Source organism: Copidosoma floridanum, unplaced genomic scaffold (genome assembly GCF_036245765.1).
Source record: "Copidosoma floridanum isolate Cflo_tuat_1 unplaced genomic scaffold, Cflo_Japanese_pri ptg000014l, whole genome shotgun sequence".
NCBI classification, from domain to species: domain Eukaryota; kingdom Metazoa; phylum Arthropoda; class Insecta; order Hymenoptera; family Encyrtidae; genus Copidosoma; species Copidosoma floridanum.
In genome coordinates this window covers 7,965,200-8,222,593 of record NW_028321891.1, presented here as the reverse complement: position 1 = coordinate 8,222,593, position 257,394 = coordinate 7,965,200, and the positions used below count along the sequence as shown (strand labels likewise).

The window sequence follows — 257,394 nt, the reverse complement described above, 5'->3', positions numbered from 1 at the left end:
ACAATAAAGTCACTTTTGGCTCATCTAACGTTGAATTGTCGTTTAAAAAATTGTGGGATTTTAACGTCTACGAAAATCCGGCACAGTGCTTATAAGTACATCATTTTATTAATTTTTTTTTTTTTCAAAAGGAGAACTATGTGTGTCAATTTTCGTAAAGCACAGAACATCAATGTACGTGCTTTTTGTTTTATATTCAAAGATGGTCATAAACAAGCACCACGAGATTTGGTAAGGTGGACAAAAATTTTTATTGTTAGTCCTCCCGAATCGATAACAAAAAATAAGTGAAAGAGGAAAAATAATAAAATGACAAGCGCTGCAAAATTGCAGCAAAGGTACGTGAAATAATTTTTTATATCCCTTGTTTAATTTTAATTGTGAGATTTTTATATCACGTATCAAAGGTACAGGTGCTCAATGAAGTGCCCTTTATCGCTAAAAAAAATATATCCATCCATCCCCAAGGCTATATATGTAGCACTGTACGTGTAGGTGCATGCATACACGTGCATATATTACATACCTATAAATATTCAAGTGATTCGGAATGAGTTTTCATTGCGATTATTCGAAACGACAAAAAATTCCAACAAAAAAAGCTCACACTCGATTCTACAAAGCCGATTCTCCCTCTCGTCTTTTTTTTTTGCACACGTAAAGCTTCTCGGTTGTAATCTTGTTAAAATACATTTGCAGTAACGCGCACTTTTTTTTCTCTAATTATCATACGTAACGAGAGTAATGCAATTATACAGCAGAGACTGATATTTTTTCGACGAATGTGATGACGCGATTTCTTTTTTTTTTTTTTTTTTTTTTTTTTTTTGTTCCGTATTCCCTTCAAGAGCACAAACTGTCGCCAACATTGTATCGTAGTATAAGGTTGTTTGCTGGCACAAGTATACGCAAGAGTCTTTCGTCGGATATAAAGCTGCTGCTGGGGTATGTATTATATATTTCAATGCGTCATCAGCAGGAGGCGTAAGTAGACGAAGTTTGTTTTTATCGAAAAAAATTAAAATGGCAGTGGCACTGGAGCATCAAAAAAATCGCAAAGTTGGATTTTACGCGTATATATACGTATATGTTGGTGCATATACAGTATATAGGTATACGAACACACGCACACACAAAAACGTTAAAGCGCAACTCGTGTGCTATTTTCAAGCTCGATGTATATACGGGGTGGGTAAGCCTCGTTGACCTTCTTTCGCGATGGAATCTGCACTCGGAAAACTTTCGTAATCAGACCTTCGTCATCGCGCCCTCTATCTCCGTGAACAAATACGTGGATGTACCGTGTATACTGATGCACGTCATTTTCTTCTACGATTAAAAAAAAAAGAAAAAAAAAAGAATGTGTTATGACATACGTGGGTATACTATCTTTAACAATAGGCCTGACAATGTAACGTAATCCTTAACGAGACTAGCTATATGGAAGCACACTGTATACATTGGACGTCCTGCGACGAATTGATGAAATGGGATTGTGATGTGTGTGTGTATGTCTTTGGGGAAGTTCGATTTACGACTAACGTGGCACATCAATCTGAGATATTGTATGTACAGTCGAACAATGGATAAATTAATTGTTCAATGTAACGACAAGGGTCCAAGCCTATACTCGCGCCAACTCTGCACGCCGTTCAATATCTACGTACACATATTAGTTAACACGGGCGTGTATGAACATGGGCTTTTTGGACCTTTGCCCAATAAAACTTTGTACGTGTTGTTTTCCTTGGTCATCGAAACAGAAAGAAATTACGGAACATCCCTCGTCCGACACAAAATCTTTTCCATTAGTCCATCATTAAAGTACTTTTTTTGGATGATAGTTTGGTATATAACTGATTTAAAAAGCAGCATTGACGTCTTGAGTGATATTCGATCATAATTACGTGTGTTTTAATTATTTATCTAAGTGAGGAGAATTTTCTCACGTAAAAAATAATACCGATTTCAACGACGGCCGTAATCCAACAAAAGCCTCAAAAAAGTAAAAATACCCTGTATACTTTGGTCGATTAATATAAGTATGAGTCCACCCTTGAAACCAGCAAAATCAGGAGCCTATATTATGTATATTTATACGTATACAAGGACGAGCAGGAGCTCACGCACGCCGAGGCGGAAACGCGGACTCCTTCCGGGCTCACTCGCGCTCACTGTACATTATGGCGTTTCCCATCCAATCCAACATCCGGAGGAAGGAGAAAAAAAGACGAAGCTATGACATTAATTCGTCTCGCGCGCTTACTCAACGCGCCTCGTTTTGCCAACAAGTCGCACTTCCACCCTATATACATACATCCTTTGGGAGTCTATCGTTTTTTTTTTTTTTTTTTTTTTTTTGTTGTAAAATATTGATTTACCATTCGGTGTTGGTTTCGAGAAAACATTTGCCTTGTAAAAGAGTTACGACGATCCTCGTTTATTTTACAGTGTACAACGCGATCGATCACATCCCATAATTACACACGAATCCTGTTTCTTTTTTTCTTTTTTTTTTTTTTTTTAGCTGTTCGATGTAGCATACGTATAAGCGAACATCGTTTTTTCAAACATCAGACATATGAGACATATGGAATAAGATATATGTTATCTGTTAATTTGTACACGTCTGTGACACTTTTCTCATGACGAATCACATTGTTTTTTTGTTCAATTCAAACGGGTGCGACTAACAATTAATTTAGCCACAATTCATCAATTCACGTTAAACTTCATGCTTATACTTTTGCTCCCTTATTCTAACCGATACACATGCACACACACCAGCCACGTACTATTATCAACATATTTATGATGAGGCCCTAGCGAGTCTCGAGCGATGTGTGCTCCCATGCCTTTATCGCACGCGTAGCTGATAAACGTGATGTTTGTATTCCGGAAACAGGGACACGGAGCTCGAGTACCGCGAAGTGATATGAACAAAACAAACGATCCACTTGGCCGTTATGGCTGATGGTCGTCGCGTGAGATTATTGCTGCAGGTGTTTCAAGTCAACGGACGTCCCGCGTACCTATATAGGGACGACAAAGGTGACGGAAGCGGGGTACCCCCAAAAGGGTTACTCGCGAAATTGCGACCGGGACGACTTCGTGCCACCGTACAAACTGACGGCACGCACGGCTTAATTTACTCAATTAAGAACGGCCGTCGCTATGTGTTGTTATTTTTTTGCTATACACCTCACTTTTTTTAAACATTTTCTTTACGATATAGCGTGTGCGTGCCTCCGAGTATTAACACATGCTACAGCTTCCTTTGATAATATAGTACCCCTGAAATTTAATGAAGTCTGTCATGTGATAAGGAGGTTTTTTACCCAAATGTAATCTATTCTCGTCAAAATAAATCAATCACGTCCGTGTATCGAATAAACATTTATTGGAAGCGTATTTACATATTGATAGCTTTGGTTTAGTCAATGTTGACTGGTGTTTTTCGATTATGTTTGTTCATTATTTTTATCAAACATTAATTTTGATTCGATAATTGTAATGAAATACATTAGCTTATTTAAATGCAAAAAATAAATAAACTGCGTAAATTATGTGAAAAAATATATCTAAATTTTAATACTTCTAGGAAAAACGTATCCTCATTTTCAGTAATTATTTAACTCAATAAACCGATGTTTGAAAATTTGTAAGCATTTACTATCTATTAATTAATTATAAATTTCAAGTTTTTTTATTTTTTATCATAATAATTTAGATTAAATTATTAAATTTTATATAAACTTTTCTTAGAAATGTTGTTGAATTTCAGGATTTTTTCGTGAGTGTATACAATTATACAACAACTCGGAGAATCCATTTAGGCATTTTTGCACAAGTCCGAGCATCAGGTTTAATTTGAAATTTTCGATAACCAAGATAACATGCACCACCTATCGGTTACCCTAGTTCGGAATATTACTTAACTCGATTTAAGCTCGGCTCCAGAACTGCTGCGATGCCGTAGTGGATGTACCAACGATCTGAGCTGTATGAACTTGACTTTGTTTAGGTTTGTTTAATTATTTTCAAAATCTGAATTTTTTTTTTTTTCATACACATTTTATAAAATTTTTTTGGTCAAGCTTATGAAAACCCGAAATTCACAACCCCCGCAGCGTAAAGGGAAGTAAAGGGAACAATGTCACACATAGCATTTGTACTATGGCAAAAATGCCACCCGAGCATTCTTTACTTTTCCACTCGTGGTACGATTCTACACGTACCACAAAATTTGCGTATATCAAGCAGATTTCTCTCTGCAGACTAGCATGTAAAATTGAGATTTTTGTCGAGATAATAATAATACTAATGTAATAAATATGTTTCAATTAATATACGCATCCATCAAAAATTATAATGAATTGCTTGGCACGTCCAGGCGAAAAGATACACCTAACGTGTACCTAATGGGAAAAACCACGAGATTTTTTCTAAATAATCACTTGAAAAAATGTTCAGTTTTCCCACAAAAAGTAAATAAAAGAAACCACTACATCATCTCAAGAATACATCATTTCGTGTTTATTCTACGAACACCAGATGCCCCACTCGAGAACGATAAGATCAACACATATATACCACACTTTTAGGAAGTACAACTAGTATGTATCATCAAGCACGACCTATTAGAATGTTTCTCTAAATAAGTAAATACAGGGACATAAGTACATCCACGAAATCTTTCTGCTATCTATTCATTAAAATTATCAGGTTGTTCTATTTTTTTTTTTTTTTTTTGAACTATTTACACACACGCGTACATTAATTGACTTGCGGCTGGTGTATCCATAACTGAGTCATCCTTTAGTCTTTCTCTCTTTTGTTTCCTCTAATATACGTACATCACTCTCCAACTCCATTAAGTATGCCCATTTTACGGCTCACCACGGAAACGACGACGAGTTGTTGACTTGTTGCGTGAAACGTTAATTTTTCAAAGCGATAAGCGTACCACTTGTACGTATACATAACACACATGTCGCATGTATAAACGTTACGTATGCATTAAACGGCGCGCCTGATAAATTTGTCAGAGGAGAAACTGTGACGCGATTTTAATGGGAAGTTGCCCTCTCTGTATCACTTATCTCTCCCACTCTCTCTCTCTCTCTTTTTTTTTATCCATGAAAAAGCAATTTTTTATTCGCATCTCCATGTAAAACTTGTAGCATTTCCCGGTACTTAATTAAGGTACATGTGTCACGAAAGGGTAGGCAATTAAAATCAAACGGGGATAATTGGTCGTATGAATGGCGAGGAGATTGGTCAAAGTTTGACTGATAATGTTCTTTAGTGTTTTCCGATATGCGTGATAAATTGAAAATTTCACGTGCGTAAATATGAAGCTTAAAGGGTGACCATACCACGTTATGTGGCTGGATTTTTTTTATTAAGACCAAATATTTGAATTCTTATAATATACTTAGTGCTTTTTGTAGTTTATTAGGATTCAGCTATTTTATAGTACAGCCCAAATTTTTAAAAAATTAAGTAAAATTTTGTTACTAATGGCAAAAAATAAAAATGCGAAAAATGGTTTTGTCCATAACCATAGAAAGTAAATGTTCTACGACGAAAAATTTGCTACAATACAAAAAAAATGTAGGAAAATTAGAAAAATACAATTATTTTTCATTTGCTACGTTGAGTAAAAAAATCATTTTTATACTATCAAAGTTTTTTTGAATAAAAGCTTAGGCCATTTTATTTAAACGAATCTTGCGAACCTCCAAAAAATAAAACTGTTTAATGTAGTGCACTCCATATGGTGTGCAATTTACAATCACTATACTGTTTTCATGACCAAAATAGCAGTTGTGAGTTTCAGCGTTCCAATTCCACTCTCCTTTATCAACATTTCCTTTAATTTTACACAGCAGAAAAACACTTGATGATAATAATAATGAAAATTTTAAAAAGAGTTTAAGAAAAAAATGTAGATTCCCATTATCCAACCACGTTACTCCTCGAGCGCCGTCATCAAGAAGAGGAAAAGGACTAATCTGGGAATCCATAGCTTATTCTGCGTCTTTTCGCGCCGTTGCGAGCCCGATCGAGCAGAGCGAACCGAAATGGCAAATTAAAATAGAATAGGTACCAAAGTGGTAATACGAGAATCACCTCCTTCCTTCCCTTCGTTTCGATTGTCTCTTCTGTTCGCGGTCGAGCGCTCTTTTGCATCAACTCGTGGCAGTGGGCGTGTATTGATTGACAAAACGAGAGAGGGAAAGGTTATTCGTACGTTGGAGCGGCTGTCGACTGTACAACGGGGGAGGCGACAGAGTGTGTACATTGAGAAAAAATTTAATTTTCGCTGGAAAGAGTGAACAGAGGGAGGGGGTGGGTGACTCGGAACGAGTTTCGACGATTGCAGGGGGAGCGACGCCCGAGAGTGAATAACTCGTCGACGCGACGAGCATTTTGATTCGTATATGGTGTAAGGTGGGCACGGGGGAGTGTATGACCCTTTGGTGTTTATTATTTTTTTTTTTTTTCTTTTCATCAAGAGATTCGTTTTCAGTGTCGAATGTCGCGGTAGAAATTTCGCCTCCATAGCTGCCCTTGCGAAATTTCGGGGTAGAAAGTCACGGGGTTGTTCATCCGTGCCACGTTTTTTTTTTCCCCACCGCACGTATAGGCACGCAAAGCAATAGATCACGCAACGCACGTAAGTAATTAAATTTGTGTGTAGTTTTGTTAAAAAAAGAAAAATAAGCACCACCGTTTACGATGTCCCAGTTATGTACCTCAATTTAGATGATTATCACAAACATCATCAAAAACTACGGTTACAAGACAACGTAATGCACCTTTATTAGTTGAGCGTGTCTAATAACACCTAATAGGCACACCTATACAAGAAACATACACAACTTGTAAACGCGAAGATAAAATCAGCACTTGCACGAGTACATTTAGTAATATTTCACACAACTTCCATGACAAAATGTTGCAATGGAGAAAAAAAAATTTTTTTGTTTACACAACAACTGAAATATTGCGGCAAACGGAGCGAAAGCCTTTCACGCTAAATGAAAAAAAATTATATAGGTACTGGTTTCGGCGAGGGTGCTTATGGTGTGACCATATGTATGTAACACAGTAAGTATCGAACCCCGGAAATGTACTCGCGCGAAACAATGAGCAAGTGGTGTTTGCACCAATGTCGATCGCCGTGGTTGTCCTCCCAAACGATCCGACGATTTTCCCCTTCGTCGCGATGCAGAGAAAGAAGCATCAGCGACAACCGAGCGATGATCGATGCTTCCTGTTGCATTCGGTGGCAGTGCGTTTTTCTTTTTTCTTTTTTTTTTTTTTTTTTCTTCTTCTCCACTCTTCTTCTCTCATTGCTCGCTGACACGCGATGGCTTATTTATATATACTATTTAAACGCCGTCTCTCCGGCAATTACCGATGTGTCCACCTGATGCGGGTTAAAAGGTAATATTATCTACTCTGTTTTTTTCCAGTTTCGTTAAAGATTGACGATGACAGTGAAGCTTAAAGAAAAAAAAAAAAAAGCTTTTGTATATACAGCGTAGGGACTTTTTTCTCCCCCGTCCACCCGAGAGTATACAGCGGAGGGACAGTGATGAATTGGTGCTTGTACATGTTACGTCCGACAGGATATTGGGTGTATCTAATATTATTATGGGTATAGGTGTTTTATTGATTCGAAGGTCGTTTATATATAAAAAAAAAAAAAAAAAAAAACAAGTAATCAATTAGTTACACCGTAGTTTCTTTACTCCGAGATGGAAAAACAACCGCCAAAAAGAAAGAAAAAACAACGTCCATTCGTTTGTATAAATACATAAATATATATATATATATGTATATTACAATCTCGTTCATTAATTCCTCGTAGGATTCCTCGCTTGGAACTAATTCAAAGTATAACTTTTTTTTCCCTTCCCGAACTAATTACAGAGAGAGAGAGAGAGAGAGCAATTTAAAAACTCGCTCGGCTCTACGGTACATGATGTACATGTATCTACATATAAATCGGCATGGAGGCCTAATTTGTCTATCTACACGTACACAGCCACGACAGGTAAATACATGCCGTTTCAAACGATTTGTCTCTCGGTGTATTAATTTTGTTGGCAAACAACGACGCGAAAATTAATAGCTCTCCGTGGAGAAGCGATAACCCGACTTGAGGAGCGTTTTTTCAACGTGCAAGGAGAGGGGAAACAAAAAAAAAAAACAAGCGGTGAGATTTTTGATATATATAGTCTACGGTAAATCAACACGTTTTGCCGCAGAGCGCATAAAAAAGGGCGCTAATCGAGGGGCACTCTTTCAATTCAAAGTCTTTTTTGATGACTTTTTCAAATCTTCGAAAGACTTGAAATGACTTTAAGAGTGCCCGACCCCTCGGTATGTATTGTATACACCGAGAGAAAAACATAATAAAAATTACTGTGCTATAGAATGGTAATCTGGTAGTGTTCGGTCGTCTAGAGACTTTTTACCATTCGAACGATAATTTTTATTGTTTGGAAGAGTAATTTTTGTCATAAGTACAGTGGTTTTTACTGTTTGTACAACAGAAATTACTGTCCAGCAATGAAATAATAAATATTAGGTTGGCCAAAGTAAAAAAAGTCCCTAGATGGCGGAATATGACACCAGATTACCATTTTAAGAGTGATTTTTATTATATTTTTGTCTCAGTGTACTTATGGATCCATGATGGAAAACTCGATGTCTCGGGCACATTAAAAGAGCACGTATATAGGTACGGACTCGAGAAAAAGCCGAACAATTTTTTTACTCCTAACTACACAGTGTATGCGCAATATAGAACTTGTTATGTCGGAAGTGATTTTTATCAAAATCTGGCGCTTTACATCGGTCGGTCCGATGTTTTCGGCTTTGAAAACCATCAGTGTATACGCCTCGGTCTCGCGTAACCAACAACAACAACAACAACAACAAAAACCACGCCAACCACTGGTCTATAATATACTCACGAAGTGCTGGGCATACTCGCGGCTATTTAAACTCTCTTGACCTTGCATAATCGGGTGTAAAAAGAAAAAAGTATGGCTCGCTCGCCTTCAAAGTTCGTTCTTTCCCGTGCTCGACTCTCCTCGTCGTGTATTCATAAGTGTATATATATACGAGTAAACTGACGGCAAAAGCAATGAAACTTTTCTTCTTTTTTTTTCTCCCACCAAATTATTCATACTTCAATCCGTGTTTGATGAAGAAAACATTGTCACGATGAAAATTGAACAAACCCAAGTCTGGATAATTAAAAAAAAAAAAAAAAAAAAAAATTCACAAACCATATATGACACCTCGTTCACGCATCCATAGTTACTTACTCCTCTATATACGGATATGTGTGTGCATGTAAGTTTGATTGATCGTTCGTTGAGTAGAATCGGCACGCCGAAGGCGTTCGCACATCAAAACGTCGCTCAAAGTATATAGCGAGGGGAGGCCCTGACTCTCGTATACACATATTATGCACCTATATGCAACAGAGCTCGCTATCAATTAGCCAATTGTCGATTGGATTTTCATCGAAAGGACGCGTTATATATGTTTGCCGATTTTATTGTGTATATTATCGTTTTTAGTGAAAAAAAAAAAGAAAAAAAAAAACAATAAATTTTTTTTTTTCACGGATTAAAAGTATTTTAATAAATTACATACGCGCGCGTTGATTAATTCCGCTTCATTAAAATCGGAGCGAAGCTGTATATATATAACACACCCTCATTGAAATTTAAATTTTATTGTTCCGTGCCAACGAACGCGCTTATCGAAGGAACAAACAAAAGTGTCACGTTGTTATTTCGGGCACACGCAGCCGTATATACACATATATGTACACACAGGTACCTTTTTTTTGTTTGTTTTTTTAACCATAAACGCATATAATGGAAAAAGACTAGCTTCGTACGAATCAACTTGATTATGTTGCGTTTCATGCATATGCATGTTTAAAAAGTTGATTGTAACGCAAAGAGGCTCCGTCGATGTATTTCAGATGAAACATGGGACGAATCGCGTGGAAGTAAAAAAAGCGGGGAATCCCAAGGTTTTTCACCTTAAATTACATCACGTGCACTGCACGATACACACAGCTCGTTGAAACCATCGAAGCGATCCACTTTTTTCCCTTCTGCTTCTGTCAATTGTGAAATCGGTTTTTTTTCCCGCCGCTCCATTCCAGCCATTAAGAAGAATTCCTCGGTAAAATATATTATAATGTCGAAACTTTTCAATGCGCGCGAAGGATATACGCCGAACGCACAAATTCCAGCCTTCCATCGTCACTACTTAGGTGCTCTCCCTCTATCGTCATCGCTGAAAAAACACGCAGTTCATCATCTCTGTACAAATGTAAGGTATGACAAATAGAACATGTATATATATATATCCCACTTTGGATGTACATCTATAAATAGCCGGTAGCTGCTGCGGGAGAGGAAGAAAAGGAGCGGTGCTTTAAAATAATGAGCGCGAGACAAGGGAAAAACGCGTCGAGATGCAGTAATGACCGAGAGATGATGATTCAACCGAGTCTCCTCCCGATTTTTCCCTTTTTTTTTATTTTTTCCCTCTCTTTGCTTTTAAAAGACGCATACAAGTATATACTTACGCCTGTCTGCGCGCTCGCTTCCTCCGATGCCCGTGCGTGCGCCTAATGGCCGCGTGCGTTTTACCTCCGCTGCACGCAAATGGCTCTTTTTTTCTCAATTATTTTTCATTCGAGAGAAATTCCTGAGGTGTGCGTGCTTAAATTCGACCAATTAGCTCCGACACAATGGGCGATTCGTTGCACGCCATATATACGATTTTTCGGTTCCTGTGTACACCCGGCAAGCGACGAGCGCCTTTCATCGGCATCCATATACTTACTTACGAGGACGAAGCTCGTTATTCTTTTTTTTTTTTAATTGGAGTACCCTTTCCTCCGGCGAAAAGTTCGCAACAATGAAGGCGATGGATCTGTATCAAACACGTCGACGTGGAGGCTTCGTGGCCCTCACCCTGCTTGTGCGCATATCTATTTTTGATCGAGGAAGCGGAAGACCAAGCCAAGTTTATCGATAAAGCCGGGGAGCCCCCTCTCTCGAATCGTATAATATATACGGTCTGATGTGGTCGAAACTATTTTTGGCTCTGTTTTTTTCCAAAGCGTATACGCAACATTTGGCACAATTGTTTTTTCAACCATATACGGTCATGCATTGTTTTCGCCAGAGTAATGTGGAATAATTTGTTTTACATATTTTCGTACGACATGCATCAAATATATCATTATACTCGGCAAGTCTGCACGCGTATTTCTCAGAAAAGTAAAAAATTGGCCAATAAAAGGGGAGGTCGTTTTAATTTGTAGCGACAAAGAGGTTTCAATTCCATTAAACGTATGTTCCGATACGCACGAGAACATTTTGATTTCCTGGAAATACGATCTATCAGTGGTATACGCGTGGTATGGCAAAGTAATGGCGAGCGATTAAATTGTTTAAGCGCCAAACAAAGGAATTAATTTGTGCCCAACGGTCGATACGCACCCGCGTGTGGACAATCACAGTTCACACTGTATGTGATATACGCGAGTCGGGCGTAATGACGAAAAAGAGAGACACGTTACCACCGACGAGATTAAATCTGAAGCTAACTCCCGGGAGACTCGGCTTTTACTTTACCGCGCTTTTTCTTCTTATTACTTTCGGCCTTGTTTTCGCGATGATGATTATCCCTCTAGTCTTATCGTATTAACACATCTCTCCTTTTGATTTGGTTAATAACCTGCGACTTTGCGAATGCGAGGTTTTTCTTTTTTTTCTTTTAATTACAATTGTTTTTTATCAAGACTATAGAGAGATTTTGATGGGTTAAGAGGAGAAAAAAAAAAGATAGAAAATATTGGGTACACACGCGATAACGTATTGTGTTATCTCTGAAACGCAATAATGATTTGTTGAATAATAAAAAGTAAACATTACATGCGACAGGAGCCATCGCGTAATTTTATTGTACCAACTTCTCGCACTGCGCTCTTTTACGATTGTTTATTCGTGTGTACACGCGCGCGGGGGCCATTTGTATTGGTACAACAATCCGGGTTGTTACATAAATATATATGTGTGCATTATACATCAGGCACTCGGTTACACGCGCCCACCAAAGCATATATATTATACAGCGACCGTCGTCGTTGTGTGATTTTTCGTGAACAAAATCACTTTCACTTTTCGGTCCCGAAAAATCTGCATTTACAGGCTGTGTGCTATAATAGGTATGTAGGTATATACCTACTCGTTTATGGTATTTTCATGAATTTTCGGTGCATAATATTTCCTGACATCGAGACCAAGTTTTATTCCTCGTGTATCGGAGGCAGACCAGAAAATCCCCCGATCTCTGTGAGTTAAAAAAAAAAAAAAACCTAATTAGCAAAACGAACACATACACATATACAGGTGGAGTAAAGAAGGAGCAAAAGGGAGGAAAGAGCGCTTATCGCGGGCCACATAAATTGTATAGGTGCACGCGCGCGAGTGTCGCGAAAAAGGAACTGAAACTCATCCCAGGAATGCGATATATATACACGAAGAGAGGGGTCAAGCCCATCGTATCCATGAATATATATATATACACCTATAAGCCGGGTTACACCGGTGCGCATGTAACATTCTAATTCCGGCGCGAGACGCGCTCTCTAATGTACCCAAACTCGGTGGCTGGCGTACATGCCGCGCTGAACAATTGTGTCGTAGGTATACGCCTTTTATTTCCTGCACCTCCGACCCTCCATATTGCCGTCCTCCTCCCATTTACGTGTACGCATATGTATATATATATAAAGACGACAATAAGCAGTAATTGGACATTTGCACGGCGAAGAAGGAAATGTGCTTGCGCGCGAGAATAACGCGAGCAGACCTCTGTGGCCTACATTCGAAAATACCTGAATCGGACGGATGTGTTACCCACTCGTCCTGACTAATCAAAATTCTCACAAGTACTTACTCTCTTTACTTTTTAAACTTTTTTTTTTTTTTTTTTTTTTTTTTCAAAGCTTCCGTTGTTAATATAGTTTTGCGCTGATGTGGAGAAAAAATAAATGTATACACATACCGAGCTGAATCGATCACGGCGTACGCTGTGAATTATAGATGTTGTTTCAAGTTTCGTGCTCGACAGGAAAATTTTTTTTTTCTTCTTTTTTTTTTCATGACATTGGAAATATCCCGCGTTTTGGGCGTCAGACGTTAATTTGATTAGTCCACCGGCAAAGCTAACGATGCGATTATTGCAACGTTGACGTGTACCAGCAGTTCAATCAGCACAAATTGAATTACGACAGCTTAAATGATCACGTACACACAAACAGGTTGCATTTTTCATGCCGGGTGATGTAGAGTAAATGTAGCTTCATTTTCACATTGGGTCCCCAATGTTTTCAATGGTAAAACATCGATCCAAACCTGAATGACATCGTCGTCAAACAAACCCCCCCCCCCCGCGTTCGATTCGATCGATGAATTAGAAGCAACGGAAAGCTCCCTCGACGTGTAATTAAATGAAAAGCCAGCCGACGTATTCACGATGTGCCAGGCCATCACGCCTACGCTCAGCAGACAAAATAATATCTCTAAAATTCATAGAGAAAAAGAAAAAAAATCGTCGTTCGAGCCCACAATGGCGTATACATGCCCGTAGCGATAAAAGTAGAGACGAGTAAAGATAGTGGAGAGAGGCCTGCGTGTATTATTTGTACAGATGAAGGTTGCATTACATAAAAAAAAAAAAAAATCATTTGTAAATTTACCGTGTACCAGATGTATACGCGGCGCGCGCGTGTGTGTATATAAAATTACTCGACTCACATAGTCACGACAGAAGAGTCCGTAATTGCGTCTGATAAGTGAAACCACTGCTTCTATATATATATGTATTCGCGTCTGTGTTCCAACGTGACCTGATTACGAAGAAGAAGAGGAAAAAAAGGGAATCCTTTACTGTTTTGTTACAGCTTGGTGGCTTTTATCGATCCTTGACGAAGGTTTAAATATTCACGTGTCTTTTACGGCGTCCGAAAATCCCGAAAAGTCCGGAACTAAAGTATAGTTCGCTAATGATTACGATGTTTACTTGGGCTTACAGGCCTACACGGATGAAGGTATAGTCTCAAGGGGATATAATGCACGAATTGTACGATAGAAGTCTATAATTTTTCCTACCCCTTAAAGAGTTTTTTTTTTTTTTATTTTGGATGTTTGTTACGCACTCAGTATTCGGTACTGGTGGGTATCAATGAGTTCTAAATACCTTCTTAAAGATACATATATTGTAGAAATTTGTGGGGATGGTATTTAGAATACCCACGTACAGCAACCAAGTATCAATAAATATACCCCTTTGAATCATATCGTTGTTGTTTAAGTGAATTTTTATAATATGCAAACAAAGAGGCATCTAAATATTATATCAAACAGTCATCCAAAAAGTCGTTGGTGTGAAAAAAAACGTTTCCATCGTAACGTTTGATATCCAATTGTAAATTAATTCGCCAAAAGGGATACCAACATTGTATTATCACGAGCTTTTATTTGCCATCACTTAGAGCACGCTTTCCTTTTAAATTTTAACGTCATCGATTCGCCGATTTAGTTTTATGTTTCCGTGTGCAATAGTACACGTTATATCAAAGTGCTAATAAATGACCTATACAACGCGTCAATGTAGATATAAAATATTCCGCCGGGGGTAGTTTGGTATAGCTGCATATCCGATTTCGTCTTTTATCGCGCGACTTTGTCCTTGCAAAGTATCGCTGACCAAGTAAATGTACAGCTCGATGGTTAAATGTCATTCACTTCTTCCGTCCTACACTTATACATGTATAGGTATATAATACGTTGTTGTTGAATGTCCATAGGCATCAGTGCCTATATACGTCAATACGAAAGCTATATATTTACTATATTATTGACGTATTTTCATTTCAATTTTATAAAATACTGCAATCCAATATACTTTTGCATTTTGTCGATTATTATTTAAATTTAAAAAGCCATACAAGTATTGTATATTGTGCGTGTATAATATGTACGCCAAGCATGTGCATGAGCCAGCAATGGCAACGTGCATATATAAGTACATACACCAGTACAATAGCTTATATATGTTATACCTACGTTGCGCGAAAGTAAACTAGTTAGCCCAAAGTTGGCAGTGTTGGCAGCGTGGCGCGAGCAAGCATCGGCTGCCCCGAGAGATATTTTGGCCAACTATAGGTAATTAAATGTTGTTACAATGAACGTACTATAATATACATGCATATAAGCGAGAGAGAGTGACCAAAATTTCGCGCTCTCGTTACCATTATTTTACGAATAATCGGCAAACTATGGGCATATATGTTATACACGATGGGCTCTGTGAGCTATTGTTGCACTCCTCCGTTATGGGTACACCTATTATGGGTATTTTTCGCGCTCGTTCAGCATACCACTCCTCACGATCATGACTCTCTTTTCATTTTCATTTCCTTCCTTTTTTGTTAAGTTTTTACGGTGTGTACTTGCCATGATTTTTTGCGTTAAATTCACGACTTTTTTTTGTTTTGTTCCTTTTTAGAAAGTCCAACCACATAGGTATTGTGGCTGTTGCTCGAGAGTGCGAAAACATTGTTCCAACCTGTAGCACGGTGGTGGTGGTGGAAAGATTGTTGTTCATGTACGAGGAAACGTGTGTTTCCTTTTTGCTGTTCCTTTTCTCTAAGGTTCGAAATCTTAGCTGGTGCACATAGACATCGAAGCGGATAAAGAACGAGAGACTGGATTGTGAAGGTTTTTCGTATAGTCGCCGCGTGTATGTACACAATGGTACATTGGGGTCCATACGAGCGTTGTTGCCACGGTGTACGTGCTATAGACACTTTTACTCCATCTGGTGTGACGAGTTGGTTTTTTCTTTGTTGACTTTTCGTTGAATGTTGAGCGCTGGATCGGGGAATTTTTGGATTAAGCCACGGGTGTGACGTGAGAAATCGTTATACACTCGTATACCGGTATTGATAGACCGGGTGAAAGTACCATCGAAATTGGGGATGGTTTTAGTTTTTCGTTGAACATCGACTCGTTGGGTTGGTAATTGAAATTTCAAACAAAGCTTTGTTTTACGGGACGTACAAAGGAACATCTGCTTCAAGCACACTCGATCGGCTCAAACTTGAAAACTCGCAGTGAAAAAATCCGCGTGGCTGACGGTGCAACAAACGCAAATACACGAGAGTTAAACGACCCGAGGAGCGAATCACCCAAGACTCTTGTTAGCATATATATATAGATATATGTCCATTTAACGATGAGTCGGATTCTCAGTATGAATGTTTTTTTTTTAAAGCGATACTGCGATGCAAAATCGAATACAAACAGTGTGGTTCAACAAAGTATTTGTCGAAAGATTACAAGAGCCCGCAAAGACATCCACACCCAAGCAATATACCCATCACCAGCCATCCGAAGATGATCCGCGATACGAATCCATATTATCATCGGAAATCTTATCGAATCAACCGAATGGCCGTAGTGGCGTTGAAATCTTATCTCCGTGTACACGTGAGTTTATCACAAGTATCTCTACGTGCTGTGTCGCAAGTGGAATTCGCATACATGCTTACGAGGGGAGGGAAATACAATTTTTTTTTACCCTCCCATGGGCTCTCTTATCTTTATTGAAGGCAACCCTCCATTAGCTCCACACGAGACGCTCGTGGCGTATCAGCCGATCAATGAAAGGTACATCGAGGGAAGATTGTTTCTTTTTTGGCTGTTCGGGAGTATCAAAGAATCTATACTCGGAAAAAGATTGCGTATAGGTGCATAGAAACGTGCAATGTACGGTCAGGATAATATAGTTTCCAAGCGATTTGTTGAAGATCAACATAAACCTTTAAAATGAATCGCTTGACAATATTATTACATTCGCACCATCAGGTGTGATAAAACGTCACGTTGGTTCTGACGAATCGTTTTTCCAATAGGCTTAGGCATATACGTGGGAGGTAAAAGCCTCATTTTTCGTGTACATGAAAAAAATTAACCTACGGAATGAGGCGAAAAGTGGATCCTTGTTTTTAGCGACTAATACGTGTGACCCTGAAAACCTTCTTTTTTTTTATTTTTTATCTTGTTGTTCTATATAGGTACAGGTACTGACTCATCAATCAAAAGTGAAATGAACACCACCTGCAGGCAATTACAGTTGTAAATAAAATATTACGTAACAAAAAAAAAAGTTTGATATGAAATGAAGATCCAGAATCGTGGTCATCTATAAAATTTCGTTGACACGTGCGGTGATGTAATCGTTTGCGTTTCATATCGCTTTTACGATGACAAAGATAGCAAAGATATACTTATTGGATGTTTGAACAAAACGGTAATTTCGTACCACGTCGGTGTCGGGGCAGATAAGCCGCGGAGTGCCGTCGAATCGGCGACGCGCCAAAGTATCGCTGTATTACAGTTGATTGTTGTACTTTTTTCAAAAATACAGAAATCCACCGCGACAGCTTGTTTGTGACAAAAAAAAAAAAAAAAAAAAAAAAAAAAAAAAAAAAAAAAAATCAACGAAAGTCAAAAACCAATGAGCTCCTTTGGCCAATCGACATATACATCTTTCGGTGACACGCCAGCCACGTAATCTCCAAACAGCTAGTTTTTTTCTTCATTCCTCGCGAGTAATTTTGAAAGGTATGTTCGCGCGCTTGAGAGTCGTGGAAGCCTCGGGAGCAGCTCGCCCACGTAGAAAAAACATGTGTACATGCATCCAAAAATGTCACTCTTGTAACAACTAACTCTAATTGCAACTACTTGCGGGGAGGGGGTCAACTTAAGAAACACCCAAGCTCCTTTTCCGAGTGAGCGCGGAATGAAAATAGAGACACGGAAAAGCAGCTTATATACTTTTCTGGTCTCCACCCTGACCTAGACTCGTTTCTCCCTCCGTATATAAATATAGCTCGTCTCTTACCGCAAATTCTAGCCTGCTACGCTTTTTCTCGCGCAACACGCGTAGGTGTTTAACACGTACCCTATGCGTGAACATATATTTTTACCTTTTAATTTTCCTCCAACCTTACGAGAGACTCTTTGTCAGCGTCCACCGATATCTCATCAACCCTCCACCATCATTACCTGCCCTGTCATCACCAGCAAGGACGAGGGGAGGAAAAAGAAGAAAAAAAAGAAAAGTCTTTTAGCTCTCCCCAACACACCCCCGTAGCGGAGCAAAGGAGTATTTTCTCACCCCTACACGCGTGTCGTGTAGCACCCTCCCTTTTATTTCTTCGGCTCGATCTCATCGCTCGACTCGTGTCCAAACATATATATATATATACACACGAAACAAAGCAAATGGGGAAGAGTGTCATCAACGTGTCGGGCAGTATATACGAGACAATCGATGGATTACCCTTTAAAATATCCAATTAGTCCAACATACACACACGTATTTTATACCAATAATGGGCTTACATTGTTGAGTTGTGTTGTTTGTGTTACGTGACGTAAGTTAATATTATATCTATTAGGTGTAAGTACGTACGTATCATATGTGAGTAACCAATCAATTCTTATATGTTACAGAAGAAATTACTTTAGTTTCCCTTTGACAAATAATTTTTTACATGTAGTAACACGCCTGAATCGGATGCCTGGGAATTTTTTTAATTTATAGCTTCATGTTTGGATCGTGTATTTTGTTAAATTTCGATTCGTCCGGGAATTGTGATCGCTTCGACTCCGGCTTAATCTGAAGTTTTAAAATGCCGGGCTTTTACAGTTACTCCAAAAGAAAAAAAAAAAAAAAAAAAAAAAAAAAAAAGACCAATTTCCAAACACACGCATGTATGCATATATAATATTTTCCACGTAAAACTGCGCGTTTACGTAAATTACACATTCACCGGTATAAGCCGAATGAGCAGCATTGCCTCTCTTTCACCTTCAAATTAAGGGCTGCGTGCAGTACGTGTATAACTGTTTAAGCGCTAGGGCTACTGTACCCCGGCTATACGTGCGCGCGTAGCCATAGTGACGCGGCTCTATTTGCGTGCCCTCTTCCTCGGGTGTGCATGAATGTATATTATATATACATACGAAAAGGGGTAGCAGAGGAGGAGGAGGTGGTTTGGCGATGTGCCGCGAGCGAACTCTCCGCTCTTCGGGAAGTTTGTGCTCCATGTACTGTTAATTTCTTCATTTGACGAGTTCTGTTGGCTCGAGCTGGGGCTTCGCCCCACGTGGACTTGGGGGGCTGTGCCCCATCTGGTCTACATGCAACCCCCTGAATAGACAGGAGGAGATTGGCTCCGTGAGCATGAATGAGCCGCGTTACGTGAGAGCGTGGACTATGTGTGTCTGTATTAATGTATATAAGTGGGACTGGGCGCCTTTTCACTTTGGCAGGGGCTGCGAGGTCTCTGATGTGCGCGCATTTAGGATTATACAGGTACCATCACTGGAGAGAAACTAAGTTTTTCCTTCTTGCTGATGATCAGGCCCATCGTTTCGAAGTACTTTCGAGGATAGCTGGTTTTCTTTTTTAGAACTCATCGAGTGGAAAACAAAAATTTACATCGTAATTAAGAAATGTACGAGTAAACGAGAGACAAGGAGGTAGGTTATTTATGAAAAAAATAAATTAAGTTGCAAGGATCACATATTTTAGGTTGTCGAGAAGGTTTACACTTGCAAGTACTACAAGTTATAGGTATATCGGTGCGACGAAAATAAGAGGAGGAAATAATATTATATTGTGACGCTGTTGCATCTCATCCCTCTTTAAACTACAGAGTTCGATGTGTAAGTGATACATTTGATGGGGTAGCATTCGAGAGATTTTTCAGCGCTACAGGTTTGGGGAAAAAACCTTTTCTTTTTTAAAACCCGACACTCGACGTTAATTAATAATTTTTTTTTTCCATCGTAAAATAAATATGTTTGGGGAAATGTTTCTCTAGAGAGAGAGACATGGATTTTGTATAATAGCTTGTCACTCGTTGAAGAAACTAAGTACTGCTTCGGAATTTTCGAGCAGTGATTTTACTTGGATGTTTTTCCCCGATTGACATTTCCAAGCATTTTCACACTAATTTTCAAAACGTCCCCAAACCCAGTAACCCGAGACGTATAACTAACTTACACCGAGCCACACAAACTCCTCCCAAGTTCAAAGCCTCAAAGGCCAAAGCGTAACGCGACCGCACACACTCATTGCAGCTCATCCGCACATTTGAACGGTATACAGCGAGAAGGAAACGAAGGAGATAGTAGGTATAGGTACATAAATGTATACGCACTACAGTTGATGAGCCATTTAAAATCGCCTTCCCTCCCCTCCACATACGTCCAATTGCCCTACACATGATACAGTGATAATAGTAAAACTAAAAGCTTGTCCCCTGCACACAATGGGACCAACCGTACAATACTACACGTGTGTACGGAGCTCTGTACGTGCGGGCTGTTTGAACCATTGCGCTTTCAGGTGCAGTTCCCTCTGACCAGCCTAAAAGCTCTCTCCCCTCAACGCCCCAACAACGGAGCGATTAGCTTTCCGCGTGACGGGATTATTTTTCTCCGTATATTGTTTCATCGGTGTATACCTACTTGTATAACATACCGATGCGATACGGAGCAGTTTACAAAAGCTGTTTAATTTCAAGCATCCAACCCTGGTGGGCTTACGGCGAAAAAGAGCTTTTCTTCCTCCGACCCGCCTTGGAAGTCTATTATATACTCGAGTCACTTGATTCATCGTTTTTTTTTCTTCCTTTCGTCGCAGATTTTCCTTACCGTGATTTCCTCTCCTCCCATAAAATGAAAGGGGAAGACTGGGAGTTGATCTCTTTGCATGTGGTTGTTTTTCCGCGCCCCGAGGAGCAATTTAAACGTCGAAAAGAGAGAAACGCCGCTCGTCGAAGGACGCGCTGTGTACTTATACTTACTATTCGCTTACAACTTTCAAGGGTAAAATCGTCGTTAAGACCGAAGCCTGTATAATACACCTACCGCGCGCGCGTGCTTGCATATCTCTGTATGTACTTTTAGCGTTAAATAGACAGCCCATCTATATGCTTCATATATTGTCTTATACTATAAGATGTTGAAAAAAAAAAGAAAAAGAAAAAAAGATTCCACTGAGCCTATAAGAGAGAGACAAGACTGAACATTATATCGTGTATAAATCACGAGGTGTATAGCAATGCGCGACGACGACGGTAACCAGCAGCAGTAGAGGAGGAGCCAAGTTGTAAGTAAGCATTGGCGCCTCTACTTATAAGGTCGCTTAATAGACATCACTGCAGTCTAGTGTGTATATATATGTATACCATATAGGTATGTAGAGGTATAGACCTATAGATTGTTCAGCGACGACGTGGATGAGAGGAAGAAGAAGGGAAAAAAGGGGATATATATCACTACTCGCGTCTTGAATTTGTAATGCGATTAAGCATAAGCTGTCTTTTTCTACTTGTGTTGGTTTTTTTTTTTTTTCTTTCTTTTTTTTCCTTCAGGGACGTCGTTACACATACATCGCATCTGCTCCCTTCCTCCTCCTCCTCACCCGTGCACTCCTTGACATTGCACCTCGCGGATTCACCTCTGGCGACTGTGAGACGGATCACGTATCTTTTTTTTTTTTTTTTAAAGTCTATATCTGTGTTAGTATATATACGTATACTGTACGTATAATATGGTGTAGCAGCGTATAAAACGATAGAGCGAAAATTAAGAGACATATAACATATCATATGGCGTGTGTAGATATATAGTTACGCGCACGAGTGGGTGTCCTTTGTATACGTTGCCAAACATCCGATACACGTGGGACATCTCTCTCTCTCTCTCTGCAATTTGTTATTTCGCACCAACTCTGTCACGCGACATTTTCATCCCATAAACATCCTCATACACTCGCCTTCCACACAATACGCACTCACCAGCCTTTCTCTCGCCACTACAAACTGATCATCCTGCCTTCTCCAGCCATCACAATTAAACTTGCATTGCCCTCCATTCGAATCATTCCATCGCGCTAAAGACTTTCTTTCGTTCTTCTCATCAGCCTCATTACCTTCCTAAGCTATCAAAATCATTCACCTAGCCTTACCTATTCGCATTATGTAAATTAGCTTCAGTGTTACCATTAGTATTTAATTTTAAGTGAACATTTGCTGTGAACCTTAGTCTTTAAGTTTTAGGTTATAATTTGCTTTACCTTTGTAATTCAATTTGGCCAGATGGGGATCTTCCCCTAGGCGTAATAAACTTCTAAACACTCTAAACACTCTCTGCGCTTTTCTCCCGGCTCAGATTTTATTCTTCCTTTTTTTTGTACCCTATGTACCTGTATAGGTTTGCGCCTTGTCAATACGGGTTGTTTGGCTGTAGTTGAAAAAAAAAGCTTGTATTTTACTTTCGTCCTTTGATCGGAGTGGTTGGATCATAAATTTTTTTGTGTGAGAAAGTTTTTTTCAACAAATGTCACGGTGTGATTTTAGGGAATTTGAAGGAATTTCGCAAAACGGCGCATTATTTTTTTCAACAATCCATTGGGTTTTATTTTTGTGCACCGCGCGGTTTACTGAATAAGTTACCCACTTACTTTACATACAGGGGGGGGGGGGAATATTTTTGTCAAACGGATGTGGTGCAAAAATTGGTGGAACATTTTTTCACATTTTGCTTTTTAATTTTAATTAATATGGAATTTCAAGCCAAATATAAACGTATAAACATTTTTTGTGCAAACGCGCCTAAAAATCAAGCTGTATTTATTTTATTTCGCCATTGTTGAATTTTAATATTAAAACAACTAAAATTTTTACCGCTGCTCGATCTTTCGAGCTTAAAATCATTTCATTGCGCGAGTACGAACATAAGTAAACAAATAAAGCCGATTATTTGACAATTTTCCAACCACAAGAAGGAAAACACAATCAAAGCTTTTTTTTATGAAACATCGGGAAAAGTTTACGACGTTCATAAACAATTTTGCTCGTAGAGCGAACACGTATACATGCATATTTTATTTATGAGTGGGTACTGTTTCATTGACGTTCGTTTGGTCGCTGGTGCAACTAATTTTCGTTCATTAACTTGTATTTTTGCGCTGAGCAATCAACTTTCTGCTGCGCGATGATAATAAAATTTTACACTGATTAAAAATCCGAGTAATGAAGGTACTTTTTCATCATTACGTTTTACTTTTGTGTGTTGCTTGCATACGAGCACTTTAACCATCGCAGTAATTTATTAGCCCCGTGATCTATAATTTAAAAGAATTAGCAATTCTTTTATTCATCGTTGTTTTTTATCGCCAAATAAAATAACAAAATGTAAAAATTTATTTTTCAAAAGAAATTACATAATCTTAGTGGTGGTAATAATAATGGCTCTATCGTAATATGAATGTATCGGATGTTAAAAATTAATAACTATACGTACAATGTACACACAACACCATGGATTTCACGTCCAAAGTGAAATTTCAGTAGCGCCGAGGTTGAAATTCTGTTATCCTTTCACGTATGCGTACAGTGGTGGTATAGAGATACGAAGCCACAAGATCCATCATAAAATACACGAAAGAGATGCTTGAAATTTTTCATTTGCATAATACACACGTGCCAATCCTGTCATAAAAACACAATTTTTTTTTTTGAATGTCCAGTCTACAGCATCCTGCAGCCTCATTATTCAAAGAACGTTTATTTACGAAAATTTGTAGTACGTCTTTTTTTTCAATTAATAAAATAAATATACTGTGCGAAAACGTTGAAAGGCCAAGATGTGCAATTGAAAGGGTATTAGAAGAAATGCATGTTTCTCTTGTATTACGCTATTGCTGCTAACGATTATCAAAGTTACCGCAGCAAAAGTAACGCGTAACTATACATGTACCATTGGGAAACTCACCGAAAAACCCTGTACAAACATCTGGCTTACTCGAGTTTCAACATTTGCAGAGAAAAAAAAACTCGTGCCGTGAAACGCGTCAAAGGCAAACTTACCCTGTTAATTATGAAGGTTTTTTATTTTTTTATTTTTTTTAACCGCAAAGAAAGAGAACAATAATACCGACTTTGTATTTTTCTTACGTACACGTAGCCTTTAATCTTCGCTTGGCTAATAGTTTTGTATTTGCACTATAACGCGCTAATATAAAAAAAAAGAGGTACGACGCTTTTTGCAGTATCACATACGTGTTAAAAGATGCGCTTGAGTCTAAAATAATTCCTCGCGCTCAACAAATTTACATTGAAAAATAAAAATATTCAGACATCCCTATTTGCGACAACAAGAAAAAAAATGAGAAAGTATCCATCAGAGAGAGAGAGAGAGAGTTTCGTTCCAAAAAAATAAACTCGCATTGCACGGCTCCTTGCACAATTTGCCTCCTCCTCGCCTCGCTCCTCGCCTTTGGCGTACCCGAAAAAAAAAAAAAAAAAAAAAAAAAACTTTGCCTGCCAACAGAGTTTAGTCCAGCCACGAGCCGTATACCCCAGCCAACAACAACGTCATAGCGTCGAAAGCGATAATAATAGAAATAGCTGCAATGGCTGTAGGCGCCTTGTAATTCCAGAGTCCCTCTCATTCTCTTTTTTCCCTGCGTATATCATCTCTCCTCTCCAGCCAACAGCAGCTCGCGTGTAGCGCCTCATAATTCTTATATACGGGTATACGTGTATATGCACGCACTGCAACGAGAGGATGGAAAAAAAGAAAAATATAAAAAAAAAAAAAAGAAAAAGGAGGAGGAGACGAGCTCGTGGAATCTCACCCGTCGTCGTCGTCATTATCATCATCACCATCATCCCATCGGAACGTGGGGCAAAAATGCGAGAAGAAGCGTATATATTATATATTTACGCGCCGCGAAGAGGAAAACTCGCACTATATATTATTATATCCGCTGCCTGGTTCTTCTCTTCTTTCATACATACATAGGTATATCTCGTGACGTGCGTGAGATGCTCGCATATGGTGATCACAGGTCGGGTGGATGCTCCTTCTCACTCCGCACTGCATGCCTATACTATCATACAGCCGGCTCGTTTCGTTCGAGAGCTGCTGTACACATGGGAATCCGGATTTTCGAGATTGCCTCGTTTGCGCTCGTGTAAGTGCTTCTATATTTATGTGTGTGTTGCGAGGTTTTTTTTTTTTTTTTTCTTTTTTCTTGATAAAGGTTTTTCATCTTTTTTTTAAGCTCAAGTGAATTTCATCAATAATTTTATTATGATGCGATCAATATTGATGTTAGATTGTACGTATTCATATTATACACAATATATCCCACAATACATATATATGCACTTTGCCTATCGAGCTTATTTATATATATTATAAATACAGGATTGAAATCAAGAAGCGCGTTTGGTTTGTACATCAAAACTACCAAGTGATCATGTATTATTATTATATACGTGTATCAGGTATCGATTGCTCGTGATTCGTGATGATTAATAAAACAGTAGTCAAGTTCATGAAGTTGATGATGTCAGTTTTTTTTTGTTTTTTTTTTTTAAGTGTATCGAGTTGAGCATCATGTTGTAAGGAAATAGATTCAACGTAAGCATGAAACGTTTACAACTTGTGCTTTCACAGTGGTGTTTAGGCGAGTGTGATAAGAAACCATGTGTGCGATTTTTTTTACTACAAGGTATAAAAGAGCATATCGAATTTCCTTCCACATCCATACATACAATGTGGGGGTGTATTTTGTACGTGTCGAGTGTTTAGTTCCTTTGTAAATATATATATGTATTTTTTTTTCTTTTTTTTTTTTCGATCACACGCCCTCCACGTTTATACCTATACCCGGATATTTTTTACGTCAGGTGAGCGCAAAATAGAGTGTTCCGGTGTTTTTTTTATTTTCTAGATCGTAGATAGCATGTGGAATCCTGGAATGCACGTGTACCAGGGAAAGAGCATTTTTTCCCTCCTGTACTCGTTTTAATATTTCAATGGGAGGAAAATACGAGCTTTTTTCATTTTCAGAGCAAATTTTATCTCGCGTCCCTCGTTTTGCCATCTATTGTTTTAAAATTTCGGGGATGAAAAACAACAATTTATTCAACCTTTTCGAAACAGCGTGCTGTTGGTACATTTTTTATTGTAAAACGAAGGGGGACGGAAAATAGTCGTGGAAAAAATAAAAACTTTGAAAAAAAAGGAAAAAGAAAAATAACGCGCTTTATTAAAAAAAAAAAAAAAAAAAAAAAACACACCACGGTAGCATCTTTGCAGTGATAAAGACAACGCGAGCGCACAAACAACTTTGTACAATCTTGGCGCGTCTCGAAAAGCCTTGTGAAAAAAAAAAAAAAAAAAAAAAGTGGAACCAGGAAGAGAAAGAGCGAGAGTGCACAATGTGCGTGATGGGATAAGGATTCTCGTGGTAATAATCGCCGCTCTTACAACGTGGAGTTAAATCCTTTCGATAAATCAAGTACGCTCAGCCCGAAAAACATGTGCATGGTTTATGGTGCCACGTAAAATATTTTACTCGGAAAAAAAATATCCTCCCGAAATACTACGACCACAAAAAAAAGGGAGATAGAGAGGCGGTGTGAAGCCATGCATGTATGCAGTAGAACCGTACCTACACAGCGCGCATCGCGTCTCGCCATCGTCTGTCATGTGGATGGTATACCGTCTAGACTATGTGGATGTAAAACATATACATGTATATATATATATATGCACATCGTACGCCCCATACATTGGCTTAGAAAGCTCAGACATGCCTTCTCTTTTCCTCCCGCGAGAGCTCCCATATAAACTCACTTCGTTGGCAATTAGAGCCAACTTGGTGCGGGATTGGCTAACATGAACTAATTTCTCCGACGCTTTTTGTTTTTCTTGGTCTCTACGTATTTTCAACAGGATTTTATTCGATTGATTATAAATTTACAAGAGAAAAAACTTAACGAAACTTGTCGTCGCCCAATGACTAAGTTTTGGAGGTATCCAATATTATTGTTTCTTTTGTGCAGATGATACGGTACGTGAAACAAAAAATTCTCGTTGTTATCTCTGGTGCGACTGGCACGCAAATAACGACGCGAGGGAGACAAAAAAAAAGAGAGAGGGCATGAATTCCGGGACATATGGAATCTCTCGTAATCTTACCGTACAATACACATGCAAAGATGACTAATGCACGACAACGACGAAGGGAAAGCTTTTGGCCGACGGGACCGTAGTACATACGTGTGTGGTCGTGTGAGAGAGAGAGAGAGAGAGAGAGTGAGCGGGAGTGCCTGTAATGTATTAGGGTAGGTGGGTTGTAAAAATACAGATTTCTCCTGTACAGGGTCAGGATGCGCTTACCATGTACTTATATACGTTTCGTTTGTCCCGTGATTTTTTCATTTTTCTTGCTCAGCAGCAGCACCGTTTTTTTAAAAATCGTTCAAGCTTTTTAAAGACAACCAAAAAAAAAAAATGAAGATTTTTACCAATTAATTTTTGAACAAACTGTTTATTGCTTGAACGACTGAGCCGTCAACCGTAAAAGAACAATAATACGTGTGTATTTCAAATACGGGAGAAAAAAATGAGATTAAAAATGAGAACGTGTGTGTATTAATTATTGCATTCACATGACGTATAGTTAGGTGTTATGGATAAGCCTTTAGTGCGGGTATGAGTGTGCGATATCCCAAGCACGGCTGACGGTGCTTAGGGTTTTTAAATATTTTATTCGGACGAGGAGCGTTAATCGAGCGTATGAAAATTAGTATTATCTTGGTCGCGGAGAGCCGATTACTGAGGTTTAATTAAAAGAATCGCAAAGAAGAAGAACAAATGTCTCTTGATGTGTGTACTTGCGATGAGAAGTTGAATGGAAAACAATGGAGAAAAAAAAAAAAAAAAAAAAAAAAAAGATTCAAGGAGACAGCTGTTCACGATTTCCCAGCGCGATTATTAGCGATAAAATATCGTTAGCCGTTTCTTCATCGTGATTACTTTATTTTCTGCAAGAAAAATTATAATGATAGTAACTGCAACGTATCTTGCTGTGTACAACATTGTGTTTTTTTCTTTTAGATCAAAACATGTGTCATTATGTGTAAAATACATTTGGACATCTAGTTGTCTTGTAAAAACTTTTCGTTTTAGCAAAAAAGAAAGTTGAAGTGCTCGGCACACGGTACATGTAGGCGAGTTTAAGAATACGTAAGTATGCCATTATACAAGTTCTGCGCCAAGTTTAACGCATCATAATTTTAACTAGAACGTCTTTTGAACGTCATTTCATGAAAAGTTATGGATGGGACGCGTGAAAGGACACAAGCTGTCGGCAGCAGAACCTTACACTCGCTTGGCTGGCGTGCATTTAGTGAAGAGGCCCCCCGAGTGAACTTGTAATCGGTATTTTTTTTTTTTTTTACATTGTCAGTGGCTTCGCAACAAAATTTTATTTGTAATATTTCATCACTATTTGTAGGTACTGTCAATTCGAGACCGTAAAAAATTAGAGGCAACTGACCGCACTTTAGTTTGTCAAATATATGAAGAAAAAAAAAAAAGCAGCTTTCGACGAGCGACGACCCTTTCTTCTCCCCAATACACTCGCGTATCAGGGCTTCGGTATCTCTTCCCCTAGTGACGCGAACGTCGAGAGATAATACACCGGGTCCTTCCGGGGCGGGCTTTTCCCGGTTTCGTGGTTCATACGAGGTCGGGTACGGCCAAACGTACACGTAACGGCCAGTTGGAATTGACCACCAGTGAAACGATAAAAACCGATAAGGGAATCCGCGCGAAACTTGAATGGAACACCCGCTTGGCCCGTGATGCAACAATACAATTTATATCGTGTTCGAGGCATAAAGTTGGTTTTTTTTCCCCACATCCGCAACAAAAAAAAAAATAAAGCTAATAACGTGCTTGTCAGAGTGACTGTATGTACGTTTGTTTCGTCGGATTGTATTAAACGAGGATCGGACGTTTAATAATAGAAAATGGATCGCTAATGTTATCCCGTTTCGTATTTCCCTAATTGGCTGCATCCACGTCAAGCAGCATCATCGGCTTGTATGTTATATACTGATCGACACGTCGGGTATACACGTACTTATATAGTTCATACCAGCCATGTTTGTTGTTTCGTCCGAATATAGCCGAACGATCATTGTCATTAATTTTAGTAGGCGCATAGATAAAAGCCTGTGTTGCGGTGATCAATTTTGATTGTTTTTTGGATTACTATTCGGTAAAATTTATCGCTCGTGCGTTGAAAATCTTTCGTAATTTCCGTACACACGTGTTGGAGCGTAACACATTTATATCCCTATATCATAATACACATTGATGGTCCCGCATCGACTCTCGCGGGGCTATGATAATAAAACATTTAATATTTGCGACTGGGAAATAATAATAAAAGAGATTTTTTTTTTTTTTTGCATAATTGCTCCGCTGTGCCGTAGATGCTCTGTGAGTTTGCGTGACTAAATAGAAAAGGCGCTCTCGAGGGCTTTTTTATCTCTAGAGTAATCTTTGAGGGGGGGAGGGGGCGCACTTGATCACACTACACGGCAGCGGAGAGAGAAACCAAGCTTCTTCTTTTGAGAGGAGGGGAAAAAAAAGAGGTGCCTTTTGAAGGGTCGCACGGAGATGTATTTTTTTTCTTTTCAACTAAATACACTGAGAAATTTCTTTGGCTCTTTGTACACGCCCGGGAATAAGTAACGTATACGTTTTTGGGACAGTGGTGTGGTTGTTACATGTTAAATTCCTCTACACGAATCGGATGATCAACTGTTTCAACGAGACGCAAAATAGTCGAGTGAACGTTGCGCAACTCGTGATTTTTGTTCATCAGTTGAAGATAAAGGTATCGAAATTTCCAAGCACGTTTTGCAGATGCGCCAAAGCAGGTGTCCGTCAAAAGTTTTGACGGGGCAACAATAATAATAATAATAATAATAATAACACCACAAAAAGCCAATTGCTATGTACGTTCGAGATGTAATCAACGCGCGTAAAGGTTCGAAAGCAAAGAGAGAATCGCCGCGAGATCTTGAAACGATTTTCGAGGACGGAATATTAACGAGACGCGCGCGAGGACTCATGTGCGTAAGTATATACATATAAGTAGGTGTATGAATTCCGTGAGAAAGTTCCGTTTTTTATTTCGTGTTTAAAAACACGTGGACGTACATTTCGCGCGACAAATTTCCACTTTCGTGTGACCTCCCCTCCCAATTTTTTTTTGACAAAAGTTGTAGGATGATTTCAGTAAACTGTCACTTTAAAATCGCACATGCAGTTTCTAAGATATCTTTTTGTACGAGTAGAATTATTTAGTGGATGCTATACATTGAAAAAAAAAATTGTTTTCTCGACTCTAACGAAACAAAAACTCACGGAATAGTGTATTGGATGAAACACGCAAGTGTAAAAACGTTTCGATTAACCTACCCCAAAAAGGCATCAGCTCACGTACTCAAATGCGATAAATTTTTCTCTTGCACCAAATCGGGATAAACTGTGTGTGAATAAACTTTGACCTCGCGCGCTTTTACTATATAATACGACAGTCTTTATTGTTGAAACGCAATCGCAGTGTAGGCTGTTGGCTGATTCACCGTTGAAACGCGCAAAAATAAAAACAATCGCGCTATCCGAAAGAAGGGAGAAAACAATATGCGTTTCAAATCGCTCTTTTTCTGCATAGCACCAGAATGTTCTCCTTCGTCAACTACTCTGGTATATATTTGCACACACCGCGTTGGCGAAAAACTTGGCTAACATCAAGGTACACCGCGCATTTGCATCATTTTCGTTGATCAATTGAAAAATCTGTGCCAGCTCGGAGTCAAAGAAGGTAATACTTGTATGTACGCATTGAAAAAAAAAAATGAAAGTAGAACACATGCAGGCGACTCGTTAACTTTTCGGGGCAGACGTGCTTTGCACTCTTCACAATACAAACTCGGGCGGAGCAGTTTTTGCAAAAATTTCACGGCAGAGCGAGCCTACAATATATATATTATACAGCACCTTTTTACAGCGGGCACGCACATATACATATAGCGCACACATTTTCATCCCACATTTGGAGCGCGACTCCCTCTCTCCCTCAAGGTGAATAGAGCACCGACCAGCCAGCCAACCATATAATGCACATACGTATACCCCCGTGCACATTTTTCCTCATATCATACCGGGCGGGTAACAGACCGTACCACATGTTTAGCTTTGCTGAATCATTAAACGAGCGTGTGACATGCTCCTGTTTTTTTTTTTTTTTTTTCCACCCCCTCACAAACAACACCGTGCGAATTGATCTTTACTCTTTTAAAAATAAAAATACAATTTATTCTGACCCATAGTATTTATATTATGCACACCTGTCGATGGATTAGGAAAAACAAAAAAGTGAGTCCTGCCAGGGAGCCACCGAATCGGAGCGAACAACCAAGATTGAAAACCACGCGAACCTTTCAAAGTACATGCACCAGAGCAAACTTCGGAGAGGAGGAGAAAGAGAGCGCGAATCGTACAATATACATACATACCTACCTCGGATTCGGATCGATCTGTTGCAGCAACAGCAGCATCAGCTCGTGGACACTAGAGGAGCGAGCTGCTGCTGTGTGTATTATAGATACAGCTCGGCGAGCAGCTTCTTCATCCGGCTCCTTTCTCTCTTTGATCGCCGATGTACTCTCTCTCTCTCTCTCTTTCCTTCCGACTATGTCGTGGGTGTGTGTGTTACATTAAACACGTAGCACCGCGAGAGTCATCCAACCCGCGTCCAAGGCCGGCAAAATATCGAAAATGGGAAGGAAGAAAGAAAAAAATAAATAAAAGGAGGGACCGAAATTCAGTGCCAGAGTAACATCCTCTCTCTGCAATGTGTTATAATGTGTATATATATATATATATATATATTCTTCTTTCCCCGAAAATTGACGCGCGCACGCTCGTGGGTATATCTATACACGCACACAAGGTCAGTAGCAGGAGCAGCGGCAGATTCCTCTTTGCGAAAGAAGAGGAGGAGGAGGAGGAAGATGCCAGAGAGAGAGAGAGAAAGAGAAGAGCGGCACCGTTGTCCCGTTAACTACTGCTCCTCTTCGTCCTCGTCGATACGACCGAGCTGCTACCGCTGTAACCTGGTGATGCACAGCTTCCCCGGCGAGTGCCCCTCCAGCAGCACTTGAGCCACGGCATCGGCAGCTCCAGCATCCTTTGGACTCGGAAGAATGCGCTTACATAAATATATATATATATTTATATATGTATGCACATACGCGGACACGCACACTTTTATCTCACTCTCTCTCTCCCTCCTCGCTGCTGGGTGTCCACATGTATTTATAATATACTGGTGCAGCTGCTACTGCTGGTGGTGTGGTGCAGACACCTCGCGCACAACCCCGCTAGCTGCACTTGCCGGGATGTACTATAAACTTGCCCGTGAGATGCACTGGACTTTTATTTTTTTTATTTATTTTTTTTTTTTTTCATACACTCAACGTCGTCGTACGCTTTTCCCACCCTCCTTTGGCTTATTTTTTTTGTTTGTCAAGTGTATGTTTACATGTATTTGTTTACGCGCAACGAAACATGCAACGAAGCACGTGCGGCGGCGACGACGACATTCGGGGGTGGGAGGATGCGTGTGTCCACCCTTGTTAGCGTTGACGCGGAAGCGGCACGTGCATCGTGCGACGAATAAAAAATCGGAGCACGCGAATTAAACAACACAGCGGGACATTGTTCGTCGACTTGGGGAAATAACATTTATACCCAATGGTGTACAATTATTTGTGATTGTTCCGTGCAACCGGGGATAAAAGTGACGAGTGCTTGTTCGACGGAGTCGATCTGTGCGGTCGCGCTCGACACAACGGCGAGAACACTACTGACTTCTCCTCCGCCAGTGTGTACCAGTGTACGTGTATATACGTCGAGTCTGACGCGCCGCGCGTATTACGTATATACATACATACATACATATAAATCGCTAGGGGAGGTTATTCAGGTTGTGCTGCTCCGTTTCTCTCTCCTCCGTTCCATCCATGCATTTCCATTCTGTACCCAACCTCTCTGCTTTCTACGTGTGTATGAGAAAATCTACAAAAAAAAACATCACGTTTTTCAATAAAACTATTTTTTTTTGTGAATTACACCCTTGAAACCGGGCTCATTTTACTCTTAATGTCCTTTACTGTGAGAATGAATTTTGATCACGGGCTTTTAGTGAGGGTGACACCCTTGTTCTGCGATTTACGTGTTAAAATTGTATCTATACACATCATCTGCGTCACCCTCACCGAAACCATAGTGTCCAAAATTGTTTTCTCACTACATTACGAGTAAAATGAACCTGGTTTCAAGGGCGTGTCTCCTAAGAACATTCTTTTTATTAACACGGGGGACAAAATCGGGGTATTTTTTGTGTATTTTCCCACGTATGTATGCCATGCTGCTGGTCGTCTTGTCTTTTTCTTTCTCCCTCGTTCGCGGCGACTCCAATTCGATTCTGCTTCGCGCTCACTCGCTATTTTGCTATACGTATACCGTATCGGATATATACTGAAGGAGTAAAATTATATCTGAATACAATATACATGCGTTTCAAATAAAAGTGGAAAAGAGCGACACGGCAGAGACGACCTGCTGTTCCGCAGCCTCCAGCTGATGATGGTGTTTCGTGTTGTCTCCTCCTGCTGTTCTCCCGTTTGCGATACAATATGATGTGCAGCATACGCGTGGGTCGAAAATACACAATATCTATAAGTGGCACTTCTCGAAAACAACAAGTAGAATCTCTCTGCAGGACACCTAGTAAGTATACATATAGGAAAAAGAAGAAGAATTTAGGAGGAAATCATGTCTGACGAGTCTTGGCTGTATCTACTGATGTTTTATTGCTACATCAGGTAATACGTTGTTGCATGCATCCCCCAATATTGGTTCTCAAACCGGCTGCGTACAGCTGGAGGGGGTGCGTGTATACACACAAAGTGAGGTGGAACTACGCAGGCACATGCATCTTTTAAGTTTCGGATTCCCAAATCTTTTTAACGGAAAAACTTACACCGATCTGCATGTATGATGAGCCGATCGATTCGGTTGTATTAACCAATATATAGGTATAATAATCCAAGTGTGTATTTGTTGTGCAGCTGTCAGCTCATGTTTTGCAGTAAGAAACCGGAGTTTGTAAAAACTCAAGTGCAAAAGTATTATGTGTAGATGCGTGGAATCCACGCAACGTCGCAAGAATTTGGGAAATTCACGAGATGCACTTCGCAGAAAGGATTTTCCACGTGCAGGGACATTGATGTATATACTTACAAGTGCGCGCATACCATCCTATAATTGTTTTGTAAATCAGTTTATAATATATATGGCCCGCGAATACCCGTGTACTTATTTATTTTTTCTTGTTCTCTAATTTGAACAACATCCCGTCAATCGGATACACATAAACCACTGTCTACATATGTCACATAAAAACATTCGTGTGAATAAAAATTAAACGACCGATCGATAAAAAAATAGCTCGTGATTATCCAGCTATCGCGGCCGTATCTGTATATTTACAAAAAGAAACCAAACATGTTAAAGTAAATATGTGTGCATGTATCTAGGATTTGGATTGAGTTGTTTAAAAGGAGCTTCGAATGACTTACAAACAAAAAGCTGTTTTTTTATTAATTGCTGACTCGCGCGCTCAGTGAGTATATACGAGACGTGATCATGACATTAAACGGGTGACGAACGCAATGGGGAAACGTTTAATTTTTTACTCGGTGCACGTAACTCACGGTCTTGGGAGAGCGTTTGTAACAATTGTTACATTCGAGAGGAAGAAAAACTTCAAATTTTCCTCATAGTGATTATACCAATTAAATCATCCCCGCAAGAGATAGATTACAATATTATCAACGCTTGATAAGGAAGTAGTTGAAAGATATACGCAATTCAAGTCGTACTTTTTTTTTTTGGTTTTTATATCATTTTTTAAAATCATAAGTACGACTATGATAGTTTGGAAACCAAAAAAAAAAGGCTAAAAGAGAAATGAGGCTGATTTTCAAGACTAACGAATGGAAGATGTATACTTGCAATGATTTACAATTTCTTTATTTGATCGATTCAATGAGTTCTACAGTGATACTGGCTTTATTGGTTATTTTCATTATGTTATAACTGAATAAACTTTTTTTCATTATGACATATGTGTTCAAAGAAAACATCTTTAAATCATTTTAAAAAACTGCTTTTAAAAACAACCTATGTTAATATATCAACTGTATGTCAAATGCTACTCAACTGAAATATGTTTTCATGATACTTTAGCTTACACATTCTTATGACTCTCGCGTGCTATGATACACGATTAAAGAATAATGATAATGTTGCAAACTTGTGTAAGTGCTCATTAACAAAACTTAACATCAATATTTACATAAAAAAAAGAAAGTTTTACTCTTGTCAAAATCAATGATGTATTTAAAGAAAATAACTTGGAAAAATAAAAAAAAGGCATCTACCGAGGTGTGAATTCAATTCCAGCACTTCGGTCAGACGTACCTAAGATGCGAGGACATCCAAATGGATCTTTTCCAATGACCTTTGCAGGCATAGGGAGGGATGGTGGTGTGATCTCTGGAAGCTGTACGGATTCCACGGGCCGTTGCAGCCGAATGGCCTGCTGTGATTGTTGCTGACCTGGCGGTGCTGATTGTCCCGAGCGAGGATCCCTCTGATGTTGCTGGACCGTGTAGTTAAGATGGTTGGCGAAATGTAGATTGTACTCGTGGCCGGTTAAGCCTTTAGCATCGTGCCTCGTGGGGCACTTGGGACAAGCAAAGTAATTACCAATTCCAGCGTTTTTCATCTTATTAAACGTTTATTGTCCTTAAGATTGACAGACTGCACTTAAACCTTGGGTTTAATGTCGATGCAGTTGCTTGGCAAGACAATGACTTAACTCGACAATATGCTTGTACGTATTTATCTGAAAAAAAACGAAAACAAGAAAATTCTAAGAAGCAAGTGTAAGTGTACATACATCGCGTGTGCTGTTGCTTCATGCCAAGTTCCAAAAGACAAATGTTAACGAAAAGTAGAAAACAAAAAGAAAAACAAAGCAAATGATAGAGGCGTTTTGGCTCACTTCAAGTTTAAAAACTTAAGAATTCGTGACTTTGGGTACCCAAGTAGTTGAGCATACATTCAGTATGTACATATAAAATGAGGTTATCTAAAAGTTCTCTGAGAATCGTGAAGAATAATTTACCTGCACGTATGAGTAGCTGTATTAACCCTACACTGCATTTGTGAACTCTCTGAGAAACTGTGAATGAGGTTATACTTAACAGATTTTCTGTCCGGTCGTCCGGTCCGGCCGCTCGTTTCATTCGTTTTCGGCTCTCGCGCACTGCGCAAGTGCGCAGTGCAAAAATCTCTCATGTGAATGTGACATGAGTCATGTCACATGTGTGCGGGTGGGAGTGGGAGAGCGGAGAGAGATGATGACTCTGGGCTCCGGGGTGGCTCCGGATCCGGGGTAGTCCAGGGGACCAGGGTACTTTTTAGTTCATAAGTTCAAAATCAGTCACGCTAGATGACGTTGATGCAATAAGTACAGAGCCAGAGAGAGAGAGAGAGAGTAGAATTAGCAGAAAGCTTTGGCAAAGGAGTCTGTGTTGGGGAATTCAATGGCCGCCGCGACCAGCCGCGACAGAGAACTTACTCCAGCTGGGTTCGGCTGTGGTGAGCTGACGTGTCTGTAAAGAAACGGATTATTTATCAAAATTTTACCGTAATTGTGCTAAAATGAACGCGTTTAAGCGCGACAAAAAGGAAGATGAAGACGGTAAGTAGGTTTCTTTAACAAACGAAAAAAATCCAAAGTTACGTCCGATTTACCAAAGATTAGTACCGATGCTAGGTTATTGTTGTCATTGCTTGTTTGATATTTTTTGTTGACGTGCAGTTGCACATATACTTAACAACAAGTCTCATCAAATTGGCCCAGAACCACAATTGTTCAGTGAATAACACTAGTCCTGTTGTTTATTTTATAATTAATTCTTCCCCCAGGAGGCAATCCATTTCTGAATTTGGAGAAGACAACTGTCCTGCAGGAAGCCCGCACGTTCAACGATACTCCCGTCAATCCGCGAAAATGCGCCCATATCCTGACAAAGATTCTCTATCTGCTGAACCAGGGCGAACAGCTAGGTACGACCGAGGCCACGGAGGCCTTTTTCGCCATGACCAAGCTGTTCCAGTCAAAGGATGCAGTGCTGCGCCGCCTCGTCTACCTGGGCATAAAGGAGCTGAGCTCTATTGCCGAGCACGTCATCATGGTCAACTCGAGTCTCACCAAAGACATGACTGGCAAGGAGGACCAGTACAGAGCTGCTGCCATTCGAGCTCTCTGCACCATCACCGATGCAGCTATGCTGGCTACCATAGAGAGATACATGAAACAGGCCATTGTGGATCGTTCGCCTGCTGTGTCTAGTGCTGCGCTTGTGTCATCCGTGCATCTTACCAGTGTGTCCAGTGACGTTGCCAAGAGGTGGGCCAATGAGGCACAGGAGGCTCTCAATTCCGACAATGTTATGGTGCAGTACCACGCCCTGGGTCTGTTGTATCAAGCGAGAAAGTCGGATAAGCACGCTGTCATCAAGCTGGTGAAAAAGCTCATGAGGTCCAGCCCTAAGAGTCCGTATGCTTGTTGTTTGCTGATAAGGATGGCCTGTAAACTGATCGAGGAAGTTGATGAGAAATCCGAATTTTTGGAGTTCATCGAGTGCTGCATTCGCCACAAGTCAGAGATGGTTGTTTATGAAGCTGCTCATGCTCTTGTGAATCTTGGCAAGAGTGGCACCAGAGAAATTGCGTCTGCCATCAGTGTGCTACAGCTGTTTTGTAGCTCTCCCAAGCCAGCTCTTAGATTCGCTGCTGTTCGCACCCTCAACAAGGTCGCCATGTCTCACCCTGCCGCTGTCACCGCTTGTAATTTGGATCTAGAAAATTTGATCACTGATTCCAATAGATCAATTGCCACCTTGGCCATTACTACTTTGCTGAAAACTGGGGCTGAAAGTTCTGTTGATCGTCTGATGAAACAGATCGCAACGTTTGTGTCGGAAATTTCTGACGAGTTCAAAGTCGTCGTCGTGCAAGCTATCAGGTGAGCGTTTTAATACTGTTTTGAAGTTAGTTGTGAGGTTTGTGCATCTTGGTAATTTTTTTTTGTTGTTTTTTTTTTTTTTTTTCTTTTCATACTTTCACTACAAAATACTTTTTTCATACTTTACAGAGCCCTTTGCCAGAAATTCCCTCGCAAGCACGCCACACTGATGAACTTTCTGTCGGCAATGTTGCGTGACGAGGGTGGTCTGGAGTACAAGGCCGCGATCGTCGACACGATAATCGTGGTGATGGAGAGTAACGCCGATGCCAAAGAGACCGGGCTCGGTCATCTCTGCGAATTCATAGAGGATTGCGAGCACGTCTCCCTGGCTGTTCGTATCCTCCATCTGCTCGGCCAGGAAGGCCCGACCTCGAAGCAGCCCTCGCGCTACATCCGTTTCATCTACAATCGCGTGATCCTTGAGAGCCCCTGCGTTCGCGCCGCTGCTGTTACCGCGCTGGCTCACTTTGCCGCGGCTTGTCCAGATCTGTTGCCCAATATTCTCGTGCTGCTTTCTCGATGTCAGCTCGACTCGGATGACGAGGTACGCGACCGGGCGACCTACTACTGCACGATTCTGCAGCAGAAGTCGGATCCTTCCATCCTACCGCTTGTGCAGCCTCCTCAGCTGTCTCTGCCGAGTTTGGAAAGGGCACTACGCAATTACGTGCACTCACCCATGGACGAGGACTTTGACATATCTCAGGTAACTTTTTTCTTTTAGATCCTATCGTTGAATTTTTGTACATGTGTTACAAGGTAAAACTGATGGATCTATGTTCTATGATTATAGATTCCACCAGCCGTGGTTGTTGAAGAAACGGCACAAGAAGTACTTGCAACGGTCAGGCCGACACAGCCGCGACTAACGAGGGAAGAAAGCTACATGGAAAAGCTTACCCAGGTACCACAGCTTGCAGCTATCATTCGCGACTCGACCCTGTTCAAGTCATCACCGACGATCGAGCTCACAGAGTCGGAGACGGAATACAACGTCAAATGCATTAAACATTTCTTTTCGGATTTTATTATTTTGCAATTCGATTGTTTGAATACTCTCAACGATCAAAAACTGCAGGACGTTTGCGTCACGGTGGACGGTCAAGATGTGTACGTGTCTCTCGAATATTTGCATACCATCATAAATTTATGCACTAATTAATTATTTTTTTATCATGATCCAACAGATATGACGTCGTGTGCGAAGTACCGTGTCCACATCTGCCTTACAACGAGCCAGGTTCGACTTATACAGTATTGAATTTCCCAGAAGACGTTCAGTCGACGATCATTACGCTCCCCACGACGTTGCGGTTCATGGCTTACGATTGCGATCCTGCAACTGGGATCCCAGATACCGATCAAGGCTACCAAGACGAATACATTGTAAGTACCTTTAATTCGATTCTTTTGTCGGTGTATTAAATAACTTATCCCACTTAGTGGTGTTAATAATTGCAATAACCAACTTTTCAGCTGGAAAATTTAGAAATAACATTGCGAGACCAAGTGCGAAACAGCAATACGCGCAACGTCGACTTTTCGAGCTTGTGGGAGTCCGCTGAAGCGCGCAATTACTTCACGAACGAGCAGATCTTCGCCCTGGGCGAAAACATCACGAGTATCGAGGCTGCGATACAGAGTTTGGTGATGTTACTGGGACTCGAGCCTGTCGAGCGATCGGATCGCGTAAAATCAGGCGCCACGCAACACACCCTTCTTTTGTCCGGAGTATTCCGTGGCGGCAAAGAAGTATTGGCAAGGGCAAAGTTCGCGCTTACTGAACTGGTCACTATGCAGTTCACCGTACGCTCGTCGGATCCCGACATCACTGAGCTCATTACCTCCTCGGTTGGTTAAACAAAGTTTGACGAGAGAAAACAAGTGCGCCTGTGTAATGTATAAAGTGGATAATGTAATATTTTTTATCAAGAGTAACGAGTACTGCAATCTAAGTATAGGATCCTCATCATGCGTAGATCTTATTGAATTTTTAATTATATTGTATTTGCTAAATATGAATGCGTTCAACTAAGTTGTAAGGTGAATTGCTTTCAATTGTTTTACATGTATGTTGATTTTTAAATATTAGTTATGAATAAATTCTTATCTAAACAATTAATTTGTTCTTTTAATGTGTGAACCTTAAATTTTTGTATTTATAGCTGCTGATTTTTATAAAAAAAGTGACAAAAGTTACATAATGGTGGCTGTCAGCAAATACCAAGATTTTTAACAAGAACGTCCTCTGTGTCACCATATAGAAGTGTAAAACAAAAGTTTTTGAAAACTACATGAGTATTGACAGTAAAGTACATATTTGGGATATTATTCTTATACGTTTTTCGTAAAATGGTGATTCTTCAAGAAATGAAGCTTAATTTACGCCAAAAAAAGTAAGTTTTTATTATTTAAACCCTTTTAATTATCGAATAGTGGTTGAATTGGCAAGTACTTCACTAGATAACGTAATGGAGAAGATAGGGTTCAGATTACAGGTCAATCAGATGAAAAAAAAATGTACTTAAAGTTTCAAAACGCTATGTACTTCTATTTTTGATATGAATTAAAAAATATCAATTAAGTTTCATACTATTACTGAGATTTTGAAGATTTCTGGAACAGAAATTTTGCTATGTACATATTATATAAGTTAACTTATTATTGGAACTGTAAAGTTAAAGGGCTATGCTTCCATGAGTTAAAGGTAAAAGGTCAAAAGTATTGTAATTTTGTAAATATGGTCGATTTTATAAGCCATATAAGATTAGCAGAATATTTAAACTTTTGGAGATCAATTTTCGGGTGAAATATAAATTGTAAGCTTGCCGCAAATAGTAAAGACATAATTAATTTTTTATTTTATATCTGTAAAATTAGTTGCGGCTGGTTTATAATTGATTTAATAGATCTGTTATGAGTAGTAATAATTATTTGGATCAGCGCCATCTAGCGGTCGAAATTTTTTTGGCCAAAAATTGCTTCTGAAATTCTGAAGGAGAGCTTTAGGCAATTTAGCCTTAGAGCCATTTAACCACTTATAAACCAGCCGCAACTTTTCAAATAGATACAAAATAAATAATTAACGATGGTTGTGCTACTTGCGGCATGTTTACAATTTATCTATTACCCGAAAGTATAAATATATAGGAGGTCAATATTCGTGTAAAACATACACTGCAAACTTGCCGCAAGTAGCACAAACATCGTTAACTATTTATTTTGTATCTATTTCAAAAGTTGCGGCTGGTTTATAAGTGAGTAAATAGCTCTAGGGCTAAACTGCCTAAAGCTCTCCTTCAGAATTTCAGAAGCAATTTTTGGCCAAAAAAATCACGACCGCTAGATGGCGCTGATCCAAATGACTATTACTGCTTATAGTAGAGCCATTTAATTAATTATAAACCAGCCGCAACTAATTTTATAAATACAAAATGAAAAGTTAACGTTATTTGCACTGTTGGCGGCAAGTTAAAAATTTATTTTTCACCCAAAAGTATAAATAAATAGGAGGTCAATATTCGTGTAAAACATACACTGCAAACTTGCCGCAAGTAGCACAAACATCGTTAACTATTTATTTTGTATCTACCAAATTAGTTGCGGCTGGTTTATAATTCATTAAATGGCTCTACTATAAGGATGACCTACGCAACTTAACTGCTGGCAGCATTTGCATGCGGAATACAGCCTTTCTGGGGGTGATCCCCCACTATCGGCCATGATCAGCGCCATCTGGCGTGGCTGATTTTGAACTAAAAAGTACCCCCTGTGTTTAGGTGGTACAGGTTCCGTTTACGGTCGTATTAACAACCGTCGATAAAAAGAACCTGGATTATCGACATTCTACAATAGGTAAGTACGATACCTACTTTGTCGACTGCAGTACACGCGCGCGCCTTACAAAGCCCTACAAAGAGCTTTCAACCAAGAGCCATTTAATCAATTATAAACTAGCCGCAACTTTTCAAATAGATACAAAATAAATAATTAACGATGGTTGTGCTACTTGCGGCATGTTTACAATTTATATATTACCCGAAAGTATAAATATATAGGAGGTCAATATTCGTGTAAAAAACACACTGCAAACTTGCCGCAAGTAGCACAACCATCGTTAGTTTTTTATTTTGTATCTAGTTGAAAAGTTGCGGCTGGTTTATAAGTGGTTAAATGGCTCTAGGGCTAAATTGCCTAAAGCTCTCCTTCAGAATTTCAGAAGCAATTTTTGGCCAAAAAAATTTCGACCGCTAGATGGCGCTGATTTAAATAATTATTACAACTTATTGTAGAGCCATATAACTAGTTATAAACCAGCCGCAACTAATTTTGTAAATATGAAATAAAAATTTAACATGGTTTGTTTAATTGGCGGCAAGTTAACAATCTATCTTTTACCCGAATATTAACCTCTCACATATTTATACTTTCGGGTAAAAGACAAATTGTAAACTTGCCGCCAATCAAACAAACAACGTTCACTTTTTATTTTGTATTTATAAAACTAATTGCGGCTGGTTTATAAATGATTAAATAGTAATACTATAAGTAGTGATAATTATTTGGATCAGCGCCATCTAGCGGTCGAAATTTTTTTGGCCAAAAATTGCTTTTGAAATTCTGAAGGAGAGCTTTAGGCAGTTTAGCCCTAGAGCCATTTAATCAATTATAAACCAGCCGCAACTAATTTGATAGATACGAAATAAAAAGTTAACTATGTTTGTGCCGTTTGCGGCAAGCTTGCAATTTATCTTCTACCCGAATATTGACTTTCTATATATTTATACTTTCGGATAAAAGATAAATTGCAAACTTGCCGCAAATAGCAAAGACATCGTTAACTTTTTATTTTGTATCTATTTGATAAGTTGCGGCTGGTTTATAATTAACTAAATGGCTCTAGGGCTAAACTGCCTAAAGGTCTCCTTCAGAATTTTAGAAGCAATTTTTGGCCAAAAAAATTACGACCGCTAGATGGCGCTGATCCAAATAATTATTACTACTCATAACAGATCTATTAAATCAATTATAAACCAGCCGCAACTAATTTTACAGATATAAAATAAAAAATTAATTATGTCTTTACTATTTGCGGCAAGCTTACAATTTATATTTCACCCGAAAATTGATCTCCAAAAGTTTAAATATTCTGCTAATCTTATATGGCTTATAAAATCGACCATATTTACAAAATTACAATACTTTTGACCTTTTACCTTTACTTGCTCTCTTTACCAGAATCCAAAATGATAAAATTATAAAAATAAATCAGAAAATGGAAAATCTTATGCCCTTCCACTACTCTGGAGTCATGGAGTGTCTGGTAGTCTGGTGGATATAATTTTCCGAGAGTTTTATAGTTTTAGCCGTTTGAGGAGTAAATACTATTTAGTTGAAAATCAGCCGCGTGAGATGGCGCTATTGCAAAATTATCGTAGAAAAAAAAAACCCTGCCGAACCAACGGCTGACACTGACTCGCTCCTTAGGGGATAGTCAGGAGTCAGGAGAATTCTTCGATTTCGATAAGTGCGAAAGGTAAATTTTAGCATCTTTTATTGTTAATTACGGTATTGTTTATACTTTGCGAAAGAGTTATCTCTGATTACATATAAATATAACAGTCGAACATGGCGGCGGTGCACGACGAAGTGGGCAAGTCTGCGGAGAAGCTCGTGGACGAGGAGAAAGACGACGATATTGTCGACGAGGGTGTGGAGGCTGGAGCCGAGGCATCCACCAAGAAGAAGAAGAAAAAGAAGAAGAAGAAGGCTGGTTAGTGTTCAGCTTTTTTTTTTTCTTTTTTCATGGTTCTATCAACTTTGACCACTTTTGGAGCTCTGCTTGATTATTTCACGATTATTTCACCGATATATTTTTGTTTTTTATCATTCTTTTTTTTTTTTTTTTGGACTATTTACTTGATTGATAAGCAGTTTCAATAAGAGTTTTTTTACCCTAGCTTTCGTTGATGTAAGGTTGATTCATTAGTGAAGTGGTTAGGATTTCAAGTGTTGTACACGTGCTCGTTGTATTCTTTTGGCTATCGATATTGTTTTTTAATTGGGTGGTGATTTTGGTGGTAATGTTGTAGGTGCCGGAGAAGCCAGTGCTGATGTTCCAGAGGGGGATGAAGAAAAAGCCAAGGAGAACATTGTCCCTGGCAAAGGTTCGTTAAGTTTTAAGTTTATTTTAATGTAATTGTCAGTACATTTTTGATTTGTTTTGATATTATTTTGCTTTATTTTTTAAAATTATTTCATTGTTGATATTGTCACTGTATCAATGACAAATTTATTTGCTCAAGATTAGACATAATACATTTGAAATGACCAATCACACCGTGTATACCATCAATTTTGTATTTTATATTTTGTACATTTTAAATTTCTTGTAACTTACATTGCTCTCGTTTATTCGTACCATGTGAAAAGATGAGGATGAAAACGGAGAGGACGGTGGAGAAGATGGTGGGGAAGCTGATGAAAAGAAAAAGAAAAAAAAGCGTAAAAACCGAGGTAAAGGCGGGAACAAGGATCCCATAGCGTTTCCCGTCACCTCCTACTACCTAGATGGTAATTACCCGGTTGGTGAGATTATGGACTATCCTCCAGCTACTGGCATAGATGAGCAAAAGGCAAAGGAACGTTTCACCAGCGAGGAAGCTCGTTATCTCGACCGCTTGCAAAATGACATTTACAATGAAGCTCGTCTGGCAGCTGAAGCCCACAGGCGCACGAGGAAACACATGCAACAGTGGATAAAGCCTGGCATGACAATGATCGAAATTTGCAATGAGCTCGAGGAGACAGCCAGGAGACTTATCAACGAGAACGGCCTCAAAGCTGGTTTAGCTTTTCCCACTGGCTGTTCAAGAAATCATTGTGCTGCTCATTACACACCAAATGCCGGTGATCCCACTGTTCTCCAGTATGATGATGTTACCAAAATTGACTTTGGTACTCATATCAATGGTCGTATCATCGATTGTGCATTTACGTTATCTTTTAATCCAAAGTATGATAAGCTCATAGAGGCTGTCAGGGATGCTACAAATACTGGTATCAAGGCAGCTGGTATCGACGTGCAGCTTTGCGATGTTGGTGCTGCTATTCAGGAAGTCATGGAGTCTTATGAAGTTGAATTGGATGGAAAGACTTACAAGGTATTTTTTCAAACGAAATATTTACAATCTAAGGCGATATGTTTACTTGTTTGTCAAATTTTATGTAAGTATAACTTTTAACAGGTAAAGTCCATTAGGAACTTGAATGGTCATTCCATAGCGCCTTATAGAATCCATGCTGGTAAAACCGTGCCAATAGTCAAGGGTGGTGAATGCACCAGGATGGAGGAGAATGAATTTTACGCGATCGAGACCTTTGGATCTACCGGACGCGGAGTAGTCCATGATGATTTCGATTGCTCTCATTACATGAAGCCTTTTGAATCTGGTTTTGTACCTCTAAGGTTACAGAGCAGCAAGTCGCTTCTCAACACGATAAACAAAAATTTTGGTAAGTGCTATCAGAGTTTTTAATTTTTTGACACTTACGAAATCAGGTGCAAAATATTGTTTTTTTTTTTTTTTTTTTTTTTTTCAGGTACGCTAGCATTCTGTAAACGCTGGTTGGATCGTCTTGGCTGTACCAAGTACCAAATGGCTCTCAAGGATCTGTGTGATAAAGGTGCGGTCGAGGCTTACCCGCCGCTGGTCGATGTTAAGGGATCCTATACCGCCCAATTTGAGCACACAATAGTGCTACGGCCCACGTGCAAGGAAGTCATTTCACGTGGCGACGATTATTAAGAGGAAAAATGTATAATTTTTGTATTATAAATTACCAACTTGATTGCCTAACGACACTCAAAAATGTAATTTAAATGTCGATAAGAGTTTTGAATAAAAAAAAAAAAGTTGATTGCAACATTAATACGGCTGGTGGTTTAAATTCAACATATCCACATTTTATGATTGTATTTTAAAGATCTTGGAGGCAGAGGTTGTAGGAAATGACAACAAGCCCAATAAAATAATTTGAATATTTATTTGAATACTTTTCGACAGTAATCTTTCTTCTTGTTTGTTTGTTTTGTTTTCTTTAATATCTAAATAACACAATTACAGTCGTCAAACGTAAAATCATCGTTTCAGCATACAATGTCGTAAAAAATAAAACGGTATACTGTTTGCTATGATTCGGCTTATAGTAATTTGAGTAAACTTTGAATCTTCTCACGTTACACGTATCTCTACGATTAAACTGGTAAGGTGTCAACCCGGCCTACGAGTAGTTACAGCTATTTATTATAATCATATATATAATATTCATTTATTTCTGCTTCAATATCATTTAATTAAATACACTCTCTAATTCAATATAGTACAGTTAAGGCCTTAAGTCGGAGAAGACTTGAGATATATAGAGATTATTCCACGCACATGTCCGTTGTCCGCCAAGTTGTTGCTCCTCATCGTCTCAATCAACGTGCAGAGAGAGCTGGTCCCACAAATGATCGTCTCGCAGCCTTTGTTGCCTCGTTCGCTCCCTTCCAATCAACGACTCGTTAATTGAACATTTTTTTCGCCAAACCACGCGCTCTCGCATCAACTTGACTCTTTTTCAGTATATTACTCAATCGATTGCTACATTTAACGTGCAAGTTCGAGGGTATACATTTATTATACGACGAGTCAAAAGGACAAAGGGTTTTCACAACGTACATAAATATCGTTTGATTACTCGTTTGATTTTCTTTCCTTCCTTCCTTCATTTTTTCTCACCTCAACGTTTCGAGTTATTTACACATTTAGTTATATTATTATATAATTATTCGCTCTCATCGACGCGCTAAACGAACGCTACATTACACAATTATGTCATCCGATGAGTGACGTATATATTGCTCGTATTTGTTTATTTTGTTTTTTTTGTTTTTGTTTTTTATCTCACGTGTCAAACACAAAAAACTAAAAGAAACATTTTAGGATTTTACTACTTTTTTTCCATGCTTTCTTTTATCTCTGTAAACCCAATGAATCCAATAATGTATGCAGGGTCTAATACTCATTCATAGCGCGTGCGTGCACATTGGGGTGTTTAGGTGATAAAACGCATAAAGTTCAGATGTTCCAGTACATATATTGTGTAGGTACTATAGGTTTTCGCCTCACTGGGACTCTGTGCGCGATCGTAATTTCGCCCTCGCGGTCACCAAGGGATTAGGCGGCTCCGTTTGCTGGGGCTGTTGCTGAAAGCATATACATCAACATGTCAATATATTTTTAGCGTACCTGTAGACGCAGGTGATCGATCGATCGGTTGGCATATTGGTCTTGTGCGTAACGCGTGTGCGAAGAGGTATACGCGTAAAATGTGTTGTGGGAACAAAAGGGGGTCAACTACTACTGGTGAGTGGATGTTTGTCGATCGTATCGGCGTCATCGGTGATGGCTTTTGTGAATTTCATGATGAATAATCAATGATAATAATTAAAAATTATACTGATAAAATCTTTTGTTTTTTACTTGAAAAAAAAAGAAAAAAAAAAAAAAAATCATTCCATTTTTTTTAAAGAGTAAATTGAGTAAATAACATGCTACAAAAAAATTAACTTTCAAAGAGATCGGTAATATTTCTTTTCCATCAGGACTTTGTTGAAAAAGTGCTTGTAATGTTTTTTTCTATTTCATGTACGTATATAATATATACGTGCATGCACGAGGAAGGATCGGTGAGAAAAGTAAAAATCGCTGGCTTACCGATTGCTGTATGTGCTTCGCTCTCTGTTCGATGGCCCGTTGTAGGGCCGTTCGTGGATCGTTTTTGCAAGACTCCTCCTGTACGCGCTCGGCCTCTTTGCGCGAGGCCATTTCCCTGTGTCTCTCCAGCGCTCGTTGCAGCTCGCTCTTTTGGTTGAGAACGTTTTTGCCGCTGCAAAACATTGTTGTTTTTTCCGTCAAATTAATTTTTACACCCTTTTCCACCATACAAGTATGAGGGCTCGTTCACCACCCCTGGATGACTTTGTTTTTTTATTTTTTTATTTTAAAACAAAATTAAGTCACTGTCTTGTGAAATGTTTAGTCTATTTTTCATTATTTCTCAGTGATGTAATCTTGTTTCAGTTCACGAATTTTTTAATTATTTTTTATTCATCTTATCATTGAAAATGTAAATTGAATATGTTTATGAAAACTATAAAAGTGTATACGAAGCGAATAAAAGAGATTAAACTATACGCGAGAGAAAAAAAAACGCTTGTGGCGTAAAAACTCGAGTATAGGTATTTAGTTCACGGAAATTGAATTTGTACGATTGAGGTGAACTCGCATAGCTGACCTACACACACCTTATAATATAATTTAAAAAATGTTTGTGCGACCCATATAGGCAATATGTGTATGTATATGTACTAACATTTTTTGGTTGAACAAAAGTTCCCTGTGCAGTTCTTTGTGGCTGGTCGAGATCACGCACGGATTGTACGGCTTTCGAGGCAGAATCAGGCCATCTGGACCCATGTGCGGCGCAGGTGGTGGCGGCGGTGGGATACCCAGAACTGGTGCCATTATATCCTTTCCTGGTGACAAAAAAGTTTAGATTTGATTTTAGAATGTTTACTTTGATTTATCGACCTGATGATTATGCTTTTGACATTTTTGTATGTATTTACTGTGAGCAAATTAAGGGGCACAGTTGGTTGACAATGTATTGTCTAAATTAATGAGATTTCATGAGAAATACATGCGTGCTGATGTAATTTTTTTTTTATCCTTAACCCTCTCTGCAACGATTTGTTATTTTAAGAACTATCTGTTCGTACGCACCAACGGTTCTCTCTCGTAAACTTTGAATTTGAAAATTTGCCAAAAAAGCACGATCGTTTTCAAAAGTCCTCTGTCGATCTAAACTAAGATCCACAAATCAATTATTATATAGTAACAATCACAATATGGTCACTACGATAGTCCGTAAGAGCCACTGGAACATTCTTTGTCTCCTCGACTTTCCAGTGCAACGGCGTTCGGTAAACATACCCATTATATCGAATCGGTTCGAAAAAGGAAAACCTCAATCAGTTTGACGAATCACAACAACAATCCACAACCATATAAACAACTGCACGTTTCAACAAAATCATATTGCAATCTCAAGCTGCGAATCTCAAAGGTTGCGTACAAGCAAGTAACTCACGCACTGTACCTATACCGATCCAAACCCTCCGGGTAAACAATCATCCATCACGCGAGTCTTTTCAATCACCGGAAAACGCACGAAACAAGTAAAAAAAAAAAAAGAAAAAAAAAAAAGAAAAAAAGAGTCGAAAAACAAAAGAGATGGACCTTCGAGCAGGGCGATCTTTGCGCGCACCGTAGCCGCGCTCTCTTCGTCCCCATGATCCTCCTCTTCCTCCGAGCAGGACATGATTACCGATCACGGTGTCCCCGCACTTGTAACGTGCTCTGTCGCCACAATGGCACTACTCCATCCAACTACCAAGTGCGTCTTGCAATACAAGAAAATGACGAAAAATAGACACTCTTTCTTTCTTTCTTCTCCGATGGAAAAGCAAAAGGGAGCAAACAACACGGTAAAAAAAAGAAAAAAAAAGAAAAACAAGAGCGACCCAACAAAGTAAGTATCGAAAGCGAGTGCGCGCCTCTCGCGCGTATACACGTACTCGCACATTGTACGGCTTCTTCGCTGCTACCCCCCTTTTCGTTTCCCGCGCGCCTGCTCTTCGACTAATCGGATGTATAATACACATGTATATTATAATGCGAAAGAATCGCCGCGTCCAGTGGGTGTATCTATACCCCATTGTACGTGTGCACAATTATTTTATACACACGCATCGCGTAATACACATATTATGTGCGCCAAGGTGATACGAATGAGGTAGTATATCTTCGGTTACTGTTACCAGCTCTACTAATAACTGATAGATAACCGATACCTGCAACGCGATGGATTAAGTTTTTGTTGTTGAAAAATTGTACGATTGATGTAGTTGGATTTACGATGAAGCAATCGACTTATCTGCGGGGAAAAATCGGCACATATTATTTTATGGTATAAATGCTATTATTATAATTTTTTTTTTTTGTGTTAACAGAGTACAGATGTCACGCGTATGAATTTGCTTCGGTCGACTCGACGTTAAAAATTACAGTCATTTGACAAAACAGTGATTTTTCAATTGTGCGCTACGCCTTGCTTCCATGCGATTTTCTTGCGTCTACGATGAGTATTTACTCGAGCGATCGATATACGAACCACAGCCGTCATGCGCGTGCAAAATGTTTTCATTGAGAAAAAACGGCGAAAGTACAAACTCGCCGTTACGGTTTATGAGTTCGCTGTAACATGTGTGATGCTCGTCGTCGTTATGTAAGTTCGAAAAGTTTAAAATTGATTGAATCCCAACAAAACGAGCGATCGAGAAAATGGAAAGTGCTATCTCTAATGAACACCTGCTGCTATTAATGTATAGCAAAACTGCCTGAAACAGCTATCGCAAAAGTGTACAGATCAAAGCGTTTTATCTTAAAAACACTTTATTTCCATGTGTCATAATATTATGATCTAAAAAATTTTTTTTCTTGATAAGGAATCTCATTTACAAAACTATTTTTTTTTTTCGAGATAAGCACATACATGAGCTGGTTAAAATACTAAATAAACTCTATTGAATGGATTCTCGAATTCGATCGGTATATCTCTTTTCACTCCTGCGATCTTCCACGCGTGTACATACACACTCATTCGTTGACACTTGTATAAATTACCAACTCCACCAATTTCATTACATATACACTAACATGTAACATGGCGTATATACCTAAATCCCTCATATACGTGTATACTTGTTGCACCAACCCGTTCCGTCTTAGCGGTTTTGCGTATCCGAGCGTAACGGGCCGTAACGATCGCAGGAGTGAAAGAGGTAGGGAGAGATGGATAGAAATATTAGAGGATGTGCCCGTGTGGAGGAAGCGATCGGTATGTCGGAGTGATGTGCAGCGTACGAAGAGTCAAATGCAGCTGCGTAATAAGTAAATCTGCGGCATTTACTGTGCGTCTCCGTTGAAATGTTGAACAAATCGGTAATTGGGATGATTCTTTGGACCACACGAATTTCCATTAGTTACGTTAAGTTGATTGTTAAAACCAAGGATTTTGAAAAGGTGAGATTAATTTCATTTCGGATGCAATAGTAAACGATATTTTGATGGATAGTGTTGTTAAACATTCACCGTCAGAAGTAGTCGATTTTTCACTCGTCCGCGTCAATGCAAAAAAAAAAAGAAAAAATCTTTCTGGTGAAAATTTGCGAAACTTTTGCAAAATCACTTCCTCATTCACGTGAGTTGACACCTAATCTCGACACTGTCGGCGAATTTTCATTTCCGCTCTTGCGCAAAGTATACAAGGCGTGGTGTTATGAAAGTCGTGTCCCAAGCGTCGTACAAATAATTTATTCATATTCACACCAACAAAGTCTTTTTCAATATATACACTCGTGTCGCCCGACGACTTTTTGTCATACGTCATCGGGAGTTGAATAATCGTTTCCGCCTCTACAGGTTATACTATGCTCGTAAACACCTCCTGGATATTGATATAATAGGTAAATTTGAAATTTACAGTTTTTATAGAAAATTCTTAGCTCTTGATCGGCAAGTCTTGGACCTTTTTTTTATACTTTGTTGCGTCTTGAGGGATGTACACAATGAAATGCACGTTTCAACTACACGTGGACGTCAAAAAACAGCGAGTCGTAAATTGCGAGTCGAGTAAAGATACTATTCGTTTAAAAATATTTTTAAAAAGCCACGTTGCTTAGGGAGGAATGAAACGGGAATCTCGAATCCCCGAGCCAAGACAAGATTTACGATTCGCGATTCGCGATCAAGCGGGTTTTATCGCCCAAATGACCATAAAAGTGCTTCCAGAGAAACTATGACACCTCGTAAAGTGTTTTTATGATTTTGCCAGCCGTCCGTCAAACTGCACGCTGTTTCGATTTTAGGCATGGAAATCGGTTCGGGTGCGCCTATGTGTGTTCTTTGCACAGACAAAGGATCATCGGTTTGTTGTAATGGCACTTTTTTTAAAAATTTTTCTTCTTTATATACATTAAAGTTTTCACAACGACCGGGACCTCGAGAAAGTTTGTGCAAAAAATACAACGGAGCAGTAAAAGTACATCAAATGGAATCATAAACTTCGTTTACGTTTCAAACGCTCTATTTGTTTTGATTATTGCATTTTCATGTACCACTCGTTTCTAGCTGTTGTTTAAAATTTGAATTACTAATACGTGAAGCTGGAACCGAAGAAGAATGACCGTTACAATATCCATTATCGGATGAGCCCGACGAAACAAAAAAAAAAAAAAAAAAAAAAAATACGCTGAATTTGCCAATACGAATGTACCCGGTACGCTGGAACAATTTTATTTATTAAAATTTAAAAACTTGATAGTTTCAATGGAAGTCACTACCAAAACTAATTTCGATACATGTTATACGTATAGTATACAATGATATGTTACACCATTAAATTGATATGGGACAAAAAGAGAATATTCCACGTTTTCGAGTGGTTCCGTTTATTTTCAAGTATTGTCGAATAAGATAATTACAACACACATGTATCAGAGTGATTAAGTTGCAGAATGGGTACCTTTTCTATTTTCTCAATATACTGATTGAAGATGTCAAACGATGTGAGCGGTTTTGCTCCAAACGACCGAATGATCGCTGTCTGACCAGTATGTTTGATGTTTGAAACGACATCCTCTAAAAGCCATTAGCATTTCGTGATGGAAAAAAAACAAAAAAAAAAAAAACGTGCAATCAACCAAACGCGGAAACCCCATGCACGAACACACGAGTCCCAGCAGCTTTCACCCACACAACACTACATGGATGGATCATAGTCGGCGGTTGTGCAATGGGACGTGCATACGTTTATGTTGTACGTCCGCATCTATATTCCTGCATTTTTTTTTTCTCTTTCCGTCTTGTTCTTCCGTGCGAAAACACGACGGTGGAGCAACGAGTGTATGTATATGTACAGGTATCCGTGTGTATAGGATATAATGATGGCTTTTGAACGGAGAGCACACCGCCTCTTCTCGGGGGTAATGGCAGATTGATATCCGAGGGAAAAGGGGAGGAACGAATCTTGGCAGAGGTGCTCGGGGCGCCGGCTCTCTTGCGTCGTGGGTACTTTTGTACAGTGAGGGATCTTTTTTTTTTTTTTTTTTTTTTTTTTTTTTTTTTTTTTTTTTTTTTTTTTTTTAGTGGTACAGATCGAGCCTGAGATACTTTTCTGGGTGGGGGCAAAAGGGGTTGATGCTCGTTCGATGCCGGGGTGGTGGGAGTGGTTTGGAATGAAAAAAGTGTGCGGTTATGATGATTATTTGACGCAGAGAGGTTTGCTTGCGAATAAGGACGATTGGGTTAGGCGTTTGAGTTATCTGGTGATTGCAGGGACAATAGAGCAGGTCGTGAACGAAGCTCTTCCGCACGAATCGAAGAGTAACTTTGCCGGTGAATCCGTTTGGTTGTACTTGTAGTTACCATTTGTTTTTTCAAGCTGATTTTGAATCGAGATTTTTCATTTCGATTCAGATTTAGCCTTTTTTTTTTTATTGGTTCAATCATTTTATTTCATTTTATTTTTATCGATGCATTACTATCGACTGCTCTATTGTTAATTCTATTTATCGTAAATCCAACTGATGCTTAATCTGATTAATCAAAAGAAATAACCTTTATCGATGCTCACTACGAAAGAAATTGGGCTTTGTATCAAAATTCGTCGGACATGTTTGTCAAATTTTGTTTTCTGCAGTTTTATCTTTAGGTGGTGAATTTTCAACCAATCATTTATCTCTGACTGGAAAATCTACCGTTTTGATTCATACTTGAATTGTTTTTTTAACACAGATACGCTTTTTTTATAGAGTGAATATAATTGTAAATAAAAAAAAAAAAATGTTGATGAGATTTCAAAGGGTTCATGATTCGTTCAGATAATGTTGTAAGTCGATGCAAAAATACCCCAACAGTGAGAAAACATTAACAATCGTATTTACCTATTCCGTATAAATTTATAAAGTAAAATAAACTCCATATTCTATTTTATCAACAGACAAATTGAAAAAAAAAAGTATAAGCCCTCTGCCCTTGCTCGCATTCGATTAAGAAAAAAAAAAAAAAAAAAAATTCCACCCACGCCCCCGGTTTCCTTCCCGGCCCCCGAAACATCACAGCCACAGGCATAAGCTCAACGCCGAGCTCCATCACACCCTATACACGCATAAGCGGAAACTCGCACCATATTCGATTTGATTTTCTCCAGGACCGCATCTCGGCTGCATGATACACACGTACGTGCATTCCCATACATATGATATATATACGTATATATTGATGCTCCCGAGTGCGTGGGATTGCTCAATTACGCGCGTCGATCAAAACGTTTAGCCCACATATACCTGTATATAAATCCCATCACTTTGCCCTTGGGCGAAAAGGTTTGCGGGGAAAAAACCACCAGACCCTTGCGCCCGGCTTACACGCCAACAGTATATGTACTAAAATCGCATTCCCTGCATGGCCGAGTCGTGTGGCGGATATGTAGGGGCCCTCGGGGGATCGGTAGTGGGGACGCGAGAATTTCGACAGTCGGTAAATGTATATCTTTCCTTGTACTTTTTGCTTAAATTTACGAGCGTACAAATATTACACCCTGTGTACTTACACGCGCAAATATTATAAATAAGTGATTACGCGTGAAAATTTTTGGAAGAAAATAAAAATCTAGGGACACATACCTGCGCAGGTTTTTTACCGATAATCTGGAAAATCGGAGGATAAAGACTCTTTGTCTCACTTTGGGCAGAACATATCTTTATGATAATTTTTCCTCAAGCTCTATGCATTTCGATTGAAATTTTTGTTTTTTTTTGTTTTTCATTTCAATTCAAAGATATAATAACTCTTGGCCGTAGTTTTTTGCAGAGCCGATCGTATACCCCCCCCCCCCCCCGTAAAAGCAACTCGAAACACAGCGCATATAGACGCAAGGTAAAAAAGGAGCATTTCTGCTGCGGGGCGGTGAACCGCATATATATTAGGGCTCGCGCGTATCCCTCGCCCTGTACGAGGGTTAACGACCGGATACATTCGCCGCGCGAGAGATGCTGAGCCACCTGCTTGTACCGTGCGCGTAACGTGGTCTTGTATTTTTCGTTGCACTTTTCGATGTTTGCCTTAGCTGCTGCTACTGTTAAGATACGCGATAACGTCAGAGCGTTACTTTAGGCAGCTGTTACACGCGTTGCGTCCTCCGCGAGTGCTGATATACAGGGTTGGTGAGGCATTTTTCGTGCCGAGCGTTTATTTTTGCTCGTCTTTTTTTTTGTTTTCGGCCAAAAGGTTTCGATGTTTCGGGGCGACGAACGTTTACGAGTCAATCAGTACTTACACATAGGGAAACTGTACAGATTTTTTACCGATTATTCATGACATACGCCGAAACTGTTTATTATCGTATTAAATTACCGTAACGACTGAAATTCTTGCGGTCGATTGAACGGGTTACAAACGGGGGGTTGGAGAAATGTATGGGCAATGTGTATAGAACAAAAAGTACGGTCTGTACATTTCATACGATATACGATTTTACGCCGATTTCTACGAGAATCAATATTATTGTAGTCCATACCGTGATTCATTTTATATTTTTTTTTTGCCACGATTTTTGTCTTTGGCTACCAGTGGCAGTAATGTTTGGTCATTTACTTTGCTATTTTTGGTTCAATACGAACGACTACGCAATTTTCGATATAACAAATAAGTTTTACCACCCGAAAGGAAAATAAACAGTTATTCATTGAATATGAATCACATGTGGTCTTTGTTTCGAGATAAATTCACACAGAAGAGACTGATAAGATTTATTTTTTTCTTTAGAAACAGAATTTTGTTAAATATTCTCTTGTTCGTCTCGAGCAGAAATCGTCTCTGGTAAATCTTTCCTCAAATGTAGTGGTTCCCGTACAAAAAATATGCAAATTTTCATCATTAACCGCAAACATTTGGAACACAGCGAAACCTTTCCTGGGTATACCTACAAAACTTATGTATTCATGAATTTTCCATTATTCAACGAAAACCAACGTGTCACGGCAGCTTCACCTCCAAATATTTACAAAGAAACTCCCTCCCCTTTGAAACGCTGTGTTTCAAACATCCATCGGTTGATCGCGAAAAAAGAAAGAAGTATAAAACAAAACAAACCGCGCTAATCCTCTGTACCCACGCGCAAAGTATTAAAACTCGGAAAAACAATCACCACCCATCGATAATCTCCAATCCGATCCACCAAAAAGGAAAAAAAAGGGGAAAAAAATCGACGTATACCGATGTATACAGCACCTCTGCAAAATTTCCCAGCAATTTCCCGCGTAAAATCCAACAGAAGCAGAGAGATAGGGACGGAGATCAACGACCGGCTGATTTCAATCACAGCCGACGCCCCTCCGCCAACCATCCCGTATATATAGGTACATCCACCTCGATCATCGCTGATGAGCAGTAGTGCACACCTAATCGGCCGAAGGCCGCTCTTCCGCTGCGCTTCTCTATACGTGTATGTACGCCAACATTGAAAAGTTGTACCGCCGCAGCTTCAAGTTCGTTAGGCTTAATTGGTAATAAGGAACAGGGCGACGCGGTTGTTAAAAAAAAAAAAAAACAACAACAACAATTTGTATTGTATATTTACATGTTATGCGAGACTTTCCATCGCTTTATTCATGCACGCCGAACGCGATCTCGAGAGGATGGGTATGTACGTATAAGTGCGTGTATATGTGTAGACACCTGTTTAGTTCAGACGCGCATCTATCGTGTAAGCGCGCGGCTTTTCACGAGTTAAAAGTGAAATTTTTGCTCGTTGGAGAAAGAGAGTTATGTGTTGCACGATATTGTTGAATGCACGTCTCGTTTTTTTTTCCATCATCGTGTGTTAACATATATGTGACTTGGCAATTGTGCATTTTACGGAAGACGAGAGATACTTTCGGACAGGTAAGGAGATAGAGATCGGTATGGGGTTCACGGCCACTGAGGCTCGAGTATTCCGAGCTTATGGGACTGCGTGTTGGACGATGTTTTGGCTCGGATGATGTGGTTTTTATACAACTGATAATTATGTTCAAGAGTTGTATCAAGTTGCAAGGGAGAGGAAGATGTGCCTTTATTTCGATTCAAAGTAAATTTTTCGTTGTGTTTCTTTGTTTGCCGGTCGATTTTTTAACAATTCTAATATTTTTATGTTTTATGAAACAACTTTGTGGGCAATGGAGACTTATCATGTATTTTTTAAGGAATTGGGATGAAAAAGTGCATCATTCTTTTGGATTTGTATATCAAACAATTTTTTTCCGATGTATAGGGTTATTGGGTTATTGGTTATTTTTCGTTCGAATGATTGAGAATATTTGAAGTGATTCAAATTTTGGGAACCATATAACTTAAAAGCTACCGGTAAACTATATTTCAAATATTTCACCAGAGTCTTGAATGAAAACATAATTTTTATCAATAACAAACCCTTTTTTTGCTATTACAAGAGTACATGTAATTAAAATAATTAATAAAAAAAAATCTACACACATATCCTTACAACGCAAACGCTACCGTAAGTGCAAAGTCCATAACTTATGGTCGTCGAGCTTTTGCTTCGATGTCTTTGAGGTAAAAGGGTGCATGGAAACAGCCAAGTAGAATTTACAGGTGCAATCGATAAAAGCCTCGTGTATCATAACAAAAGGTCGTCGTATCGCACTCGCGCGATCCCTCGTATACACTTCTCGAAAAGAAACTCCCAACGATCCACGAACGCGTTGTTAATCGCATCATTAATTTACGGTATCGGCAAAAACGGGCACCACATCCACACAAACATACCGATGGTCTCCTATACCCCGAAAATATTGATTGTTCGCGGGAAGCACGCACATACGCGATTATTATTTTTTCGCGCACGCTTTCCCTCCACGGACCGCCGCATGCTCGCCACGCGCCACGATTGACAAGTTAACGACGGTACCCGGGAAACCGCCGATGCGCGATCGTTGCTTATTATTTTTAACGCGGCGCGCTCTTGCGCGTCTCGCTTATACACCGGGCCGAGGGACGAAACGCGCGACGGAGAAAACGGGAAACATACGAATAAATCGTTGCGAAGAAAGCGCCCATCATTTTACAAGTGCATAAACTTTAAGAGTCCGGAACGCCAATTTAATGGCTTTATTTGCAAAATATTGTCTCGAGTGCATGTACATATACACACATACGCGTTCCCATTACGTTTTCCATGTTTTCACGAGGTGGGAGTTCTCGGTTTACCGAGCACGCCCTGAAATTCACCTACGCGCGGACGCATCTCTAGGAGATGCTTGTGAGTTTCGTTGGTTATCGATGAAAGAAAGCGCGATCTCGCGAAAAAAAGGGACAGTAGGCATGATATATTGCCAGAGCTTTGTCTAGTTCGTAAAAAAAAAAACCCCTTGGAAATTCGGTCAGTCGCAAAAGTAGGTCTACAACAATAATCTCTCTCTCTCTCTCTCTCTCTCTCTCTCGGCAAACGGAAAAGCGCACGCAAATGGAAAAAACGGGGATTACACGCGATCCACCCTCCCCAACCCATTTAAAAGGAGCCCCGCACGCAATGTATCCAACAATAGCGTATCGGCTTGAAAAATCTGCATGAATCGAGTACCCTACACACACGCACATATACATGTTCGGGCTGATCTCCGATTTTCACTTCAGTTACCGAATTATACTTCCCCCCCCTTTGGCAAGCGTTCGGATTTCAGTGGGGACGGAGCACCTTATCGCTCGGATGGACCGGAGGAAAAAAAAAAAAAAGAAATGTGCGCGTAACGCGGAGTTCGTGAGAAAAATCTCCCCTTTGACGTTGGGGGGGGCCATTGTAGCCGTTTTGGACCTCCCCTCGAAACAGATCAATCGACGACGGTCAAGCCGTGCTACCCTGCATCTGATGTCTCGCAAAACCGGTTTTTTATACATACAGAGATGAGCGAACAAGGCACATCACGATTACGATCACGAAACACATGTACTATACACCGCCTGCACTGCTGTTACGTTGTTGTCTTTTCAGTTGCGTTCGGCGCACACTTCACTCGATTCTTATGCACCATCAGCAGTAATTCGTGTTTTGCCTTGGCATTCATGCTAGTTGAGTTTTTTTTTTTTTTCATTGCTCGGTTGCGTTACATAACTCGTAGAAAATGGGGACTCTTCCATCAAGATAATCCACTTTTTCAGAGCCAACTTCCCCCACCGTTTGATGAAAATGTTTGATACTCGTTAAATTTTTTTTTTTTTTTTTTTTTTTTTTATCAACACCTTGAAATTCAAATTATTTTTTCATAGTTATACGCAAACTTGTGTGCTTTTTAATTCTCCCTACAATGAAAAATCCACGTGATCTCCCTGGACCAATCAAATCTCTTACAAACATACACATAGGCTTCATCCGCGTGACCCATCAATCTTTTAAGTGGACTACTTATTCGGTAACGCGATGAAGCCTCTTTACTTATATTATATGTAAATTGAGTGTCGATAAACGATTAGAGGAAATATGATTCTAGATACCTACCAGAGCAAAAATAGTGATCAAGTAAAATGAATGTGATTGGCGTGCTCTTTTTCTTTGAAAATAAAATTTGATTGTGGCCTTGAAAAAAAAAAAAAAAAAAAAAAAAAAAAAAGAATACGATGAGTGTCGATAAATGTTTGTACATATCGTGAAGGAAAGAGTTTTAAAGTGCCGCTGGTGACTCACCGTTCGTCGGACCGTCGCACTCGTCGTTGTCGCTGCAGCCTCTGGTCGCGCCGTTCGTAATCACCTAAAAGAGAACAAACAGAAAAAAAAACCCCAAGAATATCAGTCTCGCGCTCTTTACGTATACGTACTTTGTGACTGAGTGTCTTTCAATATCAAGTATATCATAACATGTAGCAATCGTGCCTGCACATGAAAGCTAATAATTTTCAGTTTTATTCTCCATCGGCGTGTAGAGGGGCCATGTAGGCACATTGTATTATTGTTACAGAGGGTGTTAAAGTGGTGATGTCAGGGGCCCGCATTGAGCGATGGACTTGTTTTTCGGCAACTTATATTATACCGGACGCCATGTTCAATTAGGTGTGGAGTGTAATTGGAAAATATTGTGCCTAATAATCCTAAGATGCTCACTTGGCACTTTCAGGCAGACCCTCTTGTTGAGAGAAATTTCGAAAATATTTATGCATTTGGACGATGAAAAAATAAAATAAAATAAAAAATAACTGCGTATTTTTTACACTTTTACAGGTATGCTTTTTTTATCAAGGATATTTTCTGTCCATAAAAGTAAAGTATTTGTCCCTCTTTGGTTCATAATAAACTTTCTTACTCGTTTGTCCACCTGATACTGATACCAATTCATTTACACGTGTCTTTTTTTGCTGTACCTATTGTATGGGAATTTTGATGACACTCAAAGATAATAAATATTTCTATCATTGTAACGCGTGTCGATTGGAAGGTAGTACTAACATGTATGATGGCGCCTATTGTATTCCCGCTGCTCATTTTCACATTAATGGCACAAGTAAACAGTTTCAGAAGTTGCACCAATCGATAATGATTTGTTGTAAAAAGCTAATTACTCTTTGTTAAATCTATCACTCTTGCACAGATTTATTATTTGGTTAAATCGATAAAATTATCTGTAAACTTATCAGGATTAAAAGAAAAAAAGATTGTGATTGAATTTACGAGGTGTAATACTATCTTTGTTTGTTATGTGACATCAATCGAACGTATACGCTACCATATAACTTATAAATGGCACCGCAGGAGAGACTAAGAAGAGACATTCGTGTCGTTGAAAGATGAGATTCCGATCATCGGTAAAAATAAAATTTATAAGTTAGTTGGCTACGTTGATGTAACTACCAAACCTACGGCTATGAAAAATCTAATTTTATCTAACACACCCCACGCATTTAATAAACCATCAGTAAGGAAAAAGCTCGCCACTTTCTATATCATTCGACACTTCCGGAGAAAACGATCCCCCTTGAGCTGTCAACGCCCATGAAAACACATTTTCAATTCGGCTCTGGTGACAAAAAAAAAAAACACCGTCTCGTGACTCACCGACTAGTGCAAATAAGACACACCTTTTCTCCGCTGTCCCGGAGTAAGTATTACGTTTGCGCTAAAAATAGAAATAAAAAAACCATCACCAGTAATGATTTCACCACCGACTATCACTTTCACGTCACTTTTCGGAGCTTTGGCTTACCATATTGTTTTTTCTCTGCGGCTTTTGCGTGAACCAACGAAGAAGAGTACATTACTTTTACGAGGCTGTGTCTTCGAACAGAAGCTCGCGGTGCTCTAATACTATTTATCGTACGTGCGGTCTTTACGATTTTTACGAAGGAAAGTCTCGATCTTCTCTTTTTCGTCGAATCGCTTTGCCGATCGATGATGGGTACTTTTATTTGTATCGTATCTCATGGACTCGTCGAACGACCATTAAAAGTATGTCGAGATGTTTCCGATTTATATCAAGCGTCATACTTGTTAAGTGACAAAAGCAGAAATAACAACGCAGATAACGCCGTGTACCCGATTTTTTGTATCGCCTTACCGATCTTTTGGGTCCCAGGGCTGTGCGCGTATTTGTCCCGAACAGCCGACCGTACAATATCTCGTAATCTTTGGACAAGACTTGCTGGAAAATATGAAAATAAAGAATTTTTTCGATTGCAAAACGTAATTTTAATACGAAACGCACACACCGTTTGTACGCATAATCACAGTCGTGCTGCAGCTTAATCCAAACGTACTATGTGTTACCGTATACAAAGAATCAAAAACCGAAAGAAAGAAACGGTATACGCTTTGCTCTCCTCGTGTTGACGATTCGGCGGCATAAAGAGCCAGGCTTTCCCACGCGATAAATCACCAAACACCTCCGACAATTTCGAGCTCACGTTCCTCCCGTTACGTCCATTAGTATAGTACTTATAGCGGTAGAGTATCGTCTCGCATATATGTACGCGCTGCCCACGATCGCAGCACAAGCAAACACATACCGATCCCTTTGAAAAATCATATCCTCGACCGTGTAATCTTGTTGCAGCTTAAACAAGCCAACCACTGTTTCTGTGTGTATGTGTGTGTGTGTGTGTGTGTTTGACACGTCCTTGTGTGTTTGTGTATTTACAATCGTGACTTTCGGTGAGACACACACCTACGCGCGTAATCGAGGAGAGGGGAATCGTTGTAGTATCGCTCGGAAGGAAGTAGTCACACGTGGCTGGAGGGTCTTTTTTTTTCTCCACGTAAAATTATTGGTGTGCACGAGTTTATGGGGTTTTTCTTTAGTTGGCGTGCAATATCGTCGCGCTTCGCGGAGCTTTTTTGGTCGGCACTTTTGAGGGTACACGAATGCGCTTATTGCTGTACGAAGCTTGAGTCAAATTTTTCGGGAACTTTCATTTTATTCATGAATATAACATACATTTGCTTATTTTATGGTTACAAATGTATGGTATTTCGGACTCTGGAAATTTCAACATCAATTGTAGACTGGTGGTTGTTTCGTCAAGGAAAGTGAGAAAAAAAAAGTCACTGTTAGAATGGTAATTTGGTGTCATATTTTGCCATCTAGGGACTTTTTTTACTTTGGCCAACCCAATTCCTCGTGGACGGGAATTTTGATTGTACAAACAGTAAAAATAACTATACTTACAACAAAAATTACTCTTCCAAACATTAAAAATTATCGTTCGAATTTTAAAATGTCTCTAGACGACCGAACAGTAATTTTTACTACTGTTTTTTTTGTCAGTGTATAATATCGCACAGCTGAAGTCAGTCGAGTGAAATACCTATATTGCGAAATCGGTTACTCTAATCGTCTTGGAAACAAAGTTTCATAATTGGGTTTAAAAATTTCGGCCTAGCCTCGTTTTCAATCAGATAGCCAAAGTATCAATCTGCTGAAAAAACTCACGCGCGTTATTTGGTGCTCCGAGTGCAAACAGAATAGACAATGAGAAAAAGAAAAAGAAAAATCTCTTAAACCAAATAATGAAGTTGCATACGTACCTACCTATACGTACAGATTTGTTTGAACTACAATTAAGATAATTCCATACCCACAAACGCGAGCAAACGTACGGATAATCGTATACCTTTTCCATTGTATGCATCACAATTACAATAATTTCAAGAACAGCCAAATCACGCTCCTGCATACATACATACATACAATACGTGCATACGATATGTTATACACGCGTGCGTGTGTATACACGTGTACAATTATTATTTCCACTTTCCTCGTCTTGGGGCTTTTTTTCGTTCGACCGGCCAACCTTGTGCCTATACGCGCTCGGTATACTTATGGTTAATGCCCACCCACCTACCTACCTACTTACTGCTTTCTTTACTGAGAATCAGCCGTAATCGCGTACAGTAGGTGCATTACACGTGTAATACGCGTGTGCTTGTGCGTAAAAAAAAAAAAAAAATAAAAAAAAATAGAGATGCCGTTTGTCACTTTCCTTTGTACGATCCGATCCCCGATTACCGCATGTGCACACCTATACCTACACCCAAACACACTTGCGACACGGTGCGTGTTTTCTCAGCTTTGGGGTGGCTATAATAAGTATATTAGGCGCATGTATCTGTGGGGGGAAACGTCGCCGACAGAGAGAAGCCGTAGGACGTAAAAGTTATAACCCCGACTCTTCTCCCAAAGACACGAGATCGTGACCGTGAAATCGTACCTACGTCGTATATGTATATGTGCACATAAACACATAACGCGTATGTATATACATAAGGTACACGCGAGTGAAAACAAAAAACGCTCACGCGACGACGGAACTGTTTTCTTACGTAAACGCCGTCACGAGCGTGAAATCCCAACTTTCGCGATTTTTTTTTCTTCGCCACTATATAGAGTCGGGGGGGGGGGGACACGAGTGAGCTATGGAATTTTTCGATCAAGTGCCGGCACATGTACCATCGACCTCCCGACCAGGCGAATCCTATACGTTAACGAGTGCCTTGGAAGTTATTTCGGTGGATAGGGTTTGATTTGGTAAAAAAAAAAAAAAAAAAAAAATGAATCTAGATTGAACTTTTCGTAAGCACGTACACTTGTGGTCTTCCAATAGCTCGGGCACGCTTTTTTCGTTCTAATTTTGCAAGCCAACGATTCGCCATACGCCGTTGTCTTTGGTTAACGGAGGTACATGAGGTTTATTATCTCTTGTTTTTTTTTTTTGCTTCGGCTCGTTTGCCTCTCGGGTACGCGCTGGTATTTGAATGAACGCTGAATTTATTATTTTTTCCAAAGGCACGCTTACCGAGGCACACAAAGAAAGTCCGCATTTGTCGAGGAGTTGTGTTTTTTTTTTTTAATCTTTGGGACTTTCTAACGGTCCATGATTTAATTTTGTTCGATTCGAAAGAGCGAAACGGATGGAAACGGCAGATTTTTTTGTTCGAATGACTTGAAATCGCAATGAGATGTACGGGAGATCTCTAAACTTTTGAGCTGTGCAAAAGAGTCGGATGATATGATATTTGATGCTGCTTCGTCCATAGAAACCTTGTGTAATTGCATTGTGTAGGCGTAGGGCCATGAAAACTACTCCATATCCTCTTTTTAACAGTTAAATTTATACTCTGTATCGTTAAAGTAGTGTAAATACGTTTACTGTACTCCTAGTTGTTAATTTACAATTTTGAAACATCGATTTTTGAACAAAGACGCTATTAAGGCATTCAGATCCAGTTATATATTATGTGGTACGTTATAGAGACACATCGAACAAGAGCTAATTTTTAAAGGGCGGTGCAATAAAAGTTGACTTCAAAATTCAATTATATGGCCGCCAAGCAAGGAAGATTTATCATTTTTATATTTTGAGTAATAATTTATAAGTACATGTACGAGCTACAGATCATGAAACTTGAACTTTACAAACAAACTAAAAAATGGCCACCTAAACTAACTGTTTCCACATGCTACACTTTTTTTTTTTTTAACTCTCGTAAACACGTTTAAAAGACGTTAAAAGAGATGCGTCACAACTGATATCTACGTGCCTATACTGCGATAGAGTGTCGTTACTCGCTTGTTACGTCAATTAGATTCGTGCAATACAATTAACAGCAGCTGATAAAACAACGATTTGCCATTATCGCACCTAATGACATTCATATAGTAAGCCAACACAACTATGTAACCTCTGTAACAAAGACCATCGATATACATTCAAACGGTTGCCGTGAAAGTAAAGTATAGGTACTGTACAAACAAGGCGCTACAACCAGTTTGGTTTGGCGAATTTTTCCTTTGCAACGTCCACCTTTTAATCTACACTGTATCTTATTAGCGAGTCCGTGAGAGTTGCCGTTTTTTTTTTTCTTTCGATAAAATTGATGCATGGTTTATTTTATACGACGCTTGTGTTGAGAGAAAAAAAAAAAGAGAGAGAAATCGCTAATCTGTATGAAGCCGATCTTTTCTACTTGTTACCTTGAGCATTCCACGCCCGTGGTCTCCAAAATATGGTATCACTCGAAATCACCCACGTAAACACTCGCACCTTTGTTCAAACGTACAAAATCGAAGCTTTTCCTTAACTGCACCTATAGTCGTTTCAAAGGCGTCACGTTTCACAGTTGTAACAACGATCATCCCACATTGCTTGTTATTGCACAAGAAAGCCAGAGACTTTGAAACGAGACGAGTCACGGCCCTCGCATCAATAGATCAATAGACTGCGGGCACTTATTTTGATGTCAATAACTAAAACATCCAGCGAAAGCACCCTCCCAAAGCTCCACCCGCGAAACTTCGAAATCTCTGTTTGGCTATGATTGTTCCCTCAAACGCTAGACCGCTCGGCAGCACGAGAATCGGCCGACTGACTGAACTATGTGAGGATATACTTAATAAGTAGGTATAACCAACGGAAAAGAGCAGCGCGCACAGCGTGTGTTGCTCGGCTATATCTGTGTAGGTATTATATTATAACACGTAAGCGCGCCGATATATTATCGCGTGTGCGTTTGTTGGATATACGTCCGTAGCAGGAGGGAAAAACCAAGCGTGTGTGAGTGAATACAATAATATATGTATATATATATACATACCATACTGTACATTTTATACCTCGTTGTTTTACACGCGACGCGTACAGGGAGTTTTATGTAGGTGTGGAGGAAAAGTGCATTACGAATGGACGTGGTTGGGTGTAAGTGTGGCTTGACCCTACGTCGAATAATATACCCTCCCCTGCTCGTGGCCCCCTTTTCTCGAGTACACACGTATATGCATACAAACGAGGTGGACTGGCCGCCTTTTTATTTTTTTTGTTTCGATTGATCCCCTGCGTCATACATTACATGTGCACAATGCTCGGCTTTGCATCTACTTAGGTACACGGTATTTGTAAGTACGCAGGAGGTGCTTTTTTCTTTTTCAAAGCTCTTTTTGTACAATTTTTATGCTAAACTAATTAAACGTGTGCGCACGTGAACTCGTAATTAATATTATCTAGCTGGTTTTCGGACTTTTTTTTATTCAATAAAATTGCCGACCAAAGTCCCAACTATGATAAAATCGGGTGGCTTGTGTATAGAATATTTTTTTTTTTTTTTTTTTTTCCTTCAATACATAAATAAGTATAGGTATTCCTGCACGGTTGATTCGCTCGCGAGTTATCTATTCTCGGAATGAAAAGTCTCTTTGTTCCGTTGGTTCGACGAGGCTTTTTTTCGCGTCTAAACCTCGTGGGAGTACTTGATATACATTTTACATGCAAACTACAAATGACGATTTATAAATATTTGATATGTGCACACGAAAAAATGGGTGAAAATTAATCGTTTCTTTTCACACCTGTACAAAAAAAGCGTGCGGGTGAAACAAAAACTAAAGTAATTCAAAAAACATTGACAATCATCGTGAAAAATTGAAATAAATTCGATTCTTCACAACGGTAACCGTCTGCGTGTATTGTAGGCTTGTAAAAATCATTGTCCAGCACACAGGTATTATCAACACGTAGGTATTTCGCACGATACCGTCTTATCGGAAGCAAAACACTCGAAGAAAGGAAATTACACCACTGCCGAATGTGTTCCAAGCATGTAAACTCGTGTAAACCACTAACTGGGCGTTCATCGAAATCGTTGGAACGTTTCTAGTTTCTGAATAAGTATCGCGGTAATTCATTGTACATACGTTACTTTTGTTCTCCATCAAGTACTATCTTATCGTGGAATTAACTGCGCGTGCACAATAGTTGGTACGCAAACACGCCTACACATATTCGTGAATTTGAAAGTCGGGTCGGGTGGAAAAGAAGTTGCCGATCTTTCTAGAACAGCCGTCGATCGCGATGTAGATAAGTAACAAAAAAATGGTAGCGCTATGCACCAATCTAATCGGCAAAAAGACAAAAACCTGATTATATCCCAGATTACGTTTGCCGTCACGTGTTACGTTTGTTTGGGTATTTCATCACGAACGAGTGTGCGTATAAAATGCCATTTTTTTATTGATTTTTTTATTTTATATCATTGAACGAAAAACGCGACATTGACTGTGGATTCCGAAAAAATCACGTACGAAATCATTGAATCGTGTACATATGGTAATGGACACTTACTGCGACGCTGAGAAATCGTCAAGTGAGCGAGCGTCGCGTGTCTTGGTTATTATGCACCAGTGTCGCGTCCTCCCGTCTGTTTTTCCGGGTGTTTTTCCTCCGTTGCTGCTTCGCGTGCGCAAATGAGTGTGTATAAAACGTTTCGAGAAATTCTTCGAAAACGCGTGCCTCTTTTTTTTCCTTATTTTACTCTTTTTGCAGTTTACGTGCGGATGATGTACTGGGAAAATACCGTATGGCTGACAGATCCTCGACTGCAGTCTGCCAGTGTATGTACCCATTCGGTTGATCTTTAAAGTTGCAGGGGTGGCAGTAAGTACTACCATTTCCCTATTCCAAAAGTTTAAGAGCCACATGTACTTCGTGACTATTAAATACGCTCTTTGGAAGATGCAAAAAAAAATCAACAATTCAGGAGACACATTCATAGTTAAATAAATTTTGTTCCTCCCCACGTGGAAAATTAGATGATAAATTATTTATCTGAATCAGCTATTTTTTTTTTTTTTACCTACAACCATCGACATCTAATCAATGAAAAATAAGTAATCCCCCCCCCCCAAAAAAAAACCTTTTAGAATTGGTGAAACGTGACCGAGGCGTATATTAGTTTCTTATTAGAAAATTCCGGGTCTTTTGGTTTTCCATATCCGTGAATGGTAAAAGTCCAGCAGGGGGTGGAAGGCGAGCCTCGTAAATCAGCGCTCACACGCGTGTATATAAAAGCCTCTTTCGACGGAAAGATGAGAGCCTGGCCCGGTGCACACGTAAGCGTGGGTGGTATGGGAAGAGCCGAGACTGGTTCGCTTGTCATCGGCCGGGGATACTCGAAAGCCGAGAAGAGCAAGAGATAATCGACGCGTCGCACTTTTCGTTTCTTTCTTGTGCCTTTTTTTTTTTTTTTTTTTTTTTTTTTCGACGTGGACAGGTAAGAGGAGAACATCGGGTGTATACTGTACAGTGCCATCTGAAGGAGACGAGCTATTTTTTAATGTTTTTATTAATAATGGTAACACTAAAACTTTTTATTTCAGTTCCCACATCGTATGGAAGTTACATTGTTGCTATCGATAGATCAAACTTTATTTTTCGCAAAAGCTCTTGGTAAATGTTTCATTGGGAAATATACATGTTTTTTTTTTTTTTTTTCTTCATACTTCAATTTGAGTGATAAATAAACATTTTTGTTCCTCCTATGAAGATCCAACTAATCACTATCTTGCACACCCACCCACTCAATCGATTGTTAAACAATGAAACCTTTTCTCTGTTGCCTCCAAGACAATAAATTATCATTGTCACGGTACGAGCGACACGTCAGCTTGCAGGTAGAAAAAAAAAAAAAAAAAAAAAAATCTACACATACTCGGTCCCATTCGCTGATGCTCTGTACAAAAAAAAAAATCACCCACTCGCAGCAGCAATTGACTACCATAGCTGCACACCTGTCCATATACAAAACGCACACTTGGATCTCGCGTATCCCGCACTCATGCACGTACAACACTTGTATATGCATTCCGAGAAAAGTCCGCGATAGGTTCCGCGTGTGTACAGCACAGGTAATATCGTGCACGTATAGGTATGGCACAAAATATGCATCATCTCGTGCTGCAGAAAACACGCAAGTATGTACAGCACCGTCGAAGAGACTTTCACTGCACACGATGCGCGGAGTCTGCGGTACACTACCGATCTCAAACGATCATATACATAGCATATAATATGGTATAGACGTGGCAGACCTGTGCTGCAACACATCCCTCTGTTCTGTTGTGTCTTTATTACATATACCTTTGTTCACCTGCATATAATGTATGTATGCACTCGAGTCGTGTCCATCTCTTATATATATATATATATTCGTATACGTTGAGCGCACCTTTAGCTTGATTTACACGAGGTAGTACGTAGTACGTACACGAGCGAACGGAGCTGTTGTTTCATTTAGAGTACACAGCGTTTCCTCGATCGCCGGGCCATTACGAGTAATTGCTTTTAATTTTACCCGCACCGCGAGAAGCCACAGAAGTGTCTTTTCCTTCCCCCTCCCCCCCCCCCCTGCACTAAGACACTCTGTTCCGCTGTACCGAGAAAATCCTTGCGGGTGTTTTTTTTTTTTTTTTTTTTTTTTTTTTTCTGCCTGAGGTGATCTCTCGGTAGGATGTGCGTGGAGTGGTTTTCTCGCTGGCGCGATGTCTTCATTGCTCAGAGGCTTCGGTTGCCGAGGAAGTGACGAAAGCTCGTTTTTTTCCCTCCCGAGTTTGTGGCTTTTTTTTTTTTTTTTTTTTTTTTTCCTCAAACGAAAGGATGTAATGGATTGTGCTAGCACAGGTTCGTTGCTTCGTAACTATTTTTCCGTGGCAATTGAACATGGAGCAATTGCCGATACTCGTTTGGATTTACAGAAATCGGGGTATGGATAAAATAGAAAAAAAAATAGAAAAAGAACAAAAGTATTTATTCCCACGAGAACGGTAATGAGCTCACCGACTCGTTAAATTTTAATTTTTTTTATTTATCTATTATTGAGTTGAGTTAGCTGATAGAGACAATTGCGGGGGTTTTTTTTTTTTCTCAACTCTAATTTGAGCTCAAAGTGTAACACCCATCCGCAGTAATCGGCAAAAGAGATATACCAACATAAAAAATCATCCAACGAAGCACAATGGGACTGAGTCCTTGAAAATTAGAAAAAAGAAGTAAATAAAACAAAAAAACAAAAAGAAAAAACGAAAAACCCTGCTCTCTTTCATAAGCGGTTGTCTCGCGCAAAGATCTCTCACCCCCACGGGGTTGCTGTGCGAACGTGCTCCCGCTTATCCCTCCACCCACCACGAAAGCCTACAGTTTCCAATTGACAAACAGCCGAGGCGTTCGCGAGACTCTTGGATTGCTTGCTTTTGTCGCCGCCTACCTACACGCGCGGTCTCCTTTTCGGATAAAGAGTCGCGCCAGCGAGAGATGTACATACACGGAAGCTCCCACCCCTCTTCGTCGCTTGAATGTTGGCAATGGGTGACCACGGACCCTTTTTTTTTTTTTTTTTTCCTCTCAAGTCGACCGTAGAGTGTCTCGGAAGTGCTGGGGCTTGTTTGCTATGTGTGTTGCTTGCGAGTCGGGCCTATGTGTGCATATACACGTGGTGCAGATTTTACTTTGCTTCTACAGAGTCTGATACGCACGTGTGGGCTGAAATTTTCTTTTTTTTTTTCAAGATGATCCGTGGGGTGATGGAGCTCTGAGTGATGGGTTTAGGAGGTACTTTCATACTTTGGATGTTTGTGCAGATTTATTTGATGCTCGAGAGCAATTGGTATAATGTTCGACGTGCCCATGGGATGAATCACGGTACTCTTGGTTTAAAGATCATATACCTACTCGTGTGGTAGAAATAGGTGATGTATTTTGATTTTCAAATGTACATCTTGTTTTTTTTTCTTTTTTTTTATTATCGCGCATTATTGAAGCAGCTGGTCATTTAGATATGAGTATACATTTATCAGCCGACAACAACGGACAACGTTTTTCATAATTATTAAAAAAAAAAAAAAACAACAATAGTTGTCTTTTGTCATAGTTTGAGCACGTTAAAAATCGGTAATTTGTTAGTTTTCATGACACACGCATATGTGTACATAAAATGGACAACATTTAATTGTAAGATATCTTGTGCAAAGCTCCAAGTCACGCAGGAATTCCCTAAAATATGTAAGAGATCGATTGAGAAAGTGAATAAAATATTGAGACAAAAAGTCTGTAGAAATAAACTATACGTTGGCATCCAGTACTAGATCAGTGTCAAAGTGAGCTGGTACTGGTATACCCACTGTACATCACGTAATCAGCGCCATTCTGACCTCCACCTTCTGTGTGAGCGGTCAATTTATTTCTGACGCATGCCCCGAGCACATCTCTATGATAGAGAGTCACACGGTGACAAGTCTCAATGCTAGTATACGGAATGTACCATGCTTGCAAAAAAAAAAAAGTATAGTTTTTTTCTCTTTGACTTTGACACCATTCCACACACAGATTGACTATTGCATTTGTATACACGTTTGTCTTTTGTTTTTGTACGTGATACTTTTGAAAAGGAGTCGCGTTTACGTATTTTTTTTTTTTTTTTTTTTTTTTTTTTTTGCATTAACTCACCAGCCAAGACAATCGATACAGTCATCGGGGATTTTCGGCGTTGATGAGTATTCATTCATTTTTTTCAGCGTATATGCATTAAATTACCTCGGCAGGTATTTCAGATTTATGTGCTCAACATTACGATGGACAAGGATTGTATGCACTTTTTGAACAAACGATGGTTGCAATAATGATAATAATAGCAGGTAAGTTGCTTGTACCTTTATCATCTGCATTACTTTTCAGTGTTCGTGATTCTGTGAGGTGGAGAGAGCGAGACCTTCGATCGGAGTGCAGTAAAAAAAAAAGGTCGCAGCCTTGCGCGAATTTATAAATAAAATGTGTAGAAGGCAGTGGGTCCTTCTTGCCTTTACTTTGTTTCACTTTTTTTTTTTTTTTTTCTTTTCTTTATTCTTTGCCTGGCCTTCGACGACTTTTTCAACCGCGTTACAAGGGTTCCATAGCTGGGCGGTCGATCGGTTGGCGAGAATCTGTTTTCCTTTTTTTTTTTTTTTTTTTTTTTTTTCATCATTAAAGTGGCGTTAGAGATCGTGAAATGGAGACTTTATCATTTGATCTCAATTGGGTGTACGTTATTGAAATGTGTTTCTCGATGGGAAGGATATTTTGTTTATTGCTCCACTTGTAATAACACTCACAGGTGCTGCACATGAATTGACCACTGAAACTGAGCGAATGTAATGATGTACTGTTTTTTAGCTTTTTCTTTCAACGATTTTGTCTTTCGAAGTAGTTCGAGAAATTTATTTGTTTTAAAATCGATCTCCTTACGCTATAAGTAATGTAGGATCAGAATAGTTGAAAGTAAAATAAAAATCATCATCAAACTTAATTCATTTAAAGGGACTTCTATACTCAAAATCTCGAGCAAAATCTCATCCTTATTTCAGTTGAAATCTCTCATCCCTTAAAATTTATGCCATGTTTCAATGATTCTAAAGATAACTACTTATTTACCAATTGAGATGGAACAATATTATTTTTTCTTCATTATTAGAAATATATTTACATTGATATTAAATTCATCATTTTGATGACTTTGCGAAAAGAAAAAAGCTGACGCTGTCGATAAAAGTAAAAAAATCCCATAAAAACCAAAGCCCCCGTCGAGTCATCACGTAATCACAGCTTGCAACGCGCGATCCTTTTCCTCCACCGATCACCCCATCACTCGCGCCCATATCCCAAACATACGCGTACCCACAATTACCTTAGCACATCGTTACATGTACACAAAAAAAAAACATATAGCCAGCCGGAAAAGCGCATCCACGGAACATCTGGATTTTCACGCCGCCACGGTTTAACGGCCCCGCTACATAAATATACCCACTGCCAACATAACGGACCCGCGCTCGGACCTCACGCAGATACACCGCGGCTTCTCTTTTTTCTCCCTCTAGAAAGTGAATATCCTGCAAGTGAATAGTCTCTCCGCGAATAAGGAAAAGCGTCGAACACATTCGGTATAGCTCGTTCACCTTCCTCTTTTTTGTTTTTTTTTTTTTTTTTTTTGCTATACAGCTCTATGCTTTTTTCCGCGGAATCTTTATTTAGCCCGACCGACGCTACAGCTCCTGATGTGTATACATTTGCGCTCTACTATATATGGGGACACAGCGTGTACAAGCTTGGAGCAATATATATATATACCGAGGGGAGGAGGTCGCGTGGAAAATTAAAATACGGACGCGCGGCTTTTCTGCGTACACCTTGTACGTGTACATGTAGATTACGTATGTATGTATATATGTGCGTCGCAACGCTTTCGTTTCAATTAAACCAACGAAAACGAGGGGAGGGATTTCGTACGGAAAAGCTGATGGCTGGAGTACGTGCCGTATATATATTTTTTCGCTACCCGACGATTTTTGGGACTACCGGACGCGTGTCCGATGAAACGAGAAAGCCAACAGATTGAATTTCGCGCGGTTTGGCGTGCCCATTTGTATATATAAATATACTGCCGAACCCCGAAACAGTGATGTGTATATGATTTGCGTGAACTTTCATTCGGTTGTCTTTGCCAAATGTGACCAGTCGTTCGCGCGAGAGTTAATAATGACACGTATCGCCCTCGGAAAACCCCCTGGTATAAACCCACAAGCACACGTCTCTCCGAAACTCTCGCCTCATAGCCTACGTATTTAACGGCTGACACGGCACTTTGCACATATATTTTCCCGTTTCACGTGCACACCCAAAGCCGTAGCCGTGTAATGTACATGGCACCAGAGCCATATTTGCCGGATGAGAGAGAGGAGGCTGGGTAATAATGAGAATAAACCGGCGTCGGTGATGACGGAGCGGCGTCCCTTATTATTGCGTTATCGCGCCGGGAGAGCGAAAATCTCACGGTTCCCAAGGAGACAAGGTTGCGTCCCTCTAGGTATACATCCTTTTAGCGGCCGCTTCGCTGATTTGTCGGCGAGATAATATTTTTCCTCTCTGGGCGGTCGTTGAAAAATTGTTTCGGGGTTTTCGAGTGAAAGCTGTCTCCTCGGGGCTTTCGCGGAAAATTGTAGCCAAGGGGAAATTGTTTACGTAATTGTGTGTATACTTTCGATTGTTCGCGTTACGAAGGATGGACTTGCTAATGACGCTCCACTTGGGAGGACGGGAGCGATGATTTGTCGCGGCTGAGGATACCCCTTTTTCTTGTTTTATCTTTCGAGATCTCGAGTTTTTATACCTGTTGTGTCTGGTGATCAATGGTATACGAGTAGTGGTTCCACGAAGGAAGTTTGTTTAACTTTTCATGGTGAATCTGTACTTATTAGAAGGTCGATTTGAGGCTAAGACACAGGAAATAGGCTGGCCGTTTCACAAAAAACTAACACGATTTAAAAAAAAAAAAATTTATTTTTCATTTTAATTTTATGTATTTGCCGAAACCATTGAATTTCAGCACTTCTCAATAACGTCGTTTGATAATGAGGTATGCTAAACATTTTTCAGAGACAGTTTTAATAAAATTCAATCGAGTGAATCCCCCTCGTTGAAATAAGTCACATCTCACGAAATTTTTTTTTTTTTTCTTAAGTCATCTTACAACTTGCATCACTACATCGTATTTTGATTTAGGCTCCTGCTTATGCACATCTTAAAAAACTGCTACAAGTCACGTTAATTCATCAATTCCTTTTTTTTCTCTTTCTCTCTCTATGTATCACCATTATTAATAAAGACTGCAAAATAAGCAACTTACGAATCCATGAACACATCTCATCCGGAGCGCTAAACGACGTCTTTGTCCTGCACTGTAATACGTGTGAACTACGAATAAGGTAGGTATACAGAGAAAAATCAAGTCACTTACTCGCGTTGCATGAATGAAGTTCTCTTTGACCCATACCAAATACGCGTACAAACAGTCTTTGCATTCACTCCCCTATACGACGTTATTATGTTGCACTCGTACACATACATTCGTATATGCGTGTGCATTGCGAAAAGGACAAATAGTATTACACGTATGCGAGCACTATGTACTCGAAAGTCAAGGACAAGGGAGTAGTCAGAGCGCGGTAATTAGGTATCTTTTTACACCCATCATATACCACGCTGGAGTCTTTTTTGCAAGGTATATATGTATAAATGTACACGCATCATCGCGTACACGTAAGCCGTGTGCGTTGCAGAAAGAAAAGAGATACTTAATAAACGGAGCCCTCGGCGTTTGTCTTTGTGGATTCGCTAATGACGCATTCCAAAGGACGCGCGTGTACGTACCCATACACATAATCATACGGTCCAATTGTATAGATATAAGCGCGGCGGACGGGGTGAGGCTGGTGTACTGCATCAGTGTAGAGAAAAATGAGACGCTGGAGGCTCGTTTAATGAGGCGTGTTATGACGATTTATTTTAAGAATCTGTACTACCTATACATGAAGTTATACCTACGTGCGGTTACACTGCGCCGACTCTCGATTAAAAATGGAAAGAACATCGGTGTGTCTTTACTGCTCCCCGTCGGTGGTTCATGTGCCTTTATGATGAAAGTTATGCCATATAATCGGATACGGAACATGATATCTTAGAGAGGCTTTATTGTATATTTCACCTTGTACGTAATGTATACATATGCACTGCGCTAAAATCTAATTTCGGAGCTTATATACGTACACCCATACCATTAAGTTGACAGAGGATACCTATAAGTGAATGCACGTGGGAGAAGATACATTTATACGTTTACGAGAACTGAGTTGAGAGGTGACTTTTGTTGAAAAAAAAAAAAAAAGAAAAAAAAAAAAAGAGCAAGATCGGTACGTTTTGCTCAATCTACGTGTTTTTGCTGCTCGTGACTTTCCCTCAAGGATTTACAGTTATACCTACTGCTAAAAAGACTTTGGAATCCTTGCGGAAAAGTCCTGAAATCTCACTAGAGTGAACTTCCATTTTCACTTTGGTTGAAAAAAAAAAGAAAAAAAAAGAAAAAAAAAGAATCAAATTCCCATCGTATTATCGCACCCGAGACCTCTAATTAAATGTTTTAGTTAAGGTGTACCTGCACACTTACCGCACGCAGAGGTACCTCCAGTACGATAAACAACAACAATATGTAATCCACCGCGCGTATATTATTGCGCACGTAAACACATAAATCATAAAACTCGTGCGTTGCATGATACGCGCACATCAAAAAACTACACCCTCACACACCTCGATGAAGAAGAGATAATATAATTGAGACTCGGGAGGGGGATGGATTTAATAATTGTTTTTTGTTTTTTTTTCCCCCTTCCATAGCTCTGGAGCGTTTGGTCATACACATATATACTATATGCGTGTGCGTCTAAATAATTATACATCCACTGCCATTTGAAGGCCGAGGACACGGACGATTATCCGGAGGACGCGTCAAAGGCAAATTACAAGTCGGACAATTGTATATACCTCCTCTATACCCTCCCTTCTTTCATTCATCCATTTTCTTTTATCTCGACTGATGCAACAACGGCTCAATGTAGGACAATTGCACAGCCCTTATCCACCTTTTGATGCGTTTGTACGTATATTAATGGAGACTTTGACGGTGAGTATTGCTTGTGTGACAAACCCAGTAAACTTGGCGTGTCGCTGAGAAAAAAAAAAAAAAAAAAAAAGCATCTCGAGACCGAGCCGCAAGAACATATTACAGTACAATGCTTGTATGTGCAAGCACACGAAGGGAGAGAAGCGGCTTTGTGATGCGAAAAAAAGAAAGGAAAAAAAGCACCGGACGCTATATTATACCGCGTACACATGTAGTGCGTGTACACAACCTACAAGGGCAGACTCTAATTAGCAACGCAAGACTGGGTGTAATTTAGTGCCCATCTATATACAGGTATGTATACGTATTTCACGCGTATGCATGCAATCCAAGTTTTAAGGGAGCTTTTGCTTCGCACTTGCCCGCGTTCTGGACAAAAATTTACAAGAGCTTAGTACGTGGAGAGTCAAAACGTGCCGGCTCGTTCGCGCACGCCTCGCACAATGAATCTCCACGACCGGTATAGGAGGATAGATATCATGGGTATACGGCTGTTGTACACGTATATGGGGCTTTTACGTGGTTCCTTGGGTGCTTCGCCACTGCAGTTTATGAGGCCTATTGGTGACCATACCCTCACGGCCGATGGGTAGGATATTTTACGATTCGTGTAGCTAGCAAGATCAAAGGTGAAAAAAAAAAAAAAAAAATGAATGGACGGTGGATTGAGCTAGAAAATTGAGAGATTCGAGTCGATTGATCATTATAACGGGGTAATTTTTGGCATACTCGGGGAAGCTCATACGTAAACACGTTGATGATAGTTCTCTGACGAATCACACGAGCTTTATGAATAATCTTTTGAAATTCCTGTTTTTGGAGGGAAAAAAAAAAAAAAAAAAACAATTGTCAAATAACAACGCAAGAGGTGTTTATTTAAGGATGCAATAATTTTTTGTTTAATCAATATTTCGCGAATGAAGATCGGAAAGGGGTAAACCTTTGTTGTATAGTACGTTCAGCTCTTTTTATACGATCCAACTCAACAAATAATAAAAAATAACAACAATAATAACGATAATTGAAAAAACACTGTATCATTGTGCTCCATTTTCACGTTACTATGCAAAAGAAATTCGCCAAAGTTCAACAAAAAAAGAAAAAAAAAAAAAAAAAACCCCATTCACTTTCCCCACACTTGCAGAGTATTGTACGTACTATATACACCGAACCGTAAAAAGGTGTAGTCGCGCGTGTGCTATCAATTATCCGGACCGCACACATCAGCCAAGAGAAGACGTTCGTGTGCACATATCCATGCGTACATATGAAGGTATACTTATGGGTGGCACCGCAAGGGCTTTTAATTGATGTGATCTGCTACGTGCCCGAGAGCATCACCGATCCATTGTATATTACATGTATGTGCATGTGTAATGAAAAGGGGCGAAGTGGGCGTTTGTGATGCGCAATTGTGTTTTAAGAATACGCGAGATCTCGTTATTTAGGGGGACTAATACGATACGTATGGGGAAACGAGGATGCTCCGCCAAGGAGGACGTTGAACTTGCTCCGTGTACGTACAAGTGTGCATTACCGAACAACCTGCCGCGCTGAGGGATATATATCCGCACGAGCGAGTCCTTGCGGGAACGCGGTACTTGCTGTGTCGGCGCTTGCACGCGTGGAAATTCAACCTCGAGATTTTATATTTTCTCCTTCGGCAGCTCGCAAGGGATGGGTGTGATTTTTTTGTTGAGTTGAAAAAAAGCGTCTTTTTTACAACTTTGATGCGACCGTTTTTCGATACGTTTCGATGTTTTGAAAACAATGCTTTTTTTTCGCGTTTTTTTTAAACGTTGACTCCTATCGGGTATACGACGTTAAAGGTGGAGCTTAGTGGTGTGCAATGGTTAACTTAAGCAATCGAATCAGCGAACTTGGTCGGGATAACTGATAAGTATAAATTATTATTAATTAATCTTAAAATCGGTACTGATTGCATCTTAAGTATATGTTTACTGGAGTGTCATATATTACGTTTATTAACATTTCAAGCAAAATGATGTAATTATTACCATTTAATAGTAAAAATAAATTTCATTAGTAATTCTACATGAATTGTGTTCTTTCAAAGATCTTTTTTTTTTTTTTTTTTTTTTTTTTTTTCTTTCTTTTCTATTACCCCAATAGTTATTCGAAAAAGCACATACACATGGTTAAAAGATGATGTACAGCATTTACTGATGCAGAAATGTGATTAATTTTACAGCCAAACGAAAAAAAGAGAAGAAGAACAAACATAACTGACGTATTTATTAACCCATATTTCACCTGGGATATTCTAATTGGACGCGTTTTCAAGTACAATATTCGTACGAGCGCACTTGTAAACCTTTTTCTTTTTTTTTTCATACAACTTATATGATTTATCACTGTACGGGGATCATATATATATATAAATACGGACGTGCACTCCAATTAGTTAATTTCAATTTGTGCTCGTTTTTAGGTGTCAAGTGCTCGATCCAATGATTTCCCAGTCAGGAATGAAAAGAGGGAAAATCGTGCAGCCGGTATGTAGGATAAAAAGTATCGGCATCCTAGATCTGAATGCCACTGAAAATGGACATAAAAAATGATTAATTAGAATAAATCGCATCCGCCTCTCGCTAGACGTGTTGCTCGAAATTTCTTGCAGTGTTGTACACACATATATATAGGTAAGCATGGGCTTTTCTAGTTTCGTGAAAGTTTCGATTTCAAGTAAAACATTGGCAATGTAACGTGATAAAACGGAGAAAGCCATCATCGTCCAGCTTCATTTGTACTTCGAAGCTAATTGTTAGATTTTTTTTTTTTTTCATGTCTAACCGAGCAGATCGTGATCCTTATATTGTTACGTTGCGAGTGGCGTTTTCTCCGAGCGCTTTTTCAATAAAATATGCACCAACATTTCTAGAGATATTTTATATCGCGAAAAGCATTCTTATCAGGGAATTTTGCTTCTGTAACCCGTTTCGATGGTAGTAAAATTTTACGACCAATATTTATAAAGATAAAATCTGCACTAAGTTGGAACTACATAATGTTTCAGTGTAATAATGCAACTTTCGAAAAAATAAAACTTTTAACTCGTTTTATCTTTTAAGTCAAATAATTATGTTAAGAAGTAATAAAAAAAAGTTGTTTTTTCCATTATTATACTTAGTTGACTTCTATGATAACTTTCTGGAAGTTAATGATGTAGACTTTGAATAAATTCATCCTTTGACTTAGTTGTACGTGTTGAACGACTAAACGTCGTGTATCTTGAAAAAATGTAAAACCTCACAATATTTGGGTTATTGGTCTGTTAGTCAAATAAGTAAATAAACAAAAAATGGTTTTTATGTGATAAAAATGAATAAGAATAATAAAAAAAATAATTAAAAACAGTAACATACTTTGTACTCATCCAATAGGATTAAGTAGTTACAGGCATCTCTTAAAACTCTGACATTTTGTATTTTAATAATATTTTGTAAATATTTAAAAAATAAAAGTATATTTCTCTTTCTGATTTGTGAAATGTGAAATTTTTTTTATGTACAACAATCTTTATGACACAAAACATGAAAAAAGCCATTGTTATTGTAAGTTATGTAAAAAAAAAAAAAAAAAAAAAAAAACGAATTTCCATGAATCTTTTAAAACCTCTTATTTTGTGGTTTTTGTATAATTTTTTTTTAATCAAATGTCAAAATTGTGTACTTTTCTGAACTATAAGTTGACTGTTCACAATACTCGCAAGTTCTACAGACTTTAGGCTAAAAAACAGTGTTTCATCATTCATTGTAAAACATGAGGCTGTTCTATAAAAAAAAAGGAAGCAATGTATGAGCTTAACATTAATTTAATATGGCATCTCATTGTTTGCTCTTGTAAATTTATAAGGCACTGCTGCAAAGCAGTTGTGTCCAGAAACGCAATAGCAATACATGCTTCCCCATCGTACAACATAATTATGAAAAAAAAAAAAAAAAAAAAAAAAAAAAAAAACTAGAACATGTATGAAGGGGAATGAAAAAAGTTATGGGCAGCACGTATAAACATTACAGTAGCAGAAACGGCAGGGGGCAAACGCAGCAGCAACAACAGGAACAACACGGCTCCGCTGACCTATTTAATCCACGCAAGAATCGGTTGCAAGTAAGTGTATGTATAACCCGCGCCCATATATAAGAGCGCGAATCTGTAACGACGAACGGTATATACCTACTTACACCTGCCGGTCTGCCGCATTATATGCGTGCGCGGTCGGTCGGCCGGTCACATATCAGTCACCCGCGAAAAAGCACAAGTTGGTATGAACACACGAGAGCGTTACATACTGGATTTCTTTCACTAGTTGGCCCAATGTTTTCTTTATTGGGGATTTTATTTTTGTTTTTACTTTTAAGCATGTAACAGTAAACATTTTATTGAAGGGCGATGCCGAGCCCACTTGCTGATGTAATTTAATTTTTATTTTATTGGTTACAAGTGATTGGATTCCCGATTTGATTGTCATGGGATTGTTAACAATTGGCTTCATGATTTTAAATGTCATTTGATCCCCACTTCTAATTGTACTGATTTAAGTAATTGGCTATAATTCGTCAGTTACTGTAAAAATAAAAATACTCTAGTGAATAAATTAATCAATGCATGAATAAATAAATACACAAAAAGATTAATTAATCAACGAGGAAAATTTTTTGAGTTTTACAAAAATCAATATACTAATAAAAACATCAAATAACATGAAAAAAAAACTAAATAAAATAATGATTCAATTTTAATGTAATAAGTTAATACGAGTTAATACGCAATAAAAATTAATTAATGACCAAATAAACAAGCAGTTAAGGAAGAAAATAAGCAAATAAATGTAGAACAGTCGATAAATCTTACATGAAAAATCTACGATCTATCGAGAAGTAAAACGGGTGTATGTGTATACTCACATACACACGCACATACCGCATTGCACGCCGAGGGTAACATTTTACACAATATGTCGTAACGAAAGTGATTTACGCGTATTTACGAACGAGTTATCGCACCGACAACTTAATTTCGTAAAAATTATTGTTGCTGATATCACGGACTTGAGCGTCCGAAACATAGGCACTCACTTATAAATTCTCTACCTATGGAGTTAATAATGTTCATCTTTACTGATTAATGTTTATCCTCAATTTTTTTTTCACTTGTACACTCCGTCATTGCATGTGGTGCCGTAATTTTATTTTTTAATTAATTTGCCAGAATTTCTTGTCCATCAACGAGTGCATAGGAGAAACAAGGATTATGCGGTTTACTTGTGTATATGTGTAGACACGAAATCCGGTATCAGATAGCGTTGAAATATATTTTCCCATTCATTTTACGTAACAAAGTTACTCGTCTCCACGATGGAATGTTTTTCCCGCGCAGCCGACAAAGGTCTATCATTTCGATAAAATCGAAAGTCATTGCGTAAAGGATATTAGACTGTTCATCGGCGATGACGATTTTTTTGGGTTTTCTATTCGTCGTAATAATTTTCTCGTGGTCACTGCGTATATGAAAGCTAAATTTCCGCGATTTCATGATTACAAGCGGAAAATATAGGCGTACACGATTTGCGGTATGTAATTGCGTACCAGCAATTTCGTCGAAGCAGAAGTGAAAATGGTGGTTGGCAAAAAGTGTTAATTTCGTACGGAAATCGTTTGAACTACATTTACCGATTTGATAGTCGAGTCGAATCGGTAAAGCAAAACTGTATGGGGTCAACACTGATAAATCGTAACATTTATTTTATAACAATTGTGTTATTAAGTTTTCTACGTATAATTAATTTAAATTAAAACAATTTGAAAAAAAAAAATTTGTCACTTCCAATAACTCATCACACATTTTTTCGATAAAACCAAAAAATTAGTTGCTACGTAACTTTAAAAGCTTATTTATCTACCTTAAATGCCGTGTTGCCACCAGAAGTTTGTCAGGCCACTCGAGTGTCAAACTTACATCAAAGTTGGTTTTAAAGAAGAAGAAGAAGAAGAAGCTCCTGATCAGGTGGAGCAAAATAAGCCGTGTTTTACTAGACGTCGATCGGTGGAAAAATGAGGAAAAAAAAGACACACTGACAACGAAACAGCGGTTATCTGTAAAAAAAGTGTGTCGGTATAGTTTTGACATCACTATTCAACGGTGCTACGTAATAGCTTTGTACGTGTATACATAAGCTTTGTCATTTGCAGCTGCGAATTTTTAAACACTTAACTTTTTGAAAGTGGGGCTATGCAGTTTCGGTATACAATTTATTTTACACGAGAAAATGAAAAAAGTGAAAAAAAAAAAAAATGAATTTTTTAGTGAATAGTCGATCGTACTATTTATTTTATAATTAATTAGATTAAAAACAAACAAGGTTGCAAACCGGATCAAATTTTTTTGGATATTATTAACGAAATAACTCTAGATTGGACAAATTTACTCACCGGAAAATGAATTTTTTTTTTGTTTGTACACTATTTAAAAAAAAAAAGCCCAAACTAAAACTTGAGACACCTAAAAAGGGGCCTTGAATAAAATAAAAAACCGAAAAAATGCCCCAAAACAAAAAAACAAAACAAAAAAAAAGAGAGTTGTAAAACACGGAAATCGCAAAGATTTTCCAAATACCTCAAAAAACACCAGTCCAGCAAGCAAAGATAATTTAAAAAATTTCACCCGCAAATCGATTAAAATACAAAACGTACAACCCACCAAAACGCGATGACAGGTGCACGACTACACTTGTACACGTACACGAGAAGAGATGTTGCCAGCCCGAGAGTAAACAGCAGACTGCTGAGTCTCATGGGCTCCTCTCCTCCGACAACTCCGAGAGAGTAGCTTCAAGCGTCCAAGCCTGATCCACAACTATACACACACAATACCCCCACATCTATATGTATACATATATACCTGTACCAACACTGTGAATGACGCGCCGCTCTGTTGTCGCGCTGCAGCTGCACCGGAAATCGGCTACTGCGGCTATGCGAAATTGCGCGCATTCTCGTCCCTCGAGTGGCCACATTACAACTCTTTTTTTTTTTTTTTTTTTTTCCATGCCTCTCTTCTTGCTTGTCATACGTGCCATTTTTTTATTGCTCGAGGGCCGAAGCGAATGCTCGGGTAATAAGCTCGGTTCGTATATGGATCATTGTTGTGCCGTTGCCGGTGTTGTTGCGGTGCGTATAGGTACATTAGAAAGGGAGACAAAGGAGATTAAAGGGAACGAGGAAGAGGTGAGTGTCCTGCTAATGCGAGACTAGTATATAAGTACATAATATCCACGGGTGTAGTGAGGTATATACTTATACTTGTATCATATTACATGGTGCACCTGATTTTCAATGCTTTCTCTCCTCGATCGTTTCTCCGTATATATATATATATACCCGCGAAATGATGGTTTCGATTTCTTTGACTGGCAAGAATACTGGAACAACTTTTTTTTTCTAGCGATTTTTCACATTTTTCAAGCTATCCTTTTTTTTCATTATTTTAACGGACACAATCACGAGGATGAAGTGTAAAATCATGAATTCATCCCTTTCGAGTTGTCAGTCCAAAGTTAATGCGATAAAAATACGTGCACGAAAAGAAACGCACCCCTAACATAATTGCTTTTTGATACTTGCACCATACCGATCGGTATGATCGAGAATTATCGATAATTTCTTAAAAATAGAGCTGCTCGTGGTTGATACTTTATTTCACGACGAATTTTTAATTTTTTTTTTATTACTTAAATTTTTTATCGTCAGCATTTTCCAAGGGCCATGAATGATATTTTTTTTATACACTTGTAGGTTAATGCCATTGAATTTATTTTAATCGAGCTAAGCTTGACCACATTTCCTCAGAAAGAAACCATCAGTCCATCATGTATGTTGTGTAAATCAATTGGTTTAGGAAATCCAAAAATTTTCATCGTTTTAGCAAAAAAATCGTAAGGGTGGATTACTCGTTACACTACATACGTGTAGGTCACCTGAGATAAAAATTTTGAACAATAAAGAGCACCATTTCGGTTACTCTTCCCCGTAAGGTAAGTATAAGTATCGTCCTTCGTCTTTGGCTCCCCGACTCCATTTCGTAAGGTGCAAGGTTTTTGTCGATCGCCGACTATTTTTTTCTCTCCCTCTCTTTTTCAAGCTCACACAACTCTTTTTTTTTTTTTTTTTTGTTTTTTCTTTTTTTTTTCTTCATATCACTGTAAAACGTCTTTCTCTCTTCTCACTTGGTATGTAGATACAATATATGCACCTCTTCCACGGAACTCGTTGGAGGTATGTCTTTTTTTCTCTCTTTTTTTTTATTTTTTTTTTTTTTTAGCTCACTTCTTCTGTTCGAGTTCTCGCTGTTACACCTTTTCTCTCTCTTGAGTATTCTCCTTTTTTTTATTTGTCACTGTTCCCTTTTGCACCCCTTTTTTCCAAGTAAAGCTTACTCAATGCCATTTTATTTCAAATGTTTTTAAGTTTAGTGTTATGCCTTTCGTTCGCAACGTTCGTAGGAACGATTATTTTTCTTACCATAAATTTTGAAATTTTCCAAAGAAAAGTAGATAAAAGAGTAAACAAATAATGAAATATGAACATAAAAAACGTAAAAAATATTTTGAATTTATAATTGTAGCAACAGAAACGATGGTAGAAAACAATAAAATAGTTAAACTGGTAAATAAATAGTTTAAGAAATAAAAAAATTTATATTAATATACAAATACATGTAAAAACATTGATATATGAATTAAGATACGAATTAATGAATGATTAATGATATAAATATAAAGTAACTAAATAATTAAATACAAATAATAAGTTACAGTAAAATGAATAAATATTAAGTAACAGAAGAAGTACATAAATAAATATACCAAGCCATAATTTTTAAAAATCAAATTAAGTTAAAAAAAATGAATGAAAAAAATTTTCTTACACTTGTACTGAACAAATGTATAAAATGTACATTTCTACGAGCACACTAAGCAAAAAAAAAAAAAAAAATTGTTTCTCGTCGCCCGTTCTTAAACGTCGCGTATAGGGTACATGCACGTGTAAACGCTGAACCCGGCGTGTCTTCGTCGTCGTTGCCGTTCCTTTTCAATGGCTCATTTTTTCTCCCCCTTTCCCCCCTTCCAATACGGTCTCTTTCACATTTCCCTCTATGCCCCTATTTTCTCGGTCTCTTTCCTTTTCCTCCCTTTCTCGTCTTCTCTCGTCACATCCTCCCTTTGAGCCCTTTTTTTTCTCTTCTCTCGCGAAGTATATATGCACGTACAATATACACACCTACTCTACGATTCCCAGGCCCCCCCTTCTTTCTCGTTTTGTTCAATGCAGTATTATACATATATACGTGACACACGCTGCATCCCTCCATGCATGCATATACATACATACGTATATGCGGGTGATGATACACGGGAGGACGCTGATACTTGGTCTCGAGTGCATGTCATGGGTTATTGTTGTGTTTGTGCGGGTGTACGTGTGTAATATATATTTGTCATGATGCGGGGATGAGATCGGTGGTTCTGAATTATTGAGGGTGATTTTTTACACATAGGTACATCTGATCATTAGAAAATAATTTGTGATGAAAACGTGTATTCATTAGGTCGAGCTAGTCATGCTTAATAACATTAATTTTTTACTTTTTTTTTATTTTTTTTATTTATGATATAAATAATTGTTTGAATGATTCTAAAAAAAATTTCCAAGCCTGAAAGTCAAAATAACAAAATCGTACATGCAAAGCTCGCCCGACGCCAATACTAGAAAAAAATAATTCAAGATGTTCCCACCAGCATTTACAACTGTCATACACATTTAATTTAAACTTTAAAAAACACGAAACATATTCCATATACATTTATACCACCTAAAAAAAAAAAAATAAACACCTGATGACTCTGGTGAGAGATTTAAGTATATCCAAAAAATCCTGCGGAGCTACAGGTTCAGCTGCAAGATGGAAAAAAAAACAAAAAAAAAAACAAAAGCAGTCGTGTATGGCTATCGTCACAATCTTCTCCTCCCTCTGCCCCTAAAACACACATCCACTTATACGTAAGGAGAGCCGAATCCTCCCTCGAAAATCCAGCATCTCCTCTCACAAATTTCGAGGTCCGCTGAACGTATACGAACGGACGGACGGAATCTCCCTTCCACGACTCCAGTGGGTCTTCCGAGAATCCCCGGGATACACGTGTATGAGATATGATGCATCGCACGCCGCGAAGGCCCAACTTCTCTTCCTTTTTGAGTCTCGGATTTTCGAAGGCTGTATTATACGAGTACCATGATTTGGAGACCGTCGGGGACCTCTTTAACATACATGTACACGTATATATCTGTACACGCGAGGGATGGGTATAAGAGAGAGATGGTATAGGTAGCAGAGAGGTTGCACGATTTAAATGCAAAAGGGTTGGTAGGTATAAATTATACTGCGTGCAGAGGACCGCCCGGATGACGATGATCACGATGACGAGAGAGGAGGATGGTATTTTTCGACGGCTCAATTGGTGGGCTTGATGGGTGCAATTGGGAGGATGGGACCGATTTTTGCATGGATTTTTTTTCTTCTTTTTTTTTAAAGCTCGGTAACGTAAATCGGCTGGTGGAGAATCATTTTTTCAGTCCAGTAACGATCTTTATCGGATCGTGCAGGTATAAAACTTAAGGGTGAGAAGGTTTGAAGATAACAAATTTGCATACAGGTAAACAAATAAATAAACAAATAAAAAAGAATATGAAAAAAAAAAAAAAAAAAAAAAAATAGATGATTAAAAAAATATGAGAAGATATAAATGAGTACATAGATAAGTGATAAAATTATTGATAAATTAATTTAAAAAAAACCAAAAATTTAGCTTTTAAAACATATTTTAATTACATAAGAACGTTTTTTGCTCAATTCACCACCATCATTTAATTTATATCAATCAAACTCAATTTTATATGAATCAATGTCACACACAAACAGGTATTTAAAAAATGTGTAAGTAACATTTATTAATATAAATAAATAAACGTAAATAATAAATAAATGGTAAGCTAATATTAATGATTACTCAATAGTTTGATTATTGTTATTATTATTAACATATACTGGGAATTTTACTATTATTGATAAAACAATTTAATCCTTATTTATGTCAATATTTTGGGTGACACAAAAAAAAATTTAAGGGCGTGTTCTTACAAGATCCTATGATTATACTTTTTATTCAAAAGTAAATTAAATTAAAGGCCTTTTTTTAAATTTACTTATCAATCCACCTTGACCTGGTTCGCGCTCTATCCAACATAGAAATCAGGACAATTATTTTAACATCGCATAAATAAAGATAAATATTATAAATACCCTTCGCCCTTTGACAGATAGTCTAAGAATTTTATCACTACCAGACTTTGTTTAACAAAAATCAAACAATAATTATTTGAAATGTATCTGTAATCACTTTTTGCTCAAATCTTTATAGGGATTTTCTAATTACGAAACACTCGGAACCACATTCTCGGTTTGAAAAAAAAAAAAAGTAAAAAAAAATAAAGAAGGGTTTTTCAGGTGGTAGATATACTACAAGCATCTAAGAATCCATACCTCGATTTTATCGATGCCCGTATCAGCCGGAGGCGCCTCAGCATCAAGTTTATTGCCGCTGCACTCTGTGTGTTGGTTGTGTCTCGTAATCGCGGGTTCACTGGACGCGAGCTCGGACTCGCGACTCGAACTGGTCGAGCGTTGATCGGCACCGGTAGTGGTTGTACTGGTGGTATGGGTTCCGAGTCTCTGCTGTTGCTGGCGTTGGCGCTGTTTCCTGGGTATATATATATATATACATACATGTATTGAGGAAATAAGGAAAATACGATTTATCGACGTATGGGCAGCTTTGATTTTCGATTGCCCGACTACTTTTTGTTTTGCCTTTCTTATACTTATGTTTTTCCAATTATTTCTTGTAAGGAGAAATGGGTTTTTAAGGTGTAGAGTATCGAGAGAGGATGTAGGGGGTTTTTTGGTAATGACCTACGGACATTTAAGTAATTATTTTCATCTACTTGTTGTGCCATTGGACTTTTATGAGTAATTTTTATCTTATATCGAGTGACACTTAAATTATAGTAAAAAAATATTAATCAATTTTATGAGTTAAATTTTTTTCAAGAAAGTGATACACTAATATGAATTAATCAACACAATTAATTATGAGTGGAACACCAATTTCCAATGTTATTTTGTCAGAAATTCGATTTTCCAGCAGGTAATTTGAAATCAAGCTTAAAACACCTCGTATACTTCAAAGTGTGCACTTGTAGGAATTGCAACAGTTAAAATTACTGTAACGAACCATTTTGTAATCACATAGTTCTTGTGATCTGTATACTCTGGGTGTTTTCTAAAATCTCTTATACACGGCGACCTTTTAACAAAAGTGAAAGAAAAAAATTTTTTTCTCAAATCTCCCAGCACCCAGAGTCCCCATACGAGTGCCCCGAAACCCCCCGTGACCCCAAAACAAGTCAGGGCTCCATTGTCCCAGCAACCCCAAAATCAAGCGCAGCAATCAAGCAACGATCCAACAACATAATAAATATGTAAGCTCACCTGAAGAACTCCGGATCACTGAAGCACTTCTCAAGACTGGCGTCTTTTCTGAGGCTCGTTGGGGTGTTGGGCGTCGAGCGCGACGGACAAGCCGGCTCGTTATCGTCGGCGCGGAGGCCGATCTTGCCGTTGTTGCAGGCCTTGTCAACCTTTTGTTCGTCGCAGCTCGGCCTCCTGAGCTTCGCGAGCAGAGCAGCCGTCGTTCCTACGCTGGGCAGTACCCGCGTCTCGCCCACGTCGCACATTGTGCTAACGATACGAGGCTTCTCGATGATGTGCTCTCTCGTGTGGCTTTCTACAAAAGTCGTACACAATCTTTCTCTTTGTTTTCTATACAATTACAGATTTTTCAAAGGATAAAAAAAAAAAAAAAAAAAAAAAAAACGGTGCCTCGAGGGAACGAAAAGCCATATTGTAGACATCGTGTAGGTATGTAACATTTGGCGAGAGTAATAGCCATTACGAAACGCGCATATAGGAAGTTCTTTCCGTGCCAGAGTTGGGAACACAAAGTTGGAGCTCGTAAAGTGAATCTTTCACCGAGGAAGCATTAAAAGAAAAGAAAAAAAAAACGAGCCATTTCACCCCTTAATGTCCAACCGAGGCATCAAACGCCAATGCGGCTTGGTGTGGAAAAAAAAAAAAAAAAAAAAAAAAAAAAAATAGAAAGCCGTTTCGTAATATGGAGCGTGTCAGGCGATTCAGGTCAATTTTCGGGTCGTGATACAACGGACCACCCCCCGGAAGGATGACGACGCTGGGTATGGAACGAGAGGAAGGGAGGGCACGTACATAATGCGGCTTGAAATGAAATTTCACGTGGCGCTTCGCGTCAAAGTCAAAGGGGGGACTGTGAAATAGGTTAGGTTACGTATATAGGGGGGCGTTGGGGAGTTTGGCGTATGTATATATGTACACAAAGTCAAAGCGACAACGCGCGCAAAACCGATCGATGAATAATAATGAAAAGGAGAGAGCAGAGGGTTGAGGGTCAAAGGTTCACTCCTGGGTCGGCCAGACGGCAGTTATTGACCCACGTCGTGCAGGTGGGTGGATTTTCCGTGCTCGGGAAAAGGGGCTCGCGCGCGAATGCAACAATAGTACTTGCCTACAAAGAAAAGGGGGACCGTGGGGGAGGTGAGGAGAGAGATTAATTCGAGCTCTTTCACCCTCGCGGAGATTAGTCGTCGCGCACGTTAGTCGAGACTCTTCGTACGAAGACGGGCCTTTTGATGCCTAGCCGACTGTAAATCGTTCCCCCCACCCCCTTCATCCGGAAAGTGAATGATGAATCTTTTTGTACGTGTGTATATAAACTCGTGGAAAAGCCGATGTCTCCTTTTGCGAGGAAATGCTGAATGGAATAAAAAAAACAACTTTTCAATGTTGGATATGGTAATGGATATTGCCTGTGAGAAAGAACGAAATGGCTGATGCGACGCACGGGGAGTTTTCTTATCGTAAAAGACACGGCTGGCATCTCTTAGGGGGGTGTATTTTCACTGTAAGGAAGGGGCGCGTGGGTATTCTTATCTTTTACGAACCACGAGGGTAGCTTTAGATTATATTTCTATAGGCAATGAAAAAACACTGTTTTTCCACTGCACAGGGATTCATACGTATACAATGTATGATGGTAGATTCCAAGACATTCTTTGTATCATTGGTTTTTCAATTTCGAGTGCCGTTTTGTTTATGGTCACTACTTCCATTGTGGCGATGGCATGCATGGCACAACTATAACTCGAAGAAAACAAAAAAAAAAATGCCCCCCACACTCAAGTACCACAAGAATATTGGGTCCAACTCAATTTCCTGACGCAAAATTAAACGAAACAAGTAGAATTTCGCTTCCCAAAACAAGGCAAGACAGATAAGAATCGTCATACAGCAAAACCCGAGGCAAACGAGGGTAGGGAAGAGGAGACGCGCTCTATTAACTCGCAGCGCCCTGACTCACTCGTCAACCCCCTTTTTATTGTTCCTCTTTTTACTCCTGTAGCCCCCCCATACACTGCACAGCCAGCACTTGTATATCTTTGCGAAGGAAAGAAGAGGAAGCCGTGAAGTGTTTTACTAGCGGGGGGGGGGCGAGGAGTAGGTAGTAGTGGAAAAAATTGATAATAAGTCCATCCGTCTACGGTGGTGCGGTTTCATTCCACTTTTCCTTCAGATTTAAAAAAAATTATTTTTCCCTTCGTTAACGGAAACTTTGAACGAGACGAAGCACCAGCTCGACTAATTATTCGCGTAAATGGCTGCGTCGGAACTTTTGCGCGATTGTTTTCTTGCCTCCAGTGGAGCTCTGCAGTTTCGTCACCATTTGTTGATTAAAACATTAGGCATTGAAAAGGTATTTTCTCGTAACATTGATTATAATTAACTTGGGGGAAAAGTTACCTCTATGCACGATTACACGACATATGTATGGTCATGCCAAATGAAAGTGAAACTCTGTGTGTACACGCAACAACAACACCACTGCGCACTTCACTGCCACGTAAACATCGCGTTTTACTTAGTCACCGAAAAGGAGAAGAAAAAATCGAAGCCCAGAACCTTGCAACTTCGCGAAGAGTCCAAGTCCACGTGCAGTGGCACGAAATATGCGCCAAGAGCTCGAGAGCCGAGGGGGTGCATCCAGGGGTGTGCTTCTGCGCAAACAATCAATATTTCCGCGTGTTATCCACGGTGAACCCAATTTCTCTCTAGCTGAATCGAGAAGATCCGAAAATAGATGCACCAGGCGAGCAGGGACTTTCGCGGGTGAAAATATTGTCAAACTTTGTATATTTATAGGCATCGACTTTTTCATTCATAAACTCATCGAGATGTATATATATAAGTAAACAAAGAAGAGGAGACGAGTACATATATGTAGGCGCCGTTGGTGGCACATGGACGGGAGAATCACGTGTGCGACGAGCCCTTTTGGAGATCAATACGGGGGAGAAGTTGTTTCACAGCGTGGCGAAGCTGGTATACATACAGTATAACGTGGTTATCTTTTGCTCACTTTTGTATTTCTGTTTTTGACCAAGTTATGTACACAAAATTGGAAAGGGATGTTTTTGTTTTTCACCTCGGTGTAAGCAGTACTTGTTTTGGAAACATATTTTTTCTTATCATACCATACTGACAACACAATGATAAACGAGGAAAAAAAAAGGTGTAAAGGTATTGGGAAAAATTATTCCAACTGTCGTGCAAGGATGATTAAATTTATTTTTATCCCTGAAAAACGTATGTGAGAATAGTATTTGTTGAGAAATTTTACATTGTATCATAAATATCAGAGAAAAACATTTAAATTTATCTGAAACAAAGTACAGTATATTGCATGAAAAATTTACATTTAAATTGGCAAAAAGTCTATGAAACAATTGTTCCCAAACGTGGTCGTACTTTCTCACCCCCCTTAACCAACTCACCCCCTGAAAAATAATTTCATTCGATCCCGCACGAAAGACGCTTTAATATTGTTAAGCTCGATTATCCAAACCTGCTCTCGATCACCTCGAAAATTTCACTCTCCCTCCCAAAAGGAAATAAATTCCAACTCTGGAATCTATAGTCTTGAAAAAAAAAAAAAAAAAAAAAAAAAAAAAACCAAACTTACGGCAAATTGATTATCGAGGCCTCCCCTCCACCCCCTTATTTCATGTCTCGTCACCGTCCTCCTCTCTCCTATTCTCCTCCCGTCGCGAGGCGACAGCAGCACCAGCCGCGTGCATCAGATGCGAGATCCAATACCCGCGTCATCGGTCACTTCCCAACACTGTACAATGCATCACCACCACTACTCCGCCCTCCATATACGTAAGTATCGCAAGATGCGTGCGGTTGCTCTCCCAGTATGATATATACACACGCGTTTAACAGCCGAGGGGATCGCGCACCGACTGCGGCAGTCGTACAGCCCAGCCGGACGCCCAGCCTTGGGCTGTACGTCTATGCATATACATACACCATAACAGTGGCTGCAAGGCCTGCCTTTCTTCACCCCACACGCGCCGTCGACTCCCATGGCGTCTCTCTGTCCGCGCAGCCCTTCCTGGCTCCCACCCCTGTTGGCCCTGTTCCATGGTGCACATGTATACATACGTGCGCGATGCGCTCATAATGTTATATACACGTCTGATGCGTGTATCATGTGTCCGCAGAGGAACTGGTCGGTCGACCGATGGCTTCTGACCTATTGGGAATATATGTATACGAGCACTGCTGTATAGACATATGCATACGCGGGAAAGCTATCAGCAGCTGCGTATTTTAATTCGGATTTTCGTGAGTTACACAGCTCTAGAGTATAAAAAAAGTGCACTTTTTTTTTCCCCATAGTTTTTCCTTCGTTCACCCTGCAATTTGAATAAAGTACCTATACTTTGAAAAAAATATTGGAAGCTTTGTTACGCGCGCTCTACTGGGGCACCATAGCGAGTCTATACCAAAGTATATTTATACAACCACTGACGTTTGAACCACTTTGAGTTTAAAAAAAAAAAAAAAAAAATATGGAAAAACCTGTGTCATGTATAGATTTACCCAGGGAACAAAGGGCCTATATACCTTAAGGGTACATGTACATATACATATGCGCATCTGTCGCGTTTTCTCCCCAGATCTCTCGTGTCCCTGCTGTACCATAGTCCAACCCCCTCCTACGACTGGTGCTTGAAAATACGCACATCCGTAAACGCATACGCGGGTTCACAACCCCCCTCCCATCCCTACCAGACGGGGGATGAAAATAAGGTCTCTTGTCTCTCTTTTGGCTCAGCTTCAGATGTGAGGGGTTATTCGCGTGTGTATGCGTATAATGTGTGTTCGCATACAAGATTAAAACGAGAACGCGCCAAGGGGGTATATACAGTGTTGAGTTGTACGGGGAACAGAAGAAGCGGGAGATCTTTGCTCAGGGGGTGGGTTTTAGTGTCGCGTCGTTTTCCTATATGATGCTACTGGAAGTATTTTGATAATGCAAAAGGATTACTTTTTTTTTTTTTTCCAAATAGAATGTATATATGGAGTACAAAACAGGAGCTCGTTCGAGCACAAAGAAAATAACATCAGTTAATACAAACGTACGGAAGAAATAAAAGCTGAAAAATAAAGCTTTACAAGTTGACGGTTGGCGTGAACAATTACTAGATACAATTTTTCTAAGCCCAACACAAGACGCGACTCGTTAAATGTTCAAAAGTTCTCAGGGAAAATTATATTTATTCTTGAAACAATCAATATTCACAAAGTAATTCAAAACAGGACAATACCCTCAGGTTTTTGACACGCCTTGGTTTACAAAACGCTCAAGTATTGCACGCACATACAAATGAAAAATTTTCATCCAACTCGAAAAAATTTCGAATACTTGTAATATATTTATAGTTTTTTCCATTTACGTATCAAAGTTATTCAAAGTTATAGAGTGAGATAATTTAAAAGCTTTTGGTTTGGGGGTTGGAGAGTGTGGATAATAAAAAGGATGGCTTGATGTGTGAGAGAGAAGTCAAATGCCTTACTGAATTTGACAGCAAGAAAATGACCCAAAAAATTATAATTCATTGGCTGAACCAAAATCACTGTGATTTCTCCAATCAAGTCAAATAAATCTTAAGGGAAGAAGACTTGTATCTCTGCAATACATCGTGAAATTGTTTGCGAAGAGTAATCACGTAGAGCTTTCAGAAAAGGTTTTGGTCATAGTGAATATTACTTTCGACAAAATGCAAAGGTCGACGTAAGAAAATTTACAATTTTGTGTTTACAGAAACTTTACAACAATAAAAATAAGTTTTTGTGCTCTCACGAGTGTTTTGTGCCGAACGATGGGGATTTTTTACTGAATAGTGTTTGAAATGCATTAGTTCGAATCATTAGAAAGTAAAAAATTACAAGTACTACACCATGATGTGCCTTGGTCTACGGTTTTTTTACAACTGCGAAGCTTCCCCAGCATTACTTCAAAAACATCGTCGTCCAAGAGGGAGTAATGCGTCGACTAATTAACTATTTACAGCGGTGAATGACGTATGTAAAAAAATCCCTCTTTAAATCGAACATATTTTGCTTCAACGAATAATACATGATAAAATTGCATGTAAAAAAATACTACGATTGTGTTAAAAGTTGTTTCCACAGTGTGCTTCAACGTTGTTAAGTATAGTGGGCCGTCGACACTTAAAGTGTAGCGTATGGCCACTATTTTTTAAATTATATATTCCATCGATACACCTCACGTTGCTATGTGACTGGTTATACATTGTTCTTTTTAAAGCTTGAAATTATAAAAGATTCCATTTGATGGCGAGCCATGTGTAATTACGCCTATAGCCATATTTTGCTCTCAAACATTTTCAAACGAATAAGAATTTCATCGAAATTATCGAATCGATAGTGTTTATAGTTAATTACAGCAAAGAGACGTATACGTCATTCATGTGCAGCAGACGCGTTGTTTTAAATAAAAAAAAAAATAGAAGCTTTGTTGTACACGTATATTGCGCGAAGTAGTAAGCATCAACCAGCCATAGAGGCTCGGAAGAAGCTGTTGTTACTGTGGAAGGTAGGGAAGGTGTACTGTTTAAAATTGTACAAAAAAATACACTAATTAGTTGATTTGGGAACCAATTGAATTAAGATTTCAAGAGTTACTTTCGGTGGGGAAATGTAGAAGAAAGAACAAGTAATTGAATTTTTAAAATATTACGCTTTCTTTCATTTATGGCTACAGAAAAAAAGTCTGTATTATAACGTCAACATTTTTTTTTTTTTAACTTCCTTCGGCATCATGAGTCGATTTCAGCCAGTAACGTAAACATTATAATCTGCACGAAAATATTTCATACTCAAAGTCAACTAAGGAAGTTATTTACTGCGAGACCGTTATTTAGAGCTCATCTAAAATAGTTTTTGTTATTGAGAGCTTGAGAATGATATTTTAGGAATTTTTAAAACATGACAAAATTTTTTATTTGAAGTCTACATTTTTTGTATTTAATAATTTTTTTCTAATTCTTATATTTCTTGTCTTTTGTTAATTAAAAAGAGTTATGAATCAAGTTAAAAAGAAAATCTGTTATCTCTTTTGTTTACTAAAAAAGAGAATAACATTGTATGGCAAAGAAGTTGCAGATCCTAAAAAAGAGTTTTTTTCCCAATGCAGTTTATTATTGTTCTACATGATTTTAACGTTCTAAATTCTAAACAAAGGTGATCATTTTAATTATTGCAAAAATTCTTCAGCAGCACCTAACTCTTACAGTTTACTTTGCAGAACAAAGCATTAAATGCAAAATTTGAAGATCTTGAAAAAAAAGCAATTCTTATAATGCCATTAGAATGCTCTAACACATGAAAAATTTTTTTCGTCAAAAAAAAAAAAAAAAAAATGATATACAGCAGATAACGTTTTTACGTGACATTGCAGGTAAACGTTTCGAACACAAAACTTAGAAATAACATTTATCCAACAAAAAAAGTTTTTCATGCAGAATAGTTTTCAAAGTATAGTTGAACTCTGTTATATAGTGATAAACGTATCAGATGTGCTTCAAATGCAGAATGTAGATTATTTTCTAAATTTAGTCACTTGTTTTTTTTCTCTTCAACGGTTGCTTTCAATGTATCGGTGAAAAACGTGTACATTTTTCTTTCTCCTGCACTTTTATGCCATAACTAAACACTAAACTACAAGTAGATTATAAAAATTTCAATATGTTTTAGCCCTACTTTGGTCTTAAATTATGTTTATTTTTAAAAAAGAAAGAAGAGTTTTTGAACGAATAATAGTCTAAAAATATGGGTATCTTAAGTAAGGATACCGAATTTTTGGAGTTTGAGAGCACTGTCTTTTGGCATCGAATAGTAGGTATTTGGCCAGAGGAAGATCAGCCACTTGGTAGATACAGTCTTATTAAGAGTAGCACTTTTTTAATTAACATTATTGCTACCTATTTGTTTCAAAATTCCATTTTGGTGAAGATAAAGGATCCCGATGAGCTGCCAGAGTAAGAATTTTGCTTTATATTTTATTTGTTTTTTTTTTTAGTTGCAGTTTTTTACGTGTATTGTATAAATAAGTGCGTTTACATGTACAGTTATATAATTGAGGGGATGACATCATTACTAGCAGTCTGTAAAATAGTACCCTACGTACTACTAAGGTTGGTTTTATACAATTCAATTTTAGTTTTAAATCTCTAAATCTAAATTTACCAATTAACTAAATTTTCTGCTTAATTTTTGTTCTCATCTTTTCGTTTACGAAATTGTTTGTTTTTGCTCATTAGTTTTTGTTATATTTTTACAGTAATTTCCGCTTATCTCTTCCAATTTTAATCATCGTATCCTTATTTTTGATTTCCTAGTTGTCCTTTTTTACTCCACACAAAAATTTTTTACGTGCACTAACATTAAGGGATCCATCTTTCGATGGATATTTTGTTCTGTGTACACTTTCATTTTGTATTGTGCTAAAATACTTTTATTTCTAAAGAGACACTGTTTTAAATATTGTTTGCATAAATCCGCAAAATATACACGATACACATAATCAAACACTTAGTTGTTTCAAGTATCGGTAGCCTCACAATGTGGTACTTCCATTGTTATTGTGGCCCATATGTGCTGATCATCAAGATATGGCTTTGAGTTTTATCAAAAAAACTTCATAGTAATAATTTTCGAAGAAAGTAGGTCCACATGCACACAAAACAAATAAATTTGTGATCTAAATTATAAGAATAGTGAATTTCTTCTTTTTCTTTCGTAATTATGTTTTATTTGTCCCTATGTTCAGAGAAAATATGTTGGATTTAATTTACGCAACGAAAGATACTCGTCAATCTCAGTCGACGATGAGTCACCAGGAATTAGAGATATCCAACCGATGGAAGAACTACCAAAATATTGGAACACAAACGTGCAAGTGGGCATACATATTTAATTTATTTTTATACATGTCCACTCCCATGGTGGCAGACAATAAGCCATTGCCACTACAAGGTATTCTGCCTGCGTGGGTCTACAAGAAGCCATGGTAAAACTGACTCCGTGCACAAGACTTTTTCAAAATTTAAAATAGATATTTTACAAGTTTGAAGTACGATTCAAATGTTTTCACGATTTGTATGGTTACAACAAACTGAATCGAGACCAAAGTCGAGACTGGCTCAAAAAACAACTACTAATATTGAATTTGCAAAATTTTTTCAATTTCAAACAACTGAATACGTTAAACGGAGTACAAAATTTGTTAATTTTTAAACCTAGTATGTATATGTAATAATCTTATTTTAAGTCGAAAAAAAGTATCGTGCACACTTGTAATTGATACGCAATCAACTCATGGAATCAAAATATACAAACGTATGAAAATAAGTTAGGGAATGGTAAAACGACATTTAGATGAGCAATTTTTTTACAGGTACTACATGGTATACGAAATCGAATGCATTAGCCTGATTGCATCAGTGAGCGGCATTATATCTTGCGAAGCTTTGTCGATAACCTTGATGTGCCAGCTATGCGCCAAGCTTGAACTTGTCCAATTGTTAATGAAAGAATTGGGCACCAATAAAAATAACGGGAGTGGAATTAAACGAGCGTTACGTGAACACGCGGTGGCATTGAACTACGGGGATAAACTGTGTTACGTATTGTCGTCAGTTTTTCTTTTGCAGTACCTGGCGACATCGATATTTTTATGCTTCGCTGGAATCACCATAATCAGAGTAAGTTAAACGTAGTTGTTAAGCGTGATTTTTTGGGTCATTATTACTAACAGTAATTTTCTTACATAATTTCAAAACTTGTAATACTGCCATGTAGAACAAGTAATAGTTTCACATTTGTCATGAAAGTGTGTGGTGTATTGGAAACTAGAAGTATTATGAAACAGTATTACCTACGCGGTAAAAATAGTGGTATTGGATCTTAAAAACTGCACAGATTTTTGCGGGCTATGAGCGCTTATTTATTTTTTTCACGATTAACATTTCATTGTATTAATTTTTTTAAACCTTATAACCTGCTGTACATCCTTGATTTTATACATTTATAGACGAAAAGTACAATTGTGTTCATCAAGACCCTCTCAGTGACGATAATACTAACGTTTTCGCTGTTAATGATCTGCTTCGTGGGCGAGATGCTGATGAATGCGAGCTTGGGTGTGGAAAAAGCTATCAAGATGTACAGTCTGGACAACACCTTGGAAGATCCGAAGACTCTGAAATTGTTGTGTTTTGCCATGCGTCGGGCACAGAAGCCGTTACGGATAGTCATAGGCTGGCAAACATTCATGAATCTCAATTTGTTCATCAATACGGTTAACAAACTTGTTTCAGCTTTTTTGCTTTTGAAAAAGTTATTGTAGATAGTGACATGATGTATGTTGTAAACACGTAAATATAATAAAAGTATAATGATACCATAAAGTTGTCCCTTGACTATATAAATCTATGTATAAAATAATGAATGAAACATAAAAACAATCTGTAAAATAAACATATTGGCTTCTGATGAATTTCACAGATTTTTCCACGCCAATGCTGTCCAAGGAAATTATTTTTTATAACGAAATACAACTCGAGAGCAGGAAGTTGGCAGATTTACTATTCTGAAACCGGAGCTTTCAAGCTGGCCTCTTGTGCAGTTCGCGTCGTTGACCTCGAGTCTCATAGAACAACTTTCAAAAATCGTTTCAAAAGTGTTTCGTCGTATCGAACAAAATTTTTCAGTCGACAGAGAAAAGTTCAACAAGTGCAGTAATATGATAGCCAGCAAACATGTAAATGTTACGAGTGTGTGTATATTTATTGTGAACAAGTCTAACGGCTAATCTCATGAGGAAATATTTGCAGTGTCTCGGGAGCTGGCCTTTGGTTCAGAAGTAAACGGCAACAAGACTGTGCTTGTGGGGTTGTATACTTACTGCGGGTATCAAAACTATTTTACTCAGATTTCGTTGTACGTAGAACGGATTGCAAGCGCACTTAACGATAGCTCGATCCTAAAAGCTCACAATTCCTCTCGACATCAAAATGGCACTCTAAAACTGAACGATGAGGACTATGCAGCCATAAAAGATGAAAATCGAGGTATACAAGTGCGATTTTTTTCCTTCAACCATTAAAATAGTGTTACAAATTGGAAGCTATATTTTAAATATACTTGTTTTTAAGTTATGGAAGCTCGAAAATCCTCTCAAAATAAAAATGGCACTCCAAAACTGAGTAACCAGGACTATGCAATAATCGAATATCCATTTGAATAATATAAATTATAAAATAAAATAAATTGAAGGTAATATTTAAAATAAAATTTTATTTTTGTTACGGAAGCTAACAATTCCTCTGAACATAAAAATGGTACTTCAAAATTAAAAAATGAGGTTGATGCAGTACTAGAAGATCAAAATTTCTTTTACGATGAAACTAACACGCCAGAATTAGATATGAAGCATAATGATGATACACAGGATTCGAGTCAAAGTATGTATAAGTAATTATTGTTGTTTTGATTTTTTTGTGTAAACTCTTCAAAACTGTAACATTAATTATCATTGATAAATTTTAAATAAAATAGTAAGAATTATCTACGATTATATATGAATCCGAATTAAAAATGATCGCAAACGAACTTTCAAAGAGTACGGGGTTGCCCAGTCTTTCGCGGGATTTAATAAACATCAAGAAATGATAAATAAATAGAAAGAGCTGTGGAATTAAGTAATAATTTTGTTTACATATTGTTATTTTATTCGTATAAAAAAAAACTTTTTCCATTGATGAGTAATTAAGTATATAGGCTGTGGAGCTAGCATTGAGCTCCGAGCTCGAGTATCCAAGTTTGTGAATAGTCATATAGGTTAAAAAGTCGCGCTCTTTGCTTAACGTGAATTGAAGTAAAGCCTAGTAACTTTATAACCAAACAGGTTATTAGTGAGTACTTGCCTTATTTTTGCAACCTTTTCATCCAACAAAACGTCTGCGGGATGTGGCAGGACATTGCAATTTTAATGTAAAATTTCGCGCGAAACTCGATCACGATTAATCGATGGGACACATCGATACTGAGTCGATACTCAAATCTCGAACTCTCGCGCGCATTTTCGACGATCGACGACAACGTCCGGTCGATCGGTTTCCTCAGTCGCCCCGTGTCCTCCCTCTTCTTATCGCACGAGAGTTTATTTTTTTGTTCCTGACGACGACGATTGCGAGAGCTCCAGCTGTTGCTGCGAGAAGGTCATCGACGTTCACCCGCACACGCAGCACCGAAAGACAAGCCCCAGGATGCAGGCCAACTTGCTCAATCTGATGGCCGTGTCCATGAAGGTGAGAGACCGCGAGCTGAAAAAAAGCTCTGCGCTGAGCATAGTACGATCAGGTGTTCGTTTTCCCTCGGGGTTGGCTTGAAGGGCAATACTCGTGGCTGTCACCTGTAGGTGTGGTTTATTTGCCGTGCCATTCCGTTGTGCTTGTATTTTTACTCTGCCTCATTCATTTTTTGCTCGTTGGGTGAGATGTTTTGCATGGGGAAGGTCAGCCAGTGCGGGGGGATGGTGGAGAGAGGGGTTGCCTTGGTTATGTCACTTTTGCTTTTTGGAACACGCCAGCAGGTGTAGTTTGTGTGCGTGAGTGAAATGCGTTGGCTTCTGCTGTACCGTTGCTTGATGTTGTTGCATTAATTTTGCTCGAATTTTGTTAAACAGGAAGTATAGGTATCCGATTGGCATCATCCACATTTTGTGTTACAAAAAATGATTAAACTAGAATACTTTGCAACCTTATGAGTGCTCATTGTGTTTTTATGTCTCTGATAATGATTAGTATAGTTGATGTTGCGAAATTGATGGGGCAATTTATGTAAACATGATAATGTTGTCTTGGGCTGTTTCATAAGACGCACAAGTTTCATTTTTTTCTTTCTTTTCTCCTAAGCAAGTATGATGTTTATTGAAAGATCGTTGTTTGTATTTAATGAAAGAGTTGATTACAAGTTACAAACATAAAACAACACTATTGTTTATATAAAATATTGTGATAATACAGAATATTTGAAAAATTTTTTTTTTCAACGACTTATAAATATTGATTGCTCGAGACTTTAAAATGATGTCTTTGTAGTCGTGAATTCATAACATTTAACACAAAAGAGATTTGATGAGTTTAGCTAACGTTACTCTGTGTTTTGTAGCCATTATGCATGAAGAGAGCTGTGAATCCAGTACTGACAGCTGTCCACCAGAGGAGATATGCCAGCACATTGGATGCCGACATTGTTGTCATTGGTTCTGGACCTGGGGGTTACGTAGCTGCAATAAAAGCTGCCCAGTTGGGAATGAAAACAGTATCTATTGAAAAAGATCCGACACTTGGTGGAACTTGTTTAAATGTGGGCTGTATTCCATCCAAGTCCTTACTCAATAACTCTCACTATTATCACATGGCACACAGTGGTGACTTAGCCAACAGAGGAGTTGATGGTAACGTAGTCTTATTTCGTTGGAATTTTTTTAAACTTCTTCAAAACTTTTATCTCCAGTATTAAATTATTTTTGCAGTCTCTGGTGTGTCACTCAATTTACCCAAACTTATGGAACAAAAGTCTGGTGTTGTCAAAGCCTTAACCAGTGGAATAGCTGGTCTATTCAAAAAGAACAAAATCGAACTCGTTAAGGGCCATGGTAAAATAACTGGACCCAACCAGGTGACTGCTCTCGGTCCAGATGGTTCAACTGTAGCCACAGTTAACACCAAAAACATCCTCATTGCAACTGGCAGTGAAGTTGCTCCATTCTCAGGAATAGAGATCGATGAGAAACAAATTGTGTCGTCCACTGGCGCTCTTTCTCTCCAACAGGTTCCTAAGAAAATGATTGTCATTGGTGCTGGAGTCATTGGTCTGGAGCTAGGCTCTGTATGGCAGAGGTATTTCAATAAATTAAAAATAGTCTGTATGTTTGGTTTTTCATTTTACTCATGTATATATAATATTTAGGCTTGGAGCTGATGTAACTGCTGTAGAATTCATGCCTAGCATTGGTGGAGTTGGCATTGACGGAGAACTGAGCAAAGAACTTCAAAAGGTATTGTCAAAACAGGGACTTAAATTTAAACTAGGAACAAAAGTGACAGCAGCAGCAAAGACGAATGGAGATATACAAGTAGCTCTAGAAGACGCCAAAGATCCAAGCAAAAAAGAAAATGTCTCGTGTGACGTGCTGCTTGTGTGCATAGGCAGAAGGCCGTACACCACGAACCTTGGTTTGGAAGATATCGGTATTGAGAGGGATGAGAAAGGAAGGATACCTGTTAACAGTAGATTCCAAACTGTTATTCCCAAGTTAGTTTCAAGCTCCTAAGTTATAAAAACATATTGTATTTTTCGGTATTTATTACGACAACTTTATATTTTTCATACAGCATTTACGCTATTGGTGATTGCATTCACGGACCAATGTTGGCACACAAAGCTGAGGATGAAGGAATCATTACAGTTGAAGGCATTGCTGGAGGTAATTTATTTTCTCCAAATTATCTACATAAATTGTTTATTGTTCATCACTAGTTCACAATTTTCTACGTGGTTTTTTTCTTACAGGTGCTGTACATATCGATTACAACTGTGTACCAAGTGTCATTTATACTCATCCAGAGGTCGGCTGGGTAGGAAAATCAGAGGAAGATCTCAAGAAGGAAGGAATCGATTACAAAGTCGGGAAATTCCCGTTCATGGCAAACTCGCGAGCAAAGACAAATCTCGAAACGGACGGATTTGTCAAGTGTTTGGCTGACAAAAACACTGACAAAATTCTTGGCGTCCACATGATCGGACCGGCTGCCGGTGAGCTCATCAACGAGTCTGTTCTTGCCATGGAGTACGGCGCGAGCGCTGAGGACGTCGCTAGGGTTTGCCATGCCCATCCGGTGAGTTATCATTTTGTTAGTCTTGTGGAATTTCTAAAGTTTTTGGACAGAACCACGTAGTGTATTTCGAAATCACATTTAATGTACAACCTTTGCTCAGCAAAAAGCTATTTAAAATTCTACTTTTATGAATTTTCTAATTGGAGTGGTAATTATTACAAAGAAAAGCTAATACATATTTCTCTTAAGCATGCACTAAGAACTTAATTCTCATTTAAAAACTTGAGCACCACAATATTGTTGAAAATACTAGTTCTTTTGCCAAATTCTTACTCTATGTTCACTGTCTGTAAAAAACGATGCAGAGTGAATAAAAAAAACTTTTTTTTAAATTTCTTCTCAGACCTGTGCAGAAGCTCTAAGGGAGGCACACTTGTCAGCATACTGTGGCAAGCCGATCAATTTCTAAAAAGTCATGGGAGCTCAACACAAGGTGATTATAATGTGTACGCTCGTTGCGCAAGTCTCGGCAAGCACCTGTCATGTAGCACCGAATCTAGTCTGCATTGTGAGACGCTTATCTCCGAAGGTAAACACTCAAAAAAAAATTCACCGAGCAAAGCGCGATCGACCGTTTTAAAAATCGCTGCCTGATCGTCACTGCTGATATATTTACCATACGAACGAGACAACTTAAAGATTAGACTACTTAAAGTACACAGAAACTGTAAATAAAAATTTTTAATCGATTCAAGTGAGGGACGCAAGTTTCGAGTGTCCTTATCCTTTTATTAGGTTTATCATTGTCCTCTTGTGTAAGCCTAGTATTAATTCGACTGTGAAAAACTGTTGGACGTTCTCACCTTGACGGCGAGTGGGTTCGACATAAGTTTCTACAAAGGACCTCTTGTTGACCCAGGGAGAATGTAATTTTATAAATAATAAGCAAATTGAACGATCATTACTCTGTTTGAAGCGCATTTTGTTTTGTTTCACTCAAGCATTGGTCCTCAAGTAATTTTGTTGAAATACAACAGTACCGATTTGACTTGAAAGACACAGCCTTGTTTTTCATTTACGATCCAATATGAATCCCATCACCTCTCATACCAAGCGAAAGAAACAATTTTCGCTCACACAACTTACCTATAACGTTTTTTGTTCTTCCCACTGTTAAACGAAACATCAATATGTAATCTTTGAGTTGAAACTAACACCTACACGAATGTATCATCAAAAAAAAAAAAAAAAAAAAAAAAACCAATCACATCTCGATTTTCGCGAAAGCTCAAGCCGAAATTTATCCAGCCCCGATAAAGCCCGCGGTACAGAACTCGGAGTTGCCGGCTCATCCGGCGTACTCCTCGCAACATCTGTACATATTGGTATTTATTTTTGTTTCATCTCTCGTAAGTAAACGTGAATTTTCGTCCATCCTCGACGACTTATCCCAGCTTACGGAGTAATTAACCATCCCAACAGGGACATGATGGCCCACAGGTATGCCTACAGGTGTATATACACGTAACCGAGGACGTTTGACTCCCATCGACCCGTTTTCACAAGCACCCCTTGTCCATACGCATAGGGGTTGGGGGGTGGAAAACCTTCCCTCTGTCAACGGGGGTGCTCGGCTCGTGTACACACACACACACACACACACACACACACACACACACACATACATAAAACCTTAGGTAACTCCCACGCGCCGGTCCGTCGTGCGCGCGCGGATTCTCTTTTCTCTCTTGGTCGTGCGTAGCGCCGGCTTCCCGGCTTCCGCGGCGCGCGGCTCGTGCCAGTCGGCTCCTCGGGCTTCTCCACCCCGTAACGTTGCCAATTTCTCCCTTGTTTGTCGTTTTATTTTTTTTTTTTCACCTTTTTTCCGGAGCTTTTATTCTCCGGGGAACAAACGACATGATCTGCTAGTGGTGATTTGTCATTTTTTTTTATACGCGAGTGTCGTAAGGGAGGTTGTTGTTATCTCTCACCCCCCCAATGAATAATATTTTGCGATAGGTGCGTGGGTGTGAGTGCTCATCCGACACAAGGTGTTTGTTGTGAAATATCCGGGGTGGGTATGGTGTTGCTTGTACTCACCGGTGTGGTGTAGGGAAGGAAAAAAAAAAAAAAAAAACATGTAGCCGGTCAGCTAAGATGTGGACGACTACGAGGACCACCAAGTACGCCGTCGGTGAGTCTCGATTGTTGTGTGTCTGATCTTTCACATCGCGAGTCTCTCTCACCTTGCACAGATATCGTGTACTTACTCTTTTTTTTTTTTTTTTTTTTTTTTTATCATCGGACTGTGTCACACGAGACGCCCATTGGAGAGGAATTATTGTTATCTTTGTACACCTATACATCGAGGCGGAAAAATGTAGACGGATAGGGGGGTCGTTGTGCTTTTTTTTTTTCCCTACATATTACTCGCTCGTTTTGCGGCGCGTCTCTCGTTTAATTGGGCGAAAAATTCTTGATACGTAAGCGAGAGTTGGCCAACCGAACACGAGGCGAGCTTTTTTTTCTGCGATACAAGTACATCCTCAGTATAACATCCTCGGGGGATTCTCCTCGTTTTTTGCTCGGCCGCTCGGCTAATTGGTCGTACGGTGCGTGAAAGGGCCCTCTTTTTTTTTGTTCGCTCGCTTTGCGATTAGCATTTAATTCGATTGAGAGCGAGAGAGAGAGAGAGAGGAGGGTGCCGCTGTTGTGGGATCCGTTTTGTTGTCGGAGGTTGTTGTTGTTTTTTTTTCCCTCCTTTTCTTTGCGAGCGTCTATTGCGAGCCGCTGGTTTTTATCGTTGAAAGTGCGATTGAACGGTGGACGTGTGTTGCGCGTGATTGGGCTTTTCAACTGGGTGGTGTATATATCTATGTATGCCTGATGGTTTTGTTGTTGTTGGAATTTGTGCCGCGATTGGAAGAGATGCGTCTTTTGTGCAGTGTATGAAACGATAGTTATTTATTTTTTTTTCGTTGGCATTTTTGTTTATTCTAAAAAAGCTCTACTCTTTTTACCTTCGTTTGTATGCTGTGGTGTTAAAAGGGTAAGCCCGACTTATCTTAAATCATGTCCACAGTATATTTAGGCTCACGAATTAAATACTTGGCTTTTTTGCCATTATACATGAATCTGCACGCGTTACATCAATTGGCCCATTTTTATTCAAAATTCAATAGCATCGTGCCATTTACAAATATATTGTAATAATTAAAAAAATTATCCAAAGCTTATTAATATTTACGCGCAAATTTAGACCCTTATATATTCACTTTGCAGTAACAGGTATTATATTTAATTTATTTTATCACGTGCGTAAATTATTTTAAACTTTTTTAAAGCAAATCACGCCCCTCCCAAAAAGCGATCCATCATTTTTATCTGTACCACACACTACTCCAACGAGCCCCAAAGTCCTTCCATCAACTATCTAATTTATTGAAAATCCAAACCCTCCCCGAGTCCATCAATAATCGAAAAACATGTCCCTGTCAGTTCAACAGCTTCGAGTTGAAAAAAAAAAAAACCTTTCAATTACAAAAAAAAAAAAAAGGGGTCACGTGTTGGTATACAGCCGGCGGCCCGAAGGTCGAGGGTGTATTCTGGAAGCCAAGCAGTCCCCCGCACCCGTATCCAGCTCGGGGAGGGGGCTGTACCTTTTATACTCCCGGCATCAGGCCATTCATGCATTGATCGCACGCTACTGTCCTGCCGTGGCGCTCCATCGGCTCAAACCATACATACTCGTGTCTTGAAAGTTGATAAAACTCCGAGACACCGTTTATCTCCCTCCCTCTGCTTATATACGTCTTGTATTTAATATTGGAGCTGTCTACTGCATTTTTAATGCCGAAATTCAACTTTGTATTGTAATCCTGCGAGGATGCACTTATTCTTTCGCACTTTTTTTTTTTAGTTTCAAAGTTGTGTACAGTAGAGCCTCTAGTGGTGCTTTTCGCCGATAATTTGATGCTCCGTTGTACTTGAAAAGCTCTCACGGTGACCTGTATATGTCATACTCACCATATTAATTGTGCCCTTTAACGTAAAAACATTGGAAAACCGCGTTGGGGAAATTACACGGTTGGTCATCCAAAAACGCGCCTTTGATGTCCCGGCCAAAAAAAAAAGGGCTTCGGTGCTTTTGCAACTTTGTAGAGCAGACTCTGTAGTAATCAGCGGGTATGGAACGTCAATTAAAAGTTGTAATTGACATTTCCAGTCCCTTGCGTCGGCTTGTGCTTTTCAGCTGTAACGACAACTTCCTGCGGGGATACTTACGTATCTATACCTTTTTTTTATTCCATCAGCTTTGGTAATAGGTAGTAAAAAAAATTGCCCACTACGCTTAGAATGGCTCTTTACCATATTCATAAGTATAAAGTCACAATCTAGGTTTTCCAGCACATTTTTTTTTTTTTTTTTTAATTAACGCCGGGCTTTCGAGTTTCTTTGACGCCGGTGCTTCGAGAGCTGGGTAAATTTGACCGGAGAATCGATTCTTCGATTTCGTTTGCTTTGAAGGACGGAGAAAACTTTTAATAGATCCTGTGATTCCCCGTCTCTGTGGGACCTTCGCTGTAGCATAGGTAGTTACAGTTATTTCGAGAGAAGAAATTGCATTGGAAAAAAAAAAAATCGATTCGACGTGGGTTTCGGGACTGAGATTAGTGCTGAAGTTAATACGCGAAACGAAGGCTGTGATGTGCGGGTTGATACATTAAATTCGCGCTGTAACAAAGTGGTTGCAACGTTTAAGACAATTAGATGATTGGTATGAAAAATACTAGGTATTTCTATTAAATAGTCGCGTTGTAAAAAAAAAAAAAAAAAAAAAATTGATTAAATAATTGTTTTTCCAATCAACCATGTCCGTAAAATCATAGCTTCGCTCTTGAGAAAGCCGAATGATCGTTCAGTTGAAAAGAATCGTAAAGCGTTTATTATTTTTTGTTTCCTTGTTGGGTATATTTTTATCATTTTTTTTTTTTTTTAATCCCATATGAACACGATCCCCGTATATTTGCTCGCAGTTGAATGCCCACATGGATGTACACACTGCACCCACGCTGAAGCTTAAACATCTATGTATATACAGTTGTATACAAATTTGAAATAAAGTTCACTTCGTGCAGTGGATGATGTACTATAATTACACACGAGCACGTTTTACCTACTAACTCGTATAAGTACGTCTATATAATATACGTAACTGTACTCGCAGCTGCCATTGAATTTTCGGCGCAGCGACCGTCATACAAACACGTAGATACACGTGTATATATACGATCTCAGATCGGACTCCTCCTCGGTGTATAAGGTATTAAGCCTTCCAGCATCGTATTATGTTATTACAGCCCATATTATAGGGAACAAAAAGGGAAGTCTTGCACGCGTACGATACTGTGTCTTGGAAGATAAAGGCACGTACGTGTACTTGCAGTCGTCGCAATATGTATATACGTACATTTTGTTTCGTCTCTCCTATAGTATATACATGTGTGGTGTGGATGATGTTGCAGCCACATACATTATAAATCACCGATATTTCCGATGCTGCAATGTCGTGGACGATCAAAGCAAGTAGTAGGGCTCCCTTATTTCTTCCACTTGGGTGTACATCAAAACCGACGCGGAAACAACATGACCGTCACCAAGAGAAGAAGAAGAAACAACCCGTGCATGTGTGACACGTGTACCTACGTATACATGTATACGCGGTGGAGCTGGTACGGAGCACCCGATTTTCCATCCTTATTCATGGCAGCTGCTGCAGAGATTGTCGTCCCGTATTATTATGATGCATGGTGGTGGTGCGTTTCTTTTCTTTTCCCAGCTTTTCGAGGCTCCGTGACAAAACCAAGGTCGAACAACAAAGTCGACTTTGTACATTGTTCTTTTTTTTTTTTTTTTTTCCTCCATCGCGATGTTTTGTCAGCGTTGCGAGGGTCTCTCTGATTACGATGCTCGGGGGTCGCCCCGTGCAGATGCAGGGGATTATGCCTGTAGGTATCGAGTGATGGGGACGATTCGACGAATGTGCACGCAATATTGGAGTTGTTCCCTTTTTTTTTTTTTTTTTTTTTTTTTTTTACTTGCATTTTATTCGTCTCCAGTTGATTTGTTACAACCTTTTTTTTTGGACAAATTAAAAACTTGTAATGAATAATGCGATTGAGAGGCGACACTAAAAGTTCAGGATTCGTGTGTGAATTGTACGTCAGCAAAGGTCATGTACCGAAAAAGTAATCAATATTTGGTTGAAAAAATAATAATTTATATCAAATTAAATTAATTGAATTATATTGAAAATGGATATTAACCTGTCATTTATAATTTTACACAGCTATGATAAATATAGTGGGGCAAAAAATCATCCAAGGTTTGACACCCTTTTCAAGTAAAATATTTGAAAAGAAAATTAATCATGACTTTATTTATTTTTATTGAATGATAATGAACATTGCTATAACATGCTTGAAAAAAAAAAAAAAAAAAAAAAAAAAAAATTACCTAACGTGTCCTTTAAATTTAAACATGTCCATTGAATTTCATCATCATCAATAACGGTACAAGACCTATCTTTGCTGATGGGCGTGGATCGTAAAACTTCATTTTCTTCGTAACTTGTTTTTTGTAGTAGGAGCTTCCTGTTGCCGCTTTTATTCTACAATAGTTCACCCTATAGATTGAAAAAGAGTTTATTCTATGAAAAATAGCAAAATGTTGACTACACATTTTCATTGTTTAGTCACGAACCAGGGACTAATTTTTCTACACAATATTTACTCCGTGCAAGAGACTAACAATTACGAGGTGACTATTGAAACAACGGTACAGTTTTGGAATAAAAGTATCTACTTGGTTCCCATAGTTCTTTTTGTTCGGATGCATGACGGCAATTCCTCTGATCAACGAGTAGCTAAACTGGTAGATAAGAGGCAATTTTCAATGACAGACGACTCGAAGTCTGTATACCTTATATACCTACATAACATTGTCACGTAAAAATACCCACATATGCATTTTTTCGTTATTTTACATGAGTTCAATACAAAGGTCGAACAAAACCGAATCCTTGAAAAACGACGTGTCAACGCGCGGTAAGTAACACAGTCATCCATTGATGCAAATACACTTGCAGAGCAGAGAATACATAAAACCCGTGCTAAGCGAGCAGACAATTTTCGCCAGTGAAAAGACGAGCCTCGGGCGTCCCAGGTAATGAGCTTCTCGCGCTTTTGTGCAGGTACTCTGTTGTACATACCTATACAGATACACTTATTTCGATAAAAAGCGCCTTTGCAATTGCACGGTTTTTTCCTAACTTATTGACGCTTGTTTTTAAAAAAACAGTTTTTAACAACAGTGCAGCTCTTGTGACCGAAGAATAAAGCTTCAGTTATCAAATGTTCGGCTTCAATTGTCGCAATGAAAAGAAAACAGATGAGAAAGGACGAGAAAAAAAAAAAAAAATACTTTGTACCAAAGCAGATTACAGCGAGAGCCAACACCAACAAGTTATTCCTAACTTATCAGACTTCTGATTCTGTCGTATACTATATAATGTACTGAGAAAGTATATTGATTCGCGAAAACTCGGTAAAACGACTTGCATGAAATGCATCGAGAATATATCTCTCAAAGTTTTTACATCGTAAGGAAAGAAAAAAAAGAAAAAAAAAAAAGGTCTAAAGAGCAAACAATATTGACGCTTAAAGAAAAAAGAGGAAAGAGCTCGAGTAAGTGTATGCCAATAATAGTATACAAAAATAGCGAGAGGCACATGATATCGTCTTGACAGTCAAGTCACGCAGAAGCGGCATTCACATTGGTTATCGGTAGCGGTGGGTGTGTTGTATGTATACACACTCATATCTGTTTATGTGTGTATAAGCGCACGTCGACGGGTAACATACACATCAATTTATACAAACAATAAACATAAATTCAATATTGAATAATCCGTAAAGCGTGAACGCGTAAAATGTAAATTTCATGTGTTTAATGTGTTTATAAATAATGTAATACACGTTTACCAAACCGTTGAATTCAGTTTCCCTTTCTGACAGTTGGTTCAAATGGGTACACCTTGGGGAAGCGGAAATCGAATGTATAATATTACAAGTACTTAACCTGTCGCTTTGCTAATTAAAATTGTTCGAGTTCAAAGCTTTGTAAGGCGTACGTGGTCCACACTAGTTACCACATATATTAATTCACACATGAGAAGAACATATTGTGACAAAGTGGTAAGTGATGGGATGGTATATAAGTACAATGAAGGCGATGGATACTTCCGATGTTCGATCGCCGAAGGTGAAATCGTTCCGTCGGGCCGATGCCTATTACTCACGTACACATTGAAAAACAGTTTTTAGGTTAATGGAGAAGACGTGTTGTTTGATCTTTTGGGTGGTCTTTTTTTTTTTTTTTTTTTTCTTGCGGCAAAAGGGTGCGTTTGATGATTGATTCCACGTTGTAAGTAAGTAGTGCCTGCATGGAAGTGACGGGAAATGTTAACAACTTGCGGTCGATTTGAGATCGATGGAAACAATTTTTTAAGCCTCGTTTGCCCAGTTTTTAGAAGTAAATTTTTTTTTTATGACGATTTATTTTATTTATGCTTATACTAAGCAATTTTTGGAATATGAATGGTTGATGACGTTGTTCACTTAATATCTTAATTCGCGAAAACTAGAAATATTGGTTGTTTGAAATCAATTTCAAAGTATGATTCATCGATAAAAGCACAATTCATATCTAAACATTTTATTAAAAAAAGTTTGCAAATGTAATGTAATGTAAATACAGTACAGCTCGTGCTCTCCAAAGTGTAAATTTTTCCGAAACCCGAAGGCAGGATCTGAAATGTTTAATAGTTTTCTTATCAGCCACGTGCACGAGGGGCTAAAAAAAAAAAGGAGTAGCGCGTCCCCTCCTGACGCTTTAAATTAGAGATTACTCGGCGAAAATTCCTTTAGCCCAGAGAGGGAGTTGAAAAAAGGAAAGGAGGCTAAAAAACGCTTTGAAATATAAATGCCACTCAATTAGACACCCTTGCTTGGCGCTCGAGTGCCAGAGCACGTGTGTGAAGGGTCTACAGCCTCATCTTTGGCCTTGGTCGCAGCGTCGTCTTTTTCTTCTTATTTTTCTATCTAGGCTGCACACTGCAGTGCAAAAATCTTGACGCAGTGCTCGTTTGTATATTTTATTAACAAATGCATCTTTAAGATAACTGTCGAAGGTGAGGTTTTTTTTTGCTGAAATGTATACGTACGAAATAGAGAGATGCGTGTCCGGAATTTTTGGCTTATAAAGACACGTTGCGGATTTTTTGGCATTAATTCTACAGTTTTATTTTATTACATAGATACGTGATAGTTAAAAATAACTTCACACAGAAATACAACAAAAATTTGTAAAATATTGATTTTGCGACACATTCACTGAACAAAGATTCTGGACAAAGTGATTTTATGGGTTTTCAGGGTTACAAAAAAATCTACGAACATACAATAAATGAATAAATAAAATGTGGCGTGCTTCCTGACAGGATAAGGTTTGCATTGGCTGTAAACAAAGTTTTCTTAAAACGTTTTATTATAGCATTGGTGATGAAAAGTGATTCGGGAAAAATATCGGTCTGCAACTAAAATCAAACAATAAAAAAAAAGGAAGAAATGTCCTTTCTCCCCAGCGAAAAATCTACAAATTCTCACAGCAAAATGCACTGAACCGGATATTTATCAATTTTCAATTATCATATAAATATTTTTATACACCATAGTATAGACACACAAGCCTCTCGATAAAATTCGTCAAGATCACACAGTGTACGTGTAAATGAAATAACCTTACAATCAGCAGAGTTAACTCAAAGACACTCGTTTGCGTGCGCACAGCATCAGCATGGCATCACATGCCACGTATACGTATCCTCTTCACGGGGTGTCAAAAACACATCTCCAGCAGCGTTTACCAAGCACGCAAAATCAACCCCCCCCCCCTTAAAAGACAAACCCCTCGCGGCTACACACGCATCGGTCTCTTAAAGAGCAGAAAAAAAAGAGATACGACAAAACACGGGACGCTCTTGGACCACTGCTGTGCACCCACGTATTGTGTCGGCGATGGCGGTGGCAGTTTTTGCAGCCTTTCTTGCGAATTACGTCCCACATAGTGGAGGACCACGCGGGGGTGGTGCGCCGTAGCAAAGAAGGAACTATACCGGCTCTCTAATGAAAAAACCCCGGGACTATCTCTTTGCGTACATATATGTGTATACACGTATAGCCTTGGACGTGGGCGAGGCGTACACAGAGGCAGCTTTTAGATGCGTGCGCGGTATATCTACCCTCATACGCGAGGGGGATGAAAATTGATGCGTCCCTCCCTTCGTGCCCTGTTTGCGTTACGTTCGGCCGTAGGGAAGGCATCCCCTCGTGTGCGTGCGTGTGCATTTTATGGTCGCGAAAGTAAGTGTAAGCGAGATGTGGAGAAGAGATGTGTACTGTCGAGAAATACCCCCAACCCCCCCTCCCTTCCGCCGTTACCCCGTGTCCCGGCTTGGTTATCCACATACATGTAAGTATACGTACGAATCTTTGAAAAATTTAAACTTTTTGATCAACGCTTTTTTTGTGGCTTACGCCTAGCAGGGTGTCATGTATGGTATACCATGGTGTGCTCAATTGTGTACCTTATACTGCTTTTTGGTACGACGATTGGGGTGGTTTGAGCTTTTCTCCAAATTTTTAGGACTTTTAGGGTAAGGGTTATTGGGTTCAAAAGAAGAATATCTCTTGTTGGAATCTCAATGTATGTTATGGACAAATTTTAGTTAACCAACAACGGCTTTTTCCTTCAACAACCAAATTAGTATTATTAATTCGCTTAATATATAAGAAAAAACGCATGTGTGTTCTTGTAGACAAACAAAAAAAAAAAAAAAAAAAATGTCATCAGCGATTGCATGTTTTACTTATGATTAAAATGTTTCGTTACAAGGATATAATTAATTGTAAAATAGTGATTTGTCAGCTGAAGGGCCCATAGCCACAGTGGTACTTACAGCAGTGGAATAAATGTAACAGTAACAGCACAACCAAATAATATAAACATGTACTTACATAAGTATATGAAAAAAGTAATGTAGCGTATCGTAGATGAATGAATAAAATTAACAGAATTTTGGTTATCGATTTGATTTTTCGGAGCTTTGGACGTATACGCGTCGCTAAGCAGCCGCCCCGTCGCCCTTTTCACCGAAACCCCCCCAGTCGTAGCCGAGCCCAAGCCTGCGTTTAAGGGTATATAATGCTGTGAACGTATTTAGGCGCGTGCCCCCTCCCCCCCAGCCTCTATTCTTTCGCTCGCACACGTTTTCTTTCCTTCCTTCCTTCCTTCCTCTTCTCTGGCCTTTCTTCTTGTATGATAATTTTAGACGCTGCACACTTTTCTCTCCCCCCCCCTCTCTCTCTCCTTTCCCTTTTGTATACTCATAAATGGAAACCAGCACGCGTGTTGCAAGCTGTTTTTTTTGCGGTTGGCTGTACCGTATACTCTCGAGCTTTCGCGGGCTTTTTTCTTCCCCCCCTCCCCTTTGCATGCAGCTTTATGATGTGTTTCTCGGTTCCGTGTGTACCAGCGGACAAAGTGGCGTGTTGATGCACCCGAACAAATTGGAATCTACGGTGCTCTCTTTTTTTTTTTTTTTTTTTTTTTTTTTTCTTCAAACGCATACTTATACCCTTGCCGCGGCCGCGGATTGTTCCAACACGAGAGGTGCACGCCTCGGATTTTGGGTGAATTTTTGTTTTCAGGGGTGGTAGCGTCGTTTTTTTCAAAGGGAGGCTTGTTTTTTTTTCTTTTTTTCTCGATGAAATGACCTTTATCTGTTTGGTATCCAATACGTTGTCAATATTGGTAGTGTTATGTATAGCAAGTAATGAATGGTAGAAGAAAAGCTGACTCTCTAGTGTATGGAGTAAAAAACCATACGTCAACAATCACATAAATTGGAATATGTGTGTGTTATAATACGTGTGAGCTCAGAAAATATTTAAAAAATGTACAGTAAAACATATTATATGATAAAAAAATTGACATTATTTTATTTTAACCTATATCGAGTCCTTTACGGAGAAGAAGATTAAGGTTTTGGTCAGTACCTACCTTGTTTAGGCAGAAGTATAAGTGTCCATCGAAACAATACTAAGCTCATCCCGATAGAATTCTTCGATACACACAAATTATTGGATCTAAGCTCTATATGGAATATGCTTCAATGGTCAACTAATTTAATTTTTATTTTTCTATCATATTTATTTAGATGTATAGGCAAAGTTGAAAAAAAAAAAAAGTCCCAAGCGTTTTATCGGACTGATCGAAACATAACACCAGAGTTGCAGGTGATTCAAATTAGGATGCACGAGCACATCCTTACCGCAAAATGCCAGCGGCGCTATGACGCCGTTTGCTCGATGTATATTTATAACATAACGTTGTAACCCGGGAAGTGTGTGTGTATATATTGTTACAAACGCTCAAGTGCGTGCATGGAAATTGCACTCCTATTGTGACAAAGGTCGAGGTGCTAGCGCAAGAAGAGACAATGACGTGCTCTTCGTTTTTGCTAATTGCTCGCCGGTTAGTGACGTAATTTGCACGTGAGGTGCTTGACAACTCTAATTTTTTTTTCTTTTTCTCTCGTACTTTATTAAATAACACTGAACCCATTCGTTTGTGTAGCAGGATACGCTTGCATCCTAATTGGATCGGACGGAGTATGGTTAATGCCGACTGCTAAGTGCAGCATCAACAAGCAAAGTTTTCATTTTAAAAGTTTAAATATCATTTGGCAAGGAAATTCATCGGGCGTGCAGAATTTCAGCGGAACTTTAATCGATTCGTGATATAAACTTTCGAGTGGTCGATCGTTAAGGTACGGTGTATTTTATTTAAATTTAAATGTAAGCACAAGTGGTTGCTGTAGCCGAGGAGCTCGGAAGGTATGCGTGTACTCGTATGTAATATATTCACAAAGCTCCCCCTCTTTGCGTTACGCAGTTGTAAATCATCATTTCGAGGGTCACGAAGATTAATGACTTACGGTCGAGTTTTAATTAAAAAAAAAAAAAATAAATAAGGGTTGAGTTACGTACGATGCCACTATATGGCACCTTGATTTATTAACGAAATGACGACGAATGGTGTGTTACGTCTAAAGTCATTAAATTGCTTCCAAATATGTTTAAGCGGGGAAAACTTGGTGCTTCCGTTGATTCTCGATCTTTTCAATTCTTTTCACGAATCATAATTCATCATAACACGGAAATAAAAAAAGAAAAAAAAAGGAGAAATTTATTGAGCTTATTAACGCAACAGCGCGTTGTGGAGGTTCGCTCCGTGAAGCAATTTCGAGCCAAATATGGAAATCCTCTGAATCTTCTCCCATACTAGCGGGAGTTCAGCTAAAACCTTAAGCTCCATGATTCCAACGACTTCTGAGTTTTGCGCGTCGAAAGTCAACATTGAAATCCTGAAAGGATTTGCACCGGCAGAGGTCCAGTAATCGTCGTCTCCGAGAGTCTCCTTCGTCGTACTCGAGAATGAAATTGTAGTCCCCGAGAAAACAAGATTAAAGTGAATCTAGAGGGTAGAGAGGATGCGTTGTTCTCTTCTCTTACTTTTTCTTCGTCCGTACATGCGTGTTCCTCCATTTCATCTCCACACACGTGAGCGCACGAGGGACGCAAAGTTTGGAAATAATATTGGCTCACGGAGGATAATCCAACGAAATTCTCTCGCTTCCCATCACACGTAGGATGTCGTATACCAATGATGAAGTCGTGTGAAAATCTTGTTTTTGGACAGATTTTTCGGCTCGTTTTCATACAACGTTTCTTTATACGAGTAACGATTTACAGACAATCGCAGTGTTAGCTGTGGAAAATTGCAACATTTGTATCCCCTAAAAATATTTTTCAAGTTTTTAAAATTTAATGATGCTTAGTGCCAAAGTATGCTATTGGCCTAATATTTTGTTGGAAAGGGAAGAAAATTTATTAAGGAATACATATATTTAATGGCAAGTACAAATATGCATAAACAAAGAGTCTAAGAGATGAAAAAAAAAAGCAGGAAACGAATGAGAAACACTAGAGATGGAGTCACGATTGTAATGTCAATAAGAAGAAAACATAAAGAAAAAACTTGTGTAAGAAAGGAAAATATAAAGGAAAGGGGTCCAAATAGGTAGAGACACAAGAGCTTGAAGAAAGGCAGATGTAGGGTCCAAGTCTCGGATTCAAAACATAATAAAAGGCAAATACTTAAATATGAACACATGTAACACAACGCCTCTAAGATAATAACATAACATAGTGTTGGAGGAAGAAAGATAAAATACACGAAACCGTATGAATGAAAAGGGATCCGAACTCGATACGTAAAAAGACAAAGTGTAAATAATAAAGATGCAGAAATATTAAGATATAGCTGAGGACTATTATGTAAAGGGTTGGTGAATAGCGATTCACAAGTGGAGTACTTATATACAGAAACACAGTAAAAAAAAAAATTAAAAAAAAAGAATCAATTCCGATAATTATGCAACACAAAAAAGTAAGCATGTTAGTGCAAACTTGAGTATTCGTAAGCAAATACAGTGAAAAAAATTTTAACTTAAACAAATTAAAAAGTCATTCATTTAAAAGTCCTGTTTGATGCAACAATCGGAGTTCCAAACCATACAAATGAGCTTATCCATCAAATTGTGCCCTAAACACACTTCTATATATAAATATATATACGTAAGATCCAATCATCATTTAGGTATTTGCTCGAGCTACAAGCCAACAACCTCATATCAGTCGCAACCGCGTTACCATGCACTCGGCCACAAATCAAGAAGGGGCCCATTCAATATACAGTCGCGTATATAATGCATACCACGGAAGTGTAAATCCCATAACTGCCGCAATAATGCTCGTGACAAATACTTAGCGACGATGGCCCTCCGAGCTGTACTTTTATAGCCCCGGGCAGAGAGTGTTTTTGGCACGCAAACCCTATACGCGAGTGCCACACTGTCGCGCAAACAATGTCGTAAAGGAGGGAGGGAACGTGTCGCATCAGGACCTTTCCCAGGTTTTCCCGGGGCCACCGAATCGATAAGTCTTCTTGGCGGGCTCCCCTCGAGTTTTGGTGAATATACACTCTATGTATACGCACGGAGAGGAAGATGGGGGGGGGGGGAGACAGACACGAAGAAAGGCTCCCTTGTTATACGAACGCAGTGGTTTGGAAATAAGGGCCAGGGAGGTAATCTTTGATGCTATGGAAATTACGAATTTTCGGGACTTTATTGACAAGGAATGACGAATGTGGAACATTACACGTGAGAGTGTGTCTTTGTTACCCGATGTCAACTTTTATTTGGCTTCACTCAGGGGCTGAGAGTCCATTTACTTTGAATTCCTTCGCTGCTACTATCCTCAAAGAAGATAATGACTGCTGACGAATATTTCAATTTTGTCGGGAAAATTTCGCGATGAACAGTTAACGCGTAATGTTGGCGCTTGTGGTGCATTGTTCACTTCATCGACTTGATCTATTAAAATTTTAATATGTATACACAACTAAAATTCTATTTCACTAGAAATCTCAAAAAAAAAGAAATATTCCAGTCAGACGAGATGAACGCGATAGAAATCGATCCCCGCTGGAGTGCAATGAGAGCGAAAAAGCAGCCCATCGAGCGACCCATTGTCTGACAAAGAGTGACCCTTTACCGCGCACAATGTATATGACATTTCTCAATTTCCTCTTCACATGCGCGTATATTGCCTTGTCTCTCTCCCCTCTTTCTAATAGCGCCAAATGTTGTGGGGGGAAGGGAGTATAATGACGAGACAGAGCGAGAAGGAGAAATAAAAAAAAAAAAAAAAAAAAAAAAGGAGAGATGGGGTAGACGCCGGAGGGAGGAAAAAGTGGAGATTAGGGGTCAGGGTCCAGCATCCAACGCACGTGAAAAAAGGCGCTAATGTGTTTCGACGGGCAGGGAAAAAAGGATTGGGGGAGACCCCCCTGACGCGTAAACAATAGAGAAAAAATCCGAGCTTGAGGCGTGTGGGTGCAAGGGCTAGGGTGAGATTTGAACTTGAGAGCAGTATATACCATCACCGCACGTGTTGGGTATTGATTTTGGGGCCATTGCGAGACCGAGACGATCTATATATGTGCACTTTATGTGCGCGAGATGGAGCGACAAAGGAAATTATGATGACGAATGAGTCGTGGATGGACTAATGGGCCGGAACATGGGTGACATAAAAATGACTTGAAATTCGAGGAAGGTTATTGGCTTACGATGCTGGCTCGTCTAGGTGGACCCATGAGTGTTATAATTCATGAATCGTTGAATATTTCATGAGTTGCGAGCTGTCAAAGATTAAATGGATTATATAGCAGGACAGCTGTTGGTGTCACAAAGACACATTTTATTTGCTTAATCAGGACAATAAATTGAATTTAGTGTGAATTGATTGGAAATGGTTACAGAATATATTTAATTTGACAATAATGTAGCGAATCATTCAAAATAATAGTTGTACTGTATCTTCGGTAGAGAAAAAAAGATTAAATGATCTTTGATGATGTGCTGTTGATTTGGTTTGAGCTTAATGGAATGAAGAATCCTTTTTTTTCTAACAAGTTTGCTGGTAATGTGGTTATTCCACAAAGAATATTTTTGTATAAAAAGATTTTACACTAGGACCTTTGTATCAATAAAAAATGGAAAAAAGGCTTCACAAATTTTGTACATTCGAAAAATGCAAAGTGTACAGCGATGGAGAAAAAATTTAATGGAATATAGAAATAAACAAAATTAAATAGGTACAGGAATCAACAAAACTTGGATTACTAAGACTTAGACTGTCAAATTTTACTCTCCATCTAATGTGATTCGACAAAAATGCTTTCTTTTACGGCAAAGTAAAAAATAAACAGTTTTCACGATCTATAATAGTATTAAAATTATGTACTCCAGACTTTAAAATTAATTTGGATCTTTGTAAAAAAGGCACACATTATCAAATTCTTAGGACTACTTTTTACCTTCAATATCGTGAGTACCATGAAAAATTGCTTCTCTAAAAAAAAAATAATCTTTGGCTTGTGTTTAAAAAAATGCATAAAAAATACCCTTTTGAAGGTGTACATTTTGTGTTTTTTAAATGTAAATGATGATTTTTTTCAATTTCATAAAAAAATCATTGATACCGATTTTTAAAGATTTATTATTATCATTATTATTATTATTATAATATTTTAACGCAGTAATCGTGAGCTGGGACGTATTTTATGTATTGGATTGATATATTTTATAAATTGATTGTCGACTTCTGTAGGGGAGTTCACTCACAAAATCAAAATAATCAGATTTTGATAGAAATTTACAAACACGTCTCTGATAATCGGAGAAGGTCAGCCCCATAGTTTCAGAGGTATTAAAGACACGTACCCTTTAAAATTAAATATTCAAAAATCCCTTGAATCACATTTTGTCCAACTCAAATCGAAATTGTCAAATGATCCATGAAAAATTAAATTAAAAAAAAGGACCAGCTTCCCCATTAGTACACTGATCGAGTAACGACCCATCGTTAGCTCACTCAAAGCTTCACAGTACATCAGCCCAACAAAGTATAGCGTGACAACGAGCTTTGATGTTACACAACTTCCCCATTCACCCCCTGCATTTCTCCCTAACGACGTCAATTCCGCCCGAATCGAACTTGAATTACCTCGAGCCTATAAACGCCCCCTTGGTTCCCAGAACGGGCATCAGTGCCAAAACACTCGTACCGTTTCAAAACGAGCCGGATTTGCCAGCTGTAGACGCTACCGTAAGAAAAAAAAAAAAAAAAATAAAAAAAAAAAAATAAAAAAAACAACCTCTCCCCTCGCGAGTAAGTACACACACGCATGATTAATTAAATTCAATCAAGTCGGCCGGCAGCGGCGAGTCAAGTCCAGTGCATAATGTAGACGAAAGCCAAACCGGCCGCTTTCAGAGGAACAAAACGACGCGAACACTGCAGATACTGTATATAACTCCCGCACAATGGCACCACCACCACCACCATGCCATTGTATACCAAGATGCGTATATATATATATATACGTATATCTGTACAGTGGGTAATTTCTAGCGTGGAGTAAATATCGATTTCGGCTCGAGCGCGTCGTCGGCTCCGTGTATCTCTCTCTTCCCAGCACCCCTTATTTGTACGTACAAGCGAGGGGTGGTGCCAGTACGGGAAATAAAACTTGGTGCTCGAGGATAAGGTGCCGGCTCCTACCCGGTGTAATTTCCTCTCCCAGTCGTTTCCTTCTCCTACGCCGGTCTATACCTGTGGGGTTGACTGTTTTTGTTGGTGGATGTGTGGGTGCGGGGGTGTATTCTCGTGGACACGTGTTATGGTCAGTTTATGGTCACAGGTGGAGCGTGTGTCGAGGATAATGGGGTGTGTGTGCGTGTCGAACGAAATACAATATTCCGGACTCGGTGTCATAAAGACTTGTTTTATTGTGTAAATGGCATTTTGTATTTTGTCACTTTCGGCAAATGGACTTTGCGTACGAGTCTCGTGCTTGAAATTAAAAAAAGCTCACTTTTCCACCTACTTTGACTCGGTGCCGTCTACTACTTTTTTATGTTTATCATGTTCCATTTTCCTATGGCCCAAACGGGAGATTTCGTGGAGACCAACTGGTAAAATGCAAATGGCAAAATAGCAATGTAGTGGCAATCTACTTTCACGAGCACGTGTATTTTCATCTTGGACCCAAACTGATTTTTATCTAAAGAAACACACATTTGAAAACAACAAAGATTTAAAGTTTCAGACATAATACGTATATAAATGCTGAGATAGCATTCACATAAACATAAATAAACCGATATAGAGATAAAGAAATATATCAGTCGGCAATGAAAGCTGTAAGATTTGATACCTCGAAATCGTACTTTTGCAAGTGTATCTTAAAAATATATTTATACGCTTGATAAATGAAGCGCAAAGTAAGTAAGATGATAAAAGATAGTAAATCAGATAAAGACACATCAACTGAGACGTACGGACTATCACTTGAGACAAATCTAAAGAACGAGATAAATATGCGATCAGAACAGTATCGTAATACATGTGATTTGGGTGATTGGAAAAAAAAATCAACTTTAAGGTAAAGGAATAAGAATATAAATTAAAGATACATTCACAAAACTATTACTAATTACCATCTAACATGAAGAGGTAGATAGAATCACAGATACCTATATACTAAAAAATAAAAACACATATACGAATTGTGCACCAAAAGCTAATAGAATTTTAAAATCTTTTTTTTTTTTTTTTTTTTTTTTACTTGATTGTGCCAGTTCGCTTCAAGTGCAAATCCTCATTTGGACAATGCGAAATCAACAAGGTAAGATCTACTTCCCGATTTCGACGATTGTTTTTGTCTTCAGAGAAATCGCCCAAGATTTTACTGACCTTCCGTAAAGGTGTAGAAATGCAGTTGGTCTACTTTTAATGTCAAACGGCTTTTAGAGCTTATCCGGTTGTTTGGTGGCTTTTTTTTGTGGACACTGTTCTTAAAAGGCAAAAATCTCTTGTCGCTTGGCAGTCCACCAGCAACAGATAGGCGTATATTTCAATTAAACAGGACCCCGCAAATAAATTTTAAATTTCCTCAAAAAAAACTTTCACTGCTGAAACAATTTTTTAATGATTGAATCAACCCTTTTCAGTAAAAATTCAATTACTACTACTTTATTGTTTCTATGATTGAGTAATTGATTTTTGTAGCCATAGTCACCTGATTTGTATTTCAAAAAGGCAGAAACGTTGCTGTTTAAACAATGGCCCAATGCCTTAAAACCATGAATGTAGTATTTGCAAATAATTTGTGCAAAAAAAAAAAAAAAACAGTCTACTGTTTTCGTGTATCGAGGGAGGAGGAGCAATACCTCAGTGCCCCAAACGTATAAATAATCATGTAGAAAAGCCCAAGAGGGAATCGCTCCACCTCGAGTACAAAAATATATGTGTACGGCGTATCATAGCACATCTGAGATCCCACAAGTACGGGCATTGTCGGTTCATTGACACACTTATCTCGAGACTATGTCGTACAGAGCCGCAAGTGAACGAGTAGCAAGCGAGCCATTAGTGCCGCACGATAGCGTACATGCGCCCATTAGGTCTTTACCGCTGCTCTAGTGTTGTTGTTGGTACAAAGAAACCCGGGGGGGGGGGGGGAAGCTTATTTTTCGAAAAGAGACGAGGAAGAAAAAATTACCACTCGGTGGGCTTTTGTTGTACACACATATATATATATAGAAGAGGAGGAACAAGTGGGACGATAAGAAAAACACGTGCTTTGGCACGTTGTTGCCGCGCTCAAATGGTCACGTTAATTGTACGCTCTCGCAGCTACGTTATATCGCACACTATCGCTGAAGTAGAGCTTGCTCGGTATGATTAAACTTTTGCGCCTTGCGCGACGAGTTGGTAACTATAGGTATTTTTAATATATATATATATATATTTTTTTTTTGGGAGCTTTTTTGGCTCTACAGAGAATTTGTGTGACATAATGTTGTTTGCGACAAAATAACGCTGTAGGTGTTTTTTCTGCAAAGAACATAAGCATGTATTAGTGATGTCATGTGGTACGCTTGACTTATTCGACGTTAACGCGCATGTGCGCAGTCGTCGTTAATTATGTTTGTAAATGAGTCTTTTTCAGTTGTCTGAGCAGAAAAAAAAAAAGAAACGTCCGCTGTTAATGAATCACTTGTGAATATGGACGTCACAGTCGGTCCTATTTTCTTTTGGAAAGCGTTGGACGGTTTCAACTGAAACAAAGTCGAACGTACATTCCATAATAGAGATTCGCGATGAGCTTTTTTCCTTACCAGGAGCTCCGCACTCTGTAGTCCCAGTAGAAGCTGATTATTTCTCAAAGTGTTTCAAAAACTTTGCGTGGCTTCAAATGGCTTTCGATGACTTTGTTTTTAACAGTCTGCGATTGGAATTACAAGCATCGCTTGCGAAAACATCCAAAAATACCGATAGTGCCGATTCAATTTCACCTCAAAAGCTCTAGACTCGACAAATTCCTCGGCAATCCCATATGGGCAACACATCCGCCTGTCGGGTTTTTTCTCCCGCTGAACTCGATCCCATCGCGAATGACGAGAAATAGAACTTCTTTCTTCGCTCGTAATGTTTATCCGATCTGGAAAAGAAAAAAAAAAAAAAAAAAAAAAGATATGCGAGTGAAAATCGCTTACATTAACCAAATGTTGACCCTGGCGAGCCAGTCTCCCTATGTACGAGCAATCTAATTCAACAGCGACGTAATCTATTAAAACAAGACGGCCCCCTCATCGCTGCATACTTATTCGAGCATTTAACAAGAAACAGTCGTACGCCGACGTATTTAAGTATTACACGTGTGGAGGTATAAGAGGCTGCTGGGTCGGTGTGTGCGGTTGTATTTAAAAGCGATTCTTCAAATAATCATTACCTCTATAATGTATGTGATTGAAGAGAAAACTAAAATTTGGTTCTTGTACGCCCTATGAATTAAAAAAAAAAAAAAAAGAATAGTTGCTACATGAATGTAACGTACGTTTTCCAAACTATTTTTGAGTATGAAAAAACGGGTATTTCAAAAATTTGAAAGCTCTTTTCACAGCAAAATGTTTCAATAAAAGTTACGTTAAAAGAGCTTATGTGTGAATATTATAGAAATTAATTCACAGTATCAAATTTATCTAATAGACATGATGCATAATTTTCTCTGATTAAAATTATAATTAAAAAAGCGTTTCTATACAAACTCAAAGTTTCATGAGCATGAAATGTTTCAAATAAAAAACGAATGTCAACGTTGAAGTGACGTGTAATCATTGCGTTAATTTATCTGCATAATTAATGACTTTTTTTCAGCACTGCTCACATAATTATGTACATGCTTCCGTGTTGCGCGCAAAATACCATCATTAATCTTCATACATGTAAAATCCACGAAAAATCATCAGACGCGAAAGAACCTAAAACTGGTTACAAATATTTTAGGTGTAGTTTTGCTTCAGGTGTAATTATTGCCTTCAGCTTCATATGGTCAAATAAGTTTGTTTCGCGATAACTCTTTCCATTTGATCCGGAAAATTATTGTAACAAGATCAAAGTCATCGGAAATAAAAATTTTTTTTACTCTTTTGGTTGTAATTCGATGTGGGATGAAATGAGATCACTTGCTTGAAATGATAACCAAAAGCACCGATAAAAAGCTGCGGTTTGAGCTTTTGAGACTAAAGCTATGGGCTATTCAAATTAGGATTAAACGTGTGGTAATTTGATTGACGATTGAATGAGCTATACTTACTAGATTTTTACGTATTTCAAAACTGACGAATGAGGTTGAATCATCCGCAACTTTCAACTCCATCTTGGCACAACGTAAAGCTCTTGGTGGGAGCTTCCAATCAACGGATGGTCGAGCTTTCTTCTAAACTGAGTTACATCTACGATGCAACTTGAACATTATTCCCATATTTTTTTTCCCCATTAAGATGAAAAAGCACCCCTTAGGCCACACCAACTTTCATTCCTCGATCTGCCGATTTTTCGCAGATTCCGGCATGTACTCGAAGCAGTAGACAGGATGTGGTGTGTTCCGAGAGTCCAAGCGAAGCTGAGAGGAGAAAAAGGAGTGAGAGTGCACGTACGTACCACGTGTCCACATGCACATATATGATATGAGCTTGCGACGACGCTCTATGTGCGGTGGTTCCCATTTCATTGAGATGCATCTTGCGCGCCTACTCCTCTGTATACGCATACAATACCATATGAGAGAGAAAGAGAGAGAGAGAGAGCAGCAAAGTTATGGACTCCTGTGAGGGAGCGTTTGCACGTGTGCGCATATATTATATTATGTGCCGCATATATACGCCGGCCGGAAGTTCGTATTCCGTCGCGCTTCCGGTCTCTATGTACACTCTCGCTTCTGGGCCTTTTTAGTCTCTCGTCATCTCTCTTTCTCCCAGTCCATACATTGACTCCCTCTCTCTTTTTTTTCTTTCCATTTCTGTTCCTTTTGACGCGCGTATATAAGTACCTTCGTTCCGACACAATATCTCGAATGTGCAGGGTATCATCGACGACACTGAGCTGGTGACTTTTTTTTACCATATACGCAATTTGCGCACAGAATCCTCTGGGTTGAGGAGATACCTATTCTACCTTTCTTTTTGTTTAAATCACGTGGGTGGGATGATTATTAACAACCAGTCCAGTGCACAAACGATTTAATTTACGTGGGTATAAATCGAACATCAATGGGGTAGGGCCAACCATAGGTACATTGTGCTTGTAATAATATCCGCACGAGTGCGTTAACGATGAGTCGTTTATCACAAACTCCAATGCCTATGGAGCACTTGTGCGACCTTGTTAATGGAAAATTCAATTGTTGTTGTTTTTAGGCTAGCCATTTGAACTGTTGCTGTAAATTCATTCGTGAGTTTTAGGGTTGTGCTGATAACGATGTTTCCGGAGCCGAATACCAGCTTGGCTAGGTGTATGTTGCGTGTAGAATATAGATGATTGAAAATACGAAATTATTAATACTTTTAGTTGATAATCCATGTTAGCTATGCTGAAATTTTTTCTCGTTTATATACGTATGAATGTGTTTACATACTTTACAGTACCTGTAAATTTGAGTGCTGTGACCTAACTTTCATTAAAAAGTTTAAGGGGAATCATTATGAATACCAAATTAATTTATGGATGGACATGATTTATCTATGGTAAACTATATTATATGGTAAACTACATATATAGAAAATAAGCTTCATTTTGTCAAAATTAACATCAATACCCCGATATTTTTCGTCAGTAGTTTCTTTATATTATTTTTAGTATAAAATTAGAGTTGCGCTGTTGGGTACACCTATTTATAGTATCCTCTAAAGCCTAACATAAACATAGATTACCAAGTGATGATTAACATACAATTCTTTTCTTTTTTCTTTGTTGCAGCTATTTACAACTGGCGGGGCGACACGCGCTACGGTCTGCCTCTCGAAATTGGCGAGACCCTCCAGATCTTGGAAGAATGTGCGGGTATGTATATGATATTGTTTTCTGTTGATGTATGGCACGATTTGAATTAAATTATGTTGCTAAAACATTAAAAGAAACTAACACAGTATGTTTTCGAGTTGAAAAATTGTATATATAATTTTATTTATGCTTTTGCAGGATGGTACAGAGGCTTTTCGACGAAAAATCGCACTGTGAAGGGAATATTTCCGAATTCCTACGTACACTTAAAATCATGCAAAATCGAAAACGAAGGGCTGTTCGAGTCGGTCATACCTCTCGAGGATCCAGTCGTGCGAGAAGTCACACTAGTCTTGAGAGAATGGGGTGGCATTTGGAAGAAACTATACGTGGTTTGTTTTGCTTGGCATTATTTTTCATAGTATTATTGGGAAATAATTTTTGCCATGAGAAAACGAAAAAAATTATTATTGTGTCTCGATGAGTTGTCAGATACCCAAAGGAAAGACATAAAAAATAAAGGAAAGATATTTGATATCAATCATAACTGAGAAACAATCAATTACAATTCTCTTGAGAAAAATTAATCGTGACATGGCCGTGAATTTGACAATATTAAAATGACATCACGATTATCAGACCCATTTCTCAAGGATTTTCTTAAGCCGTCGATTTAGATTTAGCTTGTAACAAATCATGGTAAAGTGGAATAAATGACGAATTGTTTATTGATTAAAAATCAAATAAATTATCCAATACCAATAAAACAAAATAGTTTTTCCCTTCGAATTTATCGACTCGTTCAAAATGACAGTTATCGTAAAATTAAGAAAATCGTTAATTACTAAAAAGTGGATACACGTAATTTCGTTTTTACATAACTGGTTATGCTCAATGTGCTTTACATGATATAAATTGTCATGGCTACTTTTATCGTCACTTTTACTATTTAATAAGCATACACCTCACTATCAGAAGAAAATGTAATGTCACTTATTGTATTCATGCTTATTTTTGGTCTTTGTAGAATATACATACCAAATCTGACCTTTGCAACCTTAGGTACATTGCTCCTAATTATGGAAACCTTTTTTTTTTAATAATATAACTCTAGAAGTAAGCTCCATCATATAAATAAACAAGCGATGATTTTATTAACTTTTTTTTTTTAATAAAAATGTATGCAACATAGTGTAAAGAGACATTCAAAAATTATGTAAAATTTTATTTCATTTTAACTAATCCAAGAATATTTTTGGTCTCATTTTTCCTAGAGTATAAGAAAATTAAATAGCATTACTCTCGATTACATTTATATTGCAAAATTATTCCATTTTAATTTTTACTACGATCCACTAAACCTGTTCAACCAATTGCACGGCAAACAAAAATGCTTCAGTCATATGAAAATAAATATTTTAAAAAAGGGTTTATCGTTAATTTCAGCAGTAATTATACGCAATTGACTAAAATGTGTAAAAAAAAAAAGAAAAATTTATTTATTGCATATGCATTATAGGACCGGGAGACGTACAAGTTCAACACGCTGCGAAAGGTCATGTGCGAACTGCTGGAGTGGCGTCGACAGCTGCTCGCCGGCACGCTCACGACCGACCAGACGCGCGAGCTCAAGCTCCAGATTATCAACAAGGTCGACTGGGGAAATCGGTGAGTAATATCCTCCTTGAATTCAATGCGGCAAAACAATGCAATGCAAAATCATTGCTGTGAAAAAAAATGAGCATATCAGCTGTACGTGGCAGTGGAGTGCAATGAACTCCCGTTTTATTTTAACAAGTTTTTTTTCTTTTTGATCAATTTTTTTTTTTTTTTTTGGTCTATTTTGCTATTAGACATTTGTTTTTCATGATTACGTACGCAAATAAATTATGATTCAGTAGATTGCTGTTACTTTTGACGATTCATATAATTTAAATATATGGCACTGTTGGATGCATTTTTTATTTTTGTCGATTGGAAGAAATAAGTGCTCAAGTTTTTACATCCTAACATTATCAAAAAATTTTTTGGTACCCATCTTGGTACTGCGTTTTTTTAAAATATTTTATTTTGATATGTACAGAATGTATGCTAAATGGTGAATATTTGATATCTAAATTTAAGGATATTCATGAAAAAATACACTTTAAAATGAATTAATTTTACTTCGATTCGAAATTTTTTTGTAATTATTGATATTTCGTCACCATCGTAATGTTTTTACACCAGCCTACAGATCAAACTTAAAATGTACTTCATTCTACGGACAAAGTTAATGTAAGCTTCAAAACCATGATAGAGACTATAATATAACTCATTATTCATTACTATTTTAATGAGCATAATTTATCATATACATAATTTTGAGATATTACGTGACATTTAGATGAATTTACCGAACCTTTTTAACAATAGAAACATATAGTGAAGAAACACAAAAAAAGTGTATGAATTCTATTATGTGATTTTTCACCGTTTCGGGTGTAGTTGAAAAACATAGTTCTTCTAAGTTCTCATTGGTCTGAAGGTCGAAGCATTCGAATTGAACAAGTCGACCAAACTCTCCAACACCTCTTTGAAAACCGTTCTGTTGATGTTCTGGCTTAGCAGGTAGAGCAACAAAAAGTCACCAATCTGAAAGTTTACGATATGTTAATGTTATTAGGTTGATATTTGTCAACTTTTTTTTAAAAATAATGCTAGTATTTGAAGTGAATTCACTTTTCATACTTCAACCGAAAATGTACCCTCACTATTATTACATGTTTTTGATCGAATTGGTAAAAAAAAGTGTACGCATTGATGTGTATGAAAAATTTTCACTATCAGATCCGAGACTGTCTTTTCATATGCATTTTCGACGTAAGTGTATTATTTTTACTTTTAACATGCAAGTAACAGATAAATTGGTACGTTATTGATTTAATTGTAAGTGCAATTTATGATTAAACTAACATGTGTGTGATCGTACGTTTTGTCCAATAGTTGTTTACCCATTACTCTACAGGATCATCCACAAAAATAGACTATTATGATGACAAAATTTTTTCACTTTAGTATGACTCAAACATTTAAAATTGAAGTAAGAAATGTGATAAGCAATAGGATGGCATCGTGTTTTTTATTCGTGGATTGTTAGTAAAACGTAGATTCAGCTCAAAGAGCTGACTCACCTGAGTTTTCTTGACCAGAATATCGGTACCTATCTTTGAATTAAAGTTAAACAACCGATTGACCACGAGTTTACGACAAACAGGAAAAAGCACGATTGTCATGTAGATGAGGGCAAATCCAGACACGACAGCGAGTCCGAACAGCCAGAACCACAGGAATATGTAGATCTTCTCGTTCATAACATTGAGGGCCAAGACACACAGAGCATCGCGAGTCTCTGTTGTACCCGATGGACCGTAAGGGTGCAACTTGCATTTGGTCAAGTGCGGAAAGATCCTGATCATTGGATCGTCGCGTGTTTCTGGATCCTGATTTATAAACTGAAATACTTCTATGCCGTAGTTCAAGAAGCTGTTGCCCAGAAAACTGTCTATCATGAAGATGTTGGTTACCTTAAATACAACATATCAAAGTTGATGATTCTATTGTTTGAAGTTGAGTAAAAAGTTCTTAAATAATTATGATAATCGCGTAGCAATAAGACATTTTTTCTTTGCAAAATTTTAATGGTAACGACTGAAGATGCAACGTGTTCGATTAATATCCTTTTCTCATTTTTTTTTTCCATTCTCCATTGTACTTTTGTGTGTTGATTAAACCTAGGAAACACATTTGTTCCTGTATATGTACACGATGAAGAGTACAATATTAGGATAGAAAATTACCCGTACACTCATCCAGCTATTGAGAATCGAAAAGTACGAAACGTTAGCTAACTAGAGCCATGAAAAGTTATAATTTAGTTTTGGACATGTATTACTTCAGAATAATTCATTTACGAGTTTGTTACTTGTCAATGTTGCGAGAGAAATTAAACACTATCCCAGCTTTATGAAAAATTCATGATCAAACAAGTGAGTTGGCGTAAGACTTACCACGTTGACGAAGTTAAGAATGTGACAAAAAAAGTATACAGCCGCATAGGAATGGCGATCCCTCATAGTTTGGTAAATGTATTGTGCTAGCTGCTCCGTACGGGAGGCTCGATCAGCTTTCGAGTCCTTGGTAAAACCTCGTATACCCTCAGATATGGCTTGTATCTCCTTGCTCTCCCACTGTTTCCATATCCAGTGGGGCATGTAAAATAAGATACCCTGGAAGAAAAGCACGAATGGCACCCACTGGTAGTACGAATGGTACTTTTCGACTCCTTCGGTACCTAGTCCATCTTTAGTCGGTAGGGTGTACGTGGACGTGATCCAGCAGTAAAGAGTCATTATATGAGACACGCTGCTATCTGACAAACATGTCATAGGATGACCTGAAATAATAAGAAGAATACATATGAATTTTATCTAAATGACAGATGGTGACTACTTTTTACATAATTTTTTTTACAACCAATGCAGGATAACAATTGAAAAAAAGACTACAAAAGAAAACAACCTATTGTAGCTCACCTTAAAATTTTTGAGAACAAAAAACGGAAAATATTTTATTGTTCTCTTTACATTTAATGAGTAGAAGAAAAAGTAAGTAGCACTAATTCTTACCTATGAATGAGTAAGCTGTGACTAATGCGCTACCAAGTAAGAGGAAACCTGTGGTAGTTCTGTAGTGCAGCCTGAAGAATAGATCATCAATCGTGGCCTTTTCGGCTAATTGTCGTACTGTGAAGAAACCGGCGACAGCCGTGAAAATTCTCAAAACGCTCATCTTCAACGGCTTTGATACTGTAAAAAAATTGGTCAAGTAACTATGTGTCTAAATTTTCATTTGTATGCGTATTTTTATCCATAGACTTGGGCATTGGTAGTGTTTCAAAAAATGTCCATTTTTTGTTTGTTTTTGTTTTGTTTTCAATACATTCAAGTAAATCTATTTAAAAAAATTATGGGAAATAAAAAGTGTTTTAAATAAATTTATCAATTTTTGTGTTTTTAAATAAACTTATATTTAAGTACATTATGATAGACGATATAGTTGGTAAATAATAATAATAGTGCAAATTGGCATGTATAACGACAACTTTTTGTTTCAAATTTTGTGAGATTTTATTAAATGATTTTCACTAAGTAGGGGATGTCTCGCGTTTCAGCTTCTCTAGTGAGGATTACACACCTTTTATACAAAGTCTTCCTGTCAAATTGAACGGTTTGACGAGTACATATTATTATATTATTGACCCCATTTTACTTAGATGTATTTAAAACAAAAAAATTTGATAAGTGCAATAAATCTATTGGTCACATTCCAAGTTGAATGTGGTGCAACATTCCTCATAACTAAAAATTCTCGTGTTCATCAATAGATATACATGTGGGTGGTGGCCACGTAACCTTAGAAATTGTTTGTACATTAACATATTTTAGAATGCTCTTCCGGATTAATAAGTCATTCAGAGACTTATTTTATATGATAATAAATTGTACAAAATATTTACAAATACTTTTTTTTTGTTTTTAAACCTATCCGAATTCACTTGGGATTAATTTCGTGTAATTTTCAAGTTTTTTATTTAGAGACACTATGCCTCATTGATTGTTTTTCACTAGTTTATGATATTTTTGTCTGGATGGTGAAAATAATAATGACAAATCATAAATCTGTCGTAAAAGAAATAATTAATGAGTTTATTGGTTTTTTAAAAATTTATTTCACAGTATAATCATGCAATACACACTTCCTAAATTCGGTGTATAATGACGTTAATCTTGTTTTCCTTCCTTATTATTTAATTATACAAAAATCAATCAAGTCTTATAAATGTTAAGGAGTATTCATTCAAAAGTTATAGCAATTTCTAAGAATTTAATAATGGAATAAAACCATCCTTATAGTCAATAAAACTTATTTGCTTCAAAAAATCATAAATTATACATCACTTCTGATCTAAAAGTAATTTTTTTTTCCGTTGCACAAGAAAAAGAAATTCAATTTTTTGGATGGGAGTAGGTTTTTAATTGTATTCCTACAGTTTTTGCTAATTAAATTTCGTACACGGGAGCTTTATTACATGAAAATATTATATGAAAAAAAAGGCTTTTTGTGCCTGTGTCTATGAATATTAATAGTGAGTATGTATCTTTTATAATATAACCTTTTAGAGCATAAAAAAAATGAAGAACTTACCGAGTTTATAAAATATTTCCTTCGACCTTTTTTTTCGAGTTGAGCAATGAAAATCACACCATATCGAAACTAGATCAAGATGGGAGACATCTCTCGCGTCTCTCAGGAGATGAGCATACGTCCAAAGTTGCGTCTGAGACTGACAGTGGCCACTGCAATTCGTGTGTGAACTGAAATGAACGTAGTATAGGCGTAACGATTTTATTCTAACTACAATACGATTTTCGTATGCTACACGTATACTGATACTTGTTGTTGCGTTTGCTTCTTATCTACCCAATACTAACGGACGTCGTTCGGAAATTTACGAAATAACTTCGATAAAATGCCCATTAAACTATTTTAACTTATGAGATTCGAAAGTTAAAACGAACGCATCATTTCTGTTTCAGTTTGGTTGTGTGAGTAAATGAGTTAGAAATTTCTCTGACTATACCTACCTATTAATATTGATGAAACTTACGCAGAGAAATATCACAAAATGTTAATTATCGAGAGATTTCTGTACTGCATTGGTGCAGTGTATGAAAAAAAACTATGTGTCAGCATTCCAACAAATTTTTGTGATATCCATACAGATTTTTATGGTCTAAAAATTTTGTGTAGAAAATATTTTACTTTATAAAGAATTCTCATAGAAATAAATAACCTTCAAAATTTTTGGATAATCGGTACCATTTTAATTTGTTCATTTATTTATTTATTTGTCCATCAAGTTTTATACTTCACAAAATACGAACATTGGCACTATTAAAAAAATCTGATTCTCTAGTCAGAAATTTGTGCGTCATAATTTAAATTCTAATGCATGTTTTCTTGTAAAAGTTCGAACTAAAAAAGTTTCAAAACATAATGTTTTTCGTCCAAACATACGAAAGTAAAACATTTTTATCTAAACTTATTCGGGTGTAATTTTTTTTGGCCAAAGCTTAAAATATTTTTATTCGACAAATATTTCTTATCAGTTTGATGAAACCCTTATTTTGTAAAAAAATATTAACGTACTGATATTTTCTGAAGTTGTTAAATACGATTAGGTATCGAATGTCTTTGTCATGCTTTGTATGATAAAATAATCTGAATAAATTGAGGGAATTAGCCCCTGTCTCCTATTTTTGTCTAATATTTTATAACTTGTTTTAGTTAAAATATAATTGTATTCGGACTTACGTGAAAAATCTTCTGGTTGCTACTCAAAGTGGCACTTTAGTAAGCAGCTTGTATTTTTTCGATGAGAGAAGTTAGAGCATAAAAATATATTCATTACTGTTGCATCATTTTTACAAACATAAATTAATGGTCTTAAATGAGAATAATTATAATATTGCTTCAGAAAAATTTTAATTATGTTTAGCTAAGATTTTTGGAACTATTACAATGCATATTTATACATTTACATTTACAATAACTTTTTAATGCATAATTAGTATTTATAAAGTACAATGGTATATTTTAAATAAACTTGATTATAGATTTCAGTTCTTATAAATCCCACACAAATAGCTTCATTTGCTTATATACATATACAAGATTATGACTTTTTTTATACTTAATAATAATAATGTTAATAATAACAATAATAACAAAAATAATAGCAATAATAATATTAATAATAACACCAACAATAATAAGTAATCATTCAAGCTAAGAATATTGACAGGAATTGTAAAGAGTGGGCACTATACACATATTTTCTGATACCAATGAGTCTTGATCTACGCAATCGGTATATCATCGCTTAAGAAATAATTTATTGAAAATTTTTATAAAATTTTGTTTGTAATGATTTATATACAAACAATCAAATCTGACTTTGACTTATGATTAATGACCTTAAATAATCAATAATTAGATAGTTTTGGATACCAACAGTCATGGTATCGATGATTTACGTAGTCTCTTTAAATTATGTTGAACAGTTAGAAAAAACAATTGTATTGCTCTATTCTGCTCGTCACCATACCGAATGTGAGTTTCGTTTGGAAAGTTTGTGTGTACAATCCTTTGAGTAATACATCGTCTTTGAGATTCTCCGTTTCAATTTTCAGTTTAGCTCCACTAGTTAACAATTCAATCGTTCTTGTTAGAAAAGTTCTCAATAGAGAATAACTCAATTGAGTTTCTGTTAGAAGAGTCAATTTGCAAGTAGTGGTGCAACTCTTCAAGTAGTTCATTGAAGTATACAACGTTCATGTTTTTACCCAAGAAATGGAGTAGCAGAAAGTCACCAATCTAGAAGTAAAGGGTAAAAGTTTTTGCAATGGACTTTTTAAATTAAGAAAGCTTATGTACTTGAGATAGATTAGAATAATTAGAAAAAATAATTAGTCTTTTAAAATTACTTAAATGAAGCAAAGGTACCATTAAATTTAGTCGTTGATGAAACCATTAGCAATACTAAAAATTAATGTACGTTTTTCATGTTAAAAAATTAACATAGATGTCTTAAAAGTTACACAAAATATCTTTTATATTATTGCAACATGAATGCTAATTTTTGTTGATTTGGAAATATTTATCAAGCGTATAAAAATGAATAATCGAAAAAAATCTATGACGTATGTACAGCATTCTGCATACCTACATATTTACAGTAGTATACTTTATGATGAGATCTTTTTTCATTAAGGAAGGTATGATAAGTATAAATATACGTAAATAATCAATTCTGATTGAATGTACGGTTCGCAGCTATCTTTTAAAAAGCCAAATTAATTTTTTATGGGTTTAAGTTGAAATAAATAGAGAGAGATTAAGATAAAAAATTTGAGATATTTTAAAATGCTATCTATGTATAAACTACGTAACAGTAAATTAGTAACTTTTGATGTTATAATATTTAATATTGCATTGATCCTCATAAGTTATGAATTATAAATCTAAAAAAGTGGTGATTTTTTTATGTATTTATTTTGTTTGTAATATTATTATATCATCAAAGTAATTATAAACGCTATGTTGGAAAAAATGCTAATAAGCTATAATATTAATAAACAAAGGTCTTATATTGATGAGAACAGTAAGAAGTAATGAATGGAGTAAGGTATAATAACTCGATAAGGTGAGAATTAGTAATAAAACGCAGATTTTTCCGTAATCGACGACTTACCTGAGTATTCTTCACTAGAGTCTTAGTACCAAGCTTATTTCTGAACTTAAATCTTGAATGGAGAAGAAATTCTCGAAAAATAGGTACCAGTATAATAATAGCTCTGTAGATCAGTATAACTCCAGATGTTACTACGAGTACTAAGAACCAAAACCAGATGAAAAGGTAGATCTTTTCGTTGATAATATTGACAGCCAAAACACACAGAGCATCTCGTTTTTCTATTGTTCCTGATGGGCCGTACTTGTGAAACGTACATTTGGTCAATCGTGGAAATATTTTGATCATTGGATCATCGCGTTCATCTGGATCCGCATTGATAAACGCAAGCCAATCACTGCCGTAGTTTAAAAAGTTACCACCCAGAAAACTATTCATTAGTAAAATGTTGGTCACCTAAAATTCCGTGAATTAATTAAATAGTTTTTAATTGTGTTAGCTGTTTGTAATTATGCAGGGGAATCTACATTAATCGATATTAATATGATATCTGTGTTAAAGAATTAACAAGAAAATGCCTGGCTAGTAAACGTTTTTTAAAAATTATCCTACTGTGAAAATAATACGTCACATCTACCGTTATCGGGACATATGGTTTTTATACGATGTAGCAACAGTTTTACCATCTTAATTGATCAAAAGCTCATCAGTCATCTAAAACTAAAGTAACAAAGTATAAAACTCACCACATTGACGAAATTCAAGACCTCGCAAAAAAAGTATACAGCCGCATATGTATTATGCAGGTGTAGAGTTTCGTAGATGTACTTTGCAAGATTCTGCGTACGAGTTCTTCGTTCGATCTTTGAGTCAGTAATAATACCTCGCATATTTTCTGATATAATTTGTACCTTCCCGCTCTCCCAGTATTTCCACAACCAATGAGGTATGTAGAATAGGACAGCTTGGAAGAATAGTACGAATGGCACCCACTGGTAGTAGGATTGGTAATGTTTTTCTTCACCACCTTTATTGTACTCGTTACCCAAGTTATCATTCATTTTTGGTAGGATGAAGGTAGACGTTATCCAACAATACGTTCGGAGCGCTGAAGATCTTTCCTCTGACAAGCATTCGATGGAATTCTCTGTAGGAGTTAGAAGGTTATTGTGAATGAGATTAGGAATTTCTTTTGATTTATACCTATCAGGGTAGAACTTTGAAAATCAATTCCTTCAAAAATGTAAGCAATAAGAGAGGTACTGGTTAACTTGCGTAAAGTCACTATTCCAATTATTATGCACATGAAATATTTATTTTTTTAAAACTTATTTGAAATTGACGATTTAACGTATGTACTCGCGTTTGTCTATTCAATAAAATGTGTCTTAAATAATATAAAAGTTTGCCAACACTTACAGACATCTAATTACGTATATTAATTTTGAGTTACGTAATACTTAAAACAGTAGAAAATGTTTGTGCTTAGTTATTTTTCATAAATGTTTTTTATATAAGTAAAATTAATAATATTTAAGCTATTCTATGTCATTGACGTAAGTAGAATAACAATTTCAACAATTGTTAAGTGACCACTATATATAGAGAATATTCATTTAAAACTGTCGAGTACTTACCGGATAAGTAGCTTGTTGTAACTAGTAGACTACTGGCAAAGAGGATAGCCGAAGTGAATCTATAGTGTAATCTGAAGGCTACATTATCGATAACGGCATGATCGATTAAATTTCGTACTCTAAAAAATTTAGAGATACCCGTGAATAGTTCTAACATAGCCATCTTTCTCGGCTTTTACGCTGTAAAAAATATGAATATAATTATTATTAGATAGTATGTATTCATCTGAACACATAACATGTACATCAGCATTTTTCTGTCATGTTTAAAGTCAAGGACATGAATTAAATTGTTTGTGCCTGTCCGCGGTTGAGAGACATTTAATAACAGCATGTGATATAACTTTAAACTGGCTTATGTATCTTAAAATTTTAACCCTGAAGTATCTTACATATAGATACTTAAGACATCTATCTTATAAAGAGATTAACTCAATGAAACATGATTCAAGTACCAAGAAATTTCAACATACTCATATTAAGTTGAGTTTTGTAGTTTGAGGATATTTTGTCATTGCTTTTATATGTAGTTAGAAAGCACATTACGCTGATTTATTAAAAAAGTGAATACCCGAAAATATTTTGTCATCGTTAAATTAATGTTTAGATTATAAGCTTTTTAATAAATCAACACACGGTTAAGCGTCATATCACGTAAAAAAACAAATTTCTGGTTATTGTCTTGGAATTTTCAATAACACTATGAAATAGCTTTTTTTATTTTTAACCCTTAATTAAAATAGTAGATTTCTAACTTAAAATGACGCATATCGTCAGGGCAAGCACCGAAATTGAGGGATTCCTCGTGCTTACCCTGGTCGGATGTGAATTAAATGTGAACCATAAATTTTTTTTAATGTATGGGCAGAGAAAACGTTTAAAGGTAAAAAATGGCAAGATAGAAAAATATTGGTTTTTTTTTTAAATTTCCTTAGCAATCGTAGAGTAAAGATTTGTTTTACTAAATAATTGTAATACGAATATAAAGTTGTATTTTTAATTTAAAACAATGGGAACTTTATTACTCAAATCTGTATTGTGGTGATTAACATGTACATATATGTCTGTATAAACATATTTAAAAAACGGAAACACAAGGAGGTCTATCAAATTATAGAAAATAAAAGCAAATTCTACATATTCATACATGTATAAAAAGTATTTTATCAAAAAACCGTACAACCTCGTATAAAATGAAAAAAAGGTTTTAGTTTAAAAATAGAACAGTAAGAAACGTTATCATACTACGATATTTTACATTCTTCAATATTTTATAATAATACATACATTTTTCACCATTTACAGCCTAAAGAAAAATAAAATTTACTGTCGCTAAAGTATTACTGGATTTTCCAAATTTTTAAAGCAACAGTTAATTGAACTCAGTTGAATATAAATAAAATTGTTTCACAGAAAATATTACACTACCTGAAAAAAACTTTTAAGGAGCTGAGTAATAATCCAAAAAACAGTTGCACTAAGAATAAATTGTAGCTATAGGTACGAAGAGAAGAGTATACATGCACGCATGTACTTACACTTTATGAAATGAGTTTTCCAAATGAGTGAACTTGCTTGCGTTCGATGTTAAACGAGTATATTATATACAAATAGTAGGGGGGGGGGGGGGTTCCGTACCTCGGGTCGCTTCAATCGTCACCTCCTACTTATGAAAAAAAAAAATGGTGGAGGGGTCTTGAGATTTCTAATACTTAGAAACGAAGTTGATTCATACCTGAACGAAACACTATCAGACATTAATTTTAACAGCCACTCGTGTGTTACTCATACGTACACACCTTTCTCGTAAAAGTTTAGTATAAATATCTCAAAATTGTTTCGCTACTATTTTGTATTCAAATGAAACTAGTAATGAAATAAAAATCAGATACAAAAAAAAATGTTGGTGAAATAGTGTTTATTAGGTAAGTATGAGCTAGTAAGTACAAACTACTTACTCAGGCAGATATAATATATACAACATATTATGTTGTTCGGCTCTGCTTTTAGAATATTTTGGCTTTCTACATATGATCCACATGCTTATAACACGTATTGTATGGATACCTTTGGATTTGTAAGGATTTATAATTGAAATTCATCTCAATGAAACTGTAATTGCATCAGTGAAGGTGCCCTGAGCCGTGCAGAGTAGCATACTTCAAAATTTTTTTTACACTGATTGAACGTAAGATTATTAAAAGATTATTATTTAACTATAAATTTTTAACAGTTGAAGCTCTTTTGCGTGTAAGCACTTTGTACATACTAGTCAATACACTCCTAATAAATACTATTTTACTCAAATTCACTTTGTAAATTTCTTAATTTTAATACTGTGGGATGCTTATGCATGTAGGTATGTGTCAACACATGTATTGTCAAAATTAGCATCGGATAATTCAGGGGCCCCGAAAACCCTCACGCGTTTTTCTTCATCCATACTTTATAATGATAAAGAACTTGAGTAATAGAATTACTGACTATAAATTATTCATTTCGTATAGAATCAGTGGTGACATCTATAATGCAACGCCTGTTGCAATATCAGCTCGAACAGGCGAGTTTCCTGTCGTAAGTAACGTGAGAAGCATTCAGAAGAGTAAAAGTTATAAAATGTAAAAAAAAAAAAAATTGAAAGTGTTCTCTGCATAACGTTTTGATATTGGGGTGCTTAAATGAGCTCTGATTTGATTAAATGTGAGGAAGTTGTGGTAAAATTATTTATAGAAACATCCAGTATGGTTTACTTACGTTTTATATACTGCTGGTAATGTATACTACATGCGGCTCTGTAAGCTGTGTTCATACTGGCGGCCGTTACGTCGTTTTATCTATCTCCCCCCCTCTAGTAGCCTTTAGTTGTACTGGGCGAGAGAGTTAAGTCAAAGGAAATTCATAGGGAGACCGGGCTATATAGGGTTCCGGGGTTATTCGAACACTTGCTATTATTTTCAAACTAACGATAATAAAAAAAAAGGAAATTAAAGTGCAGAGTCTAATCAAACTTTTCAAAGTTTAATATTTTATCTTACGAAATTCAGCGTTAATTACATTTACGTTCTAATGAATGCATCAGATAGTGTTGCCATTTACAGGACACATTTAGGAATAATCACTTCATTTCTGGTATACATAATTTCGATTTTAACGAGTTAGAGTTTTGTCTATGAAATACAATAATATCAGGAGATAGTCCTCTGACGTATTTTATCTATGAATTTTTAATGACAACTTGTTTTTCACTAAACTCTGTTTTAACAAAAAAAAAAAAAAAAAAAAAAAAATGTGCCAATGGAACAAACACCCAACTAGGAAAAACAATACAGTTATCACTTTCATTTACATTATCCGGTTGTACAGTATAAGTATAAAAATCATTCTTTTTTACACGATCGTAGTATGTACGGATGGCTTATAAGGTTCTTCTTAGACTGTTACATTTGGCTCCGTTGCTCAGTAAACTTGAGCGTAGTTGGTTTTCCAACTCTTTCAGAACTTCGTTGAAGTATATTCCATTTATGTTCTGACCGAGGAGGTAGAGCAGCAGAAAGTCACCTATCTGAAAGTTAATGAAACGTTAAAATGAATAATTTTTTCATTGGTATTGCTCTTACAACTTCTGAATATTTTTGGAAATAAAATATACTCCTACAACTGTTTTGAACCAATAGTAATACAATATAGAATCAGATAAAAATATATTATGTGAACAGCAATCAGTTACTGAAATCTAGAACTTGTGTTCTTTTTGTTTATTATCATTTAATTTGCAGATATTCTTTGTTACTAACATGTTTCAAAACTCTTTTATGTAGTTAATTATACTTATGTATGATACAATAAATATATTTATTACAACTATAAATTCATATTTATACTATCTAATTTTAGAACACTAATATTAAACAAGATTGAAACAAAAATATGAAAATACACGATCAATGTGCTACTTGATATTATAATCTAAATTAAATGAATTATATTTGAATTGATGACTTACTTGGGTTTCCTCTACCAAAATCTTAACACCCGGCTTAGAGTGAAACTTGAACATCTTTTGGAGAATTAACTCTCGAGAGATGGGTAATAATACGATTATCATGCTGTAAATAATAGCGGCCCCGGACATGATGGCGAGTATGATGAACCAAAACCAAAGGAATATGTAGATTTTTTCGTTCACAACGTTGAGGGCTAAGATGCACAGGGCATCGTGATTCTGAATAGATCCCGATACGCCGTACTTGTAGAAAATACATTTGGTCATCCGGGGAAAAATTTCGATCATTGGATCGTTACGTTCATCTTGATCCGCATTAACAAACGAAAACATTTTCAAGCCATAGGTTAAAAAACTACCACCTAGAAATTTGTCCAGCATGAAGATGTTGGTCAGCTTAAAAAAATCAAAGAAAACAATTGTCATTTATTGATATTAAATTTCAGTTAGTTAATGAATTATTAATAAATTAGAAAAAAAAATTTTTAACAAGGGGCGTTTAATTATAACTTTGAAGACTTTTCAAATGTGTTTCATTTGCATACAAATTTTTGTGTTTGATTTTTTATGTCAAAAAATAAATAGTCTAACCGAGTGAAAGCTAGAGGATTGAAAAATTTTTTATTGTCATTTGAAATTTCTATTTTAAAATTTGAAAAAGTGGTTTGGAAAAAGGAAACCCAAATGGCGATGAAATTTTTTGAGTTTAAAAAGTTTTTTTTTTTTCGCTTGGGTGAGACGATGTACTTGTTGTTATACCGCATCTATATGTGCAATAGATATACTTGGACGTTTTGTCGTACTTTAAAACAAAATAGCCTTTGACATTAGAATTGGGGCTTTTTTATTTTCTAAAATAAAAAAACGTATCACAGTTAAATTAAACATATTCAACTTCAAAATTTCAGCCTCAGACTGGAATTATACATGGGCATGTGAGTCATATAATGATTATATACATTCACAATTTCCAAACTCGATCTAACTCACCACATTGACAAAATTCAAAACTTCGCAGAAAAAGTAAACGATTGCATAGCTGTTATGCAGGTGTAGCGTGTCGTAGATATATTGTACAAGCCGCTGAGTAGAAGTTTTCCGTTTACTGTGTGCGTCCACAGTAGAACCTCGGATTCCGTCGGAGATAGCTTTAATCTTGCCACCTTCCCACTGTTTCCATATCCAGTGGGGTATGTAAAACAATATACCCTGCACGAATAGCGTGAACGGTACCCACTGATAATAAAATTGGTATTTTTTTTCTTTCTTGTAATCGTTGCCCAAGCCAATGATGTCATTTTTTTCACTTTTTATAGTATACGTGGGGAAGATCCAGCAATAGGAATTTATTACTTTTTCGTTGTCTTCCGTACCTTCCGTGAGACATTTTATAGGATCACCTACGAAAATGAGAAACTTTTTAATCACGAGTCAAATGATTACTTCAAAATTTATTTTTATGTAATTTTACGCGCAGTACTATTAATTAATTCATGATTTAAGTTTTTTTGTTTTACCTCATAAAAACATTCAACATTAAAAGTCTATGCTATATATTTGTTTGAGTACTGCCTGATTCTAAAATATTAATATCAAAAGAGGGTGGTCCTATTGTAGAGAAAATTTTTAATTGGTTGAACAAATTTTTTAGGTGGGTAAGTTTCATAGAAAGATAATTCCAATAAAGATATCCAGTAGTACTGATTATTGAAATTGAAATCATACAGAAAAGTGTTGGTGAAAACGTAGGGCTTACGCTAATTTTCAGGCACGGCTGCTTCACAAAAGTGCCTTATTTACATGTAGTTAATTTACTGCACATTCCAATTAATTTTTGTTTCAAAAATGTGTTGCAGCATTGACTAATAAAATTGCATAAATCAGTGAATTCAAAGTATGAAAAAAAAAAAAAAATCGATAGCTGTTACTGTAGGGTGATGCTTCAAATTTATTTCATGGGGTACGCACGAGTGGGGTAAGCTAATGTACTCACCTATCAGATGATTTGCTGTGACTACCAAGCAACAGGTGAAGATAATCGCGCAGGTGATTTTATAGTGCGCTCTAAAGACTACATTATCTATAACTGCTTTATCCGCCAAATATCGTATTTTTAAAAAACCAGTAATGACTGACAGTAGTCCAAAAAGTCCGGCCGCCGCCATCGTGGACAGATTTTTTGCTGTTAAACAAAAAAACAAACATAAGTACAATGAAGGACACCTTATTTATGCACAAATAGTCCGTAAAAATGACTTACATTCATAATGAAGTAAAAAAAAAGTAACCACTTGTAATATTTATGACACTAGGTTTATGTGAAACAAATTTTGAACGAAAAATAAATGTGGTATAAGTTAATGATGTAGCACAAATGTATCATCATTTTTTAATTTTTTTATGGAAATCGGGCTACGATTAATATACCTTAAATTTATTTGACGTCAAAAGACAGGCTGAAAATGGTTGAATGCGAAAAAACGCTAGCTTGACTTGTAGCTTGACTTGTAAAGTATAAATGGATCAAAGTGATAACTGGAAGGGTACAAAAGTATAAAAAGTTATCTTACCAACAAACAAAGCTTTTTCACTGTAGACAGTTTGTCGTCGTACAAGTCGTAAATAAAACTAAATGTTCAAATGTTGCACGATAATATGAACACAAAACCAAACTGAGCTTGATGAAAATAAAAATTAATATCCCACTGGGGTAGGAACAACAATCACTACTGCGTTAAAAGTGATTCCATGGCAGGGCCTTGAGGACGAAGTAGGTATATCCCATTATCACAATCCGAGCTGTAGTTAGGAAATGAGTAATGAACTGTTAATGTTGCGATGGTCACGTATACGTAATTGACAAAGATCGTACTGATAACAAAGGGTCTTGATTCGCCCCTAGTTCCAGTGAATTGTAATTTCACTTTGTGTCCACAAACTTTACTTTGTGTTGCTATACGTACCATATGTTTCGAATAGTCTAAGTTATTTGATTGTTTTTATCAAAAAGTATACATTTTTTTTCTAAGACTATTTTATATAGCACATGCCTAATTATACATGGCAGAAGGTGATCTACCGTGAGCTGCTTAAAAAAAGTACTATTTAACAATTTACACGTAGCATATTTTTAATGCCAACTAATATTTATTTTATGGAAATAGATGTTCAGTGATACATTAACCATGTAGATGTACTTTTTTTCACAATGTCTTAGAATCGACAGCGTCTGGGTTGCAAAATATCTTTACTTTCTTAAAAAGTCTTTACTCTTATAAAGTCGATTATCTTTATGACGCAATTGTAAAATATGAGCAGATTTGATTGATATTATGTATATATGACCAGAGAGCTATAATAGCTTTCAGGAACTAATGTCACTCTTTCAACTTCACCTTGACTGTGTGTATAGTATTGTGAAACAGTAGTTCCTTAAATTTCGTGCATGTGTATATGTATGACAATGTAAAGTATCCTAACTGATAATTTTAAGAAAATAAAGATAATATTAACAATATTTATTTCTTTTTAAATTTAATCTAACTTGTAGGGGATTTACATTAAAAATTTTATTGCGTTTTTCAGGTAGATAATTAGAAAAATTGGATGTAGAAAAATGAAAAATCATTGTTTATTGAGTATTTTTTGATAATCTGCCTGACAGATTCAATACAATAAGGAATTTTTATCGTGGCGGATTCCAATGATACAAGTGTACTTGGAAATAATTGTATTTCATGTTAACGTACATTCCAACTAAAGCATGCACATATTTGGTGGAGATCAAGTGCTTGTTTACATTAAACATGTTTGATATGTGTACATACACACACTCACACGTATCGTAAACTTATTAATTTTTAATCATACTAATAATGTAACATGCATTTTTTAAATTGTGTTACAAATTATATATGAGTAAAAAAAGTAATAAAAACGCACGAGTTTTGATTTCACTTTTTAAAATTTTTGACTTGCTTATGTTTGGTGCGTTATTCTACAAGACTCAAGAAATTTTGTAGAAATATTAATTGTGATGATTTTTTTTTTAAATAATTAAGTGCCTATACATTCTTACTTATTAAAAAAATTTTGACTTTCCGATTTTTTATGCTTGAAGTATCTTTTAATTAATAAAATATTTTTTAAACAAACACTATTATTACTAGTATATTCAGAATTTAGGTTAAATAATATTAAAAACTTTTCCATTACATCACATAATTTTCTAAGCGTATTAAAAATATGTAATACGTATCAAATTTCACTTTCAATGTGATATACTTTCAGGTAATGATTATTTATTAGTTTCAAGAAACAATAGTGCGAGGATAACAATTATCCTGGAGATGTATGGGTACGAAAATTTTCAAGATTATATTTTATTATTGGCCAAAGGGCCCTGATTAGTTAAAGGTTCTTTTACTTATTAGTCTCCATCAAAACCTCATAAACGAACTATTTTCGATACTCTCAGTGTCATCTCTTGGAGTTTCAAAGGACTTAGGGAACGACTGTACTTAGTAAAGAAAATATCAGTTTTATTTCATTATGATTGTATGTCACAAAATATTTTTTTTTCGATTTTTGAAGAGACAACTATTGGGGTACGAAAATAATCATCTTTGGCATGATAAAAATGGTTTTATTTGTACTACTTCAAGATTTGAAAGCTTTAGTAACTTTTTTTACGATTATGCAAACTGTTGCTGCGCTTCGTGAAAATTTAAGACTATTAATTTTGGCAATTGGTACAGAAAGCATACGCTTGGTCTTGCATATTGTAAATGAATAAGTTAGCCGTATTAACAACACCGATAAAATCGTTCATTTTTTAGTCTCAGTTTGATATGAATAAAACATACCATAAAGTTTGAAAAGTTTGTGATATTGATACTTAAACTCGATTACATGAACATGTAATATAATGTAGATACATACTTGACCAATTATTTTACTTTTTTTTTTCACCTGATATCGATGACACGTTTTTCATACTTCCTTTAATCGCTAGCCTAGTGTAGAATGTGCCACAGCTCAGGATTTTTAAGTTAGTATACCTATGTCGGATGCAAATATACTTTACCATTGCAGGGAATGGGGGATTGTGCCACTAGTATTGTTGGTTTAACAAATACACATGTATATATTCAAATGGATAAAGAAAATAGATGGTTTAAATAGTAAAGAAATAGTTTTATTTACTAATTTAGAACTTCACAATAGCTTTATTTTCATATTTAAAATGTCGTTGCACAGAATTGGCAGTCTTCCTCTTAATTTGCACCGCGGCGTTGATTACATGTAATGATAATAGTAAAAAACGGGCGTGCAAACATTCATCTGTTTTTTCTTTCTTTCTTTCTTTTTTTTTATAAATTTATAAAATACATTTTCTAATGCCTAAGTGTCTTCATTCGTTAACCCTACAAATAGGCACACTATGAACATTATGTAATAATTGACGGTATCTTTAATCGCTTATATGCTAACTATTTTTTGTTTGTTTTGTTTTATTATCTCTTAATCGAATGATTAAACAATAAATTTTGCCCTTCTGCCTTTGATATTTGCTCATCCGTCATTCTCTCAAACTCTTCACTCATCAAAGCTAGCTAGTTAACGAAACTTTATCACTCAAAAAATGGGACTTTGACGTTATATGCGTAAAATGACATTCATATATTTATTTATCCATATGCATATATGTATAATCGAGCTCTATGATCTACATAAGTAGCAGCATTCATTTTTTTTTCTTCTTCATGTATAATATGTCTAAACTTAGAATATCGTCTTGCGATGCGAGACAGAGAATCTATCTTTATTTGTCGCTAAACGTATAATGCACTCATCATTTTTACTCTGCACGTGTGTGTGTGTGTGTCTACACAAGGCCATCATGTATCGTAACAAGTCGGATTCGATGGACAGTGGTAAAGACAATTAATGGGCTAAAGGCAGTATCGGGCTAATAGTGAAAAGCTGTCCTGTGAGATTACATGGAAAATTGGCAAAACTAGTAACTTACAGTTACGAATAAATGTACGAACATTATATCGAACATCCTCAATGCTGAATATAACAGTAAGTTTGGTGAAACCCGAGAAACAATAGTTTCAAAGCATTTCTCTCAATTTCGTATTAAAATTCAGTAACAATATTTAATGATTACTATAAATAATTTGGCAAACTCGAGTAAAACTTGATAATTCGATTTATGCGTACAAAAAAGCTACATAACTGACATTACAATGAACTTGAGCGAATTTTTCGGAGATCTCCAACATTTAAGGACACTTGTGATCCCACCGCGAGACAAAATTGAATCATTTATGTATGTAAAAAATTGTTTATAGTTCAGGAGGGAAGTCTATCTACTGCATTCCGAGCTTGGAAAGCTATATCACGCAAAAATCTGTAATGCTATATGGCATTAATTATAAATTATTTACGTATATAATATATGCTGTGATGACGTAACAACGCAAAATTTACCGGTAAAAGTTCTATTTGACGCGTACATTACCTAACGGGAAACGAACAAAAAAAAAAAAAAAAAAAAAAAAAACATCATGATACATGTAACTGTAAATCAATGCGTATTAAACATCATCCCGGCTATTAGTCGTTGGTCCGAAGGGTATACACATGTGTGGGTGGGCGGCGACTCGCCGTTTTATCATTTATTTCTTCCTTCTTTGTTCCAGCGCCCGTCATTATGATGTGCCACTGTAACATTTATTATACGTACGACGAAGCGAAAAACTTTTTTTTTTTTTTTTTTTTTTCTTTCTTTTATTTATTTTACTTTTCACACGTATACACGCTCACAGCCTGCGAACGCGGGTCTCTACGCGGCTTCTCCTCACTTTGGGATATCCTCCATCTTGCACACAAGTCTCCGCCATGCACTTATCTATCGAATGCTCGCGCGTACCCATGTACAATCACAACCACACATGCATAAACAAATACACATCATCTTCATAACTCCCGTGGCCTCGATGTCATCGGTTTCTGTATAGACTGCACTCTCTCACACACATGTATACTCGATTCATTTCTCCGGCTCCCAAAACACTACACGAAAGTGAAATTTTCCTAATTATTCTGAACATGCGTGGTTGTAAATGTAATATGTACTTCGACGATCCACTCGATGCGTTTCCTCCAAGGAAGATGGGAATCTAACGAAAGTGCTGGTCCGAAACGTTCCACTTTCATCCATCTTGTTGCTTTTGTTGCTTTCTCATTCGAGATGATCGAGGGTAATTGACAACGACGGTATAATATGGTCGTGCAGTACATACATGTATATTATATTATAGTGGTGCTGATGCGGGTTACCCGTTGGAATCGTGTTGTACAGTTAGGGGAACGAAAAATATGTCATTATACATCCCGCGCTTCGTCACCGTATCACATGTGAATTATCTTGGAAAGTTCTCTTGGGGCTCTTCTACATCACGGCCTCCTTACATGTCCGTGTCCTTTTGGAATTTTTCCATCTCGGGGTACACGGGTGACATGTCGATTGTGCTGGGCGCCGAAGGCACCGAGGTCGGCGAGGCGCCGCTGCCCGATGAGCCCATGTGCAGCCGATGATCCAACTCCTCGAGCACCTCGTTGAAGAACATTACGTTTATGTTCTGGCCCAGCAGGTGGAGAAGCAGAAAGTCACCAATCTGGAAGTCAATCGAACGTTGAAATTCACGTGTGTGTGTGATAAAATATACCCTAAGGGGTTACCCTCGGGGTTACCACAGGGTTAGGGTGTAAAAAAGAAAAAATAAAATATCCGTTTAGTATCGAGTACCGTGTTTGAATTCAAAAAATGATAATTTGTTGAATATATAACTTTGAAACAATGTCCCACCTGAGTTTTCCTGACCAGAGCTTTAGCACCCGCCTTGGTGTTGAACTTGAATCGCCTCTTGAGAATGTACTCGCGGGAGTTGGGTAACAGTACGATGATCATACTGTAGATGAGTGCTGCCCCGGACATGACGGCGAGTATGATGAACCAGAACCAGAGGAAAACGTAGATCTTCTCGTTGATGATGTTGAGGGCCAAGACGCACAAGGCATCGTGTTTTTGTATACCCCCTGACGGACCAAACTTGTGGAAGGTACACTTGGTCATTCGTGGAAAGATCGCCACCATGGGATCGTAGCGCTCTTCCTGGTTCATGTTGGCGAACTTGAACACCTCCCAGCCGTAGCTCAAGAAGCTACCTCCCAGGAAACTGTCCACCATGAATATATTTGTTATCTGCAATGACATGAAACGATGATGATGTTTATCATTGTTGCCGACCTCAGTTCAATGAAGTTCGTATGGAGTAGTTGTATTTAAACAAGTTCTGAGAATTGTTACTAAAGTATATGAAAGATACAACGTATTCGATGAAGATTAAGTGTTTAACGTAATCTTTTGATCGTGGATTTTTTATTATCAGTTTGTTAAAAATATACTCAAGTACGCATCTTTGTGTGCACTGGCCAAAAATGTAAGAGGTTGAAACGTCTCGTGAAATTTCAAAATTATCGAGTTTTGTCGACACAGTTGGTTAGCGTACACTCATGTGTGCTTCGATAAATTAACTTGCTATAAAAATGAATACCGACAACTGTTGTACGTGCGCATAAACTACGGGTATTATCTTATCTTTAAAAAAATTTATCGTCATGTGATTCAGTACTTTTTATTCGCAATAGTTGGTAGCTGAAAATCCACGCAGTTAAGGAGACGATTGAAAAACTTTTAATTGATAATTTCAAATCGTTATTGACTATACAATATTATGAAGTAACGATAAAGTTATTTTGATTGTTTTTCCAAGTTTTTTCTCATTATAGATCTCAAATTTCACACAAATAATATTTTTGTGATATCAGCAAAACTATTGTAAATATACAAAAGCTGCGTATTATGTAAATAAACTGCATCCTAGAGATACAAAATGTGTAGATGTGTGACGAACCATCAAATTTTTTGATTTTTTCGTATTACTTTCTTATAACAATTAATTTTAAACTTGTAATATTCATCACATTTGAAATTCATCACAACTTCTAGTAATTCCAGAAGAACTAATGCTGAAATATGGACTTGGAGTCCTATACTCGTTGCTGTTTTGTATAGACTACACGAACGAAATGTCCCTAGCTTACAATCGACAATCCATCTTTTGCATGAACCAACTACCAAACTACTAGGTCCATCAGGTAAAAAAAAAGCACCAACTTACCACATTAACGAAGTTCAAGGCCTCGCAGAAAAAGTATCCAGCTGCATAACTGTTGTGGAGATGCAGCGTGTCGTAGATGTACTGTACGAGCCGTTGCGTGCGAATTTCTCGTTCAGCTTTCGTGTCTATGGTGACGCCTCGCATGCCCTCGGATATAACGCGTATTTTGCCATTCTCCCATTGCTTCCACATCCAGTGGGGCGTATAGAACAAGACACCCTGGAAGAACAGCACGATAGGCACCCACTGGTAGTACGAATGGTACTTCTTCTCGTTGGCAAAGTCATTGGTCACGCCTGGGTGGGCAACTTCAGTTCCTACGAGTTTGCCATTGGCACCGGGTATGGTGAACGTGTAAGTGATCCAGCAGAACGTGTTGATCACATTGATGGACACCCCATCCGCGATGCAGTCTATGGGACTACCTGCAACAACAAGAGGATCATCGTGAGGTGGTGGATTCTTGAAATGAGGATCCAATATCCCATATAAAAGTATAACTTGGTACACATTTTCTAAGCTTTTAGATCCATTGATTGGGCCATTGCGTGGAGATAAAAGTGTTCTAGGGACGCTACTCCGATCGTTTGATGTCTCTTTCATGACGAAACGTAATAGGCTTTACTCGTACAATAGAACAAAGCATCAATTCCACGGCCTATTTGAGTTTTTAATTTAACTATCAATTGCGCCCGAGAGACTCGTTAAACGCGTCCCCCATATGGTGTTTTATACCTTGCTATATGGTATTACCTACCAAGTGTTTGGATTAGCGAGAAAAGCGGAGGCTATCTGTACTGCGCGATCAAACGAGTTTCTTGCGAAATCTGAGCTTTACGGTGCAACGGGGAAAAACTTTGCCGCTTTGATTTTTGCGCACACACGTAAACGATCAGGTACTGCACGAGCAAGCCAAACGTTTGTATTTATAAAACACCGCGAGTGAGTGAAAGGCAAAGTGTCCCGGGGCAATACAGGGTAAAATAGAGATGTGTGTGTATTATCATGTACTCACCTATCAGGTGGTTCGCTGTGACTACCATGCAACAGGCGAACAGAATTGCCGAGGTGATTCTGTAGTGCGCCCTGAAGACTACGTTGTCGATTGTGGCCTTTTCGATTAAATATCGTACTTTGACGAAGCCGGCGACGGCCGAGAGCAGTCCAAACACCGTCATCTTTCACGGCTTTTGTTTCTGGAAGCAAGCAGAGATGACGAAATCGTTAGTTGTTTGCATGGAGTCACGCCGACGAGTCCTGGACGGAAAATGGCACTTTTTTCATTCGATACAAAGCTTTGTTAGATTTTCTTACATAAAAATTCTCTGTTTACTAAAGTTTTCAATATTCTCCCTCAATAACGTCAACTTATTCTGTCAAACGATTGTATTTTTGTCTTACAATCGATACATGAATCAAGTCGTCTGATCGTACTCTATTATTAAAGAAAAAAAAAAAAAAAAAATGCCACAAACACGCGCTGCTGCTTGATTTCGTTGCGAAAAGCACATATTGAATCGTAGCCCCGAGCAATCGGCCTACACAGAGATTTTTGAACCGATTCTCCACTCCACATGGAACGTATTGCGAGTTAATGGCGAGCCTCGACCGGTAATATTGTGAAACACACCGCGTACGCAAAACGGCATTTAAAATAACTTTTAAAATGCCAACGAGCCTTTATGAATTATATGAATTATGCATTGACCGAGAGATAGAGTATTAATCCAACCTGCGTATAATTGCGGTAATGTTTTATCGTATGGGAGCCTATGTGGGATAATTATACCATCTGAGCCAAAGTTAAGTCGAGTCGATCGAGCGTTGAGCACGGTTTTGTTTCAATTTATCAATGGAGAGCTAATAATCGGTCACCAGAAAGAAAAAAAAAAAAAAAAAAAAAAAATCACCTTGGAAATGAAACAAAGAGCAAGAACTGCGGTGAGCAAACAACTCACTCGAATTTCGGCAAGCAAACAACTGTACTAAAAAAAAAAAAAAAAAAGCACTTTGCACGACCGGGGAGTCTTGCCAGAAAAAATGGTCACGTCATCACCGCGAGAGCCACTGTCGGACACTGAGTGACGAACTCTGGCTGCTGCGACGACAACTCGAGAGCGACAATCAAGGGACTGACGATGGCGTGTGTGTTGTATGGCTGATGGTCCACACAGTCCACTCGCGGCATTAAAGTCTCGCTTCCGGCCCCTCACGATGTATTATGCCCCACGTGGGCTACTATACGTGCCACGCACTACGCGCGACTGTATCTCCTTCTTCCGTCGGGCTATTCGTTATCATCTTTAATGCCGACAAAGGACATCATGCTTGTGTTGTCTCTACCGTTCTAAAATGATTACAGTTGAGTAGGAAAATTCTAACGCATAATCAACGATCGATTCCATCCGAATCCGTTAAAAGCGATCCAGGGAGTATTTTAACTCGAAATCAGAGTCGATACTCTTAAAATTTATTTGGATTTACGCGTTCGTCATTTCGATGGTATTCGCTCGGTGCTGTGCATCGGTATGAATTTAATCGAACGGACAACGCGGTGACGAGACTATTTTTATTCCAACTTATCATTCCCTTCTACACTACCACCATCGTCATGGCGGGCCACAATAAGCACAAAGAAGAAGAAGAGTAGTGGTGGTGTCGGGTGTATTTGGCGCAACGCGAGCCATGGTCCGACCGCGCCGATCTCGAGCTTCGTCGCGCGGAGTTGTGTGGGGTGTTTTCGCATCTGTGGCGCGACTCATCTTGTTGGTGTTTATTTTTTGCTTTGTTTTATCTAATGAAAACAGTGAGCATCTCCGCGCTAGAGATAAAATTTGTTATTCTGATTGGTTAATTAATAACGGTCAATCGAAGAAGTGACCGGTGCTAAACAAGTAATTTTCGTCTTTGTGAGGATTATTCGAAAATTAGAGGGGAGGGGTGCATTGACTTTACGTACACAGTAGCCAGATTCGTGTTTTATTTCTCGTGGAAAATCATCTCGTACCAATAAAAGTGCTTATGAACGTAGTTCCGGAACTGTTTGCCTTTCTGAGAAGTATTCAAAAGTGTGCCGCATCAACAATAAAAAGTACAAAGCAACGAGCTCGCGTAGTGCTGGAAAAAACAATTGACGTGGCAGAAATTCCTAAACGAAGAAAAACGTGTTGGAATCAACTTTCTTGATTCACAGTAAAAGTCGAGGCTTGACCAAAGTATAGTATAACAGCATGGCTCTTTATTTACACGTTGGAGGGAGGAAAAACAAAAGAATCCCGATGGAAAGTGTGGGTGGGGAAAGACCATCGTATCAGCACAATCGGCTAGACCCTGAAAAATCTTAACTATTATAAGTACGACAGAGCCGTGATGGCACCACTGTAACGCACGACGCGCTGATTATATATATATATATATGGAGTGTTTATTAATCGGCCCCTGCAGTGGAGAGACGCGCGGGCATTGTGTCGCGTATGGGTCAATCACCAAGGAGTCTCGGTCGCGCTCTGTGCTTTTGTACATGTGGTGCCTCGTTCGACTTCGTCTTTCTTATTGCGGACTTTGTTTTTTCTGTTCTTACTCTCGTTTTACGGTTAACTATACGTGTTCCCATTGCCGGTAATAGCCGCTTGTGTATAATAGTTGCTCGCTGCTTTCTGCCCAGTGGACTAAAACTTGAATTATACGTTCCTTAGGTCTGTTTGAGATTGAAGTCAAAGGATGGTTACAGCGTAAAAAATTGAGGGGCCACGCATCCCTTAAGTCATCAGAAAAAAGCCGCAAATGTCTCCAAAAGATTTTAAACTCGTTTAATGTCACATAAAGTCTCTAGAAATCTCTAAAAGTTTAAGACCTCCAAAACGAACAACTTTGAAAGTTTACTAAAAAATTTCAAAGTCATCCAAGACTTTTAATGAATTTGAAGTTTTTGAAAGTCTTTTAAAGACTGCAAAATATATTTAAAAAGATTTAAAAATCACATAAGTCTTTAAGAGTTTTTAAAAGTTCGCGAAAGACTTTCAATAGTCTCCAAAAGATTTCAAAGTTATCCAAGACTTTTGATGACTTAGAAGCCCCTCCTAAAGTATTTCAAAGACTGCAAAAGTATTGAAAAGATCTCGGACTTTTAATCCTGACTTTCAAACGCGTAAACCCTCGTGAAAAACCCCAATTTAAGGCACATACGACGACGACGACGATGATAAAAAATTGCGCCAAAGAAACCTATGAGCAAGTCGAGGTTGAGAGAAACTTGGGCCGACTTGGCGTTGCAAAACCCAAGCTCGTCGAGCCAACCCACACGAAGAGAGGCTCAACTGGTTTTGCATGACGACAGTTACGCCTATATATGTACATACAGGCACGCATATGTGCAGACGCGGGGATCGAGTTTCGCAGCTTTATGCCGTTATACACGCGTCCGCCGATCTACTGATTTTGCGCGCACACGTGCGCCCATAACGTATATCCAAGTGATGTCCATGCACGAGCTACGCGTCTTCGATCGTTCGGCCGGGCACTCGATACTCTCTGTACTCATATACACATCCTCTGCGGGTAATTTAATTATTGTTTTTCAAACTGTTGAGTATCCGGTGAACGGAGTCAACATGATATTCCGGATGCACCTTACCAGCTTACAAAAAAGGTGCACGGCTTATTGTTTGTTTACTGATGTGCGTGCATGTGTCACTTGAGTTGTCGAGTGGGTTAAGGAATTATTTTATACTCAGGCGGATTAAAGTGTTTCGAAAAGCAGAGACATTTTTGGCGGAGAAGTGTACGGAATAACGTACGTGTCTTTGTAATCGTACTTTCAAGAGTAACGTATCATTTGTAAAAATTACATTATTGTATTAATCAATGATGAGGTGTACCGCAAGACTCAGCTGAAGCGAAATTTTAACTTTTATAGTGTTTCTTCACTCGTTGAATTTTTAATGATTACCAAAGCTGTTTGTACATTGATAAAAAGATATTGTGATGAGAAAGAGGAATATACTTTAGAATGTGGAAATAACATGTATATTATTTTCTTGTAATAGATACGTACGTGCGTAGGATTGAAGATTTTTTAATTTTCCATTCGATTGAAATTTCGAGGAGCTTCTTTTACTCATTAAATGATTTTAAGACTTAATTTTTTCAATAAGTTGTCGCACGTTTGTCTACTTGTGTGAGTTTTCAGTTTAATATTTGATAGGAAAGAAATACTTATGCAAGTATGAAACAACGAGTCCACTTTAGACTAGTATCTCATCATACATTAACACAATAAATTCAAAGTCAGTTGATTAATTCAAAGTTTTTTTCTTGCACTTTGTTACTTGGTTTTGAAAGTGATTTTTGTAATTTCAACCCAATTTTTTATTCGCTTTTAAGTGGGTAATTTTAGTCTTTGACAGTGTGTATTAATTATACACACACTCAAAAAGAGTTGTTTAAAAAAATTTTATGCGTAAATAATAAGTAAATAAACTACACACTTCGATTCGCAGTGATAAGAAATAAAATTCCCTCCACGAAGGACTTGTATGAACTCAAAGCTAACACAGTTGAGAAATAAAGTGATGATCGAGAAATGTATACAGTACACGAGCTTATACGGTCGAATAAACCGATGTCGGCGTGGAAGATGATTGTATGCCGTGAAAAGAAGCTCGAGCATTCCTTTCTCTTATGAATATTAGATCAGTCCCCTGTAATGTACAATTCGTCGAACTTGCATGCAAATTTTTCGTCTCATCCTATTGATATTAATTTATGTACCGTCGAGGGATTACAAACGCAAAACAAATTATTGCGATTTTTGTTAGTTTTATAAAACACGAAGCAATATTTGTTACCATTTAAACTAGTGGAAAATACTTGAGTGTATAATAAAAAAAAAGAAAGCAACCAACACTTTGTCGAAGCCCGTAAAAAGTGATTGAAACTTTAAGCTTATAGTTTTATTCGTAGTAACCCACTAGATGTTCCAAAAACGCCATAACCTCAAAATATCACACGTCGGGCGTACGAGAACGCCAGTTGGTGAGTTTCGGTGATTCCCTCCGCGTAATGACAAGCTCGAGAGAAAATGCGTACCAATACTATGGAATTACATTCGATTCGTCCCTTCACATTATACTATTATACATCAGGCGATACGAATCATTATACGCCGTATATACGACGCCGCCACGTCGAAAAACTCGCTGCTCGGCTCTCATGAATTATTCAGTCGAGACTTTTGCCTTTATTCTCCTCCTCCCCCTCTTTATTCATCTCGTGGTGAGTATACAGCGCTTATTATACGATAATTTTTTTGTTTTTTTTTTGTTCGTCTCCTCTCGCAGGTGTAGTGTACATGTATTATACCTAGCCGGTGAAAGGATGTACGCCGGTGCGGCGTGATCGTATACCTATACGTGCAAGAGAGTTTCGCCTCGGCTTCTTTATGGATTTTACAGTTATGGAGGCTGGTTGGCGCACCTTCGTTTGTATACTCTGACGGGTCGAAGGCGTGTATACCATATTTATGGTGATTTTCGCGAGATATGTATACAAACTCAGTTGCGGCGAGTTCCTCTCGTTTCCTCGACCAGCCATTGAGATTACAGCTTCTTCGGGAATGTAAAATTAAACTATTCATTGCAACCGTGTCAATGAATCAATTACGCGATCAACTGGTATATGAAACTCCGGTCTGAAAAGAAAATCCCGAGTGATGAGTTTTTATTCTCGAAACCGATGATCTCACTTCGGAGGAATCACAGTGCAGAGAAAGAGATGTAACCTTGTCGGTCGCTTGCAGCAATTGTACAGAATCGTTTTGATCATGAAAAATGCCGATTAGCGTGAGAAAGGCCACGTGAGCTATGCCAAGGTATACCGATCGATCGGCCGTTAATTGTTCCTTCTCTTTCACCCGTTCGCTTCATTATCGTTGATTTATGAATTACCGTGTTCAACTCAAACTCACTGTTATTGTAAGCATATAGAACGTGCTTAATAAACGGTGGAAAAAAATGCATAATTTGCTGGTGCAGTATCTAATCGATCCATTTGTGGATCCAATAATACGCATGGGAATTCTCGTAGAGTTAGTAGTCTACATTGCGAGGTCATGAGAATTGAATCGTTCCAACAGTATACAAGTATCGGTAACCAGTTGAAACGATTTTTGATTCACCCCGTACGGGAATCGTAGGTGAATCATGGTGGATGTCCGATGCGAGTCACTGATGAAGTCCCTCCTTAGTTTATAAATATTCATATTGGAGAGATTAAGTGATGAAACGGATGACAATGTACTCCTCAAGTGGTTTTTAGTGAGAAGTCGAAAACCTCTCGCTGTTGTCGAAGCTAAGCTGATAGCCACCCAATAAGTGTACCGCAACAGTGTGAAGAGAGCGGTGCTGACCAGGTGGATGGAGGGTTGAAAACGTGGAGGAAAAGTGTAATGGTATACAGCAAAGTGTAGATAGGTGAGTAAATAATGCAGTCGAGCAAAAAAAAAAAAAAAAAAAAGTAGGAGGGAGGAAAAAGAACCGAGCAAGGGATGCGGGGGAGGAGGAGAGAAAGACAGTGCACGTAGAATTTACAAAGGTGCATTCTCGAGCGTGAATTGTGAAATGGCCCAAGGTCGCCTTTTATATACATGTGCCTATACTCTGTGGATGGTATACATTAAAAGAGAAAGAGGATCTACGAACGCACGTGGGAAAGGTATTTCGTTCCTCATGACCGCGCCTTGCTCTCCTCCTCGTCCAGCTCGTATTGTGGTTCGTATACGTACGTGCTTCGGAGAGACCTTTTTTTTTTTTTAATTTTCTCGTATGATACGTTTACCTTTTGTACACCGAAGAGTGTGCCCACGCGTGCGCATGATCTTCCCTATGTTTTTTTTGATTCCTCGAATGTGAAAAAAAAAAAAGGGCCAGTGGTATAACAAGAAGAACTCGAGGTGATGTATAATTGGGAGGAAGGGAGCTTTTCGACTTTCGAGGTGATCTTCGAGCTCGGCTCCTTATACCTTCATTCGCGGGCAGACTGGTTTTTGAAGTTTTTGCAATCGGACGCGTCCACCCAAGCGTAAGAGACTGGTTCTCCCTCGGGAGTTGCTTTGTTTTTGCGAAATCGATACGTATCGAGCGTTCGCCAACCACGTGATTTATTCCCGAGGGTGGATGGAATCCGCTCGCTTCTCCTTCTCCGGAATCCAAGAGCTCTCGTACCCTCCTTTTTTTGGTTTTTTTTTGATCCTTTTTTTTCGTGTCTACATCTCGAGTGGAGTAAAATCTTCAAAGTACAAGACACTCTTTTGAGCAAACCAAGTGATTACGAATCAACCATCAGAGCAACAACTAATTTCCATCTCTCTGAGACTACGGAGTATGATATTTTACAAAACCTTATCGAAATCCTCTCCTGAGACCCTACATTCTCTCTACCCATCGCTTTATGGAGGGAGAAGAATCAACACACTACATTTCCTCGCCCAAAATTTTTTACCTCCAGTGCGTGGGCGGGAGATCAAGTGGCCCCCCAAACGCACACCTAAGAAAGAGAAAGAAATAGCCGCTTATCAACATCATCCAGCAGGGAAGTCGCACGTAGGAGTGGATTACGCCGCACAACTACACATCTACGGGCCTTACATCCATTATACTTGGGTATCACTGTAGCACTTCTTTTTTCTCGTATATCTCTTGGTATACTGCTTAACTTTTATATGTGTATATTATCTGTACAATTGTATCGAAGAAGAAGGTACGAGCAAACGACATAACGCTACAGCGTTATCTATGGATAAGTTTGCTGATGCTGGGCAAATATTTTTGGAAGATAAATTTCGGGATGTATTCTCTAAGAGAGTTCTAAGATTCAGGGGAACGTGTGGGTGGTGGCTTGGGTGTACATTGTAAAACATGGCTGATTGGTTCGTGTGGGTCTCATCCTGTATGCTCTCGTGCGTCGTTCGAGGTGTTATCTAAGACCCGAGACTCATGAACAAATAGCGTGGTGTTTGGAGAGCAACGAGTTGGAAGGGAAGTTGTTGAGGAACTTGCACATTGAAATGTTAAGGTAATGGCCGTTAAGAGAGAGCTTGGAATTTATCATTCACCACGCGATGGAACAATATTTTGTACATTTACTAAGCTTGGTAAGATAGAACTATCGCTTCGATGTTGTGGTTGAGGGACATGACAGAAGGAATTCTTGGGTTTGCGGTATTTTGTCAATCATTACGGTTATTCCTTCCGATTGGCAAAATAAAAATTCTACACATCAGGTATTGTCCAGTTTGCCATTTACTGTGTCTCTATTGTTTCTGACTTAACATTAGCTGTAAATTACATTCGGATGATTTCCTGGGATCCTATACGAATTTACATTTGTGGTCCTTCCATCAAGTTGTGCGAGGACAGGATGAAGGTTTTTTTCTCACGTAAAGTTTACAGAGTAAATAGTACAACTGGCAAATCACTTTGTTCTTGCTCAACGTAAATAAATTGTTCTCACGACACAGCATGCAACACGATTCCAAAGTTACAGGAATAAAAATTTTGTATAAAAAACGAAAAAAGCTCCAACTTTATTGAGTCTTTTCATCGCGAACCACGAGCAAATGAACCAAACTGAAAAAAAAAAAAAAAAAAAAAAACGAAATCCACTAACAAGCTGCACACGCAAAAAGTGAAAACCTCCTCATCAATTTGTCGTTGCATCGCGTTACGTAATTGACAAGCTTGTACCCATACACTTGGATTTCGTAACGAAGTGTTCTCCCGAGCTCCTCGATACGCGCCTTTAATCTCGCGCAAATACACGAGCATGCGCTAACTATCCACGCATAGCGTAGCGTACATATATATATATAGACTTACGCACAAGTGAATCTTTGCGTGTATACATTGGGACTCTGGCGTTTGGCTGTCACGTGGTTGCGTGGAGTTTTGATGTCACTCGTGTTTGGAATGTTTTCTTTTTTCTTTTTATTCAGTCGCCGTCGCGCTTGGCACGAGGTCCTTCTTTTGCGAGAAAAGTCTCTTTCTCCCCGAGCGCGTACGGCAGATGTTGCCAATGACTCGCTTTCTTTCTTCGAGTTTCAAGTGCACAGCATCATCCGGCTACCGCCGGAGAAAGCACATTTTTTTCCCTTCTCTTGTGTTTGATAACGTCGCCTCGTTCCCAGAGTCTTCCCACTGAATTTTAATTACAAAAAAGTGGAAGCTTTCCGAGCATCAATACTCACGCGGTTCAACTAGGGATGAGGTGCCTTACTTTTCTCCCTCTTTTTTTTTTCGCTTCTTTCGAATCAAACAACTTTCGCGAAGATTCAGCGCTTAATTGGCATTTTTTCCCCGAGGCTGTGATTTCTTAACACTGTCTGGCCGTACAATGTACATTCGAGTGCGTCTTTCGACTCGACGCTGCTTGTGAAAAATTGAAAAACTGTGCTTTCGAAGACCTTGAGCTTTGCGTTGAAAAAAAAAAAAAAAACCAAGAAGCATTTGTCAAAACTTTCGTTTCCTCAAAACATCAAAATCAGGATGAAGCTCCCTAATCGTTTGTTTGGGAGAAAACAAAATTCCCGCATATAGCTCTGCAACTCGGATCTTCGTTACACGTGTGGCCCCTAACAAGCTTGTAGGGTACAAAGTCCCTCCAAAAGTCAAAAACAATAACCGGCGTCTCGGGCGGAAGCGATCGTCACCTCCCGCCGATTATTCAACCGCGTCGCGGATACACGCGACATCCGAGAGCAGTCCCCCTCTGACCATCACCATATAACCGACCTTGGCTCCGGTTGACTTCGCTCCTGACGCGCCCGTGTTACGCTGCACGTCCATTCATCGGTTTTTAGCACGATGGCGCATACATGTATACACGTACCTATACCTATTGTCCAATAAAAACACTCGTTGCTGTTATCAGGTGCTATGCAGTTGATTTTCAACGCTCGTCGGTCACGTTTGCTCGATTGTTTGTTTACCCGCGTGTATTACCGTGTTATCGATCGTAAACGCGTTCTTTATCGGGAGGTACCCGGAGAGGTAGTTGTGAAAGCGATTCCAATGGGGGTTTCGCGCTCGATTTGACGAGCAATCGAGCACAACCGGTGGGCTTCTTCATTCATCGGGACATCTATAACGAACGATAAATACTCAATTTGGTACATTAAAATGGTGCTTCTTCTTCTGCTGATTCCCAATTTTTGAGATTTCGTTCATTGAAACTTCAACGAAAGCGGTATAGTGATTTAGGATGATTTTTTCCACGGAATGGAACGTCACGGCATCAACTGTTTACCCAAAACCTTTGAGCATGCATATACCTTGTTATTTCATCGATTTTAAAAGTTGACCACACAAAGATTATTGCGAGGGGCTGGACACTCTCGATCTACCGAAAAAAGTCCAAAGTCCTTTCGAGACTTTTTTAGTCTTTTCTAAAGACTTTAAGAGAGCTCAGCTTCTCGGATTGTTATGAAACACAGTTTCTACATAATGTGCTCGCATAGGTGATCAGGATGGTAACATCCATGAATATAATCATGAAAATTTCAAGAACTCCTCACCATCATCGTGTAACGACGTTATTACGATTGCTGATGATGATTACAATCACCACTGGTTGAAATGCTTAGTACCGATTTAACAGACATACAGTCCCTGATGACGAACGCTGTACGAGCGCAGAGGAAAAAAAACAAGTGATGAAATAAACGAAGAATCTCTTTGCCATTTCTCCCTCTCTCTAATCAACACCTAGTGATTGATAGTAATTTTTTTTTCCCTTCAACGTGTAAACACAAAAATCATCGTGTCCCCCATTGTAAAACTCGGACACGAGCCTAGAAGCACCCGTCAAGGCAGTAAACGCACGGTTAATAAGCAACGAAATTCAAGTAGAGACAGACGATGAGCGCAACAATGTGCGCCTCTGAATTTAGAGCAATCTGGCTTACACGGTCGCTCGGCGAAGCGCGCGAGCACGAGACCTCAAAGGAGGCCAAAAACATCAATAGCAATTGGCCCGATAATCGACGTCGTCTGGTTTCATACATCAGCCGAAAGCACACGACGTGTCTTATTCATCATCCTCGGCTCAATATCCCCTGGAATTCGACTTGCGCGCCAATCCTTGCGCGTTAACATAATATGCGGTATATACATTACTGTTCCAATGGAATCGATCGAATATACCGATCGACGCCACTTGACTCGCTCGAGTTACGGTCGAGACGACGGGTAAGTATACGCTTATTCTCCCTTCCCACCGATTTTTTTTCTCGCCATATACATGCACGCAACTTTTTCCCGGAAACACGATAATGGTACGTCTATGACTCTTTGTCGAACACCACGGCAAAACTACCCGTATACGGTTGTACCATCGCCATTTTCTCTCAAAGTCCAGTCCGTGGCTCCCACCGAGAGACACATGCACATACATGTGTACACGTACACCCACACGCAGATCGAGAGAGAGAGAGAGAGAGAGAGAGAGAGAGAGAGAAAAGACGATGGGCCTTAGGTGATGTTCCTTCATTGGATCGCAAAGCGAGAGGGCAGAGTACGGAGCTCGGCTATACGTGCATTGTATAGGTATATAATATATATGTATACGTAAGCGTGGGAACGTGAAATCGAGAGGGCCAGCGGAGGAAATTATCGGCTTCTCCTTTGCTCTCCCGATCCCCATCTCTCTCTCTCTTTCCACTCGTATGCATAAAGTGCACCTTTGGCTCGGCGACGACTCCCTCGGGGGCCGGGGGCTTCTAAGTGAATTCGAAACGGCTCCGGCCGAGGGATGCTCTTTCGAGGACTCTCCTCAGCTGATGGCTGCACTTACTTTTGCTATGGCTTACGTGGGATTGACTTTGTCGAGGTTCAAGCTTTTGGGATAATGTGCCGTGCCGATTTTTGGTTTATTGTAGCCGTGTGTGGGTGTCGGAAAACGATTGGCGATCGAATGTGGAAAAAAACAAAAAGACACGTACTGTTTTGGCGTTTTCGTGGAGAAGTAACGGGATGACTTAACGGTACACGCGCGCGAGCCGTCAAACATGTATGACACGTATTCATTCGGTTGGTGGTGCTTGGGATCTTGATTCATGCGCGTTAAACGAAACGAAGAGATGGCCGCACTGAGAGGAAAAAAAAAAATTATAAATCCATCATTGTCCTACAATGGTAATCTGGTAATATCATTTCATCGTCTAGAGCCTTGTTTTAAGTGTAATTTTTTACTCACAGGACTAGCTATTTATTTTTTTTTATGGTAAAACCAACGGATGTTGGGTTTATGAGGATCAAGTATCTCTGTATGGATACAAAGTATTTTGAACTCTGTGGCTCATATTTTCAATAACACGCATTGTTTTCACCAAATAGCTGCTCAATTTCTTTTCCTAAAGACATGAAGTTTAGTTAACGTAAGCTCCTCAACCATAAGAAAAAAAAAATCTTGATTCACAAGTATCCCCAACACGTACTTTTGGCTAATGAAAGACGTTACAAGCGAATGATTCTTCGGATGAAGTTGGTGCGAAATACCATTGACTATTTCGGTAACGTTTTTATTTTCATGGCCATTTTCCGAGATACGTATCAGTGATTTATGGACACTATTCGAGTTTTTCACAACACTTGGCCTCCCCGTCCGTCGAGGCACCCTACTTGAATGATCGTACCTCGAAAATGTTACGGTCCTGCAGGGAAACTTTCGAGTGACCGTGTGTACCGTATAGTCCCTGACGGCCGCGTGCAGGCACGCACGGCGCGGAAAAAGGGGCCGTGTCCGAGGAAAAGAGCGGCTCGGGAAATTCCCTCGACGCACTGCCGCTGTTATTGATACAAAGTGCGTTGACGAGGACTGTTGCGAAACCTCGTACAGTTCATTGTCTTGTCCGTGCCGGGAGGGAATTGCACGCTGCTAAGCTTCGCTTGTTATTATGCTTTTATAATTGTGAGACTGGTAATGTATAGTGATGGCAAAGTGCGTGCGGCTACATGAATATTTTTTCCCCTCTCTCGTGCTGTTGCTGTGTATGAGTACAGTGGAGGGTTTTTGTGCTGCGATTCTACGAGTTTTTAAAGTTGGACGCAGCGCTCACAAGTGCGTGGTGCTTTTATATGAGACGAAGCCTTCTCTTCCACAAGCAAGTGTCGAAAGAAACCACGAAATTTCCTCGCGATCGTCAATTTTTTGTGTGGACTGATACCGATTTTCCAACGCTAGGAAAAAAACTCTCGTACCCTGGGTGTTGATACCTGAAATACTTAACTTTTTTTCATAGCTTTGTTGTGGTTCCGTAAGGTGCCGATCTCCAAACGATTGCGCGTCTCACGCTGAATGCAAAATTTCAAAATAAAATCACGAAAAAATTTATCCTTTTGATTTAAAAAAGTAAACCTTCCCAAACGACCAACGTAGTGTCCCACCAAAAAAAGTAAAAATCGACGATTTTGTTTATCGTCACACACCATTTGTACAAAATAATTAACCAACGACTCGTGTCCAGTTGCATCATAAATACGCCTGTACGAACCATCTGAAACATCCCGCAAACTATACCCACCACCCTTTTGAAATTCCAAAGGAGCCCTCGCACACACACACTCACACAAGGCCAGTCATTACATCCTTTCCAGCGGACATCGTCCTTCCTTAATGTAGGCATGTATACGTGTGTTGCTCATCGAGCATCTGCTGCTTGCGAGCGTCCCTGCACCTCAAAAGTGTATGTATATATGCAACACAAGCGCGTGTGGTGGCATTTTTTTACAGCCGGTAGCGGAGCACAGAAGCTCGGCTTTCTCTGCTGGCGATGAATGGGACGAAAGAGAGGGACGCGCATGCATTAGCTACCGACGCTGCACTTTGGGCTGCCTATACTTACGTATTACACGCACGTTAGTAATGTCACTTTGAACGATTAAACGCGTGTGCTGTACCTTTTTTTAAAATTTTGTTTCATGTATTATGTATATAATTTTGGGGAAGGTTAGGGCAACTGTATCGCAAAGAAAGATCGGCAACTTCATTGTTTTCCTTCGATATAACAGCAGCGGGGGGTACCGAAAATCACACGAGGAATCGGCGGAAGGATGGGAGCTAAGTTTTCGGAGGCTCTTTCTTCTCGTTTGCTGGACCCGAACTGGAGGAAAAAAAAAGGGAGAAGAAGAGAGGAAGAAGGGGAGCCAAGGGACGGCGCGCTAGCTGTGTTTTAAAACCTCGACGAAGCATCTCACCCTCGCGTCTTTTCGCGGAAAAAAAAAAAAAAAAGGAAAAAAAGAGAGTATAGTGCAAATCGCGCTGCAGTGTGTCAGCAGCGAGCGTGAAAAAAAAGCAGTTCTCTTTGTCGCATTTCTTCACTCGGAAACGCGCGAGCTAGCCATTACCGATCTCCTTGCCGATCCCTACCTTTTTTTTTTTTTTGTCTTTCGAGCCACGCGCAAAAAGTCACTCGAACGCAGGACCCTGTAGCCGGTGCTCCTCCTTGCCAGCGAGGGAAGAGGGGCCTCCTCCTCCTCCTCTCCTCCTCCTCTTCTTCTTGTTTCACTCAATCGGCTGTTGCACTGCCGTTCTCTTGTTACACGCGTACATTAGCACTGAACAAAAACGAACACAATGTGTGGGTTTTTATTTTATTTTTTTTTTTTTAATAACTTTGCGATTTCGTCAATTATCCTCGTTTTTGATGTTTAATCCATGCATCGGAACGCGGGCTGTCACGTATATATGTGTACGCGTAGGCACAAGAGGGCGTTCGTTAACAAAAGAGAGACTAGAACACGAAGGGAGTAGCGAGAGCTGGGTCCAAGAAGGAAAGAGGGCGAAGAGAGAATATACAAGCCCGTGCGAGCTGGCGCGGGGCCCGGAGAGCGACTGGCCTCGTACACAGCCCCGCTTGGATCGCGCTCTCTCGGCTCTGTCTCTTTCTCTCTCTCTCTCTCTCTCAGCGTGCACGGGGCGAGGAGGGTGCCGTGTAGTGTGCTCGGTTGCAGGGAGTACAATATGTATGTATATATTATATATACGTGGTGCTTGGTTTTACGGGCCCCGCGCGTCTCTCTGCGGACCGGTATGTATTCTATATATTATACCGAAGCGCTCACCGCACTCTCGCGAGCACGAGAACGGCGTCCTGCCCCTGCGTTACCCCTACCTATATATACCACGCTCCTTCTCTACACTCGCGTTTGGTATTGTAATGTATGGTACCACCAGACCACCACAAAGGTTTCTCTCTCTCTCTCTCTCTCTACACACATACTGTTACAATCCTGCAACTTCCAGGCAGCTTTATATATAGAGGTGTACATGGGGGCTGTCTCTCTTTTGGGCCTTTTCTCTCTCGGCTTATTACTTGCTGCCCCCGCTCTCTCTCTCTAGACTTTTCTTATTAACCTGTTTTTTTTTTTTTTCTCATCAGCCCGTTTTTCTTGTACGTTTTCGCTTCGTATAAGTATAATATACTCACCTGCAGGACACATGTGCGTTAGATTTTTTCATACGATGGGTCGAGTTGGACTTTTATGTCAATCGATTGATCGGTAAGCAGAGGGGTCTCGTGATTTTTGGGGACATTCTGGAATTTTAATTTTCTACGGTATATTTTTCTTTCATTTTTTTTTCCCGAGGCTAAGCTGTGTAGCGGATTATCTTGAACGCAAGGTTTACAAGGACGACCGGCGAGGTGTGAAATTTCGTAGTTAGAGTGCTAATTTGTGTTTTCTTTCTTTCTTTTTTAAGAGAAAAAATTTTATACTTATATTTTCGGATGGTAGGTTTCTTTTAGTTTTTCTAGAAAAAGAAGTTCTGTGGGGGTGGTTTTTGAGTAATTTAAAAATACTGCATCAAACTTTGAAACTCAAATTCATGAATATATAGTAAAAAAAAAAAGATATATGTATATAGTAAAGAATACCATTTGTAGACTTATGATGTTTTCTTCATCTTTTTTTTATTCAGAGGTCCGCACGTGATACAGGCAATTGTAATAATGTTTTTAGCGCTTTTTTATACTTTGACTGGAATTCTAGTTGTTAGAGTTGGAAAACACAAACTTTAATTTGATTCGTTAATACTAAAAGTGGATGAACATTCAGTAATAGTTATGAAAGTACCATAATATAATTTCATTCAATTTGTAAAAAAGAAAACTACCCTAAGCATCATGCTTATTCAAATTGAAATGGGTTGATGACTTTCTTAAATTTTTCCTACCCAATAGGTACGATTTTTCAATTGGAGACTAGCCTTAATTTCGTGACCACAGGTAAAACTTGCTCTACAACAGCAACCTTTGCGTTTCAGCACTAACTATCCTTTTTCCACCTTACTCGATCAGTGCTGGTGCTCACAATGTATCTCTCCTCTTTCTCTCGCCTTACCAACACTTCTACTCCATTCGCTAAGTCAAAACGTCGATGTATGCCCTTACGTGTGTATGCACTACTTGTATTTGTATAGAATACCGTATAACCCGTGGAATTAACACGCATACGTCCAATACATTATAAACCAAGATATGCACTCACAAGCCTCATTCCTTCCTCCCACTGTACATGGACCACTTCACAAAAAATGCATTGTTTCATCAATGGATTGAGATTTCTAAAATTTAGTACGAAACACATTTTTTTCATTTTTTTTTTTTTAATTGAACAGAGTACCAATAGACAAAGAACTTTTTGGCCTGAGTTTCTTGTCTTGTTAAAAAAACCCAGAACATGGGGTACACTCGCTCGAAAACATTTATTAGTCTTTTTACCACCAATGACATCTTTCACTAAAGCAATTTATGGTTTTTATTTGAAATATCTATTAACAACAAGTTTTTATAATATACAAACGAGCAATTGTTTCAAATGGTTTGATTATAGAATGGTAAAATTTTCGTGAAACAACCCATGTACGTTTTATATCCCCCGATGCTCTTTCAACTTGCCAGGCCAGCTCTATACATATATACAGTGCCATATAACTATATACACTTAAGGGAGTAACTTTCCATATATAGGAGGTGCACCAGATGACCAGGTGTAGCATAGATGGTGCATATATATCTATACTTGCTTGTTTGCACTGGGCTGGGCACCCGTTGCGCCACACTACCATAAGAAACAGATTTATAAAAATATCTAATAGCTTTTGTCATTAATTTTTTATTTTAGTGTACAGGTACATGCACACGAAACAAAAAAAACATCAAAACACGTTTAGAGATAAATCTAGATTATGTAGTTGTTAGAAGTAACCTTCCGGGTTACCCTATGATTACCAATACGTTGAGCAGATTCATTAAAACTTTAAAGGTGAATTTATCGATTTGGTACCCAAATAGTTCAAACAAAACAATTAAAAAACACAGAATTTATGGTATGTTTTCAGCACGCGTTACCCCGTCATCTGATGTTAAAAACCTCCTTATGCTTCCGAACCCCTTAGTCTTAAAAATTCATCTTACGAAAAAAATACACGAAATTATTTTTAATTTTCAATAATGTACATTGAGTATTTATTTGAGTAATTTACTCATCATTAACTATTTGTAAGTTTACAGTTTTACTTTCAAATCCGGAATGCTTTATTGAAAATAGATTATTTCAATTTTTCTAAAGATGAATTATACTTTTTTTCAAGTTATGAGAAAATTTAATTTTTCTTTGAGCAAACCAAATTAATTGACACCATTCAAAGATAAATGTATATTTTTCAACCTCAATGGGACATCATAAATTAAAAACGAAAATTTGTATACTTAACGAAATGATATCATCTTAAGGAAGCTTTGTGGAAATAAAAAAAGTTCTGCTAAAAATGTTAGAAACGTGTTTTATGGAACAAACATCTATCTGTATGACACAGAAAGAACAAATGATAAAATTTTACAATGTTTATTATTTCTTAAGAATTAAAAAGTCCGGGGTTATGCCTAGGTCTGATGGACTGAGATAGCCCCAGTTGGATGGTGTACATGTGTCGAACACTATTTTTACTATACTAACTACTGGTAATCTTAATATTTTTTGATACTGCTATTGCAAAACTTAATATTTCCTCCCTAGCTAACAGCAATGTATGAGGTAGTACTGTAGATGAGTTTCTTACTCTCCGTATAAAAAAATGCCGTGTTATAAGCTACACGAGGGCTTGCTACTTGTATCTCATGCATTTTGAATTACTATTCCCTACTGCTAATCGTAACATTACTTATATGGCTCCATTATAAAAAAATGTACATATATTTTTTATAAATAAACTTGAAGTTTCAAGTTTTAAACGGTAACAAATTGCCCTTTGTAAAAAGCCAATATTGGTTCCTGTTGGAAAGTTTTCAACCTTTTCTTTAGATTATTACTTCTTTGCACGTCCATATATTTTTTCCAAAAACTTCTTGTTGTGAGGCATATTTGGCAGTATTGAGTATTAAAGGCCCTCGAGTGAAAATTCCAAATTTAACCTTTCAAGTGGTCGACTAATTTTTCCAATACTTCATTGAAAAAAATAAAGTTGATGTTCTGACTCACCAGATGAAGTATCAAGAAATCACTTACCTAGAAGTTAATAAGAATAAAAATAAAAATATTAGATCTATGTTCTTCTCGCTTAAGTGTATAAAATATTTTAGTAAAATGGTAAAAAATAATAAATATACGATGGCTATGCATTTTCACCTCAATAAATTGTTTGATCAAACACTTCTTATATATTTTTTGTTTGGAAAAAATTTTTCACTATTGTTTTAGATTATTTGAGTGTTTCATTGATAAAGATTATTTTTATTGCTAAAAAAGTATGCAGGTTAAAAAAAATAGTTATTATTACAAGAGATCATAAAACGTTTGTCAAAATTAAGCTACGTCTTGTATGAATATTATGATTATATTTTTTGCTCTAATGTAAATGTAAAAGTCGTGCCTTACATACAATAGTTTAGATTTTTGTATGAATTGAGTGACTTGGTTGACTGATATTTCAACTTGTATGATTAGCCAAAGTACGTAAAAAACTGGATTGAAGTCTAGTCTAAGCGCAAAGACTTGCATAAGATAAAATAAAGAAAAAAAAGTTATTTTGCTCAAGTATTATTGGAAAAATAAAAAAAGGAAGAAAAAAGGTAATCGCTAAGATATTTTGTACGACAGTTTAATAGATAAGAATCACATAATTGGTAACTTACCCCAATTTTATTGACCACAATGTCAGCATTGGTATTAGAATTGAACCCTTTTTTGTGTTTGAGAATCATCTTCCGAAAGCCGGGAAACAATATAAAGATGAATCTATAGATGAGCGCCACCGCAGACGCGACAGCGAGTATGATGAACCAAAACCAGAGAAAAAGAAAAATCTTTTCATTGACAACGTTGACAGCTAAGACGCAGATTGTTTCGAAATTCTGTATAGTGCCTGATTGGCCCCATTTGTAGAACGTGCATTTAGTCAGCCGTGGGAAGACTGTGACCATAGGATCGTGCACCTCCATGCGTTCTTCCTGACTCATATTGGCAAAGCTGAGCACATTCCAGCCGTAGCTTAAAAATTTGCCGCCCAGAAAACTATTCATCATACACACGTTGGCTACCTTGAATGAAATAAATCAATCAGTCTATACCTGTTACTAGCACCATTCATTATTTTTAATTTTTATCAAAGTATAAGTGTTTCACTATTAATTATTGTAATAGCGCCTGAGAAATCATTGTAAATATCTGGCTAGCCGAGTACAAGTACAATTAACTCATTCAAATAAAGTTTTGAGATGTATGTATTCTCTTGTGTCGAAATATGAAAGAAAATAAAATCTCTTGGAATAGAGTACCATGTTATTGAACAATGGCAAAGTTCAGGAGCTGGAAGTTCACTTAATATCTTCTATAATATCTAAGACTAAATTTTTCTTTGAACAATATTTTTTTAATAAGTCCGTGTATCTGTAAATTTCAAATTTTCAGTCTATTCGGAATTGCATAAGCTTTATTTGCGTTAGTAATTTATTTTGATTTGCTGTGCAAAAGTATAATTTTTGTAAAGAATTTAAAAAAAAACAGCTGATCTTTACAAGAGCTTGTATGATAAATACAATTTTTTTTCGCGTTTTTTTTTGTAAATCTGCTCTGAAAACTTAAAGGAGAATAAAGTGTAAGTTTAATCAACAATTCCTCCAAATTTCATGTGGTTCTATATTTAATAATTTCACGAAAGAACCACCTCAAAAGGATATATAGCATAGGTCCACTAATAATGATTAGCTACCCTGGTGACTAAAACTTGTGCTTGACCTAGTTTCAATTTTGAAACTACTTTTTTGCAGACGTATCAAAGGAGAAATTGGAGGAAAAACTTATGCCGTGCAATGTAAAAATGTATCTACCCCTCATTTTTTTGCAAGTCCAGTATTTGACGAATAATAGTATATTTGCCTATTTGATCTTACTTAGGAAGTACAAAACTTACCACATTGACAAAGTTCAGAATTTCACAAAAAAAGTATTTGACTGCGTAGCTATTGTGCAAATGCAATGAATTTTTGATGTATTGGGAAAGCTGCTGTACGTGAGTTTCTCGTTCAGTCTTCGAGTGTATGGCAAGGCCTCGTAAATTTTTACACATTCCCTGAATCTTGCCATTCTCCCACTGTTTCCACATCCAATGGGGTGCATAGAACAAGATGCACTGGGCAAATAGTACTGCTGGCACCCACTGGTAATACGAGTGGTACGTCTTTTCTTCGTTATAGTCATTACCTAAGCCTTCTATACCCTTTTCTGTGATATTTTTGGCATTCGGTATCGTGTGCGTGTAGTTGGTCCAGCAAAATGTTTCGATCACCGTTGTGTGGCTTTTTAAATTCGAAAGACACCGTATTGGACTACCTGCGGTTATAATAACATAATAATAATCACGAATCTTAACGAATTCAGAAAAATTAAAAAATCTTCAATAAATTGCCTGTCAGATGTTCTGTTGTGACTGCTATTGTACTGACAAGAAGAATCGCTAAGGTGATTTTATAATGCATCCTGAATACCTCATTGTCGATTATCGTGCCATCTAATGAAGCTTTCTTTTTCAACGATCTAATGATATCCCCGACTGTGTCATGTAATTTCATCTTTTATAACCTGATGGTAAAAAAAAAAATTAATATATTAGGATGTTATATAGTCATATATAATGCAAAGGAGCATAATAGATATTTATCACTTAAGTTAAGTGGGAATTACGCTGTATGAGCGGAGCAAAGAAGAAACGAATCTATACGTACCTTTTTGTATACTACAAGGGTCAGGATGTTACACTTTTGTCTTGCCGTTTGCAGTGGTACTTGACTTTTGCCAGGTAGTGGAAATAACTTCTTAGGGCAAAGATTCAGTGTAGGGTAACCTATGTAAGAAAACAAAGTTGAGAACTTAGTCTAGTGCTTAAAAAAGGTTCGTCACAAAAGCATGTTCCCTATTTTTGTCAAAACATCAGAGAGTGCCACTTTGGACCATAGTGCCATTGTATAATTCATACCGATTTTAATGGGTGTGGGTATTTCATAAAACTAAACAAATATTTATGTATGTACAAACAAGGGACTTTTGACTTTTGATTATTTTCGAGACAAGCCTAAAACTGTTTATCGTTATAATATTAGATAATTAAAATTTCTTGTTATTTTGTTTACTTATTGAGACGCAAGAATATCCTATAAGGATTAATTTTTCAAATAAATGTGGATAATTCGTTTTATCAATACAAAATTCTTAAGGCACCACACTTAGCATTTGCTAATTGCTGAATGCACTAATTTGTATATTGCTGGCGATGTAGGAAATTTTTATCCGGAAAATAAAATACGTAGCAGAAATTTAAAAGCTATGAATTAACAAATACAACTAATTTAGTTTCATTACAATAGACTGTTACATGTATCGAATTTTTTGCTAAAAGTATTTTTTAATTTGATGATATCTTTTTGCTTTTTTAATAAACAAAAATATTAGTGCTTTCTTGACGTTAACAAATTTTATTTAAAAAATCGTTCAAGTAATATAAATGAAGAGTTTTCACGAAAATTTATCATAGTTTAGTCATTACTGTATAAAAATACTATCAATTAATATTATGTCTGTAGTAAGGAAAATATTATACACTTAAGACGATTTTTTATTGATGTTACATACGTGGTTCCATATTCTATTTATACGCATATACGGTTGAAAGTGATTTTCAAGAGACATAAAATATTTACACGTATTTTAGAATCCACTTTTACAACTATTTTGTACTCGTGCTACTTACTATTAACTAAAGTTATTCGTAAAAGTAATGACAGTCAATATCTTCTTTGAGTATTTGCACTAAAAATTCAGTGTACCTTTTTCATCCGCCAAAGATGAAAAAACGTTGTTAATATAGATGGTACGTTGTCATTAGCTGACTGCATGCTACAGATAATACGATAAAATGGCGACTAACTAGTGTTTTTTCATACTCAAAGTAAATTTTCTTACGGCATTATTATTGTGTTAGTAAAATTTTTTATCACGTAAAGTCTTACTTATTCAATTAGTTTTTGACATCAATTTTAGTGATACAAGACAAGTAGGACTTAACATTTTTTTAAAGATCAATCTATTAGCCTTGCGAATTTAAATAAAATGAAGCTTTGTGAGAACCAATAGAACTTATCACTTAACTGGAATGCAGGGAAGGTCGTAACTTTGTTAAAAATGCTGCGTATGAAAGAGTATTTGTAACCTGTGGAACTAAGCCGTCACGACTACAGTACAGTTGAAAGTTAAGTATGCCTACTTATTTTTTTACTGTAGATATCTAATCAGAAACTCCGATAGTGATATGCAATACTTGCCTCAGGCACTCATTAGTCGTGGTAGGCACTTTAGACACCAAAGTTTCAGGTGTAAAAGCAACATTTTTTGTTATTTAATCATCCCTGTCATGATATGGCATGATATTTATTAGAATAAAAGATTACTTTATAGTTTTACTTTTTAATATTTACTAGTGGGTTTTACGAAGTAATTGACTTTTGGTATCTTAAAATACATTGTACTGTAATATTTTGTAAAACTAATGAAGGAGTAGTGCAAGTCTCACATGATTGGAACCGAATAAAAATTAATTAAGCTTTATATATTATGTTGATTTTTAATCACATTAATCAGTATCAAAACGTCTAATAAAGTACATAAGATATGCAGAAAATTTGTACATAGGAAATTGTTATCTTATTAAAAATTTATTTAAAAAAAAAGTATCTGACAATGTGTTTTCGTAATCATTCCGTATAAGAATTCAAAAAGGTGTTGGTTGAGAGTTTACTGACTAAATATTTTATCGACTTGAGATAACCAAGTAGTTTTACTTAATTTAGTATAATATCGGCTGAGCTGGGACGGGTGACAAAAATTTCCAAAGCTTAGACAGTTTAGACTCAATATTTTCTATGGTTCTCACTTTATTGATTAATGAAATAATGAATATATGAAATGAATATTAGAATTCACTTTTGGCTGAATATAAAAAAAAAAGATAAAAATGTAAGTGAGTTGACAAGTAGGTAAGATGAATAGATTTACATGATACGGAACAAATGTATTGATTTAGGTAGATAGTTTTCTTTTAAAAAATGTGAAGAAAATCCTATGTTTAATAGGTGACATTTAAACAGTACCTATATCAAAGTAAGTTTACAAAAATACCCATCCCACAATAAATTCATGTAATTGATTTCAAATCATTGTCTTCCTATATAATCATTTCCTCTTCAAGCTTCAAGGTTTCTAGGGTATCCGGTTGTGATAAGCTGTCAGTCAAGCTCCATTTTGAACTGGTTGACCTAAGCGAGGTGGTATCATTATAACGGTTTGATTCAAAGTGGACTAATCCTTCCAAGAGACTTTTAATATGTACGTTGTCAATGTTCTGGCCCAGAAGGTAGATGAGTAAAAAGTCACCAACCTTGAAATAAATGCAATACATGGATATGGTTAACTACTAATCTATTTTTATGTTTTTTAATTAATGTAATAATCGAAAAGTAATTAAAAATAATCTTTTATTATTTTCAATACAATACTTTTGCAATGCTCATTTTCATAAGACTATAATTATACATCGTTGACAAAGACCGTATATTTCAATTTCAAAATCGTCACAAAGTTTAACAGTTCAATAAGAAAAGAAGTCGTATTACTTAGGCAAAGTGTGATTTGGTAATAGACTACTAACGATATATTAAAAAATAGAGAAAACTTACTTGAATTTTCCTTACTAAAGCCTTAGCATCGGCTTTGTCTTCAAATTTGAATGCCTTCTTAATGATGAATTTACGAAAGTCATGGAACACTATGATGGCCATACTGTAAATAAGTGCTGCACCTGACATAAAAACGAGTAAAACGAACCAGCACCAAAGAATGAGGTAGATCTTTTCATTAAGGATGTTGTTGCTTAAGATGCATAGAGCATCATGATTTTGTACAGATCCACCTGCGCCAAACTTATGAAACGTACATTTGGTCATGCGTGGAAAGATTTTTACCATTGGATCGTCATACTTTTCCTGGTTCCAACTATGGAGCACTTTCCAACCGTAATCCATAAAATCACCTTGCAGGAACAGATCAGTCAAGAAGAAGTTGAATACCTGAAAAAAAATAAATTATTACGTTGATTAATACTTGGTACATCTGATATACATTCATTTATTAATAACGTCCAGAGATTCACACGAGTGTCTATCTAGCCAATAGTATAATTTAGCTAAAGCAAAAGCGTAAATGCAAAAACAGTAACAAGTTATCTACTGACATCTTGTATGAAAGTGAATTTTACCGTCAAATGAGCTAATATTAATTTTTCATGCACGTTGTTATCGTTTTTTTTCATGAATTATGGATGTGATAGAAACTAAACCATATTTTCACTAAACAGGATGTGTCTTTAAAAGCAATTCAAATCTTTTATATGTTAACTAACTAATTTCGTAGTTAGAAATTAAAGTTTATAAAGCATAAAACCTACCACATTAACAAAGTTCAAAACTTCGCAGAAAAAGTATTTGGCCGCGTATCCATTATGTTGATGCAGTGTACCGTACATGTACTCTATTAGCTGCTGAATGTGGATTTTTCGTTTATCCTCAGAATCCAAGGTATGGCCTCTTAGACCATCGGATATTTTTTGCATTTTACCATCCTCCCACTGTCTCCATATCCAGCGGGGTATGTAAAATAATACACCCTGAAGGAATAGTACAAATGGTACCCACTGATAGTACGAATGGTACTTTGGTTTCTCATTGTTGTGGTCAATAGTCACGCCAGGAGAGATGACTTCAGTGCCAACTTTTTTAGTCAAGGCGCTCGGTATAGTGAACGTGTGGGCTATCCAACAATACGTATTGACCGAATCTGAATTCAATCCTGAATCCTTGTGAAACAAGCAATTTATAGGTTGACCTAAAATGATCAGACACTTGTCATTAAAACAATAATCAATCGCCTTTGGAAACATGCACATTACATCTGCCTTTGGAAATTTTCTTTTAAACTTTGGTTTAACTGTAATATTCAGCAATGGCATATTGAGAGAAAAAAAATCATAAAAATTACTCTGCTGAAATGGTAATCTGGTACTACTCCATTGAGTAAAGACTTTTTACTATTTTCATACGGATGATTACTAGTTGTATAATTTTTATTGTCATAAACATTAATTTTTATCATCTACAGCGATTTTTATTTTGTATACAGTAAAAACTGCTGTCCATTATGGTAAAAATTAGGTTGCCAAATCTATAAAGTCCTTAGAAGATGGAATAATACAGGGTTATCATTCTAGCACGGTTACTTTATAATTTGTTTTCTCAGTGTATCTATTTATATTGACATCTAACTGAGAGACGTGCAATATCTTGAGCATGAGGATCCATGAAATCATAGCGAACAGGAAAACGAGCTTAAGGATAAAATAAAATTAGGTCCTTACGGCATCAGTACTCACCCAAATACTCTGCTGTGGCTAACAAGCAACAGATAAATAAAATTGCCGTGGTTATTTTATAGTGCGCTCTGAACATAACATTGTCAATGTTAACTTGATTAGGTGGTTGGTCAAATATGACACTATTCTCGAACAGATTTAAAAGCATCTTTTTTGGTTTTTATGCTGAAAAATGAAAAAAACTGACTGTATAAATTATGTGAAACAAAGTTGGGTCGAAAATTGTATGCACAATATAAGTAATTTTAACATTGGAATTCTGTATTCATTATGTATATTGGTGCCTCGTGTGAAAAAACTCAGATTTTTAGGGTTAGACGAAACAAGTACAGCTTACAGTGTCTCTTAAACACGAGTATTCGTTCAGAACTATATGAAATACTATGAAGAAGTTAGTAGAGCTCTGACGAAAATAAAACACAATACTAGCAGAGCTAATATAAAAGAAACATATTACACAACATTACAATGAAGAAGTGATGATCGTCATATTCTGACAATGAAAAATTCATTGAATGTAAAACAAAATGTGCAAACCAGTACTGGATAAAAAACTGTCAACTATAAGTTGTCGTTACATAAAAATACTTGAAATTAGGTCTAAAAATCAATAGCGACTATTTGATGGAAATTAAAAAACAATGTTTTAAAAGTTTAAAAAAAAATGTGATATCGACCTCTTCCATCTACTTGTACCGATTTGCAAGTATAACAAACTGAGGAATTAGTAAAATCCAATATTTCTAACTATAGTCATTGTCTCTGCTTTGTGGGATTGTCAATGGTTAATTTTTATATTTTCATCGTACATACTTTTGTAGATATTCTAGTCTACGTTGAAGGTTTACAAGCTGTACTTCTTTTCATCTGAGCTCCAAGAGGTGTCCTTTTTTTCATCCAAGTTGCACGAGTTACGATATTCTTTGTTGGAACTCCACCATTCGATCTTCTCTTCTTACAGCATTGCGAGATGAATTTGCTTTTGGAAGAGTCTGGATCTTAATTTTTCGTATCAGGTCTCCATACAAAAGATTATTATGAAAAATTTTTAACAGTGATCCCGCAGCCGTTGACTGACAATTGTATACACATATTGATTTTTTTACTTTACTCAGATAACCCTATTGCACTTTACGAATAAGTTAACTTTTTACAAGCTGTAGTGATTGTGAAGTGCCTTATACACTACTAAAAAATTATCTACCGATGTTTCAGTAAAAAGTGACTGATAAAAGATAAATGACTACTTAATGACTCGTGATAAAACTTTTCAAACCTCTATCTATGTAATCATACACATATCTTGTCTTGCGTTAATATGTATTACACTAAGCCTCGAAAGGTTTTTCTAGATAAAAAATCACCGAAAAAATGGAAAACCACTTGTTTCATAATTTTGTTCATCTTTACTAAAGACATAACAGAAATACAAGTTTCTTATACGTCAAACAAGTTGAATCTTGAAGAAGAAATGTCCTTACCCTCGAGTTTTTAGTCGACGAAACAGCTTCGAATCACATAATCATGAATAAAAAAAATATAAATAATCGTGAAATTTATTAGATTGTAAACATCATCACGTTATGTGATACGATGTACCATACAAGTGCCAATATTTACACATATAATTGAAAGCCACTCTAGACTTGGATCTCTCAACTCCAACTATTATAAGCATATAGTTGGTACAAGGTGTGCATCGTCAACAACATTTTGTTACAGCTCGAGCTAATCAACATCACGTAAGCGTGTACACACCCGACGAAAACCATTATCCTCCGCCATAAAGTATAATCGTATATACGCATGATCTCGATGTTACTCGCGGACACACATGTTTGGTTCAAAACATTTTAAAGTGCAACGAAACTTATCCATTTTATTCATTGATCGCGAAATCTCTTGTCTCAAAAATATGTTGCACCTGTCAAGTCACAGCATCCTTATTTGGTAAGGCAACTAATTACATTCTACAAATTCCAAAAATTATGGTACAGGTAAAATCTTCTACCGAATATACCGTTCCACTTTTGTAATATCATGCAATAAGAAACATTTAGCTGCATGCGTAACTTTTCCTATACGGTAGCGGATAAATTGTCTACACTAGCAATAGAAATAAAAAAAAAAAAAAACCTGGATAAATTACCGTCGAAGCACTATCATTCTCATGCACTCGTGCTCACTCACTCGTTCGTTGACATTCAATCGTCTCTCTCTCTCTCTCTCTCTCTCTCCCTTTTGCCCAATAGAATCCTCGTTCGACTGGTACATTCGACGCAAATGCGCGCGTTCTGCGGAATGAAGCGACGACCTAGATACACAACAGTACAGCAGCAGTATAACTAGAAGTCGTTGCAGTGGCAAGCCGAGATCATCAATTAATCCTCTCTGGCAATCGTTTGTCTGGGATTGCCTGCCGAGCGCCACTCCCGCTGGGTTGTATCGAGATGCTTTACAACGATGGACTCTCTTTATTAGATCCCAGACAGCACGCGTTTGTTTGTTTGTTTGCTGTTCATCCGTGGTACAGTTTGAGGAGCAAGTGAAGATTTTTTTTGAGGTGCAAATTGATTGCATCGTATCGACATTCTCTAACATGTCGTAGTGCTTGACTTTGGATGGATTAGTTTTTTTTTTTTTTTTTTTTAATCACGTGACTCCAATACATTGGTACTTCTGTAAAAATACACTTGCAGAGTATTTTAAGAAAAATACTGTAAAGCTCGAAAAGTTGTATTTTCCGCCAAGTATTGGCTCACCGGCAGCTAGATGCTTTTTTATTATGGTATTTTCTTGTCTTACGCAACTGTAAGCTTGACTGGAAGCAAATATATCATTTACTGCGACAAGGTTGTTTTTTCATTTTACACATACGTAACGTTCCATGCAGTGTGGGTTGTCTTTTGTTGTTGAAATCATTTTGATGATTAATTCGTTGAACCGTTACAATGTACGTTAAAACCACGGGAAAATTTGTATTGTTTTCTTTGAAGGATACGACACTGTAACTTAATGTTATATCCGATAAACAACCCCAACGAGACTCGAGTTACAATTAATGCACACGAGCCTCTACAGCAAGAATCTGTTTCGTCATCGTGATAATCACTATAATCTCGCGAGTGATCATTGAATGGTTGAAAAAATACGCACTCTGTTTATCGATAATTTCATTAATTTACAGTTTAATGCTCAATTGCGCCGATGGCCTCGATCACAACATGAGCATTTGCTATTTAGCATTTTAATTAGCTCATCGTGAATAGTAATGAAAAAAAAAAAAAAAAAAAAAAAAAAGACAATCTATACCCATGCACGGTTCAATTAACCGAATGACCATATCACGCGACGCATCGCCGGCTCTCGATAGCAACTATACATTACTTGTACAATTAAACGATGCACGACAGTCCGTAATCATCCTTAAATTGAATACCTTGTACTATTTTTAAAAATTTTTTTTTCATCCCTTGCATTCCATACGCGGGTAAAACCATCTGTTGGTGACATGAAATGTACGCCAATCTCAACGAAAAGATACGGGGCACACAAATTTGAAATGCAAAGACCACGGCACAATTATCCCGTAAATAGTCTCACTCCCCACCGGCCGTTAAAGCCTGGAAATTTGTTAAGCCTTCCCCACCCTCGCCCTTTATCTCTTACTCCCGGCGTCAGTGCACTTCAATCTCTCGCATATACCTCCTTTCTTGTACCCTCTATCGCAGGCGCGTTGTATTTGTATCTTTGCAATAAAGATGGCCACCCACTTAAACCAGACTTACCACCGGCTCGACAAAGTTCGAAGTTGTATATGTATGTAAGGTACGGACGAACGATGGCAAGGAGGAAAGAGAGAGAGAGAGAGAGAGAGAGAGAGAGAACGAAAGACGTTTCGAGGAGGAGAAGGAGAAATATATATGGGCAGACAGAAGAGCGGCTCTCGAGAGAATGAAAGGGTTACACGAAGCTCGCGAGTGCGCTTGTAGTCATGCACGTATATACTTATACATTTACCTGTGCGTGTATATATGTATGTATAAACTCGCAAAGCACAAAGAGTAAAGAAAGACTATGTGTGACCGGCGAGCGAATTCCCGCATACTTATGTATTCCAAGGTGTGCGACGCTCGACCCGAAAGAGGAGGAGGAGGCGGATGATCAAGAGTGTATAGAGAGAGAAAAGAGGACCCGATCGCGGAGAGAGAGAGAGTGCCAGGACTCGTTTCGCACGCGTGTGTGCACACTCCAAAGGGAGGAGAGAAGAGGAGACGTCGCGCACATATATATGTATACATACATACATATATATATATACACATATACGTTTTTCTTCGCTCCTCGGGGTGTATGACCCTGAACTTATGCGCCCGCGGTGGAGCTGACGTAACAACGCGCTCCTGCTATTTTCTCCTCCCGGCTGCCGGACTTGAGGTTGTTGCGATTTCGCTACCGCTCGGAGGACTTATATGCCTGTCGGCGGGATGATGCCTTTTTTTTTTTCTTTTTTTTTTTTTTCCCTCGTGGGCACTTTTTTTTGGGTTGGGATATTCTTTGGAATATTGGCTGGTACTTGATTTTTGGTCGAGGATGGCCAAATCTCGTTATGCTGATGGATATACTAATTGAACTTTGGTACTATGAATATGTGAAATACTTGTTTCCTATCTACTGCAAAGGAGTCGTTGCATGCTGTAAAAAGCACAAATCTACACTTGGAAGAGAATCGCTCCTTTAGCAACCTTATTCTTACCATCTACAATCGAGTTATGCGCTTTCTTCTACCACTTATCGGAATCGGTCAACTTTGTCGTCAGTCTCGAAAATAGTCGAAGATTCATTCTTTCAGAGGCCGAAGCGAGACTCCATTGAGCGCGTCCTTAGAGGTGACGGATGAAATCTCCGGGAACGGGTGGCCTGTCTACGCAAGAAATCTCGTAAAGTGCTCGCTCGTTTGCTCGTTCTCGCATTTTTCTCTTTTTATTTTGCCACCGCTAGAGATTTCAGGGTAATAAAATCGATTGCATTGTACTTGGTGTCTCTTTTTATTCATTCAAGTGGTATCACTCGATATCTGGTACTTTGAAATTTCTTACATGTATTGGAACTTGGTGAAAAAACATGTCTTCTTTGGCCGAAAACACTTTTTTCGAAAGTGCATCCCTGCCACCCTGTCCTTGAAAAAAAATTTACATTTTGATTGACGTGAAATTAAAAAAAAGAAAAGAAAAAGAGACTCATCACTCTAAAAGGATGCCAGGAGAAAAAGAACTGAAAAAAAAAAAAAAAAAAAAATGAGAAAGAATTCGTGAAACAAAACACTCGATACATCGAGGCTCCCTTCGAATTCCACCCTCTTCACTTTTCCCGATGACGTTTTCCCTCTTTGGCATTAAAGTCTTGCCTCTTTCATATTTTACGGCAAAAATAGCAACTGGAGGGGTTAACGCGGAGGAAAAAAATTCACGCTGAAAAAGAAAGGGAAGAGCCAGAGAGACTCGCTGTATATATATATATGTCGCTGACTCTCCTCGTGACGTTCCTCACCGATACCCACCACCACCTGATCTCCACTGTGCAGCATGTGGGAGACCACCAGAGGGATTCTCTTATTCTTCTCCTCCACCTTCTCTTCCTTCCGAGGGAGAGCAGGATGTACAACCTACCCTGAGCCAATCTCTCTCTCTCTCTCTCTCTCTCTCTCTCCTACTGAAAACGAGTGGAAGAAAGAAAAAAGAGAGATGAAGAAGAAGAAGAAGAAGACGAGTCTTGGCAAGAAGAGATATATATCGAGCCAAAGTTTTCAGCTCGGTGAATATATACAGCGGGGAACCTGTTCCCTCCCCCCTCGAGAGTGGCCTTTCGTTCCTTCGCTCGCGCGTGTGTGCATCGCCTCTCTTTTTCTCTCTTGCCTATATACACCACCAGCTTATTCTTCTTCATTCCTTCGGTATGCCCTCGCTCTTGCGACCGCTGTTGACTGACTGGAGCTTCTCCTTTTGTTGACAGTAGTCAGGTGTGCACACGTGAGCTTTTCCACTCGCACTAGGTTGTGCGCGTATGCGCAAGGATGATAATTATGGAACAAAATTCCTCGGAGGCATAAGATTTTTTAGTCATTATACGTTTACCCCTTTCTTAACGATCCACACGTTCAGTTATTGCGGATAATTTAAACGTTTTGGTACGCTTCGACGACCAACCGATTGTCCGAACAGTCAATGGGGTGTCAACAGTTGGCACAGAGAGGCCTAAGGGTGGAAAGGAGGTTCTCTTTTTGTCTCATTCCTCATGTCGTGACTCAACTTTATATCTTGTTAGCTTTACGAGATTAGAGAGGGGTTGGTGTGTCCGTTGGTCGATTCAACACCGCAGGGATTGATGCTCGATGTGCTCCAATACCATATGGTCTTTGCAGTTTAAGGTTCCAATCGGGGTACGTATCCTGGACTACTAAATAGATGTAATTAAGTACATAAATCGATCATTTTGGTATTCGATTTCACAATACGTGCGGAAAAAAATGAGGGTCCAACGTCAGGGATCACCATACTCCAATAAGCTCGTCCCACCAACGTTTCATTTCACGGGCATCTCGTACATTTTCATTATCTCTCCCCGTATCTCTCTTATTTCCATTTCTCTCCCACCGTACGTGCACTGTACACACACACACACACACACACACACACACGTACTGTTTGTCCGTCGTTTTTCATCCTCCCACTTCCGCTTGCTCTTCTCGTCGTTCCCCCGCTCCTCCACCTTTTTCGTCTTCTCCGCAGCAGTTGGTGCCTGCACACAGAGAGCGACAACGCATTGCTTTTCGATCTACACACGCGGCACGCGGCAGCCTTTAACTCGATTTGGCTTTTACGTTTTGTCTGTATACCCTCGAGGGGATGTCTGAGTACTCCCTCCGTGCACTTTCGCGTCGACCAAGCTGCTGCTGGTTCTCCCAGCTTGACTCCCGTTTCTTTTTCATCGTTTTTGTACTCATATCGTTTGTATACCCTCGTCGTTGTCCCTTTCCATCGGTTTTTATACACTTCAAGTCTTATCGAAGACTAGCGGGGTGGGTTTAACTCTCTTTATTTGGTAAACAAGTTCTATTGTCTGCAACCGAATCTCTTTAGTTCCCTTGGATATAGCCATTGAAGGTGCAATCAAAGTCTTTGTGAACAATTGGTTGGGATGATTAAACTAATTGTAATGCGTCTATTGTTTATTTGTCTTCGATCTATTGTTGTAATTCAATCCACGAGATGAAAATCGTAAGCGTAATAAATAGGAATTAATTATTCCTTTGTTCGTGCATATAAATGATGAGCGAATTGTCCGTAGTGATTTACATCTACTCGAGATGTTCCAACGTGGTAATTTTTGCGAAATCTCGTAAGGATAATAAGAAGCTTTTGGTACCGCGGATGACTCTTGTCGGTCTCTTGCTAGGAAGAGAGCCTTTTGAGGGTGTCAAAGAGGAGAGAGGCGAGCAGCTGACTTGTCTAGAGCGTCGAGGATGATTACATAAGCCATTCTTCTCGTGTTGGTTCTCTTTGTCCGCGCGTAATAAAGTGTGGCATCGGGGGGTGGAAGGAAAAAAAAGTCTGTCTAGATTGGTAGAAAAGTAAACAAAGTCAAGCTTGAAATTGGTTTTGACGAATATTTATGTCTCGATTTTACTACTAATCAAGATACTGACGAATCACTAAAGACTCTTTGGGATTGTTACGTAAACCTTTTGAGAATATTTTCATTGGAGACTTAAGGTAGGTTTTTCACTCAGAATCGTATTGATAAGATTGTTGTCGGTTCTTTCGTATAAACACACTAATTGACAGATGTTTTGTATTTGTATTCAGTTTTTAACTATCCATGAGCATTGTAGGACTCGGTACTTCAGTTGGATAGTGGCCTTGATCGAAAAAAATAAACAAAAATTCTTCATCGGAATTTCTCTAAATAAGTGAACTATTGATATCCATATTAATTTGACAAAACAATAACCACAGAAAATTAAAATTTGGACAAGTGGTGTATAGTATTGTCATCTAAAACCTTGAAACCACAAGAAAATATGCCAACCACTGTTGATCTTCGTTTTCACCTATTCTCCAAATACACCTTATACCAAGAAAATCAATACACCTGAACACACAAGCATCTTCCATCTGAAAAAAGACCGTTCAGTGCTGCGTAGCACCACATCCGTAACAAACAAGGAAACGGGAAGACAGACAGTTGGACGGCGAGGAGGGACGAAAGCACCCGAAAGAAAAAGAGGCTGAGCGAAAGTAAGGAAAGACGAAAAGGATCCGCTGTTCCTTTGGAATGCCCCTTTTGTCCGACAACAACAGTAGCAATGGCAGTAATGGTATGGTGTACCAGCCTAGGCTTGCGGCGTACGCGTCAGGAATACTCGGAGAGTTCGGACAGCTTAGCAGAGTGTTTCCTGCCTATACGCTCTTCGGAAGCTGCGAGACGAAAGTGAGAAAGAAAACGAGAGGAGGTCCTCACAATGGCAGGAGCTGTCTACTTTTGGGCTACTGTAAGGCTCGAGCGATCCGTGAAGAAATTTAATGAATGCCACACAGCCGTCGTTTTCTTAATGAATTCTCCCAGAGAGGGTGGAAGACGAAGTATAATTTCTCGGAAGAATGAGGCATGTTTCATTTTCTTGCGTATGAGGAGGTCATGGTTGATATTTTTGTCACGTGGATTTTAAATTAGACTTTGTTTACACCCTCTTTCTAGTGTATTGCCTGGATTGGGGAAAATCCAGAGTACACGGCTTTTCACGCCAATGCCTCTGCGCTGAAGGAATTTAGTCGAAATTATATCTCATAAGTATATGATCTATCTACTTTTGGAGTAAAAAGTTTGGCGTTATTCTGCGAATAACGTGGCAGAGTTGATTACTTGATCAATGGTCTTTGCGATGAATTTTGACAGACGTGATTGATTAATTATCAACTGGAATCCTTTTTACAACCGGATTCACATTCATTTTGCTTAATTAGAGTAATACGTTTCAACCTGTCAAATAAATATGGAATTCAAACGTCAAGATAAAAGTTAAAAAAAATTCACTAACACAAATGTTCTGCTTAAGCACAACCTCCTTTTGAAGAGGTCATTGCACAGTCGTTGTGTGACAAATTTTCCTCTTTGCCTTTATCTTAAAAGCTTAGGACGATTAAGAATGTTATTTAAAGTTTTAGCGAGGCCTTGTTTAAAAATCGGCTCAAAGTTGGGCAAAATGTCATCTACAAGTTATTTTTCAACTTGCTACAAATTGTTGATAGATTTTTTACTCGTTCGTTGGATTTCATCCTTATCAATCCGATGTGCATAAAACTCTCTCAAAAATATCTCTAAACCGACAAACATTACACCAAAAATAAGTGAAAATGATGCCGATGACACCTTAAACATGCTGTGATGGACCAGAAAAATATCTGATTCTGCTGTGGGTACACATAAAGCCAAAAACTAGTTTTCGCACATACGAGTTCAAGTCTTCGCTGTACACATAAGGATTCTTAAAAATTCAACCACGACTGGAAAATCGGTCTCTCTCTTTGGTCACCGCAGCGCGCTTGTGCAAACCGCACACGTGGACACGTCACCTTTTCCTTCTTCTTTTATTTTATTTTTTTCTTTACAAACGACCATTCCAAGAAGTAAAGCCGATGAGACAAGCGCTCCTTATTCATCGTCTTCTTCAACGTTAGTTCGCGAAGATGTCTCGTTGTCAGGTAATAGCTTGTGCTTGCTGGTACACGCGTGCAATGTAAACGTAAGTACAGTGACGTGAATTATCGACGTTCGCATTGGGTTTTTGTATCGATGAGTTTCTTATTTTTTCTTCCTTCCATCGCTGCAGAGGGATAGGTGATCGGTATCTCTTCCCGTAGCGTAGAAAAAGTAGGACTCAAACGTAAGTGGCTACCACTATTGCGCCGAGTTCTCGTATGCATGGTATACGTAAGAATGACTAGGTGTAACTGTCGATACCGGTGCGTCTGTGCTCTTTAGCCTTGTGTGAGATTTATGAAGGTATTTCTTCGCGAGTACGTGTAATACGAGCAACAGTGAAGATACGAATGAGTATTTCTTTTTCTTTCTTCTTACATTTGAGGAAAAAAATCCAGGTGCATTTTTACGATGGTAATTTCAAACTTTGTAACCACTCGAGACGAGCTGCAGTACCCAGTGTTCCATAATTGAAAGCGTTTGAGAGAACTTTGGGTTTCCATCTCTTTCAAGCATTTTAACGAGCTTTAAAAAATAAAAGAAAAGACTGAAGATTTTTACTTTTAATTGGTTTTACTCCCAAAGCTTACCACATCATTTTTTCACTCGGATAGAACAAGTTGAAAAATTTAGCTGTTTTTGTAACGAATCAGTTTTTTTTTTACTGAAACTAAATTAAAATCAGGAAGTATGGGTAGACTATGGAACAAAAAGTTGGAAGATATAAAAAAAAATAAAAGGGAATTCCTCCTTGGAAGCCTTAAGACAGTCGTTTAACAATGTAAAAACTCTGGATACCTGATTTTTCAGAAAATTGGGGCTCAGCCCATTTGATGGTATGGGCACAGCCCCAATGACCTCAAAGTTTTTAGACATCGTATAATTGCTTTGAGGTCATTTGACGTAGTTAATTAACTTTGTGGTCATTTAGAAACATTAAAGTCTTGTAAGGATTTCATTAGAATCAGAAAATCTTGTATAGTCTTGAAATGACTGTACAGTTTTTATTGAAATTTTTTCAGCATAAAGACCTTTTGATTTCATTTGAAACGAAACCATATCGTGTTCTATCAAAGATCTCTATATCAGTAGCCCTTTCTCAGATCACTGGATAAAAAAAGTCCAAATTACCAATGTCAAGGGCTCAATCACCTCAAAGTTCAAAATCTACTTTCAAAGAAAATTGCATTAACGTCGCCTGCAACCAAGCACAGCCCAGACTCGTAAATTAGGGCCACTCTCGCCTCGTAAAGTTAAAAGCAAAAAAAAAAAAGGCAAATAGGTAAAAAACCTTAACGGTGGTCGTGCGTCCACTAATCGCGCCTCATCACCCGCCATTCGGCCTAATTGAGCCTACACGAGCGAAACAGAGAGCGGACACGCGCGCATCAAGTGCGGTTTCTCGACCCTGACATCTATTGCCTCTCCCTGCATGTGCCACGCCAACACGTGGGTGTACAAGTCAACGTGTCGTACCCTTTTACCGGCCATTCCGGCTTCCCTGGTGCTTTTTTCATTCGTGTCTCTATCGTATAGATACACATACTCGCATATATATATACGTACACTCGTTTCACGTAACTGCATTCTGCACGCTAGGTACGCCAGTTCCTGCACGCCTGCATATGCATCTGTGTACGAAAGTATATGTGCAATCCAAGCTCGTCTCTTCCAATCTTTCAAAGGACTGCATTGCGTCATTAATGTGCCAAGAAGCGTATCTATACGGACAGGATTCAATGCCTTTTAAGAAAATGAAAAGCTGAGCGAGAGAAAAGGTGGATGAACCAACAATGTTTTCGGAATGAATTAAAAGCAGCTTCACTGGTAAGGGTTGCGTCATCATCATCATCACTATCGACCACCGTAAAGCGATAACGAGCTGTTTACCATGGCAAAGTGGAAAATCCTCGGCATTCGTGTGTCTACGTGCAAATGAAGCCTCGCGTACTCTCTTTGCGCGTATACACTGTGCCTCTCATCATTTTTTTTTCTTTTTTTTTCAAGCTCCCTTTTTCCACCCAGTAGACACACATTCGTAATTCACGCACTGTCTGGTGTATTTGTTCATAATATGTGCGCGTGATAAACCCGTACAGGTACGCGCACTCGTATCAACGAGAAAACGAATGGCGTTGGAGTTGTTGAAACGCAGCTTGGCTTTGGTATACAATAGACCAGACACAAGGAGAGCAGAGAGAGAAGCAAAGGGATGGGAGGATGAAGGTATATGGTTAGCGTTGCTGGTAAAATAGTTTGTACGTGAATTGGAATGAATGGGAGGAGGTCAGGCCTTTTTTTTGTTGTACGTACGTTTTTTTATACTATTTTTACGAGAAGTGGACTGGGGGCTTTTTTTTATGGCCATTATCAGAGTTTCTTCCGACAACACTAACGTGTTTAAAAAAATATTGACAGCTGTTAGTGTGGATGAAAAGTTATGAAATTATTTTAGAAAAATTTAAACCGACAAATACTTTTCAGAAATTATTTGTAAGAATTGATATACAATTTTTAATTGCAATTTTAAAACGTTTAAACTCACTATTTTCTTTTGATTATCTGTACAGTTCTCTAGTAATTAATTTGACAAATGGCCAATTGAAATTGGTATTCAAATACACGCTCACGAGAGTGCTTTGGCTTTGTGCATTAATTTTTTCTATCGAAAATTCCTAGATTGAATCGAGTTTTGGTTAAATAGATGATTATAAATTCATTTGATTGCTAATCCGATGCTTGGTCATACTTATACTTCTAGTACGTTTTGCGAACACGTTTGGTTCACCGCATAACGTAGAAAAAAATTTACTATTGACGACGATGACAGAGTTCATGACAGTTAGAGGTCTAATGATAGAGATGTGCACACGTTTTTTGGTCTTGTTTCAGTAACGTGCGTTGGATAATTTAAAAATCGATTCTAGACCAAAGTCTAATCACACATTCATTGTTATTCTTGTAGAGACATCATAAAAATTCTAGAAAATATACCAAAAGTTAAATTTAAAAAATTAATAATAAGGCATACGTCTTAGAATCATAATGCTGAGGTAACCGTAAGTCACCAAATTACCCCCCCCCCCCCTTCCCAGGACTCGAATCACCGTGCAAATTATTTTTAATGTCCTATTTATACACACACGGCGTCAAAAACGTCATAACACGCTCGAACGAGTTTCCACAAAACCGATAACTCTAAAAAAATCCGCGAGAAACCTTCCGGTTGGCAAAGCTCTTCGTGCAACCACCAAACTTTTCTCCGAAAAACTCGGCCAACCAGCAGAAAACCTTACAATGCACATATACATATACACGACGTATAAGAGGAACCCACGAACCTGCACAAAGAAGAAAGGCAAACACCTTCTCTCCCCCCGAAACCTTTTGTAAGCGTTTTCGTTCATGCAAAAACGCAACCCACACGGCAATCAGCAACCTCTCGGAACTCAAACATCAATTACACATCCATACGTATATATATATATTATATATAGCTGTGGAGTGTGTGTAAGCGCTAGTTTCCCGAATAATGTCCATTATGCTGCGACCCCTCTTTTCCTTCCTCCTGCCCGTTGCATAATAACTTGCAGCCAGAATTATATAGCGGCAGTCTAGAGTCTATGTGCATACGTTCGTGGAGAATCGACATCGCCGATATTCTATCTACACGTGTACGTATATATATATACATTTGGGTGCATGTGTGTGTGCGGATTGATAAAAGAGGGCATGTTATTGCTCGAGGGGTTGCGCGCAGACTGCTGTCGACTTATCGAATCGAATGCACCTTCGGGAGCCTGGAGACTTGGCGTATGCTGCGGTTAGTTTTCGAATGGTTGATTTTGCTGGAAAGTCGCTTCGTGGGATATGTATTGGTTTTATGCGCAGGAAAGTCTATTTGAGGGAAGTGTTATGGAAGTGCATGCCATTTTTGCTTCGTTCGATTTCAACGACAGACCGGGGAGTTTTGTCCTTTTTTTACATAATCTGTCAATTGGATAAAGAAATGGACTTCATGGGGATTTCGATTCATCTAAAATTAGATTGCTCGTTGTTTTAATTGATTCAAAATGTTCAATTTCATCCCTTGAAACGTTTATTTACAATTTTCATCCTTTGAACTCTCATTTGTTTCGAAACTGTAATCTGTAACATTTTAAATAAGACCGATATTTAAATCCTTGGGATTCTGAATCACTTCAAACGTCTATTTAAATTCCTTATTTGATTAATTTTTTATATTTTGATTAATTTTCAATTATGATTTTTAGAATACGAGAGTGATTTTACCTCAAATCCTGTGAACACAGGCTCGAGAGATGTCAAAAACAGAAAATTTCAAAAACTTGTATTTACTTTGAAATTGTTGTATAATTTTTTTACTATTCTTACTAATTCTCTTTTGAAGTATTAATGTCTTATTATATTTCCAAAATAATGTTGTTGGGATTCTTATTTGTTTTGAAAATAGGATTCTTAATTTATTACTAATTTTGTATTAACATCATTAGTATTATCGTTTTTAACGAAATATTGTTACTTTTTTTTGTATTTATTTATTCATTTAAACTACAAAGAAATAAAAGTTAGTTTATTTATAATTTCATTATCAATATAAACATAAATTTACCGAGTAACCTTCTATTAGCCATGAAAATCTGTTTCCATTAGTTAGTACTAAAGCCTTGATAATTGCTGTTTAAATCTTGTTTTGAAACTCATAAAAGAAAGTTGCATTATTTTGCACTGAATACTTTGTTGTTTCGTTTCTCAAGGAGTAGTTATTTTACACCTGCGCAGTAGACATACCTTTACTTTTGTTATGCTAAATTTGCCGAGTTTCCTTAAAATTACACCCAAGCTACGATTGTATTATTTAAAATATGTAGCTGCGCAGTCACTTTTAAAAAATGAACTAAATAAAACTTACGTAGCCTATGGTTGACGTGAGAGGGTTTTCTGGAACAATGAAAAGCGAAAACATGAAAATTTCTATGGACGCTAGAGAAAAGTTACAAGTGGTTTCGGTATTTCTTAAGCCTCATTATCGTGGCACTCATGTCTCGAAAAATTTAAGGCCAAGCCCTACAATGATTACGCGTGGAAAGAAATTTTCCTTTTTTTTCATGCAAAGCGCTGACCTGAGTGAATTCTTAAATATTCAAAAAAAGATCCCCGAGATCAAATATTCTACTGTTAATGCATACCTGTGCACACTTTCGGGCATAAGTTTTACATATTAAACATGCTCTCCGTGAATATCGTAAAGAGCTGGAGTTTATTTTTCCACACCCGAAGCAGTTCTCTGATGCATAGTTTATGCGCCCTGCGGGTGATAAAGTTCATCGGGCCTCTTTCTCCCGCTGCTGGTGAGGCGGGAATTAGCATAAGAGAGCGGTGTACGGGTATTTTATCATTTTCTCCCCCCTTTTCGACGTTTTTCCGTGGGAGCTCAAACGTGTTTTCCAATGGTACACAAAGATTTTGTGAAATACATCTTTCATCAGTTTATGACTACTTTGTCAAAGCGGTTGGAATTTTTATTCTTTTTCATGAGAAATTTTGACGAATGGCTACACGTAAACATATGAGGCCAAGAAACGAGCCTTTTTTCAACCTATTTGCTAGCAAACTTCACACGTTGCTCTTGATTACATTTTTAGATGCGTGTGCAATATTGATGAAAATATTGTAATGTAATTGCATCTCATGGTGTCCACACAAACTATACTGATTATACGTAGAAATACAAACGTATGGTATTTCAGGTACTGGAAACCTGAAAAAAAACAAAAACTAATTTGACATTTGGTATTTGATTTTGTATAATAAATAATTATTCTCTTTAATGACTATTGAATATGAGAAGAACCTCCTTATTATAATCTAAAGGGGTAATGGTTTGAAGTTCCATTTTGTGTGAATACACAGAGCAAACATAAAATCCGCGCAAACACGCCCATCTCCATTGTCAATTCCCAGTATTGATACAACCATTGTCCGTGAATATCCGTCGCATATCAGAATAAATATCGACGAACGCGATGAAACAAGCCCAGATACCCGCAACATCCGAATTACCACGGACCAGGTAGTATAGCAGCAATTGCATTATACGTATACACCGCATATATACGTATGGTCGAGAGAGTCGCAACGTTTCAATCCTACCATCCCATTAATCTCACGAGTCCAGAAAGTATACGTGGGTACGCCGCACCGGTCTCGTGAAAGTCCATTGCGCCCAGCTCCCCCTTTCTTTATTTCTCCCTTGACAATTTTTTTTATTTTTCTTTCAATTTTTTTTTTTTTTTTTTTTTTTTTCATCATCCTTCACCTCCGTCCTTACGGTTTTGCGAACATCGTCGCGCCCGGCAAAAAGGATGCATCGGTATCTCCCGCGACGACTGTATTTTATAGCGTGTGCACTTATACATACACGTGTGTACCCTACACCTACCCGACCAGCTGGGAATGTAAATCAGGCGCAAGAGGAAGAGAAACGGCGCGACAGGGACGTTTTGCCGTTTCCTTTTCTTCTCGATTTATTTCTCGCTCTTTCATTCGAGCTCTGCTTTCTCTCACGCTGCGATTGTGGCCCGTTCTTTTTTTTTTTTTTTTTTTTTCCACTCAGTTGTCGTTTTTTGTTTACTTTTGGCAGGGGCCAATCGAGGAGCCGTGATTTATGCTAAAACATCGACTCCGTTCGAAAGGTTTTATATTCACGAGGGAAATGTGTGCGATCGGTAAGAGATTAGGATTGATTAATGAACGATGAGTTGGTGCGGAATTAATTTCGAGGAGGGTCTTTGTGTGGGTGAAATTTTTGGGTGACGCTCTATTGTTTAGCTTTTTTCATATCGTCATAAAATTAGTACCTATTTTTGAAGTTTTAATGCTTCTAAAGTTTACTTTGTCGAATGCATTTCTCAAAATATACACTTAATTTGTCATAATATTTTCTATTCCTAACTATTTAGTCCATTCAAAATAATCAGTACATATAAATAAATATCAATAGTCACTAAAAAAGTTGTTTTAATAAAGATTTTATGTTATTTTAAAACGGACTTGAAATTATAGCGTCACTTATCCAGATTTTTTTGCCCTATTATTATGGCCTTTCTTATGGTATGGGTCTTCTAACTGAGTTAAACAAAGTTAAAGTTAGAAACATGTGGTGAACATGTTTAAAAAAAAGCAATAATTGTACCAAGGCAATAAAAAGCTATGAAAAAGTAATTCTGATTCGTACCAGTTTAAATATTTCACTTTGCGTCGAAAAACAAAAGGAAAAATTAGTTTACAAATGAAGGAAAAATATCCCAAACATTTATAATCAGACTTTATTAGGAAAAAAGAAATTAAAACCATGTGTAGTCTAAATTTAACAAACTACTACAAATATATCTCAACATAGAAGTGGCATGAAAACTTTTTAGACTTATCCAATTGTTATATCAATCGCTGACTGAACAAAGTTACACAGATCATATATACTCGCCATGGAGAGATACTTGGAAGTCTTGTACACCTGATAGCTTTCCACATGTAAAAATTTCGAACGACACACCTACAAAAGTAATCATCCCCGATGATTCACCTTCGTGTTCTTCACACGTGGTATTGGCCAATCAGTTGTATCTCCAGTTTGTCAAGCGATTACAAATTCAAATCCCCCATCCAAAGCTGTACGTCCGCGCGTATGAAATTCGAATCGGATGACGGGAGGCGGGGTATTTCGCATGGAGAATGAAAAAAAGAAAAAAAAAAAAAAATTTCATTTATTCTCTCTGGTCTATTGGGCGTGTTGCTGGATTATGGCTGCGGGTATATCGCTCTCTATTGTTTTACAATTTAGATGAGCCGATAGGAGTGCAGTGTGTGGGGGAAGGAAAGGAGATCTGTCTCGTTCCGGGGCTTATTGGCTTTCATTGATGCAGCGTATCCCGATCACTCTTAGGGGATTAAATTTATTGCTGAGTAATTTTAACGTCTCTCGGGATATTTTTAACTGCGCGTCGTCCCTTGAGTGAGAAGAAACGTATGATTGCACCAATAAAAAACCAACTCAACGAGGTGAAAGGATTGGCCTTTGGACATCGAAACTTAATGTGATACAAGTTCAACACGAGTGTCAACGACCCGTGGATAGATTATACACCTTCAAACATAAACGGTATGATGCGACGTAGCGCACGCCGATGTTGGCAATGGCGCTCCAGGGCAGGGGCCCACGCACCGGGTAAGGAACACACAAAGCGAGAACACGTGTATTTATGAGCGTGTGCCATAAAAGTATGGACGAGAACTGAGCCGTGTCAGGCCATTTTTTTTCTATCTCTCTTTACTCCTCTGAGCTTGAGACTTTTCTCTCGATAGTAGTGTAAAAGTCTGCTGAGCTGTTCGGCTCTTTGTTCTCTTATCTGTTATCCAGCCATATATACATTCGAAAGGTTGGACCGTTTATGGAAGGTTGCGAATATCATGCTTATTCTTAAAATTTTGAACATCCATAAAAAAGCCCGTTTATCTTAGAATAAGCACTTTAAGTATATATCTTAAAATGAACAAATTTAATATGCCAGTGGACGAAGAATATAAACACTTTCTACGTATGTCGTGACACGTGTCAAGTTGTCAACGTGCCTTAAACAAAAGAGAAGAATACTCAGGTCGTGTATAGGATCTTACGGAAAAATGGCATCTCATTGGTATAAGACACACATATTATCTGCTATGGAGCTAAGACATTCTATATTGACGAACCAGCTTCTTTGCAGTTTTAATTTTAACACTCGTGCATACATTTTTAAAGGGTAAGAAAATTTTACCGCAGAAACAAAAATAATTAGATTCACAGCATGAAAAATGTAGATTCCTGAGCTTCATTGAAAGACACGGGTAGTGTATGAAAAGTTGGCTAGCTGCACCGTACTAATTAAATGGCCAGAAATGTCTGTCTAACAACTTGTTCTTTTACACCATGCTTATAGTGCTACTTTTGTTGTCTTTTTTCATCACTACCTCATTTATTTTATCACCGCTAAGAATTGTTTTACATAATATCAAAAACTCAATCAAGTCAACTTAGTATTTGAAGAAATAATACCGCATAAAGAATTTTTTATGTTCTTTTATTACTTAGAACTTAAAGTTTCCTTATCGCAAAAGATAGTTACTTTATGTCTTTATAAGAAAACATTTAATACTGGCTTTAAGCCAAGACTATGAAAAAGAAAAATTTGGACCTCTTTCAAAGTATATATATCTTTCGAAGATATAATTATTAGGTCCTTATGAAGGATAAGATTACTAAAAAAAAGTCGTAGAACTCTTCGTACAAATTAACTGATAAATCTTCAAGACTATTGAGATAAAAACAATTTTGGTTTTTGCAACGTATAGTCCTTGTTTGAGTGGGTCACTCACGTTGGGAAATAAACAGCATTACGTTACGTTATCAAATCATTCAACAAGAAAAATAATTCAGGTGTAGCGAATCGACGGATGTATCCTTTAATGTATTTCCAGGCGCTTAACTCTACCCTTCTCTTATTCCAGGAAACATCTTGCAATTCTCACGTTCTTCTTTTTGTTGATTGTTCACTCAAACGGAATACGAAACGTGGCTGTTGCGACGTAACTTTTGCAAGTGACTTTCGCATGCAAGTCTGGACACTTTGGAAGTTTAGATGTTTCCCACGGACTCTGCTCTGTTAGCCAAGGCTCGCTTTTTCTTCCGTTCCATTCATGCATGTGTGTACGTGTGTAGAAGAGCACGCGTGTGATCTCGTGCTTGCGTCAGCAACATGAAGTGAGAGGAAAAAGTGGACATTTACAATTTAGTCTCGAGAAGGCGTTTCGTTTGAATTTAGGTCTTTATGACACGTGTGGTTATTGATATACGGCCATGACTTGTCCTCCACTTTGGGATGACAGTCTGCGATGAATTTATTTGAATCCGCGTTGACAAATCACACTTTTGTATGAATCATTTTACAACAAATATTTACCATTTCTTTCAAATGTTTTTGCTACTTTTTATTCACGAGATCCATTCATCGCGGTACGCCACAGGTATTCAGCGAAAAGCTTCCACCTATTGATCATAATGTGAATGGACCTATTATCCTTGAAAAATTACGAACTATTGAAAATTAAGGAGAGACAAAAAGTTAAACATCCCTTTTACAACTAATTTTTCAAGTGTAATCCTTGATCCACATGCATCATGAATAATACAGTTGTGCTTTACCAATTTGTTTCGCCAAATCCGTACCATGTATATACGAGTATGTGTGCTGTTAATAAACCATAACTAGGCGGAGATGTTCCAAACAAAGCCTTACGTAACGAAACTAGATTTGCGCCTCGTGACCTTTTTAATTGTACTTTTTATGCTCGACCGAAGCAAAACGTGCACGATATAGAGTCGTAAACCAATCACTGTAAAAAGGAAAAAAAAAAAAAAAAAGAAACGCGAGAAATAGCAGTAAAGCAGCGCGAAACGTTTGTTCCATTTAGCTTCTCGTCGTTTTTAGCTCACCATTGTTTACGATCCTTTAGATTCGCCACCGCACTCGTTCGGTTGATTGCTGCTTAAGCCGGTTTCTTTCGGAATTTCGTCTTATAAATCATATTTTACCTCCGTTCAGTAGACTTTACTTATTTCAAATTGCTACCGATGTCTCGCTTAAATCGGCGATCGGCAAAACTGCCCCGTCATTCAAGGACGACAACAATGTTTTCTTCTGCACCACGTAAAAAGCTGTTTCATTTTACCTATGTACTCATGTACTCCAAGTACCGTAACAACAGCTCGAAGATGCGAATTTCCTTTTTTTTTTTTTTTTTTTCATCGAAATGACGAGTGATTCACCGATCGAAGTCATCAGCCAACCAACGCCAGTAAGAGAAAGCGAGTCACCGAGAAGTCGAGAAAATTGACACAGCAACTCTTTATGCTCGCATGGGTGTACGCGTAATCGAATGAGCAAGCATATTAAACGCCGGTGATAGAATCGATAGTCCCATCCGCATACTTACTTACGTAGTGGCCGTCTCCGTTGTTTCTCAACTTCCACACCACAGGAGCGCCCCATAGTAATACTTAATAAACGTGGGGAAGGAAGAAGCGCGAGCGCTCAGGTGATGATGGACAGCATTCCAGCATTTCTCTTTCTCTCCCCCCCCGCTATCTCTTGGTATCTATTAGCGTTGCTCTCGGAGACACTGCTCCTGTTGTTCGCCCGACCGCCGTGATTATGCCTCGTTTCCTCCTATTCTCATCAAGGTGTGCCATCGAGCCGAGTTTTTTTTTTCATATTATAGAGAGGGAGAGTGTACGAGTGGAGATAACTTGTGTATTTTCTCACGGATGGTAAAACTTTTTCGTTTCTTTTTCTTAATTTTTTTTTTTTTTTTTTTTTACATTGCTTCGAGTCTCTTTTTTAGTGGGGTCTTTACCGTTTTTCGGAGATATGAATCCAAGCTGAATTACATGTTTATTTTTCTAATGAAGAAAAAAAAAAGATAAACGAGTTTTGAAACAAGTATGTAATGGTCATCTGTCTACCCACGATGAATTTCAAATGCAAGAATCTTACAAAAAAATCACGTGGTTTGCAGGAATAGTTGCACGTCTAGGTTTGCTTTATGTCTTTTTATTGAAGCTTTTCGTGTTATACGCGTATTATCTCTTCCTCCTCGTTGTTTACAACCATCAAAAAGTCCTGAAACAAGAAAAGTTTTCTCACTTACTAACTGAAAACTCTCGATGCATCCGCGGGTTTTATTTTCTCTCTTTTTTCTTCTAGGTACGCGTACATCAGGGATAAGCAATACTAGATAAAATTGGAAGTAAAGTATCAAATGTTGTGAAGAATAATGAAAAAGTTTTGCAGGGGAAACAAATTAAAATTTTGACATGATAAATGTATAATTTACCAAACATGGGCTCAATCGATGGATGCGAGCTTTGAGCTCAAATGATGAAACGCTCTTCATTGGCTCTGAAATATTTTTATGTTAAAAACTCAAGCGAACTTTTATTGATTTTTTTTTCTCTCTCTCTCCATCAACTTAATTTCCTGCTGCTTGTGTTAACAGTGTGTGCATTAATTCATTTGAAAATCCGCGCGTTGAACTACTCGTGGGGCTTAAAAAAAAAACAAAAAAAAAAAAAACTCCGAAATCCCCGTGTAGTGTTTCTGAATAATCCTCTGTAGCAGGTTCGTATGGTCGAAAAGCTCGTTTAAAAAAAAAATTAAAAGTAAAAAAAAAAAAGCTCAGAAAAAGGAACAAAACAACAAGCGTGAGAGAGAAAGAGCGACGTGGCGCGGAATAATAAATTCCTCCCGCATGAGTCCACTAGCGAGCACACACACACACACGCAATATAATATCTCCGTGGTATCTCTCGGCCGGCCAACTTTTCCTCCTCTCACTCCCTTGCGGGTGACTCTGGTCTTCGGATACAACAGCAGCATAGGTATATGCGAAGCTCACTTACACACCCATACATTCCTCTCTCCTTCTACGTTCTCGAGTACAATACATGTACGGTGTTCTCCCTCGAAGTGTATGTGCGTTGCATACCTGTGTACTTGCAGGTCTATCTTCTCTGGGGCAGAGAAAACTCAACCTTTTTTTTTTTTTTTTCTTTTCATTGTAAAGCATTCAAATATTTAAAACTACAGAATTTTTTGTAGACTCACTGATTATGGTCCATATGGATTGAAGAATCAGTAACGGTCAGCGAGAGTTAGATTAGTCGTTCAAGATATTTCATGGTTGCGAAAAATCAATCGAGAATACCAGAATATATATTATGTAGGTACTAGGTACTGTACAAGCATAAAAAAATATTAATTTATAGCTCAAATGTATGGACTATAGTTGGCCAAAAATAGGAAAATTTTTTTGGACGTCATTGTTTCAGGATCAAAACGAATATATACCTGTGGAATTAAAACACTTGCAAGTCTTTACTTTACTACGTTTAAGAGTTACGGATCTGTAGGATTTGAAAATTGAAAGCTCGTAGGAGTTTTGTATTTTGGATTTTGAGGTTGTAGGATTGGAATGAAAGTCTGGATCAAAGTTTCCAATCACGATGGTAAAATGTATATGAATCTCATTTTTGTCATGTTTCAGGGTGATGGGGTTGTGAATAAAATACATTTTACATACTACTGTCATTAGTTGTTTTAATATTAAAAAAAGTTTACCCATAGGTACACCCATGTAATAATAGAAACCAAACGTACGCGCCTATTACGCCCTTCCTTACTTATAGGATATCAACAGCCAGTAGTATATGTATTAGACCATATTTGTTTCCGAGGAAAACCTGCTACTCTATTTTTTTATCTGTGTTCAATATTTGTGTACATACCTTTATGGGTTAGTACACTTTAATATATAAAAAAAAAAAAAAAAATCTGTATTCAATTCACAAGATTTTTTATTGTTTAAAGTCATAGAACGAAATAATACTTGTTCTGCTTTCTAAAAATTATCGTTAATAACACCATACGAGATTCTTCACCCCTGATTGACTAACGGCAGACTGTACACATCATTTTTTTTCAAAGTAATTGTAAATTGTTGGTCCCGAGATGTACTTTTTATTGAGTATCTTCAAAGCACCTCCTGGAAACGGCTATCCTCTCGCCTTTTCCTCTGTCTCGTACGGCCAAGATATTGGTAGCCAGAGCGCGTGGGATAGCTGTCGAGGGTGTATGTAGGAGAACGAGAGTCAGAGAGAGAGAGAGAGAGAGAGGAAAGGGAGATGGAGGAAAAATAAGAGGCAAGGGAGTTTAGTAACACCAGTAGTTGGCTGGCCGGTTGTAAGAGCGAGACGATGCGACAGCCCAGCAGCATCAGGCAGCGGTTCGCTCTCCTGCTGCTGTTGCTGGCCGACCGCTCGTCCTGATGCATGCTATACACAGGGGCAGGATCTCTCCCCCCCTTTCTCTCTCTCTTAATTCCTCTCCTCTCTCTTTCTCTCTGATATTTCTGCCCTTTCTCACTTCTACTTCTTCTCTCTTCCCTTTATAGATCTCTCGCGATGCTGCCGCTTCGGCTTGACTTCTTACTTTCTTCCTTTTGTGAAAGAACTGCTTCTTCTTCTTCTTCTTCTTCTTCTTCTTAGGTGCTGATTTTTTTTCAAACGCGGGGTTTGGTTTTTTTTTTTTTTTTCCTATTTTGGGGTACATGCTTTTTTTCCACATACCCATGGCTTCTTTTTACGTTGCATTTTTTGGATCTTTCGACCAATTTATGGATTTTTCGAGGCAGTGTTGCTAAAAGCTGTGTCCTCGGAAAGCTTATTTTCACGTTGAGTGAATCAGAGTGTAAAAAAGCTCCATTCTAAGGACAACAACCCCTTTTATATTTGAAAAACGATCTGTCATTTGAAATTCAAAATTTGCACGAGTCATGAAAAATTCAAAGTTTCTTGTATAATTACCTACAATATTTTACATTTTTGTTCAGCACTTGTTACGGTACAACTTTTTTTTTTTCATGATGAGAAAAATGAAACAAACGTACTGGTATATCCATTTGAACATCCCCAAAATGTGCTTATCCATAAGCAATCAACGGCACTTATACTTGGAAGGTGGTAGTTAAATCCACATCAAGTACCACATAATATGCAGGTATAATACACGCATGAAATGCAGATAAATTGAGAGCCGAGGAGTAACCCGATCAAAACTCTGGCAAAGAAGAAGCCACACGGGCGCCAAGGACCTGCACTCGGAGTAAAAAATTTCACCCACGCGCTGATGGTTCCGTATGTTCGGCTTCGCCACCAACACCCACATATACTATTTAATACCGCGGATCTACACGTATAATACACGTCGAGGCGGACCATCGACTACCGCACACGTTTAAAAGCCTCGACCGCGCATATATTTTATGTACACTTCAAGTGCGTGTACGGTATGCCAACGGAGGATAGAGAGAAAGAGAGGATACGCGAAGGAGAAAAGGAAGAAAAGCACACGCATCCGATATCTTTGGGATGGATCATAGGCCTCGCCACGGGAGGCTGGACTCTGTGTGTTTATCCACACACATGCGCACGTGCATATGAGCCGAGAAGGAAGAGAACGGAGTGGGAACGACGACGAACATTTGCCTGAACCTGTCCCCGTGCGCCAAAGTCCTCTCCTGTACTCCAGGCTTTCTTAATTCTTTCCTCGGTCGTCGCCAACGTCGCCGCAGTCAGGGGCTCACCTGCATTCCAAGGAAGCGCTCGGGGGGGGGAGACCAAAAGACGATGGGGGCGGGGGGGGGGGGGCTCCAGGATCGAATACGCCCTCGGCTGGACCCCGACCCACGTGCACCTTTTGTTCTTGCCTCTCTACTCTCCTGATGCGTGCCTGCCCTGCGCTCATCTTCCTCTCGCACTTCTTCTTCTCCTTCTTCTATGCTTACCTGGTGTGCTTCTATACTTACTCCTTCTTTGGTCACTTTGCGGGTCCTTTTTGTATACAGATTGTGTGTATGTGTAGGGCTTTGTGTTGCCGATGAGAAACTATTTCGAAGATATTTTGACCATTTAAATACCATTTGTTCTTTTTTGTTTATGAATATCAGTATATGATTCAGATGTTCAGATGATGATAAAATGTTTATGGTATGTACATGTGACATTATCTAATCGCGTGTCAATAATCATCCAAAATGAAGTAAAAAATCCCGTTGGTTACCCATCGTGACATGATCGATTATTAGCTGGAATTGACTCTTATTAATGTCTCATTAATGTCAGGCTTTTTCAAATCCATTCGTTTTTAAAAGTCATCGTCATCCCTTAACGTTAAACTTTATTGATGGTAATTATAAGAAACACGGCTGTTTTTATACTTTTGGGATGAAATTCTTCTTTTTGTTTAATAATTGCTAGTGTCATTATGGCAAAAACGTCCTTCTATGCAAAAACGAATTTACTCTGAAAACTCCAAAAGTTCGTGTATCAATGGAGCTGTTGCCAAGCGGAGAAAAATACAATTCACGAAACAGTGAAAAACACTTTAGCAAATAAACGACGTAGGTACTGTGAAATTCCATTTCTATAAGTGATTGATAGAAATACTGAATTAAAAGATCCAGATGCTTTTCACAGGATTGTTTTCATTTTCATTCCACGATTCGCCTCGAAAGCCCCATCTATATTCAATCTAGCGATTTTTCCTCCCCCAATTAAAGCGGAAAACCTACGGTTTGTTTTTTATTCCATTTTTCATGCAGCCCATTTAACGAATATTTCGTTAAAGCGCGACGACACAAGACCCCCGCGTGATCCAATCCTTTGTTCATTTAAATCCTATCGATCCCTCCCTCCTTCACCACATAGCGAGTCATGCTTCCTTTTTTGTTCCCCCCCCCCCACCCCTTTCTCCCTCATTTCGGCTCGCAAGGCCCAGCTTAGGCCTCTTAGAACCATACGCAACGAAAGCGGCTTGTTGTTCGATGAAAAAATGCACCTCTCGAGAGCGCGGGTGCCCCCTTTGTTCGGGGCCTTCCATTCTCCCTTCTTTTGTTCCCTCTTCGGTACATATATATGCGCAATAGCCGACAGAGCCGCAATGATGTCTTGCCTGCCTCTTTTCTTCCACGCTCGCATACGTTGTCCGGATCATTAGTTTCGAACGAAATGAGAAGCTGATTATGGCCGTGGAAACCCTCGTCAACACCCCCCCCCCCCGAAAAAAAGATCCCAAAGGAAAGGTGTTATTATTCGACAGAGTGATATAATTGTCGTGCCGTGCAGCTCTCTGATCTATAGCAGTGCAGTACAAATCCGATCGTACCTACTTCTAAAGAAGAAGTAACATCTTTTGTTCCTTTACGAAGGACGAGCCGTTTATAACGTCCTTATACAAGAGGGTACATCATTAAATTCGTATTGCATATGAGGAAAAACCCTTTGGAAGCGATATTTTGTTCGTTTAATACAGTTGGTTGGTCCAAAGAGTTCCACACTCAAAACTCGATAGAGCCGTCAAAGGCGTAGCCATCACCCGAAAGATCCTTGGCTTGCAGGCTGCTGGACTAGTGTTCTCCGAAAGAAATGTCTCACTTGCCGGGGGCCACACGTAGAAGCCCCAGAGCTAGAATCCGACCAGGTCAAGAGGATTCCTCGAGGAATACGGTAGCCAGCGATGGAGAGGGAGGATGGCCTCGAGAGATATATAGCCAGTGGAGAGAGAAAAAAAAAAAAAAAGCACCCGAGTGGCATATGGCCGAGAAATTTTCAACGTAAGAGCTGCAGCCGTGCGACTGTATACAAATCCCTGTCGTGCGGGAATGTCACGGTCACCCGTCTCCGCTCCCTCTTTATGGGACATCATGTTATCTGCAGAGATCGTCTCGGCTGATGGAAATTTATCCTTAGTTTTGGGTAGATTAGAGAGGTCCTTTGCTCTCGGTTTTCTCGGGCTATTCCGTAAATGGGCCGTACACCGAATGTATAATGCGGGGTTTTTGGGTGGTCATGAAATTGTCGGGATGGCGTCGTTTACGTCCCACTGATGTTTTTTGGTCGGGTCGTCCGATCGTAAAAGAATTTGGATTTTTTCCCTTTTTTCGAGAGCCCAATTAGTGGAGTTGCGTGTATGAAATATTTAGAGAGTACGAGATGACATTTAAAATTTTATAATTTTAATTAGGTCGATGTAAATGGCTTGAGAATCTTTGAAATACGTGTACACGGAAGTATTTTTTTTATTAAAAAGTCCCTGCTACGATTTTTCATCTCGCGAAAATATGTAACTGACGTTGTACTCGAGTATTTTTAACCAACAGAAGTAATGTCTGGACCTACACTTAGAGGTAATAAAGTGCATACTTTTAGGTATCCAGTAACTTTAGTATGACTTTCCTGATAGTACTGTAGTACAAGAAAAGTTTTAACAAGTAATACAAAAACTTGGATTTTCTCTTGTAGTAGAGAATTTTTAACGAAAAGGGTTTTTTGCGTGTAAATCCTCGAAAATTATATCTTTGATTGAAAAATCTACGACTTTCGTTAAAGTTACTCAAATAAAATGTTAATACTAAATGATTGTAGTTTTGTCCTAAGGTTTTTATAAAACATAAGAGAACAAATGTCCACTTGTACTCAATATGCTAAAACAAGTGTATTGTTACATCACAAAGAAGTAAAAGAAGAAACAGCGAGCACAAGGACTTATTGATTATTTTTTTTTTTCTCTCCCAAAATGGACAAATGCCAGTTTCAAAGTACTTTGAATCCTTTCCAACAGAAAACGTGCAAAAAAAGCAGTTCATTTTCATTTCGTCGCAAGGAAACCCATTTATTTCGTCATTGCACCAGCAAAGCCAATGTCGAGCCAACCTTTCAGCTCCATCGGGACGTAAAATCTTCGAATGTGCGACACGTGATTAAATTCAACACAATTATTCAACATACTGCATTTAATCCTTTCAAACTCTCGCGTGTACTCATAGTGTCCGTAAAAAGTCTGGCACCACCGTGGATATTATATATGTATAAATTTCAGCGCACCCAATTAAAAAAACCAGCACTCGTTCCGCTCCTTTCGGCTTCTCTCCGCTTTCAATCGCCCGTCTCGCCCTCGACTATTATTCCGCTCTCGCTCACCTGTGCATTTTCGTGACTCTTTCGCGTGCACGCGATCCCCGGCCTTCGCATGCTACGGTCGAAGGGAAAAAAACTGACTAGTCATTTTTTCTCTCTCACGCCAAAAAACAGAAGGGGGGGGGAGGGTATGTAAAAGGGCTCTGATCGGCGGATCCTGCAGGGATAGCATGAAAAAAAGGAAAAAAGCTCGCACGGTACCTCGATTACGTCTTAATTGTATATGCACGGGGTGATAGGAGCAGTAGGAGGCGATCGGATCCTTCAAAAAAGGAGCGAGGATCTTTTTTTTTCATTCCATCGTCGGGGCTGTGTTTGCCGTAGAATAGTATTCTCTTCTACGTCTCGTTTGTTTTAATTTGTTTGGAATAAAACCTAAAGTTAACCATATTTCGAATTCTTTGGTCCGGATTATGCACGAATGTTGCTGCAGTATTTCGGTTATACTTAAAATTTTATATTGTATTCATTCGCACATAAAACAGTACAACATATGGATGTGCATAAATACGTTCGTGTTAGTCGACTCATTGCATTATATATCATCGATGAATATGACTAGTTCTCATGCGTAGTTGTAAGTAATAGTTAAATTTTAAACCTATGTTGAAATGCTCTCTTTATTTTTATCTTACATATAATATGTATACATATGTTACTTGTGCATATTGAGACGCACAAATGAGCGAACATTCATAGATAAATAATTTATTGTAAAATATGTGTCCAAACCGAAAGATAATATCACCAAAATTTGATTATACAAAAATAGTTTTTTCAAATGAAATACTTGAAAAACCCCCAAATTTTTGTTACAGAAAACTGGGCCTTGACTTGGTACCACGTCAAGGTGCCCACATGGTGGACCCCGACTCCATGTCCGTGATCGAACTCTACCACGTGGTAAGTGCACTTTGCTCCATTATTAATAAACTCATTGAACGCATCTTTACCCCCTATCCATTACCAACCATTCGCAGCATGTCCAAAGCGCTGAAAATTCCCAAGGCGCCTCGGCTCGAGGCACCTTACGTCGCAAGGAACACAGAAAGGTCCTCACGCACCACCTGTACTTCTGCATGCGCGACTTTGGCCACTCGGTCGGCGAGGACGCCGAGATCTACTTCTCCCTGTACGACGTCAAACGCGGCCAGTACATAAGCGAGCGTTTCCTCGTGCGAATATCCAAGGAGGGTTTCTCCAACTACGTCGAGAAGATGCACAGCAATTGCACGATTTTCACGGATCTCGGGAACGCGGATCTCACGCGGGATCTGTACATGGTGGCGCACGTCATGAGGTGCGGCAGGATGCTGTACTCGGATTCGGGGAAAAACAAGGCGGGCACTGTGGTCTACAGGAGGCCGCACGGCGTTGGGGTCCTTTCGCTGGCCGATGCCACCCAAGAGCAGACCGACGAGCTTGAACTTACCTTCAAGGTGCGCCCCGAGTCCCTCTACTTTCATTATTTTCAGTTGAAGGGCTTTTGGAGATGATGCCCAGGTCTCGATTCAACAACATCCCTTCACTTTTTGATGTTACTTTTTAGTCATCTCCAATAAAAAACATCACCCTTTTTGCTTTCTTCCGAACGAAAAACATTACCTTTAGCAAAATCTTCGGCAAAAAACGTCACCGGTCAAAAAATCTCAATCGAAAATATGCCTCGAAATGAAATAACTTCCATGTTAATAATTTACAAATTACACTTATTGAAAACTAACAATTAGTGTTTTATTCATGGGTGCAAATACAATGATTAATGCAGTAACCATTGAAATTCTTTAAAACGCACATGTAAAAGAAAACTTGTACAAAAAGGTCAAATTGTTAATGGTGCATTTCGATAAACAAATGGGAACTATTTTACAATTAATATAAAATTAAATCTCTGACAAACTTAGTCATTAAAGTTTTGCAACATCCTGTAAAATAACTCGAGATACTATTAGCTCGCGTGTTTACATTTACTTATTTACTTAGAAACTAGACACACTCGGCGTTGAGACACGCACAGACAGTTTCACTTGGAGTAGCGGTAACTCCGCTATACTTGTTCGAATGCGAAGTTTGATGAAAAAAAAAAGGAAAAAGTTTTATCGTAATGAGCAAACTCACGTTAACCACGAGAGGGTGGCGGAGGCAGTCCGTAACTGTGGAACAGATTACATCTTGGGCGCTGCGAAAGGGCTTTGGGGGCTTGCACACGCGCGATATCTTTAATTATTTCTTGGAATCCCCCTCCGTAACTCGTTCGAAATTTCGTATAATAAGGAGGATACGCTGCGCAAAATTAATGGCCACCACCCGTATGTATACACAAGAATAAATTGATTTAATTAGGACACGGTATACAAAAAATAAACGGTTCAAACAAACAAAAAAAAAAAAAAACTATTTGCTAATGTTAAAGAATAAGACACGGTGAATAAAGTAAGGAGGTAACCCTGAAAACCCTCGTCTCGCGTATAACCGCAGGTGTATCAAGGGGACGAGAAGGAATTTCACCAGCTGCACGAGCAAATCATACGGAACAACAAGTGCTCCCCGCTGCCTGGGCAGCCCAACTACGGGATCGTGGTGTCGTTCCGCGTTTTGCACGGCGAACTGTGCCAGGTGCGTGACGAGAACCCCCTGCTCTTTAAAAACATCTGCCTGACCAAGAAGCTCGGCTTCTCGGACGTCATCATGCCCGGCGATGTGCGCAACGATCTGTACCTCAAGCTCGAACGCGGCGAGTTTGAACGCGGCGGAAAATCCACGGGGAAGAACATCGAGGTATATATATATATATATGTATAATACCATACGTTCATCGTAAATAGAGTCATTGAGTGAGTATGGAGTCACAAAATACTGGTGTGTGACGTATAGGTGACCGTACTGGTGCTGGACGCCGAGGGCCAACAGCTCGAGGACTGCCTGTTCGGAGCAGCCGGGGCGGACGGGACTTCGGAGTATCAGAGTCTGATCATTTATCACCACAACAGTCCCTCCTGGGCTGAGAATCTCCGGCTGGCCGTGCCCATCGACAAGTTCTACGGGAGCCACGTTCGCTTCGAGTTTAGGCACTGCTCCAGTAAGTGCATACGGTCCAGTTCACCGTACAGTTGTGTGATTTCAAAAAAAAAAAAAAATGTTTTAACTATATATTTTCTACAATGTTAAAATAAAACTGTTTATTGGTATGAGTATGTGTTGAAGTTGGGGTATTTGTTTTTACAAACATTTATTCGAGTAATGATTAAAAAAAAAAAAAAAGTCATGCTTCCGCTTTGAAGTGTTACTTCAAACGAACGTTGACGTTACGGGTAGAAGTAACAAAAGGAGTGTCCCAGTTGTATGACTCCCGAGTGTGCGCACGAGTGTATGTACTTACACGTACTTGTTTGTCTCTTGCCCTCAGCTCGGGAGAAGAACGACAAGAAGCTCTTGGCGTTCGCATTCGTACGGCTAATGGAAGCCGGGGGCGCGACCCTTCAAGACGGCCTGCACGAGCTCTACGTTTACAAATGCGAGGAACGTGCGAAACTGGAGTCACTCAGCTATCTTGCCTTGCCGAGCAATGCGCGCGAGCCAAACTATCCGGGTAAGGGAGTTGTGTTTCGAATTTATCTATTTCATTTTTTTTTTGTTTACTTGGATTACTATTTTGCTAAACTCTTTTGAAGTGCAACTTAGTTTACGTCCGTGTGTATAGCATCTATTTTTAATGGAACTATAACAGCCCTTGCAGCACACGAAGTATTGAAAAGGTTGAAAAAACAGTACGAAATCTTTTAACGTTTAAAAAACAAAAAAGGCTTGTCACAAAGTATAATAAAAACTCTTTTGAATTGTCAAACGGCTTGTGTTAATGAATTTAAATAATTTGGTCCTCCATCTTGAAAGTTGTTGACCAAATGGTAATCTGCGTTCTTACGACGGCCAATTTTTTCCAAGACAACGTCCCTCTGTCCAGTCGATTTGGCAGAAACTCGTGATACGCGGTACAAAGTCGTCACATGACGATAAAAGAGTATCGGTATCTTCTTTGATTACAGGCATCGGACCGTTCACCCGTTCGCCAAAAGAAGCCGTGTTCATTCAGACGTTGCTCTGCAGCACGAAGCTAACACAAAACGTCGACCTCCTGAGTCTACTGCAATGGAAGACGCACCCGGAAAAAATCTCGGAGGCTCTCAGTCGCGTTTTACGACTCGACGGCGAGGAGCTCGTCAAGTTCCTCCAGGACATTTTGGACGCCCTGTTTGCCATGTTCCATTCGGAGGATGGAAATTCCACCGCGCACTCGGGCATTGTTTTCCAGGTAAACACATCGTATGAAATGACAGATGGTTTGTGGGGCAAACATTACCCAACCGTCCTTTGTATATAGGTACTCGTGTCGATATTCAATCTACTCGAGGACTCAAAGTTCGAGCACTTCAAGCCGGTGATACACGCGTACATCTCCGGCCACTTTGCCGCAGCTCTGGTCTACAAGGGCTTGGTCAGCAGCGTGCAGCACTGCACCGAGTGGGTCACGGCAGTCGAGAAGCAAGAGTTCATCATGAAGTGCTTCCGCTCGCTCGAGTACATATTCAAGTTCATCATTCAGAGTAGATTGCTCTACGCTCGGGCCACCGCTGGACAGTTCGAGGACAGTTTCCGGAAGGACATCTACATGGTCTTTGTTGGCTTTAACAAAATGATGTCCCTCCCCTACGAGATGGTGCTTTCGCTTCAAGTGGCGGTGATGCACTCGATACCTGCGGTGTTTGAGCAGCTGATAGACGTGCTGTCGACCACGGAGGTCACAACCCTCACTTGCTCCATGTTGGAGTCCATACCTAGGGATGCCGCGCCACAGGTACGTGCAATTAGGGTAAGGATGTGTAAAACTACTCGTCTGATCGATCGACCTTGCAGTTGATGCAAGCCAAGCTCGAGGCGATCAAAAGCTTGGTGATGTCGGAGCTCTTCAAGGACGACGAGAGCAGAAGCATACTTTTGGCGACGATATGTCGACACCTCAGGATTCACTTGGCGAGACGCGAGGAATTGCGGATGTGCACCGAAATACTCGGTGAAATATTGAGCTTCATGCACAAAAGGGGCAAAGACGTCAAGGTGAACAATTGCGTGCACCACGACGTCGAGACGATTTGTCTGACTGTGCTCGATGTTCTCATCCAAACGATTCTCATAATCATCAACGCTGGCGGTTCGGTGCTGAATTGTCTGGTAGCTTGTCTGATGGGTCTGCTACAATTATTGGATGAATATCATTACGCGAGGCTATGGGAGGAATTGACGCCTGGTGGCGAGAGAAAACCCTTGAAAGACTTTTTGCTGAGGGTGTTTCTGGTGCTCAGAGAATTAGTCAGGCAGGAGATCTTTCCACCTGATTGGCTGGTCATGAGCATGCAAGCCAACAATATTATGCTAAAGTCTCTTCAAGAACTTGCGCAACCGCTGGCTTTTAGGTAACATTTTGCACTGCACGAGATTTGTATTGTACGCTGTGAGGCTTTTCATGGTTATAATAGTGCCATTTTGTACAAATAACTGTATTTATTTCAGATTTTTGCATGGAAGTTTCGATTCTCAATTGTGGTCGACGTACTTTAATCTAGCGGTCGCGTATTTGACGCAGCCGTCACTACAATTGGAGCAGTTTTCCGAAGTCAAACGAGAAAAGATCGTCGAGAAGTACGGTGACATGCGAGTGCTCATGGGCTTTCAAATTCTATCCATGTGGTCCCATTTGGGCGAGAGGAAGCTTGAATTTATCCCGGGTATGGTGGGTCCTTTCCTAGAGGTGACTCTGGTACCAGAAAACGAGCTACGAAAGGCAACGCTTCACATTTTTTTCGACATGATGGAGTGCGAACAACGAGCGCGAGGTAGCTTCAAGTCTGTCGAGTCGGAGTTGATCGACAAACTGGACATTCTTATCAGCGAGAATAAGGGGGATGACGAGTACAGACAGCTATTTAATACCATGTAAGTGTTGAAGACTGAAAATTTTTTTTTTTCTAAATAATTAAGTAATGGTCTACTATTGCTAAATCATTAAAGCTTGATTGTGGTGTTTGACAATTGAAATATCGATTATCTTGAGTTATTTAACCAATAAAATAAGATGATTGTTAAAAAATGTAGTTTGACATTACGTTGGTTTGACTGTGTTAAAAACGGGACGACTGAAATAAAAAATATTTGAATATTTAATGATTTAGCATGACTCTAATTCAAAGCTTCAAACTCTTTTGTTATTGCTTACTAAAATCTGTTCTTCAATTTTTCATGCTCTTGTAGGGAACATCTCAGTGCGGTGTAAGTCTCAAATCATTACAAAAGTTTTAAGTGCATTCAATTTTTTGTGTCTGTATTTTATGATTCTCCTATACTCGTACGAGCTTTCAAAAACACATTTAGAAGTAGTATTCCTTTCGAAGGGTGTGTATTATTTTGGACTTGCAGTTATGAAACTTGATTTTGTAGATTCATTGTCATTGAGTCAATAAAAATGTTTCCACTACTGTCATAGAAATTATATGCACATTATAGTTTAATCATTAGATGTAGATGTCTCATTAGATTTTTTTTTGTATCTCACTGTATCAATTTTTGTTCCTTCATTTTCTCCCGTTTGATTTTTTTTTTTTTTTTCTACAAGTTTACTCAACCGAAAAAAGAATGTTGCAATGTAGTGTCGTTCTGATAGCAATCCATGTCCTTAAGATTGTCTGGACAATATTAGAAAATAGAATTCCACCGATACGTCGGCTAACTAATTCAATAAAAGCCTAGCTTCTGATACGCAAATTTCATCCCTGTACACGGTACAATACAATCTGTTTGACAGATTGCTGGATCGCGTGCAGTCGGAGGACCCAACGTGGAAGGACAGCGGCACCGCTTTCATCACTTCCGTTACGCGGCTTCTGGAACGATTGCTCGACTACCGGAGCGTCATTCAAGGCGACGAGAACCGCGACAAGCGCATGTCATGCACCGTTAATTTGCTGGTAAGAACTGTCATTCTCTGGCCACGTGTTGTGCCAACATATCGATTCATGCGGATGTCTCTCTTGGGTACGAATGGAAATAAACGTTGTTTAGCGATTGCTATAGAAGACTCGTGATAATTTGACTTAATTTCGTTATCGTCCTCATACCGCGTGTGTATGGAATTTCTGCACGAGCTTGATCGCGACGGATTCGAGGTATCAGTTTGCGATGGACAATCTGTGCCTTCGTGTTGGAAAAAAGCGCGAAAATAGCTCGAAGACGCAAAAGTCCAAAAAGAAGACGGAAGACGGTGACTGTACGGATAAGGATTTTGGTGTTGTACTGATTTTTCTACAAAATTACTACAAGCATAAATTTTTCAGTCTCGAGAACGATAACAATGTAATGTATTATTAACAATTCTTGTTTCGGGGGTCGTGGGTTGATCAGAGGTGTCTAAAATTAAAATGTTAGAATGTGCGTCAATTTAGTGATTAGATCGCAATAGAGGATATACGTTTTTTTTTTTTAACGCTCGATAATTTCTACTATGTATTAGAAGCAAATTAATTAGATTTAAGGACGTTTCTTACCTTTTTAATTGGAAGTACGTGTAGCAGCTTAAAAAATAATTTAGTTATAAACAACTTATCGATATACTTCTAATTTCTTGATCACTTTTATTCATCCTGCGCATAATAATAATTAACAACTATTGAATAAAAGTAAGTAAAAAAACGTAACGACTACTTGGCATGTACTTCAGAATTTCTACAAAAATGAATTCAATCGCAAGGAGATGTACCTTCGCTACATCTATAAGCTTCACGATCTGCATCTCGCCGCTGAAAACTACAGCGAGGCCGGGTTCACAATGAAACTCTACGCAGATCAACTGGGCTGGAGCTCGGTTATTTTAGCGGCTGATCTCAATTATCCGCAACAACCCGAGTGGCAACGCAAGGAGTTACTGTACCATAAGATCATTCACTATTTCGATCGTGGAAAGTGCTGGGAAAAAGGTATACCATTGTGCAAGGAATTGGCTGGGCTCTACGAGACGAGGCTCTACGATTATGCAAAATTAAGCGAGCTTCTGAAGACTCAGGCAAAGTTTCTTGATAATATTTTGACTCAACTTAGGCCCGAGCCCGAGTACTTCAGAGTCGGGTTTTACGGATTGAGTTTTCCACTTTTTGTAAGGGTAAGTAATAGTAAATCATTGTTACGAATGAAGCTTATTTCATATCACATGACTTAAAATTATTACATTGAACGTCAAAGATTCGGATTAATATATATTATACGTATATTACTTATAACTGTGACGTCTATATTCGTAAAAAAAATATTTTTATCCAGAACAAGCTGTTTATTTATCGAGGTTTGGAATACGAACGCATTGGGGCGTTCACTCAACGACTTCAAACAGAATTCCCAAGTGCCCAAATTTTAACAAAGAACTCGCCACCTGATGAAACGATTCTATCATCAGAGGGTCAATGTAAGTCATCGTACGGTTCCCAAATCATATTCCAATGTCTACTTCCGATTGACAATTGATAAATCTTTTTTAGACATCCAAATCTGCAACGTAAAACCTATTCCTGACGAGGGCAGCTTGGGTTGTAGCCAGTTTGAAATTCCAGAACGCGTTGTCGCTTATTACCTTGTAAATGACGTACGGCGTTTCATATTCGACCGTCCCTTGCACCGAGGCCAGGTGGATCGTGAAAATGAATTTAAGTCGCTATGGATTGAGAGGACGATGCTTACGACTGAAGCTAAATTACCTGGAATATTGAGGTGGTTCGAGGTCGTAGAAAAGCGCTCCGAACTTTTGGCTCCAGTACAGTATGCTTGCGAAACGATGCAAAGTGTCGAACGTGAATTAAGAAGACTAGTTGCTCAGGTACCAAAGCTCACAACGGATAATAATAACAAGTTTTTTTTTTGTTAATTCGAGATGATAAATATCCTTATTTACAGTACACTGCTGAACCACATCGTAACATTAATCCGTTCAGCATGCGGTTGCAAGGTATAATCGATGCAAACGTCATGGGTGGTATAACTAAGTATCAAGAAGCATTTTTAACGGCAGAGTTTGCACGTCTGAACCCGGAAATGGTACCCCACGTCAACCGTCTTAAAAATCTCATAATTGATCAAATGAGCGTGGTAGAGGCTGGCCTGTTACTTCACGGTCAGATTGCTCCGCCTGGGGTTCAGCCACTTCACAAGCGTCTCATCGAAAGATTCACTCAACTGAAACAAAGCCTTGGACCACTAACTAGGCAACGTCTGGTACATCAGGATAGCATCATCAAGTATGTTACATATAATACCTTTGTTTCGTGTTTAAGTATTCAAAGTCCACTTAAATTTGTTTATATTCTATTACAGTTCACCATTACCCCCTCTACCGGTCAATGATAAACAACGCCCGTCTAGCTTAGAATCCATGCCAGGATCACGAATGTCTCGAGCTGACAGTGACGGTCACTTGGACGACGAAGGTTTTTATACCAAACTCGATGGCTGTACCAACAACAATAACAATATTACTAATGGAGGCCCCCCACCGCCAATACCACAACGGGAGGTGCGACCCAGATCAGTGGGTTATGGAACTACTCCTCCACGGCCAACGCATCAACGATCACTCAGCAAACCTCTGAGTCCCAAGCTACCCTTGCGTAACTCACTATCAACTCCTACGACCGATGGTACCGAGCCCACAAATATGAGAAGTTCCTGGAGTGAACCTGGATCAGAACCGGCACCACCTCTACCTCCAAGAGGTTGTAGTAAGTTAAGAAATTAATAAAAAAACTAATTCAGGATTGGATATGTGTCTAAATAAATGATTGGTATTTCAGCACCTGACAAAAGGGATATCAACTCGGGTCTCATGGCCCCACCAGCACCACCAAAGCGTCTTTCACATAAGCGCAACACCGACTGGAGTGCAGAGGAAGATGGACATGTCAATAGCAACCACAACTCGCATGACTTACGTGACAGCGGGATCTCAACTTTGTCCAGTCTCTCAGATTTTCAGTCGCACTTGACAAATCTCAACAACCTCAGCTATGAAGATTTCGAACCACGTATACGCTGTAGCGATATCATGAACATCTCACCGCCTACGGCGATCAGCGTTAGCACAATGAATGTATCTTCAGTTAGCATCTCCAATATTACGTTCCAAAATTCTAGTATGATCTTAAGCCAAGAGGTATACCAACTTTTTTATCTTTTTGTTGTAGTTGGACTGTATTAATATATTTCATAAGGAAATATGATGATTTTTTTTCAGGTAAGCCCACCGCCAATTCCACCGAAAGCTCATCAGGATACTCCATCTGCGCCATCCACTTTGGAACGAATTACCAATCGAAGCCACAGTTCCACTGGAAATGAGCGAAACCACAATGACAATTATTCTGTACCAAAGCTGCAGACGCTCTCCATTTCCTCGGATGTTGAGGGCAATATTTGAAGAGCAATTATCAATTCGTAATACCCTAGTACGGAATTTTTTTATGTATTCGTATGACAGAGTCAGGGAAATCTGAAATCGTGTGAGAAGAGATGACGAACGGAGTTTTTATAAATAATTGATAGCATACTATTGTATAAAATATACACTCACGTTGAATAAAGAATTTGTTTTGCAGGAATATTTATGAAAATGAAGACTTGTCAACGATTTTTGTTTAAAAAATTCAACTACGTTTTGAATATATTTTTAAATTATTTATAAAAGCACAAAATAAGTATGAAACTCTCCTATGATTTTAAAGTTTTTTGTAAAAGAAGCTCTACGTACAAGTAATTGTGTGACAAAATAGACGAGGTTACGTAAAAAGTGATGAATACCAATTTTATGTATCTATTAGTAGCTTTTTTGGCGTAGCTTTGTAATAAAATCGTATGCGGTAAGAAAACAAAATTTATAAGCATCAAGAAATATTGACTACATTTTAAAAGTTTGCACGTGTAACTTTTGATGTTGCATTTAAAAAGTGACATGAAATACTAAAAGATTATTGTAAAGTTGAGAAAATAGCAGCTATAATTGAAACGTAAAATAAATTTTTTTGCGTTTATCTAGTCACTTTTGAACAAAAAATGTTTAAGTATAGTAAAAAATGAAGGGAATAATATTGTTGTAAGTTTTATTCGCTAAAATATTTTTTTTCCTTTTTTTTTTATAAATTTTTTATAAATTCAAAAACAATGTACAGTTGAGATATTTAGAAATTCTATCACAAATTTTTGGCAGCTACCCCTAACTGGTTATTTTAATTACCAAAGAATTTTCAAACAATAATTAATTATACCTGTATTTGTATAGTATCAGTGTAACAACTATACAACTAAGAAGGACATTAAGTGATTATATTCGCATAGTGTTAAGGATTCTCATATATAAAATATTTTTTTTCAAGCGACCATTGATTCTTTAAGTAAAAAGTTAAGGAATTGAGTATTTTTTAAGTACAGTTATTACACAGTATATTTAAGCTCTCTTTATGATAATTTAGACATAAAAAACATTTCAGTTTATATGTGAACTAATTATGTTCTTATGGATGATTAAATCGTATCTAATTCATTTCACGCAAAGTACTACATAATAATTTTATTCAGTACATTTGCTCCGTTTGAACGCTGGACGTTCCATGCTCTTTTGGCTACAAAGTAGAAGAAGAACTGAAAATTCTTTGGTCATCGTGTAAAAATTTTATCGCTGCTGGCGTTGAAACGGGCTGTATATGTATGCATGAACGTAAATTTATTCCACAAAAATAAAAAAATAAAAAAATAAAAAAATTTCTCGATCGATTTGTAATCAATTAAGTGTAGTTCGTCATTTGTATTTTTAGATAAGAATCGAAAACATAAGTCGTAATTTTTATCCAATGGCACAGACTTGTTTGATGCAAGTATTTTTTGTAATATGTACAGAGGTAAATCACACTGAGAGAAATAAAATAAAACAACGATACTACAATAGGATATATAAATTATTTGTATTTCGATCATTTCTTTTTATCTCTATATATAAATATATACAAAAGATTCAGGTATTAAAGTACAATATTACATATAGAACGCTTTTTTCTCTATTCATATAAATATATGTATAATCTTATTTAATACATTTTTCTCGGCATGTACTATAAAAAATGCAAAGTTCAGCAATATAATCCTAAACAATGTGTGGGATTAACACGCAAAAACGATTGGAATGCGTAAATTGCACAATCACTAAATATTAAAGTAATTATATTAATCATAAATAACGATGTACAAGTGGAAAGTTGTATAAATACATGATCAGTGAAGAAAACAAAGATGTGAGTGAAAAAGTATACGAAGAGATCATATAGTACAGGGTCGAAGTCTAAAAGATGGTTCGATGTTTTTTTTTTTTCCTTTCTGTCATCGAACTGACTGTGAGACTTTTCAAGTCCTGCGTATTCCGTTTAAATTAACAAAATATTACAAACTTTCCATAAATATACTTTCATGTAGTCCAAAGTATTTAAACAACACAAACACAATATTAACAGGCACTCACACATACTCGCGCATTAATTTATTATATGGCTAGAGTTGCTCGTTTTTTTTTTTCAGATATACGGTCATGGCCAGCTCTTAAGATACTATTTTCACTTCATATTATTATCTAACGTTAACTGTTTTTTTTCCTTGTCTTTAATTGCCTGTATAAAATAGCTGAGCCTAAAATATTTAACTCTGTAAAGTTTGTACGACTAATTTTGCTTTGTTTCTTCTTGTTTGACGTATTATATTGTTTATATTGTGAGTAAGATTGTCATACGGTCGTTTCTGCGTTACTGGTACCCTTCCTGGAACAGAAAAATTTCATTTCAGAATTATGTATTGCAAACTGATTAAAACTCTATATTATTATTAACATTAGCCATGTAACTCTGCATCAATGTTTTAATATATGTTTTTCGTCTCAGCCCTTACAGTGCTACTAAACTATTTTATTACAAAAAATTTTACATAATGATGTACCCTAGTACATTTTTTGAAAAGATATGTTGATGTCAACTAAACCAAATTAAAGCTAGTATAATATATACATGGTAATTTTACTAACAAGACGTCTCGGTTCCGACATGCATGCGAAAAAAAATGTTTTTTTTTTGTTTTTTAAGTAATGTAAAATATTTTTTCAAAGTGTAGGTATACAACTACAAACACAAAAACACCAAGTAATTATACATGTTAGGCTTACCTCTTCGCTGATTAAGTCGATTTATAATCCAAGTCAAGCGTTATGAAAAAGAAAAAAATTAATGCATGAACCTTCACCAGTATTAATGGAAATTAGGATAATGAATGATTTTGGATTATTTTTCCAAAACTAAGAACTTATTAATGAGGGAGATTTAATGTTTTGTTAACTATATGAGACCCATCCCTTCTATGACCTCAATAAACAGAGAATTCACCACTTTTCCAATTTTTTAAATGTCTGCGGTAAAGGAATTGCTGAATTTTAAGTTAGTTTTAAAGGCATGCGGTGTCAATCATAGCAACAAATCAAAATATTCGCACAAAAGACCACTCACTCTGTTTCTGCAATGGTTTGCTCGTATTGCATCTGCTGCTGGATCTGCAGCTGTCTGAGCGCCGCGAACTCATTGTTATGTTGCTGCAGATCGTGGCCCAGGGATCCCGACAATATCCTGCTATTGATCGGCATTATATAGTCCGGCGTGTCTTCGAGCATCGTTGGAGTTATCTTGCCACGCTTTAGACTGCCATACCTCTCCAGACCGGTATTCAAGTTGTCGTGGTACGAGCTGTGTAGGCTACCACCTCGTTTCAAACTTCCATACCTGGAAAGAAAGAATACACTTTTTATATATATATTTTTTTTTTTATGATTACGACTAAAGCATATATGCTGAACCTCCCAAGCACCCTAACAACCATTCCGATCAGAAAAGTAAACAATATTCCGACGTACCTGTCAGTGTAGCTAATATTGTCGTGATTCATTTTGTGCAGTGCCTGGCCCCTTTTCAGACTCCCGTACCTGTCGTAGCCATTGCCATAATTATCGTGGTTCGATGTCTGCGAGTGGTGACTGAGACTCGAACTCAGTATCCGCGAGGGTGTTGACAATATATAGGGCGTGGGTGACATTGGCTTGTGTATCGGTTCATCCCCAAACAAATATTTATCCGCTATGTTGAGTTTCTCGTCAGTTTCCGAGTAATTCTCATCTGGATGGAGCTTTGGATGGTGTAGGTTCAGCTCGACGTAGGTCAGTGGGTTCGGACTTGCGGTCTTTGTCGAGGCCAGCTCGTTGTCCGACATCGTACCACCCGACCATTGACTCCCTCGTGCATCTACTATAACGTCCAAAATTTGGCTGTTGTTATTTGGTGTGGTAAATTTTTCAGTTCTTGAAGTATTAGTTTTCTGAATAATTCAGATGTTTATCATTTTTCAAATCATGTAAGAAATTGAGAACAAGTTGTGATGGATCGACTTCAAAAAATGGCGCAAACATCTAAAATATTCAGTAAGTGTATTTTATTTGTTATTCCCAGCGTTCATTTTTATGATTTATAAAAATAACTAGAGGATGATTTTCTGATTGTATTGATTATTCAAAAAACGTAAACACATTAATAAACTTTGATCCAACAAGACTGTACAAATGTAGTAAAGTTAATTATTAATTACTTCTAATGAAAAAAATTAAAAACAGCTGAGAAGCACAATGTGGATGACATTTTTTTAAGAACTTATTGTCCGATTTACTTACTGTTAGCCGAGGGTAGGTAGGCCTCGGGTAACTGAGAGCTCCAGCGAGGTGCATAAATGGGCTTAATGTTCGGGAAAAGGTCAGTGCTCGAGCAATGAAGAACATTAAGTGCCTCAGGTGGATTATCGGATATGTTGGGCAAGTACGTATGGGGAAGCTGTGGCTGTAATTGCGTGGTAACACCCGTCGTTTTGTGCGTCTTCAAGTTTGGCTTGGCATTGTTGCGCATTCTCGCATCTCCTTCATCCGAACTGTGCGAGCTGTCTAAAGCACGTCCTCGGCTATCTGCATCCGAGTCCGACTCGGATTCTCGACGCTGGTGTTCACGTTCCGGCTTGATCTCTGTAGTACCATAATGGAAAATCGTATACTTTCGGAGAAATGTCATAGATTTTTCGTAAAATGAAAAAAACATTTCATAGTGTAATACCATGCCGCATGTGCCTCGTCGGGGGATTGGTTCGCCGGGACATGTAAGCTCCACGATCGCTGTTGTAGTTACTTGTTGAGGTAGACGTGTTTCGGAGTTGCGTGTCGCTTCGATAAGGACTGGAACTCGTCTTGTTTGTGCTACGGGACGTTTCACTACTCGTCGACACTCCGACGTGGACTCTTTTGGAGTTTGCGTCGGTCCCATTATACGTCGACGAGTATGCAATCCCGGACCGTTTCTGAGAACACATTATCATCGTTATTACCACAGAACTCTTAAGTATTGATTTCAACGCAACAAGATATTATGAAATTAAAACTAAAGGGCTTCGACTTACTGTGATATTGGCATTGACGTTCTGGCTACTACTCCCATTCGCAACACTGGCATCAAGAAGGGGAGCCTTTTTACCGATACACCTCAACAAGCTCAAGTACAAGTTTCTCCTGACTCTTCCGTTGATGAAACAATAACCAACGAGGCTAAAGGTTGCATGCACAACGATTGCTACACTGAGCATGTACGAGAGGGTTGATGAGTTCTCGGAAGCGCCTAACACTGCTAAAGTCCAGGTGGCACCCAATAGGGGCAAGGAGGATATCGAGAGCCAGAGTAGGGTACGAAGGTTGCCAAAACCCATTATGTGCTCTTTGAGCGTGAAGGCAGCACGCACTGACATTATCAAAGTAAAGAAGTTTATGCAGAAGGCTAAGCAAACAGGTCCGATAAGAGACCATATCACATTTTCGTATATCGATAGCCAACAGCTAAAATTCAATAGTTATATCATTACTCGATTCATTTTGCCTTTGTAACAGACAATCGCATCAGAAATGTTACTTACAAATAGAAATTTCCATATTGGTCTGCCCTTACACCGATGGTTAATCCCACAATGATAGCTGGCACAGCGTATCCAAGCGTGTAGTAGAAACCCATTTGGCCGTGGTTAATGTCTCTCATCTCTGTTAACATTCTGTACAAATGCAATGAATCCACCATAGTCCAAGCGAATGTACTCAACCAAGAATAATGCAAGCCAATTGCTATGAGCTTGCAGGGAAATTCGTTGCCTATGAGGGTGCTTCGTGCTTTCAGAGCTACCAAATACAACAACTCCGAACAAAATACGCAAAGTACAAGATTCTTGTGAATGCTATTGGAATTGGTACCACCACCTCTAATTAAGGCTAAAATGAGGACTGTTATGAATAGAAGTGGTAACGCAATGATGAAGGCCGTGTAGCTGGTTACGTCTTCGAGAAATGATGGCTCAGGCACGTACTCGAGATCTAAAACGTCAGTTAAAACGGCAAATGTAGACAGTTTTATGCATGAGCAGTTGACAGTCAAACCAAGTGGCTCGGTTTCATCTTCAATCTCTGTGGTACATCCTAATCTGCTCCATTCTCCAATGCTAAAAATTAAGAAATTTGGTATTACTCATAAACAAACGAAATTTTTTTCTTGTTTTACTAAACTTAATGTTGATTACCCTCTGGCAGTGCTCCAATGTACACATTGTGGATTAATTCGAGTTTTAGAACCATCATTTTCACTAAGCCATATCTGAATCCTTACAGGAGACTCAAGAGGTACTCCTGTTAGAGTTTCATATCCATTTTCGGATGGCACTAGGACGGATACTGTTATAATAGGTGATCCGATTGCAACCTCAATTCCCCATCTAACGGTGACAGATTCATCGAATCTGAAAAACAATTTTGTTAGATTGATAACGTTTAACTTGAAAAATTGATAGATGCAACGGATAGTTGTAAGACTAATCGTAAAAATACCTTTTGGGCAGGAGAGAACTAAGTTCTCTGTATTGTACATAACTTAACACGGCCTTACGATTACTTAAACTGTTTTTGACATTAAGATCACCATGGATAACAGATTTGATACCCAATAAAGTTAGAGGCACTTGTATTTTTGAAAATTGATCAAACTTGCTTGGATCAGGCATGTAATTGTTGTACTTTGGAAAACTTATTGAAGGTCCCATGTGAATAGGTGAAACAAAAAAGGCAGATGTATCTGGCAGTATAACTTTTTGATCTGCTTCCAACGGTCGGGCAGTTGAAAGCGAAACATCTTCTTTATATTCCACTGCTTCATAGCCGAATAAACTTTCAGACGTAACGATATCCAAACCCAAAACTATGAATAGGTAAAGAAAAAATTATGCGTTTACGAAATTGTTTAACAAACGAATGTGGGTTATTAATTTTACGAGCGAAATTACTTACCAACATTCGAATCAACCATTTCGAAAGGAGTGGTAAACGTATCATGTTGAGACACAGCCAAAGTTTTGAGGTACTCTGCCATGGTTAGCATGACTTTATCAGAGCTATCTCCTGTTAATGATTCGATTCTTACCCAATTATCCAAGTATCTTTTCTGCAGAATCGCCCCTGCAATACTGACCAATTGCGGAACATAATCTTTGTCTTGACTATGCGTCAAATTTAGCCCAGCCAGGCTTTCTTCGTACTTTAGCAAAGCAGTTAAAAGTGATTCGGCAACCAGAAGATCTGCCCCATACAATGTTTTGGTAGTATTTACAGCTTTATAAAGTTCTAAGGCCATTTTGATTGCATTGTAGGTATTAAGAGCAAGATCATTTGTTTCTAATGCAGCAAGTTGGTAGCGGAGCTCTATAAATGACTCGGAAGTACAATTGAACAAATCTGGTTCTTGCCAACCACCTAACTTGTCGGAACAAGATCTCGATGCTTTACCCTCCGCAGTTCCTGGACAATCTTCAATAGCAGTTTGATCAAATTTTGTTCGTGACCACCACAATCCCTCCGCGAACGATCTGAAATTTAAAAAGAATATTTAAAAAACTGATGTATCAGTAAAGAAATAGAAACAATTCTGTATGACAGTTTTATAATTTACCTTGGACAGCCATCGTACACAACTTCACAACCCTTTAATGTTACCTCGGCATAAGAATTAGGGCAGGCAGTGCATTGTCGTCCAATAACACCATTTCTGCATCTACATTGTCCAGTTAGAGCGTCACATCGCGGACCAAAACTACCTGTGGCATAGCAATCACAAGGTATGCATTCTTTCTGCCCCGGTGGTTGATAATGGTTTTCTTTGCAGTAACACTCCCCTGTCGTTTTGTTACATGCAGGATCATAGCCACGCGATTCATCACAATGGCAAGGACCGCATACTGGTGAGCCCCACCAAGTTGCTGGGCATGGCTGATCCACTTTTATTAATAATAAAAAATAATATTTGTTTAATTAGTATACTTCTACTGAATAAAAGAAATGACAATAATCAATGTGGCAACGTTATAAATTGATAGCAAAAGTTAACAGCAAAAATCCTTAGACAAGCAAATGATACCATTTTATAGTACTGGGCAGTATTTTATGCAAATGAGGCACTTAAAATTCATTACATTAAATTAAATAAATATTTTGCTTTATCATCCTACCTTTGATTTCACAATATTCTCCAGAGTACTCAGGAAATTTGCATTGGCATTCGTAACCCTTGTGATTTTCGTACGTTTCGACACACGTTCCAGATTCACTACAGGGGTTAATGTCACAGATTTTTTCACAATTTTGACCTACTCGACCTTCCAAACAAACGCATTCGCTAAGTTCCCATTTCGTTGCACATGTTGCAAAATCAACGCAGTTAGCACGACAAATATTATCGCTATCACAACCGAATCCAACATTTTCTTCGATATTCGGTTTTTCAAGTGATGTTTGATTTGATCCTATTCTCACATCCTACAATGATTAAAATATTTTTATTTAAGTAAGCTGTGAACAATTAAAAAATTTCAAGAAATACAAACCTGCAGACATCCATTGAAAGATGGTAACTCGGTAATAAACGATTTATCTGGGCCACCGATTAGTGTTCTTCCTACGTAAAGTCCTTGTAATTTAGCCGGAAGTATTTGTACTAATGGTCTATTTCTATTATCTAAATCTAACAAAACTTGACCACTTTGCCAACGTACTTCTACTCTATGCCATTCACCATCAGCTACGTCCACCCAAGATTTAATTACATCAGCGCCATCTAATAATACTGCAAGTTTTCCACCTATCAATTCGAACAAAATTGAACTGTTTTGTCCAATTTGGATAGTCATTATGAATGCATTTTGATCTCTTGTTCTTAAACTGAACCCCGTCAGCCAAGGTAACTGAATTGGTTTTAATAAGGGATTAAAACTAAGTATTCCATCGCCTCGAAAGCGCCAGGGTTTGAAGACTTCGTCTTCACATTGAGGCCCAGAGAAACCCTCCATACATTCGCATACGTAACTTGCCCAAACTTCTCTGCATTTACCATCATTATAACATGGATTAGATTCGCAAAAAGATCTTTTTTCGGGACAGCCAGAAGTTGTTCCATTATCTGCTACAAAGGAATTAAGATCCACAAATATGTGATCTACGTGAAAATCGCTGATGCACCCTACAAAATCCTTGTTACGCACTTGAAAGTTTGAAGGTATTGAAGGTAAACCACCCAATTGTAGCGGTCCGGTAAGATCAAGAAAACGATGGCAAGTTTCCGTTATGTCGCTACAACGAGCTTCAAGAATTTGTTCGTTTCTACCTGCACATGACCATCTATCACCAAGTCTATCGCCAAATCTCAATGCAAGTGAAATATCACAATTATCAAGTGCCACCACAACTGATCTATTGACGTAAGATACTTGCACTTCGTGCCATCTGCCATCTGAAACGCCACCAGGAATTTGTGCAGTTGCCCTTGTTATCTCGTCACCCAAAGAAAAACTAAACTGCACTTGAGAATCTATGATCTCTAGCGCAATGAAATCATGCTTTTCGTTATACCTTCCATTGTACAATAAGAGACCATCTGTGGCTTCAGTGGCAAATCTTATTTTAAGATGAAGTCTATGTCGTTGTTTTAAGGAAGGAAATGTTAAAAATGATGCTGGTGCAAAACTTCGAGATTTTAGTTCACACAAAGGCGTTACATTATCTAAAGGTATTACTGGGCAATCATCACAAAAGAAGCCACCTTTAACTTTAGTAACACACTGTGAACCACTTTTACACAAATTTGGCATACACAAATCCTTCTCAAGTGATATTTCACAATTATCACCTACGTATTTTACTGGACACTCACAGGTATAACCACTTTCACGCCTTCTACAAGTACCCCCATTTTTACAAGGATTCGAATAACACAAATTTACTTCGGTATCACATAAATATGCTTCTTTGCTTCCAGTGAACCCTTTACCGCACTGACATGTAAATGTTGTAACTGGATAAATTGGTCGAAACAGAACAGTATTACTATTAGCGAATCCAGATGCATTTCCAAACTTCAAAACTGTAATACACTCTTCAAAATTTAAACATGGTTCGCTTACACAGAGATTGTCATCGAAAGGCAAGACTTTTACGTTAGCTAGGCGTGCGAGGATTCCGCGATTGAGGTAAACGCGTTCTTGCAAAAATTGAGAGCTATAAAATTCATCAGTGGCCCCAGGTTCAACTCTTTTCGCAGAAAAACTTACGTTTAAAATTTTATTGTGCACGTCCGTATCTTCTTGAATACTGAATATGAATATATTCTCTCTGGGACAGGGGATAATGGCAGCTAGACCGTCCAAAAAATATCCTAAGAGTGGGCTTAAGAAAGCCTCGACAGTCATTTCATCGAGTCTTACGGTTATAGAATTAAACAGCATTTTATCAGTGATCAGTCTTACTGAAAGTGTCATGGTAGCTTTCACTTCGTTGATACCATCTGTCACGGATACATCTATAGTGGCTACTCGAGGCACGTTTGTATTAAGTTGTGGAGATAATGTGATTTCTCCCGTAGTTCTATTGAGATTTATTAAATTGGCGTTGTTGCCAGACAATATTGTGTAAGTGAGTTTATCAGTTACGTCGGCATCGAAGGCAGGAATACGACCAATAGAAGTCGTTGGGAAAAATTCTTTAAAATTATTAAATATTATTTGAAAATCTTCTAATTTTGGTGCATTATCGTTAACATCAGTTACGAGAATCTGAAAAACAAAATGCATTTATTACCTTGATATAAATATGAAACAAATTGCTGACAACTTTTACATCTTCCAAGAATTTACCTGGACTACAGCGTCTGATCGCAGTGGTGGTGATGTAGCTCTGATTACTAACTCAAACTTTTTCTTCGTTGATTCATAATCTAATTCTAGAAGAGAAATTACCTCTGCTCTGTCAGCCCCTGGTCTAACATTTAACTGAAAACTGTTTGCATCTTCTCCTCCTATAATAGAATACTGTACAATGGCATTGGGTCCTTCATCCGGATCGTGGGCATAAATTACGCCAACTGTAGAACCGATTGGTGAATTTTCAGGAATATACAAAATAATTTTTTCCTTCTCAAACGCTGGTGGCGAATCATTTACATCCTCTAGTTTGACAACGACCGCAACAGTGGTGGATAATGCTGGTGAACCTCGATCAACAGCAACTGCTTTGAGTATGTATCGAGCCGTAGATTCTCGATCGAGAGCTTTGGAAGTTCTTATCATGCCTGTGGCAGGATCTATAGCGAACGAACCATCACCATCATTGTCTAATATGTATTTAACCTAAAGTACAAAAAATACCATTAATTCCTTTTACTTTAAAAAACTATTAGGTGCCTAACACACATTATCTATAACATTGAAATAACAGTTATTCTTGCTTACTCTTCCATTAAGTCCATCATCTTTGTCAGTAGCAGTAACTTTTACTACACTCGTGCCAATAAGAACGTCCTCTCTGATAGCTCCATGGTACTGCACTGTATCAAAAGTTGGTGCATTGTCATTGACATCTGTGACAGATATCTCCACATCCGTTGTATCACTCAATGGTGGTACTCCACCATCCTTAGCCGTGACTGTCAACAAGTATCCAGACATCAGTTCACGGTCTAACAACTTGGTTGTCGTGATAGCTCCAGTTTGCGGGTTTATGGTAAATTCAGATGAATCACGATTTTGTGACGCATCATCATCACTGCCAAGACTATAGGTGATCTGAGCATTCTGACCAACATCAGAATCCATGGCACTGACGACTAAAACGGTTGTCCCCACAGGAGCGTCTTCAAAGACCGATACCGAGTACGGTGCATTTTCGAATACTGGTGCATAATTATTAGCATCCGAAACGTTTACGTATACGAGTGCTGTATCACTTCGACCACCGGAATCTGATGCCGTAACGGTGAGGACGAATCGTTTTTCTTGTTTATAGTCAAGCGGTTGAGCTACCGTAATGAGTCCTCGACCGTTTTGAGATGTAATAGAAAAACGGCCTGTAAGTATTTCGAAATAGTTATATACCAAAATAAAAGTATTATACTAATTATGTGCAAAGGACATGACAAAGACATAATTAAAAGAGCAGAAAATTAACAGAGTCGAACAAACCTCTGTTGTTGCCTGACGTTATCTCGTAATGAATCTTAGCGTCCTCGTCGGGATCCGTGGCAGTGACGGTAGTGACGGCGGTACCAGGCGAGTCGTCCTCTGCAACGACAACCTCGTAACTTTTCGGATCGAAGTACGGATCGTTATCGTTGACATCTGTCACGGTGAGAATGACCGTAGCACTCGCCGATCGAGCCGGTTCGCCCGAGTCACTTGCCACCACAACGAATTGATACTTGGAGCACTGCTCGCGATCCAGCTGCTTGATCGTGAATATCCAGCCAGTTTCGTAATTAACTGCTATGGGAATGTTCTCGGTAGAACCGCCACTTAAATCTCGCGAGCCGATCGAGTATTTTATCTGGGAGTTTGGACCCTCGTCAGCATCGTACGCTTGAACTTTCAAGATCGAATAACCTATAGCAACGTTTTCGGATACAGCCTCTTGAAATGTGTTTGTATAAAATCTGAAAATCATATTGGACATTACATTTTGTCAATCATGTAAATTGTAATTTTAATAGTGTTTTTTCTTTCGAGCATACCGTGGTACATTGTCATTAACATCTTTCACTCTAACGATCAATTGTGTGGTATTAGATTTAGCAGGCTGTCCGCCATCCTGCGCTCTTACGATGACCTTGTAATTTTTTACCGATTCGTAATCCAGAGATTTTACCAACATAACATCACCAGTTTGCGAATCTATTTGAAAAGTATTTTGTGTGTTTCCACCGATAATACCATATCGAATAGCCGCATTCAAACCTGCGTCGACGTCAGTAGCCCGAATCTCCGCTATCACTGGATTTATCGTGTAATCGAAGTCTTCGGGTATACTAACGACGTAGGTACGTTCAGAGAACTGTGGATAGTTATCGTTGTCATCTAGAATGCGAACTACCAAAGTGGCTGAAGCAGTACGACGCTCAGTTTGTGGATTGGCAAGGTCAGATGCCTGAATTATAACCGTGTAAACTTCGGTTTTTTCCCGATCTAGAGAAGTCCTAGTCGTCACGATTCCTGAGCGTGGATCGATTCTAAAATCATGAAATGATGAACTTTAATTTTCACCTTACTTAATCATTAATACAAAAATTTGCAAGCAAAGTTCATACCTAAACGTCGACTGATCCTCTACGAATGTTGTTGTGCCACCACCTGTCGTCGAGACGATCGTATATTCTACCTCAGCATTTTTACCGATATCTTGATCTGTTGCTTTGATGGAGATGACGCTCGTACCGACAGGTACACTCTCGTGTACTGAGGCTTCATATTCAGGTGATTCGAAATTGGGTGAATGATCATTAGCATCACGAACGTTGATTTGCAAAGTGGTAGTCCCAGTTCGCGGGGGGAATGAGTCGTCAACAGCAAGTACGCGGAAGTAATGAACATCGACATTCTCGCGATCAAGACGTGCCGTTGTTGTTACTTTTCCACTTGTCGGATCGAGACTGAATAAACTTTGCGAACGAGCATCCAACAGCGAGCTCATTGTATATCTGGGACGAAAATTATCGTGTAAGGCAAATCGACATCAGCACTTTGTATTCAAAATACCTCTCCTTACCTTACGCTTCCACCTTCGGGATCTCGAGCCTTGACGGTGACAACGGGTATGCCCGGATCCTTTTCTTCTTCTGCAGCCTCCACATACAATGCTTGCTCGAAGTAAGGAGACTGATTTCGTAGTTCTCGTCTTACTCTACGGCCGAGGTCCGTGTCATCGAGTTGCTGGTGATGAAAAACGATTTTCAGTCGATGTTCAGCATCGGCCAAGTGAGTTGTGCCACAACGCAACGTCATCGAGACGGAGATCTTCCACAGGGGATCGACTAGACATTGTTCCGAGGCCGAGACCAAGTCCCCAGCTGCGCCTTCGATTAAAAAACGCGGGTCTGCGACTCCACCTGTCAATATAAAATAAAGATTTACTTTATTGTTGTCCCATCTGTTGCAGGGACTTTGCTTTTGCCTACAAGCTATTAAAATAAGCTGATTGATAATTGTAAGTTACTCAATAACTGTACAGTACAAAAATTATGAAAAGTTTTTAAAATAAATATTGTTTAGTCAAACATCAAGAGTCAATTATGTTTAGACCTTGAAATGGCACTATGAATCAATCCAACAGTAATTAATTCTAAAGATGGGCGACTGAGTCAGGTAAATTTTCAATTACGTGATAAGTTATCTTGATGAGCTGATAAAAATTACAATTAACGTTTTATCCTGTTATATCGAGAGAAGGTGAATAGAACACGGAACGGGTGTGTACCGCTGAATTCCTATTAAATCAGTTGAGAATCACGTCGGTGTTAATCACACGCGTCTAACTGTCTGTTACCTATACTACTTAACGAGTAAGAATTATTCTCGTGATTAAGCTTCTACCGCGACTCAACGCTTCCACAATTTTTTCATTGTCGAGACTTTAATTTACATTTGAGACCCATCTTCAACAGCTTACCCCTTGAATATAACTAGATTTTTCGAAAAAAATTAGCGGATACGAATCATTAAGAGTTGACATAAAGAAAAGGCTATTTAATGTTTTATACGACATTCTATTTTATAGCTCATCCAGCGTATCGTAAGGATTATTTTTAGACATAAACAGTGGCCTATAAATCAATGGATTTCACATTAAAGTCAGAGTTTTATGCCTCATGTAATTATTCAGTGCATTGTAATAAAAGGTACGTATTAATCGACAAATAAAATCGCCTAAAGAACAATACTTTTGCTGAAACGGGATAAACAAACGCATCTATTCTATAACGTAATTGCAATTGTAATGACAAACGTACCCCATCTGGTCTCGCATTGCTTGGAGGCCGTGTGAGGCAGGAAATCTCTAAGCGCGGCCACCAATTGGGACGTCCTGAGGCATACCTCGGTGAACTGGTCGGTGCTGGGCATGGCGTAGGAGGCAAGGGTCTCGGCCATCCAGCCCTTGGTGGCGGCCAAGTCGACGTTTTCACCACCGCAGCCAGTGACGAGGACCCGCAGGGGCAGGCTGTAGTAGTCGATGGTAGCTCGGCCCAGCCTCGAGCTCGTCGAGTCGATGTAGAACGTGAACAGCCTGCAGGCGGAAGTCAAGCCACGCAACGTGTAATTTAGAGCACCACGAGAGATGTACGGTCTAGCGGTAATGTCAACGCTTACGCACACGCGCTGCAATCAGGGAGTTGCGGATTGTTGGGAGAGTAAGAGAGACGGGCATTTTTCTCTCCTGGGATATATCGGGTGGCTATCGATTATTCAAAGAAAAAGAAGGAGGAGGTGCCACTTACTCAGTTGTTGGTTGATTTTTCGTGGAGGTGGTGTGGAGTGGATATTTTTCGTGATTTTAATGGGTGCTTTAATCGTTGGGGGCATCATTGTATGGGAGTTGCAGTGCTTCTCCGAGAGAGTGATTTGTTGCAGGGTACTATTATAATTACAAGGACGTAAATGAATTATGGCTCTGTGAATGTTCGGAGTATGCCGCTTGGAAAATATTTCCATCGCACGTAGACGACTTTGATCTAGATATTTGAGTCATTTAATTAATGACCGAGTATTTCGAAAACTTATATGATTACTTTACTACGTGAGTTAATTTTAAGTTATCAGTTTTAATTTAATTACAAATTTAATGAGAAAAAAGGAAAATTGAAGTGAAACTTCTTTCGATGATCAAAAACAATGAGACAAAACTATTTGGTTTCCGTATTTATATTTTTTTCATACTCCAATGTGGTTGGTACAACATTCCACTTTGATTTTGACGTTTGGCCTCAATTTCTACAATCTAAGTATATCAAGGATTCATACCCACATCACTTTTTTGAACCATGTCAACTTAATGACTTTACATTCTAATGAATAAAAAAAAAAAAAAAAAAAAAGACAAACCTTGGATACTGAAGGCCATCGCAGCTAAGGCTCTTGGCAAGCGTGACGCGCCCGGTGTGCGGATGCACCTTGAGCAGCTTGAGCGCGAACCAGGCCGTCCTGTCCTGGGACGCGGCATACTTCCGCTTTCCCCCGAGGTAGGGCACCCCAGCCTCGAAGACGACGGTGCCGGCCGGCAAGTTGGAAGAAAGCACGGCCAGGTAGGCCCGGCTGAGACATACGAGGCCACTAAGCAGCAGCAGGAGCAGGGGCTGCCAGTGCCTCATGACCCTGCGCTCTCTGAGGCCAGCCACTCTTAGTGGTGGTCGTCAGCCGTGGTTGTGCCTCGATGGCGACGAGGGGGCATCGCCGAAGCGCGGTACTCTTGGTCAGATGGGTAGGCGGGATTGTGCCCGAGGCCATGGGGCGTACGTGGCTCAAGATGAAGTCGCCCCCAGCGGCATCTTGATGCTGTGCTCGATCCTCTCCTGTGCTTTCTTTGGTGTTTGGTTGGCGGTGGGATGAGGTTTCCTGGAATGAAATGACGGAGGTGGAATTAGTGCCACTCGGTTTTCCGGTTGGCATGATCTTGCGCGATTATTGAATGTTATACCAGGCGAAGCGACCCTGGGGCGTTTGAAGTCGAGGGTTGGATGTGGAAATCTCATACAAGAGGAAAAAAATGGATAAGATTAGGGTAGGGTTTTACAGGCTACCAATAAGATAAGATTGTGTTGTACGGTGTGTTGCGTGTGATGGTGATGTTTTTAACGTTCGTAAAATTGTACATCACGAGTGGCGTCTCTGTTGAACTTTATGAGTCATGATCTACTGAACACAAAGTACGTGTTTGAAAGGAAAAAAACGATTTTTTTACGGACATAGAAGATGAATGGGTTTTAATATTGCCGTGGCATTGTGGTACAGAGGTTGAAGTTCGCAATGCGTGACTGCGCGGATTTGACGATCGACTGCCTCGAGTCAGCACTGACGAGTGCATTAAAATTGTCAGGAATTAATGGTCGATCACATTTTTGTAGCTTTGAACTCGGCTTTGAATAGTTACTTCTACATGATAATGGTAAAATAAAAGTTTCGTCGATTCACAAATTACAATAGTTCATAACTCTTGTGAGCGGATCAACGGTTTAGTACCGATATTTGATTCTTCAGTAAACGACTCTTGACACGTTGGATAATAGGAAAACTATCACAGCGTGTAGCTAAAATACTCATGTATTCTACGTTAGCTTTTAATAACAATCATAGTTATTATTGTTTTATTTGTCTATTTATCAAATGAACATTTGATTATTCTCCTGTATTAGTTAATAATGGGTCCTAACATTAAAATACCTCAGCTGTACGAACCATACGTAAAAAAGACATGTACAGGTCGTGCTCTCATACAACGAATTATAATAAAAAATAATTGTGGTACATGGTAAGAGCATAAAGTTGTATAGATGGATATTTATGAAGTAATAAGGTGATGGTTGTTTTTTGATAAGCGTATCGAAAAGTAATATCATTTAAGACGGAATAAGCGTTACCACCGTAGCATATTATTGCACTATAATTGTAGGATTGAAGTTGAAGGAAACAGTTTAAGTAAGATGACAAAGGGCGAGAAAAAGAGATAAACACCCGAGTAAAACAGTAAACGTGCCGACGAGCAAATGTGATAAGAAACCCGTACAAACGAGCAAGATAGGAATGCATGTATAGATATCCAACTAGTTGAGATCAAAACCAACTCTGTTAGCCGAGATTGTACCTTGACATGAAGATAGACTAATATTATGATCCCACTCGTCCTCGGCTTCTCATCATTAAAATATCCATTGCACTCGAAACAATTGTCCGACAACAATACACCCAACTGAGCTAATGAATAGAAGCAACTCTTCGTCCAGTCCAAAGCAATCTCTGCCTCTTCATCCCGTTTCAGAGCCAAATCGAAAATCCAACGCATCCTCCGTAACATCGTTTCGCAACATCATCAAACTCTGATCCTCATTCTCCCGTTAATTGCAGCAAACGCGTGGGCACAACTCATTGCAACCCCCCCCCCCCCACACACACACACGATACATCAGGGAAAGCTGGAAAAACGACGTACACCAGTAAACACGGAGCGAGGAAATGCAAAAAGTAATTAAAAGCCCCTAGCCCCACCCCTTGCATAATTAAAAAGTACACCCCCCGGGCTAACGAACGGATCCCTCAAAGCTCTTGCCCCCCCTCGTCAAAAGCCACACGCGCCACATCACACGAAGCCGCACGTATAAATCGAAGCCCACCCCGAACCCCTATTTCCTTTCCCTCCGAGTGAGCATCCACGACGCTGCGCGTGCCGTGGGGGTAGAGGTACGTGGGCATGTTCAAACAGGACGAACCTAAAGGATTGGGTGGAGTGCTCGAGGGAAAAAAAAAAAAAAAAAAAAAAAAAAACAAGGGAAAACGAGGTGGAGGAGGAGGAAAAACAAAAAGTGTGTACGGGGGGCGGGGGAGAAAAACGATGAGAAGCAAAGACGAGGCAGAGCAAAGGAAGAAAAAAAAATATACAGAGGCCCCGTGCTCCAATTCAAGCGTCCCCCGTACACTCGAACGGCCTGAATGTTCTCGGCTCCAGGACTGCATATACCGGCAGCAGCCTCGGGTGAACGGAAGTGCATAAATGCACCAACACGCGTGAGCTTATAAGGTGTGTGTGTGTGCATGTACGGATGGAGATTATGCAGGTATGGTTTACACGATATATGTATATACGCGACTTGATGCAGTACTCTATCGTTATCTTTCGTTGTCGGTGCATTGTAAGTACACGCGTGTACGTGCACTCAGGTATGTGCTCTTTCTCGCTATTCGTTCGTCCTTATTCATCGCCGTTTTGCGTGTACTTGAATTTCTTGACTTTTCTCTTCGATCGCTCCTTCGCGTGTACGAGCGGTTCTGCGAAAAATGATGATAATGTTACGCGCGTCGTTCTGGGTAAGATGAAAATGAAGTTTTTTTTTTTAACGAATTTGTAAGTAATTTTATTTTTTTTACGTCATACATTGTACTATATGATGAATCAAAAATGATGAAAAGCTTAAACGTGAGATTTGTAGAATAAGAAAATTATCTCGTGAACAATAATTACAGGTGATGATTCCTTGAATTTTGGTCAAATTTGTTTTTGATTTTCGGACGAGGGTGTCTTACATAAGGAAAAGTAAACCAAAGTTGATATTTGCGAATTCTAATCTATATACATTTTTTAATATTTTCAAGAACCACATGGTAAACTGACCTCTCCACGCCTGCTCTGATGCTCGGTATTCGCGTAATTGCACGTGCATTCTGACCATTACACCTTCTTTGTTTTTCAATCGTGTCGCCCCTGAATCGGTGCCTTTTTCTCATGTTTTCCCTTACTCGTGCCATTGGCTGTTATTGTTCACTGATCGAGATCGTTTCCTTTTTTAAATCGGCTCCCAGGCACGGACTGGAATTATTTCAACAGAGACTCCGTGTTATTGGATGCGTGCGACGTCAATCGCTTCGGAGCGAAAACTAGCTTCAATAATCAAGAGATCCTTTTTTTTTTTTTTTTTTTTTTTTTCTTTTCGTCCTGTAAGTACTTGAGTGGAAAATTGCGGGTATGGGCGATTTAAGGATTCCCCGAGTGCCGAATGAATGGCCTCACGTGATTTGGATCGTTAAGCTGTTGGGCTATTGATTTATAATGATTTGATACGCCGATCCAAGTATCCATGAATTCTTCATTACAGCGATTTTCCAGCGGAAAACCACTTGCACTTTGATTGATCTTTTTTTCCCAAATAACATCGGATTTGATTCTTGGCACGAAAATTAATTTTTGCTACGTACATTCGGAAGAAATACATCTATTAGTACGTTAGACTCTCAAAAATTTATTTTATGTCAAGGTGTGCATCAAACCAAGGTGGAATTTGACTCAGCTTTGGAATTATAAAATACGAGCTTACCAAAAAAAGTTTGAAGCAAAAAATACTACTTCTGAACGAATAAATAACGAATCAATTCATTAGCGTGGAATAATTTCTCGTCTTCATCAAGGGATTTGTTAAGTACTCGTTTTACAACAACACTTACACAATAAACCATCCGTACAACGCAAAAATAAATAATCAATGTACACGTTAACTGGATGCGTACGTTCATATTAACTTGATCGAAAAACCATTACATCCTCGCATTCCGCGTATGATGGACTTTGAAATTATATTGATCCCCGAGGAATAAACTCATCCTGCTATTACACCTTATGTCTTCGATTTATACCTCGAGAGAAAAAAAAAAAAAAAAGAGAAGACGCATATTCGTTTTTTCTACGCGATCACGCGACACATGCACGCGAAGAAATGAGAGGGAAAGGGTTTCTTTATGACGTCATTTCGCATGTCCGGTTTTACGCTTCTGTGTGTACTACAACCCTTGCTACTCTTGATTTTTTTTTTTTTTTTTTTCGATTCATACATCGAAGTATCGTCTTATACTATATGAACCTCTATCCTATATGCTGCGAGGTACTTTGAAGCTCGTTTATTTACGCTTCCTTTAATTGCGCCTTCATTATCCACCTGACGAGTTTTCAAGTCCACGAGGTAGTTTTCCTCATTCTCAATACGAACCCACGGAACATCGCAGCCACGGGGTTTCGGGAAACCCCTTTTTTTCATTCGCTAATTGCCGCAACAACGGCTGGTGCTCTTAATTCGATTTTACTACCAGATGCAGCTGTAATTCTTTAATTGCACCCCCTCCCCCCCGAGTTCCAACTTTTTTTTATAAAGCGCCGTGTATCCCCGTGAATGGTTTCGCTTGAAATTTGTTGTTGGCTTTTCCACGCGGAGTTTTTACAAAAGAAAAATTTTCATGTTTTTTCGTTTTTTATCTAGAAAAGAGGATTTCGCTTCACTGTACATCGTCTGCACTGCTTTTGTATCGAAAAAACTTACCATAGATACCTGAATGTTAACAAAAGTACGAAACATATTGATCAGTTAGTATGTGCTCATAATATTCTAAGACAACGCATTTTCAACACTCGGGCAACTTGAAATGAACGGAAACGAGAATTACCGGTCGCGTTACGGTGTACAGTGGTAGATTTTGTACTTTGCCTGTCAAATATCTGACACGTGTTTAGAAAAAAAGGAGATGATTGAATATTTTCGTGAAATTTCAAGAAAGTCATGTCAAACACCATGACCCAAGTTTGCTACCCATCAACCCCGAAACGTATGAAAAAGACACATGATCAAATGACTCTCGATAACATTTTTTAGCGATTCGTTTTTTAAATAAATATTCATTCTATCCACCCAAAATAAACAGCGATAATCTACGAGTTTGCCTACACGCACACACTCATCAACCCATTCAAATTAAAAGCTCCCATCGTCCCACCGTCTCATAAAACCTTCTTCCCCAGAGACACCACACTATCAAGGGAAAAAGTCCATCATGCACCTGCAAAAAAAGCGCGCGCACTTCCCATAACTACAAACCGTTTCTCCTCGACCATTTTAGTATCTCGGCATAGCTCAGCCATTGCTTCTCATCAAAGCCCAACTTCCTACCTTGGCTACGCCAGCTCTTTAATTACGACCATACGCGCTCGCGCTGCCATTTAAATGAGCAGAGCCCCGCGTTGTTGTCGTCCTCATCACGCGCTTATCGCTCATACCCACACGCGCTCGATCCCGTCTCGTTTCCCCCACGTCTCTGTCCCATCATCGCCAGTGTATACACACGTGTGCCTTTAACAGCCAGAGAAGAAGAAGTAGGCTCATATACACTCGCCTCTCCCTCCCCGGCTCTTTAATTACATCTCCTTTATGTTCGCGGCCAACCGTTAGCTTCGTGACTACCGCCGGAGCTTATCGCAACGCCATGCCTCTCTCTCTCTCTCTCTCTCTTTCTCTTCGCACTTACGTACAAGTCCTATATCCTATACACAGTGATGGGGCTTCAATTCAAGAGGCTCGATTCTCGGTTTCAATGTATTTTTCTCTTCTTCGTTTTTCTGCACGTGGGTGTCTTCATTTCGCTGGTTACGTTTCTCCTCTGCCCTTCATGGTCAAATTTGCCGCAGTAGTACTATTCTTTTCTTACAGAATTCGGTACACTTAAAGGTGCTCATTTATACATGGATATTCGAAAGATTTGGCTAAAAGACTAAAGTTGGTATTTGAAACAAATTTTTGTGGCATTGAATCGGTAGACGGAAGTTTGACTTCTCGTGCTTGTACATATTGTGTGGTATCCCTAATTTAATGACAATGGACCAAGCACTGAAAGTTAAAATTAAAAACCGTGTTTAGACACTTTGAGTTCGAAGTTCAACTTCTTGTATCTGACTAGTGTGGAAAGTGCTTTTCACACGACGCAATTCGCGCGAGTTCATAAGCTTTTGGTAGAAAAAGCAGAGTCTAATCAAGCTAAAAAGTTTTCTCAATGAAAAAGCGTCAAACATCACCCGCGTACCGTCAGCAACTTGACAATCTAGCCGAGCTCAGAAACTCGTTGTTTCACCGGCACTGGAACAGGTCAAATTTTCCCTCCAGCACGCGAAAACCCAAAAGGACGCTTCGATCGATCGGTGCGAATATACACAACGAAAGGAGCCAGACGCTGTACATGTAACTCGATGCAGAATAGAGGGAGAAGCACCTACACGCATCGAAATGATACACATACACCGTGAGGGTGTTCTCCCTCGCAAAATTTACCCATCGTACACCCTCTCCTCATTTTCAGTCGAGTAATCGAGGGGGGGTCATCCGATCCGGAGGATTAACGAGTGACAGGAGCTCCACACGTATACGTGTACCCTGGACAAGGGGTGGCTACGATGAGGGGAGAAAAATACGCAATTGCTCGGCATTGGGTGTATGAAGTTTTAATAGGAACGAGGAGACGCTACAGTCCTGTAATCCTGACTGTTTCGACCATCAGCTTTACGAGTTACACACCCGATCACGCGGGTGAGCTATTGCAATGGTATTACACCGCATAGGCATGTATAGCCCCGATGTATCGATACCGGAATTCGAAGGCGCAGATGGTACGTGGATGTAGTCCCGATAGTGCGTGCGTGTTATCAAAGGGGCACGGAAAATACGACCACACGGTAGCCAAATGGAAACGTATTAGCAAGGGAAGATGTGGTTGTAAAATAAAGTATCACGAGATGCGGTACGCGGCGCGCGAGTGTCTGAGAGTCGGGAGGATAAAGAGAGAGCCGATAAAGGGCGCGCGGAGGGAGCCGAAGGAATTATTTCACTTGATCGGCGGGTTTTTAATAAAGAGACCTACTCATAATATTGCACAAAGTCGAGAGAGCGGCGCGCAAAGCCAAACGAATCGGGAGTGCGAGCGCCTCTCTTGGATACCGGGGCTCGTATTTATCGGATTTAATTAAACGGCAAATTGGCCGAGCTCACCAGTCCGCGTATCTCCGCTCGCTAGACTTGTACAAATAATAAGTTATTTGTTTACACGACTTCATTATTGACTATCTTGTATCTCCGGTTTGCTTTACAAGTACCGGGGTTGCGCCTCCGTATATCGAAGTGTTGCTGGTACTGGGGTACTTTGTACCAATAAAGCTGATGGAATTGTTGAGATGCTGGCTTCTTTCTTTCGTTGTTGTCCTAATGGATAAAAGGAAACTGTAACATGTCACACAAATTGCCTTCAACCCTTTAAATGAACGATGGTACTTTCCTCGTAAATTACGTGATTCAATAGAGCTACGTAGAAGATAAGGAAAGTATCAGTAGGTACGATAAAGAGAAGAGTACTGGTAATTCAGGATGTTTATTTAAACGCGTTGGAGGCACAGTCCAAGTTTGGTGCAAGGATTGGGATGGCAAACGCGAGAAAACTAAACTGGCTTATGTAGTGATTTTTGCTAGCTAATAATACGATGTCAATTGTTGTACAGGTACAGGGTTCATTTTACGTTTGTCAGCTTCTCGATTTAAACTAAAATAGATCTGCAAATTGGAAATTGGATTAAAGTTACAACGCAACGCGATTCGTTGTAGAAAGCAAAGGACATCGGCAAATTCCAAATACCTTTCGCAATAAGTACTCTGGATTGTATCAAAAATGATTTCGATCGTACTAGAGAAACGGCAAATAAAATATAAATCAATCTTTTATTCACCATGATATGTTCTCCATGGCTAAAAATCCACGACGAAAGTAAGACAAAGGCAATAAATGAGAAACCAGTTTGTTGTTCCACCTGCAACGTAGCAATCAGTTAAACTCAATTGACTCTACAAAGACCCAACCATCCCACCGCGTGTAAAAAGCGAAGGAAGGAAGGAAGGAAGGAAGGAAGGAAGGGCGAATCGATGACAAAAAGCCATATCAGCGCGATGAAAGGAAACAAGCTGGCGTAATGAACGGGAGGGGGGATCAATAGTAGCTGAATCAAAGCAACAACAAAAGCACCGAAAGATGGATGGACGGATACATTCGCAGCGGGAAAACAAGACGGGGAAAGGGATGAGAAAGGGTGTGTGTGCGTGTGCTCTACCGCAGAGTACCTAAATCACGCGAGCACAGCACGTGAAAAGAGATGGAAGGAGGGAGAAGAACATCGGGAGAGTTGTGTGGGGGAGCGATTAAATTTCGCTGCGAACTCGGTTTTACGAGGACGACGTGTTTGGATGGCTTCGCGGGGGATCAGATTTGATTCGGAATTTCACGGGTTCGAGGCAGCGTATGGCGGGGGTGTATAGGATTTGGTTTAAATGTTACACACGTACGGAAGAAAGGGCTTCTTTGTCCCCGGTGCTTAGGTTTTCATTATCGATATTGCGGTACCTTTATGGGTTCGATACTACTTTTAGGACCTTCCCTGCAGAATGAAAACATAAAGTCGTCATGTACCTGTCACGAGTGAGATAAGTGTTTTTAAGTGATGAATGACTAAGGGTATGGATCACAAGAATGTAACGTTTGTCACGGGTTGAAAAAATTTTATTGAATTACTGGAAATCGAATGGATTCAGGGAAGTTTACCAGTACAAACAAAAGATGGTCAAGGGTTAGCAAAACATAGCTTGTGAAGGCTCTCGGGACACAAACCATTGATCTTTGTTGTAGACGTAGAATCGTAAGAAGCAACTAAACCAAATTAACCACTATCAAAAGCTACTTCGGAGTACCCCCATGCACATGGGTACACGAATCGCATAATTTTCGTATCTACCCATCCTCTAAATTCTCTAAAAAACGGAAATACAAAAGAATCTTCTTGCACGGTAATCCCTCCTCAGCCACAGTGGGTAGCGCGTTGTACGCAATCTCCACTGGCAATCGGCCAAGAACAAGTGTAAAGCTCATTATCTCGATCGGCAAAAATCCCGTCCTCCGATTGGCAGCAACATCCACCCCTTCCACACATCCCCACTCGTACGTATATGCATAAAGACGACTATCAACGCTCGCGCACACGTAAATATATTCGCGTAAATATACGCGAGCGCAGGCAGAATGCACAAAACGAGACGCGCGCCGATACGAGGTGCTTTAGGGATCCAGTTCCACGCGATCCTTGCCCCATCAACGTGTGTTACATACGTGAGCACACAAAGAGAAAGAAGGAGGAGGGGGAGAAAAAAGGCAGGTATAAGGATCTTGGAGCGATGAGAGCCTCCAGCAGCAACAACAGCAGGAGCGAGCGAGGAGGAGGTGATATTGGAGGCTTCGTACCCGCTCCCATACATGTATATGGATGAAGGTGAAGGTATATATGTATATGTACAGCGGCAAAGGACGATATGAAAGGAGGGACGGCTGCATGCGAGACGAGTCGAGAAGAAGAGGAGAGGGCTGGACGCTCGGAAGAACGTGAAAGGATCGAGAGAGAGAGAGAGAGAGGAACGCGGTTGTAAAACTCCGTTTGATGTTCGCGATAGATGTTTTACATTGCACCACGGAGGAGAGGAATTTGGAATCACCTTCTTGATTTTTTCCTCTCCTGTATGGGTGTTGGAGGGTTGTAAATGAAGAAATTCGCGGGGACACGAGGAAAAATCGGGAGCTCCCCCCACCCTCGCGTGCGTACACGGTAAGGGCCGCGAATTAATTGAGCGTCGGGTGTACAATGCCGGATTGTTACGAGCCGCTGTTATCGCCGTATTTCGTCGGACTTTATACGCACAAACGAGGAGGGTTTTTCGCGGAGGCTTGGAAACTTGTTTGGAAGCGTGTACAGTTGTTGCTTGGCGAACGAATCACCCAGAGGTCCGAATGAAAGTCAACGGGGTCCATATGAAGGTGGTGATCGTAAACTCGTATGAATTGCGGTGTAAAGGACGCGCTACAACTTCATCGGGTTGCAGGACAACGCAGGAATCGTTGTTTTCGGAGAACGTCATTTTTATCGTGGAATGCGAATGCTAACGTGTTCGTTAAATCAAGGCGAGTGGAAAAAATTTATCGAACCAAAGGTGTTTTTATGCTCCAAGTATACGGCGAGAAGGGGACTAGTGCGGTGCAGGATGGCATCGATCGATTTGCAATACATGAGTGGCGTGCAAATGCAGTAACAAGTCAACGTAAGCGAAAAAAGAGGCCAATCAGCCAAAAAAAATTACTGGAGTAAAAAAAATGGCGAGGAAAAAGCTAACTCCGCCTTAGATGGAGATGAAGGAGCGAGGAGTGTACGTGGTGGGGTACACGTAGAGGAGGAAATATGTATCGAGCGACTTATGAGAGCAGCCACTATATGTACATGCAAGTATGAAAGAAGGACGGGAGGATGAAGAAGCCGAGAGAAGCGAGGGGCGCGTGGAACTATTAATTACGCGCGGGGCCACTCGAAACTTGTTTGGAATCCGGTCCAACCAATTACATGGCCAGGGGGTAGGCGTTTCGTGCTCTTTCGCGTGATGAGCGGTATCCACGGGCTACCCTCTCGCTCTTTCCTTGGTAGTCTTTTTTTATTTTGGCACCACCATCATCAGTGTCCCATCCCTCTTGTTCTTCCCTTTGGCTTCATCCGTGCACGCTTACCCAACCTATTCTTCCTCCACCAACCGACCAACTGGCTTTTTTTTATGAATACGTGATGTACAGGTGCTTTTTTGGGGGGAGTACACCTTTGGGTACGCATAATGTCGAAACTTTCCCCTTTGTCCTTCACTTTCTACAAGACAGTGGATGAATTATGCATGTACACGTGCTTTTACCACCACTGTTCAAGGGTTGCTGTGCCGCGATGACGAAGACGTGGATAGAGAACAAGTGCGGTTGTGGAGTAGAAGGAAGACTTTGTGGTGTAGCAACGAGGGGTACATTGTACGTGCGTGAGAGTTCACGAAGCTATAGGGCCCTTAATGGAAAATTATGATTGCAACAACACCGACAAGGTGATGATGCAACGAAAAAGAAGAAGAAGAAGGAGTTGAGGGCGTGCGGGTGAAGTTGCGGTTTGACTCACGAAGAGAGAGAGAGAGAGAGAGGCGCGTGGATGTGTACCGGTGCGGTTTAATCTGTAGGTATACGCGCGAGCACGCCATTCGTAGGGAAATTTAATCATCGGATTATACTACCCGAGTACTAGCAATTTCCTCATGATCTTTGGTGCTTCGAGTATGCGACTTTGTCCTACCTCCTTCGGTTGGGACAATATGGCAAAGGTTTCACCGATATTTTGCCGAAAAATGAACCGACGCGAAAGTCGTACTCTTTGGCCATACTTTTGAGCAAAATGACGTCAGGCTGATTCATGCGAGGGGTCCCGCTCTACCCTAATCAAATCTTCGCCATCCACACGGATCCATTACCGCTGAAAAAAGAAGAAGAAGCAGAAAGAACCCTCACCCCCATAAACAAAACGTGTGCGGTCGAAAAGCCATACGCTCGCATTCGCGCGTGCGAAGGAACATGGGAGTAGGAGAAAGGATAAGAGCCAGGGAGCGAAGGACTAGAGAGAGAAGAGGGGGAGGGGGGGGGTGGGAACGAGCAAAAGGGACGAAAGAAAGAGAGCTAGTTCGATCGAGTTGGGGAGAAAGAAGGGAAGCGAAAGAACGGCGGAGAGGAGGAAGGGTGGCGGCAGACGGCCGTTATTGTGTGAGGAGGGCGTGCGGAGCCAAGGATTTTTCGGACTCGAGACAGGATGCTTCACGCCAAAGGGGAGCCGGGCCAGCGCGTCCGTTGCAATTTTAATGCCCCGCGTGTACGCCCTCCGGGCTCCCTGTACGCTTCCAACTGTTGCAGGTACATGGTCCTGGGGATCCACGCACTTGTGTATCTTTGTTGGGTGTAACATATTTATTTGACGTTCTTGGATTACTCTGTGGTGTGCGCGTATGAGTCTGGTTACGCGAGATGCGTCAGTATCTTCACCAGAAAACTCGATGGCAGTGATAAATCCTCGTTTCGGCCGAGAGGCATGGGTGAACAAACGCACACGCATTGCTTACTGGAACGGTTGCACGTGAGGAATATTTACATGGAACACGGAAGCATCTAATGATACCATGCACAGGCACTTGGGATTGGGAATATACTACCTCCTAACTATAAACTTACACATTCGTGAAACAAAGGATCAACATTCTCTAGGTTCGAATGATTCAAGTGGACAAATTGAAGGAACAAACTGTATCCATCAGAGACGATAACGTGCCGAAGTAATAAAAGTCGAGGAAACGCAATAACCCTACGTGTCGGCAAACAATAAACCCTCGATCGAAATTATTTTCCATTTATCCGATTCGAATCCGATAGCTGCGACCAGCACGTGTACCCATTGAAAATCAGTTACGCGGAACAGCGCTTTGGAGAGGATTTACCAAGTACAGTGGATCTCCGGGGTGGGCAGAGGGAGTAGGCATCCCACCGAGTCCTCGAATCTGATCGGCAGCGGGCACATCTGATAAGTACACATTGTCGGTAAAGGGGCGCCACGGGGTGTTACTTCGAACCCACGTTCAGTCCATCCAGTAAACAGCTCACCCACACGCGAGCTTCGTACTTATACTTTACCTAATCGGATTTTTCCGACTTAGCGCCAAGTACGAGCGGCTCCATACGCTCACCCCTCCCGGAACACCTATACTTTTTCCCCGTAAACCACGTGTAGGTCGTAAGCTCTTTTTTTAAACGCGTCCACGGGAAGAAGATGAGGAAGCTTGAACATCGCTTACGGCTTAATTAGCTCCCGAGCGCGTGTGGTGGAGGGGGAGAACAATTTTTCGACCATATTTACGGCCCGTGCACACATTTAATCCAAGAGCGAGGAATTAATGCTCGGGGTGTAAGTAATTAACGGGCGTTCTGGGCTCTGAAATTGTTGGAATGCGTGTTGCGGAGGGCAAGGCAAAAGAGGGAGGGAGTTGCGAGGAGATGGGGATTTCATTCGAAGAATGCGAGTTAACTGCCGCCGCGTGGCCGTTGGCGCGAGATATGGGCGTCTTGCACACGTTTTGCGGTGGCCATGGCGCTTAATTGAAGGGTTTCGAGGATTTACATGACAAACGTGACGCCCGTGGATTGTTGTACAAAACTCCATCTGGAGACCCCCATCCCTCATCTCGAGCAGTAAAAAAACCGATGACGAGAGTAGGAAGCGAGAGATGATCCTTCAAATGGTCCAAAATTCAACTCACCACCACTACTCCGGCAGTTTCCGGTTTAATATCGGTTTGCCATATCTCCCCTCCACCGGTACCTGGGCTCGCGAACCGTATACATCCCTCCTCGAATGCACGCAAGAGCTGTCGTGGTGAACAGAAAAGAACCGATGAACTTCGGGAGAGAAGGGATAAAGATAAACGCAAAGTCGCGGGGTCCCATAAACGTCAGTGTGCACCCGAGAATTACGACGAGAGAGAGAGGGAGACAAAGAGCCTTGGGTCAGAGCGTTTTCTCCTCGTCTCGCGAGGCTGAATGTTTTCGATACGAGCAAGAAAGTGGGCATGTGCGTGGCGCAGGGAGCGCCCGCGGGACTGGATCCTGACTTTCGGCTCTGTAATGTGTATTATAAGCCGATTCGCTGGCCTTGAGCCGTCAAGTCTGTCTTCGAGGCTCTTTTGTGCGAATGTGTGGATCGCCTGCACTGTGCATGAGGGTATGTCGGGGATCTGTTTTTTTGCTTTGTAAGGTGGATCTTTTTTTTTTTTCGAGGAGAGCGAAATGGATCTTGACACGCGACGATTTTATGGAAATGAGGAGAATAAGTGCTGGTGCGAGAAAGCGAAGGGGAAGAATAAAAGTTCGGAGGAATCGACCGTTTTCTCGTTGGAAATTTGTCGGACGGCTTCGGTGATGTCCGATTATGGTAACAAGTAAAAGGTAATACATGATTCATGAGAAGGTATTTTTTGGCCAGTCGAATTTTATGTAACGAAAAATTTGAGGATTGCACCAGTGTATGGGAACCTTTTTATATAACATTTAAAATCTTTCATTATCTATACTAGAAAAAGAAAAAAACCTAAATTAGGCCCCAACTTTTTTTTAGGAACACAGAAGTAGAGACAAAATGCTGCAAAAATAATTTCAGACCTCTAAACCCTCACATCTCTACCTAGACTATCTTAAATGGCACAACTTCAGGAATCGTTGATGGCTTAGGGGTAGCAGAATCGTGGACTTCATCCTTACTACTATATCATTTTTGTAGAAATTTTCTCGAATTTTTTTTTCTTTCATAGTAAAGTCTTTTGTTTTATGTGTTGTTTGTAACAATCAAAATTAAGTTGCAGGTCAATCATTAACGTCCAAAAATTCCTAAGAAGTTGATGAGACGTAAGTAAACTGAAATAGCTACGGTTTTAAGTCTTATCACTTAAACTTAAAATCGATTATTCTGTACAACAAAAGAAAAAGGGAATAAATAAACAATACATTCCACTACATCTTTCTTGCAGTCTATGATTAAGTTCACGATACAAAACCTGATGTGTACCGTGCCCACATAAGGACATTTTTCGATCCAAATTACTTTCATATTAGAAAGAATCACAATTTTATTCCTACGGAAGAAATAACTTGATAAACCGGTATCCTAGATATTGGATAAAACGATTAAGATCTTCCAAGTATCGGCATCGTATCTGTAGATGAAGAAATCATTTTTTTTTAAACCAACGTACAGGGTAAAGCGGATTAAGAATTTCACATTCAGCTTCGGTGCATCGGCGATCCCTTTTCAACTCCTTATTGCCGATCGCCGTCGTCTCGAGAATCGGCGGTAACGCAGTTTAATAAACGAAGCACGAAATAAGCCGTCCGACTTTACGATTTCCCATAGCAGCTTGCAACGTATAACTGGGCACGCGACTTTTCACGCCCGAGTCATACTTACGGCCGACCGTAACGCTCCTTTTTTTTGCGCACCTACTTCCACACTAAGTTTTGAGAAACGAAAGAGCCAACTTTCCAAAGTTCCGTTCGCTCGTGTACACCCGCCGCGCGATTTAACACCTCGGCCCGACGCGAAACTCTTGCCCGGGACTTATCGATTGTTCCTTTCGGATAGGTATACATGCATGTACACACGATCACGAGAATTGCACGTTCGTACACGTATTATAAATAGATTAAACCTGTTTTTCCGCACGTACCGTATACGTGGCGGGCTCAGGGCACTATTTCACCAATGGAGAATTTTACGCCCCGACAATGCACGACCACCACGTAAGTATATAGCCACGCGTGTTCGAGTTACACGTGCGCAGTGGATAATACCGCGCTGCACCTACACGTAATGGACCATAGAACCGCGTTGCCGTGTCGGTGTGCTCTGTTGTTTGATCTGCCGATATATATACCCGCCCTCTCTTTCTCTGTTAGCCTGCACACGAAGGTATATACGTGTAAAGACGATTATCGTAACTGTGCTCCCTCGCCCGTTTTATGATTTATCTAACTGTAACGCTGATTTTTTTTTTTTTTTTTTTTCATCTCCCCAACTCCGTACAGGGAGAGGTCGCAGAGATTACGTGTTGGTTCGGGGGGTCGAATCAGGGGCTTTTAGAAGGCGAAATTACAGGCTGCGAAGGGGTTATGGAGGCTGCATCCATTATCCTCGTAGAAATAAGCAAGGCTTTCAGAGCCTCCCTCGTCTCTCGGACCTTTTAGCTTCCACGCGCGTTCGAGCCAAAACGTGTTATTAGCCAAGAGAGACTATGAGAATTATTTTATTGTCGCTCCTCTGTTCTAGCTTACTTTTCTGAGGGTACGTAAAGTGCTACGCTCCGTGGAACCTCGTCGATGATAATATTACACTGTAGGCACTTGGCCTGACGATGTTCGACACCTCGAGTAGCTAATTCCTAAGCTATTGATTTTAGATTTTTTGCGAGAGGTGAACAGCGATAAAAACATTATAGCTATCTAATTTTCATGAGCTGGAAATAGTATGCGTGTGTTTCACTAAACTACATATACGTAATTTCACTAGAAAAACAAAGGCCACTTTCGATACTTTGGACCCCCTTCCCCCCCTTTATTTAGTAGGGTTAAAGATGAGCTACCCCCCACAGCCCCCCACAAAATTCAAAGAAAAAATTATTCGAATTTTCGCCTACTTCAAGAAAATACTTATGGCTAAATACTCAGGGAAGCTCAATAAAGGTATGCGGAGTTTCCCAACACAGACTAGTAAAAGCGCAATGCATAGTAAAATTGTAATAATTACTCACTATTGACCAGCATACTAGACGGAGACTTCCTTTAAGAAATTCCAAATTAAAAATATTTTTTACCCAATGATTCGCATTGAGCCATACTCTTAAATTGCCAGGCTCAAATCGATCAAACTACCGGTCAACCCGAGCCCAGCATCGAACCCTTCTCTCACGCGTCTGTGCAACCGATGGAAAAATTCTCAACAACTAATCGCTCGTACACGCTGTATAGAGTAAAATGGTACTGAAATTTCAGGAGCTGTAAAAGCACACGCAGGTTGCATACCCACAGGAAGCTGACTAACGATCATTTCTGATCGACTGCACTTACCCGGCATACACACACGGTTATTAGCCCTAACGAGCGGGCGATCGGTGGCGCTTGAATTATTCACGTCAGTTTTAAAAATCGATAAGTACCATAAAGTTGGAGAGTAAGTACATGGATAGACGTGTGTGAAAAAATACCTCATACCGATCGTTCGTCTCCGTACAACTTACGATGAGTAATGCTCAGCAATGAGCGTTTTTTTCATAAACGATTCCGCTAGAGCGCTCCAAATACCAAAGCACAACGTTAATTAAAGCGCCCCAACGGAGAATCCATTAGATCGACTGTCCAAATGTGCACAGTGGATAAGTCGATTTGACGGCGAGGCTGGTGCGTTGTACCGTGATAAATGTCGTTGAAACGAGTTCGCCGACTAATGCGCCGATGTGCGACAAAGAGACAACTCTTGTACAGTCTAATCCTCCGACGGCAATCGGTATTGGCTCAAACATTGATTTCAAGACTAATGGATTTCTGATCCTCTTTCCCCTTCAAATGTTCGTTTGGAGTGAATTTTCCATGCCAAATGTGGCTACTCCCCTTACAACAAAAAATCATATTGTGCGAGATATCCCATTCCAAGGAGCAAACAAAAAGCAAAAACAACAACAACAACCGAGTGTATGTCATTGTCTTCCTCTCTCGGCTTACCGCGACGGAGAACAATAATTTGCATCCTCCGTATCATCCCCGCAACCCAGTACACGTACTCGCGATACGTTAGAAGTCAAGCTGGCGGGTATATATATATACTCATTAATCCAAGTCTTCGCATTCGGAGCGCGCGAAAATCCGAATAACAAGGGGAGGAGTGGAAGAGGGGTAGGGCGAGCAACGTCAAGTGAAAATTCCAGGCTCGTGTGTGCGTCCAACACGCGCGTTAAGGGTGGTCGGTCAGAAAGAAGAGACCTGGGAGAGAGAGAGAGAGATGCTGGCAGGGAGATAAGGGCTTTCACGGAAGAACGCTCAATTTTGCAGAACCTGTTTCATCCGCTTCACTCCTGCGGGAGCAGCTTTCTTTTAGCTCCGCGGGGAGAGTCCAAACGGGTTCTCGAAGGTACGACCGCGCGCGCGTGTGTTTGTTCGCGCTCGGGAGTCTTTGGAGGCGCGTAAATCGGCGTTTTCGCGTCTCTCTCATCTGGTGCCGATTTTGGGAATCGCCTTTATAAAGACGAGAATGGCTCAATCCCGGGATTTCATTTGGAAAAAGGACTCGCGACGGGGCAATGACATAATCTACGCACACGATTGCTCCATCAAGGAGAGTTGGGTGGGATGGTCGTGATCGATTTGATTTATTACCCGATGATCGTCAGGTTGCGCGTGCACGAGAAGAGCTGCATAAATCACTAGGCTACTCCTCGAGCAATTATCTTCCTTGGCTCGTGTGGTGTAGTCAGGTTGCTTGGCACTTTGGGGGCTTTGTTTTTTGCCATTAGCAAAGTATGTTGCGTACCCGAGGACTTGCGGAAATGGCCCTTGCACTCTTGTTCCTTTTCATTAGATTGCCCGAGTTGGTATACGTACACAAGAGGGTACATGGATTAGGATTGGAGAAAAAAAAGAAATTAACGCCGATTTAAGGCTCTGCTGGGGGATAAATACACACGTCGAGGATACCTGCAACGCTTGGCTAATGCGCTTTTAAATTTGTCGACTATATGATAACTAATGATAGGCTTGTTTTGGAAATGATTGCGGTAGCGTTATCGCAAATTTCATGTGTAGTCGATGAAGAAGAGCGAATGGGTTAGCGGGGCCGTTGGTTTACTCGGTAAATCTTTAGTGATGTTTAGAAACAGTTTGGTTCCTTCGATTACTGCCTCACAGAAAATAGTATTGGCACGTTGTATCGCAAAAAAGGGGAAATATCTTGTGTACTATCGCATGCTTGTTGCGTGCTGTAATTCTATTCTGAAAGGTCTTCGACATAGGTAATAAAGACCCCTACTTTTGATAAGTTCTGATCGATGTTTCATAGTCCATCCTAATTTCACGTTAGCCCATCATTCATACGTTTATGCCTCTCGAAATGATAATGCGAAAGGTACTCACGCTTGCCTCCCGCAATAAAAAGACAATAACTCTCAAACGACCAACCCCTTGGTGAATCATCGCTTGATTAATCGAAAAATTACACGCTCCCGGACGAATAAAACCGTATGAAATTAATCACGAAAAATTCGACCCCTCGCGTTAGTAAAAAAAAAAAAAAAAAAAAAAAAAACATACGCAAATGAAAGAAATGAGAAAGGGATTCGGCCGAGCACGTGAGTGTATAAATAATGAGCGTACAGTTACGAGGAGCGGCGAGCGGAAGGAAACTAGCGAGCGCAGACGAATGGGTTCGAATGAGGTGAATCATCCTGAAATTTCGTGTTGAGAAATAAGTGTGGATACATGCGTGTGTAGAGGGATGACTGGCTTGGAGGGGAAAAAAAAAAATCGTGTACAGTAAGACTCCAGGGGGTTAATTTACAAGTGTACGCATATAGAACGAAGGTTATTGATTTTCCCGCGTTAGCTGTTACTGTTGGCTCAGCATATAGCAACGTAGTATAGGTACATACGCGTACCGAGGGTTGAGTGACCCTGTAGGGCTACGGCAACTACGTGCGTCATTATTACTTTTAGGAAATTGCGCCCACCGGCCGGTCTGTGTGTCGAGCTCTCGAGTGCGTGGTTTTCTTTTGGGTGAAAATGAAGTGGCATCCGTCGTGGGGAGCGAAATCGAAATGTTGGAACAAGCAGCTGGAGGTATATGTAATGGTTACTTTGTACGGCTAAATCGAATGTATCCATACGCGTGACTTGTAATAAAATTTATAGGTTATGGAGGGATTATCGTGGTTTGCTTTATACCCAGCGTGCGTTAATTGAATTTAGCTGTTTACATCGGGGAATCAGACGTGAGTCATTATGTTAAAGCTGAAATTAATACCCTGCATGCGAGTGAGGTAAACGTGGTGGATGTAATTATTTTAAACTGATTCAAAGTATTGGAAATAATATACGTCTATTGAGCGCGAAGATAACTCACGAGCTCGGTCGGACGTAAATAATGACACGGAAATATCGCGATTATGTTTTTTTTTTTTTTTTTTTTTTTTTTTTTTTTTTTTTTTTTTTTTTTTTTTTATCGAACCAATAGAGCCAATAGTACGTATGTACGTGTAATGGGCTCGCAACTGTACATCTGTTGTGGGTTTACAAGTGCAATTGTGCCCTGCAATTTTCCTCGTGGGCATTCAAACGATCCGTATTTTTTTTTGGCATACTAGACTCGATCGAAATTTCTCGCAATTGCGTTCGATGGAAATTTGTAGTAAATTGGTTTATACCCAATACATCGAAGGGGATGGCAAAATAATAGAAATTTATCACTCGTTGGGCCCATCAAAACACTCGACTTCTCGCCACGATGGTATAGTCAGTGAGAGAACCTTGAGGGATTATTAATGTTGCCACTCGAACCTTTCAATAAGAGGACTGAAAAAAGGAGGGCACAAACGGAAGGTGAATTAATACCTACTGCTTGATTCACTGCATGTATCCGCGCAGAAAAATGTTTATTTAATAGCAGAGGAGGGTACATCAAGCTCGTGCTCTATGATTGATGGCGTACGAGCGATGACTGAGTCGGTGATATTACGTGTATTATATACCCACAATGGAGGTTGTACAACCACCCAATAAGAAAATAAGATTTCAAATTTCGTGGGTCGTGGAATATCGTTACGGTGGATGAACCCTTGTAAGGAAGACAGAGCACGCAAGGGAGAATTTCAGTGAAGGAAAACTGGATGACGTAATTTTGAGAGCTATCGCTTTCACCGCAAAGCTGAGCAATCATGGAAATGAGGGGATATGCTCTTATTGTGATTATTGAAGGGCAGGGGCTGTGAGTGGCACTGGTAATGAAAAGTGCACTAATGTTACAGAGACATTTTTCTTCAAGACTTCTAGTTTTCGTTCGAATAAAGAGATTCATTGGGGCTATTGGTCACTTATGGTATAGAGATTCTGAATTGTTTATGGCAGCGAATAATTTTTATCATCGTTTACTTTAAAAAAACTATTGAATACAATAAAATTCTCTACAAAGCTGTAATTATCAGATTCCCTTACAACCGATCTCAAGTACACTGATGGTATAAAAAATTAATAGCTGTAAATAACGTGATAGTAGATAGCTTACAAGATTATCAAGCTTCATGCATACGGTGTTTTTGTATCAACATTTACTTTGGACACTGAAAAGAAAGTTTAAATAATAAAATTTATATAATTAAACAATCAACAGCTTTGTTAAGAAAAACTGCGTTGTATTTTTTTTACTTATTTAAATGTTTAATGATAATTATGATACATAGTAAATAATATCGAAATTTGGGTCACTCATCTTACATTGTTACAGGACTAAAAAATATGTTTCTGAGATGCTTTCCTTACCACAACTACTATAAAAATCAGATTTCAAATCGCACGAAAGCGATCGTGAAGCTAATATACTTATATCAGTCTTGCCGGTCAGCAACGTTTCCCTGAGATATATATATATATATGTATAAATTTTGCCAGTCTCGAAGGCCCGAGTTTTCCAAAAACAACGAAATTATGAAATATACCACGGAAATAGTAAAGTATGTTCGAGGCACTGATAACAAAAGCGAAACCAGCCGATTTCTTTCCTCTTACCTCTCGGATGTACCGATAGCGCGACGTATTTATAGCATACACACGACAAAGTTTGCAGGTATATACACACACACACGAGAAAGATCATAAATAACGCGGTTGGTCCCGCGCTCGCGCGCACGTACTTAGAAATCGAAATTTATTTCCGTTGGGGGGGCATGTAAGGAAGAGCTCCGAGGGAGATAAGACCCGAACGGAGATCGCTTTTGACTCGAGAGTTGGACCTAATTATTATTTATAGACGCTGGATAGGGGGTCAAGTAATGCTGCTTCAGTAAGATTAATGTCTTCTGAATAAACCAGAGCCTCCTTTTTTTTTTTTTTTTTTTTTTTTTTTGTTTTCCTTCGCGGGGAGGAGCTCTTTTATTTACATGCAGCTGCCTAATTTATATCAAGCCCGTAGCCTCTAACGAGAAAATCGATACCCCTTGGCTCTCCCGTACCCGCGTTTGTTTAATGCTGAGTTATTGCTGCTCACTCCCTACCTAAGGTTTAC

At 38.7% G+C, this 257,394-nt stretch overlaps 12 protein-coding genes, 1 long non-coding RNA gene and 1 pseudogene across 20 annotated transcripts; 5 read left to right on the top strand and 9 right to left on the bottom strand.

Moving 5' to 3' along the window:
* The first annotated feature begins 36,791 nt into the window (after nucleotides 1-36,791).
* Nucleotides 36,792-40,377, top strand: gammaCOP (coat protein (coatomer) gamma). Its single transcript, XM_014349995.2, has 6 exons — nucleotides 36,792-36,927; nucleotides 37,155-38,256; nucleotides 38,386-38,965; nucleotides 39,053-39,369; nucleotides 39,447-39,645; nucleotides 39,736-40,377. Exons 1-6 carry the CDS (start codon nucleotides 36,888-36,890, stop codon nucleotides 40,117-40,119), a joined length of 2,622 nt encoding a protein of 873 aa, XP_014205481.2. The 5' UTR covers nucleotides 36,792-36,887; the 3' UTR covers nucleotides 40,120-40,377.
* A 3,304-nt stretch (nucleotides 40,378-43,681) lies between these two features.
* und (methionyl aminopeptidase und) lies at nucleotides 43,682-46,191 on the top strand. 3 transcript variants are annotated; one of them, XM_089592222.1, is made up of 6 exons: nucleotides 43,682-43,795; nucleotides 43,882-44,032; nucleotides 44,352-44,426; nucleotides 44,692-45,422; nucleotides 45,507-45,774; nucleotides 45,862-46,191. In XM_089592222.1, the coding sequence occupies exons 2-6, from the start codon at nucleotides 43,888-43,890 to the stop codon at nucleotides 46,065-46,067; spliced, it is 1,425 nt and encodes a 474-aa protein (XP_089448348.1). In that variant the 5' UTR covers nucleotides 43,682-43,795; nucleotides 43,882-43,887; the 3' UTR covers nucleotides 46,068-46,191. The 3 variants fall into 3 exon arrangements, with proteins under 3 accessions (XP_089448348.1, XP_014205045.2, XP_014205054.2); XM_014349559.2 differs by having other exon boundaries at nucleotides 43,877-44,032; XM_014349568.2 differs by having other exon boundaries at nucleotides 43,851-44,032.
* Nucleotides 46,192-46,286: 95 nt separating this feature from the next.
* Nucleotides 46,287-90,196, bottom strand: LOC106637141 (uncharacterized). 2 transcript variants are annotated; one of them, XM_089592224.1, is made up of 7 exons: nucleotides 89,908-90,196; nucleotides 88,964-89,116; nucleotides 63,762-63,777; nucleotides 60,166-60,229; nucleotides 48,679-48,841; nucleotides 48,021-48,192; nucleotides 46,287-47,509 (listed from the first exon to the last, which is right to left on the bottom strand). In XM_089592224.1, exons 1-7 carry the CDS (start codon nucleotides 90,150-90,152, stop codon nucleotides 47,429-47,431), a joined length of 894 nt encoding a protein of 297 aa, XP_089448350.1. In that variant the 5' UTR covers nucleotides 90,153-90,196; the 3' UTR covers nucleotides 46,287-47,428. The 2 variants fall into 2 exon arrangements, with proteins under 2 accessions (XP_089448350.1, XP_089448349.1); XM_089592223.1 differs by lacking the exon at nucleotides 63,762-63,777 and having other exon boundaries at nucleotides 88,900-89,116.
* Nucleotides 90,197-97,707: 7,511 nt separating this feature from the next.
* Nucleotides 97,708-100,285, top strand: LOC149374768 (uncharacterized). The gene is made up of 4 exons (XM_089592128.1): nucleotides 97,708-97,916; nucleotides 98,708-98,947; nucleotides 99,335-99,641; nucleotides 99,971-100,285. The coding sequence occupies exons 1-4, from the start codon at nucleotides 97,708-97,710 to the stop codon at nucleotides 100,283-100,285; spliced, it is 1,071 nt and encodes a 356-aa protein (XP_089448254.1).
* A 1,778-nt stretch (nucleotides 100,286-102,063) lies between these two features.
* Nucleotides 102,064-105,840, top strand: LOC106636981 (dihydrolipoyl dehydrogenase, mitochondrial). The gene is made up of 7 exons (XM_014349581.2): nucleotides 102,064-102,248; nucleotides 103,111-103,399; nucleotides 103,478-103,844; nucleotides 103,915-104,259; nucleotides 104,340-104,431; nucleotides 104,518-104,843; nucleotides 105,187-105,840. The coding sequence occupies exons 1-7, from the start codon at nucleotides 102,207-102,209 to the stop codon at nucleotides 105,250-105,252; spliced, it is 1,527 nt and encodes a 508-aa protein (XP_014205067.2). The 5' UTR covers nucleotides 102,064-102,206; the 3' UTR covers nucleotides 105,253-105,840.
* Nucleotides 105,841-106,609: 769 nt separating this feature from the next.
* spg (dedicator of cytokinesis spg) lies at nucleotides 106,610-219,775 on the top strand. The gene is made up of 22 exons (XM_089591870.1): nucleotides 106,610-106,977; nucleotides 128,918-129,001; nucleotides 129,140-129,333; nucleotides 130,461-130,609; nucleotides 209,378-209,462; nucleotides 209,540-209,998; nucleotides 211,038-211,337; nucleotides 211,434-211,638; nucleotides 211,966-212,148; nucleotides 212,603-212,868; nucleotides 212,938-213,411; nucleotides 213,471-214,027; nucleotides 214,125-214,547; nucleotides 214,863-214,880; nucleotides 215,413-215,575; nucleotides 216,325-216,762; nucleotides 216,921-217,062; nucleotides 217,136-217,470; nucleotides 217,548-217,888; nucleotides 217,965-218,368; nucleotides 218,441-218,799; nucleotides 218,881-219,775. The coding sequence occupies exons 1-22, from the start codon at nucleotides 106,941-106,943 to the stop codon at nucleotides 219,061-219,063; spliced, it is 5,799 nt and encodes a 1,932-aa protein (XP_089447996.1). The 5' UTR covers nucleotides 106,610-106,940; the 3' UTR covers nucleotides 219,064-219,775.
* On the bottom strand, nucleotides 131,046-135,493 carry LOC149374767 (innexin inx3-like). The gene is made up of 6 exons (XM_089592015.1): nucleotides 135,437-135,493; nucleotides 135,188-135,357; nucleotides 133,609-133,788; nucleotides 132,991-133,376; nucleotides 132,115-132,507; nucleotides 131,046-131,575 (listed from the first exon to the last, which is right to left on the bottom strand). Exons 3-6 carry the CDS (start codon nucleotides 133,769-133,771, stop codon nucleotides 131,447-131,449), a joined length of 1,071 nt encoding a protein of 356 aa, XP_089448141.1. The 5' UTR covers nucleotides 133,772-133,788; nucleotides 135,188-135,357; nucleotides 135,437-135,493; the 3' UTR covers nucleotides 131,046-131,446.
* LOC149374766 (innexin inx3-like) lies at nucleotides 137,001-142,675 on the bottom strand. Of its 2 annotated transcripts, none has more exons than XM_089592034.1 (5): nucleotides 142,628-142,675; nucleotides 139,874-140,053; nucleotides 138,983-139,383; nucleotides 138,297-138,692; nucleotides 137,001-137,419 (listed from the first exon to the last, which is right to left on the bottom strand). In XM_089592034.1, the coding sequence occupies exons 2-5, from the start codon at nucleotides 140,034-140,036 to the stop codon at nucleotides 137,258-137,260; spliced, it is 1,122 nt and encodes a 373-aa protein (XP_089448160.1). In that variant the 5' UTR covers nucleotides 140,037-140,053; nucleotides 142,628-142,675; the 3' UTR covers nucleotides 137,001-137,257. The 2 variants fall into 2 exon arrangements, with proteins under 2 accessions (XP_089448160.1, XP_089448161.1); XM_089592035.1 differs by lacking the exon at nucleotides 142,628-142,675 and adding an exon at nucleotides 141,412-141,464.
* On the bottom strand, nucleotides 143,169-146,670 carry LOC106639053 (innexin inx3). Its single transcript, XM_014352490.2, has 5 exons — nucleotides 146,447-146,670; nucleotides 145,870-146,058; nucleotides 144,867-145,276; nucleotides 143,877-144,272; nucleotides 143,169-143,435 (listed from the first exon to the last, which is right to left on the bottom strand). Exons 2-5 carry the CDS (start codon nucleotides 146,039-146,041, stop codon nucleotides 143,289-143,291), a joined length of 1,125 nt encoding a protein of 374 aa, XP_014207976.2. The 5' UTR covers nucleotides 146,042-146,058; nucleotides 146,447-146,670; the 3' UTR covers nucleotides 143,169-143,288.
* LOC106639029 (innexin inx3) lies at nucleotides 150,641-169,001 on the bottom strand. Of its 3 annotated transcripts, none has more exons than XM_023391075.2 (5): nucleotides 168,548-169,001; nucleotides 154,142-154,326; nucleotides 153,131-153,551; nucleotides 151,756-152,151; nucleotides 150,641-151,564 (listed from the first exon to the last, which is right to left on the bottom strand). In XM_023391075.2, exons 2-5 carry the CDS (start codon nucleotides 154,306-154,308, stop codon nucleotides 151,355-151,357), a joined length of 1,194 nt encoding a protein of 397 aa, XP_023246843.2. In that variant the 5' UTR covers nucleotides 154,309-154,326; nucleotides 168,548-169,001; the 3' UTR covers nucleotides 150,641-151,354. The 3 variants fall into 3 exon arrangements, with proteins under 3 accessions (XP_023246843.2, XP_014207948.2, XP_014207964.2); XM_014352462.3 differs by having other exon boundaries at nucleotides 153,131-153,555; nucleotides 154,146-154,326; XM_014352478.3 differs by lacking the exon at nucleotides 168,548-169,001 and adding an exon at nucleotides 154,839-154,857 and having other exon boundaries at nucleotides 153,131-153,555; nucleotides 154,146-154,326.
* LOC149374765 (innexin inx3 pseudogene) lies at nucleotides 172,416-175,018 on the bottom strand (annotated as a pseudogene). Its single transcript, XR_016293045.1, has 3 exons — nucleotides 174,590-175,018; nucleotides 173,313-173,717; nucleotides 172,416-172,686 (listed from the first exon to the last, which is right to left on the bottom strand). The product of XR_016293045.1 is annotated as an innexin inx3 pseudogene (transcript).
* Nucleotides 175,127-176,872, bottom strand: LOC149374764 (uncharacterized). Its single transcript, XR_016293051.1, has 3 exons — nucleotides 176,821-176,872; nucleotides 175,401-175,519; nucleotides 175,127-175,257 (listed from the first exon to the last, which is right to left on the bottom strand). It is a non-coding gene; the product is annotated as an uncharacterized LOC149374764 (long non-coding RNA).
* On the bottom strand, nucleotides 177,835-181,237 carry LOC149374763 (innexin inx3-like). The gene is made up of 5 exons (XM_089592027.1): nucleotides 180,965-181,237; nucleotides 180,152-180,316; nucleotides 179,171-179,607; nucleotides 178,404-178,793; nucleotides 177,835-178,105 (listed from the first exon to the last, which is right to left on the bottom strand). Exons 2-5 carry the CDS (start codon nucleotides 180,297-180,299, stop codon nucleotides 177,893-177,895), a joined length of 1,188 nt encoding a protein of 395 aa, XP_089448153.1. The 5' UTR covers nucleotides 180,300-180,316; nucleotides 180,965-181,237; the 3' UTR covers nucleotides 177,835-177,892.
* A 1,634-nt stretch (nucleotides 219,776-221,409) lies between the features above and the next one.
* Nucleotides 221,410-235,459, bottom strand: stan (protocadherin-like wing polarity protein stan). The gene is made up of 21 exons (XM_089592127.1): nucleotides 235,194-235,459; nucleotides 234,104-234,378; nucleotides 232,864-233,203; nucleotides 232,406-232,795; nucleotides 231,833-232,327; nucleotides 231,288-231,754; nucleotides 230,559-231,172; nucleotides 229,965-230,456; nucleotides 227,664-229,883; nucleotides 227,289-227,595; nucleotides 226,733-227,057; nucleotides 226,075-226,649; nucleotides 225,619-225,985; nucleotides 225,315-225,530; nucleotides 224,664-225,236; nucleotides 224,157-224,586; nucleotides 223,817-224,057; nucleotides 223,387-223,728; nucleotides 222,580-222,967; nucleotides 222,179-222,466; nucleotides 221,410-221,443 (listed from the first exon to the last, which is right to left on the bottom strand). Exons 1-21 carry the CDS (start codon nucleotides 235,457-235,459, stop codon nucleotides 221,410-221,412), a joined length of 9,645 nt encoding a protein of 3,214 aa, XP_089448253.1.
* Nucleotides 235,460-257,394: the final 21,935 nt, after the last annotated feature.

Coding starts and splice junctions, on each gene's coding strand:
- LOC149374768 (XM_089592128.1), top strand. CDS start 97,708: ATGGGTATCTTAAGTAAGGATACCGAATTTTTGGAGTTTGAGAGCACT. Junction 97,917..98,707: donor GATCCCGATGAGCTGCCAGA/GTAAGAATTTTG, acceptor CCCTATGTTCAG/AGAAAATATGTTGGATTTAA. Junction 98,948..99,334: donor TGGGTCTACAAGAAGCCATG/GTAAAACTGACT, acceptor ATTTTTTTACAG/GTACTACATGGTATACGAAA.
- spg (XM_089591870.1), top strand. CDS start 106,941: ATGTGGACGACTACGAGGACCACCAAGTACGCCGTCG. Junction 209,999..211,037: donor AGCTTGAACTTACCTTCAAG/GTGCGCCCCGAG, acceptor GTATAACCGCAG/GTGTATCAAGGGGACGAGAA. Junction 216,763..216,920: donor GTTTTCCACTTTTTGTAAGG/GTAAGTAATAGT, acceptor ATTTTTATCCAG/AACAAGCTGTTTATTTATCG.
- LOC106639029 (XM_023391075.2), bottom strand. CDS start 154,308: ATGACGGTGTTTGGACTGCTCTCGGCCGTCGCCGGCTTCGTCAAAGTA. Junction 153,552..154,141: donor GCGAACCACCTGATAGGTGA/GTACATGATAAT, acceptor TGTTGCAGGTAG/TCCCATAGACTGCATCGCGG. Junction 152,152..153,130: donor CCTTGAACTTCGTTAATGTG/GTAAGTTGGTGC, acceptor ATGTCATTGCAG/ATAACAAATATATTCATGGT.
- und (XM_089592222.1), top strand. CDS start 43,888: ATGGCGGCGGTGCACGACGAAGTGGGCAAGTCTGCGGAGAAGCTCGTG. Junction 44,033..44,351: donor AAAGAAGAAGAAGAAGGCTG/GTTAGTGTTCAG, acceptor GTAATGTTGTAG/GTGCCGGAGAAGCCAGTGCT. Junction 45,775..45,861: donor CACGATAAACAAAAATTTTG/GTAAGTGCTATC, acceptor TTTTTTTTTCAG/GTACGCTAGCATTCTGTAAA.
- LOC106637141 (XM_089592223.1), bottom strand. CDS start 90,152: ATGTGCGACGTGGGCGAGACGCGGGTACTGCCCAGCGTAGGAACGACG. Junction 48,193..48,678: donor CTTTTGTTCAACCAAAAAAT/GTTAGTACATAT, acceptor AATGTTTTGCAG/CGGCAAAAACGTTCTCAACC. Junction 47,510..48,020: donor CGAAGCACATACAGCAATCG/GTAAGCCAGCGA, acceptor ATATGCTTTCAG/CAACAGCCCCAGCAAACGGA.
- LOC106639053 (XM_014352490.2), bottom strand. CDS start 146,041: ATGGCGGCGGCCGGACTTTTTGGACTACTGTCAGTCATTACTGGTTTT. Junction 144,273..144,866: donor TTTTGAATTTTGTCAATGTG/GTGAGTTAGATC, acceptor GATTTTTTTAAG/CTGACCAACATCTTCATGCT. Junction 143,436..143,876: donor TTTTGGTAGAGGAAACCCAA/GTAAGTCATCAA, acceptor ATTAACTTTCAG/ATAGGTGACTTTCTGCTGCT.
- LOC149374767 (XM_089592015.1), bottom strand. CDS start 133,771: ATGAGCGTTTTGAGAATTTTCACGGCTGTCGCCGGTTTCTTCACAGTA. Junction 133,377..133,608: donor CACAGCTTACTCATTCATAG/GTAAGAATTAGT, acceptor TTATTATTTCAG/GTCATCCTATGACATGTTTG. Junction 131,576..132,114: donor TTCTGGTCAAGAAAACTCAG/GTGAGTCAGCTC, acceptor GTAAACTTTCAG/ATTGGTGACTTTTTGTTGCT.
- LOC149374766 (XM_089592034.1), bottom strand. CDS start 140,036: ATGGCTATGTTAGAACTATTCACGGGTATCTCTAAATTTTTTAGAGTA. Junction 139,384..139,873: donor TACAACAAGCTACTTATCCG/GTAAGTACTCGA, acceptor TAACTCCTACAG/AGAATTCCATCGAATGCTTG. Junction 137,420..138,296: donor CTCTAGTGAAGAATACTCAG/GTAAGTCGTCGA, acceptor CTTTACTTCTAG/ATTGGTGACTTTCTGCTACT.
- LOC106636981 (XM_014349581.2), top strand. CDS start 102,207: ATGCAGGCCAACTTGCTCAATCTGATGGCCGTGTCCATGAAG. Junction 102,249..103,110: donor TGATGGCCGTGTCCATGAAG/GTGAGAGACCGC, acceptor TGTGTTTTGTAG/CCATTATGCATGAAGAGAGC. Junction 103,845..103,914: donor CTAGGCTCTGTATGGCAGAG/GTATTTCAATAA, acceptor TATAATATTTAG/GCTTGGAGCTGATGTAACTG.
- LOC149374763 (XM_089592027.1), bottom strand. CDS start 180,299: ATGCTTTTAAATCTGTTCGAGAATAGTGTCATATTTGACCAACCACCT. Junction 179,608..180,151: donor AGCCACAGCAGAGTATTTGG/GTGAGTACTGAT, acceptor TGATCATTTTAG/GTCAACCTATAAATTGCTTG. Junction 178,106..178,403: donor CTTTAGTAAGGAAAATTCAA/GTAAGTTTTCTC, acceptor ATTTATTTCAAG/GTTGGTGACTTTTTACTCAT.
- stan (XM_089592127.1), bottom strand. CDS start 235,459: ATGAGGCACTGGCAGCCCCTGCTCCTGCTGCTGCTTAGTGGCCTCGTA. Junction 229,884..229,964: donor GATCAGACGCTGTAGTCCAG/GTAAATTCTTGG, acceptor TTTGTTTTTCAG/ATTCTCGTAACTGATGTTAA. Junction 227,596..227,663: donor CTTTCAATGGATGTCTGCAG/GTTTGTATTTCT, acceptor TAATCATTGTAG/GATGTGAGAATAGGATCAAA.
- gammaCOP (XM_014349995.2), top strand. CDS start 36,888: ATGAACGCGTTTAAGCGCGACAAAAAGGAAGATGAAGACG. Junction 38,257..38,385: donor GTCGTCGTGCAAGCTATCAG/GTGAGCGTTTTA, acceptor CATACTTTACAG/AGCCCTTTGCCAGAAATTCC. Junction 39,646..39,735: donor GCTACCAAGACGAATACATT/GTAAGTACCTTT, acceptor CCAACTTTTCAG/CTGGAAAATTTAGAAATAAC.